This window comes from Monodelphis domestica, chromosome X, assembly GCF_027887165.1.
Source record: "Monodelphis domestica isolate mMonDom1 chromosome X, mMonDom1.pri, whole genome shotgun sequence".
NCBI classification, from domain to species: Eukaryota; Metazoa; Chordata; class Mammalia; order Didelphimorphia; family Didelphidae; genus Monodelphis; species Monodelphis domestica.
In genome coordinates this window covers 28,094,135-28,382,492 of record NC_077235.1, presented here as the reverse complement: position 1 = coordinate 28,382,492, position 288,358 = coordinate 28,094,135, and the positions used below count along the sequence as shown (strand labels likewise).

Genomic DNA, 288,358 nt, shown 5'->3' with positions numbered 1-288,358 from the left:
ACCCATTTCACCTAGAGTGTCATATTTAGTGACATAAAATTGGGCAAAATAACTCTTAATAACATCCTTAATTTCCTTTTCATTAGAGGTGAGATAGCCCTTTTCATTTTTAATACTTTTAATTTGATTCTCTTCTTTCTTTTTTTATTAGATTAACTAGTACTTTATCTATTTTATTTGTTTTTTAAAGCACCAGTTCCTAGTCTTATTTATGAGTTCAATAGTTCTTTTACTTTCAATTTTATTAATTTCTCCTTTACTTTTCATGTTTTCCAGTTTAGTTTTTATCTGGGGATTTTCAATTTGTTCCCTTTCTAGCTTTCTAAAAGCTGAAAAGCCCAGTTCACTGATGTCTCCCTCTCTATTTTGCAGATATGGGCACTTAGGAATATAAATATTCCCTGAGTACTGCTTTGGCTGTATCCCATAAGTTTTTATGTTTTTTCCTCATTGTCATTCGCTTTAATGAAATCACTAATTGTTTCTATAAGTTTTCCTTTGACCCACCAGTTCTGAAGTATTAAAATATTTGGTTTCCAATTAATTTTAAATTTGCCTTTCCATGAACCCTTGTTAATTCTTATTTATATCACATTATGATCTGAAATGGTTGCAATTATTATTTCTGCTTTTTTGCATTTGTTTGCCATGTTTTTATGCCCTAGTACATGGTCTATCTTTGTATATGTACCATGTGCTACTAAAAAGAAGGCATATTTCTTTTTTATCCCTATTCAGTTTTTTCAGATGTCTATTAAATCTAATTTTTCTAACATTTTATTTACTTCCCTGCTTTCTTATTTATTTTTTGGTTTGATTTATCTAGTCCTGATAGGGGAAGGTTGAGATCCTTCACTAGTATTGTTTAACTATCTATTTCCTCCTTAAGTTCCTTTAGTTTCTCCTTTAAAAATCTGGATGCCATACCATTTGGTGAAAAATGTTTAGTATTTATATCACTTCATTATTTATAGTACCTTTTTTAGCTTTGTCTGATGTCATTATTGCTACTCTTGCTTTTTTTAGATGATTCATAATAAATTCTGTTCTAGCCTTTTACCTTTAATCTGTGTGTGTCACCCTGACTCAAATGTATTTCTTGTAAACAACATATAGTAGGATTCTGGTTTTTAATCCACTTTGCCATCCACTTCTGTTTTATGGGTGGGTTCATCCCATTCACTTTCAACATTATGATTACTGTGTTTTTCCCTCCATTATATTATCCCCTTTAGATCCTGCTCTATTCCCTTTCATTCTGTTCCTCCTGACCAGTATTTTGCTTTTTGTTACCCCCCCCTCCCATCGCAAACTCTTCTTCCCCTTCTACTTCTCTGTAGGGTAAGATAGATTTCTATACTCCAATGAGTATATTTGTTATTCCCTCTCTGAACCAGTTACAATGAGAGTAAAGTTAAAGCATTGCCTGTCACTACCCTCATCTTCCCATCCCCGTAATAATTTTTAACACCTCTTTATGTTATAAAATTTACCCAATTCTATCTCTCCCTTCCCTTTTCTCTCAGTGCAGTCCACTTTTTCACCCCTTGACTTTTTTACATATCATATCATCATAATCAGCTTACTTCCCCATCTTTCTAAGTATATTCCCTCTATCAGATGTACTACTAAGAATAATATTTAAGAATTACAGATATCCTCTTCCCATGTAGAAATACAAACATTTTGACCTTAATGGGTCATTTAAGATTGGTTGGAGAGGATTCTCATGTGGTTTTGAGTTTCTCTGCTTCTACTCCACCATCTTGGCTCCCCATTGCTTTGTTTTTAACTAAAATGCTATTTCAGTTTTTGAAGTGAAAAACATTCAGACATTCTTTCCACAAGAAGAGTCTGTCATCTTCTAGAATCTTAGCTATTAGAGCTAGATTCTTTTAGAGTATAAATCAGGCAGCCAGCTAACTACAAACTATAGGCATGTAGTCTGTCTTGTGACAGACAAAAATATTATGCTAGTTTTATTATGCTAGGTGGATAGTCCTATTGCCATTTTGATTATTAGGCCATTTTGTTAAATGTCTTTGAACAAATTACACCCTCTGATGTGTAATTAGAATCTGTTACCCTAAAAACTACGATCCCCAGGAAAACTACAATCCCCAGCAAAATTATAATTCCTAGCACCTTTACTCACTTCCTGTCATTACATGCTGTCATAGGCAGGATATAAATTGGGTATAGCTCTGCCTCTTGTGCTCTTTCCTTCTTGTTGTGGCTTTGGTGGAGTGGGGATATTTGAGCATGTAGAAAAACTTAACACATGGTTCTATTTTGTCAGATAATAAACTTTAAAATAATAAAACTTTAATTATTGCACATTAATTTAAATCTTACACTAACTAATAAAAAAATATCAATAGGATCTTGTGGTTACAGCTGTATAGTGTACACACATACTTCCTTTTTCTAGTCTTAATCCTTTTTCTGTCCTAATCCTTTTATTTAACTTAAAGTTAGAACGTCCCATTTGGCCCTTATTGGTTCCTGATTCCAAACTTGCATTCACATTTATATAATTTTGGGAAATGCCTTTCAACAAACTGAAGTGGGTTATGTGATTCCAAGGAACTGCAGTTTCCCTCAGGCCTCCAAGATCTTCAGTGTTTCAAATGCATATAAATAGGCAAGTACAAACACAAAGACAAAAAGAACTAGGTGGGGGCACCTCTGACACTGTTTCCTTGTAGGTCACCTTTACCTTTCACATGCAAGGATAGCCAATGATAAATCTCTCAACTCTGAACTATCTTAATATGTTGGAACCCCACTCCTTAAAGAGATCTTGCTTGGAAAGAACCCCAAAGACCTACAATAAATGGCACTGGCTCAGAACATCAGTTTTGACTTTTATATATTTATTTATCAGTAGTTGAAAACTAATTCCATTAGTCTTTCTGTTCCATTTAACAAATATTTATTAAGTGTGTACTATGTACTAAACACTGAGGGATACAGGAAATAGGGACATAACAGTGGCTCTGGATTCAGAGTTCAAATCCCTCTTTTGATTCTAACTCCCTTTATGACCTTAGACAAGTTACTTCACCTCCTTAGGCCTCAGTTTCCTCATGTGTAAACTAAATGCATTGGATTAGATGGTCCCGAAGGTCTCATCAAACTCTACATCTCTAAGTATGATCCAATGAACTTACATTCTTTTTTAAATTTTATTTGGTCAATTTCAAACATTATTCCTTGGTTACAAAAATCACATTCTATTCCTCCCTCCTATAGCCAACACGCAATTCCACTGGGTATTACATGTGTCCTTGATCAGAATGCATTTCCATGTTGTTGGTGTTTGCATTAGGATGCCAATAAATTTATATTCTGCTGAATAAAATGTAACTTCTACACAAGCAAGTAAATAAAGAGGAGTTATAAAATGATATAAAGTAATTTCAAGAAAAAAGTACTGACAACTGAGGGGATCAGGAAAGCTGAAGAAGGTGGTATCTAAGCTATGCTTTGAAGGAAACCAGAGATTCTACAAGGCAGAGGTGAGGCAGGGATGCCTTCCAGATATGAGGAACAGAGGCAGGAGACAATGTCATGTATTGGGAACTGTTAGCAAGCCAATTTGACTACAATCTATTGTGTGTGAAGGGGAATAAAGTAAAATAAGGCAGGAAACATCATTGGGAGGCAGATTGTGATGGGCTTTAAATGCCAGCCTGAGGAGGTCTTGACAAGTCCAAAGAAAATGTACAACCTGAAAGACTAAATTACCTAGGTCCTGGCAAAACACCTCCTTTCCATCTTCTTCTTGTCAGCATGATGCAGCGGGTTGTAATTAGCATGCACTAGGTTTGGGCTCCTTTCATGTGGGGAGCTTTCGGTCCACAATTCACAGTTTATTCACAGCATTGAGCATCCAAAGGTGCTAAAGGTTCCTTTAATCCACAGTTTCCTCAAAGGATAAAAACTTCTTAAAATAATTAAACAGATTCTATGAAAGAAACTGAAAGATGAGGAGCTAGAATAAAATATGAGTCTCTTGCTCAACTTCTTATTCATTTCTGCTGAATGGCAAAGGTCAAGTTTAACCCAGCAACATCTGAATGATCACTAAGTAATTTTTAGAAAGCTAATTAACTCCATAGTTGAAGGAGACCCTTTCTAGTTTAGATTACAAGAGTAAAAGAGAAGGTTTCTTATTTAAGTCAGACTGTTGCAGACTATATATTATAAGGCTGAGTATGTAATAATGGCAAGATTGCTGTAAGCTTCAAAAGATAAATAGGTCCTTGCCTACCTCTCTGTTTGCCTGTACTACAAAGATAGTCAGATAATTATTATTGGGGGAAATCCTCCATTCTTTTAGTCATCTGCCTTTTATATAAAATTCCCTGGTCTACAGAGAGTACAATTTGAGCAGAAGAATAAGAAGCGTCATTACTGGAAAGAAGCCTGGAAATGATCAGAACAGAATGAAAAGCCTGTGTGAATGGGAATTTGATTGGACTTGAACTAATGTCACCCACTACCCGAAAAAGTACAAGAACAAACTGGACTGCATTTTCAGGAGGGAAACAAATGGCATTTCTCCTCACATCAGTAGTAAATTACTCCTCACACTAGCAGTACATTAAACATCTTGATTTGCAGAATGCAGGGTTTCACATCCAGATGGTACACTTGTAGATAACATCCTGAATTTTGTGGAAAAGTATAGGGGAGTGGCATGTCGTGACCATTACTCATTATCGTTTGTTCCCCAACCCATTCCTCCTTTCAAATTCCCCAGTTTCTATTAATGGTGCCACAATTCTCCCAGTCACCCAGGTTTAACCTTAACCTTGAGAAGGCCTCATTGATTCTCCTCCCTGTCTCTTACCACTCACATCCATTCAGTTGTCAAGTCCTGTTGACTCTTCCTTCACAGTCTCTAATATCCGTTCCTACTTCTCCACTCCTAAAACCACCACCTTATTTCAGGTTCTGCATAACTGACAACCTGTCTCCCAAAATCTGGAGTCTCACTTCTTCAATCCATCCTGCCCATCACTACTTGATTTTTCTCAAATTGTATTGCTTTCATCATGCCATTCCAGATCTGGAAAAAAATCTGTGGATCTCTTGGCCTGGAGGATAAATTCAAACTTCCTGGCTGGCATTCAAGTCCCTCCAGTCTAGGCCCAATCTACCATTTTAGTTTTATTTCCAAATCATCTGCAACACGAATTCCATACTCCTGTTAGTCAAGTTGTCCCTTCCCTGTTAAACTCATTACCTCTAATCTTATCACTGCTGCTAACTCAAGCCTTGATTTATACCACCTTCCTCAAATTCCTTTTCCCTCTACCCAATGCCTTTCTTTATAGGGAAGGCAGAAAATGGACTTTTTTTTCACTAACTCTACTCTTTAACTGATGTTCTACCTGATTTCAATTCCAGGGAACAAGATGCCAGCCCCACACAGAGTACCCCCTGGTGTCCTGTCCTAGCCTCCTTCCTTTTCCATTTTCTACCTTCTTTTGTGTATTGTTTTTCTCCATTAGATTATAAGCTCCTTGAGGGTATGGATCATCTTTCTTTTTATTAATTGTATCCTCAGTGCTTAGCACAGTACCTGACTCACAGGAGGCACTTAATAAAAGTTTATTGGATTGAATTGGACTCCACTGCTTCACCAACATGATACACAATTCTAAGTCTCTTAATTTTTGCTTATATCATTATATATATATAATATTTACAAAACATATTATTTTATATATTCTTATATCCCCCATCTTTGTTGATCTTGTGATCTTATAACTTAACAAAACTCAATCCATCCTTCAGAACAACTCAAATATTATCTTCCTTAAAACACTTTCTCTGACCTGTCCAGTCTAAAGTTATTCCTCCTTCTCTGCAATCCTACAATACTTAGGTTTTCTGTTTTTATTGCATATGATACTTATACCACTGTGTCTAATATCAGTAATATTCAGGTATTCTAATGGTTCTGTGGTCTCATAAATCACATACATGATAAACAATAATTGATGAACATGTGGATGTTCCCTCTAACAATACACCATGTACCAGGATTCCACTTAAGAAGTTGGAATTTTTCCTCTTTGTTTTTCTTGATATCACAAGAATGCCACTGGAACAGACTGTCCACCAGTTTATCTCTTATTCTCACTACATGAACACTTCATCTTAGATGCTGCTGCTGGATCATATACCATATAATTCTCTATTGCTTTCTGAGTGATTCACATTTTTCAAAAGTTTGCTGAATGAGACAATTTGGGGCTCTTTAAGTCTCCTTGTTATGCTAGTTTATTTACAAGGGCTAAACTTCTGTATATAGTTATTATAGATTCTGTTGATGTCCATTCTGTTGATGTATCATCAATCTTCACCTATTTCCATATTTCACTGAAGTTATGAAGTATCAAAGTATTTATTGTCCTTATCTCTTCAAGAACCTAGGAAGCATCCTTCCATTTTGTTCTAGTATCTTCTGCTTTCTCTCATCTATTAACATGCCTCCTTGTTGGTCACAGAACAAGTATCTTTCTTTTAAGTTCTCAACAGTTAACAATTTTTCTAGAATTCCAAAAATCCCTAGCACCCTGTCCCTCCTCTTCCACCATTCTGCTGAAAACATTGTAGATGTAGTCATTTATTTTGTTGTTAAACTTTAATGCCAGCCATTTCATTTTTTATGTACAAAAAACATAGGCATGCCACAGGATCTTTAGCTGATTAGATCAAATAGTCTAGTAAAATGATGTCAAAGTAATTATAGAAGGGACATCTAAATAGGGAAGTGAGTCCAGCTTGATAAAATCTGAATGTTTGGCATAATGGCAGCACATATTGAGGGCATCCTTACAGATTGTACTATGTTGGTTGGAACAGATGCAGCATAAGCGAGGTCTCTGGCTGAATTTGTGTGGGTGGCTCTGGTCAAGTTGCTGGTGACTAATGCTCTCTGTAGCAATCAGAAGAGGCTACTCTAAACTAAGAGCCATAAATGTAGATTTGTTTGATTCACAGGCTGTCATGGTCAAAGATGCAGGACCAAGTTTGGCTAGCCTCCTGTTGATGAGCTGCTCCAGAATTGAGTAAACTGGGCCTTAGAAAGCAGTATCATCATGTTGCTGGAACAAAATCTGAATCTTTTCCAGAGGGAAAACCTACACAGAGCTTATAATCTGCACAGCCTTCAAAGAATGAATGAATGTTGTTGTTTTCCACAATAATAGATAGTCTTTCCATCCCTAGACAGGATAAAAATAGAAAGACAAGATAGTTCCAACTCCCAAGGAGCTCACATTTTAAGAACTAAAAATGTTTACAGAATTCTAAAACCTTTTTAATTCCTAGTACCCTTGACCCCTTTTCCCACCAATTTGCTAACATCACTCCCTGTGTGGAAGCTCTAATGGAGAAGAAAACATATACAGGATGTTTCAGCTAAAAAACAGATGGAGAAACCCCATAGTCTTTGGGGTGCAATGGAAAAGCAAAAGGCAATGCTGCTTCTTTAACATTATTTCCACTTATAAAACCACATCTATTTCTGATGCTTAAGTACTTGACAATGCCACAGAATCCAGGGTCACTTCCAAGCCATGACAAGACACTAGAGTAGGTTTTGAAGAGGGTGATAAATAAATAACTTTGAACATAATAAGTCCATAATATCATTTTATCTTTACAGAATTTTAATTATATAATTGAATAATAATGATGAATGTAGAAAATTTAAGAATATTCGCAATTTACCTTATACAAAATACTCATATTCTCCAAGCTAAGTTGAACATAATAAAACTTTCAAAAAATCAGAAGAAATCAAAATTATGTGGAGACAAAAAGAGATACAATATCATTTCTGCCATCCTGTCTGTTACTAAAATTTTCCCAAAGATGCTTTCAGTGAGCCTTCAAAAACTGAGTTTATATCCCAGTATTTGAATTTTAAAAAGCAACTATTTTATGATATGCAAAAGCCCACAGAATAGTCAATATAAAAGAATAACACTAAGACAATGACTTGTCCTAAGACTATATGAACTCCACTAAAAAAAGATGAGTAGAATGAAATGAATAATAATAACAATACTTCAGTTTTTCAAGGACTTGTAATTTTGTTAATATAAAGCAGCATTGTGATGCAAATCACAACCTTTTTATGCTTTAATAAATGGTCTTTATAAGTTGCTGTGGATAATAACACCTATACATGGCCCTAAAGTTTACAAAGTACTTTATCTACTTATTTCATTGGATCTTTGCAGCAACCCCAGGAGGAAAGTGCTACCTATATTATCTTTCCCATTTTATGAATGAGGAAACTGAGGCTTAAGAGAATGAAGTGATCACCCTCTGATCACACGCCTATTGGGTTTCCTCAGATTCCACTGTTCTTTGTAGCAGAAATATTTGTGTAAATGCTTTATTCCTTTCCCCTATTAGATTAGAAGCTTCTATATGACAATGACTCTTGACAATGATTCAGTTATACAGAATGTTTCAACAGGCTTTGGTGGGCTCTCTTCAAAACTTAGCATAGTACTTTGTACACAAGAGGTGCTTACTGAGTGTTTAATGAATGCTGAATTAATGAGTGAATGAAAGAACAATGTTACCATGTTAAAACAATGCTCTCCAAGGCACATTTACCTATACCAAAAGACAGTGACCAGGGCCCAGAGAATTTATTCAGTGAGCCTGGATGCTTGTTTGACCATGGAGCTCTGATTAATTGATAATTCAGCCAGGTTAGGAGAATTATGTTTCTTCATTTCCAATATGAGGTTCTTTCTGACTGATCCTGATGAGACCAGGGTAAATATTTAAACTAAATCAAGTTTGTTCCAACACTAAGAAGTCCTGATAGTTCCCACAAGTTCCAGGTTTACTCCTCACCCTGAAGCTAATGGAAGAACTAGAATGAAACCTTATGAAGTTTATGAGGACTTAAATTACCTGATGTGATGGTAGAGAAAATGAAGATTTCCTAAGTGAACTGGGACCCCAAAAAACTATCTGAATACTACCATTAGAATAGAAGAAAGAAAAATGGCTCAGTCACTTTCATTCCTCAGGATCACAGATTTTGCAGAGATGTTTCCTTTCCAGGGCCACTGGTGAAAGGGGCAGGCCAACCATCACCTGCTCCTTTCTTGAGAATTTTCTGCTTGACCTGAATCCAAAGTCTCAGTGCAATGAGCTCATTGGGATTTCTTCAAGGTCTCTGTGTTGATTAGCTAGCTATAGACTCTCAGAGGAAAAGATGAGAGATATCCTGAAGTTAACTATCAGATTGACCCCTTAGAGCAATCTGTTCATAATTACTCCAAAAAAAGTAATAGTCATCAAGAGAAAAACTCTGGACAGATTGAAATTAACAGAGAAAAATGTTGTTCTCTCTAAAGTCAATAGGAAAAAAAGAGCCAAACTAGGGAGGAGTGTAATGGAAAGAAGATTTGGAGTTCAATGACTTTGTTTTGCACTCTAACTCGTTAGTTTATAATGTATCTGACATTGGGCAAGTCATATCACCTATCTATTTGGGCCTCAGTTTCCTCATCTATAAAATGAAGAGATTAGACCAGATGACTCCTGAGATCACTTCCAATTCTAAATTTATGATCTTTTATTAACTGGTGATGTCTGCAGACACAGATTGAAATTGAAGACACCATCTTAGGTCATGTAATCTAAAAAGTGTCCATTAGGAATTTATGCAACAGATGGGCAACTATATTCAGCACTATCAAGGCTACAAGTCATCTTACCATGGTACCATTTCCAATATGAAACTTTCATGGAGCTGAGATTTAACAAATAAGAGAAGGGCAAAATGCAGCCAGGAAGGCTAAACTTTAAATAACCTGTGTTAAAATTAAATTGTAGTTGGACTAAAATATATTATTAATTAGCTGGTCACCAGGGATTTAATTTCTAAAATCCCAAAATGGATTACTAAAGTAAATGGAATTTATGGTAGTTTATTTACATTATTTACAACAGAAGGAAGATATTAAGGAGTGAGAGAGAGAAAAAACTCTGGCTTCTTCTTATACCAGTTAGAATTTCTAAGTCCCAGCCAGGGGAAGAGAGTCTTAAGAAGTTGGGCCTTTCCTAGAGGCTTCATGACTCCAGAAGGGTGGGGTCACTAAGTCAGCTTTTCACTCACCAACAGTAACAGTCTAAAAGAAGTCTGGGTGTCTGTACTCCAGTCTCTTCTCCAAGTCAGTGCCCAAATGTCCGAACAAATCTCTGAATCGCCGAATGTCAGTCTTCCCTTCAGCTTCAAGTGACTGATCCTTCACTCCAAGCCCAGGTGACTGCCTGTCTTCGGTCTTTTTTTCCTCTGTTTAAAGATCTTTTTCTCTTGGGTCACCTCCTCAAAATTTTCAAGTCTACCAATCACAGAAAACGCTTTTCTCCAGGGCTGCCCATTCTTTAGTTCTCACATTCTTTGGTTAGATTTTATCTTTTTGGCTTACTTAACACCTCTTTTGTTAAGTTCACCTTTTGTAGTTACTTAACACTTTTTTGTCATTAATTCACCTTTTGTAGTTACTTAACACCTTTTTGTTGTTAAAAATCTAAAAATAGATTTTAGTTTACAATCCTAGCTTCGCTATAAAGTAAGAGCTAAGTACCTTCATTGTACAATCAGGAGATAGCTAAATCCAATCTTCACACCTGCTAATTGCTTGTGCCTTTCTCCATTTAACAATATGGATTTATCTATGCCAGAAATTGCATTTGCCTAATAAGCAAATAGTCCATTCTCCCAAAAGAGGATCCAAGAACCAGATTTAGTGTTGGTAAATTACTTGAGCGCAAACCATTCATTTTACTGATGAGAAAACTAAAGCCCAAGTAGGTGAAATGTCCTACTCAAGACTCCTCCAGTGTTTTCCTCTGCTGATTCCCAATGGACTACTTTCGTGGCTCATATACGTTTAATATGCAACTCAGCACCATGAGGGAGCCCTCCTCAACATGCAGAATGAATGACCAATTCAAACAGGAGTGGTAGAACCACTGACTGCCCTCAATATTCCTTTAGCAAAAGAAAACTTGGCAGCTTTGCTGATGAGGATGTCATTCAAGACAGTGTGAAAAGGTTAACATGGACAAAGTTATTATAGGATCCTTCTCCCCTCAGTTAGATGCCCAGTGCTTTAGCCCCAAAAGTCCAGACACACACTTTCTAATCATTTGACTGTGGGCAAATCATTTAAATTTTGTCTACCTTAGTTTCCTCCATTGAAAAATAAGGACAAAAAGAGTTCCTACCTCCTGAAGGTTATAGTGAGGATAAAATCAGATATCTCCAAAGTGCTTATTATTATAGTGCTTAATGAATGCTTATTTCTTTCATATGACATTCTATCTCCTGCTCCCCAGGCCTTTGCACAAATAGTTTCCCAGATCCAAAGAGTACTCCCTATTTCCCTCTGCCTTAAAGAAGCCAAATCTCCTTTAAAACAGTTCAAGTGCCACTTACTACTTGAGGTCTTTCCTGATCTCCACTTATTAAGCACTCTGTCTTTTGAAATTGTTTTCAATTCTTTTATGCTTGGTTTATATTTACATACTTATGTACATGTTGCATCGCCTCAGTAGAATTTAAGGGACCATTTCATCATTAGCACTTAGGACAATGCCCTGTAGCTGGTAATTAAGTCCCTGCTATGTACTAGACTGTGCCTAAGCACTTCAAAATATTACCTGATTAGCACATAGTGGTACTTGATAAATTTTTGTTGCACTGAATTAAAATATAACAGAGAAAAAGATGCTCAGTAAATCACAGAGCAAAGTAAGTAGAAAGAGGATAGAGATGATTTATAGTCTGAGCTATCTATACACAGAGTATGAGTAATAACAAGGTGAGGTAGACATTTTAACACAATAAAGCCAATATGTCCTCATAACTATCACTAAGACTTTCTTCAAGACTTAGAGGAAAGGGACTCTAAAGTAGAATATAGCAAAAAAGGAACTTTTTGGTCAAAAGAAACATATCTAATTGTCATGAAAGGATCCCTAACTAGGAATCAGGCAATATTGTCTTTGACAAGAACTAGCTATGTAACCTTGAACAAGTCCCTGCCCTATTCTGGACCTCAGTCTCCTCTGCAAAATGAGAGTATTGAACATTAAGATGATCTCAAAAGCCCCTTTTAGCGCTGATAGTCTGTGATTCCAGGCTTCTTAACAACCGTATCAGTGACTCACAACATCATCAAAAGTGTTTGTCCAATTTTATCATCAAAATGATGACTCTCCCCACAACTAATATCTCTAATACACAGCTGAAGAGAACAATTCTTCTTGCCCCCCCTAACTCCTCCCAACCAATTCCTTTCTTTTAAATATGAAAGGCTGTAGAACAAACCTTTACTTAATAAAAAAAAAAAGAAGAAATGTAATAACATTCAGAATTCATTTATGATCACCGATAAAAAGAGGTAATAGAAATTCTAATGAAAAAATCACTTTAACAAGCTGTAGGCTCCCTCCCTTTGCAATAGAAAACTGCTTTCATACTCCAAAGAAGCAGCCTTATTAGTATTCATGAAAACTTTGCAGGGAGTGCTATCTCCAGGAAAGCTCCTGTACTGATCTTGAATCCTGCAGGAATGTGCTAAAATTTCCCAAATTCTATTGTCAGGCTCTGAGTGTGTTTGTGTCTCAGTATCCCTGTAATGTCAATCTCAGGATATCCGAGTACCCTGATGTGGCAACTAAAGTAACACCTTAATAAACAGTTCAATGAGAGAAATTCTATCTCTTGCTGAAATTTCAAGGCAGTCTGGGACCAAACTCAAAATTGAGAGAAAAATAAATTACAAACTTGATATGAACTGTAGTAACCCAATGCTGATTATGCAGGGTTATAGACATGCAAAAATGTCACTCAAATAAGATCAGATTCACTGTATAATTTTGAAATGACACAACAAGATGAGTAAGAAGAAGAAACATTTGCATTAATTTTAGCCGCCATTCTGGGGGAACTTATTTCAATTCTACCTCACTGGAGTAGTTAGAGTAAATAAGTCCAGAGAGGGGCCTTTAGAGAAGTTGCTTGACAAAACAGAAGGTGGGTTCTTGGCCATCACACCTTGCCCCTGACCTTCACTTGCTGGCTCTGAGGCCCAAAGCAAGGCATTTCACCTATCAGCCTGTCTTTTCCACCTGAAAAACAGGAAGGATACCAGCACCCACTCCTCAGGATTCTTATATTGATCAGATGAGATCATGCACAGAAAGACTTTGCAAACCATAAAGTGCTATGTAAATGCTAGCCATTACTATCCAACAGGTTTTTTCTTTTCTTTTCCCAAATTCCTCCTGAAACTAATCATACACTCTGAAGGTTCACCAATATAATAAGGTACTATGCCATTTCACTAGATGACATTTCTAAAGTATGACCTTTTGGCTCAAACACAACCTTATTCTCATCCATGAGCTCTTTCTCACAGTCTTAAAGGCAGTAAAGAAAGATTATTTTTTGGCACAGTTGCCACTGCTTTTGGATGTGCAAATCAGTTTCACTGATGAGATAGTATCCCTCTAAAAGTGAGTAAAAGAAGAAGCCTATATGATTGCCTCACTAGATACTTGTGTTTCCAACTCAAACTCCCTTGGACAGGCAGGTGAATGAATGGTCAAATTATGGAATGGTTGACCATATCAACAAGCAAACCTACAAAAATCACACGATTATCTCAATAGATGCAGAAAAAGCCTTTGATAAAATACAACACTCATTCCTATTGAAAACACTAGAAAGTATAGTTATAGAAGGGCCTTTCCTAAAAATAGTAAACAGCATATATCTAAAACCATCAGCAAACAGCATCTGCAATGGGGATAAACTAGAAGCCTTCCCAATAAGATCAGGAGTGAAACAAGGATGCCCATTATCATCTCTATTATTTAACATTGTACTAGAAACACTAGCAGTAGCAATTAGCGAAGACAAATAAATTGAAGGTATTAAAATAGGCAAAGTGGAGACCAAGCTACTACTCTTTGCAGATGATATGACAGTCTACTTAAAGAATCCTAGAGAATCAACTAAAAAGCTAGTAGAAATAATTAACAACTTCAGCAAAGTTGCAGGACACAAAATAAACCCACATAAGTCAATAGCATTTCTATATATTTCCAATATATCTCAGCAGCAAGAATTAGAAAGAAAATTTACATTTAAAATCACCCTAGACAATATAAAATACTTAGGAATCTATCTGCCAAGACAAACACAGAAACTATATGAACACAACTACAAGACATTCTCCACACACAATTAAAACTAGATCTATATAATTGAAAAAAGCATTAATTGCTCATGGGTAGGACAAGCTAATATAATAAAAATGACAATCCTACCCAAACTAATTTACTTATTTAGTGCCATACCCATTGAACTACCAAAAAACTTTTTTACTGAATTAGAAAAAACCAAAGATCCCAGTTTTGGGGACAAAAATCCACTATTTGATTTAAAAAAAAAACAGCTTGGAAAACTGGAAGACAATATGGGAGAGATTGGGTTTGGATCAACATCTCACACCCTACACCAAATAAACTCAGAATGGGTGAATGATTTGAATATAAAGAAGGAAACTATAAGGAAATTAGGTGAACACAAAAAAAGTATGCATGTCAGATATTTGGAAAAGGAAAGATTTTAATATGGAGCAAGAGTTAGAAAAAATTACAAAATGCAAAATAAATAATTTTTATTGCATTAAATTAAAAAGGTTTTATACAAACAAAACCAATGAAACCAAAATTAGAAAGGAAGCAACAAATTGGGAAAAAATCTTCATAACAAAAACTTTGACAAAGGCCTAATTACTCAAATCTATAAAGAGCTAAATCAAATGTACAAAAAAAATCAAGCCATTCCCCAATTGATAAATGGACAAGGGACATGAATAGGCAATTTTCAGATAAAGAAATCAAAACTATTAATAAGCACATGAAAAGGTGTTCTAAATCTCTTATAATCAGAGAGATGCAAATCAAAACAATTCTGAGGTATCACCTCGCACCTATCAGATTGGCTAACATGACAGCAAAGGAAAGTAATGAATGCTGGAGGAGATATGGCAAAGTTGGTACATTAAAGCATTGCTTTAATGGAGTTGTGAATTGATCCAACCATTCTGGAGGGCAATTTGGAACTATGCCCAAAGGGCGATAAAAGACTCTCTGCCCTTTGATCCAGCCATAGCACTGCTGGGTTTGTACCCCCAAAGAGATAATAAGGAAAAAGACTTGTACAAGAATATTCATAGCTGTGCTCTTTGTGGTGGCAAAAAAAATGGAAAATGAGGGGATGCCCTTCAATTGGGGAATGGCTGAACAAATTGTGGTATATGTTGGTGATGGAATACAATTGTGCTCAAAGGAATAATAAAGTGGAGGAATTCCATGTAAGCTGAAATGACCTCCAGGAATGGATGCAGAGTGAGAGGAGCAGAACCAGGAGAACATTATATACAGAGACTGATACACTGTGGTACAATCAAATAAAATTGACTTCTCCATTAGTGGCAATGCAGTGATCCTGAACAACTCAAAGGAATCTACAAGAAAAAAACATTATTCACATTTAGAGGAAAAACTGTGGGAGTAGAAACACAGAAGAAAAACAACCAGAATTACAAGTCAGCTACAGGAGGGGGTGGAGGGAGAGGAGGGAAAAGAACATGACTCTTGTAACCAAGGAAAAATATTCTAAATTGACTAATTAAATTAAAAAATTATGGAATGGGATGGGCTCGTCAGGTCACAAAAGGCTGAATTTCAGGTCATGGAGGATTTAGGCTGATATTTGTTTGCCTTTAAAAAATAAAGATAAGGCTATCCATGAGTTCCTTTAATGGCAGGGATGGTGTCTGGCATATAGTAAAGGCATAATAAAATTAGGTTAATTTAATTGAATTGTCTACTTGATCTTCACCAATTCAACAAGCATCCAGTCTTCATAAATGTAAGTTAAGGGAGGATGAGAGCAATGGAAAAACATTAGATTTTGAACCCAGAAATTCTAGATTCAAATACTAGTTTGGCCATTCACCTGATCTTGTATAAATTACTTTACCTCTAAAATGAAATTGTTGGATCTTTAAGAACCCTTCCAGCTCTAGATCCATAATCCTCTGGTCCAATGGGTAGATATTTTAAGGAGACAGATATGGGTTAAATATAAAGGAAAAATTCCTCACAATTAAGGCTGTACCAAAATAGAATGGATTACTGTGTAGAATGTCAGCTCTTTCTCATTAGAACTATTTTAGAAGAAACGTGATATCCATATTGGCAGATGAAACTAAATGATTTCTAAGATCCTTTCCAACTATGTACTAATATCATTAAATACCAATTTAGGATTTTGCATTGCCATTAAGAACATAACATCTAGCTATAAGACTTCTGTTTTTATCTCAAAATGAAAAAATGAGTTAAAACATTTTACAACTTTAGGTATCATGAAAGCAAGAACACAGACAACATTTGAATTCAGTCTGGCTGGTGAATATTCTGTATATATATATATTTGGTAAAAGGGCAAGGAAGTATAGTTAGTGTAAAGATATTACTCCAGGATAAAATGTGGAGAATATTTCTGTTAAACGCAATATCTTATTTTATCAAATTGATCCTAATAAACCGAATGCTATCATCATTCAAAAGTCAGTAATATTCCCTACTACTTTTCTACAAGGTGACTTGTACAAGATGTCTTTTCTTTCCACCTCATCTCCTTAATTTTATACCTTCCATTTCACAGAAGCATCTCCTAGTGGCAGGATTGAGTCAGTTTCTATAAATTTGTCCTGAAAGTGATACCCAGCAAGCCACATGGAATTAAAAGGCCAGATGGAAATTAAAAAAAAAAACTCTTGAGTTTTGCCTCACATACAGAAAGTTAGCAAACATAACAAAGATGGGAATGGTTAGTTAGATGGGTTATGTTGGAAGGGCTTATGGGAAAAATAGACACAATAAAAAATGGAAATTATTCTAAGTATTCTAGAAAACAATTTGTAATTATACAAGAAAAATGACTAAGATGTCCATATCCTTTGACCTAGAGATCCCATTGCTAGGTATCTACCCCTACAAGGTCAGTGACAACAAGAAAGTCCCATATGCACCAAAACATTTACAACAGTGCCTTTGTGGTAGCAAAGAATAAAAAAGTAAATGTCCTCTCTTTGGGGAATGGCTGAACAAATTGTGGCATGTAAATATAACCAGATACTGTCATATGATTGCATTATAGGAAACAATTAATATAGATAAATCAGAGAAATGTGGAGAGTCTTGTACAAATTCATTCAGAGCAGAACCATAATAACATCCACAATGACCACAATAGAGTGAATGGAAAAAAATAAAGCAAAGCCAAATGATATACAATTATAATAACCAGTCTTTTTCCAAGAGATGAGGAAATTTACCTCCCTTCTTTTTCATTAAATAAGTAGGATACCATGAATGTGAGATATTCTAAATACTGGCTCCCTGAGAGTAAGGGTAGAGGGAGGAGGAGCATATCAGCAAATCACTGTAGTATTAAAGAAATACATAAGTAAAACTTTAAAAAGTAAGTAAAGTGGGATCAGAACTTGGAAAAGTTCCAATCATACCACAACCTATCAAACATTGCTACAATGTAAGGTATTGTCTTGATGAAGGACAGATTTGTCTGTGACATCCTCCCAGCTAAGTTAGGCTTGGGGGCGTATGAGGTTCATTGGGATTTTCAGATCTAAGAAATGGACTTTTTTTTACTTCCCTTCCTTTTCCATCCATAGATAATCATTCATCATGTCATGTTGATTCTACCTTTATTTCACTGTACCTGAATGAATAGATTTAGAGACTCTAAAGGTTGGAGAAGATCTTAAAGAATATGTTGTATAAAGCCACCCAATGCAAGAATCAGCCCTCTAGTATATGGGCAGATAATCATCCAGCCTTTTGCTTGAACACTTCCAGTTATAGGGAGCTCTCTAATTTATTAGGCAGTTTATTCCACTGCTGGACAGCTCTAATTGTTTAAAAGGTCATTTTGATGTTAGGTCTAAAATGTGTAATAACTTCCTAACTAACCTACCTAGCACTGGCTTCTCTGCTTTGTGGATGAGATAAGACTTCAGCTGAGCCTTCAGTAAAGAGTAAGCCTAAATTAAGTAGAGAAATGCAGCAGAAGAAATCTAGGCTTGGAGAATGTTGAGCAAGGCCTGGGGCAAGTCTCCATAAAGTATCAGTCAACCGTTGTGAGTAAAATTCTCTGGAGATTATCTTAATTAAAATAATCTAGAAAATAATAAAAAGCGAGCCAGAGGAAGAAAAGGCACAAGCTACATGTGACCAGCCATTCCCTTAGCAGCCTACTTCTGGATCTGGCAGTGCTAGCTCCATAGCCAGATCCTGGGCACATCAGCACTAAGTCTGACTGTGTGTGCATGCTGGCACTCTCCTAGCCAACCCTGAGCCAGACCACCCATGCTTGCACTCTCCTAGCTGCCTCCCCTGAGCCAGCTGCACAGCTTCCCTCTCTTAGCCACTTCCTCTCAACACAATTCTGAGACAAAAAAAAATTCCTTCTTTCCCCTACTTCAATTTATGCTTCTCATGACATCTTTTCTCAAAGCCCTCTGCTTTTGAAGACTTTGACCTTAACCCAGATAACAAGCAGGTCTTTTGGAAGCCAGGAGTCATCATATCATCCTTAGATTGGCCATACAATACTGGTACAGTCCCTCCGAGCATGATAGAGAGGACTCCACTCATCACCTCAAAAAGATCTGGTTCAGAAGTTTAGAAGATCCATCTTCCACTTTAAAATCCAAAGGTTTTCTTGGGGTGGAAAAAGGGGGTATAGGCTAATGTTAAATTTCCACATAACCAATCAATCAAAAAGCATTTTTAAGTGACTGCTAAGTTCCAAGCATTATGCTAGGCTTTTGGTACATTCAGGAAACATACCAATTGGGCTAGTAGTGGGGGAAGGGGTAGGAATGGGAGAAGTTAGAAGGATTATGTAGAATAGAAGTACAAAAAAGAGTAGCTATGTGGTACAGGAGATAGAGCATTAGGCCTGTAATGAGAAAGACTCATCTGTCCGAGTTCAAATCTGGCCTAAGGTACTCACTAGCTGTGTGACTCAGGGTGAGTCACTTAACCATCTTTCCCTAGATTTCCTCATCTATAAAATGATCTAAAGAAGGAAATGGCAAACCTCTCCAGTATCTTTGCCAAGAAAACCCCAAATGGAGTAATGATGAATGGGACCCCCTGAAACAACTTAATAAGAGAAAAGACTGGAGAGGTGTAAAAGGGAAAAGAAGGCTTTGAATGATAAGCCTTATGGAAGATATCATTAGGAAATTCAGCCAAGCCTGCAGCCAACCTAAATCATTTCTTTCCTAAGAAGGAAAAATCATCATTTCCTGTTCAGTTTACATGAAGTAACATGGAACAGCCACTCAATCAAAAAACATTTAGAGTCACTATGTACCCAGCCATCTGAAGGAAGGCTCTCTGAAGTATTCAAAAATGAATTAGGAATAGTCCCTACCTTCAAGAAGCTTATAGTCTAGCTATAGAGAGAAGAGGAATGATCAAGAAACACTAAAAGTACAATTAAATGTTCATCTGCACAACATGATGAGATCTGCACAAAGTATTCAGAAAATGGAATAATCCCATTGCACTACAACAACTGGAGAAGGCTTCATGGAGAAACTTGGACTTGAATTTGGTCTTGAGGAATGGGCAGGGTTAATAAATACAAAGGAGATCAGGTGGCAGAAGGGAGGTAGCTATTTCACGACCCAGGCATGGAAAATGGAATGATAATGTTAGGCCACAGGAAACAGTGAGAATACCAGCCTAGCTGGACCAACGGGTGTATTATGGGGAGAAGTAAGAGAAAAGATTGTCTAGGAAGGGTAGGGCCGGATTATGAAGGTCCCTCAAAAATAGGCAGAAGAGATCATATTGGTTTCAATAGGGAATAAAATATAGGCAATAGGCATCCATTGTACATTACTGAATAGGGAAGACACATGATAAAAATACTGGTTTAAAATAATTATCACTTAAGAATTCTGTTCAGCATGATAACCACACATAATTCTAGAAGCCCAATGATAAAGCATGTTCTGACAGAGAAATGATAGGTTCAGAGTGCAGAATGAGATGCACTTTTAAACATAGTCAATGAGGGAACTTATTTTGCCTTACTGTACATTTTTTACAAACTTTCTGTTTTTCTTTTTTTACTGTGGTTGGGGGCAGAAGGGGAAAAATAAATTGGAAAACTGCAATATTAAAAAAAAAAGATCAACATCAGTAGTATCATTTATACCGAAAAAATCTCCCCAATGCCCCTCTATTCTGGCAGTGCATGTAAGATAGATTGGGAATGGGAGAGCCTAGAGCAGTGACAGCAAACCTTTTAGATATGGAGTGCTGTACCCCACCCCTGGACTGAGTGCTGTGCCTACATCCCCCAGAGACCACATGCTAATGCCTCCCCTTACCCCACACAGGAGAAGGAGGAAGCACTCCCATTGGGCTGCTGGGCAGAGTAGTGGATGGTGTGAAAAAATGGAGTCAGGTAGGGTGGAAAGGAGGAAGGGAACAGCTCCACCCAAGTCCCTCTGCCTTTCTAGTAACAAACTGTGGGGTAGGGATGGAAACTGCATGCCCACAGAGAGCTCTCTTGTATGCCATCTCTGGCACCCATGCTATAGGTTCACCATTACTGATCTAAAGGCAGGGAAGTCAGTATGGTGATGGATATCAAGATTCAGGAATAAGGTGACAAGGGACTTTCCTGAGTTGGTAGCAATGCAAATGCAGAGGAAGAGATATCAAAAAGACTTCGTAACAACTTTGAACAAACAGGTATTTTCACTTTTGTCACTGTATTCGCCATACTTAACATAGCGCCTGACACACAGAAAGCACTTAAAAAACACTTGTTGATTGATTGCTTATCTCATTTAAATCTCATAATGGGGTTTAAGAGACTTGCTCTGGGTCCCAAAGCTAGAAAGCATGTGGTCAAGGTAAGAACTGAATCCACATCTTTCTGGCTCCAAGTCCAGCACTATGGCTACTATATTACAACACCTTTCTGACACAGGAATAGAGAAAATGTAGGAAGAGGAAGAGACCAAGCTAATACAAAGTAATTCTTACCAGAGACACTTAATGAGTAGTGCCATCATCAATAGAAATGGACCAGTTGGGAAGAGGAATTAATTGGGATACTAGGATGGGATATTTGGATATGAAAATAAATGGATTTTTTTGACAAATTGAATTTGAGGTAAAACAGGACACTCAAATAGAGATATCATGAAAACAACTGGAGTTGTTAGCACTAAGAGAAATGACACTATATCTGGACTCAGCTTTGTTTCTGACTACTTATAAGACCTTGGGCAAGCCCATTTGCCTCTCAGAGTCTCAGCTCTTATTTCTAAAAAGAAAAAAGTTTACTCCAAAATTTTAAGGTCCCTTCCAGTTCTCAATCAAAGAATCCCTTGAATATAGGGTCAGGACTAAGGATCCAGATTTGGGAATCATCTCCAAAAAAGAAAGAAGTAAAATCATGAAAATACAAGAACTGTTGACAGAGAAGAATCTAGAGAGTGAAGGACAGAAACACAGACTTGAGAAGCTGAGAACTAATAAGAAAATAACATTGGATGTCAAGTTGTGAACTGTATCAGGGGAAGAACAGAGTGGGTATGCAAATACCTGTGTATGCATGTGTACATGCAGCCCTATTCTGGCTTCATCTAATTTCCAAAGATATATGTATTTCACGAATTGTAGTAAATTCTAAACATGAGACCAATTTATCTAAGACCTGGCAAACAAACAAATAAAACAGATGAATCAACAAAAAGAACTCATTTCTATGTGGGATACTGTACCTGACATGTTATATTAACCTTTGTAGGCATCATCCTCTGCTGCTTCCTGGAAAACCAAGAAGGAAAAGAACATCCTGGCAGGGACTTGGAGTTCTAGGTCGAGAAGGGCACCCATCAAAGCCCCCAAATAAATACTCAATTTCCCTGTGGACTGGTGTGTATTTGAAAAAGTAATGAGAGGTATTTTGAATGAAAAGAAATAATAAGGACATTATATTGTGATGGTCATATGAAATTATGTCTATAACATATCTTGGAAATCTTGAAACATATCTTGGAAATCTTGAAATATCATATAAAGTCAGCTACTGTGATTATTATTGTTCTCCATTCAAATTCTCCAATATCACATTAGAGCATGGACATAGTCCTGGCTTCTTCAAGGCACTATCAGATCCCACTAAAATGGAAAGGTTTAGAGTCCAAGATCAACCATAATATACCTATGGTTGTATACCATACAACCATAGTATACATAGTATACTATACCTAGTATACAAGAACCAGCTTAGTTAAATTCAGAGAAGTGCATCATGAGGATGGTCACAGGGTGATGATCTTTAAGCTCCAGTAATTTTTAAAAAACTGTCTAGTTGGCTATAGAGGGATTGTGATCTGTACCAGTAGAAGTACTTTGCTGGACTCTGCTTCTATAAGCCAACTGGAAAGCTCTATTGGCTCAGCAAAGTAGAATTGTGGGCTCCTCTTTGGTCTGGAATTCCCACCCTGGTTATTCCTTTGCAGGCTGGGCTGGATGCTGTAAGCAAAACCCTGTTGTGTGCCTTAGATCTTAGCCACACCACTACTGCTGGCTGGCTTTTGAACATCCTCTTTTCTCCATACACCATTCAGGACTTTCCTACCTGGGAACAACACTCCCCTCTGGATCTATGACCCAAGATGTGGAAATGGGCAACAAAGTTGCCAGTTGGCACTTGTCTCCAATTCATTGTCCTGGTGGAGTTCTGGGGTTTCCCTTATATAGGTCTGAGATTTCCTCTAGCCCTAGAACCAGCCTCTCTCTGGGTGAAATGTTCTTTGAGCAGGAGGGCACTCACCAGACACCATCCCCAGGTCACAGAACCCCTTGTCTGCCTGCCTGTGCTTCCATGAGTTAGACAAGGACTCCAAGTGATTTTTTGGAGGGGTTTCCTCATCAGGATTCAATCTAGTGCATTTTCTAGATCTATTAGGAGTCTGTGTAGAGGAGCTCACTACATTGCTTTCTATCACTCTACCATCTTTGCAATACCTTCCTAAATGTGCTTTTTAAAAATTCTGATAAAGGCTGTCCTGTACCCAATATATATTTATTACCTTACACTCCTATGTCTTTCAGGTAATATTTCTTAAATGCCTACTATGTGCCATAGACTGTACTAAGCACTAGAGCTATAAAGAAAGTCAAAAGACAGTCAGTCTCTGCTCTTGAGAACCCAGTGTCTAATGAGGCAGGAAATATGCAAACAACCATGTACAAACAAGTTATAGACAAGATAAATTGGAGATAATCAACAGAGGAAAGGCACTAGAATTAAGGGGAATCAGGAATGCCTTATTGTTTAAGGCAGTATTTTAGCTGGAACTTAAAAGAAACCAGAGAAGATGAGAGAAAAAGATGAGAAGGAGAGCACTGGAGGCATGGGGGACAACCAGATAAAATGTCAAGAGTGGAGAGATGGATTTCTTGTGGGAAAAAAAAAACACTAAAAGGCCAATGTCATTGGATCACAGAGTATAGAGGGGTGGGCGGTTTTTAGAAGAATGAAAAAGTAGAAAGGCAGGGAGCCAGGACATGAAGGACTTTGAATATGAAATAGTGAATTTCATATTTGATCCTGGAGGTGATAGACACTGGTATCTACTGAATAGGGAAAATAATATAATCATATTCCCAGTATAGAAAGATCACTGTGACAACTGGACTGGGACTAGACTTTTGGCAGGGAGACCAACTAGCAGGCTTTTTGCTGTAGTCTAGTTATGAGATGAGAAGGGACTGCATCAAGATGGTAGCAGTGTCAAAAGAGAAAAGGGGTTTTATACAAGAGATGTTACAACAGTAAAATTCATAGGCCATGGCAAGAGATTGGCTATGACGGAGTGAGAGAACATGAGAAATCAAAGATGACATCTAGCTTGTGAGACTGTATGACTAGGAAGATGGTGGTATGCTTAACAATAATAGGGAAATTAGTAAGAAAGGGGAGTTTAAGTGGGGGAAGAATGATGACAGTTTTTGACATACTTTTCTCTAAATATAGGGAGGCCTAAACACAGGTAATATTCCTAAAATTCTCAGTGTAAACTTTCAAAGCCAGACAAAAAGAGATATAAGTTTTAGAAGTGGATGCTGTACCTAAAACTGAAATTCATCCAAGCACCTATGGTCCCATGTGTTCTGGTCCCAATGTGTGGGTGTGCTGGGCCATAGGTTAGAAAATATTATTTTCACTTTGCTGTATAACACCATTATAAGTTAGGTAGTATATTTATTATTATTTCCATTTTACAGGTAAGGACATTGAGGCTCAAAGAGTTTCTGTGACTTCCCTATGGTCACAAAGCTAAAGTGGCAGAGCCCAAACTCAAATATAAATTTTTTTCTGATTCCAAGTTCAGGACTTTTTTGTTTGCTTGCTTTATCTTTATTTTATTTTAATAACAAATTTATACATTTTCAAAAGTTATATGATTCATGCTGTCTCCTCTTTTTCCCTCTCCTCTCCCAAAGTTGACTAGCAATTCAATCTGGATTACACATGTATTATCACTCCAAACATATTTCCATGTTATTCATTTTTGTAACTGAATAATCTTATAAAACCCAGACTCCAAAGCATATATCCAAATAAACAATGAAAAATCATATGTTTCATCTGAATTTATATTCCAAAAGTTCTTTCTCCAGAGGTGGATAACATTCTTTGTCATAAGTCTCTCAGAATGCAAAGTCTATCACATTTGATCATCCTACAATATTTCAGTTACTGTGTAAAATGTTTTTCTGGTTCTGCTTATTTCACTCCACATCAGTTCACATAGGTCTTTCCAACTCTTTCTGAAATCATCCTGGTTCATCGTTCTTTATAGCACAATAATATTCTATCACCATTATATACCACAATTTGTTCAGCCATTCCCTAGTTGAGGGACAGCCCTTTAGTTTCCAATTCTTTGCCATCACAAAAAGCCAAGCTATAAATATTTTTATACAAACAGATCCTTTCCCATTTTTTAAATCTCTTTGGGATATAGACCTAATAATCGTATTGCTGAATCAAAAGGTGTGCCTTCTTTTATAGACCTTTGGGCATAATTCCAAATTGCCCTCCAAAATGGTTGAATCAATTAACAACTCCACCAGCAGCCAAGTTCAGCACTTTCTTAAGATTTATCAGAATCTGATTTTGTAAGATAGGAAGGATATGACCTATTACCAGGTCACTGCTAAAGTCAAACTGGGCTTTCCAGAGAATCCCATTGGATTACTAGCCATGCTGAGGATCTAGATACTGAAAAGCATCAACTTTTCAACTCAGTATCAATGAAGTCCTCAATCCTGGCCTCTTTCAGTCCCATTTTTATAATTATATAGCCAAAGATGCTAATTTTTGTTGTTCTCCCCTGCAATGACCACTGGCCAACTAACCAAAGTTAGAAGGTCATAGGTGTTTTGGTCTTTGGCATTTGAGTCAGATTGCTCAGAAAGAACTGTCTCTTTGTGGGAAGCCCCAATGAGAGGGCGAGAGAAGTATCCTTTTTCAGCTACAAAATCACATCAGAACACTTCATCATGGAGACAGACAATCAAAGCAGGTGTTTGCTCCTCCTTTGAGGTTTGGCTTCTTTTTTGGACAGGTGTCCCTAAATGAAACTCATACTATTTGGGTAAATCTCATAAAAAGTTAATATCTGAAACCAAATCATTTCCTCAGCAATGAGCAACCGTGAGAAGTATTGATTAGTCACTCTAGCATGACTGCTGGTCCCTTCAGAGATGAATAACAAAGTGTGTGTTATTTATTCCCCTACGCCCCTGTCCTCTTCCATTCTCCCTAAAAACAGCAAATTGTTTGGCATTGTAATCTGTGTTTTTTTTCTTCCCTATGAGAAAGAAAGCAAATATCACCATTTTTCAAATTAGCAACATACCCCTCATGTTTAGAGGCAAATTGTCAACCCGTGTCAGGCAATTTCTCAGCATCAATTCCAGTCCAAGCAGCAATCTAAGCTAGTCCTTTTTTCCTGTCCAAATAGTCTACCCTATGTTTTCAAAGCCTCTCATTAGCCCTAGGGAACTACATAATTTACCTAAAAGAGGATAATGCAGAGTGCCAAGAATTCCTCCTGAGCCTAATGCCAGCACACCCAGAAGGTTAGGGAACTTCATATGTAAGCCTGGCAGAGTAGAGCTCTCTTCATTGTATGGTGAAGTATTTGTTTTTAGGATTGATATATATTTTATTATATATGTTATATATTATATTATATAAATAGTCTATATTATATATAAACATAAATGTATAATAGAAGTGTATTTTAAATATAGACAACCCCAAAGAGTTTAAAGCTCATACTGTCACCAAGTGCTTCAGCTTAGCACTGGAAAAAGACCTGAGTTGACTATGGGGTCCTGTGCTCAAGACCATGAAATGTTCTGCTCAAAAAGAAAATTTTAGAGGACCTTTAGCAACCTTACAATCTCCAAATCCTCAAGAAGCTCTGGATTATGAATAAGTAGTCCCAAGTTCAAAATGTGGATTCTGTCACATCCCTGTGTGGCCTTACATCATCCACTTTTCCTCTCTATGAAAGGACAAGTGGACCTGGCTCAGAGGCAGGCTGGATATCCTTGCAATGGGGCCCTAGTTAGCCAGACTTCTACTAGAGTGTTGTCTGCCAAAAGCAGAGAAGCGACCATTTTTTAGCCTCTCCTTAAAGATCACTTCAAACTTCAAAAAGATGTCAGGACCAACAAGGAGATATTATTTTCTAAATCTGGTTCCCATTAGTAGGGAAAGCTAGTTCCTGGAGTGGAAAGAACAAGAACATGGGGGGGGGGGGAATATGCCCTTTCTTTCCTAGAGTTAGTGATAGAGCAGGAAAAAAAACAAGTCTAGTTGGACATGGGTCCCAACTTGGAGGGGAGGGGAAGGGAATAAAAATTTAGTAAGGACATACTATGTACCAGATACAATGTTAAATGCTTTATAAATTTGATCTTATTTGGTCCTCAGAAAAACCCTGGGAGACAGATGCGGCTATTATCCCGATTTTATATGTAAGAAAAACTGAATCAGACAAAAGTTAAGTGATAGGCCCAGGGCCACAAAGGTAGATCTGAGGTTGGATTTGAACTCAGATATTCCTGACCCTAGGCCCAGAGCTCTATCCACTGTGTCATACCAACTAACTGCCCTTAAGTGGGAGATCAATTTCAGAAGTTCAAAGAAGGATAGGTAGAATTGCATTAATAAAAATTCTATAAGAGATGTCAGCTCAAGAAAGGCAAAAATCTCAAAAATGAAATTATGAAGACATAATTATAATGAAGAAAAACGGGAATTATCTGAAGAGACAGATATGGATATAAAAAGAATGCACAAATCAATTTAGATGTTTTTAAAGATATATACAAAATATAGGAGCAAGGGCAGCTAATAGAAAATTAATACAAAGGCATGGCATAGTCCTATAAGAATTCGAATAGTGGAGAAGGTACAAAGACCCACCTAATCTCTACCAAATTACCCTCCAAACAACTATGACATAATGCCTCAAAATGAATTCTAGAGCAGCATAATTCACAAAAAAGATGGGATAAAATAAATTTTCAGCCCAGAGGTTTTGCCTTGGGGGAGGCTAAACCAGTAGCAAAGGCTTTCAGAGCTCTCAGCCACAGATGGTAAGTGGGGAAGGAGAATTGGGGGGGGGGGTAGAAAACTTATGAGAAGGAGATTACAGGAGTACCTTTGCTGGCTCTGGGTGCAAGATCCTTGTGACATTGCCCATATACAGATCCAGGTCTCATCTTTTAAGAAATTGTCAAGGAAAACTGCCCTAAAAGTCTAGAACCAAAGGGTAAAGAAATGGAAAGAATTTTCTACCTCCTGAAAGAGATTCACAAAAGATAACTTCGACTAATGGTATAGCCAAATTCCTGAGCTCCAGGTCAAGGAAAAAATGTTGCAAGCTTCCAAAAAGAAACAATTCAAATATCATGGAGATATAGTCAATGTAACACAATATTTAATATCTTCTATAATTGGAGATCCTGGAATAGGATAGTTGGGTGAGTAAAGGAGCTAGGACTTCAACCAATTATCACTTTGCCAAGCAAAACAGCATAATCCTTCAAGGCAAAAAAAAAATTGTGTGTCCAGTGAAATAGAGGACTTTCATGGAGGCAGCTGGGTAGCTCAGTGGATTGAGATCCAAGCCTGGAGACGGGAGGTCCTAGGTTCAAATCTGGCCTCAGACACATCCCAGCTATGTAACCCTGGGCAAGTCACTTGACCCCCATTGCCTAGCCCTTACCACTCTTCTGCCTTGGAGCCAACACACAGTAAGGGTTTTTATTAAAAAAAAAAAGAAAAGAAATAGAGGACTTTCAAGCATTCCTAATGAAAAGACCAGAGCTGAATGGAAAATGTGATTCTCAGATGCAAGACTCAGGAGAAGCATAAAAAAGTAAATAGCAGAGAAATCGAAAACATTCAATCAGGTTAAACTATATACATATCTACTTTTAACTCCTAAGATAAGATCTTTATCATTATTAGGACAGTTAGAAAGAGTATACCTTGATATAGGGGAAGGGTATGAGTTGAATATGATGGGATGATATCTAAAAAATAATAAATTAAGGAATGCATTGGGAGAAGGGGAAGGGAAAATAGAATGGGGTAAATATTGCACTTGAAAGAGCTTTGATGGGAAGAGGTGAGAGGTAAGGAGGGAAGCTTATGAACCTTACTCTCATTGGAATTGGCTCAATGAGGGAAGAACATACACAATCAATTGGATATAGAAATCTATCTTACCCTACAGGAAAGTAGGAAGTGAAGGAGATAAGAGAAGGGGGAGGGGCTAATAGAAAAAGGAATGTGTGGGCAATGTGTTGGTCAGAAACTAAACAGAGGGAAATAGGATAGAGAGTAAATCACAGTAATCATAATGGTGCAAAAAATTTTTACAAGGCTCTCTAGTAAAGGCCTCATTTCTCAAATACATAGATAAATGAGTTGGGTGTATAATAATACAAGTCTTTCCCCAATTGATAAATGGTCAAATGATATAAAAAGACATTTCTTAGAAAAAAGTAATTAAAAGCTCTCTACAGTCATGCAGAAAAATGCTCAGAATCACTATTATTTAGATAAATGCAAATTAGAACAACTGAAGTGCCACCCCATACCTTTCACATTAGCAATCATGACAGAAAAGGAAAATGGCAAAACTTGGAGGGGAAGTAGGAAAACTGAGATGTTAGTGAACTGTTGAGAGAGTTGTGAACTGATTCAGCCATTCCAGAGAGCAATTTGGACCTACACCCAAAGGGCTATAAAACAGTACAATACCCTTTGACTCAGCAATAATATTACTAGATTTGTATCCCAAAGACATAAAAAAGGAGGAAGAACTTATATGTACAAAAATATGTAAAGCAGCTTTTTGTGTGGAAGAAAAGAATTGGAATGAAGAAGGTTGAGTAAGTTATAGTATAGAATTATAATAGAATGCTATTGTGCTATAAGAAATAAAAAGCAAGAGAAGCTCAGAAAAATATGGAAAGACTTAAAAGAACAGAGTGAAGCAGAGCGAAAAAAGCAAAACCAGTAGAACATTGCACATAGTAACAAGAATGCTGTACAATGAACAACTGTGAATAACTTAGCGATTCTTAGCAATACAATGATCCAAAACAATCCCAAAATATTCATGATAAAAAATGCCGTCTGTTGAGGGGATATGATTGAGGAGATACTCTAAATGAACACCCTAATGCAAATACCAACAACATTGAAATGGGTTCAAATCAAGGACACATGTGATACCCAATGCAATTGCACGTCAGCTATGGAAGGGATGGTGGGAGGGGGGGAGGAAAAGAAAATGACCTTTTTTCCCAATGAATAATGTTTGAAAATGACCAAATAAAATAATGTTTAAAAGGATAAAAAAAAATGCCATCTGCTTCCAGAGAGAAAGAACTGATGAAGTCTGAATTCAGACCAAAGAACACTTTTTTCACTTTCATTCTTAAATTTTTTTTAGATTCAAATTTCCTTTTACAAAAGGATTACTACGGAAAAATGTGCTTCATACATGATTGTACATGTATATTGTATATGAGACTGCAAACCATCTGGGGAAGAAAGGAGGAAGAGAATTGGAGACTTAAAATTCTTTTTTAAATGTTGGAAACTTTACTTGCAACTGGAGAAAAATAAAATTAAAAGAAAAAATGCACATATGCATATATATGTATACAAACACAGATAGGTTTGAAAATATAGTAGAATGAAGATTGTGCAAGGGTGTGCAGACAAATGCTTAACAACTAGTTGTCCAGAAAAAAATAATGTAAGGAATGCTAACAGTTGGGATAAACTGGGGTTGGCAAAGGGAATTTGTTGTGGCTATTAGTCCTTCATTTTCTAAGAGGACCAGAGTCATCACAGGGTGATGTCTTGACTTGAGTGTGAGTTGGATTTAAGGGAGGCAGAGTTGTACAAAGACTTACTCTTTCTTCCAGAGTCATCAAAGTCCAATAGTACGAAAAAAGTCAGGACTACTGCCAATTGCCCAGGATGCAGTGGATGATCTTGGTGTCTTTGATGAATGACCAAGCTCAAAGTGTTCCACAGTGCCTGATTTAGCTATCTTTATGGACTATAGAACAAATTGTTCTCATCTGCCTGTTATAACCAGGAAAGTCTTTGCATGCTTGAGGTAGACACCCCCTAACTCACTAACAGGTTATCTTTAACCTGGTTTAGCCTAGAGAGGAGGTTTTAGCAGAGTGTGGTCAATGCACATGTGACAGCTTCTTAGGGATATAGGTGAGAGCTGGGGGAAAGAGAGATACCAAAGGTGGATGAGAAGCCCTGAAAAGGGCTCAATAAGATTTCACACCAGAGGTGGAAGTTAAGGACCACATAAAAGAGGGGTTTTAAGCCAATATTGGGAAAAGAAGAAGATCAAAGAAGGGAAAAGTCTGTGCTTAGGGCACAGAAAAGTAATATAGAAAAGGAGACACATTCAATGCTCACTTTGCTTCTGTTTTCTCAGCGTAGGTGAATGCCCTTGGGCTAGAAAGGAAAGAACAATATATGGATAGCAGGAGAGACTACTTACTAGACCTCAATAAATTCAAGTCATCAAGCCCAGAAGACTTGGAGGCCAAGGATACTGAAAAGAAATGTTAAGTATAACTTCTGAGTCATTGTAAGATTCAGCTGAAAGATTATAAAGAATGAGAGGCATGACAAGGATGAAGAAAAGCAAATGTCCCAATTTCAGAAAAAGAAAGTAAAGTGCATTTGTGAATTATAGGCTAGAGACTTTGACTTCAATTCCTAAGAACATACTAAAATTGATAAAGAAATGGCCAGGTAACATCTGGAAGAGGAAGAAATGATCACAAAGAGCTTGTATGGCTTCCTTTTGAAATAGAATTGCTAAAGTTTAACAGAGAGATGCTGCAGATATAGTGACTCAGATTTTAACGAAAGGCAAAGTATATCATGACATTTATGTGGAAAAGCTGGAAAGAGGTATGCTAAATAACTGTACATTTTAGACTTCAAGGTAAACATGGTGGCAGTTGTTATAATTAAAATGTTTTGGGAGCAAGGGAAATATATAACAATTATGACCGCTGAAATATGTTTTCTACTGTGTCTTGGGTTTATATAAATATAAGATGGTCGCCAGGGAATATATTCCCAATTTATGAATATGTCCAAGCCAACTGGGTTTTATAGAGAAATTTAATTTATAATACACCGATTAATCAATAGAAAAAGAGAGAAAGTAAGAAAGGAATAAGAATGAACAAATCAGTCAGTTGGTTTTATCAGTCAGTTGGTTTTATCACTCACCCAAGATCTCTCTAGGTAAGGCTTCTCATGCCAACCTCAGGCTCCACCTTCAAGAGAGCCTCCTTTCAAGAAATGTTTCCAGAGAATTCTCCTCCTTCAGAGCCAGCCTTCTCTCCTCATCCTCCCACAGAGCAACCTCCTCAGTCCTCCTTCAGAGCCACCTCGCTCAGAGCAAAACCTACTCCTGTCCTCAGACCCCCGCTATCTTTAAGGAAACCATCTAAGTTCTCTCCCCTCAGTTCTCACATCTACCAATCACTGTCGATGTCTCCCCTGTGCCAATGGTGGCTCTAGTTTAACCTAGGACCGCCCAGAGCTCTGTGGCTTTGCACATGTCTGTTGAAGGTCATATTCTCAAATAATTAAATCTTGATCTATGCTGCAGCCCTTCCTAAATCCTGTTACTCTAAGTAGGGTGGAGATTGTATTTTCCAAGACCTGGTTCTGTCATTCCAAGTATCTCTATTGTATCAATTCTAAAATCAATCATGACTCAAAGAACTTCCTGTTCTATGCTTAAGCATAGGTCAAAGCCCTTTCCATTGTTTAGCAAAAGGTTTCTGTCCTAAAGTAGTCTTAAGTAGGGAGGAGAAGGATCCTCCCATGCCAAGGGGTTTCACATTCCAATAGAGTTCTTACTATCAGTAGGAAATTTTTTCCAGTATGAGATTTCCCAATGGGGAAATTTCCAACATTCATAAGTCTAAGAAATTTTAAAGTTTACACAGTGTAGATCTAGGACTCTTCCTCTCCCCACCAACTACTGATATAGATTACATCAAAAGGCCAAAAAAACAAATTCCTATGAACGAAGGAACTCTACAGTAGGGCACAGCATTGAAGATACATAGGATTTTGGCATTTCCACACTATAAGGGGGTGAAATAACTTCCATCAAAACCCTAGTTAATCAACCCTCCCCCACCCCAACTATGGAGCCAGAGTCAGAGCCAGTGAGATAGAATTAGTGAGTGAGTGAGGGGAAACTCTAGAGTGAGCGCGAGGGCCACCTCTTGGTTCTTAGCAGCTGAGTAAGACCACCAGAGAAAATTTCCAAAAAGAAGAGAACTAATTGGAAAGTTTGATATTTAAACACAAAAAATCAAGAGAAACATGAAAAAGTAAATAAGAAAGAGAGGGGAAAGGAGAAAAGTGTTTTTATTTAAATTTTCTTCTTTAAGGGCCTCAATAAGTTCAAATTGTTTATATTAATATATGGAAAAATATTATTTGTAACTCTCAAAAATTATATTCACTATTATAATAATTAAAAGAATCATTCACAGATAGAGATTGAGGCAATAAGTGGTATCAGATGATATAAAAAAATGGAGGGAGGAATAGATAGCACCAAGAGAAACTTGAAGGAATAAGATAATCTATATCACACAAAGAGGCACATGGGATGAGGTGGAGAAGAATAGTATTATAAGGAGGAGAGGAAGAGAGCTATTGGCAAATAGGTAATACATAAACCTTAATCTTGGTGAAATCAGTTCTCAGACAGAAGAGCATCTAGATCCACTGGGGTATCAAATTCTATCTTACCCTATAGGGAAAGTGAGAAGGGAAAACCAAAGGGGCAGTGGGTTAGGGAGTACAAAAAGGGAGGAAAAGAGAGGGGAGAGGGAAAAAAATAAGAAGGAAACAAAAAGGGAGGAGCAGAAAGGGAAGCATAATAAGGATGGGGATTAGAGGGACTGATTAAAAGCAAACCCCTGGTTTGAAAGGATATAGTGAAAGAAGAAAGGGCAGAACTAGGAGAGGATATCAAAATTTTGGGAAATACACAAGTGATAATCGTAACTTTGAGCATGAATGGGATGAACTCACCCATAAAATACAAACAAATAACAGAGCAGATTAGAAACCAAAATCCTACCAGATACGGTCTAAAATAAGCACACATGATTATCTCAATAGATGCAGAAAAAGCCTTTGACAAAATACAACACTCATTCTTATTAAAAACACTAGAAAGCATAGGAATAGAAGGGTCGTTCCTAAAAATAATAAACAGTATATATCTAAAACCATCAGCTAATATAATCTGCAATGGGGATAAACTAGACGCATTCCCAATAAGATCAGGAGTGAAACAAGGATGCCCATTATCACCTTTATTATTTAACACTGTACTAGAAACACTAGCAGTAGCAATCAGAGAAATAAAAGAAATTGAAGGTATTAAAATAGGCAATAAGGAGATCAAGCTATCACTCTTTGTGGATAATATAATGGTATATTTAAAAAATCCTAGAGAATCAACTAAAAAGCTAGTGGAAATAATCAACAACTTTAGCAAAGTTACAGGATACAAAATAAACCCACAGAAGACATCAGCATTTCTATATATTTCCAACACCACTCAGCAGCAAGAATGAGAAAGAGAAATTCCATTTAAAATCATCCTAGACAATATAAAATACTTAGGAATCTATCTTCTGAGACAAACACAGGAAATATATGAACACAATTACAAAACACTTTCCACACAATTAAAATTAGATCTAAATGACTAGAAAACCATTAATTGCGTATGAGTAGGACATGCTAACATCATAAAAATGACAATCTTATCTGAACTTATTTACTTATTCAGTGACATACCCATAGATCTACCAAGAAACATTTTTGCTAAATTAGGGGAAAAAAACATAAAGTTCATTTAGAAGAACAAAAGATCAAGGATATCCAGGGGAATAATGAAAAAAGGTCTCAGTTACCTTCCACATTCCAAGACTAGGGGAGAGTCCATGGGAAATGGGAAATCCTAAAGATAGCAGAAGTAATTAGAGAAGAAAAAGAAATTGAAGGGATTAAAGTATAAAATGAGGAAACTAAACTATCACTCTTTGGGGATGACATGATTGTATACCTAGAGAATCTGAGAAAATCAGCTCAAAAACGAGTTAAAATAATTAATAACTTTATTTTTCCCGTTTGTATTAGTTTATTTAGTCAATTTAGAACATTATTCCTTGGTTACAATAATCCCATTATTTCCCCACCACCACCACCACTCACACTTCCCACAGCCAACGTGCAATTTCACTAGTGTCCTTAAACAGAACCTATTTCCATGTTGTTGATGTTTGCACTAGGATGTTCATTTAGTCTACATCCCCAACCATGTCCCTTCCATCCACGTATTCAAGCAGTTGTTTTTCTTCGGTGTTTATACTCCCACAGTGTTTCCTCTGCATGTGGACAGTGGTTTTTCTCATAGATTCCTCCAAGTTGTTCAGGATCATTGCATTGCCACTAATGGAAACGTTCATTACATTCAATTGTACCACAGTGTATCAGTCTCTGTGTACAATGTTTTCCTGGTTCTGTTCCTCTCACTCTGCATCAATTCCTGGAGGTCTTTTTAGTCCCAATGGAATTCTTCCACTTTATTATTCCTTTGAGCACAATAGTATTCCATCACCAACATATACCACAATTAATTCAGCCATTCCCCAATTGAAGGGCATTCCCTCATTTTCCAATTTTTTGCCACCACAAAGAGCGCAGCTATGAATATTCTTGTACATGTCTACTCCTGTTCCTGCCTTTTCTTCTCTCACTATTTCCTTCTACACCAATGTTTGTTTTTAGTCAATTCCCCTACTTCCCACCCTTATTTTACTTCCCTTTCTATTCCCCTCCCTTCTAAATTCCCCCCTTATTTTCCCTGTAGTCTTTCTAAAACTACCCCCACCCTCTCCCTCCCTGGTACTGCTTCCCTCCCAACCAGTCCATTTGTTACCCTTCTACACCCCCTATAGGGCGCAAATCTATTATCTTCCCCAATGGATTGGATTGTTCTTCCCTCTTTGGGTCAATTTCAATGCACATAAGAGTTGAGTATTTCCTATCTCCAACCTCTTTACCCTTCCAGTGTATTGATGTTCTCCCCCCTCCCACCATGAGCTCCTTTGTGACATATAAATTTACTGCCATTTATTTCTTTTCCCATTTCTTTTAGTATTAGCCTCTTTTTTAACTCTAGTTGTATATATATATACATGTATATGTATTTATGCATGCATATATCTATATACCTATTTATGTCTTGTCCTTTCATCCTATACAGTTTGTCACTGCTCCTTCTAAGTGTAATTCTTCTAGCTGCCCAGGTGGTAACAACAGTTTTTAAGAGTTACCAATCACCTCTTTTCTTATAGGGATACATAACATTTTAAGTTATTGAGTCTCTTAAAAAAGGTGGGGGGGGGGGTTCTTGGTTTGTTTGTTTTGTTTTGTTTTTCTTTTTTTAATTACCTTTTAATGATTCTCTTGAGTTCTGTGCTTGGGCATCAAATTTTCTGTTCAGATCTGGTCTTTTCTTTACAAATTCTTGGAATTCTTCTATTTTGTTGAATGACCATACTTTCCCTTGTAAGAATATAGTCAGTTTTGCTGGGTAGTTGATTCTTCGTTGTAGACCTACTTCCCTTGCTTTCCAGAATATCATATTCCATGCCTTTCGGTCCTTCAGTGTGGATGCAGCCAGATCCTGCATTATCCTCACTGTGGTTCCATGGTATCTGAATGACTTATTGGCAGCTTGTAATGTCTTTTCTTTGGTCTGATAGTTCTTGAATTTAGCTATAACATTCCTGCATGTTGTCTGTTGGGGATTAAGTACAGGAGGTGATCTGTGGATTCTTTCAATCTCCACTTTTCCCTCTTGTTCTAGAATATTGGGGCAGTTTTCTTGAATGATATCCTGTAGAATTGTGTCCAGGCTTTTTCTTTTGTCATGGTCTTCTTTCTGGTAGAACAATGATTCTTAAATTGTCTCTCCTTGAACGATTTTCTAAGTCCTCTGTTTTGTGAATGAGATGCTTCATATTTTCCTCAAATTTTTCATTCTTTTGGTTTTGTTTCATAGTGTCCTGCTGCCTTGTGAGGTCACTCGATTCTAGTTGTTGTATTCTGGTTCTAAAAGCCTGGATTTCATCCCTGGCTTTTTGGTGATCCTTCTCCTTCTGGCCTGATTTATTTGGAGGTCATCTTTCATCCTCTTTACCTCCTCTTTCATCTCCTTTGCCTCATCTTTCATCTTCTTTGCCTCATCTTTCATCTCCTTTGCCTCATTTTCCAGCTGGTTGATTTTGGCTTTTATGACACTATTTTCTCATTTTAGTTGAAGTGCCTCTGTTTCCAGATGACTTATCTTATCTTTTAAGTTCTTTTCCCAGTTGTCTTCAGCCTCTTTTAATTGTGTTTTGAATTGCATTTTGAGTTCTTCCAAAGCCTGTATACAATTCGCTGGGATTTCTAGTTTAACGTTTGGGGATCTCTCCCCCTCTTTTCCGTTTGCTGAATAGAAGCTGTCTATTGTAATTTCCTTCTTTTTCTGTTGTTTGCTCATATTTACCCCTTCTTGTTTCCCGTATTTGTCTGTACTCTTGCTCCTCTCATTTTTTTGGTTTTGGGGGGCTTCTGTCAGTTTCCCCTCTTGTAGCTTTGACAGAGGCTCTCTCGGTGCAGTCTGTGGGGGAATGTTTTTGGAGTTTGAGTTTCCCTGTCCTCTGGAGGCTTTTGATTGGATTAAAGTCCAGCAGTCAATGAGGGAGGAGTGTTAGATCCTGGGCTTACCTGAGTTCTGAAGACTTTTGATGGGATTAAGTTCAGCTGGGTTGGGCTAAGTGTGCTCTGAGTCCAAAACCTCTTGGAAGGCTTGGAGCAATATGGAGGATGTCGACAGCTCTGACGAGGCTGCCAGCTCTATGCTCCCTCTCCAGTCCCTTCCCTGCCTTCTGTGTTCAACACTCTGAGCTTGGCACAGCCCTGCCTGCAAATTACACCCTCCAGAGCAGTACCTTTGCCCACCCCGAGGTTCCTGCTGCTGCTGGGGGCTTAGCACTCTAGGTGGGGGGAGGAGTCCTGGGGCCTTCCTTTTGCCTTCCCCTTAAACCTTGTTCTCGGATTCTGGCTTTTGGGGGAATACCTTTTGAATTGAGTCCAGAAGGAGGTTTCCTTGGCTCTGTGTTGTTATTAGTTTTTATTTTAAGTCCCTTAGGAGCATTCAGTTTTTGATCAGTAAGGAAGGGTATTCAAAGGTCTGAACTTCTGCTCCTTCTAGGCCACCATCTTGACTCCCTAAATAATTAATAACTCTAGCAAAGTCACAGGGTACAAAATAAAGCCATATTAGTCATCAGCATTTCTATATATTTCCAAAGCATCTCAGTAGCAAGAGATGGAAAGAGAAATTACATTTAAAATCACTCTAGACAATAACAATTATTTGAGAATCTATCTGCCAAGAAAAACTCAGGAATTATATGAACACAACTACAAAACACTTTTCACACAAATAAAACTAGATCTAAACAATTGGAAAAACATTAATTGTTCATGAGAAGGACAGGCTAATACAATAAAATGACAGTTCTGCCTAACTTAATATATTTATTCAGTGCCATATCTATCAAACTACCAAAAATTTTATTTATAGAACTAGAAAAAATAATAACAAAATTCATCTGGAAGAAAAAAAGATCAATAATATCAAGGGAACTAATGAAAAAATGTGAAGGAAAGTGGCCTAGCAGTACCAGATCTTAAACTGTCCTATAAAGCAGTGGACATCAAAACAATATGGTACTGGATAAAAGACAGAAGGGATAATCAGTGGAACAGGCTTGAGGTAAGTGACCTCAGCAAGACAGTCTATGATAAACCCAAAGAGTCCAGCTTTTGAGACAAAAATCCACTATTTGACAAAAACTGCTGGGAAAATTAGAAGACAATATAGGAGAGATTAAGTTTGGATCAACACCTCACACCCTACACCAAGATAAATTCAGAATGGGTGAATGATTTGAATATAAAGAAGGAAATTAGGTGAACACAGAATAGTATACTTGTCTGATCTTTGGGAAAGGAAAGATTTTAAGATGGAGCAAGAGTTAGAAAAAATTACAAAATGTAAAATAAATAATTTTGATTACATTAAATTAAAAAGATTTTGTACAAACAAAACCAATGCAACCAAAATAGGAAAGGAAGCAACAAACTGGGAGGGGGGGGGGAATCTTCACAATACATCCAAAGGAATAACTGTGGGAGCAGAAACACAGAAGAAAAACAACTGCTTGATCACTTGGGTTGATGGGGATATGACAGGGGTTATAGACTCTAAATGATCACCCTAATGCAAACATCAGCAATATGGAAATAGCTTTTGATCAAAGCCACGTGTAAAACCCAGTGGAATTGCATGGTGGCTATAGAAGGGGGTGGAGGGAGATGAGCAAAAGAACATGACTCTTATAAGAAAGGAAAAATATCCTAAATTGGCTAATTAAATACAATTTTCTAAGATAAATAAAATAATGTACATTTAAATGGCTTCCAATTTCGTTGAATTACTGGGCTTAGGGAGCAGTCATTCAATGATTTGATATCCCCTTGGAAGAAGTCTCCAATGGAGTGCCCTTGAGATTTGTGTACTTAGCCCTGCACCACTTAATATTATTATCAGTCACATACATAAATACATAGATGATATACTCATCAAATTTGCAGATAACACAAGGCTTAGGAGGCAGGGAAATGACAGAATTAAGACTCAAAAAGATAGCTAGAACATCATGCCACACTGAACAAGTCTAAATTTAATAAAGGAAAAATTTTAAAGTCTTACACTTGGGTTCAAAAAACTGACTTCAGAGGTATAAGACATGAAAAACATAGAGAGTAGTTTATCTAAAAAAAGATATGGAAGTTTTATCAAACTGAAAGCTCAATATGAGGCAACAGCATGATACTGGCAGCCAAGAACACTAATGCAATCTTGGGCAGCATTCAAAGGTTCCAGGAATAAGGAGGTTCACTGCCCTCTGCTCTGGTCAGATCATATTGACTATATTTTATTTAGTTCTAGATTAGTCTTGAAAGTACTGTAAGGGTATCTAGCTGGAAAACATTCAGTGAAAGGCTATCAGAATGGGCATGAATCTTGACTCCAAGCCATATCAGCTAAAGAAAATGAGGGATATTGGGTTTGGAGAAGATGCAGATAGGATATGAAAGCTGTCTTCAAGGGCCATTCTGTGGATGAGGAATTAGACCTGCTTGACCCCACAGAATATAACTAGGACCAATAAGTGGAAGCCATAGAATTAGTTCATGGCTTCATATAAAGGAAAATTTACCCATTAATTGTGCCAAAGTGGGATGGACTGATCCTGGAGAAAGTAATCATCTGATAATACTGTAGCAAGGAATTCATTTTAGTTATGGGTTTGATTCTTAAAGTGCTTATAAATTTCTTAGGGATTTACCACTTTTGACTGTGGTTCAGTTGATGAACACATATCATGAGAGTACTCAAGAAAACACTGGCAGATACATGCACTTGGGTATTTGGGGGTTATTTTGGTGAAGGGTCATTTATGATACAAATTACATTTATTTGGAAAGAGAGAGCCCTCCATCCTCAGAAATGCTAGGCTTCTGGGATGGGTAGACCAAGCACCCAATGTACAATCTCCACTTAGGTCTTCTGTGACAGGCAGTCACTGCAGAGCTCATCCATGGGCCTTGGGCAAAGTTCTTTAGCCCCTGCATTTTCCTCACAGCTTCACAAGAAAAAGGCTCAAGTCCTGGGGACAGAAGAAGGGAAGGCCTGACAATGGACTCAGGGGATTGGGTCCAGACAGAAGGAGCCCAGTAGTTTTCCCTCTAGAATCCTCCTCTCTTCATGGGGTCACCCTCCTTGGAGCATTAAGATCATGGAAGGGTCTCCTGCTCCCCATTGTCCATATTCCAGAGAGGGTAAAACTTAACAAAGTCTATAAAGGGCTCTACCAAGAACTGTCCTCATTAAGCCAGAGGGAGTGAGAGGGCAGAGAGAGGAAGAGTCCCCCATCAGAGCTGGAGCTACTCCTCTGCACATGTGTATGAGTGAACTGCAAGATCATAATGGGGCTCAAGTTACTTAGAATGGATGTCATATTATCCAGGACAAAAGTATTATGGGTACCATTGATGAACCATTTGTCCCTGGGAAGGCATGATGAGGGGCAGCATCAAATTGGTCTTGCTGGTGTTCTGGGCACTAGAGTAAGACACTGAGATAGGAAACACATGTCCTCCTTGGGCTGGATTTCAACTCTGAAAAACTGTAATTCTATGAACTCTATTGGACTCTAAATTTCCTTCCAGTTTGAAATTTATGATCCTGTGAGTTATCACACAGTATATATAATATATATATATATACATATATAGAGGTCCTATATGTATTATAATACATATAGGTCCCTTTGCCAGTTTCCACATTACTTTTTCTTAGACTCAAGACCTTGGGGTAAGCTATTCTTCCCTCTTTTTTTGCCCATTTCCAATCAGTCATCAAATCCAGGCATTTCCTCCTTCACAATGTCTCCTTCACCCACACCATCCTTTGTATTCCCACTGATACCACCCTCAAGGAGACCCTCCCCACCTCCCACCTAGACTACTTTAATACTCAGGGTCAGTCAGAAGAACCATATATAAAAGTCTCAAATTGAATATGGAAATATGTTTTTCATGATTTCACATGCATAACGGATACCACAATTCTTGCCTTCTCAATGCATAAAAGGAGGGTGGAAGGGAGAGAATTCAGAACTCAAAAAAAATTTTTAAATAAATGTTAAACATCAATTATTTTATTTTAAAATGAAATAAAAATTTTTTTAAATTAATCAAGAAGTTGACAAAGCTTATCCTTGGTGCTCCTCCATCACCCTTTGTGTCTCCATCCTCCACAAAGATTCAGTGTTCTGATGCTTGTCTCCTAACAGTCCATTCAGCCCACTAAGGTTGGATAATCACTTAGGCTCTGGACCTTTTCCTTCTATTTCCCCGTATATATGACAAGAATGTAATCATTACTTACTGAATGGATGAATGAAAAGGCATTTATTAAGCACTTGTAATATAGAAAGCACTATGCAAAATTCTGGAGATACAAATTTTAAAAAGCAAATACAATCCCTGCTTGCAGAGTTCATATTCTAATAGGAAGGAACCAATCATGTGAAAGGTCTGAGCTTCTAGCTAGAGAGGAAGGCAGAAGAGTAGATGGCATTTAGCTTCTTTAATGTCATTTCCATTGGTGAAAGTTTCTGTTTCTGATGTGGAACCATTTACCAGTGCCCAGGACTTTGATGGTGAGAACCTTCCTTTTCTGGTCTTCAATAGCTGAGGCAACTGGGAAAGCAGGGGCTATGGCACTATTAGAGGACATTGTTAATGGCATCTTCACAAGGATTGTTTCCCTAAAGAATAGCAATTGGGACTGAGTGAGAAGGAAGGATGGTAGTTTGGAGTCACTGCTATTTCTAGGACTCTTGGGATTATCTGTCCATTGGTGATAGTTGTCTGACAGTTGGTGTTGGTGGTGGCAGGAATGGTAGGCCCTTTTTCACAGTGTTTGATTCCTTGGATGATGGTTGTGAAGACCCAGGCTAGAAGTAGGGGTGAGTCTATTCTTAGGGCTATTCATTTTACCTTTCTGTCAGGAACAGTTGGTCAGCAGTTGGTATTAGTGATAACAGATAACAGGCCCATACTGTACAGAGTTTGTTCTTGATGATAGATTTGGTGGGGGGGGGGGCTGACTGGAAACAGGAATAGTAGTTTAGAAAAACTGATATACTCAGGACTCTTAAGCTGTGGACCTAGGCTATCTCCAGCAGAAAAAAACAGAAGAAACACATTGTAAATATAGCTTAAAGTTAAGGCAAAGATTCCTGATGGACCTCCACTATTTCCCAAAGTCAGCTCAAGCTCATGTTCATTGATTCCATGACATTATTAACCCATCTTATCCTCTACTGTCTCCTCCTTTTGCCTTCAATCTTTCCCAGCATCAGAGTCTTTTCCAATGAGTCCTGTATTCTCATTAGGTGGCCAAAGTATTTAAGCTTCAGTTTCAATATTTGTTCTTCCAATGAACAGTCAGAGTTAATTTCTTCAAGTATTCACTGACTTAATCTTTTTGTTGTCCAAGTTTCCTTACACTCCAACTTTCACAGCCATAAGTTACCACTAGAAAAACCATAACCTTGACTATATAGATCTTTGTTGGCAAGGTGATCATTTTTAGTATGCCATCTGGATTTGCCATGGGCTTTCCTTCCAAAGAGCAAATATCTTTTTAATTTCATGGCTGCAGTCACCATCTGCAGTGATCTTTAAGTCCAATAGCATAAAATCTGGCATGGCTTCCATTTCATATCCCTCTATTTGTCAGGAAGTGATGGGATCAGTTGCTATGATCTTAGCTTTTTAATGTTATGCCTCAAACCAACTTCTACACTCTTCTCTTTCATTCTTATCAAGAGATTTCTTATTCTTCTTCACTTTCTGACACCAGAGTGGTATAATCTGCAAATGTGAGATCATTGCTATTTCTCCCAGCAACTTTAATTCTGGCTTTTATTTCATCCAGACTGGCATTTTGCATGCGGTACTCTGCATATAAGTTAAGTAAATAAAGTGACAATATACATCCTTGTCATAACCAATTCCCAATCTCAAACCAATAAGTTGTTCCTTATCTGGTTCTATTGCTTCTTTACACACCTACAGGTTCTTCAAGAGACATGCAAGATGACCTAGTACTTACATCACTTTGAGGACTTGCCATATTTTGTTGTGTTCCACATAGTCAAAGGCTTTAATGTGGTGAATGGAGCAGAAATAGATGGGTTTTTTCCTGGAACTCCCTTGATTTTTACATAGTTTAGTGAATATTGGCAATTTGTTCTCTAGATAGTCAATCTCTGAAAACCAGCCTACACTTCTGAAAATTCTTGGTTCACTCATATATTGCTAAAGGAAGCTGAGCTCCCAGAATTATTTTTTAAATTAAACTTTTTCCCCAATTACATGTAAAAATGGTTTCCAACATTTTTCAAAGAATATTGAATCTCAAATTCTTACCCTCTCTCTCATTCTCTACCCTCCCAACCCTAATCCCTTTGAGGTGGTAAGCAATCTCATATAGATTTTCCATGTATAAACATGTAAGATATTTTTCCATATTAATCCTTTTGTGGAAGGAAATTTGAACAAAGAAATTAAGAAAGTTAGTAAAAAACATCTGCTTTAATCTGGATTCAGACTCTATCAATTCTTTTTCTCTAGAAGCAACTGGAATTTTTTTATCATGAATCCTTTGGCATAGTTTTAGATCATTGTATTGCTGAGAATAGCTAAGTTATTCACAGTTGTTCATTGTACAGTATTCCTGTCACTGTATACAGTGTTCTCCTGGTTCTACTTACTTCTCTCTGCTTCAGTTCATGTAAGTCTTTCCATGTTTTTCTGAATTCTTCCTGCTCATCATTTCTTACAGTGTAATAACATTCTTTTATAATCCTATATTATAATTTACTTAGCCATTCCCCAACTGATGGGTACCACCTCATTTCCAATTCTTTGCTCCCACAAAAAGAGCTGTTTTAAATATTTAAACTGGCCTATCCCAATCTAGTGGACACACTGTTGAGTTTTCCAAGTTTGCTGGCATATTGAGTGAAATACTTTAAAAGCATCATCTTTTAGAATTTTAAATAGTTCAGCTGGAATTCTGTCATCTCCACTAGCCTTACTGTTAGCAATGTTTCCTAAGGCCTATTTGATGTCATTCTCCAGGATGCCTGGCACTAGGTCAGTAGCCACACCATCATGATCATCGGTGATGTAAAAAGATCTCTATTGTATAGTTCTTCTGAGCATTATTGTCACCTTCTCTTAATCTCTTCTACTTCTTTTAAGTGCCTACCATTTTTGTCTTTTATCATGCCCATTTCTGCATGTAACTATTATCATCCACTACCCAGTTCCAAGTCAGAGATTCAACATAGACTAAGAAGGGAACTTGTGTCCAGTGTTCTTAGAGAAGAGAAAATTTAGAAGGAAACAGTATCTGTGTGGTTTGTGGAGCTGAGCAGGGTTTCAGTTCCATCTTCTAGCCTAGAGAAGAATAACCATGACAGAAATTTCAAATCAAAGAAGAGCCTATAGTTCTACTACTCCAAACAAGTGGAGCTCTCCAGCTAACCAACGAGTCTAGCAGCAGTCTACTGTTCTTCAGACCCAAACACAGATCAGGAATTTATAAAACTCATATGGGGGGGGGGCAAAAATAGACTTTAACCTTGAGCAGACCACTTTACTGGCATTGAAATATTGCAAATTCTCAGGCTGAGCTGTCCTTGATATCCTGGAATAATATACTATTCAATACTCTAAGAAAGCAGTAACAGAACTAGCCCAGAATTTTTCTTCATAATTGGGGCAGAGTCCAGCCCTAATATCAAGTTTGAAGTCAAAAAGTAGATTGGAAGATTGGAAATTCATAATTCTTGACCTGGGATCAGTAGTAAAGAGTCATACATTCACAGTATGCATGATAATGTTTGATGGAGAGAAAGAAAAAAGGCTGTGAAAAAGCAACAGCATGCCAAATATGTAGGTGAGTCAAGACTACCCCTGTACTTGTCCTTCTAACCATGCTAGGAATTTAGGCAAGCAAACTGCTTGGAAGTACCCCAACATATCTCTGCTGATGGGTTTATTCTGCATAATGAGTACTATTAGAAACAACTTAAAATTGCCATTTTTATCAGGTTGTCTCAAATGGTTATTCCATTAAAGGTTCCTATTTGGGATTATCAGAAATGCTACTTTTCCTGGGTTTCCTACTGGTAAAGTGCCAGATAACACAGCTTTCATGGCAATTGGTTTAGTTTAATCAATAACTATTTTGATTCATTTAAATAAACCAAGAGGCCTGTGGTTTTATTCAATTTATATAAAGGCCAGGAATAAATCAGAACATGTGAATATGGGAGGGGGTGTTTTGTCACCCTAATTGGCCCAACACCAAGTTCATTTTTGTTTCCATTTTCATTTGCTTCTGCCTCTGAGAAATTTTATCCCCAGGCTAAAAGCTACTCAACTACTTTTTCCTATTCTGTCTTTTTTTAAGTGACTTGACCTTTTAATTAAAAAAAAACAACAGGCATTTCTTTTCTTTCTCTCCTACCTCCTATCCTCTACCACTGAAAAAAAAGAAAGAATAAGAAAATACATAATATATATGTATAGTTGAGCAAAACAAATTCCCACACTGATCTTGTCCAGCAAGTAGTAAGTGGAATAATTATTTCCTTATAGGTTTGTGTCCTGGGCATCCTTGGTTCCAAAACAGCTTTTTATCATGGGTTCCTTTTTGTATGCTAATTCTTCCAATATTACTTCTTAAATTAGAATTTTATGTTAAGGCGAGGCTCTGCATACTTCTGGAGAGTATATCAGGGTCTTATTTATCCTGAACCTATATTTTCTGGGATCTTATTTTTGCTTTCTCTAGTAATGAATGCTCTTTTCTTCAAGGATATCAGAAATAAACTTGGGCCATGGATTTGTAAACTTTTAGCATGCCCTAAGTCAGTGATGGTGAACCTTTTAGAGACCAAGTGTCCAAACTGCAACCCTCATGCCACATATGAGCCCCTTGCCTTACCTCAGACAGGGGAGGGAGGAAGTACTCCCACTGGGTTGCTGGGCAGAGGGAAGGGCCATGTGAGAAATGTCCTCAGGCACACATGGAAAGGGAGAAGGGAGTAGCCCCCTCCAGTACACATGCCATAGGTTCACCAACACAGCCCTAAGTGGTCTGATCTATAACAAAGTCTGACTGCTTCCCTTCTTGTCTAAATTTAATAAGCTCTCAATCTAGATTTGGGTCTGGACAAAACAACTCTAGGCTTGCCTCTGTTTGTATCTGTAGCAGAATGCTACTAGTCCCCGCCCATTAACTAACTAGAAGTCTCTGCAGGTTCAGAGCAATAGAACTGCAGGCTTACCCTTGGTCTGAGATTTTTTTCTTGGTTTTTCAGCTATTGGATCCAGCCCCATTTTTGAGATGAATCAATGACACAGCTTAGGAGTCAGAATAACACAGTTGCTAGGTGACAACTGTCCTAGCTCCCTATATATTAGACAGCCTCAGGTCCTGTTTGAAATGGATTCCCACCTCTCTTCTTTGACCTGGTACATAGGCCCAAAAGTTCCAGCCCAGTTCTCATGCCAAAGGAATATTATGGACTTTCCTGGCTAGACTCTACCTTCTCACTGCAAATTTCTGGCTATCTCCCTATGCTTATCTGGGTAAGAAAAATGGTTCGCTGTGGTTTCTTCTTCAATTTTCTATTCACTACTTGGTATGATACTCTTTTCCATCTCTACTGAAGTAGGTATGAAAGAGAATTTGGCTGTAATGCTTCTCCCAAGTTTGCCATATTTTTAGCCAATGTTTTTAAACTGATTTTCAAACAGCAGAGATGACTGCTTTAAGAATAAATAGTAAAGAGGGGGAAGCAAAGCAACAGAAAACTCTAACCTCCCTGAGAATCCTCTCCAACCAACCTTTAATTAATACTTCAAAACATACTGGAGTGACAAAACCAACAAACAGAGTGAAGCAATTTTCTAGCAGAAAACAATTTGAAAGGTAGGCAAAGAGGGTCTGGTTCACTGGGGAAAGGAGCACAGACAGTAGTAAGGCCACACCAAAGAGTACTGGTACAAGCCAATAGAGAGTTCCACCACCCCCCTCCCCACCCCAATTCCACACTTACTACTCCAGGTTCTGAACCTGGACCCAGTCCAACCTTAAGACCTGGAGATCCTGCCTAATGCAATAGCAGTGCACTCCCAAGTCCAAGCTTTGAAGTTACAAGACTTAGAGCAAGCCTGCAGTGAGGCCTCAAGTTCTAAAACAAGTTAGTCTGTGGTACACCTAGCTGGTATAGGCCCAGAGTGATGATTGAAGACCCTGCCCAACTACAAAGTGAAGTCCAATCCTCAGAGCAAGGTAGCTCACAATGTTCTGAGCCCTGCAAGCCATAGGCAGTCCTTGGCGGAGACTGAATCAGCAGTGGGAGGTAGCTTTCAGAGCTCCTAGCCCACAGATCATCATACCATCTTGGAAGAACTGAAACTTGAAGAAACTCAGAATTAGGGCTGAGGGTAATAGCAAGGAAAAATTGAAGTTTAAAAGAGTGCGCCCTCTATCCTGAGAATAGTCTGCCTTTAAGATAAAAAACAATAGATGAGAAAAAGGCAGGCAAAATAAGCAAATAGTTTTTAAAAAACACCTAGCCATAGAAAATAATTAAGCAACAAAGAAGAGCAAGGCACAGACTCAGAAGGGAATAGTGATATCAAAGCAGGTACACACAAAACTTCAAAGAAAAGTCTAAATTGGTCTCAGGAAGAGCTCAAAAAGGATTTCAAAAATCAAATGAGAAGCAGAAGGAAAATATGGAAGAGAAATGAAAGAAATGCACATCAGAATTGGCCAAATGGAAAATGAGATACAAAAATCCAATGAAGAGAAGAGTTCTTTAAAAAAAATAGAATTAACCAAATGGAAAACGTTTAAATGCTCACAGAAGAAATAATTTCTTAAAAATTAGAATTGGGCAAGTAAAAGCTAATGACTTCATGAGACATCAAGAAACAATGAAACAAAATCAAACGAGTGAAAAAAAAATAGAAGAAAACTGGAACTATCTCATTTTAAAATGACCTGGAAAATAGATCCAGGAAAAACAATTTCAGAATCAATAGAATACCTGAAATTCATGATAAAAAAAAGTCTAGACATCATGTGATAAGAAATTATCCAAGAAAACTACCCATATGTTCTTGAACAAGAGAGTAAAACAGAAATGGAAATAATCCACCAATTATCTCCTGATATAAATCCCCAAATAACAACTCCAAGGAATATTATAGCCAAATTCCAAAGCTCCCCAGACAAGGAGAAAATACTGCAAACAACCAGAGAGAAATGATTCTAATGTCCTGGAGCCACAGTCAGGATTACACAGGATCTGGCAGCTTCTACAATGAAGAATCAGAATGTAAAATTCCAGAAGGAAAATGAATTAAGTTTACAACCCAGAATCACTTACTGAGCACAAACAAGAATATTCTTTCAGGGGGTGAAATGGTCATTTAATAAGATAGAAGATTTCCAAGCATTTCTGATGAAAAGACCAGACTTAAATTGAAAATGTGATGTTCAAATATAAGACTCAAAAGAAGCATAAAAAGTTAAACAAGAAAGAGAAAATTTAAGGGATTCGATAAAGTCAAACTGTTTATATTCCTCCATTGAAAGATGATATTTGTAAATCTTAAAATTTGTATGAGGAGTATACATAAATAGAGGGTATGGTAGTAATTTGATTAGGATGATAAGATATGCAAGCAATAAATTGGAATAAAATAAGATTGAAGTGAGAAGAAAGGGAAGGGAGAGGTAGAAAGGTAAATTATGTGACCAAAATGCCGTGAATAAACTATTACAGTGGACGAGAGGATGAGGGTGGTGATGGGCAAGGCTTCAATCTTACTCTCATCAGAATTGGTTCAGAGAGGTAATAATAACCACATTCATTTGCATACAGAATCCTATCTTACCCAATAGAGAAGTAGGAGGAGAATGAGATAAGGGAGTTAATAGAAGCAGGGAGTGGTGGTCATGGTGGGGGGGGTGTGATTAAAAAGCAAAATACTTATAAAAAGGACAGAGTGAAAGGAGAGAAAAAGATCAAAAGGGGAAAATGAGGTGAAGAGGAATATACAGTTAATAATCATAAAAGTGAATGTGAATGGGATAAAATCACCTATAAAATGGAAATGTATAGCAGCATGGAATAAAAAAGGAGAATCCTACTATATGTTGCTTATAAGAAACGCATTTGAGGCAGAGAGACTCACAGAGTAAACATAAGGAACTGGAGCAGAATTTATTATGCTTCAACTGAAGTAAAACAAAAAAATCAGGGATATCAATCATAATCTCAGATAAAGCTAAAGCAAAAATAGATCTAATTAAAAGAGATAAGGAAGGAAATTACATCGTACTAAGAAGTACCATAGACAATGAAGTAATATCAATACTATTGCAGCAAATGGTATAATTTCTAAATTTTTAAAGGAGAAATTAAATGAGATTCAGGAGGAAATAAACACTAAAACTATACTAGTGGTTGGCCTCAGCTTTCCTCTTTCAAATCTAGACAAATCAAAACAAAAGAATAAAAAAGAAGTGAAGGAAGTAAATGAAATTTCAGAAAAGTTAGATCTAATAAATTTCTGGAAAAAAACTGAATGGGAATTGTGAAGATTGGATTTAGCTATCTCCTGATTATAACAATGAAGATACTTAGCTCTTTCTTTATTGTGAAGATAAAATTGTAATCTCCTGATTGTAACAATGAAGGTACTTAGCTCTTCCTTTATAGTGAAGCTAGAATTGTAAGCTACAATCTATTTTTAGATTTCAACAACAAAAAGGTGTTAAGTAACTACAAAAGGTGAACTTGGCAAATGAGGAATTAGGTAACCCCAAAAGATAAAATATAACCAAAGAAGGTGAGAACTAAAGAATGGACAGTCATGGAGAAAATCTAACCAAAGAAGGTGAGATCTCAAGAATGGAAAGTCCTGGAGAAAAGTGTCTGCTGTGATTGGTAGATGTGAAAATTTAGGGGAGGTGACACAAGAGAAAAAGATTTTTAAAAAGAGGACCAAAAGGCAGAATCATTCATTCAGATTCAGACAGTCAGTCACCCCGGGCTTGGAGCGAAGGATCAGTCACTTGGAGCTGAAGGGAAGACTGACATTCAGAGAGTCAGTCACTGGGGCTTGGAGTGACTTGGAGAAGTGACTAGAAGACCGACACCCAGACTTCTTAAAGACTGTCACTGTTGGTGAGTGAAAAGCTGACTTAGTGACTCCATCTTTCTGGAGACATGAAACCTCCAGGAAAGGCCCAACTTCTCGAGACTCTCTTCCCCTGGCTGGGGCTTAGAAATTCTAACTGGTATCAGAAGAAGCTACAGTTTTCTCTTTCCCTCTCTCTCTCTCACACACACATTCCTTAATATCTTCCTTATATTGTAAATATTGTAAATAAACTACCATAAATTCCATTTACTTTATTAATTCATTTTGGGATTTAGAAATCAAATCCCTGGTGACCACATAATTAATGATATATTATCAGAGTCCAAACACAAATTAATTTTAACAGAATAGAAAGGAATATACCTTCTTTTCAGCAGTACATATCATCCACACAAAAACTGACCATGTATTAGAGCATAAAAACTTCACAACCAAATGTATAAAAATGGAAATAATAAATGCATTTTTCAGATCACAATGTAATAAAAATTATGAACAATAAAGGTCTGTAGAAAGACAAATCAAAAATTAATTGGAAACTAAATAATCTAATTCTTAAAAAGAGGTAGGTCAAAGGACAAATTATAAAAATAATCAATAATTTCATTAAAGAAAATGATACTGAGGAGACAATATATCAAAATTTGTAAAATACAGTCAAAGAAGTACTTCGAAGGAAAATTACATCTCTTAAAGTTTATATCAATAAAATAGAGAAAAAAGTTGATCTGTGAACTAGGCATGCAACTGTGCAGGTGGGAAATTTGCCACACCTGAGCTATATTCCTAGCATCCTTTACATTATGTCCTCATTTTACATAAGGATACTTGGGAGATAAATTTGGCTGAGACCTACACTGAAGGGGCACATTTTTTGGAGCTTGTGCTTTTGGTAAAGTGCTGCAGGTGTGAGTCTCTGGGTCTCTTTGCTCTGCTCACTTTACTGAAAGAACCCATTTTCTTTTTCTTCTCTTTTGATTATTATTAAAATCCTACACAACTAACAAAACTAGAAAAAGAACAAATTTAAAATCCCCAATTAAAACCTAAATTGGAAATCCTAAAGATCAAAGAAGAAATAATAAAATTAAAAGAGAAGCATTGGACTAATAAATAAGACTAGGAATTGGTTCTATAAAAAAGGATAAAGCATTGGTTAATTTTATTTTAAAAAGGAAAAAAGAAAATCAAATCCCCAGTATCAAAACTGAAAAGGGTAAATTTACTATCAATGAAGAGGAAATTAAAGCAATCATTAGGACCTATTTTGCCGAATTATACGACAAAAAGTCTGACAATCCAGGTGAAACAGATGAATATTTTCAAAAAAATATAAATTGCTCAGATTAAAAAAAGGAAATAGAATATTTAAATAATTCCATATCAGAAAAAGCAATTGGGCAACCCATTAATGAACTCCCTAAAAAAATCCCCAGGGCCAGATGGATTCACAAGTTAATTATTTCAAATATAAAAAAACAATTAATCCCAATACTCTATAAAATATTTGGGGAAATAGGCAAAAGAGTCCTACCAAATCCTTTTATGAACTACATATGCTGCTGATAACTATGCCAGGATGAGCATTTTTAACCACAGAGAAGGAAAATATAGACCAATTTCATTAATAAATATAGATGCAAAATTTTTAAATAAAATACTAGTGAGGAAACTACAACAATATATCACAAGGATCGTTAACTATAACCAGGTGGGATTTTTACGAGGAATGTAGGGTTGGTTTAATATTAGGAAAACTATCAATATAATTGACCATATTAATAACAAAACTAACAGAAATCACACAATTATATCAATAGGTGCATAAAAAACCTTTGACACAATATAAAACCTGTTCCTATTAAAAACATTAGAATGCATAGAAATAAATGGGCCATTCTTTAAAATGATGTATAGCATTTTTCTAAAACCATCAGCAAGTATCACATGCAATGGAGAAAAGTTAGAAGCCTTCCCAACAATATCAGGAGTGAAACAAGCATGCCCATTGTCACCACTATGATTTAATATTGTACTAGAAATGTTAGCCTTAGTAATAAGAAATTGAAAGAATTAAAAGAAGAGGAGGAAACTAAACTCTTTGCAGATGATATGATGGTGTACTAGAGAATCAACTAAAAATCTAATTGAAATAATGATTTGCAAAGTTGCAAGATACAAAACAAACCCACATACATCATCAGAATTTCTATATGTTACCAACTAAATCCAGCAGCAAGAGATAGAAAGATAAATTCCGTTTAAAATAACTCTAGAAAATATTAAATACCTGGGAATATACTTGCTAAGACAAACACAGGAATTTGTGAACACTATTACAAAACACTTTTCACACAGTCAGATCTAAACAATTAGAAAAATATTAATTGCTCATGGGTAGACTAAGTTAATATAATGACAACTCTATCTAAATTAATTTGCCTATTCAACACCACACCAATCAAACTACCCAAAAATATTTTATAGATAGAAAAAATATTAACAAAATTCATTTAGAAGAACAAAAAGTCACATATTAAGAGAATTAATGGGGAAAATGTGAAGGAAGGAGGCAGTAATCATCAAAAGAGTCTGATACTGGCTAAGAAATAGAATGATGAACCAATGGAATACATTAGATACATCATATACAGGGTTAAGTAACCTTAGCAATCTAGTGTTTGATAAAACCCAAAGTTCCCAGCTTTAGGGATAAAAACTCACTATTTGATAAAAAATTCTAGAAAAACTTGAAAACAATATGGCATAAATTAATTATAGATGAATATTATCAAGACAAGGTCAAAATGTGTATATGTTTTAGACCTAAATGGTGATATCATAAGTAAATTAGAGGAACATAGAATAGATGACCTGGCAGATCTATGTAGAAAGGAAGAATTTATGACCAAAGAAGGGATAGAAAACATTACAAGATATAAAATAAATAATTTTGACTGTATTAAACTGAAAAGGTTTTGTACAAAAAAAATCAACGTAACCAAGATTAGAATGTTAACAAGCTGGGAAAATATTTTTATAGCAAATTTCTCTGATAAAGATCTAATTTCTCAACTAGATAGGGAACTAGGTCAAATTTATATGAATACAAGTCATTCCCCAATTGACTAATGGTCAAATGATATGAACAAACAGTTTTCAGATGAAGAAAACAACTATCAATAATCATATGAAAAAATGTTATAAATCTCTCTTTACAAGAGAAATACAAATTAAAAAAACTCTGAGGTACTACCTCACACCTATCAGATTGGCCAATATGACAGTAAATGAAAGTAGTAAAGACTGGAGGGGATGTGGCAAAATTGGGACACTAATGCATTGTTGGTGGAGTTGTGAACAAATATAACCATTCTGGAAGGCAATTTGGAACTATGACCAAACAGCAATAAAACTGTGCATATCCTTGGTTCTGTAATACCACTACTAGGTCTGTATCCCAAAGAGATCATAAAAACGAGAAAGTATATGACTATACAAAAATATTTACAGCAGCTCTTTTTGTGGTGGCAAAGAATTGGAAATTGAAGGGACTTACATCAATTGGGGAGTGACTAAACAAATTGTGATTTATGGTGGTGATAGACTACTATTGTACTATAAGAAATGATGGGCAGGATGATTTCAGAAAAAAACTAAAAAGACCTACATACATGCAGTGACACAGAGTGAAGTAAGCAGGACCAGGAGAACACCACATACAGTAGCAGCAATATTGTGAGACGATCAACAGCGAAAGACTTAGCTACTTTCAGTAATAAAATGATCCAGGACAATTCTGAAAGACTGTGGATAAAGACTTTGGAGTTTTGGTTTTATATGAGTATTCTCTTAACAACAATGACCAATATGGAAGTATGTTTTGCATAATAATACATGTATAACACAGATTAAATTGCTTACCATTTCAGGAAGAATGAGGGAAGGTAAGGAGGGAATAATTTTGATCTTATAATTGCCAAAAACATATGCTGGAAATAGTTATTCCGTGTAATTTGGAAAATAAAATTGCTTCAAAAATAAAATAATAAAAGAAATAAAAGAACCATGCCTAGAAGATGACAACATTTAAAAGCAAAAAAAAAAAAGGAAAAGCAAAAGATGAAGTCTCTTTGTAGCAGAAGAGTATTACTCAGGAGAATCTGTTTACCTGGGTAACTCAAACCTTATACAAATGATGCACGGCCACAAATGATGCACGGCCACTCATGTTTCCAATATTGCTAATAAGCTCCTTTCCTCCCCTTTCTAGATACAGGTTGTTATCAAAAGAAGAGCATTATGGATTCACTGAGCTTTGATGCCAATGAAAAGTGTCTGTCCATATATTTATTTCCTTCCTCAGAGCTCTAGTCTAAGCTCATACAAATGATGTCTGCTTGTACCAAAAAGCCTTAAATCTCTAGACACCTGGCCCCCTCTTTAATGGTTAACTCTGACACTGACGATGGGAGAACTCAAAAAAAGTGTGACACTGCCTTACTTTGCCCAGCAAATCCAAGAAGCTCAGCTACACCTGTATAATACAGCCTTAATCCCATTTTATCCCATATTGATTGAACAGAGGCTTGAAGGACATAGGATGCATAATAATAGAGGAGAAAGAATTGTACATTTGGATCCCAAGGCTCTACCTGGTTTTGGTTCTGGTAACTGTGACTTCTCAGCATGATATCAGGATTTTTTTTCTTCTAAGTCCAGAAAATAGGGTCTGGGCCTAGCAGTACCAGATCTTAAACTGTACTACAATGCAATGATCACCAAAACAATACGGTACTGGCTAAGAGATAGAAGGATCAATGGAATAGACTAGGGGATTTACTTAGAAGTACACAGTGGAATAGGGAAGGAGGGAAAGAGGTAGAGAATTACTGAAGCACAAATGGGATTTCCACACTTCTGTGGCTCCCAGGAACTCATTGATAAGATTTGATTCAATTAGCATTTATTTATACTCTGCTATGTGCCTGATACTATCCTAGGTTCTGAGGCAACAAAATAGAAGGGCAGAGTTCCTGCCCTTCTATTCCAATGGGAGGGAGGATAAGATACACTGAGGTAACAATTCTCAAGCATTAATGAACCCATCACAGCTGAGGTAACATTGGACAAAAGACTCCAACCCCTTCAACCTCAGATGTGCAATATTTGCTCCCTATTTTCATACCTAGTGTTTTTGACCTAAGGTATATGAAACTATTTTGAGCAGGGTATAGTGGTACACACCTATAGTCCTTGATGCTAGGGGAGCTTAAGGCTGATGAATTGATTAAACTTAGGAGTTCTGAGCTGCATAGGACTAAAGTCAATGAGGTTACCACAATATATCCTGTACCAATGTGCCTTTCCCCATTCCATCCTCCTTTCAGCTACCAAAGTGATTTTCCTAAAGTACAAGTCTGACCATGTCACCTACCCACCCACACTCAATAAACTCTAGTGGCTCCCTATTGCCTCCAAGGATAAATATAAAATCCTCTGTTTGGTATTCATAAACTTCATAATCACATCCTTCATAACCTATTCCCCCTTTCCAGTCTTCTTAAAATGTATTCCATCCCCCTTCCCCACCACACACACCATATACTATGTGATCCAGTGACAGTGAACTCCTAAGTGTTCCCAGAACAAGACATTCCATCTCTCATGCCTGGAACACTATCTCTCCTTATCTGTATGCAATGCCTTCTGTGGTTTCCTTTAAGGCCTAACTAAAATCTATCTTCTAGAGCATGATGGTGACCAAAATGTAACCCTCATGCTGCATGTGAACCATCTCCCCCTTGCCCCAGACAGGGGAAGGAGAAAGCATTTCCATTGGGCTGCTGGGCAGAGTGACAGATAATGACCTCAGGTGTGGTGGAGAGGGGGAGGGAGCAGCCCCAACCAGCATGCATGCCATAGGTTCACCAACATGGCTCTAAAACAATGATGGTGAACCTATGGCAGAGGTGCCAGAGATGGCACATATATTGCTCTCTATGGGCACATGGCCACCCCACCCAATTTGTTACTAGAAGACAGAGAGACTCAGGTGGAGCTGTTCCCCTCCCCCTCTCCACTGTGGCTGAGAATATTTTTTCACATCCCTGCCCCACTGCCCAGCAGCCCAATGGGAGTGCACATGGGGTAAGGTGGGCGGCTCATGGGCAGCAGAGCTGGAGGGACACAGAGTGCTTGGTCCACTCCCCATCCTTTCTCTATACTCCCTGACACATTCCTCACTTCATTCACACCTCCACCCAGCAGCCCAATGAGAGTGCTTTCTCCCTCCCCTGTGTAAGGAATGGGGCATAACCAGAATGTGGCGGGGAGGGGCACAGAATGCTGTCTTGGGGCAGGGAAGTTGGGGGGGTTGGCATGGCACTCAGCCTGATGGAGGTGAGATAGAGGTGGGACTCAGCACTCATCTCTAAAAGGTTTGCCATCAGGGCTCTAGAGGAAGCCTTTCTTAATATCTTAAAGTCAGTGCTTTCCCTGTTGACTCTTTCCTATTTATCCTCTATTCAGCTTGTTTATATATGTTGCCTCCCCAATTAAACTGAGTTCCCTGAGGGCAGTAACTCTTTTGCTTTTATTTGTAACCCTAGTCCTTAGCATGGTGCCTGACACAAAGCAGGCATTGTTAAAAAGTCTATTGACTGACCAAACAATATAGTGAGCTTCAAGGAGCAAAGCCCCCCCCCCCCCCCACACTCTACTGGATATTTCCTTCCAAGTTGTCATATTACATCAAGCATCTATGATCTCATTAGTCTAGTAATTCCCATGTGGTAACTATGTCCATTGATAGAGATAAAAATTCATCTATTAGTTATAGCCTTAAGAAACTCCTTAAGATCCTAAATTGCTCCCTAGCCCAAAATCCTATCTTATTAACATAAGTATTCTCCCAGTGATACTCTACAGTTGTAAATCTTGGACCACTACAATGTTCAAAGACTTGAAGGAGCAATGAAGAGCACAATGAGTATAAATAGGTCACTACAGTGTTTCTAATGATGATCTCCATGGAAGAAGTAATATAAGGGGGGGCAGCTGGGTGGCTCGGTGGATTGAGAGTGAAGCCTAGAGACAGGAGGTCCTAGGTTCAAATCTAGCCTCAGCCACTTCCTAGCTGTGTGACCCTGGGCAAGTCACTTGACTCCCTTTGCCTAGCCCTTACCACTCTTCTGCCTTGGATCCAATACACAGTAAGACAGAAGGTGAGGGTTTTAAAAAAAAAAAGAAGTAATATAAGGAATATCATCAGATGGACAACTCATCAGATCCACCAGTACCCCTAAAATATAAAAAAGACCCAAAGAAAGCCATTCACAAAATTGGGCTGAAATTGGGGGTCCTATTAGGGAACACAGATTAGTATCACAGGATAAAAAGGCATGTATAAGTTGCAATAAACTCCAAATGAAAAAATAGTCACATCATCAAAGTCACAGATCAAGTGGAATATATCATTATCATCATTAGTATTATTGTTGTTGTTATTACTCTGACAGCCAACCCAGGCTGAGAGAATAACATGAAATAGTTCTGGAAAGAAATAGCTTACTGAGCTGGTATCCTGTGGCTCTCTTAGATGCTGATTGAAGGGGAAAAAAACCTCAGCAAGATGTTAGCTTTGAAAAGCTCCCTGGGTAATTTTCATAAGGATAATATTGACTGTATTAAAGAGACATGATGGCTTCATATTTTACCACTAAGTCAATCCCATTGTCATTGCTCAGATATTGCTACACAAAACTGCCTAGCAAAATCATAGCTATGCTTCATTTATCTTGATTTTCCTATAATGCATTTGCTAAGAGATTGATATTGTTATATTGCCTTATTTAATATTGATTTTATTTATGGAGCAATTCTTTAACAAAGACATTGGCACTTACTCTTATCTTGAATGCAGAAATGAGATTTTTTTCAATGGGGCTTCATACGTATGGCTTGAATGAACTGCTTGGACCTGAAAAGAATCACAATAACAGATTGAAGGCTCTCTCTATGAGTTGAAGTAAAGCAGCCAAGAGACTGAGAGATGTGGCAGGTACTTGATCATCTGGAAAACGTGAGTAGGAATGAACATTGTACATGACACGGGGCCTGGCCAAAAGACTGTTTTTGCAAATGCCGAGTGGATGTTTTGTAAAATGGAAACATTGACAAACAAGAAAGCTTTTGGCATCAACCCTTTAAGGAAAGAGATAAGTGCATAGGTACTGTAGGACTCACATCCCAGATGATCATATTTCAGAAAGTTTCCCACCGAGTCATAAATTCAAGTGCTCATGATATGCGAAGAAGAGAGGAACAACTCACTAGGTTTACATTCTTCAGGTTTTTTCCTTCAAATCCTGTGTATCCTTCATATTGGAGCCTTTACTAGGCTGCTGAACACAATCATGGAATCTTTACATGGAAGAAAACATCATAATTAGTCTGATGTCACAGTGAGAAGGGGTACTACCTTCTGACTTGTGACCATCTGGCATGTCAGAAAAAGACAGGAACAAGAAATATAAGCAATCTCTTTAGAAGCTCAAAGCTTTGGGAATAGATTGAGTCAGATAATTCAATCCAAAAACATTTATGAAGTGATTTCTATGTGCAAGTGGACAATACTGTGTATCTTAAGAAGATAAAAACATAATAAACACTCCCTGCTCTCAAAAAGCTTAAATTTGGACAATCAGAGTGGCAATATACCCTGGACCACTTTACCACCCCACTTGACAATCTGGCTTTCCATTCATCTTAGTCCCCTTGGATTTTGACTCCCCAGAGAAAACTAGGTTCCTGGTCTAGCCTAGGCTTTGGTTTATACTCACTTGGATCCCAATTTCAACCACACCCTTTTTTCCCAGGAGGAAATTTCTATCTTCACTCCTTGCCCTTCACCTTCAGTAACAGCCAGAATCACTAATATCTGTCCCCTCCCTCCACCTTTTCAGAGCGTAAAACACCGTCCTCTTTCTCCAAATGGGCTATGCTAAATTGTCTATTTGTAAGAGATTTCACTAGGCCAGAAATTCCATGAGAATAATTTCTTGTTTTGACAGATCCATGCTCCACACTGAAAAATCTGAATTTGTCTCATCATTGAGGTTACAATTAACAATATCAATTTTAGAAACAGAAAAAGGGGCAGGATTGCAAGGTTATAGAAGTACTATAGTATAAAAGGAAATCTTGCTACTCTTCCTTGAATTTTTAAGGGATATGTCATTAGATGAAGGGAATCAATTCATTTGAGACTACTACACATATCTTTGCCTTGAGTAGTAGTAGCTATTCCATAGAAGTTACTGTCCTAGCTCTTGCTGAGTGAGCTTGGACTTGAACCAGAAGGTGATCCAGTCACAGTAAATTCTGTAATAAGGAAATGATATGACAAAGGTGGTGTTTGAGGAAGCAAAAGTAGTCAGCATGGGCAAGGTGCCTTATAAAGGGCAGACTAAAGGCTGATTGGAATAATGCAGAAAAAAGATAACAAGGGCTTGAGCTAGGGAGGTTGCCATGGGAGTGGAGGGGAGGTAATGAATACAAGATGTAATACAATAAAATAATTATTTTGTAGGACTGAAGTGACTAGTTTCCTAATATCCCCCCAAAAACTCATCTCCTTGTGCCTGAAAAATAGGGCTTCTTTCTTCCTTTCTCAAAGCTTCCCATGGAGAATACTTACTGAGTTATTTATTAGTGTCATGAGACCCACAGAAGGGGTTCTCAATGAGCCCTAGAAGGGACTGTACTGACTATCTGCATTGACCTACAGCAAAACTGAAGCCAACCACTCTCTTTTCAATTTCCCATCCACATGCCTAGGACTTCCCACAACTGTACCACTCCCAGGCTTGTGGCCCAAAGTAACACCTCATATTGGGGATTTGCTCTGCTTCACCAATTTTACCTGCCCCATTTCCCCAAAGACTTGCTTCCTGTTAGTAAGCAACTAATGCACATGGTTAACCTAAGAGGTTAATATGTTCATTTTCCTATTTAAAAGTGCATGCCTGAGCCCATTTGGGCTATCAGAGTATACAGGGAAGATAAATATTTTAGAGTAGATGGTCTTTTTAGTACTTCTCATTCTGACTATACAGTTAGTCTTCCTGTACATAGGGTTAACCCTACCAATCATAGCATCTCTACTGCATGGAGAAGCCCTGGTCTAGTACCTGAGACGAAGGAAGGAAGGAAGGAAGGAAGGAAGGAAGGAAGGAAGGAAGGAAGGAAGGAAGGAAGGAAGGAAGGAAGGAAGGAAGGAAGGAAGGAAGGAAGGAAGGAAGGAAGGAAGGAAGGAAGGAAGGAAGGAAGGAAGGAAGGAAGGAAGGAAGGAAGGAAGGAAGGAAGGAAGGAAGGAAGGAAGGAAGGAAAAGATGGCTGGCTGGATGGATGGATGGATGGATTTATTAAATAACTGCAGGCACTATGCTAAGCATTTTATAAATATTATTTCATTTGATCCTCATAATAATCCTGGGACATAGACAGTATTATTATTCCCATTTTGTAGATGTGAAAATGGAGGCAAACAGAGGTTAAATGACTTGTCCAGGGTCACACAGCCAGTAAGTGCTTGAGGCCAGACTGGAATTGAGGTATTCCTGACTCCACTTTGTCATCTGGCTGCCTTGGGCTGGTAACAGAGAGAGAGAGAAAAGACAGACAGGAATGAGGGGGGCAGGAGAAGAGCAGAGACCCTGTGGATTTGTGCCTAGTCCAAAGCTGCCCCAAGGGGAAATGCAAAGCACTGGACCTTGGTAATTCAAGAAGATAGAAGATCTCTACATTTCTCTGCTTCCTTTGAAGTAAACTGCTGAGCTAGAGAATGATTCATCTCCTTCATAAATTCCAAAGCTTTCCAAGGACTTTGGAACATCTAGCTTGCCATCAGTGTGCCTATCTTGTACCCTAAGAGCTCAGTGGGAAGTTTGATCTTTCACTGGCCTCAAAGAACATGTGATCTGGGAACCCTGTGCAAACATGCTGTGAGCCAACACCCTCAACCTGCCCTATTGCCCCATTTAACACATTTCTAAGATTCTTTTCCTCCTAACTATGGTCTCGGGTTGGCAGTGCTCTGGAAACTTATGATCTTCTCTAATGGATGTTTCTATATCTTGTGGTAGGGGTCCTCTTCAAGGGGAGGAACAAGGGAAAAGGCTGATCTAGTCTGATCTCTTCTTTCTCTTCCCTATGAAACAGAACTGAAATCCTCTAGCTTCGCTAAAAAATCCACTCAATGGTTCCTCTTTTCAAATAAAAAAATCTGAGACGAAAATTAACCCAAGAGAAAAGTAACATGGACTAGACATTTTTCATGTTCAAAATCTAACCAAGAATATAATTATAGATGATATTTCTATAGTACTTAAAAAAATTTTTTAACTCAGAGAGTCTTATAAGGAAATTGGTCCAAAAGCTGACAGTGAAAGCAAGGGGAAGAGGGAGTTGTGCCATCTTTGCCTAAAGGAACCACAGTTGAAAGACTGAAGTCTTTTGGAACACACACACACACAAAATCCCTGTTTTAATGGATTCTATCTCCCTCAGGACATACTCCTTCCTCTGCTCACTGGGGACTTAAACCACTGTACCACTTTTTTTTTCCATTTTCATGCAAAAGAAAACCTAAACATTAATTTGGCTTTTACTACACATAGTTTTAAGTAGTTTTTAAAATATTTACCCAAAGGGGCAGCTAGGCAGCTCAGTGAATTGAGAACTAGACCTAGAGACAGGAGCTCCTAGGTTCAAATCTGACCTCAGACATTTCCTAGTTGCATGAGCCTGGATAAATCACTTAACCCCAGTTTCCCAGGCCTTACCATTCTTCTACCTTGGAACCAATGCTTAGACAGAAGACAATGGTTTAAGAAACCATTTACTCAGTCAAGACAAAGATCATCACTGTGTACTCTGTTGGTAATGTGGAGACTAGATAAGAGGAAGGAAGGAAGGAAGGAAGGAAGGAAGGAAGGAAGGAAGGAAGGAAGGAAGGAAGGAAGGAAGGAAGGAAGGAAGGAAGGAAGGACGGACAAAATTTGTGTCTTTAAGGCATTTATAGTCTAGCTAAGTAATGAAGAACGATACAACAGAAACAAACCAGAAACAAGAGTCATACCTAGAGAGAGTAAAACAATGGAATCTATTTGGATGAAGATAGCTGGTGACCTCAGGGGAATGTTGAAGAATGATGGTCTTGATAGAGCTTGCTTGTCCTTTCCTACTTGGCTCTTCATGAAGTCACTAAGCATTTCTTAAGTACTTACTTTGTGTCAGGCACTGTGCTAAGTCAAAAGATAGTCCTTACCCTCAAGAAGCTTACATTCTAATGAGAGGAATGACACATAAAAGGAAATTGTAAAGAGGGAGGAAGAGAGGAGAAGGTATCCATGGTGGAGACTAGGGGGAAAAGCATAGAGGCAAGAGTAAGCCTAGAAAGAAATGAAGCCATGCCTGGACTGAGCACTAAAATGGAGGTTCTGGGAGGAACTGACCAGTGGAAAGATATGCAGAAGCAAAGCATACTTCCAGTTTGAGAAAGCCAGGGCTCAGTGTGTATTGATGGGCAGGGGAATCTGCTCAATAGGACACTGTAATTTTGGAATGCTCACAAATCACCTGCCCACTTCAGTTTCCTCATAAGCATGCACAGCTCTAAGTACCATGAATAAAATCATGTAAACTGTTCATTGGCCCAAGGCACTAAAAAGCATTAGGGATACAAGATGGAAATATAAAATAATTGAAAAGTGGGAAGAGGAATTTAAAAGTTGAATGAATCCCAAATGAAATGGATTTTTAGAGTGTTAGAAGTAAAGAGAAAAAGCAATTGAGAAAAATTAGTATAATGGAAAAAAGCACAAGACCAAGAACCAGGGAATTTGAACTGTGGTCCTGGATCTTCATCTTGGGACCTGTGGGACCTGGGCAAAGTCATTTCAACTCTTTGGATTTTATTTTCCTCGTTTGTCCAATGAGGAAATTGGAGTAAAATCACAGACCATTAGCGTCAGATGGGACTTCAGTTCTGAAAAAGACTCTCCTCTACAACACACCAAACATATGTTCATCAAGCCTTTGCTTGAAGACCCACAATGAATGGGAACTCATTATATGCCAAGGCAGCCTTTCCATTTATAGATAGCTTCAATCAGTGGAAGTTTTTCCTCATGTAAGAAATGTATAGGAATCTGGCTCACAGGTAGCATGGAGAGATATAATCTGAAGTCCAGCCAGTTTTTGCAAAAAGCTAGAGTAGGGCCATCATGCCAGAACCACCATCATGCTAGCTATGGGGAAGAGCAAGCAGGTTCTAGAGCTGAGAGTAGGCTATCTTTCCTATCTCCAAAAACGATATCATGATAGAATTACCTCTATCACCTTTCAAATATCTCTAGTCTAGGTATACAAAAAGTTCATAATAAAAGTTGCTTCCTTGTTCATTCTTAAGAGGAGGAAGGTAACCCTTTAACTTACACTTACCAAAGTCCCTTCTCATCAAACATCAGTTGATTATAAAAAGCCCTTAATAAATAATAACTAAACCCATTATCCAAAAAAATAGAAAACAGAAATTTGAGAAGTACAATTGATTAGACTGTTAAACTACCAAAGAATACACAAGAGTAAATGAGCTATTCAACCAAAATATAAAATCAGAACAAAAATCAGAAGAGAAAAAGAACCACAATGCAGAGAGGTCCATTCTCCTTCATCTCTAGAATTTCAAGATCTGGAGATCAAAGAATATGATGGGATCTGAAACCATATATGTCCAAGGTGTCTCTGCCACCACCAAAAGTTTTTCTCTTATCCACTTCCTTGGTGTTTCCTTCTCTACATGTGTCTCTGAAGTCTCTTTAATGAACTGAAGTCCCTGTATAGGTACAGAGTAACATCACACTCAATATTCTCTCAACCCTCATGTGTCATATCTACCTCCAAATATTCCATACCAAGCACAAAAGGTGATATCCTTCTGCAAAAACTCAGGGCTACACATTCCTCAAGTCCAACTTACCCTTCTGGCAATTTCTATCCTTGCTCCTGGTGCTACCTTCTGTAATCGCTCTTCTACTTGGTGACAGTTATCCTATCCTCTATAAGCCTCCTTTCTGGGCTAACAGGCCCCACTTCCATAACTGATCCTCATCTGGCATGATCTTAAAGCCTTGGACCATCTTGATTGCACTCCTCTGCACACTTGCCAGCTTACTAACATTCCTAAAATGAAGTACTCGGGACTGAATGCCATACTCAAAATGTAATCTAACCAGGACAGGATACATGAGACTTGCCATTCCAGTTCTCTGAATGTAGACCAAGACTGCATTAGGGGATTTGGGGTGCCTCATCAGGCTACTGACTCTCATTGAGCTTTCAATTCACTATAGCCCCTGGATCTTTTTCAAAGAAATTGCTATGTGACTTCTACATCTCTACTTATAAAGCTGATTTTGTTAAACCACATGTAAACTATCACTATCACTAACTGTGAACTATTAGTGAACTATCACTAATAAATTTCCCCTTACTAAAGTTGTCCTAATGTTCACATCTAAGATGTATTTTGTTTCCTGATTTTGTCAACTAACTTGGGTACCCTACAAATTCAATAGCCAATGTCTTTATCTGGGTGAATCGAAAAACTGTTTAAAAGGACGAGTACAATCACTGAGTACTCATTGTCTCTAGTGTTTTGCTACCCCAAAGTGTTGCTAGCATTATTTTAGTATATATTGAACTTTTTGTCTTGTGTTTTTTTCAGTCTTTGTTATGAACTATGGTGGGGAACAGATTTGACACATATATTGGCATTTGAAGAACCTAATACAAAGTAAAAGAAAAATCATCCTTAGTCTTTGGTTGTAGGCTTCAAAACAGCAGCAGTTTTCCCAACCACAAAATCTCATGGTTCCAAGATACTTTGAACTTGTAGAGAGCCAGGCCCAATAGTCTTGCAGATTCACTCTGCCAAGTCAGAGACAGTAATTCTTTCAGTGGTGTTTGATTCTGCCAAGTTTAGAGCAATCCACTGTGGGTAGAGAATGGCCCTAAGCCCTGTCATCTTCTAGAGTCTACAATATCAGCTCATATTTCAGTAGCAATTTCTAAGCTCTTCTTCCTGGAGCAATCATTTTTGAATCACTCCCAATATTTAAAGAGTTTTTGGCTGGCCATTGCTGCTGGAGGAAATCTTTCCATTTTATTGGTTTTCTCCTATAATTTAAACCTTACATACACGGCTGGGAGATAGCATAGATGACCCATGCGAAGTCTCCTGAAATATAAGTGCAGCTTCAATGACTGGTTCAAGTGCCGTGTACTGCAAAAAAAAATGCAGTCACATTTGTTTTATTTGAAGGAAGATATAAAACCTTCCTGAGCTGAAACCTGGAAGATGAAACATCCACCCCAGAAAAATGTCTACTATCAAATTATTTTTTTTTTAAACCATGGCACTTGAAAACCATGGAAGTCACTTCTTAAATGTTTATAAGAAAAGCAGCATTTGCGCTGACAAAAAAAGAGAATAGCCAAATTGGCTAAAGCTATAGCAGTACATACACTGCTGTTATAAAAGAGAATGGCAATGAATGACCTTCACTGATAAAAAGATGGTGAGAAGGATAGAATGTCAGAGCCAGAAGTCTTCAACAGCAGCTACTCATATCTCTCTCATTTCACCAATGAATAAAATGAGGCTTATAAAAGAGACAAGATTTGACTACAGTCATAACAACAAGTAGCCAAGCTGATGTTGGACCCCAGACCAACTGATTGCCAGTATGAAACTCTGTCAAATATACCACAGTACACCCAAGTAAACTCAGAAAAAATGTTGCACAGATGACTCACCATTACTTTACCTAAAAGTTGTTTTACAGAAAAGGAAAATGAGAAAATACTAAAATTCAGTTTTGATTCTCCCAACAAGATTCAACCTGAGCAAGTCACTTAAATTCCCTGTCCCAGTTTTCTCAAATGAGGTAATAATAATAATAATAATAATAATGTGTGTGAAAAGGTTTGCAAACCCTAAAAGTCTATGGAAATGTGAGCTACTCTTACTATTTTACAGAGGAGAAAACAAAGTTCCATTGAGGTTCATTGACTCACCCTAAATCATATAGATAATAAGGAGAGCTGGAACTGAAGCCCATGCTATTAGTCCATTACCTAGTACTCTGCCCTCTACTCGTTTATTTTAAAATAATATTTTATTTTCCCGTTACATGAGAAAACAATTTTTTCACATTCACTTTTGAAGTTTTGAGTTCCAAATTCTCTCCCTTGTTCTGACCCTCCCTCCCTGCCTTCCTGACTCTCTAAGATGATTTTACATGTCACTACTCACTTTTGATCTCCACTAATAAAGCTTACATTGTTCTAGAAAGAAGCTTGGGCCAAATATGTGGAAATCACAGGGAGACAGACTGTGCTTTACAATCAAAAATAACAATTCAGATATCATTGTTTGACAACTACCTAATTATAAATATCTAGCAAGGCATAGGCCAGGGAGGACATATGCTCACCAGAGGAGTTCACCACTGCCATGGAGGATGTCCAATACAAAGTCAAAAAGGAACTATCAATGTTGATGTCCTTTAGACACTCTCGTTTCTTAATGACATTGTAGTGAATGCATCAATCCTTGGAACAGTGCTGAGAATCCTAAATGAGATAAAGCATTTTACAAAAGAGTCAACTGAACTATCCACAAAGGAAAATCAAGTGGATGAAGAATGCCTTTTGCCCTGACTATGCTTTGCAGCTGGAATAACAACTGAGAGAATTGGCCTAACAGTATATATATATATATATATATATATATATATATATATATGTGTGTGTGTGTGTGTGTGTGTGTGTGTGTGTGTGTGTGTGTGTATGTATATATGTATGTGTATATATATATACATATATATATATATATATAACACTTTAGAAGAACAATGAGCTTGATCCAAAATTTTAAAGGAGGGCAGTAGGATGAATTATTGCAGGAAACTGCTTCTATTAATTCTAAATTTTGTCTTAAAGGCTCATCTTTATGAAAAAGCACATTATCTAAAGAATCAAATTGTAGATTACCCAAAGAGCTGTAAAATAGGTGTGAGTGGGCAGCAACCTGCCACCACTGAAGAACTGTGGAAGTGAAGAAATGTAAAAGAAGTCAGAAAGATTTGACTGAAAAAGGAGATGGGCTATTCATACAACTAAAGCAAGGAATAATCCAAAACACTGGGTGAACCACATAGGGAGGATTAAGAAGAGGACAGGAAAAAGAATTAAGAAGGAAAAGAAGGTGTGGATATCTTGTAATCTGAATCAACAAAGTATCTATATTGATGAAACCACAAATCCATGGATTTGTATAAGGAAAAACTTGTTCAACAGTGGCAAGGGTTGTCTCATAAAGTAATAAACTTCTTGTGAGTGGCAGTGTCCCAACAAAGGCTGGCTCATTCAGTAAGGGGCAGAGGAAGAAAAGAAAAGTGGTGGCTGGTAACTGCTCACTCAGGAAAACTGAGGCATTATTATCTAATAGCAATAATAGCAAGGTCTATCGTCTTCCCAAGGCATGTAGCCAATATGTAACAGAAAATTTCACAAGACTTGTGAAACTATATGATGATTACATACTTCCAGTAATTCGCAAGAAGAAACCTAGAAAGCACTACTAAAGATTAGAAAATATGGAGCAAAAACAGAAGACTATAGGGGCATAAGTAATATTTTCTTGGCAATCTTTGCAATCTCACTGCATACAAAGGATGGAGAAGAGAAAATCTGATTTGGGAAGTAAAGCTAAGGATGGAGTAAACCCAATACATGTGGCTAGTGTCTTAAAAATCTAATCAAAAGAGCCTTAAAATAAAAAAGAATGGAAAAGGGAAAATTGCCTGTTTATTTTTACCAGATTAAAATGTAATTGGGAAATATTTTTTTTTACTTTTTGATTTTTTTAATTTAAGTTAATTTATTTAGTTAATTTAGAACATTATTCCTTGGTTACAAGAATTATATTATTTCCTTCCCTCTCCTCACCCCACCCTTCCCACAGCTCATGCTCAATTCTACTGGGTAGTACATGTGTCCTTGATCAGAACCTATTTCCATGTTGTTTGTGTTTGCATTTGGATGTTCATTTAGAGTCTACATCCCCAACCATATCCCTTCGACCCATGTAATCAAGCAGTTGTTTTCTTCTGTGTTTCTACTCCCACAGTGTTTCCTCTGAAGGTGGATAGTGTTCTTTCTCGTAGATCCCTCCAAGTTGTTCAGGATCACTGCATTGCCACTAATGGAGAAGTCCATTACGTTCAGTTGTACCACAGTGTATCAGTCTCTGTGTACAATGTTCTCCTGGCTCTGCTTCTCTCGCTCTGCATCACTTCCTGGAGGTTGTTCCAGTCTCCATGGAATTCCTCCAGTTTATTATTGCTTTGAGCACAATAGTATTCCATCACCAACATATACCACAATTTGTTCAGCCATTCCCCAATTGAAGGGCATCCCCTCATTTTCCAGTTTTTGGCCACCACAAAGAGCGCAGCTATGAATATTCTTGTACAAGTCTTTTTCTCCATTATCTCTTTGGGGTACAAACCCAGCAGTGCTATGGCTGGATCAAAGGGTAGACATTCTTTTATCTCCCTTTGGGCATAGTTCCAAATTGCCCTCTAGAATGGTTGGATCAATTCACAACTCCACCAGCAATGCATTAATGTCAATTGGGAAATATTTAACATAACATTATTGCCTAAACTTTATGCATTTAGAGAAGCTACAATTTAGGAAGGAGAAATGCAATTAATATAACCAAAAATTTGCAAGATATAAAATCCAAGAAAAGAGCCAGTAATAAAAAGGCGGGGGCCTTGGCTCTCCATCCACTGAGCCACCTAGCTTTCTCCAAAAAAGGGGGACTTGGTGTCAGATGTCATTTCCTTCTCCAGCTCATTTTATAGGAGGAAAAATAAGGCAAATAGGGTTAAGTGACTTGTTCAAGTTTACACAGTTAGTAAATGTCTGAGGCCAGATTTGAATTCAGGAAAATAAATCTACCTGACTTCAAACCCAGAACTTTATCCACTATGTCACCTAGTTGCCCTGACTTCAACTGTCTATCTACAAATACATAAAGTTTAGGCAACTCAAATAGAAACAGAGGCCACTTAACTATACAGAAGGATCCCTGCAAGCTACATATTTACTTAGTTTTATTATTTCTGTTTTATTATTTCTGTATTTTTATTTAGTTTGTTAATTATTTCCCAATTACATTTTAATCTGATTCAGGCTGCACTCAGAGTAGTGTAGGCTGCGTGCAGTCCATGGATCACATGTTTTATACCTCTGAAGTAGAAGACTAATGCAAAGGAAAATTTGACCTGATTGTTATCACTGAGGATTTTTGGGATGAGACCTGTCAGTGGAAAATGGCTCTGAATTAGTAGACTTTATTCAAGATAAAACAGATGAAATGAGAAGGGAGGTGAAGTATATTATGTATTTTAAAATAATTTCCTCATATAAGGAAATTCAAGAACCAAATAAAGTAAATATGATAGAGAGGGAGAAAAATAAGCAACTTTTTCATCAGAGTATTCTACAGGACCACCTACCCCTAAATGGAAAGAAGTAATAAACAAGGAGTTAAAAAACAGACCACAAGCCTGGCACAAAAGTATTATTTTTTTTAAACTCTTGCTTTCTATATCAGTTCCAAGTAAGAAAGTGGTACGGGTTAGGCAAATGGAGTTAAGTGACCTGCCCACGGTCACACAGCTAGAATATATCTGAGGCCAGATTTGAACCCAGGACTTCTCATCTCTGGACTTGGATCTCTATCCACTGAGCCACCTAGCTGCCCCAAAAGCATGCTTTATTAATTATGAGAAATTCTAAATTTCTAGACATTTCCTGGAATTCTCTCTATGTAAAAAGTAGAACAGTTGCCTTAATGATAATATCATCCTTTAAAAGGTACTGGAATGAACAAGGGGAAATTCTATTCTGAATCTAATTCTCACTATGAGGAAGGAACTGATCACTGGGGTAGAAATGTTAGAAAACCTAGGAAAATACTCCATCCTAAAATTTCTGATTGAGAAGAGGAAAACTAGGCATAATTCGACATGCATACTAGATTTTAGGCAAGATTTAAGAACAGTTCAAAAGAAAGGTAGGCAGAATCTCATGAACTAAAATTCTACCAAGAAAGTCAGCCCAGGAGAAATCTTGAAAACACAAAGAGAAATCATTCTGATGAGAACAAAAAATAGAAGTAATCTGAAGAAATCAATGAATATAGACAGAGAACTCATCAGTCATCTTAGATTTAAAAGATATATGCCAAAAATAGAAGCAAGGACAAACAACAGAGGATGAATCCAAGAGTGTGGTATGGGGGTATTATAGTATACATAGTATATACATATATATATAAATATAGTATATATATTATAGGATGGCAAATTCAGGATTTATTTTGCTTGTCTATACATATTTGTTATAAGGGTTTTGTTTTTCTTTTTTTCTTTTTCAATAGGGGGAAGGCTGAAGGGGAAAAATTGATTTTTGTTCATTGAAAAAACTTTAATTGAATGAAAAAAAGAAAGTGTCAATACAGCAGTCTACCTATAACTGATGCATGAAAAGGAATAAATAAAAGGATTATGATTTTGAGGAGAGAGAGAAGTTAAGGGGAGAGGTTAATGAATAGAGATAGACACCAGATCATATCTTGTTGTGGAAGGACGCGGCTTCCCTTCTATCTTCCTTTGCTGGGCACACAATGCAGGAAGATAGAAATTAACCAGAATGCATGAATAAGGAATCAGGAGTGAGTTGAGAAGGAAGAAGGACAATAAAAGGAGAAAATATTTAGAGGCACACTGGCTCTCCATCACAGGAGAGATCCATGTGGCCAGCAGGCAGATAGGAGTGAGAGACAGAAAGAGGAAGAGAGGAAGAGAGGGAGGGTCGTGTCCTTCCTGACTCTTTATTGAGGTAATGATGTCAGAGGTAGGTAATGCATATAGTGGATTTACATTGGCTTGACAAATCCATGACGTACAAGCTAGAGGCATGGTAAGTTCAACCCACTCTTTTCAAACTCCCAGAACAAAGACCACATGGCCTGCTCATAAATTATACATTGGAATGCTGTCAGACCAGTCCAAGGCTAAGCCTTTTGTGACTCAGGCCCAGAGATTCTTCCTGGAATCCTACAGTCAATAATGCAAAAGCTCAAGTTAGTTTCCTAAAAGGTAATAACTAGAGCTCTCCTCAGGTTTCTAGGAATAATGCTAAGGGGTTGGGTTCCTAATAACCCCTTCAGTATGGTCAGTCAACAAGTAGAATTCTATTAGCTTTTATGAAGGGGCACGAAAGGGCACTTAATGAGAAACTATAACAAAAATAGAAATTATGAACCAATGTAATACACAAAACTGGAAGCACACTCTTCCTTGCACACATAAGGTCCCTGAGGAGATTGAAATCAAACTTAATGTCCATTTAGAATATGGTACATGTGTAGTCAAGAGGTACCTTGGTATATTTGGTACTAGAAGTCTTTTTATCCCTATAAGTTCTCCTTAGATGTAATTTTCTGCTAGGTTCAGTGAATCAGTACTTTTTAATATTCCAAAACCAACAGTTCACTCTATCATGAATAGTCAGGATGATTTTTCCATTTTCATCTGCAAGTGCTTCTTGTTAGCCACCACTGATCTGTCAAACTCTTCTGTTAACTTGTACGTCATCAGCTTTTCTGGCTCTACAGCTAACTAGAAGACCCCTCATGACCACACAGCAGCCTCCTAGTCACTCACATCCAGAAGCAGGTTCACCAAAACTCCATAAATGATTGAACTGAACCAGGCTAGGAGGTATCTGCTAATGCCCTGTATGACACACCAGGAAGGAGAAATGTACTACCAACTGGGCCTCTATTACCCAGCCCATGTACAAAAAAGTTGGTTTGTTTTAAGCTATACTGCGGAAAAGAAAAGGATCAAAGAAATTGCTCTGGACTGATGGAATAATGATAGCTGACAATAGAAAAGGAAGAATTACTCCATTTTAATTTTCTTTATATTCTCTGCAGGATGAATGACCCTTGGCCTAAAAGGAGAAAATGAAAATGTTTAATAGGGGCCTAATATTTCAAATAAATAGATAGTAAGAGAGTATATATTTATCATTGATTCATTCAAGTTACCAGTCCCAGATGAAATATTATTTTATGAACTGAAAGAACAATCAGATCTTACTACGGAGAACAGAAAAGGTCACATGGGATTGGAGAAGAACAAACCTCATGGGTTTCCAAAAACGGGAAAGAAAGGAGTTTATAAGCTAAAAGTAATGGAGCTTGGAGCAGCTAGATAACACAGTGGATAGAGCTCCAGAACTGGAGTCAAGACACCTGGTTTCAAATCTGGCCTCAGATATTTCTTAGCTGTGTGATAATGGGCAAGTCACTTAACCCCAATTACCTAGCCCTTGCTGGTCTTCTATCTTAGAATTGATTCTAAGACAGAAAGTAAGAATTAAAAAAATAAAATTTAAAAATAGAACTTGAATTAGATTGCTTATGAAATTATAAGCATTAAAGAAATGATTAGAAAAGCAAGTGATCTGAATGCTAGGGGCTAAGATGGTAGAGTAAAGGACACTCCAACTACCTAAACCTTCCACATACACACAAAAAAGAAAATAAATCACCTCAAAGCAGGAAAATAGGAGGAACACATCTCATAGGGTTAAAAAGAGAAAGAAGACGACGAAATTAAAGAGATTACTAGAAGTTATTTTGTCCAGTTATATGCCAGTAAATCTGATAATATAAGTGAAATAGAAGTATATTTACAACAATATAAACTATTCAGATTTGAACAAAACTTAACACTCATTCCTTATTTAAAAAACCACTGGAATAAATGGAACTTTTCTTAAAGTGATAAATGGCATCTATCTAAAACCATCAGCAAGCATGATCTGTGATGGGAATAAACTAATACCATTCCCAATAAGATCAGAGGTAAAGCAAAGATGCCCATTATCACTACTATTTAATATTGACTTAGAATGCTAGCTATAGCAATAAGAACAGAAAAAGAAATTAAAGGAATTAGAATAGGCAATGAGGAAACAAAGTTACCTCTCTTTGCAGATGATATGATGGTATACATAAAGAACCCCAAAGCATCAACCAAAAAACTAATAAAAACAATTTACAACTTTAGCAAAGTTGCAGCATAAAAAACAAACCCATGTAAATCATCAGCATTCTTATAATATCACCAACAAAGTCCAACAGCAAATGACAGAAAAGGAAATTCCATTCAAAATAACTGTAGTCAATATAAAATGCCTGGGGGTATTCCTACAAAAAATAAACCCAGAAACTATATGAACATAATTACAAAACACTTCACACAAATTAAAACAGACTTAAACAACTGGAAAACATTAATTATTCATAGATAGGCTAAGCCAATATAATAAAAATGGCAATCCTACCTTACTTAATTTACCTATTCAGTACCATTCCAATCAAAACTACCCAAAAATTATTTCATAGAGGTAGAAGAAGAAGAATAAAATTCACTTGAAAGAACAAAAGGTCAAGAATATAAAAGGATTTAATAGGGAAAAGTGAAGGAGGCCCAGTCAAAGCAGATCTCAAACTATACTATAAAATAATAATCATCAAAACAATATGCTATTGGCTAAGAAATAGAGTAGTGAATCAATGGAATAGATTATGTAATCAATACACAGCAGTTGATGATCATAGTAATCTAATGTTTGATAAACCCAAAGATCCAAGCTTCAGAGGGAAGAATTCACAATTTGACAAAAACTGCTGGGGAAACAGGGAGACAGTATGGTAGAAACTAGGCATAGTCCAACATCTCACACCATATACCAAGAAAAAATCAAAATGGATACTTGACCTCAAAAAAGAGGGGAACGCCATAAACAAATTAGGGAAACATGGAAAGTTCACCTGTCAGACTTATAAATAAGAGAAGAATTTATGCCCAAACAAGGCACAGATAATATTGCAAAAACTGTAATGGATGACTTTGAATATATTAAATTCAAAAGTGTTTGTGCAAACAAAACCAATGCAACCAAGATTAGAAAGGAAGCAACAAATGGGGGTGGGTGAAATTTTTTAGCAAGTATCTCTGACAAAGGCCCCATTTCTCAAACATATAGAGAATGAAATCAAATTTATAAAAAATATTCAGCATTACCTAATTGATAAATGGTCGAAGGATATGAGAACAGGCAGTTCTCAGAGGAAGAAAATTAAATTAAATTAAAACTAAGTATAGTAATATGAAAAAAAAATAGTCCAAATCACTAATGACTAGAAAAAAGCAAATTAAAAGAACTCTGAGGTACACCTATCAGACTGATTAATATGACCAAAAAGGAAAATGATAAATGTTGGGGGGGGGGGTGGAGAAATTGGGACACTAATACACTGCTGGTAGAACTGTGAACTACATTCTGGAAAGCAATATGGAACCACGTCCCAAGGGTCATAAAACTAGGAATACCCTTTGACCCAGCAATACAATTACTGGGTCTGTATCTCAAAGAGGTAAGAGATAAGAAAAAAAGAACCTACTAGAATAAAAAAATTAGCAGCTATTTTTGTAGTGACAAAGAGTTGGCAACTGAAGTGTTGTTCAACACTTGGGGAATGGAAGTAGTATATGGTTGTAACAGACCTCTATTGCACCATAAGGAACTATGAACTGGATGAGTTAAAAAAAACCTAGAAAGACTTATATGAACAGATACAAAGTGAAATGAGCAGAACCAAGAAAACGCTGTACATGGTAGCAGAAATACCGAACAATGATCAATTGTGAAGGACTAAACTATTACTCAGCAAAGCAAGTTTCCAAGATATCCACAAGAAACTCATGATGAAAAATGCTATCCACAACCAAAGAAGGAACTAATAGAGTCTGATTGCAGATCAAAGCATGGAAACTCCAATTTATTTCCTTCATGAGTTTTTTATTATATGTGTAATGTGTGTCTTATGCCACAGTATGAGCAATATGAAAACATGGATTACATGAAAACATTGGTGTAAGCTATATGAGGCTTTACCACCTTGGGGAGGTAGAGAAGAGGGAGGGAAAGAATTTGAATCATAGAATGTCAAAAAAGAATTGTTAAAAATTACTTCTACAGGAGGCAGAGTCAAGATGGCTGCTTACCAAGCTGCAAAAGTTCAGACCTCTTGGAAGACCCTTCCTAACCGATTACAGACTGAATGCTCCTAGGGCACCGAAATTCAAGCTGAGCAACAGGACAGAGGTGGGGAACCCTCCTTCTGGACTCAAATAAAAAGGTACACCCCCAAAAGCTGGAACCCGAGAATACTTGGATCTAAGGGGAAGGCAGAGGGAAGATCCCAGGACCCTTCCCCCCCAACCCAGAGAGCTGAGCCCCCAGCAGCAGCGGGAACCTCTGAGCGGGCAAAGGTGATAGTTTGGAGGGTCTACCTTGTGAGCAGCGGGGCAACTGGCACCGAACGTCCACCGTGGACAGCGGGGAGGAAGCCAGGGAGAGACCGGGGCCATGGCTGGGTCCCTCCATCAGGCTCCAGTCTCACCATTGCCTCGGGGCACATCCAGACCAATTCAGTTGAACCTCACCCCATCAGGACTCCTCAGAGCTCAGGGAGGCAGGCAAAGGCACTGGGGAACCTTGCAGACAGCAGAGAAGCAGCTGGAGAGAACTAGAGAGAGCCTGGGCAGCCCAGCCTTCCAGGAGTATTCGGCCTCAGAGCACATACAGCCCAACCCAGCTGAACTTAATCCGATCAAAAGCCTTCAGGGGACAGGGAAGCTAACTTCCCCTAGAGACTGTACCAAGAGATCTGACAAAGCTCCAAGAGGGGAGACTGACAGCCCCAAAACCAAAACCAAACAAAAAAAAAAACGAGAGGAGCAAGAGCACAGACAAATACGAGGAGCAAAAAAGGGGTAAACCCGAGCAAACAACAGAAAAAGAAGAAAGAAATTACAATAGACAGCTTTTGCACAGGTAACCAGCAAAGAGCCAATGAAACAGAGGGGGAGGGATCAGCAAAGGAAAAATCAGAAATCCAAGTGAATTGGATACAAGCTTTGGAAGAACTCAAAATGCAATTCAAAACACAATTAAGAGAGGCTGAAGACGATTGGGAAAAGAACTTAAAAACTAAGATAAGTCATCTGGAAACAGAGGCACTTGAACTAAAACGAGAAAATGGTGTCTTGAAAGCCAAAACCAACCAGCTGGAAAATGAGGCAAAGGAGATGAAAGATGAGGTGAAGAAGATGAAAGATGAGAAAAAGGAGATGAAAGACTAGGTAAAGAGGATGAAAGATGACCTCCAAAGAAAATCAGACCAAAAGGAAAAGGACAACCAAAAAATTAAGGATGAAATCCAGTCTTTAAGAACCAGAATACAACAACTAGAATCGAGTAACCTCACAAGGCAGCAGGGCACTATAAAACAAAACCAAAAGAATGAAAAAATTGAAGAAAATATGAAGCATCTCATTCACAAAACAGAGGACTTAGAAAATCATTCAAGGAGAGACAATTTAAGAATCATTGGCCTACCAGAAGACCATGACAAAAGAAAAAGCCTGGACACAATTCTACAGGATATCATTCAAGAAAACTGCCCCAATATTCTAGAACAAGAGGGAAAAGTGGAGATTGAAAGAATCCACAGATCACCTCCTGTACTTAATCCCCAACAGACAACATGCAGGAATGTTATAGCTAAATTCAAGAACTATCAGACCAAAGAAAAGACATTACAAGCTGCCAAGAAGAAGTCATTCAGATACCAAGGAACCACAGTGAGAATAACTCAGGATCTGGCTGCACCCAGAGTGAAAAAAAGAAAGGCATGGAATATGATATTCCGGAAAGCAAGGGAACTAGGTCTACAACGAAGAATCAACTACCCAGCAAAACTGACTATATTCTTACAGGGGGAAATATGATCATTCAACAAAATAGAAAAATTTCAAGAATTCGTAAAGAAAAGACCAGACCTGAACAGAAAATTTGATGTACAAGAACAGAACTCAAGAGAATCATCAAAAGGTAATTAAAAAGAGGGGAAAAAAGAAAAACAAAACAAAAAAAATTTTTAAGAGACTCAATAAGTTAAAATGATATGTATCCCTATAAGAAAAGAGGTCATTGGTAACTCTTAAAAACTGTTGTTATTAACTGGGCAGCAAAAAGAAGTACACTTAGAGGGAACATAAATAGGTATATAGATATATGCATGCAAAAATATATACACATGAGTATGCATATATATATAACTAGAGCTTAAAAAAGGTTAATATTAAAAGAAATGGGAAAAGAAACAAATGGGGGTAAATTTATACGACATAAAGAAGCTCATGGTGGGAGGGGGGAGAACATCAATATACTGGAAGGGTAAAGAGGTCGGAGACAGGAAATACTCAACTTTTACATGCTTTGAAATTGACTCAAAGAGGGAAAAACAATCCAATCCATTGGGGGCAGAGAATAGATTTGTGCCCAATAGAGGAGTAGAAGGGTAACAAAGGGTCTGGTGGGGAGGGAAGCAGTACAAGAGAGGGAAGGGGCGGGGGGTTAATTTTAGAAAGACTACAGGGAAAATAACGGGGGGGATAAGAAGGGAGGGGAGTAGAAAGGGAAGTAAAAAAATTGCTTCTACATGTAATTAGAACAAAATTAAAAAGTAAACCCCCTAAAAGAAAAGCAAGTGATTCTTCAACTAACCAAGACATATTTCAAGTCAGTAGCTTTAGAGCCCCATTCCTTGCTGTAGAGGAAAAAGTCAGAATTCTGTTCTTAACAATCAGTTTCTAAGATATATTTTACATCCACACTATACCAATATAGGAACATTCTTCACGACCTGCTCATTGAGAGAGATAACTAAGAAAAGCAATCTGAATGAATGAATGAATGAGATTTTATTAAAGTATTTACAATATACCAAGCACTATGCTAATTGCTGAGGACACAAATATAAAGTGAAATATCATCCCTGCCCACAAGGAGTTTACATTTTAACAAGGGATAGGAACACATATAAGGGAGTGGAAATAAGGGGAGATATGGGATGTTTGAACTGGGAAGTCACAGGGATAGTCTATTTTATTTCTAATGAGCAAGGCATAACCATCATTTAGAATTCCAAAAGGTTTTAAATGAAAAGTACAAAGCCAACCCACAAATTTTTGTTGTTTTTATGAACAATAATAATGTCTACCATTTACGTAGCTCTTTAAAGTTTGCAAAAAATTAGGACACTAATGCATTGCTAGTTAAGTTGTGAACTGATCCAACCATTCTGGAGGACAATTTGGAATTATACCCAAAGGGTTATAAAACAATACATACCCTTTGGCCCAGTAATACCACTACTTAGTCTGTATATCAAAGAGGTTTTTAAAAATGGGAAAGGACCTACTTGTACCAAAAACATTTATAGTTTCTCTTTTGGTGGTGGTAAAGAATTAGAAATTAAAGGGATGTCTATCATTTGGAGAATGGCTGAACAAATTGTGGTGTATGTTGGTGATGGAATACTATTGTGCTGTAAGGAATGATAAACAGGATGATTTCAGAAAGAGCTGGAAAGACCTCCATGAACTGATGCAGAGTGAAATAAGCAGAACCAAGAAAACAGTGTACATAGTAACAGCAATATTGTGGAATGATCAACTGTGATAGACTTTGCTACTATCAGCAATACAATGATCCAAAACAATTCAGAGGGACTTATAACAATGAATACTGTCCACCTCCAAAGAAAGAACTGTTGAGATTTGGAATGCAGATGAAAGCAGATGATTTTTCACTTATTTATTTGGGTTTATCTTTGGGGGTTTTGGTTTTATAAGATTATTCACTTACAAAAATGAACAATATGGAAATGTTTTGCATGATAATACATGTATAACCCAAATTGAATCACTGCCAACACCAAGAGGGGAGAAAGGAAGGGAAGAAGGGAGATAAGTTTAGTCATATAACTTAGGAAAACTTATATGGAAATTTATCACACATAATTGGCAAAAAATAACAAAAAAAATTTGGAAGGCATTTTACATGTTACTGCATTTTATCTACGTCCAGTACAAAAATGGGAAATATTTCTATTTTCATAATATTTATTGCTTGTGATCAAGTCTTAGTTCCTCCAGTAAATTGATGTGTGACCTTGGATGAATCACTTAACATCTCTGAGCCTCAGCCTCTTCATTTTTTAGGATAGCATTAGTAATACCTGCCCAATCTCCCTAAGAATGCTTTTGGGGGAAAAATAAGGGGAAGGAAGCTAGGTGGTACAGTGGATGGGAACAGGCTTGGAGTCAAGAGGTCCTAGGTTCAAATTCGGCCTCAGACACTTCTTAGGGGCAAGTCACTTAATCCCCATTGCCTAGCCCTTATTGCTCTTCTGTCTTAGAACCAATACACAGTATTAATTGTTAGACTGAAAAGTAAGAGCTAAAAAAACCAGGGTTCTCTCCACTACACCCTACCCTTCCTCTTTTAATATGTGTTTAGGCCCATGAACCAAGAATTCTCATCCATGTTCTTTATTTTCCAGAGGAAAAACAAGTAATGAAGGCAAATTCATGTCATGTGTTAATTGGGGGGAGGTTGCATTTTAAAAGAGGGTTTCAGGAATAGTGAAATCTTTAACTCAATGCAACAAATAAGCTAATAGGCTATCTCAGGTCCTGTGGCAGGCTAATGAGGGTAACTTTTTTGTAGGAATAATTTTTCTGATGCCCCTAAAATGACACCATAAAGGCAACCTCCTGCTCTGCCTACACAGAGAGACAACATTGACACTAGAAAAGTGTTTCAGTTGATAAATTTTAAAGAAAACAAAACCACAACAAATGCCCCCAGCCAAATGGTCCAGAATGTAATTGCCACACAAAGGAAAGCAATTAAAAAGGAAACTTCCCAGTGTCGCTTTTTTTCTCTCTCTAGACAGAGGCTGGTACTTGACATAATGGTATTCCAGAATCCATCTGTGGCAAAAGAGATTATGCAGCATTCATCAAAGAAACCACAAATAGTGGATATGCTTTGCAAACAGCCCAGCATTGTTAACTTCTCATTTGGTCTCTAAGTTCTCAAATTCCAATTTTCTCTACTTGAAGACTCAGTACTTTTTCTGCCCTTGTTAACTTTAACAAGTAGCTGGCAGTAATAACATGGAGGAAAATATGAATGTAAGGGAAGCATCCAGATATTCGGGGCAACTACGCAGTCCAAGGAGTGTCTTTTCAAAAATGGCCCAACACTAGGATAGGATGGAGTGACAAGGTCAGTCATGAGTAAACCAGCATTTAGTAAGCCCTTCCCATATGCCAGTCACTGTGCTAAGTAATCAAGTATACAAAAAGGGCAAAAACAGTCTCTTCCTGCAGAGCTTACATTAGAATGAGTCTGTGATTCCATTAAATAAATATTTAGTAACCCTTTACTATGCACAAATCACTCCCCAGCAATAAACCACTACTAGTAAGAGGTTCTGCTGCTCCCGTGTGATGGAAAAGCCAAAAAAAAGGTCTGATCCAAATGGTAAAATGTGTCACTTCTAGTGACAGCACCGGAAGCACCAAGTCAATTTGTCACATTTAAAGCCAGAGTATATGCAGTTCTGGTCAAAAAGGAAACAGAGTTGCTCCAAAGAGAGCCAACCAAAATGACATGAGCCTTCGAAATATACTATCTAATTGGACAGGTACAGACATGACCTTAAAGAATATAGAATCCAGACATGGAAGAAACCCGAGGCATCATACGGTCCAATCCCCAACATTTACACATCATTAAATCTGAAAGTTGAAAGCACAAGCTCTCCTGGAAGAATCCACTCTACAGCGTACCTGACAAGTTGTCGTGCAGCTTTTGCTTGCAGATTCACAGTGAGAAGGAATTCATTGCCTCATGAGGAAACCCACTCCAACTTAGACAACTTAAAACATTATTAAGTTTTTCCTGACATCAAGCTTAAATGTCCATCTTTACAACTTCTACCCATTGCTCCCAGTTCTGCCCCCTGGAACCAAATGGAACAAGTCTAACCCTTCTATTCCATAACAGCCTTTTTTACTTGATACTTGAAAATAACTGTATGTTCCTCCTTGAAGTCCCTCAAAGTGTTACAAAGCCCTCCACCTTCTGACTGCCTCCCTCTGGTTGCCTTCCAGCTTAGCAATGCCCTTCCTAAAAGTGGTGTCTGAACTGAACACAAAGCTCCAGGTGTGATTGCATAGGAACAGAGGCCAGTATGGCTACTGACCTCCTTAGTCTTAGGTAACAGACCCCTCAATGAAGCTTTGTTGGCTGTCATTTCATGCTGTTGATTAATAACTGAGCTGCTAAAGCATCCGAGGAAACTGAAGCCCAACGTCACCCAAGCGGTAGGTAACAACATCCGAATTCAAACCCAGGATTCCTTGGTTGTAAAGCCAATGCAAGGATAATCCTGAAGTACCAGGAAAAGCATCATGCTGAAGGGCTTCAGTTTCCCCAAGAAACCCAGTATCTGGATGTAATGGAATATTATTGGGCTGGGAGAAATGGCAAATAAAATGAATTTGGAAAAACATAAGAAGACTTGTAGGAAGTGACACAAAGTGAAGTAAGCAGAACCTGGAAAACAATATACACAGTGATTCCAATGATGGAAATGAAAAAAACACAAAAATTAAGCTTAATTCTCTGCAATTCTCTGTGATGCCCAATCTTGGCCAAAGAATAGAAAGTAGAAGAGGCAACTGACTCCTTTCCTCATAGGGACTATAGGTACAGATTGCTGCATACACTGGTACATGTAGTCACTGTCAGGTGGTTTTGCTTAACCGTTTTTCTTTGTTACAAGAGAATACTCACTGTGGAAGAGGGGAGGCATATAGGGAAACTATTGGGATTTGAAAACTGAACCTTGGAGCATCCCAGGTATATTTTCATGTTGAAAGTATTATTGATGTATTGATATTGTAACCTAAGTACTCATATACTCATATACCAGACACATGGTCATTGTATTTCCAAATCTTCAATCCAAAGGTCAAAAGAATTCCTGGGCAGGGCATTAGCTGTCACAGGGTACTAGCTACCTCCTTGTTAGACCACACTCATTATCAAGTCACATGTTTGATTAACCTCCTCCTCTAGGATTACATGATTGTCAATTGAGCCAATGTTAAATCCTATGCCATCTCACATGTTCATTAGCTACCTCCCACAAGTCTCCAATAAAAGTTTGGGGACACATACAGATCTCCCTCTCTTTCTCTCTCTCTCTCAATACCATCAGAGGAGCACGCATGATGGAGCCCATGGTTTTTAACTCCTTGTCACTGAGTCTTTATTCTTCTCTCTCTCTCTCTCTCTCTCTCTCTCTCTCTCTCTCTCTCTCTCTCTCTCTCTCTCTCTCTCTCTCTCTCTCTCTCTCTCTCTCTCTCTCTCTCTCTCTTCTTTATCCATTTTCCCTCAGTTTCCAATCTTCTCAGGTGTCCAGCCATGAAAATATTGTGTAACCACAGGTGGTTACAAACTTCTATTTTAAAAATCTAAACTTCAGTATGATGCTGTGGAAGGAGCAATGATTGAGAAATTGAGAGTCCTAGGTCCTAGTCCAGGTTCTTCCACTAACTCACTTTGTGATCTTGAGCAAGTCACTTAACCATCTGTGGCCTCATTTTCTGGGAAATAATAGGGCAAAGAAAAAGCAGCTGTTCTACATTAAAGTCTGTTACAATCAACAGTTACAATACAACAACAATACAATACAATACAAAACAACAGTTACAATACAATATGTTACAATACAATAAACAATCAGGTGGTAGGGTTACTATTTTTAAAAATTGTCCACTCAACACTCCACTTCTATTCAATTGCTTCAAATGTCATAAAAGCTTCCAGTTGCAAAGGACCAGATCTGTGGGTGTCTCTGCCAAAGGATTTTCATTTCGTGACAATACTGTAATTGACATGAATTTCTCAGATGTCCATACAGTTTGAAATGAAAGTTTCTCTTCAGAGGAGACCAAATAGATTGCATTTGTTTTGCAAGCTCCTGCCTGCTTCCTTTTAGGCACTGGGCATCTGGAAATGTATGGACACTAAATTACAGCATATGACTGACTGGGTATGAAAACAAATAAGAAAAACAACAGAGACTTCTTAGTTCTGTTACTACTTAGTTAGTGTTCCACAACAGAGTCACAACCAAGAAAGTTGGCAACTGGGATAAGAGGCAAAGAAAACTGTGTTCCCTTCAAATGGGGCAGGGAGTTAAATACAGAAACAAAATTATCTGTAAGGGAAGAAGAGATGCCAGGCTCTGACTTGGGGGGGGTGAGGTGAGGTGTGATCCTGAAGTCTGTGATCCTATCTTCTCATATTACTATTCCAATTTAGGTCCATGGGAGCATTATCCATTGCCCCAGGGGTGTTAACCCCAGAGTGGAGCTGAGAGTCTTCTCCTGTCCTTACTCTCGTCATCTTGTCATTTCTGTCTCCTGGTCATAGCTCTGTCCAAGTCCCAACCTTGGGCTCTATTTCTACCTTCTTTCCTAGATTAAAATAAAAAAGCACTATCAGCAGGCCCTTCAAATTTCCTACACTGGGGCGAATTTCTCCAGAAAACAGCCTATACTTAGATCCACAAGCTGGATTCCCTTTGAAAATGCTACTATCTTATATCAGGGGCTAACTTGAAGTCAAAGTTTGTGGATATATTTCAGGACTGTGAATTTGGATAGGAAGAAATTTACATCTTAATTTTAGTAATCTCTAATTTAGTGTTTCCTTCAATTATTTAAAAACAAAATTCTAGATAAAGCCACGTAAATAATCGGCATTTCTATACATTTCCAATGAAATTCAGCAGCAGGAATTAGAAAGACAAACTCCACTTCAAATCACTCTAGACAATATAGAATATTTAGGAATCTATTTGCAAAGACAAACACAGGAATTATATGAACACAACTACGAAACGCTTGCCACACAATTAAAACTAGATCTAAATAATTGAAAAAACATTAATTGCTCATGGATAGGATGAGCTAACATAATAAAAAATGACAATCTTACTCAAATTCATTTACTTATTCAGTGCCATACCTATCAAACTACCAAAAAACTTTTTTATAGAATTAGAAAAAAAATTATAACAGTTCATCTGGAATAACAAGAGATCAAGAATATCAAGGTAAATAATGAAAAAAATATGAAGGATTGGGGCCTAGCAGTACCATATCTTAAACAGTACTATAAAGCAATGGTCATCAAAACAATATGGTAATGGCTAAGAGACAGAAGGGTGCATCAATGGAAGAGACTTGGGGTAAAAAAAAAAGCTAATATTCAATAAACTCAAAGATCCTAGCTTTTGGGACAAGAACTTACTAATTGACAAAAACTGCTGGGAAAATTGGAAAACAGTATGGGAGAGATTAGGCTTAGATCAACATGTTATATCCTATACCAAAACAAAGTCAAAATGGGTATATAACTTAAATATAAAAAGTGAAATCATAAATAAATGAGGTTAACATAGAATAGTATACCTGTCAGATCTGTGGGAAAGGAAAGAATTTAAGACCAAGCAAGAGATAGAGAACATTGCAAAATGTAAAACGAATGACTTTGATTATATAAAATTGAAAAGTCTTTGTATAAACAAAATCAATGCAACCAACATTTAAAGGAATGCAACAAACTGGGAGAATATTTTTATAACAAAACTCTCTGATAAAGATTTAATTTCCCAAATATAAAAGGAACTAAGTCAAACTTACAAAAAATCAAGCCATTCCCCAGTCAACAAATGGGCAAAGGACATGAATAGGCAGTTTTCACATAATGAAATCAAAATTATCAATAAGCACATGAAAAATTGTTCTAAATCCATCCTGATTAGAGAAATGCAAATCAAAAAAAGTCTGAGGTACCACCTTACACCTAGAAGACTAGGCAATATGGCAGCAAAGGAAAGTGATAAATGTTGGAGGGGATATGGCAAAATTGAGACACTAATACACTGCTGGTGGAGTTGTGAATTGGTCCAACCATTCTGGAGGGCAATTTGGAACTATGTGCAAAGGATCTTAAAAGAATATCTGCCCTTTGATCCAGCCATACTACTGCTGGGTTTGTACCCCAAAGAGATAAGAAGGAAAAGACTTGTACAAAAATATTCATAGCTGCGTTCTTTGTGGTAGCAAAAAAACTGGAAAATGAGGAGCTGACCATTGATTGGAGAATGGCTGCATAAATTGTGGTATCTGTTGGTGATGGAATACTATTGTGCACAAAGGAATGATGAACTGGAGGAATTCCATGTGAACTGGAATGACTTCCAGGAATGGATGCAGAGTGAAAGGAGCAGAACCAAGAGAACATTGTACACAGAGACTAATATACTGTGGCACGATTGAATGTAATGGACTTTTATACTAGCATCAAAGCAATTATTCAGGACAATTCTGAGGGACTTGGGAAAAAATGCTATTCACATCCAGAGAAAGAATTGTGGAAGCAGAAATGCAAAAGAAAAACATATGATCAATCATGTGGTTTGATGGGGATATGGTTGGGATTTGGGTGTTAAAAGATCACTCTACTACAAATATGAATACCATGGAAATAAGTTTTGGACAATGATACATGTATAACCTAGTAGAACTACTTGTCAGTTCTGGGAGGAGGGAGGGAAAGGGGGAAGATCACGAAACATGTAACCATGGAAAAATATTCTAAATTTTAAAAAGAAGAAACAAAATAAAATATTCTAAATTTAAAAATATTTTTAAAACTTGTTAAAAAAATTAAAACAAGATTCTAAAAATGGGTCCAAAGACTTCACTAGACTCCAAAAAGGAGTCCATGACACAAAAAAGCTGAAGAACTCCAGCTCTAAACCCATACCATAGGCTCCAATATGCAAATATGCAAAAGACTCAGAGACACTGATCTCCTCTGGTTCATTAAGATGGTTCCTGATTGGAACAGCTGATCTAGGGTTTCTGGATCTGCCACAGGTATGGACTCAGCCAACAACTTAATTCCATTCCATCTTGGCATTAAAAAAAAACCAGATTAGATAAATGTAGTATGATTAACTACTGGTTAGTTATTTAGTTGATTCTGGTTAATAGTTTCTTCTCTCTTACAGCAAGAGAAAAACAAAGATATACCTGTAGGATACTACTGTTGCAGCCAGACTGGCCTACCACCAAGGGCCAAGAACAAAACTGATCTTTAAAGTCCCATCTTGGGTCCCACCCCCATGCCAGGCACTCTGTGGTCCTATGATCATTGCTCCCTAGTGGCTCATCCAGGCTTTCTCTCTTCTTGCAATTATGCCCCATTCTATGTGGGCCTTGCCAATAAGATAAATTAACTTTTGCTAAGGCATTAGAGAATGATAATTGCTCAATATGTCTCCCCCCCCCACCCTGAGGTCCCCTATGGTACTTGTATTTTAACAAAAGATCTTCTGAACATACAGTGTTTTAACCCAAAGGAGTAGCTCTAATAATGGGAGTTTCAGACACCTTAACAAGCCAATAAGGGAGATTTGGGAGCCAGGGGCCATCAGTACTCTTCAGATCACAGCTTGTGTACAGCTAACCTTACAATAGAGAAGAAAACTAACAGCTGTTTTATATGGCAATGTTGTTGCTATGCTTCAGCAGACATGTTTTGACCTGTAGCATATACAAGGCTACATACAGGAATTGTGGACTAATGGAGGCCTCAAAAATAGTTATGAGTCATATAAAAATGTAGAGAGAGGAGGCCATGCCCTTCTTCCTCTTTCCACCAATATCCCTGGCTGCCTGGGTGGTCAACCAATATCAGGTTAGGGAATGATGATATGCACTGGTCATTTTATTGTACCTGGCTCGTCTGGTGTCAATGAACAGCCAGTCAATTATGGGGAACTGAAGAACACTGCCCTCTCCCTTCTTTCAGTTACTTCAACATAAGGACGTGGTCTAGGCAACAATGTGATTAGCCGGAAACACTGGGCAACAACAGGCATTATAAAAAAACTCAGCAGCTTAGGGGTTCCCACCATGGTAAGTAACTCAGATGAGAAGATAGGGGACTTCTGGGAGGGCCAGGCACCCTCAAATTTAGCACGTTTTTAGTATAGGGTATCCAAACTGTTCTACATCCTATAGCTTCATCCTTTTTTGTGGACAAAGAAATAGATGAACCCCATCATCCCAAGGCTAAGAGGCTGTTGATAACAAATACTAATTAAAGCCTCTGGTACTACGCGCTGAGGAAACTTTCCAATATCTGACTTATTATATTTGTCCGTACTTGAAGCCATCAACTGATTTCACAGCCTGGGAAAGAAGTCAAATAGCCACCTTCAGCTAGAGATTCATTGGGGAAAATAAAGAAAAAGAAAAAGGGTCCACATCCCTCCGGGACACAGAATGCAATCAGTCTCAAACCCAGTTTTCTCTCAGGTACACTCACTTATCTTCAAGAAATGAAAACATGAATGCTTAGTCAAGAGCTTACTTCATCTGAAAAATAAGACACAACAGATATCAAAGCAAATAGTAGGAAATAAGCTGGCCCACATGAAAGAGGCCATTATTATTTATCAAGTACTGTTCATGACATTCAGAAAACACAGAAAAGGTCCTTTGCTGATGGCTGCCTCTGAGGGTCTCTATTTCCCAGTGTTCAGCACATATAATAACATATTAGTCTGCCCTGTCCAAAGAAATACTAATGTAATAATGAGAAAACCATTGAACACCAGCATCAGAAAGGTTTCGATTTGAATCTTGATACCGATACTTAGTAGCTATGTGATCCTAGACAAGTCATTTCTAAGTCTCAGCTGCCCCATCTGCAAAATGGCTTTTGTGAGGAAATGGTTCTACAGATTTCAAAGCACCATAAACATGTGAGTTGTTCACTGTTGTTGTTGTTATAGGCATATTTCTCTAAGCGGTGCCAGGCTCCTGACTCTTATATGGCATTGACTCAAGAGGATTCTGGGAATAGCTAGGTTCTCAATAAAGCATTATTTGAATTATTCAGCAAAAAAGTTCAGTATTGGATGCTTTGAATGAGCAGAGAAAGTTACCCCATTTCACATTAGCAAAGCAGAATTACAGAGAAGTGGGGACAGGGTGCAAAGAGCAATTAGTGGTTTCAATCTTCTATAGTGAGGTAACCAAGTCCAAATGCCTCAGGAAGAGAATGGTAAATGGAATTTCCTTCTCTGTCTCCTTGACAAGATAGGCATTATTTCCTTTGTCCGAAGACCTTATGACTCCTTGTTGGATTAATCAATGGACATTTATAAGGAGTCTGCTATGTGCCAGGAATTATATTTAGGCTAGAGATATGAAAACCAAACTGAAAGTCCCTTCATTGATGCATGTACCCTATTTCAGGAGGTTCAGCAGCAATAATGACACGATATTGCAGATAAGGTTCATACATAAGCTATGTTCTTAGGCTCAGCCTTTAAAGGACAAAGAGAAGAGAATTATACTGAAGCTTGGTTCCCTGGCAAAAGGCCTGTGCAACCACTCAGCCCTGCAGGAAACCAGATGGAAAAACAGGTCAGCAGGGAATTGGAGATGTGGAAAGAGGAAAAAGTATTATCATAATGGGGAGATGTAAAGAGAAGGAAAGACTGATAGGGCAAGGAGTCATGCTGTGGAGGAACAACCTGGCCCTAACCCTTTTCCTGGTGCTGAGTCATGTGGACAGTGAAGGTCCCAAAGGAAGGTAGGACCTACCAGAAGGAAGGGTTGCTGGGCTCATAACAACCTTGAATTCTTTTTCCTTGCAGAGTGGCCCTATGCAGGCTAGGATTATAAATTTGAAGGACTATGTATGTATCCCTGGGAAAGGTGGCAGTCCTCTAGAATGAAGAGGAGAATTATCTTGATTATTTCTGGACTTGGGTATGAGTCCTTTTCATTTTCTGTTGGGGGTAAATAAAACGTCCTATATTGGACAGACAAGACAACTGGGTGCTTTGAGGTCTAAAGTCAGGAAAAACTAAGTTCAAATCTGTTTTCAGATGAGCAGTGTGAACTTAAGGCAGTCATTTAACCTTTTGCCTCAGTTTCCTTAACTGTAAAATAAGGCTAAGAGCATCATCTAACTTGTAGAGTCATTGTGAGGATCAAGTGAGATAAAATGTGCAAAGCACTTAACAGTGCCTAGCATCTAGCAAGTGCTCTAGAAATGCTTCTTCCCTTCTCTTTATGAGAATATTAGATTTTGAAACTGCAATGGAAGAAAATGCTAAATTTCAGTTCAGGGTTAGGGAAAATAAAAAAATGCAAATGTATTTTTTCCCCTATCAAAGTTCACAGGTCCTAAGAAAGGTATCCATAGGTCCCTTTGAGGTCCACGGATCCCAGGACCTCAGGAATTCTCCAGAATGACTAAGATGGTGTGAGAGCAAGTCAGTATCAGTCTGTCAAGGTTTTTGTTTCATTGCCCTGGCCTCCTTGCAGTTCCAGAAGCAAGACACTCCAATCTCTTGGCTCCTTACATTTTCTCTGTCTCCTCCCCACCCAATATTCTCCCTCCTGTACTCTGCCTCCTAGCTCCTCTAACTTCTTTCAGGTTTTAATTAAATTCTTCTTAATTCTAAGGCCTTTCCTCTCTTAATCATTTCCAATTTATCCTGTATAAAATGTGTCTACATATTTTTCCTTGTTATCTCTCCCATTAGACTGTGAGCTCCATTTGGGCAAGAACTCTTTGGCTTCTTTTTAGATCCCCAGCATTTAGGGGATTCAAATACAGTTGGTATTTAATAAATGCTTAACGCCTGATTGAACTACTGGAGAGAACTCTTTTAAAGAAGCAGCAGGATCCTCTGATGGTCACTCACTTGTCTGTAAAGGCCCTCACCTTCAAGCCTATCTACAGATGCAGAGTTTCAGGGCTTTCTCCCTGGTACCATGTTCCCTCTTCACTGTCCTCTGCCTCTGCCTTGTAATTTTACCACTGGAGAGTATCTCAGAATTCACCTAGTCCCACCCCCTTTACTCTGCCAATTAGGAAACCAAGGCCCAGGAAAAAAATCAAGTGACTTGCCCAGTGTCACAGTAAGTGCCAGAAACAGAGCAAGAAATTTAACCCAGGTTCTCTGACTCTAAATTCATTCATTCAACAAGGATTTGTTAAGGCCTGACTACTACTACTACAACAAATGATGAAAATGGTGGTGATTATGATAGCTAACAATATGGCACTTTAAAGTTTGGAGAGAGCTTTCCTGGAAGCCAAATTTAACAATGGTCTAAAGCAATGGTCTCCAAACACGCTTGATCCTGCACCCTGTCAGTAAAATAAATGTTGACGATGTACTTCTATATTTACTTCTTCATAAATGTATGAGTTATGTATATGCCATTATACACATGGGTATATATGTTATAAAACACACTAAATATAAATTAAAAGAAGAGCTGATCTAATTCAAATTATCGGCCAAGACTCAGAATTCAAAAGAAATATATTATCTACAGAAATATAAAATATGCAAATTAATAGGCCACCAAGTGGGAAAAATGAATATAAGTTCAACAAATCCTGTTGATTTTACAAATGAGGAAAATGACTCCCAGTCAGGTTAGGTGACTTGTCCTAAACATCCAGTGTCACTATCAGGACTTGAATTCAGGTCTTTTGATTCCAGAATCCACCCTATTTCCCCCAAATTATCACTGCTTCCTCGTCTGACACTTCAGGGAGGAGATTCTGGATTCTTGGGTGCTGAACTGCCAAGATATCAGTCCTGCTGGGTTGGATAGGCTTCCAGTACAGTCCTGGAAGCTTCCTAGGTCTGCTACCTGAGGACAGAGCTGACCAATGTGACCCCTCACCACAGTAACAGGGGCTTTCATTAGTGTCTGCCATCACCATCCATTTGGCCTCGAGATAGTGGGACTCATCTATTTCTGTGGCCATTAAAAAAGAAAAAAAGGATGAAGTGGCCGGAAACAGTCGAGTTTATTATTAGGCTCCAGTAGGTTGGTTACTCAGTGATGACTCACGCTAAGGGCATAACCCCCACCCCCACTGCGGGACGGACATCACTAGCATTCTCAAGGCACTAATTGCCTTCCGCGGAGGGTTCTTTACCCTTTTTGTGTCCCGCACACCTGCGACCATCTAATAAAAAGGTCTGGGGACCCTATCTGAATAATTGAGGGAAATTGCTAAACTTCACGTAGGGTGAGCGCAAGCAGAAATGTAATTGTTTCCCCGTCCAAGTTCGCGATGGAACGGATTCCAAACCCGGAAGCCCGGCTCTAGGCTTTCAACACTGGAAACAAGTGGATTTCAAGGGTCTCTCTAGTTCTGGGGGCCCTGGAAAGGGGTGGGATAAAGCGGAGAGCGAGCCGCTGGAGCTTATTGAGTATTGGGGTGACAGGTCAGAAGTGAGTTTGCCGAAGATGACTGGCGCTGAGTGCTTGATGGCTCAGAGTGGGGAGGCTTCGGGCAGGCAATTATGGCCTGCAGTGTGGTGATGGAGGCCTGGCCCAGAGTCCTGGCAATATCTGCGAGAAGGGGGTCTCGAAGAGAGCCGTTACTAAGGTTAAAGCAGCAGGCCTTAGCAACAGCTTGGAAATGGGGGCTGGGGAGAGGGAGAGAGGAGGAAGGAGGGGAGGAAGGGGTCCAGGCCGGCAATGGGGGCTGGGTGGATAGGGGAGGACCTAGACCATCTCAGGGATGGAGACAAAGGGTGGGGGAGGAGGGAGATAATGAGACCCCCACCCTCACCCCGCCTGCTAATCTGGATCTGCTCAGGCTTTCTCAGGGATTCAATAAAAGGGAGTGAGGTGGCCAGAAGGACTATTTTACTCACCAACTTGGTAGGGAGAGGGCAGAAAAGGAGGCTTCCACAAAAGCCCCACGTGCAGGGGAGGGTCGGGCGCGAGAGACCACAGGAGGAGGGGGCGGAGGGTGGGAGTGCCGTGGGGGAGGGGAAGGAGAGGGGAGCTGGGGAGAACACTACTCCGTTTGCTGTCTTCTTATTGGCTGATCCCACACGGCCAAGTCACTGTTCGCCCTTGGCTCGTGGGGAGTGTTTGCACCTGTTGGGCTGTGGGTAAAGGAGAGCCCCAGCGGTTCTTAGCTGTGTGGACCTGCTCAAGTCACCCCCTTGCTCTCTTGGAACCTGGTTCCTCTGTCAAACGTGGCTATGAGCAGTGCGGCCACAGAGCATGTTAGAGGGCTCAGGAAGACTATGAATCGTGTAACTTTGGGAAAATAGTCTAAATTAATTTAATTAATTAATTAATTTTTTTGAAAAAGAAGGCTCAGGGGAGAAGATGGAACTTTAGGGTGTTTGTTAGACAAACAAAGGATCCGAGAAGGATTCACCAACCCCCTGTGAGCTCTTAGTCCCTCTCAGGTGCCCTGTCTTGTGCTAAGGGCTGGGGATACCAATAGTAACAATGAAACGTCCACTGGGAAAGCCTGCTTCCTAACAGAGAAAAGGAGACATTGTTTATCTAAATATATACAGAATCAACATAAGAAAAGAAATACAAAGGGGTCAGGGAGGAAGAACAGTAGCTGTTAGCAGTTGAGGGGTGGAGGAGAAATCAGGCAGAGAGGGGTTCTCTGAGTCTCAATCCAGGCAAAGGGAGATTGTCAGTGGAGAGAGTCAGGCAGTGCCCTGAGTGACAAACTGAGCAGCCTGGGTGGCTGGAGTCAGAGCAGTGTGGAAGGGGCAGCAATGGGCAAGGAAACTTCCAAACTAGGATGAGGCCAAACTGTCTCAAACAGATATTGCTTCCAGGCAAGGGCCAGAGTACATGTAGGGCTTTAGTAAGTCCTATCTGGTCCTTAGTGACAGCTAGGTGATACAGTGGACAGAACGCTGAGCCTGGAGTCAGGAAGCCCTGAGTTCAAATTTAGCCTCAGACATTTACTAGCTCTGTCACTTAACCCTGTTTGCCTCACCTTTCTTTATCTGTGGTGAAATGAGCTGAAGAAAGAAATGGCAAACCACTCCAATATCTTTTTTTAATTTCCATATTGTTCATTTTTGCAGGCAAGTAATCTTACAAAACCAAACCCCAAAACATAAACCCAAATAAACAAGAGAAAAATCATCTGCATCCAATCCAACAGTTCTCTGAAGGTGGACAGCATTCTTTGTCTTAAGTCCCGCAGAATTGTCCTGGATCATTGTGTTACTGATAATAGCAAAGTCTATCACAGTTGATCATTCCACAATATTGCAGTTACTGTGTATAATGGTCTCCTGGTTCTGCTTATTTCATTCTGCATCCCTTCATGGAGGTCTCTCCAGCTCTTCCTGAAATCCTCCTGTTCATCATTCCTTATAGTATTCCATCACCACGCCACAGTTTGTTCAGTCAGTCCCCAATTGGTGGGCATCCCTTTAATTTCCAATTCTTTGCTACCACAGAAAGAGCAGCTATAAACATTTTTGTACAAGCATATCCTTTCCCATTTTTTTTGTCTCTTTGGGATACAGATCTAGTCCACTCTATTATCTTTGCCATGGAAACTCCAAATGGGGTGCAAAGAGTCAGACACAATGGAAAAGCTACTGAAGAACAACAACCTGTTCCTCTGGTATGTATGTGAGGGGCGTGGGCGTGGGTAGGGAGGACACTGTTACAACCAGGTCCGTCTTGATAGCAAAAGGGAAATCTTCCTGAAGATAAAACTGCCTATAGTTTAGAAGCTGCCTGATGCCTAGGAGTACATAACTAGTAAATCAGAAGTGAGGTTTGAACTTGGGGCTCTCTTGATTAACTACCCCCCCAGCCCTGCCCACTATCTCAGGCTATCTCTTTAGTATTGTTCTAAAATAAGAAAATAGTTGGGGGTATACTGCAGTCTCAGCATCACCCAATTGGTTTCAAGGCTTCTGTCAAGGCCCTCAGAAATGATACTTCACAGTGAAAAGAGCCCTACACTTGGAGTCAGAGGAATTTAGGTTCAAATCCAACCTCTGACATTTCCTACCTGTATGACCTGGGGTACATCATTTCCTGCCTTAGTTTCCTGCCCTGGAACATAAGTAGGTTGGACTAGATCACCTCTGAGGTGCCTTCCAGACTGATATGACTGCTATGATAGTAGCAGCTGACATTCCTATGGTGCTGTACACATCTCTTTTCTTTAAAGCTTCACAGCAGTCCTCTGCCATAGATAGTGCAGGGATAATTTGCCCCGTCTTACAGATGAGGAAACCAGGGCTGAACAAAGTCTTGCCCATGGGGCACATAACTAGCAAATGTGAGAGGCTTTTGGGATTCCCAAGCCAGGCAGTGTATTTTTCCACTCTAGGCCACCCTGCCTCATTCTCTTAAGTCTTTGCTCCATTGTAAAAGTGACCCTAAACAGCCAAACAGTCCCTCAGGATAAGGAGGGATGTCCTGGTCAAGAAACCACCATCTCCTGAGATTAAGCTGGACTCCCAGAGATGAGTAGAGCTACGAGGAGGCAAGGATGACCGGTGGGATGAAGGCTGCCTACTTGTTGCCTGGCTTTGCCCCAGTGAAGCCCAGCCAGGTGCTGGAGCAGTGACAGCCCAGCTCAGCAGTCTCAAACTATTCCTTCTGTCCCACATATCTGTGTGCAGGGCCAAGACTGAGCAAGCACTCACTTGGCTTTTGGCCAGGCACAACCCCTGAGGCATCTGCTGACAAAGCCTTCTTCTGCCTGGGTATGCCTTGGCGCCTTGCCAACCCCTGCTGGAGCTTGGTCCCCCCCTCCAGTTCTGCAACTCGCCTTTCATATGGAGCACATGGATCAGCCCAGGAGCAGGTGATTGGGCCTCATCCTGGGCCCTAGTGAGAAGCATATGGCATTCTCCTGAGGAAGCCTGCAATCCTTTTTCCTGTACAGAACCAGCTCCAGATCAAATGGACAGCAGGAGAGGTGGCACCAGCTCTGAACAGGCAGATATTTCTACCCAGCCCTGCTGGGAACCCCTGCCAGGCGAACCCTGTTCTCATTCCAAAGAGGCATTCCCAGCTAACTGTAGTCTAGGGTTCCAGTCCCTCCATTAGCTATATTAACTAACAGATAGATGTCTGTAAAAACTGAATGCTGAAGTGTTTCTTCATCCCCTGACGGTAAAGTTGTCGCAGGGAGATCATAGCTCAAAGGCTGGAAGGGCCTCGAAGGTCTACTAGTCCAATCCCCTCATTTTACAGATAAGAATCCCGAGTTTCAGAAAGATTAAGGGCCTTGGCCAGAGGCACACAGCTAGCAAAGCATTAAGGTCAGGATTTGAATTCAGGTTCAGTGCTCTTCCAACTGTACGACTACCCTCTGCCAAGGCATTGCCTTCAAATAATTGCAGCTGCTGAAGACTTTGAGAACTCCGAAATCTGGAAAGCAGAGCGCTTGGGCAAGATGACCCTGAGAAGCAAACAGAATCAAGTTTTCCTGAATGAACGCAAGTACAATTATGAGCAAACTGCCAAACTTCAACATTTCTCCCCAAACTTAAAGTCATCCTATGAAGAGGTGAGATCCGGAATTGTGAGAGACATCAGAGGCCACCTCACCTGATCTCATTCATAGATTTCAGACTGGAAAAGAGCACAGAGGGCCAGTCCAGCCCTCTCATTTTACTGATGTGAAATTGAGCTCTTAAGTGGAAAAATGATTTTCTCAAGATCACCCAGGGAGCAAGTAGCAAAAGTAGGATTTGAATCCAGGTCATCTGCCTCCAAAACCAATTCTTTCAACTGTACCACACTGCTCCCCCAGATTCCACTCTTCCCTCCACACACAATTATATCTGGGCCCTCTAGGAAAGACATTTTTCATCTCAGATGTCCTCCATGAAAGAACTCTTGTTTCTTCCAGATACATAAATATGTTGGCTCACCAGTTTTGAAATCTATATGCAGAGTAGCAAGGTGGCTCAGTGGATTGAGAGTCAGGCCTAGAGACAGGAAGTCCTGGGTTTAAATGTGGCCTCAGACACTTCCTAGCTGGGTGACTCTGGGCAAGTCACTTCACCCCCATTGCCAAGACCTTACCACTCTTCTGCCTTCAATATACAGTATTGATTCTAAGACAGAATAACTATATGCATGTCATTGTCTCCTCTGGCCATTTCCTTCCTCCCACCATCCCCAACCGGTCCATAGGATGGCATTTTACCACTCAAAACACCAGAAATCAGCCCTAACCAAACCAACCTTCTTTGTCCCAAGTTGACAACTGTTCCCCTTGTGGCTGGGATGGGTCCTAGCACCCACCCCATCAACTTATGAGGCGACCAAGAGAATTCTCTTCCCTAGGCCGCTAGTATTTCTCCCAATCAGATTGCCTGGCAGCATTGCCCCACCACAGTGCACAGGGCTCCATCCCTGGGCAAGTGCATCTGGATTGAACCAGCTTTGAGAAATATGAAAACTGCCACACTGAGGGGAAAAGAATGAAAACTCCAGAGATAACACCAATGGTTTTAATTCTGGGTTGTGGTCCAGGGCACAACTACAGCATCCAAGAGCAAAGGACCCATCTATAATGACCAGACTAGGTGTCCGGGTCCATGTACACATTCTATTTACCCATCTTATTTTAAATAGATGTAAACATCCACCTCTGTCCAGTTCTGCTTGGTTTCAAGGAACCTTAAATCAGTGATGACACGCTGCAAAAAGAGCCTAATGCTCCTTGTAAGCCAGACTGAGAGAGAAGCACTAATGAGGCAGGGTACTGTGGTGTCAGAGCTGGCGTGTGGGCTTGCATACCTTTCAGATTGTATTTCTATGCTCTTTAAAGTGACAGTGCACAAGCAGTCCATTCCTGCAGCGTTTGAGCAAGAGGGGAATTAAGTAATGAATCTCAAAATAGTCCACTTTCATGAGAAACCTTTGGGGTCAGATTCCTTGAGGGCAGCCAGTCGCAGGAACCCAGACTAACAATGTTCTGATAGTAATTTTAAAAAATTCTTAAGAGACAGTTTGGGGGAGATGATGTAGGGGGATGCTTCAGAGGCATGGTGACCTCTGACCCAAGCTAGCCATGTGACCCTGAGCTAATCACTTCAACTCTCAAGACCAGAGGTACCCCTCGGAGACCACAAGCTACAGGGGAGTCACTGATCTGTATCAGTGAAGGGAGTTCCCAGTCCTGGGAGTTCCTGAAATTGATGAAATCCCGTACTTGAACCAAAATGAAAATCTTACTTGGTCCTATAAAAAGCAGCTGCCATTGAGGCACCAAAAAGAGCAAGCAGAACTTAGAGTGGTGCTTTTTTAAAAAGATAGACCCAAACCCCAGACAAAAAAACTGGTGCACAAATAGCTGCAAAAATCCTGCCTTGACCAAGGGAAAGAGCATGGGTCCAAGCCAAAGAAGCCCTGCTCCATCTAAGTGAGATGGGAAAGGAATTGGGGGCCTATCCACCCCACTCCACCCCAGCATTGCTGCAAACCTCCAATAAGCCCCTTAAATGGCATCTAGTCCAACATGCATTTCCTAGAGGAGAAACTGCGGCCCAAAAGCATGAAATGACTTGCCCTCATTCACGCAGGTGGGATTTGAACTCATACACTCATCCTGACTCCAGTCCCACTCTATACTTTATCCTTCCACAGTCCTCCCGGGCCAACTCACTTCAGATTGTCCTTGAGTCTCCCTCTCTCCTGTTCATATTTCATATCTATCGCTTCAAACCTGAGCGCTAGCTGTGTGACTCCTGATTAGCCCAGGCTTTTTTCGGCATCCTCCCAATAGTCTGTGTTCCTATTACGGGGCTTAACTGATCTTCTTAGACTTGACCTTGGGACTTCCTAATGTGGTACCTGGCAGCCCCCATTATCTCTGTACACACACACACACACACCAGCCAAGTCTCAGCATGACAAGCCCCCTCACCATCCCACTGTTTGTCAGTGGCTGCTTCCTTCAGGAGGGAAACAGGAAAAAGGAAACAGCATACACTGTCCACTGATTGATAAAGAGACTCAGAGAAGGCTAGAGCTAGAATTCAAAGGGTCTTCCAAGCCACTTAGCCCAACTCCCTCATTTTACAGATAAGGAAACTGAGGCCTAGGGAGCTGGTGTGATTTATCCAAGGTCACATGCAAAATCCCACAGTTACAGGTAGAAAGGACCTTTCAGTCCATTTAGTCCAACTGAGGCTCTGGGAAGTTCAGTGACTTGCCTGAAGTCACTTGGGCAGTAAAGTGGGATTGGACACAAGCCTCTCATACCTATAGAAAGAAGCCACAGAACCCATTTATTCTTGTCTCTCGAATCTCTCACTATCCTTATTCTTGGTCTCTTTCCCAGTACCCAAGAGCTTCTCAGCAGCTTCCTAATGCCTTACAAATAGCCTCTTGGCAACCGTCAGCAACAGCATGTAACAGACCAGGAAAGAAAGAAAGCTGTTACTGCCAGGGAAGTTCTTGAGGGCCTGGGCTCACTAGCCTACAGCCGGCTGACAGGTCCACCTAAGGGTCCCATGGCTGCGCAGGCAGGCCAGCCCAGAAGGCTCTCCTGCTTGGACCCTGGGCCCCTTCCCTATTCAGCACCACCCTTGGGTCACACAAGCCCAGCATGTACAGCAAGTGCAGAGGCCCACCACAGCAGATAGCGTGGCTGATAACCTCGACTGGCACTTGTACTTGACAGCCCTCTTAATGATATTATCGGATTGGGCCATAGAGTCCTGGGTACGTAAGATGTTGTACTCTATGCTGTCCAGCAGCTCCTGCTGCTCAGAGGTGAATATCTCCAGCTGGAGGAAAAGGGCGTGCAGCTCCCCCAGTTGGCCCTCTAGGTCCAATGGCTGTTGGTGGCACACGTGGGCCATGGCCATATCCAAGTCCCAGCCCACGATCCAGGGTAATGATCATCTAGTCATCAGCTGCTCAATGTCTTCCTCACACAGCCTCCAAGCCCACCAGCTCAGTCTGTCTCCGCATCTTCTCCTTCAGCATCCTGACATACTGAGTCTCCTTGGCATAGTGACGGCCAATGGTGCCTTGGTACTGGCCAACAAGCATGGCAAGCTGGCTCTGACGGATGCAGCACTCTACCCTCCAGTCCTCATGCTCAGAGGCCAGTTCTCAATGGATTGTGGTAAGCTGGGGCTGGCCCCACCAGGCCAAACTGGCAAAGGAGTCCTTCAGCACGCCTAGCTCATGTTTGGCCCCCAACATGCTCTCCTCTGTTGTACAGCACAGGACACCCTGCTGCTTCCTGTCTATCAACTCCGCCAGTCCTTCTAGTTCATTCAGTGCCAAGGAAAGCCTGGCCACTTCCTGGAAAAACTTCTCCATGGGATTGGCCTCATGATCCTTGAAAGCAGGGTTGTCAAAGATCTGAGTATCATCCAGCTCAGAGGGGTCCCCTCCTTGGCTAACTTGGCTCTGTAGCTCCTCCAGTCTGTCCTTCATCTTGGCCTCCAGCTGCTGGCCACATCTGGGGCAGCAGGCAACAAGAGACACACATCAGCTTTGTTCAGCAGTGTGGTGGGGAGGCAGGGACAGCAAGGAGTTGTGCGTCAGGGGAAGCTATTAAAAAGTCTTTCCTCCCTGGGCAGGCAAATATTGACAAAGCCAACAGGCCCCACAATGTTGATTTAGGGTCATGTGGCTAAGAAAGACAGGCTGGGCCAGATTGTCTATCAGAAACAGGCACACAGGCCCGGCTTGTCAAGGACAGTTAGGACATCCACACAGGCTCTAGAATGCAAGAGAGAGAGGGGATAAAGCATAGGGTTTGGGGTCCTCCTCAGAACCACCTTCTTTCCCATAGCATCCTGCCCAAGATTCAAGGGGAACCAATGTGCAGGCAATGGAGGAAAGACCACAGCTTTGAGAGCTGGGGCATGGGAAATGAGCTTTCCCATGGTCTCTTTGTCACTGCCTCAGCTCCAGGAATCAAGGGAGTCCTGTGGTTTGGCCAGCATGGGGTGTCAGTCCAAAACACTGTTCAAAAGGAATGTTCTTTCCCAACATCGCAGAGCCCAGCAAGGCCAACATAGGCAGATCTATGTACTGATCTATACATGCCTGGGCCTCCATCTATACATCTATAAAGCAAGGATAACTTATAATGCCTGAAGGAGGAGCTACTTTACGGGGTTCCTGGGAGAGGCCAATGCAATAGGGACTCTTTGCAAATCTTAAAACCCTCTAGAAATGCCAGCTACTGTTACTCTGTTAGCTCTGGGCTTTCTAACAAGCCACAGAAACCAGTCCAAACAGATCATTTGTTCATGGGATGAGATATTCCTCTGAACCAAAGGGCATAGATCGTTAACAATAGAAGAGGCCTAGGAACCCAAACTTTTCATTTACAGATGAAGAAACTGAGGACAAGAGAAAGGAAGTAAACACATTTGCCTTTTTAAATCAGGGGTCTACTAAAGACACAATGATGACTCAGAAGACTTATGAGAAGTATGGGCAATTCAGGTGCCATGTCCAAGGCAATAGGAGAGAATGAGTCCTTGGTTAGAAGGGTAGAGCCAAGACCTAAGGAATAAAAATTCATGCAACTGATTGATTGGATTTTTTTTTTAAAAAGCATTATAAGTGCATAGAACTAGAAATAATGAATCTTTGTTAGCTTCCTGGCCTCCCCAATCATCATCTCCTGTGACTCAACTCCCCTCTATTCCCCACTCTAGCCCATCCAATTGTATCTTCCCTGGAGCTTATTGGCCCCCTCTGACAATGACACTTATGAACGAAGTGCACTTAACCATCTCAGCGCTGGCATTTTCTCTGCTCGGCATCAAGAAAGCCAATACTTGATGGCACGGCATCACCGAAAGCCAAGCATGGGTAAAACCTTAGAGATCATCATTTTACAGTTAAGGACACTGAAGTTCAGAGAGACAGCAAGCTAGTGAGCAAGTTGAGTTCAAGCTAAAAGCAGACTTTCTGACTTCCAGGCCCTGCCTTCAACATTATATCACAATGCGGATGAGGAAAGTTTAATGGCCCCATTGGAGTGGACTAAGGCGAGAGGCTTTGGTTCCTTTTCTTTCCTTGGAGCTTCCGGGTTGAGACCCACCACTGTGAGATTGGCTGGGTGAAAGCATACCCAAAAGGAGCAAAAGTGGGCACCTATTGATGGGAGATGAGATTGGAAAGCATCTTCTACCACTGGAGGCCCATGGGGGTCTCTGTTAGAAAGTGCATACAGTCTTCTCTAGCCTCGACTCTAGCAACACCATTTGGTGTTATTCGATTCAATACAATAAACACATATTAAGTGCCTACTGTGTACAAGGTCACATGCTAGAAGCTTTAAGGAGGTAAAAAACCTAAGGAGCTTCCAATCTACCTACAGATACAATATTCAGAGAGATAAGAAAAATGCAATGTTAAGAGGTAGGGAGAAAGGCCCTGAAGGGAAAAGCCCACCAAAGAAGCTGCCAATGGACAAGTCTATACCCTCCAAAATCCTAAACATCACCCTGTATTTCTTCAAGTTGATAGACCCCATGCACAAGTCCCTATTACCTCTGGGACTAAAATGGTACCTCTCTTGATCGCAGAGGTAATCCTCTTGTTTTACACTTGAGGAAACTGAGGACCAAAGAGCTTAAGTGACTTAACCAAGTTCACAAAGGTACTAAGTATCATAGCAAGGATTTGAATACAGATCTAATACCAAAACCCAGGCTCCTGCAACTGTGTCATGCTGCCTATAAAAAATGACTATGAAATTCATATTAGAGATGATCGTTGCTTTGGTTATTTTCAGTTGTCAGCCCCTTCCCACTGAAAGAATTCTTCTGTTCAATTTTTGGGCTGGGGAATTCCTACAAACACCCATGACTGGTGGAGTATGGGGGTGAGTGGGGTGGGGAAGGAAGTTAGATTTGGATAGCGTTTTGTCGACTAAGATGGAGAAGCAAAACCACTGTGGCTCAACCAGTTCAATGGCTAAGCCAAGATTCATTGTAATTGTTTTCAGTTTCCAGTAAGCTCTGGGCATCAGCTGATTGGGGCCACTTTGCATCAAAGCTTGGACCTATGTAGTACTGCCAGGCCCATTGGAGCCTCCTCCTGCCATGCTGACTAGGTGTTCACTTTGCCCAAAGGCCATAAAAGACATCCAACCTCCATTTATATTTTCCTCAGCTGAGATGAAGCCAAGCATGTTGCCCCTCTTCCCAGTGACCACACACACACACACACACACACACACACACACACACACACACACACACACACGTGCATGCGCACAGGGCAATCATTTATGATAGAAATACTCTAGAATCAACCTCCCAATGTTCCTCCCTCAATCATTCAAGCCCTTGGGAGATTGCAACAGCAAAGGCAATGAATCAAAAGCCACCCTCCCCATAACTTAGGCAGGCATGGGGGACAGCTTATGCAAAGGCTCAGAGATGGAATATAAAAAGAAACCTCAGCTTCCTCACATGTAAAATGGGGGCACTAATCACCTGTCCTGTGCTGAGAGGATCTAATGAGATAATGGGTGGAAAAGAGTGCTGTCAGTCTTGGGAATGGCACTGGTGATACAAAAGGGCAAACTTCTTAGGAGTTTGAAAGACATTTTAATGGGTTTTTTTCCTGCTTGACAAACACAACACTAGATCCCAGGTAAAGGTTAACTGAAATTCTTGACTCGCATCATGTTATGTGAAAATAAATGAAGCGGGATTGGGATAAAAATGTGGGCTGGAGAATGCCACACTTTAGTATGTGTTTGATAATGAAAATATGGATCAGGAAAAACATATTTGGCTCAGAGAGAGAGAGAGAGAGAGAGAGGAGAAAAAGGAGAGAGAGATAAGAGAAAAATAAAGGAGAGAGAGTTAGGAGAGAGACAGAAGAGAGGAGAGAGATAGGAGAGAGAGATAAGAGAGAGATAGGAGAGAGGAAGAGATAGGAGAGAGAGAGGAGAGAGAGGAAAGAGAGATAGGAGAGAGACAGGAGAGGAGAGACATGAGAGAGAGAGAGAGAGAGAGAGAGAGAGAGAGAGAGAGAGAGAGAGAGAGAGGAGAAAAAGGAGAGAGAGATAAGAGAAAGATAAAGGAGAGAGTTAGGAGAGAGACAGAAGAGAGGAGAGAGAGATAGGAGAGAGAGATAAGAGAGAGATAGGAGAGAGAGGAGAGAGAGGAAAGAGAGATAGGAGAGAGAGAGACATGAGAGGAGAGACATGAGAGAGAGAGAGGAAAGAGAAGAGAAGGAGAGAGAGAGAGAAGAAAAGGAGAGAGAGAGAGAGAGAGAGAGAGAGAGAGAGAGAGAGAGAGAGAGAGAGAGAGAGAGAGAGAGAGAGAGAAGGACAGGAGAGAAAGAGAGATTTCTGTCCCAGACAGACTTCCCTTCTCACAGCTCCAGGCCAAGATTCCAGGAACATGTCCAGTCCTTCCAGTAAAAGCTGACTGGGAGGACCTAGAGGTCACACCTGTCCTGGCTCTGGTGGAGTTCCCTATCTACCCTAAAAACATAGCCCTGACTAGGAGGTATCAGGGACTCATGGAAAGAGCACTAAATTGGGAATCAGAGGGTTAGGGTTTACATGTTGCCTCTGCCACTTATTTCCTGTTGGGTTACATTGGGAAATTCCTTCCCTAGCAACCCTAAAAGAGAGGGATGGATTAGATGACCTTTAAGGTCCCTTTCAACTCTAATGACCTTGTCTTGTAAGGTTTCTTTGGCTTTAATATTCTGGGTTCTGAAGTCCCTAATATTTTTTATTTTATGAGTTTACGAATCATTGGTGATTAGAAATTTTAATGGGGTCTGGATAGAAAATTACAAATGCTCTTCTAAGGAAAAAAAAACACAAACTGTCATTGCTTATTACCAGCTAAGTGTTCTCCAGGCTCAACTATCTATCCATAAAATGTCCACATCACTAACAAAAATGCTCAACATTATCTAGCTAGAAAGTTAAAGCCGAGTCTATTGGTCAAAATTTAAGGGGAGAAAATACATTTGTCCAGGGGATTGAAAAGTTGACTGTTGTGAAATAAGTCCTTAAGTACTTGGTACATTATAAGCAGTCTTTGCTTGTTAAAATGCTCCAGAAGAAATATTTTACAATGAAGGTTAGGGAAAGAACTCTTGACCAAATAAGCAAGAGAAAAGATTTGGGTAAAAGAACCAAAAGAATAATTTCTACAACATAAACTTTTAAAAGTTTTTACACAAACAAAATCAATGCAGCTTAGATACAAAAGCAAACTGACTCTGAAGGTGGTGGGAAATGTTAGCATCTAGTCTATGCATCAGGACAGACTTGCTTTTTAGCAACTTGCTGAAAGTATAGTGATTTGACTCTTTCCTGTCCTCTCCCACAAATTTCTCAATCTCTTTTCCCCCAACTGAAGAGGGCTTCACTAATCATATCCATGCTTTGTTTCATTTCACGGCTTCTCCCACTCCCTTTTTCTCCTTATCTACTTTTTCAAGCTAAATGCGGAGCTCCTTCTCCTTCAGTAGCCATTTGTGTGCAGGAGATGGAGCCTACCTCCACATTTTTCTGTGGTTCCATGTAAAGACAGCAGGAACATTGCTCAATAAAGGTGTTCTATCAGAGAAACCAGGGGAATGAAATGGGGTGTGAGGGCAGGGATAGGGAGATGTGTGTGTGTGTGTGTGTGTGTGTGTGTGTCTTCTGGACTGTTAGGTGAACAGGAAGCACAGGAGTTAGCTTCCCCCAAATAAATCATCAGAGAAAACTCATCTCTCCCTCTATGGAGGAGTGGGGTTATCTCTGGCCTTGAAAATACTTGTATCTGCCACTTGGGCCCTCACAGCTGGGTAGTGTCAGGCTGGCAGAAAACGCAGGCAGGGGATGATAAGTGCTACCAAGCCCTAAGTGGTTGGCCCCCAAATGGCTGCCTAGCCTTCCCCCCTCCCTCTCTCCCTCAAAGTCATTACACCAGTGATTGGGGAAATGGCCCACTTAGAAAGCCCACTTCTCTAGGCGGCTGGGTCTTTGGGTTTTTATTCTTCACATATGGAATCATCGATTCTCTCTGCCCAGAGGCAAATCCTGAACGTTTTTGCCAAATGATTTCATTTGCTACTCAGTAACAACCTCTGTGTGCCAGAACAGCCTGGTTCTCATATGGCAGGTGGGTGCAAACACCATAATACAGTCAAGCATCTTATTTATGCTTTAGAGGCCGGCATGGGGGTGGGTGGGAATTGGGTGTGGATGGGGTTGGGGGAAGACATTGCAAACTGAAGAATCTTCTTTCATAAGTGAGAGGCTCCGTGTGTGTGTGTGTGTGTGTGTGTGTGTGTGTGTGTGTGTGTGTGCTAGAAAGAGCAGGTAAGATGTGAGTCTGATCCCCAAATGCTGAGTAACTGTATGACCAAGGGTAGCTCATTTAACCTCTCTGACTTAGTTTCCTCATCTGTAAAATGGGAGACAGACTCACCTAGGGTACCTCCCTCCTGGGGCTTGTTATGAGGCTCCAATGACCTGTGAAGCACTATGTAAATGTCAGCTACTGTTAAAATGAAGTCATTTGCTGATTGTACCTAAAAGACACTAACAGGAAAAGCTGCTGCCCTCACTGAGGAATGGCATTAGGGACTCTCTAATCCCAGACCATCAACACAGCCACAGCCTTCTTCCCGACAGATCATTAATCCTGGTTAGCTTGGGCCTCTCAGCACAGGAGGCCTTTCTAAATGGGTTAAGCATTTATCTGAACCGTAAATATGTAACCCACTGCCTGGAGCCAGAGCCCTTTTCTGCCATGAACCAAGATACAATCTTGCAGGCTTAAAAAATAACTAATGCCATCTTGGCCCAGCCCCCTCCCTCTCTCTCAGAATATCAGGCTTATTTCTAGCTCTCCTCTCTCTCCTGCAAGCAAGGCAAAGCTTCCAGTCAGCATTTAAGCATGGGATCTTGTTCCAGGCTGAAATAAAATGAGAAGGGGCTAGTATCTCAGCTGCTCTGCCAAACCAATAATCAAGAGATTTCCATCCCAAGGCAAATGCCCACCCTGCATCTGGAGCAGTTCGGTCTTAGTTCGCCCTGACTCAAAACTCCAATAAAGTCTAGAACAAGGGGTTTCCACCTTTTTTGTATCACAGACCCCTTTGGCAGTCTTCTGGTGAAATCTATGAACCCCTGCTCAGAGCAATGTTTTTAAATACCTAAAATAAAATACAAAGAAAACCAATTGTATCAAAATATAGTCATCAAAATATTCAAACAATGCAAAACAAGGTCATGGACTATACAGTATAAAGTGTCCCCACACACACAGAGGAAGTTCTAGCGCCTGAAGGTGCTGTGATTGCTAGTCTCGGACATCCCCAGCACTCTGTTCTGACATGCAGAGAAGGTCTTGAAGATCTATTGCTCTGAATTTCAAAGATGGGAGAAAGAGTTAATAATGCCAGGAGGTAGAGGTAAATGTAGGAACTCAAGACCCAGGGGAGACCAAGTATGGCCAACCACCCCAGCTCAAAGCAAAGATACTGCAAGAAGAGAAAGAAGTTCAAGTACTAAGGAAGGAGCCAGTCAGTACCACACAAAGCCTGGTGACTTCTACTAAAAACTAGAGATCTTGGAACATAATATTCCAAAAAGCAAAAGATATGGGCTTACAATCAAGAACGGGTTGTCATTCAGTTTTTTTCAGTTGTCTGACTCTTCCTGATCCCTTTTGGGGGTTTCTTGGCAAAGATACTAGAGTAATTTGCCATTTCCTTCTCCAGCTCATTTTGCAGATGAGGAAAGTGAGGCAAACAGGGTTAAGTGACTCACCCAGGGTCCCATAGCTAGGACCAGATTTCAAATCAGAGGTCAAATTTGAACTGAGGAAGATGAGTCTTCCTGACTCCAGGCCCAGAACTCTATCTACTGCAGTGCCACCAAGATGTTCCTAGAATAATCGATCAAGAATAATAGCCTGCAGGGGGCAGCTGGGTGGTTCAGTGGATTGAGAGCCAGGCCTAGAGATGGGAGGTCCTAGGTTCAAATCTGGCCTCAGACACTTCCCAGCTGTGTGACCCTGGGCAAGTCACTTGATCCCCATTGCCTAGACCTTACCACTCTTCTGCCTTGGAGCCAATAGTCAGTATTGACTGCAAGACGGAAGGTAAGGGTTTAAAAAAAAAAAAGAATACCTGCAAAGTGAAGTGTAAAAAAAGCAAATCTTTAATAGAATAGAATACTTTCATACAAAAAGGGACCAGAGACAAGTAGAAACTTTGAAATACAAACTTAAGAAACCTAAAAAAGGTCAACTTTTTGGAGCAATCAGAAGCTAGTACATAGGTGTAGTGCTAACATTCTAATAGGAGGAGAAGAAACAAATGTCTCTTCAGAATCTTAATGTCTTCAAAACAGAAAGGCTATTTATTATGAAGCAGCTAGATGGTACAATGGAGAGTGCCATGTTTTGAGTCAAGAAGATCTGAGTTCATATAGGGCCACAGACACTTATCAGCTATATGACCAGGAGTGTGCCACTTAACCTGTGTTTCCCTATTTGTAATATGGAGACCACAATAGCATCTACCTCCTAAGGCTGTTGTAAGAACCACATAAGATAATAACTGTCAAGTTCTTTGCACAGTGCCTGGCACATAGAAAATGCTATATAAATATTAACCATTATAAATAAGGGAGTTAAATGAGGAAACAAAGGATTTGAGTGTAAATTAGTTCTGTTCCAAAGGTTTTAAGAGGAAAAAGAGAAAAAGAGAGGAAAAGAAAATAAGATTATAAGTAAAAAAGGATTATATTTTTTAAAGCCACAAAATCAAGAGAAAAAAGTATTCAAGTAAAAAACAAATTCAAAGGGAACTCAAAAGCAGGGCATGTTTATATCAGCATGGAGATATAAGTTACATATCTTTAAACAAATTGTAAACTGAAGTTTATGGTTTTGTACATAATCTTTCTTATACAAAAAAGGGGAAAGAAATGACAGTAATAGGTTGTATTAATGCAAAAAGGAGGGAAAAAAGAAGGTAGAACTTGCTTGAGAGCAGTGAAGGTGAACCTTTTAGATACCATGTGCCATGCCCCCACCTCCCCCAGACCAAGTCCTGTCCACTCCCACCACCACTCCAAATCCAAGGTTCTTCCTGGTGTGTCATGGGTTCTTTTATGCTGCTTGTGTGACCTTAGGCAAATTGCTTAATTGCTCTTTACCTCAGTTTATATCTATATCTATATAGCTGCACAGATATATACTATGTATCCTAATATACAGAGAAGAGTTCAGTTTGGGTTGGATTATATTCTTAGAGCTGCAAGGGACCTTCAAGGCCATCTAATTAAACCCTCTTCTTTTGTAAATGAGAAAAAATGGTAGAACAGTAGTTCACACCTACATTCCCTGAGCCCAAATCCAAAGTTCTTCCTGGTTTACCATGGGTTTTATCTTATGCTATTTGTCTTGACTTGACTGCTTTTTGACTCAGTTTCCTCATCTTTAAAATTAAGATAACAATAGCACCTATTCCCCAGGGCTGTTGTGAAGACAAAATGAAATAAGATTTGTAAAGAACTTAGCACACTGCCTGGCATATAGTAGGCACTCTAAAAATGTTAGTTATTATTATTATCGTTAACATTGCTGCAGGCAATGCAAGGCTTAGGGAAGGAGCCTTGAGTCTGGAGTGGGAGTATCTGTTCTTTAATATTGGTCCTATTACCAGGGTAACCTCGGGACTCAGCTTCTTGGCACTCAGACCTTAGACAGACGTTGTGGCTGGATAATGAGCTGAACCCAGAATTGAATGGGAGAAGAGTAGATTGGCTGGCATTTGGGAAATGTGCAGCCCTTTCTTTCAGTGACCTGAAACTACTCCTTGCTCTTCATTCTTCCTCCCCCTTTTTCTGCATTTCCTTTTTTTAAAAGTTTTATTGATATATATTTTCTTATGACAGCAGACCTTTCCCAAAGAACACCCACATAAAGCAGCTCCTACTAAGTACCTCACCTAGAAAAGTTCTTTTCTGATTATTACCAGAAAGGAGAGATGTGTTTTTCAGCTTGGAGAATTTGACACCTTTGTCCCTTCCCAGAGTGGTGTTCCCTCTCCTTACCGACTTTGCAAAGTCATATGTATATTATCCTTGAATCAATCAAAGAGCATTTATTAAGCACCAACTGTGTGCCAGTCATTTTATATCCCAGCCTGGATACAATGACAAAGAATAAAATAATCCCCACTTGCCAGGCACTTGCACAGTAATATGACATCACGGTCACAGTGGTAATTTATTTATTTTAAATTCATTTCCTTTATTTTGAACTTAAACATCAAAGAAAATACACATTTCCATACATACATACATACATACATATATATATACATATATATGTATATATATGGAGAGAGACACCAGAAAAGAAAAACAATTTTCCATCCAACTATAGATCTCTCTTAGATGTAGTTCAATTTTCTTTTAGAATATATAATACATTTAACATGTAACTTTCAAAGTTGTCATGCTTGTGGCTTCAGCTCTTCTATACTTTTCTGTGTGTATTTTGTAGAAATGTTTCAATGACTGTTTCTTTTTTATCTTTTTTTGGTTGTCCAATATAGCCCCTATCTCCATCCCATGAACCTCCCCACTATGGGGGGGGGGGGCGGTAACTCCAAACCCTTGTACCAAATATACATGTTTAAGAAAAAAACAAATTTCCACATTGACCACATTTGATAGTGTATGCTTTCTGCTTTACTTATTTTTTCCTAATTTTTCTTCAACCTCTCTGATTTGAATTTTTAAGACCTTTTTAAGCACTTCCAAGAAATCTTTTGGGGCTTGTGACCATTGTATATTTTTCTTTGACGTTCTAGTAGTGTGTGTTTTAATTGCACTCTCTTACGAGTTTGAACCCTGATCTTTGCTGTCCCCATAGTAGCTATCTGTAGCTTTTGCTTACTCTTTTTTAATGGCCTATTTCTTAACTACTAACTTTATGTCAGGGTTGGGCTCTGCTCCTGGGTCTGGAGAATAATGTCTCATGCTTTTTCTGTTATTGTTCTTTGAGCTCTATTTAGGGGTCTTTGCCTTTTTGGTTCTTCCAGCATACTATGATCCAAGACCAGAGTGTTGTCTCTGCTTCTCTCCCTCATACCTTGGTCGGTGAGTGCCCCTCAGGGGCTCCTTTCTGTCCCTGAGCCTTGACCAGGGTCCTCAGTCCTGTAGCCACCTCAAACCCTCCCACTTCCTGAATCCCTCAGGCAGCTATAAGTATCAGCTCATCCCTCTGCCTTGGAACCAAAACCAGGGCAGTGGCCCTCCTGGGAGTGGCCAGGCAGCAGGGCCCTCAACCCACTTCACCCACTTCACCTGGGTGTGCTCACACCTCTGGGCCACAGCCATAGTCACGGATGTCCTCTGGTTGTCTGGTCTGCTCAGCACATCTGCCCCTGTGTCAATGGGTGAGTTGAAAGCTCTCTAAATTGAGGATGCCCCTACACCACTGCCCCCAGAGCTTGTTGTTGGTTGATTCGGGGATGAGTACTTTAATCAGACCATCACTTCCTGGGGCCTTACAGCCTTCCCAATCCCCCGAGTTAGCCTAGGCAGGATGACTATTTCACTTAGACTAAACTATTTTTTGCTACTTCAGAATTCACTCTGAGACATTATTTTAAATTTTTTTTTGGGGGGGGGATTTGGAGAACCAGGTAATCTTTTGCTCTATCTTGCCATCTTCCCACTATCCTCTTCTATGTGTCTCATCCTGTATCATGAGCCCAGCGCTTCTCTATCAGAAGAGGGACTGATTCTAACTTCTTCAGCCATCTCCTACTTGTTGCCATCAATCTTTTTTCTTAATATAGTTTTTTATTTTATTTTTAAAAATATTTTTCCATAGTTACATCATTCTTGTTCTCTTCCTCCCTTTTTCTGTCCCCCCTCCAGGAACTGACAAGCAATTCCACTGGGTTATACACTCATTATCACTCATTATCTATTTCCATATTATTCATTTTTGTAATAGAGAAATCTTTTAAAACCAAAACCCCACATCCTATATCCATATAAACAAGTAATAAATCACATGTTTTTCTTACGTGTTTCTACTCCCACGCTCTTTCTTTAGATGTGAATAGCATTCTTTCTCATTAGTCCCTTGGAACTGTCCTGGATTGTTGCATTGCTTTTAGTAGCAAGGTCAATTAAATTGATCATCCAACAACATTTCAGTCTCTGTACACAATGTTCTCCTGGTTCTGCTCCTCTCACTCTGCATCACTTCCTGGAGGGTGTTCCAGTCTCCATGGAACTCCTCCACTTTATTATTCCTTTTAGCACAATAGTATTCCATCACCAACATATACCACAATGTGTTCAGCCATTCCCCAATGGAAGGGCATCCCCTCATTTTCCAATTTTTTGCCACCCCAAAGAGCGCAGCTGTGAATATTCTTGTACAAACAGATCTATCCCCATTTCATCAATCTTTTAAACACCAGTACTCTCCTGCAATGGTGCATGCCTACATAGCAGAAAAGACTTTGATCCTCAAGTGGTCAGTTTGGTCATGGAAAAATGCACCATGGCCACAGAAGCATGTCGCCGCATGGAGCCAATGAGGACTTACACATAAAGTTGGGATATCTGGACCCCATCAAAGGAAGGAGATAGGTAATTTAGTGAGAGGAAGGGCTGATGGGTGGTCAGCCAGCATGTTGGACTGCTGGTATTCAAGGCACCAGAGAAAGGCCTCCAGGGTGGTGGGCAGATTCTCTACAAAGGCCTGACAGACATGGATGAGAGAACTGGCGCAGGATAAGAAAGTGTGCTTGACGATAACACTCTAATCTATACTAGTTGCTCCCTGCCTCAATGGTGGGATGGAGAATGGGTCCAAGAAAGGGGACCTGGGTTAGTTCCAGGTTCATCCACTGCCCACAGCTCAATGGGGATGTACTCATTGCACGGATATGTTCATAAGGGACAAGTTGGGCCCCAAAGAGGAACAAAGAGAAGAAATTCATGGTCACTTAGAATGAATGCCTCCCTTGGCAAGTCTTGTATTCATGGGGAACTTTAAGGTTTACAAAGTGCTTTCTTCACAACAACCCTGAGAGAGAAGGAGAGAAGATATTATTATGTTTTGGGTTTGTTCTTAAAATCAAAGCATCCTTGAGAGATACTAGGAAAATAGTTCCAAATGAAAGGTAAGTAAATGGCTTTTTTTCCTTTTGGGCTGACGCAGGCCTCATAGATTTGGTTGCTGAATTGTTGTTCCACAGGAAATTGGACATCAGCCTCCCACCCCACTCTTCTCCCTCTTCAAACCTGTAACCATGGTGATATGTCCCTGGAAAGACCACGCATTGAGGTGCATTAGCAGAGCCAATTACTGTTTTCCTTCAAATTTTTTTCCTATTAACCTAGAAGTAACCTAAAAGCGAAAAGCCTTCTTCCTCCTCCTGCTTTATTTTCATCTGGTTCTCTAAGATGTGACAAGGATGCATCTCATACATCTATTGAAATGACTTTAGCAGGTGAATGTAGAGAAAGGGCTACAACTGGGCTAGCCCCTTCCATCTGCTGAAAGTACCAGGTGTTCAGAAACGTCTGTAAATACATTCTTGGGCTTCGTGCATATTTATTTCCATTGCCTGGCTTTTCACCATAAAATAGAGGTGGGTAGAATGTTTTCGAGATGTAGTAAAAAAATCTTATTGATGTTAAAGGAGTTTAATTTTTTCCACAATTCCTTCCACGGGCCCCATTCATTTTCTCAGATGTCAAAGAACTGGGTGTCCTTTCTTTGCCACAATTTGCAGACATTTCTTAGATATATTTAGTAAATATCTACATTATTTTGCAACAAAAGTTGCCTTCAAGAGCAGAAGATTTTTTCTCTGGAATTTAGCACTGTCTTCGGAAATGCATGATGTCACCTCACTCAGAAAGGGCCTCACATGGAAACCACCATTCCACACCAGAGCTCGGAGTAGACACAATCCTGGTTCAGGCTTGGGATTTCTCAATATTTAGTCCTTCCAGTGGCTAGAGCTCCCAACTGAGAGTCTCTGAAAATCAAAATGGGGTTGAATTTTGGTACTTCCTAAAAGTAAGGTCAGTTTTCCTCATGTTGGCAAACCCAAGCTTATAACTGGTATTTGGATACAGAATATTATTGCAGACTATAGACTACTATTCCAGACTACAGTGAAAAGAGGAAGGAAGGAAGGAAGGAAGGAAGGAAGGAAGGAAGGAAGGAAGGAAGGAAGGAAGGAAGGAAGGAAGGAAGGAAGGAAGGAAGGAAGGAAGGAAGGAAGGAAGGAAGGAAGGAAGGAAGGAAACAAGGAAGGAAGGAAGGAAGGAAGGAAGGAAGGAAGGAAGGAAGGAAGGAAGGAAGGAAGGAAGGAAGGAAGGAAGGAAACAAGCAAGGAAGGAAGGAAGGAAGGAAGGAAGGAAGGAAGGAAGGAAGGAAGGAAGGAAGGAAGGAAGGAAGGAAGGAAGGAAGGAGGAAGGATTTATTAACTACTACGTACCAGGAACCATGACATATGCTTTATGAAAATCATCTCGTTTGCATTATAACAACCCTGGGACTTAGGAGCTATTATATCCTCATTTCACAGTTGAGGGAACTGAGGCAAAAAGAAGTTTAAGTAGATAGATATACATAAATACAAATATGTGTGTGTGTGTGTGTGTGTGTACATGTATAGGTCACTAAAACATTCCGGGCCTCAATTTTCTCATTTATAAAATATGAATAGCAAACTTCAGAGGATTGCTGAGATAGCTAGAAGGCACAGTGGATAGAGCAGAGGGCCTCAAATCAGGAAATTCCCATTTGAAACACTTCCTAGATGTGTAACCTTGGACAAATCACTTAACTATTCTTTGCCTCAACTATAACTTGAGAATCATCATAGAACCTTTCCTCCAAAGTTATGATAAGAATCAAATGAGCCAATGTAGAGAGAATATTTTTCAAACTTTAAAGGACTATATACATGTGAATTATTATTTTAGACTTAAATATTATATAATTATCATTATATTATAATATTTATATAGGATGATTATTTTATAATCCCAGCCTTATTGGTGAGAATCAGATGCAGAAAAGAAGTCTCCTCCATTGGTTCATTCTTTTGAAGGATGAAATTATCATTAAGCCAAGTCTAAAAATGATTAGCTGCCAGCTTTGGGTATGGAGAGAACTGCTATACGTAAAATATTAAAGATAATTTAAGTTTGCCATCACTACAAAAAGGAGCTCTTTAGCTCATTTTCCTCATCTTTTTGGCTAGTGTTCAAATACAAACAGTCCTAGACAAGGTTCTCTCTTGCTATGATCCTTCTTTATGTCATGTATGATGAACAACTGAATAGGCGGATAAAATAACTGCTATTTGTAGCTGAATAATAGGATTAGAATTATCCCTGGGAGATTCATTGAGAGCATCCTGGGTACAATTATTGTCAATATTATCATTTCGTTCTCATTTTTCAATGGGGTTCAAAGAGGGATAAAAGTTATTATCTGACAAATATCTCATCATTTCTCCTCTTGTTAATAATTATTATTCTTAATTTCTTAACAAGTAGAGCCCTGTATTTGGTAGAGGGGAAGGTACTACCTATCAATCAGTCTAATAAATACTTATTAAGTATTCATGATGTACCAGGCACTGTGCTAAGCTCTGGGATACTAAAGGAGACAAAAGGTAATCCCTGCCCTCAAGAAGCTTACAATCGAATATTAAGATACTAGGAAGCAAAGGTTAAGCTGTATAGAGTTCTTTGCCCTGAGAGAGTTTGAGTTCTACTAGGCAAATGAGACAGAGAGATAGGCAGATAGTATAGAAGAGCCTGAAATAACCATAGTCAGGGATACTAAGCATATAAGTAGAGCAAGTGGCACATCCATCCCAAGGCAAAAAGATGTAAGATTTGGGGTGAAATTGGGAATAATAGGGGGCAGCTGGGTGGCTCAGTGGATTGAGAGCCAGGCCTAGAGATGGGAGGTCCTGGGTTCAAATGTGGCCTCAGACACTCCCCAGCTGTGTGACCCTGGGCAAGTCACTTCACCCCCATTGCCTAGCCCTTACTGCTCTTCTGCCTTGGAACCAATACATAGTATTGACCCCAAGGTGGAAGGTAAAAGGGTTTAAAATTTTTTAAAGAAATTTGAAATAATACAAAATCCAGACGGTCACTTAAGAAACTTCCAAGTACTCATAAGTCGAATGGGAAGCTCCAAAGCCTCTGATTATGAAGCAGGGATGAAGGTGCCAAATTTGAAGCCAGAGCACCTAGTTTGAAGCCCTTCTCTGCTATTAGCAAGATGAGTAACTTTGAACTAATCATTCCCATACAATAAGGGTTGAATAAATGCTTGCTAACTAATACAGTAGATAGAGCAGTTGGCCTCTGCTCGAGAAGACCTGAGTCCAAATCTGGCTTCTGGCACCCTGGGCGTGTCACTTGATCTCTATGTCATCATCTATAATATGGGGGTGATGATAGCACCAACCCCTCAGGATTGTTACAAAAGTATTTATAGCAGCACTTTTTCTGGTGGCAAAGAACTGGAAGTTAATGGGGAAGTCTCTCAATTGGGGAATAACTGAATGAATTGTGGTATATGATTGTGCTATAGAAAATGATAAATGATAAAGGGGATTGTTCCAGAGAATCCTCAGAAGACTTATATGAGCAGAACCAGGGGATTAGTCTATGCAATAATGGCTCTATAAATAAAAACAATTTGTAAATACCTGAAATGTCTGATCAGTGCAGTGATGGACCACAATTTGAGAGGACCAATGGCATGTCACCAACTTCCTGACAGGGGCTGAATAAAATATACATTTTGGGACATGACCAATAAGAGAATTTGTTTTACTTTCCCACATTTACTTGTTGCAAGATTTCTTTTTCTTTTCTTTTTTCTGATTTGGAGAAAGAAAAAGAGGGTCATTGAAACACTTTTTTAAAAATAGAAGAAAACAGAAAAAAGTCAGAAGAAAAAACAAACAGGATATCTTTGAAGGTTAGATGCTAAACTGATTATATACTTTAAAGGGTGAGCAAAAAATACATAATAGAAATTCACAGCTTCATATATTCATATAAGGATATATAATAAGGATATTCATATATCCTTTTTCTATTTCTTCTACTTGGCATTTGGAAATGTTCATTTTCTTTGATACTTTTTAAGTTCAGGATTTTAAAAAAACTCTCCTCAAAAGTTACCTCTTCCAGAAAGCCTTCTTTGATTTACCTCCTGTCTTTACCTTGCATGCTCTCTGCTGAAAGGAAAATGATGATCACTCAGAGGGCAATGGGTCAGAAAAGTAGATTAAGTCATAAGGTATCACTAATGGAAAAAACTCTTGGCTTCTTTGGTTTCCTTCAAGTCCCAACTGAAGTCTCACCTTCTACAGGAAGCCTCTTAATTCTAGGGCCTTCCCTCTATTGATTATTTCCAATTTGACCTGACTAGAGCTTGTCCGTGCATGGTTGGTTGTCTAAATGTTGATTTCCCTGCCCTCCCCATTAGACTATGAGCTCTTTGAGAACAGGCACTTTTGCCTTCCTTTTCATCCCCATTATTTAGTGCAGTGCCTGGCATAGAGTGGGCACTTAAGAAATGGTTTGTTAACTGATTGACTATTCTCTGCTAGGGGTGGGGGAATGGGAAAGGGAAGATAGGGGAAGAGTATTGAAGTGTCTAATGATTTCCAGCAACCCACATCCGGCGAGCATTGAGCAAACAGCGACAAAACTGTGAATATCTCTGTAAATTGTGCTATGAGTCATTCAAAATCTCTCTGACATTTAAATCCCAATAATGGTACTTTGTTCTGTGTCTTTTTATAAAACATCCTCTCCTTAAACCATCTTATCACTGCTGACAGTTCAATAAAGTTGAGGCTCATACAATGGGTTTTATACACAGCAGGTGCTCAATAATGATTTGTCAAATGGAACTGAGTGAGCGGGGCAATGGAGGAAAAGAAAGGGTCAGAGAAATAGTCTAAATTGCCCAGTATTTGATAATCCCAAGGATTCACTTTTCCTCACCATAATATGGGTGGGGTCATCATGAATTCGATCCGAGTCACTTAAGTCCTGTTGCCTAGCTCTCTTCTGTCTTGGAACCAAATACACGGTATAGACTCTAAGATCAAAGGTATGGATTTATATATATCTATATCTATATTTATATTTAAAAATAAAAAAGGAGGATACAAATGACAATCATACTACTACTCTTGCTAAATTCAATAAGTGCCATTAAAAAAAACAACAAGGCAAACTGTATGGAGCTTACAGGTTAGAATACCTTCTGCCTTCTGAGTTCTTGGCGTGCTGATATGTTCATGTTTACAGGTGACTTAGGATTATAATAAAAAAGAAAATTGAAATAAAAAAGCAGCAAACATACACACACACAATTCCATGGTGCATCAATTAGTAGAAGCAAAAAATGCTGAAGTCGGGCTGTCAGGATGACCAGCAGAAGAGATGGGATAACAATAGGTGGAGTCCCTGGCAATTGAGAGTGGCCCAACAGTCCCATCATCTGACCCTCTTCCCCACATAACCCAAATACTTGGAAAGCCTCACTGCTATTAAAGCCCATCACGTATAATGAGCATGATCCCAATTGGAACATCCCAGGATGTAACATGATCCCCATCTTGGCACCTCTCAATCAATGCCCCATGCAGCTGCGACTCTGAGTAACAGACCTCTCCCGCTAGGCCGATGAATGGTAAAGAGAATAGAGGACCGGGCCTGTAGTCACGGAGAGCCAAGTTCCAGGTTAGTTCCAGACACTTCCTAGCTGGGTAATTTTGGAGGTCAGTCACTTAACCTCTATTTGCCCCATTTGGGGATTTAAAATCAAGTCCTCTGACTCTAAATTCAGTCATAAGGAACACGCAGTGAAAGGGAAGACAGATGGTCAAAAGTTCAAGAGCTCTCCCTACTTGGTGCTTCCTTTGGGAATTAATTAACACCTCTGTCCCATAAAAGAGGACAATCTGGTACCCAAGACCCAGAGAGTGTCAACTGCACAAGTCGTGACTGAATTGCTTTTTTTTTTAACAGCTATTCAGAGGTCATCGATGGAGACATCCTCATTTTATAAAAGAGAAAACTGAGGCTTAGAAAAGAGACACGACTTGGCACGAGGTCACACAAATGAGTGGCAGAGCCAGGACTTCTACCCAAGCCCACACGCCATATGTAGCGTCAGTGTTCCCTACCACACTATATTAAGCAATTAGTATGTTATAGGTCTACATCCAAGTGCCATCTTCTGAAACTAAGTGCTGCCTGGAATACAATGGCAGCTAAAACATGGTCCCTCTGCCCCGGAAACTTAAAGTCCAGTTGGAAAGTTCAGAAGTAGGCATCGAAAGTAATTAATAAGTGAAAGGAAATTATATATAATTAACTGCAAAGGCATATGCGTTTAATAAACCTGAAGGCAGAGCATCTCAGGCTCAAATCAAAAATATCCTCTCTGTGTAATTAGAGGCAAGTCATTTTCTCTCTGGATGTCTGTTTTCTCGACTGCAAAATGAAAAATTATAGGGTCCTGCGATTATATATTGATGGCTGGATGGGACCTTAGGAGTCATGTGTGCTAACCCCTTCATTTTACATGAAGTGCCTTCTTTGGGGTCACCGGAAAGGCGAGTGCTACCTTAGGTATGAGGGACATACATCCCTGCGAGTTTTTATGCCTAATATCTAACTCACAAGCCCCTATTAGTTGACTTGAAGACCTCTTCTTCTAAATTCAGTTTTACTTTCCTTTCAGATCCCTATTCTCTTCCTTCCAGCTCTTCTCCCTACTCCACAAGAAAGCAAGAAAAACAAACCCCGTTACAAACATGTATTGCTTGACTGGCAAAACAAATTCCCACATTGGTCATACTCAATTACCTCTCAGAAAAGGCATTTACCCAAATAGCATAGCAAGAAGAGTAGTTAATAATCATTCCAAACATGATCTCATTTGATATTCACAACAATCCTGTGAGGTAGGTGCTGCTATTATCCTCATTTTACAGTTAAAGAAACTGAGGCAAACAGAGTAAGTCACTTTCCCAAGCTCACAGGACTACTAACTATCTGAAGCCACATTTGAACTCAGGTCTACCTAACTCAGGGCTGAGCACACCAGGCTCTGAGCCACCTAGTTGCTTTGTGCATCCACTATAAGAATAGCCTGTCTGGCAAAAATGACTATCATCCTTCAAGGGAAAATGGATATTTAATGAAATTGAAGACTTTTAAGCATTTCTGATGAAAAGACACGAGCTGAATAGAAAATATAACTTGCAAATATAAAACTCGAGAGAAGCATAAAAAAGTTAACATGAAAGAGAAATCGTAAGGGACGTCATATGATATTTAAACTGTTTACATTTCTGTATAGGAAGACAATACTCGTAATTCCTAAGAACTTGGCCATTAGTCGGGAATCTATATAGACAGGACATGAGTGTAAGTTAATCATGTTGGGATGATCTCTGGGGAAAAAAATCCCAAAGGATGAGAAAGAAGGATGCACTGGGAGAAGGGGGAAGAGAGAGGAAGAATGGAGAAATATTTCTCCTCTAAAAGAGGCTTTGCCAGGGGAGGGGAAAATGAGGGGTGCAGTGTAGATAGTGCTTGACCCTCATATTGGAATCGGTTCATGGAGTGAAAAAAATGCAATCAATTGGATATAGAAATCTGACTAAATAGGAAAATAGGAGGGGAAGGGGATAAGAGATATGGGGCAATCATGTAAGCGAGGGAAGATTAAGGGAAGTGATGCTCAAGAGCAAAACAGACTATTGAGGAGAGACAATAAAAAGTGAAAGAGAAAATAGTATAGAGAAGATACACACTTAGTAATCATGATCATGAATGTGAATGGGATGAGCTCACCCAAAACCAGAAGCAGAGAGCAGAATGGATTAGAAACCAGAATCCAACAATATGTCGTTTACAAGAGATACACTTAAAACCGAAAGATGTACACAGACTTCAAATAAAGGACTGACGCAGAATCTTTTATATTTCAGTTGAAGTAAAAAAAAAAGCAGCAGGTAGTGATCATGCGTGATCTCAGAAAAGCTAAAGCAAAAAGAGATCTAATTAAAAGGGATAATCAGGGAAACTACATTTCACCAAAAGGCAGGTACCATAGACAATGAAGTAATATCAAAAATCTTTACAGCCCATCTCTCTAATAAAGGCCTTATTTCTCAACTATATAGGGAACTGAGTCCAATTTATAAAATAAGAGCCATTCCCCACTTGAAAAAATGGCCAAAGGATATGAACAGACAGCTTTCTTTCAGAAGAAGAAATCAAAGCTGTTTATAGTAATAGGAAAAATGCTCTAAATCCCTATTGAATTAGGGAAATGCAAATTAAAACAGTTCTTAGATACCACCTCTCTTCTATCAGAAACGACAAATGCTAGAGGGGTTAAGAGAAAATACAGGTACTAATAAACTGTTGGTGGAGTGATGCACTAGTTCAATCATTCTGGAGACCAATTTGAAGCTATGACCAAAGAACTATAAAACTGTGTTCCCTTTGTTTGACCCAGCGTTATCTCTACTAGGTCTGAATCCCAGAGATTTTTTTTTAAAGTAAAGGACCTATATGTATAAAAATGTTTCTAGCAGCTCTTTTTGTGGTGGTAAAGAATTGGAAATTGAGGGGATGATAATCCATTGGGGCATGTCTAAATAAGTTGTGAAATGTGACTGCGCTGGAGTGTTACAGTGGTATTAGCTGTGACGAGGTGGAGTGGTTTCAGAAACATATGACAAGGCCTATATGAACGGATGCAAAGCAAAGTGAGAAGAACCCAGAGATCATTGTGTATAGTAACAGCCATGTTGGAATATGATCAACTGGGAAAGACTTAGCCACTCTGGTCAATACAATGATCCAAGACAAAAGGACCTATGATGAAAAACTGCCATCCACCTCCAGAACTGAACTCGAGTCAAAATTCAAATATAACTTTCTGAAATTGTTTTTTATTGCTTTTTGTGATATGGCTATTATGGAAATGCTTTGCATGCTTTTACATGGACAATTGAAAGCATTTTGTTTGTCTTCTCATTGAGTGGGAGAGAGATGAGAGGGAGGGAGAGAATTGGGAACTCAAAACAGTAAAAGAAAAGAATGCTAAAATAAATAATGATTTCTTTTTTTTAGAAAAGAAAAACTAAGGCCAATTTCCTGTTATCTCTGAAAATAAAATAAACAAGACTAAATAAATCAGGACTCTTGCTGAGAGGATAACTGAGAAGCTGAGTCTGTGTGGGGATCCCCATGAGCTAGTCAGAGGTGGAGAATCTAGGTTAAATGATCGTTCCTTCAGAAACTCAAGTTATTATTAAACTTTACAAATTGACCATTTCCATAGACCGTGAAGATGTCACCATTACCCTTCAGTCAGTGCTTTCGGTTGCTCCAACCCTTACACCAGAGCTTGGGAGATCTGGGAGCTCATGATTTTCCTGCCATATTTTCAGAGCCCTGCAGATGTTTCTGGTCCCATCTGAATCCGCTGCCAAATTGATTTTCTCCAATTCACAATGTATTTATATGCACTGAATCCAAATGTAACTTCTGCCTACGAAATTCATTGAGGAATACGGTGTCCCAACATTTTAGTGACACGCAGACAGAGCAGCAGAAGGAAGTACCAAAGGTAACTCCCATAGTAGGCTAGAATGTGGCCTAAGCATACAGCCAGACATGGACAGGGGCTCACTGGCTCCTGAAATCCCAGAAAGTCAGAGCTGGAACACCAAAGCAGGTCCTCAGATGGCCAGGTTCCACCATTTGCCTCTCGAGTTCATTCATTTTTAATTCCTCAGCTCATCTTTCTCTCTTCTTTTTCCATGTATTCCTGTGCTTCTCGCCTTCTTTTACTCGAATACAATTTGCACCACCCCCATACCGCAAACTATTTTGGCAATTTCCTTTTTTTAATATTCTTTTGCCATCACAAGCACAGATGTTGTTCAGGCTGTGACTAATTTGTGTTCACAGGCCCTGCACCAAATAAACAAACAAAAACACTTTCTGTTGAGATACCTCAGCCACCAAAAAGTCCCAGACATTTATGCTGTAAAAATTTCCCCCAAATGTTGGCTGGCAAGTCTGTTTGACCCAAACCTTCCCACTTCAACTATTCTTAAAAAGGGGAAAGGCAGTGCGGTACACTGGAAAGAGTCCTGAAGTCAGAAAATATCCCAGCCTCCCTGGGGGGGGGGGTCCTCTCCAGTAGTCCCTCCTCCCATGTCTATTTCTCTCCCCTCCCTCTCATCTCCTGTGATTCCTTCTCCCTTTCCATCCTCCATCAATTGTCCCTTCCTCTGTCACCCCCCCAACCCCAATGGTCTTTTCTTCTCTCTCCCTCCACATTCCCAATGATATTTCCCCCTACCTATGCCAGTGATTCCTTCCCTCTTTCTCTCCCCTCTAAATGCCCCCTACAAACACTACAGAGCAATCCTTTCCCTTTGTCTCCCGTCACTCCCCAATGGTTTGTTCTCTTTCCCTGTCTCTTCCTCCCTGTTCCCAACTGTTCATTTTGTGTGTGTCTACATTCCCCATATATTTCCCTTTGTCTTTCCTCCCCTCCATTACCACTGATGTCTTCCTTCTCTGTCCCTTCTCCATTCCCAAGAGTTTCTTCCTTCAGTCTTTCTTCCCCTTAACTCCAGCCAAAGTGTTTTCCCCTTTGATTCTCCAATGGTTCATTTCCCTTTCTCTTTTACTCTTCCAACTTTCCTAACTGTCCTTTCCCTTTGTCTCTCTCCACTTCCACCACAGTCTGGAGTGGTCCTTTCTCTGAACTCTCTCTCTCTCTCTCTCTCTCTCTCTCTCTCTCTCTCTCTCTCTCTCTCTCTCTCTCTCTCTCTCTCTCTCTCTCTCTCTCTCCCCCAAGGGTTCATTCCCCCACTCTCTTTCCCCTCCCAAAGGTCTTTTCCCTCAGTCTCCCTGCCCCACACAACCAGTGATTTCTTCCCTCTCTCTTCCCCAATTTTCCAATGGTACTTCCCCTCTGTCTCCCCTCCACCCCCAAGCTACCTCAGTCTCACCATCACCACCATAACCAATGTTGTCTTCCCCCTCTCCTCTTCCTCTCCCAACATTCCCAGTGGTCTTTTCCCTTTCACTCTTCCCCACCCCATCCTAAGTGGTCTTTTCCCTCAGTGACCTCCCCCCATAATCAGTTATGTCTTCCTTCTCTCTCCCCTCCCTGTTCCCAGTTGTTCCCTCCCTTTGACTCTCCCCACCCCATTTGGAGTAGTCCTTTCTGTTTCTTCCCACCTCCAACATAGAGTAGTCCTTTGTCTTTGTCTCCCATCATCATCCCCAATGGTACATTACCTTTATGTGTGTGGCTTTCCCCTTATATTCCCAATAGTCCTTTCCCTCTATTCTCCCCCTTAACCAATGATGTCTTCCCTTTCCCTCCTCTATCCACAATGGTTCCTTCCCTTTTCCTCTTCCCTTTACCCGTGTAGAATGGTCCTTTCCTTTTGTCTCAACCCCATCTATAATGGTTCATTTCCTCCATTATGTGTCTCTTTCCCCCCATATTCTCTATGGTTTATCCCCGTAATCTCCCCCCCCCCATCAACAGCAGTTTCTTCCTCTTTTTCTTTTAAAAGGAGTGTTCCTTTTGTTTGTACTCCCATCTCCAAGGGTTCACCCCCACCCCATGTTTCTTTTCCTCTCTCTTCCCCCTCCCTATGACCAGTAGTGCTTTTCCCATTTCCACCCCATCCCCTCTCCCAATATCAGGAATGATCCTTTCTCTTATTTTCCCCAGACAATGGTTATTTTCCATCCACAAGAGTTCATTCCTTCTCTGTTTTTGTCTTCCATATTCCCCATGGTCCTCCTTCATGGTCCTCCTCTGTCACCCCATCACCAACCTTACTCTCTCCCCATCACTCCCAAATACCTTCCCTATGCCTCTCTTCCCACCCCTCCCCCAGCTGGAGCAGTTCTTAGCCTTCATCCCCCCTCCCCATCTCTAATAGCTCATTTCTCCTTCACAATTGCAAATATCTCCCACTCACTTGCCCATTTCCAGGGTGCCTTTCCTGTCTCTATCTTCCTCATTTCCAGTCATCTTATCTCTCTATCTCCCCCAGCATCCAGAGTATTCTTTTCTGCTTGTCTCTATCTCATCTTTCCCATCTCCAGTGTTTTCTTCCCTCCTCTTCTCTCCCCCTCCAATTTGGAATTTTCCTTTCTTCTTGTCTCACCTCATCCCTTATGGTTCATTCCCTCCGCTCTCTGCCTCTTCCTACCCTACCTCAGATTTGGAGCGATCCTTTTCCTTTGTCTCTCCCCTCATTTCCCAGTGTTTTACTCCCTGCGTCTCCCTCTCCCCCCACATTCCCAATGTTCTTTTCTCTTTCTCCCCCCCCTCTTGTCACCATTCCCAGTGGTGCATTCCCTCTGTCTATTCTCCACAGTGCCAGTGGTGTTCTCTCTTCCTTCTCCTTCTTCCTCCTCCATTTTTCTCATACCACTAGCCCGGGGATGACAATGGATGGAACAAAATCCTCTAAAGCAGAAACTATAACCCTCATCCCCAATGTATAAACTAAGATAAAATTAAAAGTAAAATAAATTGCCAGCCCTAGCCTTAGCCGCCCAATAGACCTATTGCTCTCATTTCACCCACGCTAAGCCATTAGTCTTTCATTGCCTGGGGGAATAAGTGGCCAGTGATCTGTTGAATGGAGAACTAGACAATTGAAGCTTCTTTGTAAAGGTTCCAGGGCCAGTTTTTAACCCAATTTTACACCCACTCATGAATATGTGCACACCGGAGAGTGAGTGCCCCTAGGCTGCACTCTAGGACCACTTCATAAGGACCCCTAATAATAAGGACTTCATCAAGATACAGGGATGCTCAATGGTAGTGGCTGCAGCTGGAGAAGGCAGAGGGTTCCCATTCAGCCTCAGTCATTGTCCTAATGCTGGTGAATCTGGCTCCCCGCAGCTACCTAAGACCACTCCAGCCATTGCCCTCGCCCAGTTTATTGTCTCTGGACAATGGCCCATCATCCAGCCCTTCTCTGGTCCTTTGCTCCCCACTCCCCATTCCATCTCGAAAATTGTCCTAATTTCACCTGCTGACCCCATTAGATGTCAATTCTAATAATGCCATAATTCACTTATCATGCTGAGGTTGATCCCGAGTTTCTTTTTACCCCTGCTCAAGGGTATTTGAATTTGAAGAGAGAATACCTATCTACCTGGCTGTGCTTTAACCCATCTGCTCATGGTGGATCCTAGTATCTGGAACCCGGATTTGGAGGCAGGGATGTTTTCCTAACACTCTTAAGAGGGCAACACATAGACAGATCATCAAAAGGCCTTGGGAGAAATCCTCACTCATCCCTTACTAGGGATTTGACTGGGGGGAAATCACGTGACTTTTCTGTGCCTCGGTTTCCTCATCTGTAAAATGAGGAAAACCAAGTCTACACAGTCTGACTTCAGTCCATAGAAGCTGGCAGGGATTTTAGAGAGCTTATAATTATTTGAAATAATTGATATCATATGTCATTGTGCTATGAATGTCACCTGTTGTTGCCGTTATTCTGGTTAGTGGCACAGCCAACCCTACCCAGATTAATAGGAAAGCTCACTGGTCCAATCTTCATTTCCCATGGTGTAGCTGATGGATGGTGAATAGGGTCACATTCCTGAGGTAACTCATGTCTGCGGAGCCCTGGAAGCTGGATAGAGCCCAGAACCTAGTCTTAAAGTCCAACCCATGTGGTGAGGTCCCACTGGGATGGAGACCTCTGCTCTGTAACTTGATGAGGAGTCAAGAAACAGCTGCATCAAACAGTAAGAAACAGTGAAAAAGAGGAATTCAGAGAAGTGGGGCAATATTTGTATGAGCTGATTGAATAATATAGCCAGAGATTATTACAGTAGTGCAAATGCAAAGAATGCTAGAAAGGAAGGAAGGAAGGAAGGAAGGAAGGAAGGAAGGAAGGAAGGAAGGAAGGAAGGAAGGAAGGAAGGAAGGAAGGAAGGAAGGAAGGAAGGAAGGAAGGAAGGAAGGAAGGAAGGAAGGAAGGAAGGAAGGAAGGAAGGAAGGAAGAAAAGAAAAGAGAAAGAAAGAAAGAAGAAAAGAAAAGAAAGAAAGAAAAAGAAAGAGAGAGGGGGAGGAAGGAAGGGAGGGAGGAAGGGAGGAGAAAGAAAGAAAAAAGAAAAAAGGAAGAAAGGAAGAAAGAGGAAGAGGAAGTGAGAAACTTAAAATAATGAGAGGGACCCCCAAGACAAATAATGTCATTCATTTACTTCCTGCTCCTGGGAGGAGGGGGCTACTCTAGCAGAGCACTGCATACATTGCCACTGATATAGTGTGTATTTTGCTTCATCATTTTTCTTTGTTCACTGGCTTGGGGGGGAGCAGGGATTTGTGGTGGTTTTGATTTTTTAAAACCCCTACTTTCTGCCTTAGTAATAACTCTCAAGGGCTAGACTAACAGGGTTAAGTGACTTTCCCAGAGTCACACAGCTAGGAAGTGGAGATGGTATATATTCAGAAATGGCAAATGACAAAAAGAAAAGCAAAAGAAAGCTTCTAGGGAAGAATCCTTGTGGGTGTCAGGTCATAGCTCACCCAAATTCTTTCAGTAAACATTTCCCAAATACCTGTTACAAATGAAAATGGATGAATAAGAAGATAAATCAGGCGCCATTCCTGTCCTTGGGGAGTTTACTGACTAATAGAGAAGAGAAGCTAGGGACCACTAATGAATTAGATACAAATTAAAATTAATATGGTAAGCAGAGGATTTGGGGAGGATGTGACATAGCAGGGGAGGGAGAGAGATCAGTTAATTCAAAATGAATTCAAGAAACATTTACTGAAACCTGTTGTGTCTGGGGCCCCCAGGGAGAAGTTTAAGGAAATGGGGTCCCTTCCTATAAGGATCTTGCTATCTATCTATTGCAGAGGCAGAATACATCACACAAAACCAAATACACACGTTGGGTGTCCTGGGTGTTCACGTGAAGAAGAGACCCTTCTGCTCTCAGCTGGGGGTGGAGGAAGGGGAAAGTAGCGGAAGAGTAGTGAGCTGTCCAATGATTTCAGCAACCCACGTCAGAAGAGCTTTGAGCAAACAGCTAGAAAGCTGTGAATATCTCTGTAAATTGTGCTATGAGTCACTCAAAATCTCTCTGACATTTAAGTCCCAATAACTCAGTACTTTGTTCTGTGTCTTTTTATAAAACATCCTCTCCTTAAACTATCTTATTACTACTGACAGTTCAATAAAGTTGAGGCTTGTACACTGGGAGAGCTTTGTACACAGCAGGTGCTCAATAATGATTCATTGAATGGAACTGAATAAGTAGGGAAAGAGAGGTTTAGAGAATTATCCCAAGGAACCCAATACTTAATAATGTAGATGTGCTTTTCCTCATTATAACTAGGTTGGGCATCATCATGAATTTGACCCAAGGCAAGTAAAATATGAAGGGCATGGACAAGCGCTTCTGCACTGTAGAAACAATTGAGCTCAGAGGCAGCTGGGTGGTTCAGTGGATAGAGTGCCAGGCCTGGAGATGGGCGGTCCTGGGTACAAATTTGTCCTCAAACACATCCCATCTGTGTGACCCTGGCCAAGGCATTTAACCCCAATTGCCTACCCCTTACCACTGAAGGAAATAGCAAACTACTCTACTCTCCATAGGAGGAGAGGAGAGCTTAACATATCAAAGTGCCAGACATTTATTGCCAGTCTTTTTTTTAAAGTTAATTAGCATTTATTTTTTCAGCCCCTCCCTCCCATCCTCATATCATGGAAGACATCATCTGGCAAACAGCTTTGTATATGTAGCTATTGTCTTTCATGTTTCCACTTCTCAGTTCATTCTCTGGAGGTGAAGGTTCAAATATTGGTTTTGCCCTTCATTATCTCATGTACTTCTGTCCAAGTTTTAAAAAATTAATCTGTTCATTCTTTCTTACAGTACAGTAGCATTCCATCACAATTGTATACCACAATTTATTTAGCCATTCCCTAGCTGATGAGCAGCATCCCCTCAATTTCCAGTTCTTTGCCACCAAAAAGAGAGCTGCTAAAAATATTTTAGGACTCATAGGTTCTTGTCCTTTTTCTCTGGTCTCCTTGGGAAATAGAGTCAGCAGCTGGGTCTAAGAGTATACACAGTTTTATAACTATCTGGCCATAATTCCAATTTGCTCTCCAAAGTGGTTGGATTAGTTCATAGTTCCACCAACAATGTATTAGTGTCTCCACTTTTTCACATCCCCTCCAACATTTGCCATGTCACGCTTTTATTGTTTTAGCCAATCTTCTGGCTGTAAGGTGATACTTCAGAATTGTTTTGTTTTGCAATTCCCCAATCGGTGAGGATTCATTTTTTCATATACCTATATATGACTCTGATTTCTCCATCCAAAAACTGTTCACATCTTTTGCCCATTTGTCAATTGGGGGATGGCTCTTATTCCCATAAATCTGACAAAGTTCTCTATCTGAGAGAATATATGAAAATTTCCCCCCAATTTTCCGATTTCCTTCTAATCTTGGCAACATTTGTTTTATTTGTACAAAACCTATTCAATTTAATGTACTCAAAATTATCCATTTTCCACCTGACAATGCTCTCCATCTCTTATTTACTCATAAATTCCTCTCCTATCCATAAATATGATAGATAGGATGCTCCTTGTTCTTCTAATTCACTTATATTCCCTTTTTTGTCTAGATCCTGTATCCATTTGGATTTTCTTTTAATGAATGGAGAAAGATATTGGTTTATATCTAGTTTTTGCCAAACTACTTTGCAGTTGTCCCAGCAATGTTTACCAAATAGTGATTTCTTATTCCCCAAAGCCCAAATCTAAACATTCGTCAAATACAAGGATACTATAATCTTTTACTGCTCTTGGTCGTATGTTTGTTCGGCTCCATTGGTCTACCTTCCTATTTCTTAGACAGTTTTGATCATTACTGCTTTATAATAATACAGTTTAAGATCAGGTACTGCTAGACCTCCTTGCATTTTTTTCATTAATTCTCTTGATAGTCTTGATTTTTGTTCTTCCCAGTGAATTTTGTTATTATTATTTCTAGCTCAATGAGATAATTTTTGTGGTCATTTGATTGGGATGGCTTGATTAGTGGATTAGGTCAGTGCTTGTGTTTCCTTCATCTACCCAGGAGAATGGAAGCTCACAGAAGGCAGGGACAGTTTCATTTTGTTTTTGGTGTCTCTCTTCCTAGCACAGAGGTTGACACATGGAAGGAGGTCAGTGTCTGTTCAATTCAATCTCATAAACATTTATTAAGCACCTACTGTGTGCCAGCCACTAGGGTTGCACAAATGAAACAATCCCTGCCTTCAAGGAGCTTACTTTCTACTGGGAAAATAGGAAAGGTAAAAAAATAAGTTTGTCCAAAGTAATTTCAGGGCACAAGGAAAACAGTAAACAAAAAGGGGGGATTGGGGGTTCAGGAAAAGCATCTTAAAAGAAACAGCACTTGAGGGGAGCCTTGTTTAGCTGACCTGGATATTCCAAGGGGCAGAGATGAGGAGAGAGCATACTTGGGGTAGAAGACTTGGCCCATGCAAAGGCACATAGGAGAGGGATGTCACAGACAGGGAAGAGCAAGGAGATCAGGAACAGTGGAAGAGGGCAAGGACTATGAAATCACTGAGGAAAGACAGACGGGGCTAGATCGTGGAGGACTTTCAATGCCAAGCTGCTGAACTGAATAGACTAGATCAAAATGAGGGGGTTGGATTGTCTGTGATTTAAGCTATTTGGACTCTCTTTTCCCTATGGCCATGGATAAATTCAAAGCTGGCTGCAGTTTGCAAATCCCCTTTATTTCAATTCAAGGGAAAATAAACCATGGAAACAAGGTAAAATATAATTAGAAAAAGAATCAAGGAGATGAGTGTGAAAGCTAGAGCTTCATGAATCATTGAGTTTGGTCTCAGGCAAACCATGCAAAATAATCGATATCACAGTGAGATTAAGGGATGATAAGAAAGATGACCCTGGACCATTACTGCCATCACTGAAGCCATCAGGAGACATGCAGCTTCGACACAAAACACATCTCGGTTTTTTCCATCCTGTTCCGACTTTGTCTAATTCAAAGTCTGATATTTACCGTACCAATGTGTGCTGCTAACGCTGATAAATTCATTTTAATTATGGGAAGGTGCTTACTTGGAAACTTTGTTCACTGTTTAGCAGAATTACTGAAGGTCAGAGCTACAAGGCACTTGGATGTTTAATGAATCCAAATCTCTTCTTTTTACAAAGGAAGAAACTGAGGCCCAGAGAGGGCAGATGGCCTACCCAGCATCACATGACAAGTTAGGGGCAGAGCAGGGCAGGTCTTTCCACTCTGGGTCTGGTGTTTTTCCAAAATGAGCCTCTAATGAAGTAAATGTTTAAAGGTGAATCATCACCAGCATTGCTTTTTATTAGTAAAGGCCTAGAGTCAGACGAGATTAAAAGATCATCTCTCCACTCCCACAGTGGTGTGTCACCTTAGTGCTGGCCTCCCATCACTTCTCACTTGAAGTACTGCAATGACCTTCTTTCTAGCTGGTCTCTCCCCACTTCTATTCATCCTCTACCTGGTGGCCAAAGTGATCTTTCCAAACCAGAGGGCCTAATCACTTTTGTGCATCATGGACCCTCGTGGAAGTCTGGTGAAGATTATGGACCCCTTCTCTCACAACAATGCTTTTAACAGCAGCATATAATAAAATGCACAACATTGGAAAGGAAACCAATTTGATTTTTTTAAAAATCAAGTTCATAGACCAGCATAAAACCTCTGTTGACCATGTCACATCCCTACTGAGGAAGATTCTGTGGCCCTAGTGCCCCTAGGGCATTAAAAGTCATTTAAAATCTAGCCAGAATGATTTCATATCAATACTTTCAAGCACTATTCCAGCCAACACAACATTCATTATGTGTCTTTTGCTCTCCTAGCTCCCTTCAAGGCTCAAGGGTCACCTCCTACTCAAGACCTTTCTTAACCTTTTACGGAATCCTCTTTACCTCTAAAAACTTTGGGATTAATTTGCATCCAGAATTTTGTACTTATTTGGATCCAGGCTTTATCCTTCAAGTATAGATCTTATTTGTATGCTTTTGGCACATGTTCTCCTTCATTAGAATGTAAGCTACTTGAGGACAGGGACTATTTTTGCCTCTCTTGGTATATCCAGCCTTAGCACTGTGTCTAGTACACAGTAAGTACATAATAAATGCTTACTGACAATTCTAGGGGGAAGTGTTTTATTTCGTCCTTCTACCCCATTTCCAGCATAGAAACCACCACAAAGTAGACATTTAGTAAAAGCTTATGGAATGAATAAGTATCCCTATAATACACATGACCCCCAAATATGAGTCCAATAGCAGTGGGCAAGGTCAATGTTGAAATGAGTTAGCTGTTGTTGGAACTACTCGATTTCTTATTTCCTTTCCCTCAATATCAGTAACAGCTAACATTTATGTAGCACTTGGGCAGCAAAGTGGTGCAGTAGATAGAGCACCAGGCCAGAATGCAGGAAGACTTGAGTTCAAATCTGCCCTCAGACACCTGGCCAAATTGCTGAACTCTGTTTGCCTCAGTTTCCTCATCTATAAAATGAGTTGGAGTAATAAATGGCAAACTACTCCAGTATCTTTGCCAAGGAAACTCCAAATGGGGTGACAAAGAGTCAGACATGGCTGAACTACTGAATAGCAACAAATATGGCACTTTGTGCCAGGCACTGTGCTAAGTATCTTACAATTACTATCTCTTTTCGTTGTTTTGATCCTTACAACGATCCTGGGAAGCAGATGCTATTATTATTATTATTGTTATTATTGTTCCCATTTTCTAGAAGAAGGAAACTAAGGCAAGCAAAGGTTAAGAAATTTGCTCAGGATCACAGAGCTAGTGTCTGAGGCCACATTTGGACTTAGAAAGATGAGTCCTCTTCACTCTAGGTTTGGCAATCTCCATCATGCCATCTCACTGCTCTACACCCTCCTCCCCCCCCCCCCCCCACCCCAGCAGTGGAAAAAATATTAAGCTTGGAGACACAACTTGAATTCGAATCCTGGTTCTGCTCCTTTACTAATTCAGTGCCCTTGGGCAAGTCATTGTACTCTTGTAGGTTTTAGTGCCTTTTTCTGTAAAATCAGGGCTTTTGGACTAGAGGGTGAAGATCCCTTCCAGCTCTAAAGCTTGTGGTAAGTGTATGAAAGTCGCTGCTTTTCTTTGGGTCTCAGTTTCCTCATGTGTGAAATGAGAAGGTTGGACTAGATCATCAAGGTCCCATTCAGTTTGGGATCCTTGGAGAAGCGTCCCGTCAAGGGCAGGGGGGAGGTCGTCAAGCTTTCTTCCAAGATCTCATTATTTGGGTTAGATCCCGTCTTTTCCACTTTATGAGAAACAATTTGCAGAGGATGAAGATGAAATGAAACTCTTCTCCTAACTGTTGTGGGTTTTGGAGGATCTGGGAACAGTGGGGGCAATGACGCAGGAGATGTCCATCTTCAGTCTCAGAGGCTCATGGGAGCCTGAATCAGCTAAGCCAAGGAGATAAGGAGAGGACACAGGCCTTGGCAAGAAATTGGGATGAAAACCCATTCTTTGAAGTTTATACTTCTAGATGATTGTGTCTCAAGCTTGTATGGGGACATCAAGCCAGATCACAGTTCCTTTAGAAGTCTAAGCTGTCCCTCAAATTCATCACCTGCTTTTGGCGCATGGGCCTCTCACCCTACCCCACTAGGACATGTGGACACATGGTACAGCTCCGGGCTTGTAGTCAAAGGCTGCGTAATTAGCATGAGCTACCTACCACAGCTTTCCTGGGGTTAAGGTCACTCCCCTGCCAGTAATGGAAACAACCTGCTCCAAATAATGAGCACCTAAAAACACGGCGCGCTTTGTTAATGTATATAAGAAAGGCTCGTGAAATGGACAATTATTTTCTGGGCAAGATACATTAACAGAGGAGAATGGTGACACAGAACAGAAATGTCAAACAGCAACGGGCAGAATGACCTAGTGCCTAGCATAGCTTGAATTGGATAAAAATCTAATTGGGGAATATTTACCAAAATAAACAAAAATGCAGTAAAATACAGATAACCTCATGCTTGAAAATTAAGTGGTTATGTGGCCCACAAGGATCCCTGTATATGGCTTTGGGGCCCCTTTTCAATCTGGTATAGAGAACACAAAAAACTAATAAGCACTAGGATTTGGAGGCAAAAGGGATTTTAGAAAACTGTCTGCCAGGGGATTCTTAACCTGGGGTCTGTGAATTTGTTTTTTAATATTTTGATAACTGTCTTTTAATTTAACTGGTTTCTTTATAATCCTATATGTTTTATTTTATGCATTTAAGAACATGATTTTTTACCTGTCAGCCCTGTGGCCATCATGTGGGCTGAAACTCCCATGATAATCAGTTTGGCAGATGTTGAAAATGCTGTGAGAAATCAGTACAGATGGTTACCTGGCAACCCCTGGCTGCCAGGCAATTGCTAGCAGTCCCTAGCTTTTCTCTTGATGATCTCACCAGCTCCCAAGGGTTCAATTTTCCTCTCTTTAAGGATGATTCCCAAATCTACATACCCAGGCCTAATCTCTCTCCTGAGTTCTAGTCCTGTAGCACTAATTACCTCTTCGTTATCTCACACTAGATGTCCTATTGGATTCTCAAATTCGTCATGGCCATTCTCTTTTCCCTAAAACCTTCCATCCCACTCCAAACCTCCCTAATGCTGCCAAGGTCACTTCCCAGTCACTCAGGCTCCCAACCTTGGTGTCATCCTTGACACTTCCCGATTACCCTGCCTACATTTTCCAGTCTTGTGCCTTATACCTTTCCACCATCCTTTGTCTAGGTCCCCTTCTCTTCACTCACACAGCTGCCACCCCAGTTCAGACCCTTATCATCTCTTGCCTGGACTATTACAAAAGCCTCTTAAGTGGTCTCTCTGTCCCAAACCCCTCCCACTCCTATCCATCCTCCATTCAGCTGCCATAGTGATTCTTCTAAGACTCAGGTCTGACCATTTTATCCCCTTTTCAATAAACTCCAGTGGCTCTTTCTGACCTCCACGAGCAAAAAGAAAATCCTGTTTGGCTTTTAAAGCCCTTCAAAACCTTCATTCTTCTTTCCCCTGACTCTCCTCCAAACACTCTGTGATCCTCCTTCACGAGCCTGCCTCCTTGAAGTTCCCTGAATAAGCTGCTCCAAGTCCCCTTCCCAATCTCTTAGTACTAATTGTCCTCTATGTCAGAAAGCTCTCCTTCCCAGGCTTTTGGGCTTTCCTGGAGATTCAGCTCCAGTCCTTCTTTCCTACTTCCCTTCTTGAATTACTTTTCATCTAGGAGGTGACTCGATATCTGGGATATATCTAATCATTTACGTGTAGTCTCTCCAATTACGATTTCAGATCCTTGAGAGAAGGAAGGTTCTGCTGGTGTTTTGGGACTGGGAGGGGGGGTATTGTTTGCTTTGGTTTTGCTTTTCTTTGAATTCTCAGCTTTTAGAGTAGTGCCTGCCTCAAGCTTATTAACCATTTGCTGATTGAAAGTGGGAAGATAGAGGGAAGTACCAGTCAGAGATATGGAAGATATTTTAGAAATCTTAGTCCAATCCTTTTTACAAAGGAGTAGACTGAGGCAGTGACAGTTTTTTTTATTATTATTAAATGCCTACATCCTCAAAATAATACTTAATGACCCTGGACAGTGTGTGAGAGGGCCAAAAACCACAGGTTGCCTGGAGAGGGGAAAGGGTGGGGGGGGAGGGAGAGAGAGAGAGAGAGAGAGAGAGAGAGAGAGAGAGAGAGAGAGAGAGAGAGAGAGAGAGAGAGAGAGAGCCCACACGCATGCACACATAGGTGGAGTGGCACTTTTTAATATGACCACATGAACTGCACAAATTTTTGTGACAAAAATGTACCTTTTTACAATTCAGGGAGATGTATTCTATGATATGTCAAGTCACTGAAGGAATCAAAATAACAGATGCTTTAAAGAACAATGAACTGATGTATGATGCCAAGGGGGCTGCATGTAGCTTGTGACTCAAATATGGAGCCTGGGATAAAAGGTAGCAACTAGGGTAGGTATGATTTCACTACATGATATGCCCTCAGGAAGCAAAGGCAAAAAAGCAAAGACCCAAGAGGTATAAAAAACCTTTGCAGTGGCCAAAATCTAGACACTAAAGGGGTGCCCGTAAGCTGGAAAAGGTCTAAACAAATTGCTATATTAAATGTAATAGTATACTTTTACACCCTAACAAAGACAGAAAGGAAGAATCCAGAGAAGGATGGAAAGATTCATATAAATTGATGCAGAGTGAAGAACGCAGAACCAGGGGAACAATCTATACAAGGAAAACACCCACACAATAAGCAGCTGAACTCAGATGAATTGAGATGAAGGCTTTTGTTTACCTGTTTGCTGTCTCTCCTGTACAACTGCCTCACTTTTTACTCCCTATTCTCTGGTCATTGTCTCCCTGGCTTTGCCAAACACACTGCCACCCACAGCAGAGACTTTGCTCTTTCACCTTTGAAATGTAAAAATGGAGATTTGAACCCCAGACTTCAATCCCCAGAAGTCTTCAATATTTCCCAGAATTCCCTATAATCTCACCTGAGTCTCCACCTGGACGAGATCACAATTTATTATTTAAAGGGTTCTCTGCCTCTCAAGAGCTCTCTTCCTCTACTCAGAGATTGCAACATGTTATAAGTAGGCTGTGAATGGGCTAATTGTGCCCTAGGTACGTGGCTTATTATTTTGTATCCTTGATTTCTAATAATTGTAATAAATCTCATGAAATATAATACTTTTATTACTAGAGACCAAAATTAATTTTTACAGAAACGGGCTATCCTGCTTGTTGAATTTTCTTAGACCATTACTCAGGAAAGCACCAGTCAGGTTTCATTTAACTTCTCTTCTGCAGCTATCTCTTCCAAGCCTCACCCAACTGCTTTGTCAAGGTGACAGTACTCTTTCCTCACCAACCTACCCTTTTTAGTTCTGGAACCACCAGTCACACTGAAATCAACTGTGGCATTGTTCCTGGACAGGATGTGTCCCCTATGATCCTATTCACCAAATGATGATTCATACCCTCCCCTAACAAATTAATGAACATTTAATTAATTAAAATAAAAAAGGATAGCCTAAGCTCTGATACCTTTATAAACAGGAAAGATTTTTTGATTGAATTATCAATTGTATAACTTGATTAAGTCCTAAACATCTCTACTCAGTCATGCCTGTATAAGACAGGGGTGAGGAGTGAAGTACTTCTAGAGATCAGATGATGAAATTTATTGCGTTTGATTGAAAGAATGAGACATACCTATGGGTCTATGTCTATCACAGCATGTATGTATGTATGTATGTATATTGCAGCAATTGCTTTGGGAATCAAGCGTTAGGAGTACTTGGAGTCCTTGGGAAGGCAGATTTCTGTGCCTGTACCAGAGGGAAGCAAGGTGAAGCAGGAGGAGTGAGATTGAGGAAGTAGCTCATGTCCTCCTACTCTACTTACCATGTAATTTGAGACAGCGAGCCAGGAACAAGAGCCGAGATGTTAAGTTAGCTAGACATGCTGAAGGAAAACATCTTTGGGGAGCCTGACTTCTCTGAAGTAAAGAAAGGCAGCCTCAGAAATTGAAAAGGGCCCCAACGCTCAGAGCTCAGCAAAGAGCTGTATATCAAAGGGGACCTTCCTGAGGGCTGCACAAAGGGAGAAAAGGACTTCCACTGAACCAGAAGATGTGAGTTACACCTTTGCCAAACGTGCTCCCTAAACTTGAACCCCCTTTCCTTGGACTCTATATACTTGGGGGAGAGGGCAGCCTCAGATTGGAAGACTACTGGATCTAACAAGTCTTCTTACTCTACCAGATGAGTAAATAGCCATTTCAGCTTTCCTTGGAGTTTCTAACCATATCCCCCATTTGAACATAGATTTGTAGCATTTGGAGAACAGCAAAGGGGCTCACGCTGGAGCCCAGTTTTGAGGGATCTGTTTCCCTCTTCCCTCCTCAGAGGGTCAGTTTGTGGTTTGGAAAAAACAAACAGGCTCAGGCACACATGTTCCCCTGGTTTGAGCTCACCTTTGTCATGACTGCCACGCAGGCAACCTCAGCCTTCTCCTTCATGCATATGCTGAAGACTCACAGAATCCGAGGAGAGGCCTTCTTGACTCCTTTTGCAGAAGATGCAGCTTTCTCTGAAGTTTCTGAAGTCCTTTCCTATCACCACACATCTGCTACAGGGGCATTAAGCTGTGTATTCCTCAAAGCGTTACAGCAAAAGTAGGATTTAACAGTCCTCGTCTTTTCCATTCATCCATCCATCCATCCATCCACTCATCCAAGTGCTCTTTGACAAAACTACCATCTCTTAAGAATGTGGCTCTTTGGGATTGAACTGTTTCGCCTTCCTATGTATCTCCAGAGCATACATAGGTGCTTAATACATATTTATTGACTGACTGATGAGTTTTATTTCTTATCTGATGAATATTTTGATCTAATTCCATTCTCCACCAGCTCCTTTGCTACTCGCTGCTCACACACCTCACTTCTGGCTCAGACTAATCCTTCTGCCAATCAAGGTATCCGTGGCAAAGGTCTATGACTATGGATCTATTTATCTCTATTTAAACCTGGGTTTAATTCCAGTTTAGCCACTAACTGGTTGTCCTGGGCAAATAACTTCTCCTTTGTGAGATTCCAATTTCTCCTGTCAAATGAGAGCTTTGGACTAGATCAGGGGTTCCTCCTCTGGGGTCTATGGTTTGTTTGAAAAAATATTTCCCAAACTGTATTTTAATAGAATCAGATTTCTTTGTAAAGCTACGTGTTCTCTTTTCTGCCTTTCCAACCCGATTCTAAGAGGGTCACACTGCCACCAGGCTGTCCAAGGGCTCCATGACATCAAAACGATTACGAATCCCTGGACGAGATGATCTGCAATGAACCTTCAAATTCAATAATCTACAAATCTAGCTTGAAGCGTTGCCTGACTTTTGCTGCAGTTCTAGAAGAAATAAACTCAGTGCTCTCAGAGGGTGCAGAAACATCAGGGGTTCATTTAGCCCAACGCCTGCCGAGATGAATAGGAGTCGCCTCTTTTAAGGGGGGATAAAAGGTAAATTCAAATGAGTTGTTCAGCCTCCTTGGCATAAGAAATATCTCCTGCATCTCAAATCCAAATCAGTGCCCAACGATCCCGGCTGCCTCAAGGGGCAAAATACCTGGAGGATTTCTGCTAAAAAAGCTCTTTAGCCTCTCTGTTTACCTAGAGTTTTCTTCTTGCTTCTTTCTAGCTCCCAGGCCTTGGCTGTGGCCACTCCCTCCATCTCAAGCCTGGCTGGCCTGGCACGATTGTTGATAAATCCCCCTGCAAGTCAGCTGCCTGGTGGAGGGCAAATTTGTAAATTCTGAAGGGTCCGAGTACATTTTGGAGCAAGAGATGGCACCCAGGGCAAGGAGGGGAACCACAGTGTCTGCAAAACCAACAAGATTTAGGGCAAGTGGCTGGCCAGACTCACAAGCATTAGCAATACTAAAAACACCGAAAGGCTGTAAATGGTATATGAACCAAGGGGCACATTTCGGATATTTTAACTAATGGCGCATCTTTAGGAGCCAAGAAGCAACATGGTGACTGGGACTGGGAGCCAAGACCAGGCCTCTCAGTTCTTGCTCTGCCCCAAAGCAGCTCTATCACCATCAGCAAGTCATTTCCCTGTGCCTCAATATGCCTTTTTGTAAAGAGAGCTTAGACTACGTGAAATCCAAAATCTTTGCCAGTTTATTTGCTAGCTGGATGACTTAAGGGCACAAGCCACTGGGGCTCTCTGAGACTGTTTCCTTGTTGCCAAAATGGCGATAGTTGCACCACTGAGCTCGCAAGGTTGTGGAAAGTCTCTGAGAACATGTAAGCACCCTAGAAATGGGATTTATCATCCACAGCTTGTTTACCTTTGAATCAAAAGCTTACTGCTTGTTTGAAATTTGTTTCTGTTGCTGCCATCTAGTGTTTAACCTACAGTACATTGAATCCATCTGAATTTTCAATAAAATCCACATTGCAGAGCCTATCACTAAAGGATCAGAAGATCACAGATTTTGAGCTGGAAAAGACATCATTTAGTATAGAGCTCTAATTTTACAGATGAGGCAACTGAGGCCCAAAGAGGGGAAATTATTTGCTGGGCTTCAGATTCAGAACAGGATTAGAATTGAGGTATTCCAACTCCAAACTCAGTACTCCTTAGAGGGTCGATATTGGGGTCACCTAGGTGGCTCAGTGGATAGAGAGCCAGGTCTGGAGATGGAAGGTCTTGGGTTCAAATCTGAACTCAAGACACTTCCTAGCTGCGTGGCCCTGGGCAAGTCACTTCACCCCCATGGCCTACCCCTTACCACTCTTCTGCCTTGGACGCAATACCTGGTGTCAATCCTAAGATGGAAGGTGAGGGTTTAAAAAAAGAAAAGAAAAACCTAGTCAAAGTATTTATTTTTAAAGCTAGAGCTAGAAGGATCACGTGATATAGAACTAGGAAAGACTCATGATCATTTTGTCAGATTCCTTCCTTTAGGAGGAATAAACTGAAACTCTCAAGTGACTGATTCCTAGGCCTCTACCAACTCTCTTTACCACCCATCCAAATTCAGGGACATGGAAAAAAAACTGATTCTCAAGTCTCCCTTTTCCTGCCCTAACCTCTTTAATGACTTCCAACCTTGCGTCTCCAGCTGCCTTTCAGACACCTTGAACTTAATGTCCAAAACAGAATTCATCCCCCCCCCCCAAATCATGCCCCTGCCTGAGTGCTCCATATTTCCTGTTACTATAAAGAGCAACATCATTCTTCCAGTCCCTCAAGTTCACAACCTCGGTGTCATCTTGGATTCCTCACTATCTCTTGGCCACTCCTCTCCCCTCTCTGCCAACTTCCATATCCAACCTGTTGCTAAGGGCTGCCTATTTTCAATTTTGTCACATCTCTGGAATATGTCCCTTTCTCTTGGGCACAGGCCCTCATCACCTCAGGCCTGGACTACTGTAGTAGCTTGCTGGTGGGTCTACTTGCCTCTCCCTACTCCATTCCATCCACCAAAGTAATTTCTTGACCATGTCACCCCGGTACTTCTCTACTCATTAAACACCAGTGGCTTCCTATCATCTCCAAGATTAAATACAAAATTCTGTTTGGCACTCAAAATCCTTCCTAACCTAGTTCCCTTCTAGCTTTCAAGTCTTAAGTCTTCCTACATCTTACTTCCCCCGTGTACTCTGATCCAGTGACACTGGCCTCAAAGTTATTTCATGAACAAGCATCTTTCAGCTCTGGCTCTCACATGCCTAGAATGTTCTCCCTCATCTCCACCTCTTAGCTTCCTTCAAATCCCAAGTAGTGTCCTCTCTCCTGTAATTATTTCTTGTATGTCCTACATATAGTTTGCTTTGTATTTATTTGTCAGTTGTCTTTCCCATTACAGTGTAACCTCCTTGAGTTCAAGGATTGATTTTTGCCTCTTTGTATCCCTGGCAATTGGCACAGTGCCAGACACATGGTAATTGCTCAATAAATGTTTGATTGATTGAAATGCAGAGGACTAAAGCCTCAAAATGGAGGAGTAAAGCACCTAGACCAGTGATGGCAAACTTTTTAAAGACCCCCTGCTGTGCCCTGCTCTGCCCCACTGTGTTGGAGGGGGTGGGGCCAGGCTCCCAGCCTGCTTGAGACTGGAGAAGCTACCTCCTGTAGTCATGGGGAATCACCTCTGCACCCAGCAGTCCCAGGGGCTGACCAAGTGAAGGGGCTGTTATAGGCTTCCATGGCCAAGAAAGTGGGGCAAGGCTAGAAGGTGTGCAGCTCAGACTCAGAGCCCCCCACTCTGCATTTGGGGGCAGGACAAGCTCCCAGTCAGCTAGAACTAGGGGAAGCAGTCTCCTGCAGCCACAGAACCTGCCCCTGCATCCAGCCCCACCTGCCTATTGGGCTGTGATCCACACTGGGTTGGGAGGAGGAGGCAGAGGGAATGCAATTAGTCTTTTTGAGGTGGGGTCACTCCCTAGACTTGCAACTGCCAGGGAGGCATTGGGCTAAATGAACCCCTGATGTTTCTGCACCCTCTGAGAGCACTGACTTTATTTCTTAGGGAGGTAGAGCCAGCCCCAGTGTTGGGAAAAGAGATTTCCCCCTTCTCCCTGCAACTCCTAGTCCTAGACAGGGATGGGAGAAAGGGAGGGGTTTGGTCTGAGCACTCTGCTCAGGGGAAGGAGTAAGCACAGAGCGATGGAGAAGCATGGAGAGGGGGAAGGGAGCTATTCTGCAGGGGGAGGGGTTCCCAGAGAGGTCTCTACGTGCCATTTTTGGCATGCATGCCATAGGTTCATCACCATGGACCTAGGCTTTGTCCTCTGATATTTACAGGTCCTGCCTAGTAGCTCCAACACAAACCACAAGATGGCACCATAAGCCTGGAGGCAAAGAATGGAGGGCTACCATGGAGGATTCTGTGGGAAAGGAGATCCAGCCAGAGTTCAAGACCCTCAAAGTATTTTCTGAATTGATTTGTAAGGTCTGATGGTTTATTACATGGTGTTTGTTCAGGAGTTGGGGACCCTTTTGCCCACATCTGTGGCCATCCAAAGGGACATGGGATCTTTTTGGTGTCTCCTCTTGGACTATAATAATCCCCATAGGGAAGGAAGTTTAACCTTGCAAGGTCCAACTCACATCCAAACTGAATGCAAATAATTTGAGGGCAACGTTTTGTATCTCCAGTGCTTAGCACATAGAAGAAATACAACAGTCAGATGCTACAATAGGTAATAGCTGGGCTTGGGAGTCAGGAAGACTCAAACTTGAATTTTACTTCAGACACTAACTGGCTGTATGACTCTGGGCAAGTCACAATTCTTGGCTTCATGTGGCATCAACCTTACACGGTTGAAGCAAGGATATAATTAATCAATATTGTGTATGTACAGCATTTTTTAAGTTCAAAGCACTCCAAAGTGCAAATAAGGAGGTTCTCTGGTCCAGAGTTACCAGATACAAGGGAAATAGATTTGACAGAATCCAGCATAAACACCAGCATTGATTTGATCACAATGGTGTTTCCCAAATAAGAGGATGAAGTGCTACTTAAAGTGCTTTAACAGCTAAATAAAAATGAATTTTAGCAATATGTTGATTAAAATAATTCCTTTACAAGAAAACAGGCTGAATATCCAGTGGATTTTATTAAATTACTTACTATTAATGAATATCTTGGATAACTCAACATGAAATCCAGAGAATCATAACTATTTTCAGCTGTAGTTCAAGCTCACGTGAAGATAGAAGATATTTCTTTATAGAAGCAGGGAAGTTATATCATGTCTGGCCTCTGAGAAAGAAGAGTTATCTTACAGTATGATCTTTGAAGGGAATACAATTCCTTGCTACTGATTACCTCAATTTCCTCAACTGTAAAATGGGCATCCATAATCACTACTCTTTTTGGAAGGATTTTTTTGGGGGAAGGATTAAATGAGCTATTTGCAAAAAAGCACCACTTAGTATGCTGTCTGACTCATCATGGGTGCCATATAAATGCCTATTTCCTTCCCAGCATCCTCTTCTTTCTATCAGAATTCAACCCATTTGACTTAACAGAAACATAACGTATTCCACAAAGACTTCACACCTATCACTTTCTTTGGCCATAATACTGTATCTTGAACTTCTTCCATATTGATCATACTCGTATTGTGTATATTTCCACCCAGACTATCAAACCTGGAGCTTCACGGGAGTAGGGCCCATGTCTTAAATCTTGATTCAGCCCATTTTTGTCATAAAGCATTTGGTCCTCCTCTGCCTTTACTTGGGAAAATCTGATCTAACTCAGGTGCCCTAGTGTAGCCTTCTGAGCAGTCTTGTCCCAACCTGTGCTAACACACATGCCAGTAACCTTCTAGGAAGGAGACCATTGGTGAACCCTGCCTTCTGGGGAGCTTCAGCTGTCAGTCAACACAGGCATGCAAAATCACTGTATTTTCCAGATGGCAGGGAATTTACTGGTTATCTGCCCATGTACCAACCCAATAATGTGGACCATAATTCCTCTGCAACCTATTGGATGATTTTCCTGAGTGTCTGGGGTTCAAGCCCTTCTACTGATGAGCCTCTCCAAGCAGGTATAACGGTGTTCAGAAGACACAACCTGGCACCAGGCTTATTATAAGAAACAGTTTTTCCACGTGGGGAAGGACCTGTCAGAGCTGGTACATCACTGGCACAGCACTCAAAAGTTACTTCTATCTCCTCCAAATGAAGTATTCTAACTTATTAACACCCTAGTTCCTGAACACATTTGCCCCACAAAGATGGGAGAAAAAGGGCCCTTTCTTCCCGCTTTGATCGCTGATCACTTTCGTATTGCTGATTAAGTCATTTTGTTGGTTGCCATAATTGAAGTGAATGAGCGGAAGTGGATAGACTGATATATGACTAAGCAGTAATACCCAGTTTTGTTTTCACTTCCCAGGACAAATCATGAAAATAATGATGCAGTAGTTGGCATAAAGCCAGGAAATAGCCCAGAAACACAACATCGAGGGTCTAGTCCAAGCCATAACTAATCAAGAATCCCCTCTACTACACAGCAAACGAATGACCATTGAATCCAGCTTTCTTTCTCAAGATCTCCAGGAAGGGAGGCTCTTGTTGCCTCCTCAACTGGACCGATTTTTCGTTCTTTTGCCACCCCCCCCTTTTTTGCAGACAGCTCTTTTACCAAGTTTTTCCTTCTATCTGTCAAACCTCAGTCTGCCTTTTCTGACTTCTACCCATTATTCCCAGCTCAGTCCCCTTTTTTTCACTTTAAACTTCAGCGCCAAACTTTTTTAAAAATTAACTTTACCTATGAGTGTAAGAGTGCCATTTACTGAGCACAAATGCCATAATTTCACAGGCTAGAACAGCTTTCTAAAAACTTGAAGACCTTGAAGATGATAAGTTGACAACACAGCATTTAGAATTCAGTATATATCCTGAAAATGAGAAGACAAAAGATTCAGAAATTTCTGGAAGTAAATTCAACTTAGCATTCAATTAAATGGGGAACTACCGTTCAAAGATTTCACTTGATCATTTTGGATGTTTATCTTTCCCATTTAAGAGACAATACAAAAATTGAATCCAATGCAAGAGTTTATCTTTTTTTATTAAGACACAGCTGGAAAACGATAACATCTCAAATTACATAAGTGAACTCCCCCCCAGCAAATTTACAGATTTACATGTTTATAATACAAACACTAACAGCTCATTGCATATAAATATTACATTTGGTCTGCCATCATTGGGTGGCATTAAAAATCCCTGAAGTATATTTATTTAAAGGGACCTGAGATTGAGGCTGTAAATATATGGGCATAAAAATCCCTTGAAAATCAACACCCAAACTAAATGTCTTAGTTCAATCTGTTTTTGTGCATTTTTGGTGGCCTGCTTTTAAACTGTCAGAAACACATAAAATTGTAAGAGGTTAGACAGCACTTAACTTTGTTCTGAGCTCAACTGGAAAAACAAAACAACAAAAACAAAAACAAACAAACAACCCCAAACTGATCTTCTCCAATCAATACTGCTGCAAAGAATATATTACTTTTTCTAATGAAAACAATACTTAATACATGAAAATGTTTAAGACTTAGGGAAGAAGTTTGAAAAATGCTTCTTTAATGTTTCAGAGGGAATTTTTCAACCTAACAAAAGCAAACTTTTTTTTTCCACCCTCCCGATCGTATCAGCCAAAGATCATTGTCACGGCCACTGGGGGTGCCAGAAAGAGATGGGTGATGCCAACATTTCTTAAAGAATTTATTTCTTGAATTTTGTACAACAGATAGCAAAATGCATAAACATGCAGTCCAATCCTTGGCCTGCCAAATAATCTTGAAGCCAGTGACGTTCTGAGCACTGGGAGGGAAGGACATGGCTAAAACACAGAAGGTAAGGAAGGAACTAGCCTGAAAAGTCCCTATTAGCTGACAGAGTGTTAGCTCCTTCAGCTTCTGGCTCATGGTCACCCCCACCCCCCCTCTATCCCTCCCAATCCCGCCCAACATCACAAACTTCCCACCCTTTGCCCTCCCCACACATTTTAGTAAAGCACCACTTAAAATGTTACAGTTTGAGACTGCAGGCAATTCTGCCATAAATCAAAAATTTCAGGGCTTTGTGGCTCAGCTATAAAATCTTGTTGTGAGCCACAGGAGGGTCTCAGACACATCTCAGTTTCTGAGGTCTAAAACACTTAGAAAGTTTTTAAGACCAAAGTTTTGCAGGCTGACATTTAACACACTGAGCCGCCCAGATTTCAAGTGTAAACATCAGATTTCCCACCACTAAAAGTGACCCAATGCACATGAGCAGTTAACTGTTTCCCAGATGAAGAAAACCCAGAATTCTCTTAGATAGCAGGAGGCTTCTTAAGTCTCTCAGGTAAACAACATTTTAAAAACATTCCGTGGCAGAGAAAAGAATTTAAAAAATGTAAACTCCAAGAAATTACATTTTTCTACTCTATCTGATGTGGACCTACACAAAAAAATTGCCAATGTTACCTGCCATCTTCTCATGCTTTGCTACCCACTCTCCTCATAACCGTGAGTTAAGGCATAAAGTAGCAAGAGTGCACTTTGGCAGTGAAACTAGTCCAGTATTTTCCCCCTCCAAGAAGATCACTGGTGGCGACTCTATACTTTCCCAAGTGTTCCTTTACCCATTGTTTTTTAAAGAGAAGTCCTGTTAGCTTGGCCTTCTTGACTGAGTTTTGAGTTTTCTAGACCCTTATCGACAAACAATATCATGATCAATTACTTCAGGTTAATCATTTCCCTTCTCAAAACATGGAGCCTAAAGAAGAAGATCACTGCTGTTAACACTATGTAGGGGCTTAAAAAGGAATAGAATGACAAAATATAGGATAAAAGTCATTTGCTGATTGCCATCACCACACACTATTGGTTAAGAATTAGAATTTTTAGTACCTCTTTATGCCTAATGTCTGTTTATAGACAATTGTAAAAATATTTCCCAATCTAGATTTTCTAAAGATTCTGGTAGCAACCAATTTTGCTTTCTAGAAAGTACGAATCATCCTCTTCTTAATCAATAAAGGTCTCCTTTCGTAGGTTTAAGATAAGTGTTAAAATAACAAGTGAGTATATAGTTAGGCAAACAAACACACTTTATTTAACTCTTAAGCTGTAGAGCATTTCTATTTACACAATTGCCAGTCCCGCTGACTTGTGCTAATGTAGGTAGCAGTTTTATAGCATAGAAAGGGAAATAAATATGAAACTGGGCAGGAGAGTTCCAAGATAATTAAAAAAAAAAGATTGATTAAAAAACATGACTAATTAAAAGTAGAAATATCACCGAGATCTGAGTGCCACTTGCATGGCATAAACGTAGCACCTGGAAAAATGTTTTCTTGGCGTCAAATAAAATCACTTTCATGTCAAATAAAAAGTGAAAGGCCGTGGAAAACCTCCAAGATTATTTTCAAAGCAAAAATAGGGATGAAATCTCTTCATGATACACAAATCCCTCTTTGAAGAGATGTTGCAAGATTCTATTTCCCATACAGTTTTAACAGTGTGCTGAGTATCAAAGAACATCATTGGATTAACATTCAAAAAGTGATGTTAAATATAAAAAATGTAACCTTTTCTAAAATTAGAGTATGCATCAGAAAACTATAAGGTAGTGACCACTTAATATCCCAATACAAAGGACCGATGTAATTCTATTTCATTTGAGATGTTTTACAAATTGTGCAAAAAGTCTGAAATAAGCACCTGTTGATATAATTGCATTAAATCATGCTCAGGGAGGATATACAAAACTAGCAACTGGGTACAGTCTGTTTATCATTTAAGCCATAATAATGCACTTCTAAGTGCTTGAATTTAAGATGTCAGGAATAGTCACATTATCTATTTTCAATACAGTTACCAAAGATGCCTAAATGGTAAATGAGCCCTAGAGAGAAAATGTTTTAAAAAGAATAAGGACAAAGGAAGAAGCAGGATAAGGTTTAAGAAAAACAACCACATCCAGTAATTGGAAAAGCAAGTTTGGATTTTTGAATACTTTGCTTGAGACCTCACAGTTGTGCATGAATCATATTCAGTTAGCCTAGAATTCTGGAAGGGTCAGGAGCAGTGACATAAAACTGAATGATCTTCAGAGAAGGAAAAAAGGAGGAGAAAGAAAGAGGGAAATAAAAAAGGCAGTAAATTAAGACTCCAGAGAGGCAGATGGATACATATGTAAACTGGACTGACTGGGGGTCAATCAGGAGCATTATAGAAGCAAGAATTGGATAATTGGGGAATAAAGAAAAAATTTTTTCAATCTAAAATAAGTTGTGAAGATGCGGGCAAAGTGCAAATATGCACAAAAATGGGGAAGCTAACCACCAGGCAGGCTAGTGGGGTTTGGGGGGAAGTTCTTATTGCTGAAAAAGTTAAACCCCCCAACACACATCACAGTCCCAAAGAGGCAAACCAATTTGTTATAAATATACACAGTATACCCATTGCCAGGCTCTTAAAGCATTAATATGATGAAACACGGTAGGCTTGCTAACAGCTTCACTAAGCATTAAAAATCAGCCTATCATATGATGTCCAAGTTCATGATATGTGTACAGAAATACTTTTATAGACCTAAAAATCAGTGGTCTTTCCTAGCAATGAAAAATATGATGTTCTTCCCTCACCAGGCTCTCCCAATTAACCTCCTGCTCTACTTTTCCTAGGCCTCAGCCAAGGTCTTGCTTAAACAAATGACCTCTGAGGAAATGGGAACAAGAAAATATCTAATGAAAGTTTTTAAATCTACATGGCATCAAAAGGAAGAGGCTTTCAAAAACACGATGCCTAAAATGGAAAGTGACAGTTCAGATGGCAAAAAAAAATAAAAAGACTCATACAAACTTAGGCTATTTTCATGCATATAAAAAATCTGCATGCAAATGGATGTTTTGCAATCAATGAGGACTGCACTGCTCCAGTACAACCTGTGGTCATGTTCTTAAAATGCTAACCCAGAAGATTAAGACTCACACTAGAGCCAAATGCTGCTTCACTATTAGCTTCACAGTATTTCAAGAGACATAAAATAAACTCTTCAAAGAAATACACAGTTAACCTTACTCAAATGATCTTACACCTAGAAGAATGACTTGGGGAATAAATGTGATTTCTCTTTTTCATATAAATAAATAATGCTTAAGCTAGTTAAGATTACATAAATGGCAGTTCTTTTACTATTATTTTAATAGAGGAATGTCAAAAAGGAATTTATGCTAAGTATCTATGATGGTACATATTGGAGTGTGCATGCTAACTGAAGTATCCATGTTGCACTGCTCAGTGTAGGGTCCAAGAAAATACAAACAGAAGCACTTCTAAGTACACAAAAGAGGAGTGAATGAAATGATGCACATAGGCAAAAATCAACGTGGAGACTCAACAGAGCAAACTGATGCTTGAATTTATACCATGATTAAAATGTGGCAGTGAAATTGTACCTAGAATGGAGTTTGGGTTTAGTGAGGAAAAAGACTACAACAAAAAGTTATCAGTGATATTTACTGTACCAAGAAGCTAAGTCAGTGCCATTAACATCTCACAATAACACTTTTGTTAAGCCCATCCATCATTTGTATAATGAAATGAAAATGGCTCAATGATGTCAGTCCAAGATACCCTCCTCCACATCATTTGCCTCAAGTGTGTGTGTGTGTGTGTGTGTGTGTGTGTGTGTGTGTGTGTGTGTGTGTGTAAGTAAAATCCTTCCTTTGCTCTTGATGGAATTACCAAAAAATATATCATCCGAAAGCATGGAGTTGTATTTAGCTTAAGCAGTAATTTAGGATGGTTGAGTGTGAATTAGGAATCAGCTCTTCCAAGGCTGATCCTATAATTAGTGGAAAGGTCCAACAAATATGGGACTGTTGAGTGAGAAATGATCTTCTTCACTCCATCACAAGAGCTAAACACCTGCTATTCAATGAATATGTAATGTCTCAAATTCAAGAAATAAAACAAAGTCTTCTAACCCAAACTTTCTTATGGCACCATATATATTCTACTGCTGTAATCATGAGAGTCTTTCCCCTGGTCCCAGAAAGTCATCATCCAAAACATCAGCATACAGTGCAACAAGGTTCTTTTCCAAAAGACTGTAACAGAAGAGCCCTTTTTTAATAGTATGAACAGAACCTACAAAAGTTGACCGCAAATATTAGCCAGCTAGGACATCACAGCGCAAACTAGATGTTAAGTTTCAAGATTCAAATAAAAACCAAACAACCCACATCTGTTAAAAAGTAAGTAGTAGCAGAGACATAGAAACAACAGCCCAATATACTACTTACACAAACATGTTCTAATACAAGCTAAGGTAGCGTACACAAGGCTTGCGGAACTTTGACAATTACTGCTATTAAAATCAGAGCCAATAAGATTATAAACAACCATTTGGCTTCTCATTTGTGAGCGAAGCGTTTCTAATGATTAGCTAATTCTATTCTTCTTAGTAATGCAGAATTGCATCTATTTCCTTTAGGTTTCCAGTAGTTGTAGATTGTGAGAGGTAGCTGAGCTACTGTATTCAGAGAACTCACTCTGTGCGGATGAGGAATTTTTCAGACATTAACCTTTAGCTGCGCAATGTCTAATAATGCAGTAAAATATAAGAAAAAGAAAATAGATGCAAGTAACTTTTGCATTTGGCACCTTTTGTCTAGATTTTGATTCTTCTCAAGTATTGTTTTTTTTTTTAATAAAGTTAATGCACACATCAGGACACACCACAGCAAAGGTTTGCTACATATTTACAAGGCACCAACCCTTTTCTCACCTTTTAACATGAAGAACCAATGAAAAGCATATCAAGAGACCCCCCCAGCTCCCCACTTTCTTGCTCAGGTCCCCTCCCCCCACCCCCCAAAAACCTGTTGTATAAATATACTTCAGCTCAGTACAATTTGTGAAAGTTTGGCCTGGGATGATTAAAATAATCCAGATCCTTCTTACAATATAGAAACTGTAAACATTTTATAGCTGCCTTTAGGATTGGTGTATTGTGCAAAAGTTATCATTATTACTGTGTATAGGAATCAAAATGGCAAAAAAAACTATATAAAAACTCTGTAAGAAGGTGCTGTAATTTCTATAATACAAAACCAAAAAAAGGGCGATTTCCTTTTTGTGATAAAAATGTCATGCTACTGTCAAGAAGCTGGAAGCTCCTTTAACATAGTAAATATGTAGTGTGTGGGGGGAGCAGAATTTATTTAATTTAAGGCCTAATGAGTAAGGCTTGCAGGGAAAATTGAAGTGTGGAGAGCTCGAGTCTCGAAACAAACATATACTGGCATAATGAAAAAGCACCACTGGAAAGAAGCAGAAAGTCCCCACACAATTTGCTCGGTAGTTTGCCTGGTAAGTTCCCTGTAATAGAAGGCCATTGGGATCTGATTTTTAAAAATTCTTTTTAAAATGTCCAGGCGTTAATAATTCCATCCCATGAGATGACTAACCCGGGCCTTCTCGGTCATCTTACGTACTCTGCCTGATCTGGATGTACCAAGATTCAATGGATCTTCAGTGGGAACAAAGCTGTCATTGTCAGAATCATCATTATACAAAACTGTTCTCCTGCCTTGGTTTCTTGTCTTAATTCGGGGCAGTCTACTGAAGCGACCTGCAAACATGTTGTCAAATTCTTCATCTGCAAGGCGGGCACGTTTGGCTCGAGAGCTTCCTCTAGATGTTCCTCGTCCTCCTCTCCCTCTCCCTCTTCCTCTCGTTCCATTTCCTCTTCCCCTACTCCCACGACCTCTGCTTCCTCTCCCTCTTCCTCCTCGGCTCCATCTGCCCCATCTGCCCCATCTGCCTCTTCCGCCAGCTCCTCTGGTCTTCCAAGGTCTTTTTCCACCAGCAAGGTCCTTCCTGATCTTCCTTTTAGGTCTAGTGTGAATGACTTTGCTGTAGTCATGGTCTCCCTCTACATAATCCCGGTCTGTTCTGGAACTTGAATCAGAGTCTGAATCAGAGCAACATGAACTTTCGGAACTTGAACTAGACTCCCCACTCTCTGATGACGACAAACAGGTTTTTTCTTTTGTACCTTTTCTCTCTCTCTCTCCTTCATCCAAGCTTTCATCATCTGATATAGTAAGTAATTTTCTCTTCACTCCTTTCCGGTGCTCTTTTCCGTTTCCATTCCCATTTGTAAGAGGCTCATTGAGGAACTGATCTAAAATAAAAAGGATGACTTTTAAAAGTTAAGACTGAATTTGTTAAGACTAAAATTAATTAAGGTTTAAAACTGACCTAAACAGAGATGGCATATACAAAGAAGCTCATTCATATATCTTAAAGTGATTAGGTCTATTTGATTCATGTCTTATTTTTATAACCAAGAGAAAATATATGGTCTTTGAACAGTTCTTTTACAAAAGTTCTCTAAAGACTATCTCATCTCTTAATTTAAAGTCTGTGCAAGAAACAAAACTACTCTTTCCTGAAAGGTTAATATACAAATGCATACCACCAAAGTCTTTGCTAACACCAAAAGGGAGGGAAGGTTCTACTGACCTTTGGGTTGTGCAAGGTGATCTGAGTGCGCGTGAGCTTGTGGGTGCACTTTGTAAGAGGTTTTCTGTGATATTCTTGCTCAGGACTCATGCCACAGTATTTCTGATCCCAGCCAGAAATCTTGCTTTTTACCAGTCCCACAAGGTAGCATCCTAACATCACGCTTCTCTTTCTACTAATCAACTCTAAACTACACCAAGCTAGGGACACCATACTAATTATCTCCCTGTAGAATGTACCAGACTGCTTTCTATTGAATGAAGGAAGTCTGAATGAAAGAGGCAAAATCAAAGACTATATCATAAATCAGTCTATCAATAAGCACTTATCGAGTGCTTACACTATGTGATAGATACTGTGCCAAATTCTGGGGCTACAAATGAGGAGGAAAGCAAAGTCACTGGCCTCCAGGGACTTGCATTTTAATTGGAAATAAATATGGAAAAAACTAAGTACATACAAGATACAGAGAAGGTAAATTGGAGAGAATGGGAAAAGGCCTCTTGAAGAAGGGAGGATTTGAGTAGAGTCATAAAAATAGTCACTGAAACTTGGAAACAAAGGTAAAAAAGAAGTTTACAGGACAGTCATTGAAATGGTGCAGAATCAAGATATGGAGTATTAGGGGCAGCTAGGTGGCCCAGTGGATAGAGAGCCAGGCCTAGAGAGAAGAGGTCCTGAGTTTAAATCGGGCCCCAGACAATTTCTAGTTGTGTCACCCTGGGTAAGTCACTTAACCCCAGCTGCTTCACCATTACTGCTCTTCCTTTCATGGAACCAATTATTAGTAGCAAATCTAAGACAAAAGGTAAGGGTATAAAATTTAAAAACAAAAACAAAGGAGAGCCGGTATTATGTGGGAACAAAAAGATCAGTCCTACGAAATCAAAGAGTACATATAGCAAAACTAGAAAAGTAGGAAGGAGGTAGCTGGTGAGGGTCTTTAATAGACAAACAAAATTTTAAATCTGATCCTAGAGGTAATGGGGAGCCACAGGAGTTTACCGAATACAGGAGCTGAGGTGGTCAGATTTGTACTTCAGGAAGAACATTTGGGCATCTGAGCAAAGGATAGACTGGAGTGGAGAGAGACTTGTAGCAGGCTGCTCCACAAGTAGGCAACTATAATAGCCCAGGCATGAGGTGATAGGAAAATATGAATACATTGGGATGTGAATATGTGAGGTGAATGTAAGTCAGGAAAAAGTGAGGTTGAGAGTTTGGGTGACTAGGAGAATGGTGGTGTGTTCTTGAAGATAACAGCATTGTTTGGAGATGAAGAAAGTTAGTTCAATTTTGTACATGCTGAGTTAAGGATGCCAATGGGATATTCAGTCAGAGACATCCAAAAGACAACTGGAAATGGTAGACTGTAAATAAGGAGAGATATAATAAGCTGGAGATGTAGACTGGAGAACCATCAGCAAAGAAATCATGAGAACTGAAGAGATCACCAAGTGAGAAAGAGGAGGAAGAGAAAAAAGCCCAGGATAGGGGACATTCAGGGACAACAGATATGACATGGATGAGAATCAAGCAATGGAGACTGAGAAGGAGCTGTCAGAGAGGTAGAAGAACCAGCATAGACTAACTCAACATCATGAAAACATACTGGAAAGACTATATAGGAGAAGGGAATGACCAACAGTTTCAAAGGCTACAGAGAGATCAAGACAGATGAGGATGGAGAAAAGGCCATTATAGAGATCCTCAGCATAACTATGGATGAATGATGAAGTTGGAAGCCAGACCGGAGAGTTCAGAAGAGAGTGAGAGGAGAGAAAGTGAAGGCACCAATTTTAGATGGCTTTTTACTAAGTTTAGCTATGAATGGGAGGAGAAAATAGGATGAAAGCTAGGGGGGGGGGGGAGAGAAGGTTGGAGAAAGAGATGAAGTGAGGATATTTAAGGATGAGGGAGACATGAGCATGTTTGTAGGCAGCAGTGAAGCAGCCAGTATCCAGAGATTAACAACTTATGAGAGAGTGGTAACAAGAGGGTGCAACATGTTTGAAGAAGACTAGGTGAAATGGGATTGAGGGTGCCTTTGGAGGACTTTGCCTTTGCAAAGGGAAAGGCCACCTCTTCATATGAGATGGGGTGAAGGAAGAGAGTGGAGAGAGACATCTGAGGGAGCTGAGATAAAAGAGATGGGGCAAAGAACTGGTAAATGGCCTCTTTTTTCCCCCAGAAAAGTATGAGACTAGGTTCTCATGAGAATGAATATCATGAATGGCTACAGAAGGGGTAAAGATTTTTGGAGAAGTTGCAGTGTGAGTAGGATAGTGAGTCAGTAAGAGAGATTTAAAAAGGATTGCCTTGCTGCAGTGAGGACTCAGCCAAGATTCATTAGGCAACCTAAACTTGCAGTGGACCCATTCAGCAGTTTTATGATATTTTCCATCTCTAATCACTAGCATATCAACAGAAAGAGACTTTCAGGGAATTAACTTAGGGGTGGGAATACAAGCCATATTCAATGACTTCAAATAAAAAGAAAAGTAGTAGTGGTAATAGGTTCTAAATTGAAAATCTGTGAATCTCCCCTCTTTTAACCTTAGACCATTTAATTTATGTAAAATTTATTCATTTAAACATCACAATAATTTTTTCCTCCATGAAGTTTCTTGACATATTGAATAAATGGAGATTTTGAACCTTTGACTTCATTCCCCAGAAGTCCTTAGTATTTCCCAAAATTCCCTGTAATCTCTCCTGTGTCTCCACATTGGTGAGATCACATTATTGGTATTTAAGTTCTCTTGTTCTCTTTTTGACATGCGACCGGGCAGAATTCAGGCAGTTCTTTTGCTGTAGTTATTATTACTAAAACTTTATAAAATATAATATTTAGTTATTGTATATTAATTTTAATCTTTACAATATTATTTCCCAACAATTCTAATCTTATAGGTCTCAGTGATGGACCTCCTCATTTGATAATTTTTTTTACTTATCTGGAATAATTAATTCCTCTTAAGTTCTCCTTTCAAATCATAATTTGTTAGAAAACAATCCCTGGCCATTTGCTCCCAGTCAAGTCACTCAAACAAAATTTATAAAGCACTTGCTGTATGGAGAACACCATGCAAGGTGCTGGGAAGTTTAGGTGAAACACAGTCTTTGCCCTCTTGGATCTTAGACTTTAGTAGGGGGATGAAACACAGATAATGACAACCATAGTATATAAAACCAAATGAATTCTGATGAGCAGTCTAGTGAAGACAGGTATTAGTTACTGAAGGTCGGTGAAGCCCTTGGGTAAAATATAGTGTTTCAGTTGGCTTTTGAAGAATGTATAAGAATTTTAAAAGAGGAAGATGAGTGTGAGCAAAGGATGGAAGGGAGATGATACAGTGTATGTATAGAGGGTGAAGAGAACTCTGGTGTGGCTAGAATACATACGAAAGAAAAACCTAATCATGTAAGCCTTGAAAATGAATGACACTGGGGCTTTAAATGCTAAGGAAAGGCATTGATTTTTATACTCAGTAGGCAATAGGGAGCCACATGAGGTTTTTTAGCAGAACAATATAATCAGTTTTATCTAAGAAAGATTATTGTGTCATCCATAGGAAGAAAAGAAGAAAGGAAGCAAAGATAAAGAACTCCTATTAGAAGGCTATTACAGTTGTAAAGAAGAGCGTAATGAGTGGTTTTGATCTCCCCCCACTTCCTTGTTTTCTTAATTTCCTTTAAAAACAATTCATTGTTACATAGCATGGCTATCTGGGATAGGGAAGAGAAATACTAGGGGAGATTTAGGCAACGGAAAAATAAAAGTTATCAGTAAAAATTTATTAAAAACAAAAACAAACACCCCCCCCCGCCCAAACCAAACAAATATATGGATATGAATGATGGAGGAATAGCCAAAGAAATCCCTAAGGATATAGATATGGGAGATGGTTTTGTTTGATATTTTAAATTTAGATGCTAGTACAAAAGCAAATTCTTGTCGATATCTAGAGATGGAAAAGATAAAACTATATACTTTAGCCAAATTAGGTACTATTAAATTATTTAGGCTAGCAATTATAGGGAACACTATAAATTTAGGTTCTCTATTACATATTAGAGGAAATCTTGTTTTTATACTTTAAATACATTAATTTTTAAATGAAATGTCATTGAAACAGAAATATTGCATTAAATTAATCCAAATTAAACAATCAACAAGTATTGACTAAGCAACTACTATTATGTACCAGGAACTGTCAAAAAATAGTCCCTGACCTTCAAAAGCTACTGAAAGGCACCAATTTACTCATTAATTTGTTTTGTTTTATTTTTTATAACCCTTAGTTTGTCTTAGAATCGATACCAAATACTAGTTCCAAGACAGAAGAGCAGTAAGGCAATGGGGGCCAAGTGATTGGCACAGGGTCACACAGCTAGGCAGTGTCTGAGGCCAGTTTTGAACCCAGGACTTCCTGACTCTGGGACTGGTGCACTATCCTTAGCTGCTCTGAAAGACGCCAATTTAAAGAAGAAATGCTGTGATTATTTATATCCTACCTTTTTGAGCTGATATAACTTTACCCCGGGACGATGTACTTCTCCTTGAATCACTACTATTTCCATTTTGGTTTTGGATGTTTGAACTCGCAGATGAACTTTGTCCTTCAATGGCTTCATTAACTGTATATTTAACAGGATCGTCACCAGGTTCTGAAACTTCAATTTCAAGAGAATGCACTGTTAAGGAGAGAGCAGCAATAAATTATCAGATCTCTACAACTATTTAGGACCTGAACAAATGACTCACATCTAGCCTTTGACACTTTCTAGCTGTGTGACCCTGGACAAGTCACTTAACCTCTCCTGCCTAGCCCATACAGCTCTTTCTGCCTTGGAACACAGGATTGATCCTAAGATGGAAAGTAAGGGTTTAAAAAAAAAGATGACTCAGTGGGTCCTGCTAGTTTTGTATTTAAAATGGCAGTTCCAAATTTGATTACAATTCTATTCAACATCAAAGTACTCAGAAAGCTCTTGGTCAACGGTGTTTATGCAAATAAATTGCACTCATTCCCCCACAATAAACCCCTAATTTCTCCTGTTTCAAAATTAGTCCAAACTCTATGTGATAACACTAACAAATTATCTAGTGGGAGAGTCTAAATAATTAAGTCTGTAAGCTTCTCAGATGGCGATCGGATCTAGTCAAAACTCTTCATTTCTCGAGGTAAATGGGACTGAGCAGTTAAATACCTAGCTAACAGAAGCACAAGATTTAAGGTGTTTGGGGCTGCAGAGGCCAACCTCATTTTACAGCAGAGGAAGCTAATTCACCTAGTCAGATGGTAAGTAATAGGCAGCTCTTCAAAGGATAGGAGCACACTGTAGTCAGGGCTAGAACCTCTTAGGTCATACTTTTTCAAGCCAGTACTTGATGGAATTGGAAAACAAATGAGCATTTTTACCATGAGATGAGACAGAAGAGCTAGTCCAGGTCAAAGGCAGTGAGGTATTTTGGTCAGTTGGAGAATTGGTCTTCAGTTGTTTCCGTTTTCCTTTTGGACTAAAACCAAGAATATTCAATCATAAGTAGATGCTCTGGGTTTGAAATGTACAACAAAAATATTTTTAGCATGAGAACATTTAGGAAATGCCCCCCAAATACCTATTTTGGTAAAGTTAAATGATATATTTCCAAATAGTATTAAATTTGACAGATTCTAGTAATAAATGAAATAATAATAACTAGCATTTATATGGCACTTTAAAATGTATCGAGTACTTGCACACACACACACACACACACACACACACACACACACACACACACACACAATTATCACAATAATCCTGCGAGGTAGGGTTCATTTTATTAACTATTTTGACAGATGAGGAAACTGAGGCTGAGAGCTTAAGTGAGTGACTTGTCTAGAGGCACACATTAAGTGCCTAAGGCAGGATTTGAGTTTTGATCATCTTGACTCTTAAATGCAAAGATACCTATTGTGTCACCTCGCGGAATTATCAGTGGATTGATTCATTTTCAATCACCCCATTTGGGGTCTAGAAGTATAAAGGGACCCATGCCTGAGAACTCTAGTCTATCCTTTACTTGGGCACAAAGAATTACAAAAATCTGACAATCTGTCAATATCGTCATGAATTGGAATAAAAATCTATAGGGGAGTACTTTTTAAAAGTATAAAGCATAAGGAAGGATGAACTGGCCAAGAAGGCAGAGTAGGAGGAAGCAATTTTGCCCAAATCTCTCACAACTCTTCTACAAAGATCTAGAAAATGTACCACACGGAAGGAGTCCTGACTAGGAAATTCAAAGAAAAAAATCTCCAAGTAAATCCTTTTCCCAGCTTAGATTGGCAGAGGAATACAGAGAGGTCCATGCACAGGCTTTAGCCAGGAGTATTCAGTGGGACCTTCCAGTATGGGACATGAACAAGGGTTTACAGTTGTGTATTAGGAAGAAAAGAGGTCGCAGATCCTGCATAGATGAGACAGTCTTTGTGTGGGTAATAAGATCCGATACTATCTGGTAACTCTGTCACTCAAACCCTAAAGATCTAGTTCCGTATGAGAAGAGGAACTGCACCTAGAGGTGGTAGTCCAGGGAGGGAAGCAATGACATTGCTGAGTCTGAATCTTGAACACTGGCAGTCAGTACATTCTGAAGTCTATGGTGAAATGACCAGAGCAGGGAGACCAGAACAAAAAAAGAGTCCATAGTTCTGTCACTCTGAACCTGCAGGACCATCTAGTTGGCTGATGATGGCTGAATCCTGAAACAGTCTATCTATCCAAGCTTACCTAGCTGCTTTAAACCAGGAGCAAGCTCATAGTTATATTGCTGAGATCAAAACTTTTAGGTTGGCAAGTTATAGAAATTAGAACAGGAAGACAACATTCAGGATTTCGCCTATATTATATCACTTGGGCAGCATCAGGGGACAGCTGGGTGGCTCGGGATGGAGAGCCAGGAGGGAGAACACAGGAAGTCCTAGGTTCAAATCTGACCTCAGACACTTCCTAGCTGTGCGATCCTGGGCAAGTCACTGAACCCCCATTAGCTAACCCTTACTACTCTTCTGCCTTGGAACCAATCCACAGTATTGATTCCAAGATGGAAGGTAAGGGTTTTAAAAAAAGAAGGAAAAGAAAGCAGCATCAAAGTTAGACCAGCCTTGCCCTTCAGAAGTGCTCAGAGACCAGCCCTAACATAAAACAGAAAGTCAGGAAGTAGGCAGGAAGAATAAGCAAACAAAAAAAGAATGTCACTATAAAAATGTATTATGGTGAGAGGGATGCTCAAGACATAAACTCAGAAGAGAATGGCTTCAAAATAACTACAAACAAAACCTAGAAGAAAACAGACCCTGGACACATCAGAATTGTTGGAAGACATGAAGCAAGAGTTGACTAATAATAATAATAATAATAATAATAATAATAATAATAATAATAATAATAATAGCAGTACTTACATAGCACCTATATACCAGGTACTATGCTAAGTGCTCTACAATTATTATCTTATTTGGTCTTCACAATAAACCTAAGAAGTAGGTGCTATTACTATTCACCATGTAAGTAAACAGAGGCAAAGAGTGGCTTGTCCAGGGTCACAGGCCAAATATGAACTGAAATCTTCCTGATCCCAGGCTTAGTACTCTCTATACCACACCATCTAGCAGCCCAAAGAAATCATTTAAAAAGAGCTTACATTTGTTTAAAAACAATTAAATAGTAACAGTTAAATGCAAATGAAATAAGACTATTAAGAGGAAAAAGTAGGGAAATCTATAGACGAAAGCATTGAAAAAGGAACTAGAAGAGACCAAAAGAAGCCAATGATTTACATGAGATAAGAAATATCAAAACAAAGTCTGAAAAATAGATGACAACATAAGATATCTCTCGGTAAAGACAACTGGCCTGGAAAACACCAAGGAGAAAAAATATAAGAATCACCGTATACCTGGAAGCCACGATCAAAAAGAGCTTAGACATTGTATTTCAAAGAAATCATAGAACTGTCCAGAGCTCACAGAACCAGAGAGCAAATGAAAAAAAGGATGCATCTGTTATCTACTGTGAGAAACTCTAAAATGAAAACTCCCAAGAACATTTCCAAGGAACCATTAGAGCTCAAATCCAGAGCTTTGAGATCAGAGAAACGATACTGCAAGCAGACAGAAAGATCATTCAAGTACTGAAGAGCCACAGAGAGGACCACACATCATTGAACAGCCACCACTGTGAAGTAGGGGAGAATTTGGAATACAAATATTCTAGAGGTAAAAGATAGAGGGCTGTAGTCAAGAATAATTTACCTAACAAAATAGCAAAATTATATGGGGAAAAAACAGACTTTTAATGAAACAGAAAACTTCCAAGCATTCTTGATGAAAAGACCAAAACAGTGTAGAAATTGTGAGGATCAAGTTCAGGAGTAGAGAAAAAAAGGTAAATATGAATGAAGAATCATAAGGGACTAAACAAGAATAAACTATCTGCATTCAAATATGAGGAGATGATACATGTGTCCCCTCTAAACCCTACCATTATCAGTAGTCACAGAGAGAGTTTAATTAGACAAGCGGCTCTGTTGTCTTGAAGAGACAGTCTTCCAGAGAAGACTGGAAATAAAGAGAAAGAGGAATATGCTTGGGGAGTATGAGGAGGGGTTTCACGAAAATGAACTCATAAGCAAAATGTGTAAGTATCTATAAGGATAAAGAGGAGGTGGGGGGAACTGCTTGTATAGTTGGAAATGCATGAACCCCTAAAAACTACATTACCTACAATTCCTTTCTGTATTACCCGATCATATTTAAATTTGCTAGGACTCCTCCCTCTCTCTCTTCTTCCTCTTCCACACTGTCGAGTTAGGCAGGTTTTACTCTAGCTTTTTATTTCAAGTTATTATTAACTTTTAAAATGCAATAATTATTGTATATTAATTTAAAAACCCACATGCTGATATCTTCAACATCACTCATTTGAACTAGCCTGTTGGTTGTCTCTCGAACCGAGGATGACGATTGTCTTTGTGTGTTTTTGTGCACAAAGACACTTGTGCATGAAGATTTAAGTGGAAAAGTCGATGCACAGAGACAGTCCCACTCTCTCGGCGTTGGAAGCCTGGGTCCAGTGGCACGAAAAGTCGTTACACCTGGAGACTTCACCCACGACCCTGAGATTAAGAGTCTCATGCTCTACCGACTTTGAACTAGCCAAAGGACAGTAAAATACATATGTATACACAAAGGCATAGAAAGAAAGATAGACAGACACACAGACAGAAAGGGGAAATGGGGAAAGGAGGATAAGGATTAGTACTAGACAAGACAAAATCTAAAGAAGGCACAAAAATATTTCAAGCTCTTGTTGAAAAGCCAAAGAAGGAAGAATTTGAGGAGCTATGCACAAATTGGGGAAGAGTTGAGCAAGCTATGGTATATAAATGTAATGTAATGTTATTGAGCTCTAAGAAATCATGAGGAGATGGCTTCAGAAAGACCTGGGAAGAGTTTTATGAACTGATATTGAGTGACAGGAACAATTTATACAAAGTCAACAATAAGGTAAAGATGAAGAACTTGGAAAGACTTGGCAACTCTGAACAACCATGATTCCACAGGGCTAATGATCAGACATGCTCTCTACCCTTCTGACAGAAAGATGAAGTACTCAGAAAGGAGAATGAAATAGATATAGATATAGATATATAGGACGTGGCCAATGTAGAATTTCTTTTTTTCTTAACGTGTTTTTAAGATTTCATTTTTCTTTTGTTCTCAACTAGAGGAGGGAGAGGGAGGGAAGGAAGATATTTGCTCCTTGAAAATAAAATCCAAAAAAAAATTTTAAAAGAAAATTGCCCATCTAAAAGCTTTTTTATGATACCATATGTAAATAATGGTGAGATAAATTTTGATATTGTGTACTGAGGTGAATTTGGAGCTAGACTAGATCCAATAAATAAGGATTTTTTTGCTTTCATTGCTTTCAACTAGGAGAAATGCCTATAATAAGGCACCATAGGTCTCAATTGGTAGGACTATTTTGCTGAATAAATTTTATCAATATCTGTGATGAAAAATATAGTATTATCATGGGGATAATTAATTATTTTAGATTTTTTGATCAATATTCAAAGAGGTGATTATGGACTGAAACTTTGTGTCAAATCTAATAATATGAAATTTAAATGACAGAACAGTTCCTATTTTTGTATTTATAACACTTTAAGGTTTGCAATGGACTTTACACATCTCATTCTATCTTTACAATGATCTATATTTATCCTAATATTATAAATGGGAAAATTGAGGCTTAGAGAATTTAAATAACTTATTCAATGTCACACAGCTAATGCAAAATTTGAACTGAAGTCCAAGTGTATCTATTAGGCCACATGATCCTCTATTTATGTTTGTATTCCACTGCCTACTCAGGAAGAAATCAATGTATGCAAGAAGTAACTTATATAAAAATAAACAAACAAAACAAACAAATGACAGACAGACAGACAGACAGACAAAAAAAGAAAGTTGCCCAGATTTCTTTGAACCAGAAGGCAAAGTGGAAACTGAAAGAATTCATCAATAAATTCATCCTAAAACAAACCTTAAAATGAGTATTTCTAGGAAAATCACAATAAAAACTCAGAGATTCCAGGACAAGAAAAAATTATTGTAAGCATCCAGAACAATGCAAGTATCAATGAACCATGGTCAGGATCACATGATTTAGTAACAACCTTTATAAAAGAGAAGAAAGCTTGGCAAAGGATAGCAATGTGTGACTTACTTAAGAATTACTTACCTGGAAAGCATAAATCTAAACCATGGGGGAAAAACGAATCTTTAATAAAATAGAGGGCTTTCTAAACATTGCTGGTTAAACAACAACAACAACTTGAGCTGAATAGGAACTCTGAAATATGAACAAACAATTATAAGAGTCTAAGCAATGATTAATGAGTGATATTCTAATATGGGGCGATTATACACGTGATCACTCAGAACCCCATCAAGGGTCATAGAGGGAAGTCTAATAAGATGCAGAGACTACTTTTTTATGTTTTGATAATCTTAAAAGGAAGGAAAAGGAGGAGAAAAAAATACATGGGAGAAGGAAAAACAAGAATGGGCAAATTATCTCAAATATGAAGAATATGCAAGTGTAAGAGTACAATCCATAAGGGATAAGGGAATAAGCTGACACTACATGATACATGGATGCAGAAATTCAATTAATTCAACAGGAAAGAGGAGGAACTGGAAGAAGTAAGAAAACTGAGTTAGTTCTAAGCAAAAGAAACTATGAAATATGGATCACATAGTGGATTTAAAAGGAAATTAAAAATAAGAACATGTAAGTAGGCTCATGATGAAGTAAAGTGAAAAGGGGCGGGGAAGGAGAACAGAAGCAGGCTAAAGAAAAGTTACTTCTTTATAAAGAGGTGATACAAAACAAAGTAGAAAAAAGATAAAAAGAATATACTTCATAATCCTAATGATCTCATTCTTCAGAAAGCAGAATCCAACAATATGTTCTTTATAGGAAACAATTTGAAACAAACATGCACAAAGAGTTAAAATAAGAGGCTGGGGAAAAATTCTCTTATGTTTCAGCTAACATTTTTAAAAAGGCAAAGGTACAATCATGCTCTCTGACAAGGCAATAGCGAAAACAGACTTTAATGTATGCTTTTCAAATTTAGACAAATTTGCTACTCCTCTCCCTCCCAAAGTGTTATACAAATTTATACAAATTAGAGGAGAAAGTGCTACGGTCATTATTACCTTAGAATAAAAAGTACACGTGATCTTGGCTATGCACAAAATAAAAAGTACACGTGATCTTGGCTATGCACGACACCTTTATAAAAAGTGATCGTGTGTTAGGGCATGATAACCTCACAAAAGCATAAAAGTAGAAATGTTAAAGATAATGACATGATAACAAAATTGTTGAGATGCAGTCAAAATGGTCCTTAAGGGACATTTTAATCTTTAATGCAAAAATGTTATCAGTAGAAAAGAGAAAGAACAGAGCAACAAAATGGTCAGGCAACTACAAAAAAAAAAACCCCACCCAAAAATGAAACCCTCAAAAAGCAACAAATGACAAAAACTAATTAAGTAGCAAAACAGTGATCTTCAAAATCAAAGAAGAGATTCGCAAAACATAATTGATTAATGAATGAAAATAAGAGCTGGTGTTCTGGTGAAAAAAAAAAGATAAACACAAATTTTAAAAAGATTTAAAACGTGTTTTTTGAAGGGGATTTGGTTTCTAAACCAAGGAGAGACAAACAGGGGTGGGGTGGGGAGTCACAGTGGGGAACTCTATACAAATATCCATAATGAATATTGATGCAAAAATTCTAAATAAGATAGCATGGAGGTTGCCATAGCAACACATTGCAAGCTATCCATAATGACCAGATTGAATTTATACCAAGAATGCAGTGTTGGTCTAATATTGAGAAAAGGAAAAAATGGAATTAAGTAAAGGAAACAAGCATTTACTAAATGTTTACTATGTGCAGGGTACTGTGAAGGCTCTGAACACAATAAATCAGATTACTAACAAGAACAAAAATCCTATTATTAATATAGAAAAAAAAAAGAAAGCTTTTAACAGACGACAATACATATTCCTGGGAAAAATAATAGATGGCCTTGTGACAAATGGATCATTCCTTAATCTATGTATTATCTGTTTTAAAATAAAAAGTCGGAATTATGTATCATGGGAATAAAGTTCATGGCTTTACCACCATCGATATTTAATACAAGGCTTGAAATGCTATGGCTTTGAGAGAGAAATAAACCTAGGCAAATGGGACATAAAATGACATTGCTAACTAACAATTAAATGAAACAATAACTTTATCTTATTTGCAGGATGCAAAATAAATCTATATCATTAGCATTTCTACATATTACCAAAAAATTATAGGAAGAAGCAAAAGAAAAATTCCATTTAAAATAACTATAGAATGCATAAAACATTTGGGACTCTATTTACAAAGGCATACATAAAAACTACATGAATGTAATAGAAGCAACAAGGTGGCACTGTGGCTAGAGAACTGGACCTGGGTTCAGGAAGACCGGAATTCAGATCTGCCCTAAAAAGAGACTTCCAAGCTGTGTAACCTTGGGTTAGGGTTAGGCTTAACCTGTCTGCTTCAGTTTCCTGATATGTAAGATGAAGACAATAATTGTACCAACCTCCTAAGGCTGTTGAAAGGATAAAATTTGTAACAGATTGGAAGAGAGACCTAAATAATTGGAGACCTTAATTGCTCAGGGAAAGACCAAGTCAATATAATGCCTAGATAGCATAAACTATTTTATTTATTCAGGACCACACTAATCACACAAAAGGGTCACTGAGAGCTAGGAAAAAAAACCCAAGGAAATACATTTGGAAGAATAAAAATTCTAGAATGGACATAATGAAGAATAAAAAACAGCAAAGGTGGTCTATCTTCCAGAACCAGATCTCAAATCATACTACAAAGTAGTAAAGTAGTGGATACAAAGTAGTGGATAAGAAAGAAGGAGAGAAGAAGTCCAGTGGTTGATAAACTTATAAATCCAGATATTGGGGTAAGAACTCACCAAATGATGAAACTAGAAAACGTTCGGGCAGAAAATAAGAATATCCCAATATCTACATGACTAAGACATAAACAGGGTGACATGAGAAAAGGGGGTTCAAGAAAGAAGCAACTCTTCAGATCTATGGATACAGCAAAGTGTTCCTGACCAAACAAAAGGAGAGAGGATTACAAAGGATAAAAGGACAATTTTGATTACAAAACTGGGTTTCAGGGTGAAGTAGATTTTTTTCCACTAAAAATAATAAATTACAAAGCATGTCATCTTCAGCCCCAAACCCTGTCCCATGACAAAGGCACAACATGTATTTTTATAGGATGGGAAAATGGCATGGCTCCTAAGTAATACTTCTCAAGAATAAAATGAAACAACCTACCTACTTAAAAAGACATGATTATATCACAAATGCAAACCAATTTGTAGCATTAAATGATTGAGTAAAGCTTCTTAATTAATTGATTGCTTATTTTCAGATGAGTAACTCTTTACACTTGCTATGAAAGTTGGGGATAGGGAAAGGAACCAGACGTGTGATTTAAATGGTTTAAAGAACAGCCAGGTAAGGAAATTCCCCCTATCAATTCAGGTAGGCACCTTCTCTGGAATTAGTCTTAGAAAGTTGTTTAGAGTGCTGGTGTCAAATGCAAATAAAAAAAGATTCCTACAGTTGCATATTGAAATTTTGAAAACGACAAATCAGCATTATTTATGTAGTATTATTCTAATTTTGTCAAACATTTCTCAATTATGCTTTAACACCTCTTGCTAAGACACGTCCCACTGCCAGAACGGGGCCAAAATGAATTCTTAGCTTCAAAGATAGTTAGGAGCTGAAGCTCTTGTGATTCTTTTCTTTAAGTTGGATCTTTTTCATCAAGTTTTCCTTACACATGACCAATGATCAAAGGAGTAATTACCATTTCAGGTTAAGTTGTTACTGAATGTTATAGTCCAAACAAATACAGCCCAGCCCACATCTGTACAGTAGTGTAAGTATTTATAATGGGTAATACTTGTAGTATTTTATAATCTATTTATAATGTATAATGACACCTATTATGCAAAGTATGATAATATTTTGGGCTTATTTTCTCCTTTAAACTCAGTCTTTCATAGCCTCTCTCTTTCATTATCACAATAACTATCAGAGATAGAATGGGAAATGCATGGCAATTTCTTTGCTCATTGGTCACACACTGGTAAGACTATCAAGACTCCAGGTCTCCTAATTCCCAGGTCAGTGGTCTACCAATTGAACACCACAGGAAGAAAGCACTAGTGAAAGAAGTAAGGGTCACAAAAAAGGAACCCCAGAATCATTAACAATGTTCCTTTTGGGGCATGAATAGGCAATTTTAAGATAAAGAAATCAAAACTATCAATAAGCACATGAAAAAGTGTTCTAAATCTTTTTATAATAAGAGAGATGCAAATCAAAACAACTCTGAGGTACCACCTCACACCTAGCAGATTGGCTAACATGACAGCAAAGGAAAATAATGAATGCTAGAGGGGCTGTGGCAAAATTGGGACATTAATGCATTGTTGGTGGAGTTGTGAATTGATCCAATCACTCTGGAAGGCAATTTGGAACTATGCTCTAAGATTGCTTGCCCTTTGATCCAGCCATACCACTGCTGAGTTTATATCCCAAAGAGATCATAAGGAAAAAGACCTATACAAGAATATTCATAGCTGCGCTCTTTGTGGTGGCAAAAAAAATTAGAAAATGAGGGGATGCCCTTCAATTGGGAAATGGATGAACAAATTGTGGTATCTGTTGGTGATGGAATACTATTGTGCTCAAAGGAATAATAAACTGGAGGAATTCCATGGAGACTGGAAAGACTTCAGTGAACTGATGTAGAGTGAAATGAACAGAACCAGGAGAACATTGTACACAGAGACGGATATACTGTGGCACAATTGAATGTAATGGACTTCCCTACTAGTAGCAATACAATGATCCAAGACATTTGAGGGACTTATGAGAAAGAACACTATCCACATCCAGATAAAGAAGTGTGGTAGTAGAAACAGAGAAGAAAAACAACTGCTTGATCACATGGTTCGAAGGGGATGTAGACTAAACCATTACCCCAGTGCAAATATCAATAATATGGAAATAGGTCTTGATTAATGGCACATGCAATTGCACATTGGCTGTGGGAGGGGGGTGGGGGGAGAGGGAAAGAACATGATTCATGTAACCATGGAAAAATTGTCTTAATCAATAAAATTAAATTAAAAAAAGAAAAAAAACCACAATACTCCTTTTAGCTCTTAAATAAACTATTCCACATTAGACATGTCCTAAACAATGATGATGATGAATGAGTAGTAAAATGATTACCTATTATATACATAGTAAGCACTTGAGGGAAGAAAATGAAAAAAAACAGCAAAAGGAAAAGGACAGCAAAATTATTGGAGAGTTTGGTCAAATTATAACATGGTTCATTTATAATACGGAAAACAATGGTGTACAATTACCTTGATGCTCTGCTACTAGTTGGTGAACTACTGCTGCTCTGGAGGCGTTTTCTGTATGGGGGCTGTTTCCTCTTCTGACACTGGATGGTAGATTTATAATCAGAGATTATATTTTTAATATGATTTTCAAATAAGGCAGATAAGCGAAGAGTCATGCTGTAGATCTGAAACCAGGAAACAGAACTTAGTTCTATTAAAACAAAGACTATGAGTCAGCATCATCATTTCAGACAAAACTGATATTCAACACATGAAATTTCACTCACCAAAATGATAAATGAACTACAATCGAACCTATTTACATAGGACTATTTGGTGAGAAAAAGCATCATTGAAAATTGACTCCAGGTAAATATGATACCAGTGGAGAATATATTAAAAACTGCCTGTTTTGCTCCCTCTAATATATAATTTATATTATATGTATAGACATAAAGAGGGTATTGGGGAAATATTTAATGAAGTTAAAGTGCTAAAGGCTTAGAAGAGTGATCATACCCAACTATGGAAATGAGGGTAACAAAAAGAAGCCTACAGATTGTTCCAGTACTTCATTTTTGCTACATCACAATACCAACCACTTTTCTCCCAAATGATTTTTTTAAACCAAAACGTTAACACTTGCCTAATTTTCCTCTTACTACTTACTATTTATTGTCTTGATCTTTCTCTGACAGACTGAAGTACAATGTACAAACATGAATAGAAGGCAAGTGAAAGGAATACAAGTTAATTTAATATCACTGATATGCAAAAATACCTTAATATGCAACATGCATGCTCAATAATTCATGTTTTAGCAAAGATATTTCAAGTGACTAAGTTATTATCTTCATACAGCACCTTACTTAACTGTTTAAAAAGTGACAAGTTGCCTAGATGAGGTTCAAGGAATTTGGGGGGGGGGGAGGTGTTTTTGTTTTTTACAAAATGGTTAAAATAATTATTCCATGAAGAATACTCATACCCTTGACTTTTTATTAGGAGTATAAGCTTTTGAGTTGGTGAATATTAGGCGAACATCCTTATAAAATTCCAAAGGACTGGCATAGTTTCCTGCTTCCAAAGTTTCTTTCACAGTGCTGAAGTCCATAGGAGTGTCTATAATATCTTGATAATCCTAAAAGTATTAATGTATGTTATCATATCTAAATCTTGGCAACAGTGTTCAATAATACACATGAAGAGAGAGGTTTGCTTAGCATAACCATATACTTTATGACTTCCATTTTGTTTTAAACAGTACCACCCAAACCACCCTAAACATCCCAGTGTTTCCAAACCAAAACAACTATCAGATTTAGAGATCTCTGGAGCTCTTCCTAGAAGTACAAGACCAGGAAGGCCCTTAGCTCCTACTCCCATTGTCTGAAGATGAAAATGGCCGTGCAAGGATAAAATAGAGAATACCAATCATTAAGGAGGTTGGATTCCTTGACTCCATCTCTGTAGAGTTTCCAATGTGTAAAAAGATAGTAAAGTTTTCTAATAATCATATATTGCCAACCAATCCACTGCCCTCCCTGCTTCTAAAAGGCTTGCTCTATGGCATGGGACAATAGAAATAAACATTTTCAGGATTCAACTCACTACTACAAAGACTTACTGAGTAGGTTCAAGACTTCAACTTGAATGTTTTCAAGAAAACATTCCCTTACTGTTTCAGGTAGGGGAGGGGGGAATCAAAATCTTTAGCATAAAAGGCTCAAAATTAATTTCTCCCAGTCTATCTAGAATTTTGAAACAATAAAAACATTACATTCTCTGCAAAGAAGAAATCAGAAAGCAGTAAGAAAAAAAAATCCTCTTTAAAAAAAAGTTCCTCAACTTGGCCCTTCTTACCTTTAAGCGAGGGACTCAAAGGGCTCCAGATGAATCTTTTTGTTGTTAAAAAAAAAAAGTTAATTTCTATTCAAAATGGCTTTTAGGCAATCAATTCAGAATCTAAAAACCATAGAGAAAAAGAATTTTATAATTGTCAAAACCTGATGATTGAAAATCACAATCCAGGGCTTATCTAGGAATTCATAGGGAGGCAAATGCTGTTATCAGTACAACCTTAGCTCTTCTAAATAAACTTATGCTTCTCGGGAAATGGCCAAGAGAAATCTTCAAGTAGAATTCCAATAAACAGTAGATTGTAACCTTTTTCAGGGTTATGTTGTTTTTGTTTTTGTTTTGTTTTTTTTAAGAAGCAAAGAGAAAAAAATCAGAAAAGTGGGGAGAGTTTTGAAAAAATTATGAAAAGGTTCATTTTAATAAGGAAAAATCAGTTTTTAAAAAAGTTTGTTTTCCAAGAGGCTTTTTGATGCAAATGCTAAGAATAATGGGTTGTGGCAATCCTTTTCCTTGCTGCTGCTTACCCAAGCAGAACAGAGAGCACATACTATGTATTCAGATTGCCATTAAGAAAATATTAATGTTGACAATGCAACAGTTCCCAAATAAGAATGCTATACAGTAGCTACAAATGATCTTGAACCTTTCTTTCCTAGTTATTATGATATTATCCCAGAAGATAAAATGGATCTGTCCATCCAAAAAAAAAAAAAGGTCAAAGATTTGGAAGATTTAACAATTTTTGTTTTGAAAACGCCTTCCCTGAGCTAAAATGACATTTCTAAGAAAGAACTTGTGGATAGATGAAGATATCTTAGGAGTGATGAGTTGGGGGGAGAGGGTGTAATGAAGACCTTCTCAACCAAGAGGTCCATGAATTTACTCTTTTAAAATATTTTAATAAAGATTTGAAAATAATTGGTTTCCTTTGCTATTTTACATATAATTTTATGCATTTAGAAACATTATTCTGAGAGAGGAAGTCCACAGACTTCACACCAGACTGCTTTTTAAAAAACCCAATATAAATAACATCAGAAATAATTTCTAAGGTGACCTTTTTCCAATTTGCTTCTCTCGGCTAAAATGAAACGTGGTCATTATTGTATTGAAAATGTGTTTGGGATTGTACTAGGTAAAAAAGATCCATTAAGACTAAGCAGAACTGGAATAGTTTGTCATTTATTCACTCACTGTCTATAATGTGATAAAATCTACTGTACTGAAGTATAGAAAGAGTCTCAGGGTACAGAGTGTGATTTTCAGACTAGGCATACACAGGAATTCCACAAGTCAGTGACATTAGGAATTACATATGGAAAGTTCCTGTATATAGAGTGAGACAGCGCTGGTTCTCACTGAAGGAAGGACACACTTACCGGATAAGACAAATGATCAACTGGTTGTCGAAAGGGCTCAGAGTCTTCACGTTCATAAATGAGGCTCAAAAGTTCTTTACACTGTTTTACCCATTCAACAGGAGTTGCTTGGATGGAAGTTTTGGATGGGCATCTTACCTAGAAGTTTTATGGGAAACTACATTTAAAAGCTAAGATTATAGTGTATAACAGGGATTTGTACATATTAGGTCTGTGTTGGCGAACCTATGACATGCGTGCCAGAGGGGGCTGCTTTCCTCCCCCTCTCCATGCATGCCTGAAGACATTTCTCACAACAAATGACCCGCCCCTCTGCCCAGCAGCCCAATGGGAGCCCTTCATCCCTCCCTTGTTGGTGGTAAGGCAGGGGGCTCACATGTGGCTTGAGGGTTGTTGTTTGGGCACTCAGTCTCTAAAAGGTTTGCCACCATCACTGTACTAGATACTCAAAAACTTTTAGTGAAATGACCTTCATTAAAAAATTATTTTCCTAGTTTCTTAATTAACAATCAAAATAAGAGCAAGTAATTAAGGAAACATAATGCAATTTGTTGTTACATCATTTTTTGACACCTTTTCAGTCGTGTCCAACTCTTCATTGGGGTTTTTGTGGCAAAGGTACTAGAGTAGTTTACCATTTCCTTCTCCAACTCATTTTACAGTTGAGGAAACTGAGGCAAGCAAGGTTATGTGGTTTGCTCAGGATCACACAGCTAGGAAGTATCTAGACTATGTTTGCTCAGGATCACAGAGCTAGGAAGTATCTAAGACTAGATATGAACTTGCAAAGCTGAGTCTTCCTGCCTCCAGATGCAGCACTCTATCCACTGTGCCACCTAAATACCCAGGATAATAAAATGTTCTCCTCTTAAAATGGAGAAAAAAATAAGTGGGTTTACTGTTTTAAGAGTATACTTCATGGAATCTCCAAAAGGTAAAGAAGCACACTTGCAAGCCCCACATAAATCCCAGCAACTCAAGTTTTCCATTCTAACACTTAAAACAACATTTACTCTTTTTACTGAATCAACCCATTGTAGGTACATATGAATTTCACTTTATAATAAATATCCTTTTCATGAAGTCCCTTAGCTTTACAAGGAAAAATGCAACTTAAAGAAAGTTATATGTTTATTAGTGTGGAAAATTTTGAATAAAGTACTTCCTTCTCAGCAGTTAGCTCCTTTACTTACTGTTATTCCAGAGGATGTTCCAGGCCCATCAGAATCTAAATCTGGTGTTTCTACCACCTAGAAATTAAGAAAAGAAAATTATAATGAAAGTTTTCTAAACTACCTGAATAATTAATAATCTAAAGTAGCCAAAACAGTACTCAGAGTTTCCTTTCTTGGTGACAGTAAGAAAACAAAACAAAAAAAGGCTGCAGGGGGATAGTTTGAAAAAAATGCCTTTCTTCCTCTTCCCAACCTCCCTCTTTTTCCTCCTCCTCCTCCTCCTCCTCCTCCTCCTCCTCCTCCTCCTCCTCCTCCTCCTCCTCCTCCTCCAATATGAGTGGAAACAAGAAAAATCATTAGCACCAATCTCTTGATAGTTGGTTAAAAAGAGAAAGAAAGCTAAATATTCACATTATTCTGCCTATGTGCATGCAGAAATACATACACATAATTAGTGACTGGTTGATCTCAGTGCTTTAAGAAGTCAATTTTACTTAAGAAGAAAAAAAGAAACCCAATTCTAAAATGTGAATGTGTAGAAGTGTGGGCTACGATTTGAGGTTATACTACAGGAAACGGCTATTTTAACAAGAAAGAGGCCGAACTTATTAGAGCCATATGTATACATTTGGGCAGCTTCTAAAAATATAGGCCACGTGCCCCAGGAGGGATAAATAAAAAAGCCTCTCAAAACCAAGCCATAAATGAACTGAAACCAGAATAAATCCCTTATTATAAGATGGGGCCAATGAATAGCATTTATCCTCATTAATTTGGCAGTTAAATTCTGTGCCATTTTGCTGGAAGAAAACTTATTGTGATAGCCTAACCTGAAGCCATGTGCTAGGTGAAAAATAAAACACAAAATTATGTAGGATAATTATTTGTGCTTTGTGGTAATAAAAAAAAAATCAAATGGGATTTCCTATGATTTCCTAATTTTATGAACAACAGTATCTAAATCACTCAAGTAATACATAATTACATTTATCAGCTTCATCTATTTTCTAAGAATAGTGTAAGCTGTATACATTTGGGCAAATGAAGACATCTTATGAGGCCAATCAAAAGTCTGAAAACTAAGGTTAATATATGTTAAGCTTACACATACTATCCAACAAATAAGAAAATTCATACAAATTCGAAGTTAGTCCATGACCTACCAAATAAACACTAAGAATGTTAAATGCATTCATTTCAAAACTGTAAAAACTGAAACTTGATTCACTACAAGCTTTTAAGTCATAACACGTTAATAGCTCACCTGTCTCTGAACACTAGCAACTTTGAAATGTTCCTTCAAAATATGGGTGGGAGTTTGAATGTTAAAAAGATTCAGATGTTGATCAGAAAAGTTGATAATAGCCAACTAAACATATGTTTCATCTTTTTTTGTTTCAAGCAACATTCCAGATTATTCACTTTTTCTGACATTCTTACCTCATTGCTAACATCCTGGTCCCCATCTTCCTCAGTACTTATCAAATCTTCTGCCTTAACTTTATTATATGTAGACAGAATATCGGTACAGCTCTGATCACTGCAAAACAAAAGGGCAAACCAAAATGTGTTTCATGACAATTTAAAATCAAAAAAAGCTGTCCTTATGAGAAATCCAATTATTCTCTTACCCGATAAAGCGAAGCAAAACATCAGTTACAACTTTGGCTGCTTTAACTATAGGGCTGTTGGGCTCATTGAAAGTTCTAGCATTGTGCTCAATATATCGTACCTCCCACATCAATGCTGATATTCTCCTGATAAAAGGGAAAATGACCTGTTAGTTGCCAATAGTAAGTAGGCTTATGCCAGTATTTTAGAGATAAAAACCATGTGAAACAACACTCTGTATAATATACCAAGTGATCAAATTAATGTACATGACATATTCAAACAAAAGAAATTTGTGTGACCATGTAACCCAAGGTATGTGGCTATGGTACCAGAATCTTAGACTAAATGCCAAATAAGAATGAACACAGTATGTTCAGGGTAAGAAGTGATTTGGAGGTAGGGCGGAATGGAGGGAGAGAGGGAAGGAGAGAGACACAGAGAGAGAGAGAGAGTGGGGAGGGAAAGGGAAGAAGATTGAGGAGTAGGGAAAGAAGGGAAGAAAAGAATGCCAAGAAACATGATTTTAGAAGCAACAGTTCTACTGGTTATTTTGAAAACATTTATCCATGTAGAATAACATACCATTTTAAAAAATTATGCAAATTGGGTCCACATTAATTGGATACAATTGTGATGGGTCATTTTAAATGATTTCTTATTTTGTACTACAACACAAACAATGCTATATCAAACTAGCTCAAAAGAAAAAAATGACCAACGTTTTGTATTTTCTACAAAAATTATAAGGACTCAACTGACCTATAAAACCGGTTTTCAAGTCTCCGTCTAATTGTGTTGAGGTCAGTTGGATAAGCAACTACAGTGCAATACAAGGGGTAGGCACTAAGGTCCACTGGAACTGCAAAAGGGCTAGCGAAATCTGCAAAGGACAAGATCAAACAAGATAATATAAAAAACAAAAGAACATTTCTTATTAACAAATGAGATCCATTCCTCATGAATACTTGTAATACATGGCTCAAAATGATGGTGACTATATCAGAGAATTAGTTGATATTGTTTTCAATTTTTAAGAGTTTACACTTAGAAGAAGAAGCACAATCTACCCATCCTGATATCCTGGCTCCACTGATGTAAATTTGAATACAACTTGGTGAAGCGACACATTTTGAATAAAAAAAGATCTAAAAAGAAACTATAACATTTGGTTTCAAAGTCATATTTCAAATAACCTAGTAGATGTTTGGTGGGCAAACTCCATGTTTCATTAATCATATACGTTGTGACGTTTAGCAAAGCACGCAAATAAAGAAATGACTTACCTAAAGTCTCTCCCAAAGAACCCACCTGAATCAGATGTAAAGTGTCAGGGGGCAGAGATCTGGAGAGGGTTATCTCTTTACTGCCAGCCACAATGACGTGGGGAGGACAAAGATACCCATGTACTTTTAGGTCTACCTTTACCATTGGTTCCCAAAGAACATCAGAGAAAGCACAGTACTTTTTACTTTGGCCAGCCATTTAAAAGCACTACTATGAAAACAAAAATCAGTTTCTTCCCTTATTAAGAGAATTATATAACTGACTATGGCACACTATGAAATTAGATTCTGTTCTAGAGGGTAGAAATAAGTTCCCACATCCCACATTTTTATGTTCATCATACCCAGGGTAAGAAGATGATCGATGCCTTGAATAATCCTTTCACACTCCTCATCCCTAGAATGAGCCCCCCATTCTCCTTCTTGGGGCCTGTAGAGCAGAGAAGTCAGTTCTTCCTGAGATACAGGGACACCAGCACCAACTTCATCTGGCAAGGCAGCTAGTAGAAAGAAGAATAAATCAGAAACAATTGATTTTTAATCCCTGAGGACTGTCATGTTACTTTCTGGAAAAGAATGAATTTTCGAAAGGATATTTACTTCCTTCTGGAATTGGTTCCATGTCCCAAGGGCTCATCTTTTCTCTCTCGTTATTGTCCCAACTATTAAAAAGTAATGAGACAGAAATCAGATTCAAATATTTTTAGAGACACAAGATACAAATATTTATATTATCTGAAAATTTAATATTTTCTAAGAGATCATTTTTAACTAGATAAAAGTAAATCCTTAAGAAAGAAATGTGGGCTACTAACAATGACTTTCAACTATGAAGTTCAGTCTATTGAACTTATAGCTTTGGTTCTTTCACTCCCCAATTTATATCTAATTCTGAGTCAAGAACTGGAAGAAATGACCACTTTGGGAAATATGTTTTTATCCTATTTAAATTTATTAAATTTATCTATTTAAAATGCTTTTCATTCGATGAATTAACAATTACCCTACTATCTTTAGTATGAACCCCAAAGTTAGGAATATCTTCTTTTCCAATCTATAAGTGTGAACTCCCAAAACAAACTTTGTAGGATCTCCTAAAAAGAAAACTATTAGAAAAACTAAGACTGGAACAAGTATAGTGTATTCATCAGAACTCCTCAAATAAAATGTTAGCTATAATATTCCTAGAGACACAGAGGGAGGGTGCAAGAAAAGGAGAGAAGGGGAGAGGGAGAGGGAGGGAGGAAGGAAGGAAAGAAAGAAAGAAGCCTTATTTAATACAGATAAAAAAAAGTTAAAGAAAAATAAAACAAATGGAGTCCAATTAATATTCCCTTGCTTCTCTCAATGGACCAATAGTGAAAAGATAGTTTTCTACATCTCAACTGATAGATGGATAAGTAATAATTTAAGAGTCTCCGATTAAAAACATGTTCAAAGAGGTTTATAAAGCTCATGTAGTATTGTGGCATTAAATTTGGATAAATTACCAGTGTAATCACTATACTTACTGAACACTATAACACTGGAAAGAACTATCAGGATACTCTGGCTGGAAAGGTTGTTGACTCTCCACAGTTCCGAACCACCAGGCATCATCTATTATACTGCGAAATCTGTCACCTAAAATTTTTGTTAAAGAGAATCTTTAAAAGGCACTCAAAACATATTACTAATATTACTTCTTGTTGAAACAACTAAAATCGATTTATGTAGAACTATAAGGATTCTGGTCAAAGACATTTTTGAGGTGACTGGATGATACCCCTTCCAATACTATAACATAAAAATAGCTACTTGTAATTTCTTTTTATGAAAGTATTTTTCCCAATTCTAAAATTTTTTAACATTCATTTAAAAAAAATTTGAGTTCCAAATTCTCTCCTTCCCTGCCTTCCCTCCCCCCTTTGCTAGGACTGGGAAAGCAAGCAGTTTGATATAGGTTATACATGAGCTATCATGAAAAACATATTTCCATATTGGTCATGTTCTAAAAGAAAACACAGATAAAAAAAACAAGAAAAATACCGTTAAAAAAAGTATGCTTTGATTTGCATTCAGATTCCATCAATTTTCTCTCTGGAGGCTGATAGCATTTTTCAGCATAACTTCTTTGGAATTGTCTTATTATCATTGTACTGCCGAGAGCAGCTAATCATTTGTAATATTGCTATTACTATGTAGACTGTTGGCCTGGTTCTACTCTCCCCTTTCCAAGAATTCACATAACTCTTTCCAGGTTTTTCCAACATTTCCTGCTCGTCATTTCTTAATGCACAATAGTATTCCATCACAAACATATACTACAATTTCATTCTCACACTGTCCAATGTCACTTCTGTTTTCATTGTGCCAACATCTAACAAATTGAACACCACCATTATTCTAGTTTTCTACTTTTAATGTGTTATGGGTCAGAAATTCAAGAAACTAAGCTGAATTAAGAATTATAAGTTAGATAAAAATTAATGACACTTTAGGTAAGCTGATTAGGAGAGCATGGTTTCTATACAGGTAGCAGTTTCTTCAAGGAAGCAAGTTTTAGAAGTTGAGGGCTCACTTCTAAAACTTGCTTCTTTGAAGAAATCCAAACAAGAACTTGAATATGACTGTTATTAGGATGGATGGCATTCCAGAAGAATTTACAAGAGGCTATGTATAAGAATCTCACTGGTAGGATAAGGTGGAATGTGCACCACCCGAGGAAATAAATGCCCATATGGATCAGATCAAGGACTCAAAGTATTCAAGTATAATCACTTAATATACCTAAGAAAAGTAAAACTTACTTTTCCCATTTTACTTGTTTTCCAAAAGCTCTTGTGCAAGCTAAAATAGTTACTTTCTGTTACTTTATTGGAGAATAAAGTTCTTTGCTTATTATGTTATTCAAACTTCAAATTGAGAAGACCAAAAATCTTCAAAAATCTTACATCTCCCAATGTAGTACCTTCCCACACGACAGAGATAAAATCTTCCCTCCCCTCTTAAAAAAATCATTGTTATCTAGTTTCAGGTTTGCATTCTCTCTGTCCTGCATCCCCAATGAGGAAAAACCCCAAACCTATCACAAAACTAGCATGTACAGTCAAGCAAAACAAAATCTCCCACTGGTCATGTACCAAAAGAAAAAATGACTCAATCTGAGTCTCTTTCTCTGGAGGTGGGTAACAAATTTTATCACAAGTCCTCTGGAATTATAGTTGATCACTATGTTAATACAAGTTCCTAAGTTTATGATACAAGTATTCAGATTTCTCTGAAACCAACCCCATCATCTTTTCTTACAGGAGCAAAAGTGAATCCATTACATTCCTATGCCATAACTTATTCAGCTCTTCTCCGAAATTGATGGGTACCCCCCGCCAGATACCAATTCTTTATCACCACAAAAGGAACTGCAATAAATGCTTTTTACTTACTGGTCTTTTCCCCCTGGCTTAAATTAGGGAAGTGGACCTAGTCCTGGAATCGTAGGATCAAAGCTCAAAGATTATTGGAGAGCTTTATGCAAAAAGAATGAAACTGCATTCCAGAAGGGTTGAACCCATACATACAATCTTCTCCATGCTATATAGGATCACACAATCCTAGAATTTGGATGGAACCTTAGAAGTTGAACTGATTGAACACTCTCATTGAAAACGTGAAGCAACTGAAACCTAGATAAGTCAAGTGACTTATGTAAGGTTACAAAGTAAGTTAGTAGTGGAGCTAGAATATGAACTCAACTCTAAATTCAAAATTAGTGCTCTTGAAAGTATACTACAGATACCTCCCTAATATCAAAACTGCTTTTTATTTCTGCTGGAGGACGGGGGAGTGGTGGGTGGGTTTGAGAGAAAGGGGTCTGGATTTGTACGGTCATCAGTATAAAAAGCTAACAGTAAAGAAATTCCTTCTACCAACTGCAGACCACAACCAATTTACAACTTTTATAGGATTAGAAGAGTTGACTAGGTAAATGACTGAAGGATTAATTGGTTTGACATGGTCATACAGCTAGTACATTAAATGGAAGAAGACCCAAATCCAAGTTGTACTGATTCTGTGACTGACTCTCCATCCACAGGAGAATAGTTTTCTTTGGTTTCCATTAAACTAAAGGACTCAGTTAATCTAAGACCAAGGTGATTCTTTGGTGGCATACATAACTCACTTAACCCTTAAGGTTAAAAGTAGTTTGGGAATTTAAATTAATTGCAATGAACAATCTTGGGCTTGGGGAAAAAGCAGAAAAAATACATTCCTTCTATGTTGGGGCAGGACGGGATAAGTATGGAATGCTCCTCATGTTGTCAAGATATGGTTTCTTTCTTGGTTGTTTCCACTTGATTTTACTTTACTAGAAAAAAGGCATCTTTCAAAAGATGGGGGAAAATATGTCCATGAAACACATCTAGTCTTGTTCAATCACTAAGAGTGGCATAGGTAAAAATTGCCATGTGACTGATTATACACAAATTATCACATACTTGGTGAAAATTATCTATCAGTCATTCTGTAGAATATTATTGTAAAGCTTTCCAGCTGAATGGAATTGGCACGTATTAAGAAATCACTGACAGCTTCAGGTATAAAATATTTGTCATTGAAATGGACATTAACACATGGAATTAACACATGCTTGTATGATATTTGTTAACAATAGTCTGTTGGTCATTATATATAAACCAGGATTCATGTGTATTTTTATATATATGAATGGATAGATATCCATTAAAAAGAATTATTTTAAGAAAAAACACAAAATGTTTGAGCTCAGGGGCATCAAGTGAGCATAAATTAGATAAGATTTTTTAAAAACCTCTGATTTGGTTTTATGCCAATTGTTCATGGAAAGGAAAGTGGTTCATGAGTCAGAATGATGAATAGGATAGCTCTCTGAATGGAAACGTATTCACAGTAAGTAGGTGGCCCTTTCTGTAAAGAATAAGAGCCCTAGATAGGGAGAGCCTGATTTAAGAATTGTATAAATGATCATGTAGGACAAAAAAGGGAAATATACTGAGTATATTTATCTCCCAGAGAGTGGAATTTCAAGTAAAAAAAAAGAGAAACTACAAGAAAAGAGCATGAAGTTGTGTGGGGAAGTATCCATCACTGTGGTAAAGTGCATCTGGTTTTGCATCATTGGCTCTGATTTGACCCAAGCCAAAAATTTTGCAGTAAGCAGATAGAACAGTTAGAAAACAAAAGTTCAAAATTCTTCTATGACCGACAAAATGCCAGGCATGGCAAGAATGGATTTAAAGACATAAATATGATTGATCAACTCTGATTATACAAAGACAAAGGTGCATCTATACCTGGAATAAACAGAGCAACTTTGGTTAAACCAAATCGAAAAAGGTACAAGAGAACTAGAAAAGAGCCAGAGAAATGTGACAGTGCCTGGCACATAGCAGGTGCTTAATAAATGTTTGTTGAGTGATTAGTTAATAAGATGATCTCAAGGACAGTAGAACCATTGTATAGTCTAAATTGATGCACCCTTTTGACAAAAGAAGGGGTTGGGTAAGATCAGGAGTTCTTAAGCTGGCATCAATGGGCCGTGTTCCATTAAACATTTTTCCAAGGGGCTATAAACTTGGATGGGAAAATTATTAAATCTTCTTATTTTCACTAATACCTAACTGAAATTCAGGATTTCCTTCAACCTTAGAAGGAATCAATAGGCTTCATAAGGCTTGCCAAAAGGGGTCCATGATACAAAAAAAAAGTTAAGGGAATCTTTGAATTAGATGAATTAGGAACCTGTTATTTAGGTTTTATAAATCACTAAATTTTAAGATTATTCATCCAGAAAATATTGGGATACATCAAATTCAAGATGATTAAAATACAGAGAATGTATACCATTTAATTCCCAGATGAAGGGCAATATTTTCAGATGTGAAAAAACCCCCAGGACCAAAAAAAGTCATCCTTTATACAATAGGTGGCATACCTAGGGGTTCTTGTTAATAAGTTGCAGAGGATAAAGATGAAGAGATCTAAAAAAGATTTATAGAAATTCAGGAATTCAGATCCATGGAAAATAGGGGAACCATCCTTAAGTTTTTGAAATTATGTCAGAGGAAAACCTATGAATTCATTCAACATTCCTTTGTTGCAACTGTCAGAATGAAAATACTGTGTTGGACGAATCTCACGTCAATTCTTCCATCTTCACGTGTACTAGTAATTTTATTGAACTACTCATTAACAAACTTAAAAAGCAATGGAGATAAGCTGCTGCAATTTTTTAGTTAATTAGCTTTTTGATCTCAGCATCATACCACACCTTTTCCCTACAATACAAATGTATTTCGATGATTTGTTAATCAATGACCATAACCCCCCAAATCATCCCATACCTAAAGTTTTCTACCCCTAAAAGGTGACAAAAATCTACTTACCAGTCTGCCAGTTCCTTTCTTTGGCTTCATTATAAAACTGATGGAGAACAAGGAAGTCAATGACATCTGGCATATCATGGTACCTTTGTGAGGGGAAAAAATGATATATTTCCAAAATACATACATGCTGGCTCCACTACCTCTGGCAACTCTACTGCAGAGAGATGGCAAAGGATTCACTATGACAACTTCAATCCCTATAAAATGCATATGTAATACTAACAAACTACAATTTTTCTAGTGCCTTAAAAGCTTCAAAGAAATCTTTCCCTGACAATCTTACAAAGTAGGCAGTGGCAGAATTACATCTCCCCACAGTGCAAAAAAAGGGCAGAGAGGCCAGGGAAGATGAACCATGTGGCTGCTCCCAGGCAGAGATGCAAGCAAAGGTATTTTGCCTCCAAGGCCAGCGTTCTTCTGCCATAACTAATATGCTCCCACTCATTCAAGGTTTCTACATAAGGTTATTAGTATTAAGAAACAAAGGGGGCAGCTGGGTAGCTAATTGCATTGAGAGCCAGGCCTACAGAAGGGAGGTCCTAGGTTCAAATCTGACCTCAGACACTTTCCAGCTGTGTGACCCTGGGCAAGTCACTTGACCCCCATTGCCTAACCCTTACCACTCTTCTGCCTTGGAGCCAATACACAGTATTGACTCCAAGACAGAAGGTGAGGGTTTTTAATTAAAAAAAAAAAAGAAAGAAAGAAACAAAGATAGGGGGCAGCTGGGTAGTTCAGTGGATAAAGAGCCAGGCTTAGAGATGGGAGGTCCTAGGTTCAAATCTGGTCTCCAGCTGTGTGACCTTGGGCAAGTCACTTCACCCCCATTGCCTAGCCCTTACCACTCTTCTACCTTGGAACCAATACACGGTATTGACTCCAAGATGGAAGATAAGGGTTTAAAAAAAAAAGAAACAAAGATATAAAAGCAGAAAATAAATTTTTTTTCTTGTGAGTGAAGTCATGACGTATCACCCAGTACATATATGCAAAATCATTTATCGCAGGAACCCCTGAAATGATTTCACTTTGCACTCCAAGTACAGAAAGGGCTGTTTAATGGAAATTATGCCTAACCCATTAAACTTATGCAAAAGTTAAAAAACTTTCTGTCAGTGTGCTTGACAAGATTGCCTCTAAAACTAAATTCATGGTGCCAGATAAAAGTTTAGCAAAAGAAAAAAACATAATTTAAGGTTCTAATTAATCTGCCAAAAACTTAAATATGGCCATCAAAATAAAAGCCACTAATATTCACATCATGATTGAGGATAGGAACCACTATATGCTGTACAATAGAAAATAATTAATAAAAACATGTTGGTGAATTAAAAGAAGATTCGGTGACCAGAAGGTGCTACTTACTTAATGGAAAAAGACTCTCCAGTCATTTTGCCTGATATGGGATCCAGAAATGCGAGCTTCAAGCAGCAAAGCGTAGGTGGTCCAATTTCATACTTGATTCCCACAGTCTTCACAAATTCTTGTTCCTATTCAGAAGATATCAAAGAACATTATTTTTGACATAATTGTTTAACAGATATATCTTAAAAGAGAGCCTGTAAATTGTCCATTTTCTAGCATTATAGGGCTAGAAGGAAACTTGAGGGAGTGTCACATCCATGTGACTTTTCCAAAGGACTCAACATAGTTTTTGTCCTATTTGGAAATTTGCAGAAGAAAGATCAAATCCGCAGCCTACTATACTACCCCATGTGTCCTTTAACTTTAACTCACCTTCCAAATTCCTACTACTAAAATGAAATACATTTTCTTTTATCTAGTTTTCATGCGAAAAGTTAGTTAATTTCAATTTGCCCTTCATTACTAATATATCAGTGATAAACAAAACGCCTTCTCAGTCTCTCTTGCTGGATCTTTTATATCATACCTGCTAATCATGAGTGTCTCTCCAGACTTTCTTCTCCCTTCATGCTATCTTACTTAATGGCGTCATGGACTCAATGACCGTCTCTACATAGAAGATTCTCAAATCTATTTACCACTCCGGACCTGCAGCCTCACGTCTCCCCACTACCTATCAGCAGCTGCAATTGGATATCATGTCCCATATACACCACCTTCAACTCATCACATTGAAAACTGGATTCATTATTTCCCCCCAAACCCTTCCCACCCCTTCCTTACTTCCCTATTACTGCAGAGGGCACATCTTCTGAACCCAGCCCTGGCTCCCAACTTAGGTGTTGGCCTTGACTCCTCATTGGCTCTCACTTTCCACATCTAATCTGTCAAATACTTCAGATACTGTGAATGCTTGGGAAAATACACAATACCACACAAACATCATGGATTGTTACTGTAAAGGACCACAAGGTTTCTTCAAGTGATATGAGCTCAAACTTCTCTCAGTCTATTTTCCTCAACTGTAAGACAATAATAATAATACTACCAACGTCAGAGCTGTGGTGAGCATCAAAAGAGCTCATTTTGGAAAAGCACAAGGTAAACCTTCATGCTCTATAAAGGCGAGTTTCCATCATCATCAACACCACCACCATTGTCATCTTTCCCTAAAACTATCTTCTCACTTTTGAACTTCCTTTTTAGAATTGAGGCCACCACTAAGCCAGGCAGCTGCTCCTCAATTATGATAAAAGAAAAAAAAGACAGGAAAAAAAGGGAAAAACTAAATTAAAAAATGGAAATATGATACACTACTTGCAATTAAGCTCTAAGTGCCATATGTCACTCTCCAGACCACTCCACAGCATGTTTGTATTTTTTAAGCCTTTACCTTCTGCCTTAAAATCAATATAAAGTATGGGTTCCAAAGTAAAAAAGCAGTAAAGGCGAGGCAATTGGGGTTGTGACTTGGCCTGGTTTACCCAACTAAGAGGCACGAGTCATACTGACTCTACTATCAGACCATTCCTCCACCTCCTCTCTACCATTATCATGGACTTTGAACCCATTCCCTTGGTTCTAATAAGGCTGGCAGGACTCAGCTGTCCCAGATCTTTGAAGACAGGAATTATTCTTGCCTGCTTTACATATGTAGCCTGACACATAGCAAAATAAGCTCTATAAATGTGAGCACTAGTCAGGAAATTCAATGACTATTGATTAAGTACCACTAGAGAGCTTCTAATCTTTGGAGGGGCTAGAACATGTACACAGAGTGAGGAAACGCCTGGCACTCTAGCCATTTACATAGTGTTAATTAATATGATTGTAACAACCTTGTGAGAAAGGTGCCATTATTTTTCTCCATTTTATAGCGGAGGAAATTGAGGATGAGAAAGAGTGGCTTGCTTAGGGTCAGAGACAGGATTTAATCTCAGGCCTTCCTGACTCCACTCTATCCACTATGTTTTGAACCTGAACTATACTAGGACTTCCTAGGGGTGGAAGTGCATAGGAAAAGTATTTTAGGGATGGTCCAAATGTATGGAAGGAGATAGAATGTTATGACCAAATAGTTTACCAGCTTCCTGGAAATACTGAGTACATGAACTCGAGGAATACAGACTTCAGCAGCCAAAAGTAGGGTAGAGTCTAATTGCTAAAGGGTTCGGATTCCTGAGCACAAGTCGTAGAATGAGTCCTGTGTTTTGTAATTATACTTAAGCTTGCTGGGTGAGACAAGTTTGAAATAGGGAGACCATTGCAACATTCCAAGTACGGGTTAAGAACAACAAAAACCAGCCCCACCAAACTGCCTTTCAAGGCAATAAATTGTTTAATTCATTTGCAAGGGTACTTTGAAGTTGGAGGTTCATGAACTTGGCAAGCTTACCCTGAGGTCCATTTTGTTCCATGGTTGTTTCTGTAAATTAATACTGTATATTTTTGCTTTTCTTACAGCCCGTACATAAGCTTCATGGCCTTGCCTAAAATATATAAGCTAAGGGAGAAAAGAGAGGTAATTAAATTAAATGTCACGTTGAAACTCTATATACCCAAACCCCCTTACAAATATCATCCTGTTTTTGTCTCCGACAAAAAAAAAATGCATCAGCACTGATCCATGGGAGGAAAATGAAAGCGAATGACTTCAAGGGTTTAATGCCTATGTAATAGCAATCATTCATACACATAAAGAGAGAGACCACATAGTGACAGGCCAATGCTTTCACAACCCTTTTAGAATTGAATTTTCATTAAAAGAGATCTTCCCATACAACTCTCTGCAACACGATCTGCAATGGGTAATATAAGCTTTGCTCCAAACACACAATCAGCAAAAAACGATGAATATTTACTACATTCCTAATAAAAAAGGTAATGAGTTTTTACTCACATATAGGACAACTAGAGAGAGTTCAGTGAAGGATATCAATTGCCCAGTATGGAAAATCAGTATACTATAGAACTACAAGAGTTGTGTAGAGAATATGGATTTTTAAGGACAATTTAGGTGTTGCTTTTATTTTTGAATGTGAGGACCAATACAGTTTGGAACTACATTACGGTCAAAATTAAAAATAAACTAGAAGAACGGAATTTAAAGGAAGTAGGCGTATGGGTCAGCAGTTACCCAATTTTGAGGGTATTACTACCATGATCATACAAGTTCTTATGGAATTTACTCCCCTTTGAAATATCTTTAAAATCAATCCCTAAGAGACTGGAAAAGATGTTCTCTCTAGGTGGGATATATTCTGTGCATTTTGGGTCAGGTCCAGCTTCTTTTCCAAAGCTGACTTTCTTGAATGTGATTTCCACTCGAATCTAGCAAAATGGCATAGGCCCAAAATTTCTATTGGTGATGTGACCAACTCCTCTAGATATGTTTGGGACATCCATTTGTTGTTCCCTTATAATTGCTCTTAGGGTACAATGGCTTAGCTGAGGTTAACATTAAAGCTTCTTTGCCCAATTGTTGAGTTTGTACCTGCAACTGATATATCTTTAGCTGCCATTCTTATTTTCAGGGAACCATGTTTTCTGGTTAAAGTGGTTTCTCAGGTTTCTTTTGGTTTCTTTGGGAATATTAATCAGTGAAATTTGTCAAAGAAATGGTGATGAAGCTAGTCTTGATCGTTATCTCTCATTTTTCAGAATCATTCAATAATAATTAAACACTTAGAAGATAATAGGTATAGCATTGATAAAGCAGCTTGTTCAAATGAAATGGTGAGCAGTGCTTTTTTTAATCTTTAGTCTTTCATTCAATTTGGTTTTGAATTTGACCTTTGCACTGATCAGTTGATCTAACCACATAATGAAATGAATCCAGAAATAACAAGCACATCAGTAGTCAATTATTCGTCTGACCTAAGTTAAGAGTTGATTTCTTTTTTTTTTTAAGTTACTTGAACTTGACTACACCCAGGGCTTTGGACAATCTTCCTAAAGAAGATGAGAATGCTGAATAACCTTTAATCACTTACCCTCTACATTATTTATTACCAAACCACATATTTCAGTGTGGCTTTCACCATAGTCCCTATTGTCAACCTTTTTCTTGATGTAACCAAACAGCAAACCGTGTGGAATTGGTTGGGAGGACAGAGTCAGTGTCTGAATTTGTTTGACTACTCATTTGGAGATGAGGATGGGAGTAGAGAGTGTTAAATTTAAATTAATACCCAGTATAACTCCAAGTATTATATTTTATAAGATTTATTAATAATCACTTGAAGTAGAAGAAATGAAAGAACAAAGTACAAAACTTAAGTAAAACCATGTGAGTAAAATTCTCCTGCCTGGCTTTCCTCCAACCTACACCAATCACGATCCTGGGAAAAGAAAGACGGAGGAGCTACACAAAACTTCTATCTTTCCTATGTTAGTACGTAACGTAGATATATAAATGGGATGCTGGGAAATAGAGTCCTGGGGAGCAAATTCTAATTACACAAGAGGAGAATTGAGATAGTGATCCCAAAAACAAAAAAATATTCATAGAGGCAGCATGGTGTGGCTCAATGGGTTAAGAGTGAGGCCTAGAGACAGGAGGTCTCAGACACTTCCTACCTGTGTGACCCTGGGCAAGTCACTTAAGTCCCATTGCCTAGCCCTTATCACTCTTCTACAGTGGAACCAATACAGTTTTAATTCTAAAATGAAAGATAAGGGTTTAAAAAAAGAAAGACAACCAATAATCATGTTAGTACTTGTAAAATGACCAAAAAAGCATATAGGACTCTTTGCACAGAACAAATTAATGTTTAGGAAAGATGTAATACTTGTTTAGGTACTTTGATGCCCGAGATTTTCTTAAGGCAATCTTGCAAACAGCTAACATTGCAAAAGTACCAATACTTTCCACATGTCTTTGCTCAACAAAAGTTGTCCTTGGGTGACTTCTAACATTGTGCTAATAACCCCAAATTTTCCAAGGCAACAAAATACAAGCTCTCCCAAGGTTCACTGGGTGGAAAGGCTTTCAGACCACTACATGAAGAAGTTTTGCTAACATGATGGAGAAACTTCTTAGCAAAGCCTTCTGGTGCTTGAGTACTAACATGACAATTTTCATAAAGAACTTAAGAGTTATGATTTCTTATTTAGAGAGATTTCATTAAATTCTGTCCTAGTCAATTATGAATATGGTTAATTTTCTTCATTAAGTTATTAAATAAAATTCCCAACAGGAAGGAGGGATTTTTGTTTTTAGTTTTTAAGTACTTTTCTAATTAAGTTGATGATGTTTTATAAAATTCTAGTCTTATAGACTTAAGACCTATATTCAGGTCAGATTGCAATAGCTTCTTTTTATAATTAAAAACTATTTTAAACTAATACCAAATGGGAATTTTCAGACAAAGAAAAAAGGACTGTACACAAATCTGTCATATCTTGTTTTTCTCTAGAAATTCACCATGTAACTTCCAAAGATTTCTTCTATAAGTCTTTCTGCCTCTTCCATTGTTCTCTTGTGTGTTCTTACAAATACTTTCTTAATTCAACCATTGGAAGTTAAGTAGCTAGAGAAAATAATGACTAGTTTTCATGACCATGCAAGCAAATCATGACTTACCTCATCTCCCATTTGTGGAACTAATGGGGAACGGCGCGGGATGGTGTCTAAAATCCATTGGGGTGCAAGCCACTCTTCACTGGGTTCACCTGTTACGGCAGGCAGTGCACTAGGTTTCTTAAATATAAAATTGAGACATCTATGGTCATAAATACAAAGACAATAATGGATATTGAATGTTAAACATTATCAGGTCTACAATGAAGCCCAACACATTTATTCTACTTTTTAATATTTTCCTTCTGGAACTTTAAATTAAAGCTTTGCTGACAATACTAAGCTTTCAGGTGCTACTCAAAATGAATCAAGAAGTATTAATTATTTTAAAATATATGCTGTATCTTTAATATAAATATCACTGTTCTATAACAATGCATGAAATCAAAGTCAATCCACAATATTTTAGATCATGTTAGATCTCAATCTATCTACTAGGCAATAAAATACTTAACTACAGTCTTTTAGATTCAAAGAAATAGAGAGATCACACCTTCTCACCAGGGAGAACTAAAAATAAGTAAAATTGTCACTGAAGAATACAAAAATCATTAAGAAATCTAAACATTAAAAGGAAAAGAATCATGTACCAAACATACCATTTACTTTTTCCTACCTTTCCACATAGAGGATAAAACTCTCTCTCTCAAGAGTACTAGAAAAAGGATTTGGTCTACTAAATATTTTATAATTCTTCATGACAATTGAAGACAACACTAAGAATAATAACTGCATTTTGAGATAGGAAGAAAACACTGTCTAAAACTAGTGATGTTATCACAAATTGAATTTTAAATATTTAGTCTTTCAGTATGAAAAACATATGAAAGACCAAATACTTAGGAATCTCTCTGCTGAGACAAACACAGGAACTATTTGAACACAACTACAAAACACTCTCCACACAACTAAAACTAAACTTGAACAATTGGAAAAACATTGATTGCTCCTGGGTAGGATGAGCTAACATAATAAAAATGATTATCCTACCCAAACTAATTTACTTATTTAGTGCCATACCCATTAAACTACCAAGAAAATTGTTTTTACTGAATTAGAAAAAACTATAAGAAAGTTCATTTGGAAGAATAAAAAATCAAGAATATCAAGGGAAATACTGAAAAAAAATGTGAAGGAAGTGGCCTTGCAGAACTAGATCTTAAACTATACTATAAAGCAGTGGTCATCAAAACAATATGGTACTGGCTAAGAGACAGAAAGGAGGATCAGTGGAATAGCCTTGGGGTAAATGACCTCAGCAAGACCAGTCTACAATAAACCCAAAGACCCCAGCTTTTGGGACAAAAATCCACTATTTGACAAAATTTGCTGGGAAAATTGGAAGACAGCGTGGGAGAGATCAGGCTTGGATCAATACCTCACATCCTACACCAAGATCAACTCAGAATGGGTGAATGACTTGAATATAAAAAAGGAAACTATAAGTAAATTAGGTGAACACAGAATAGTATACTTGTCAGATATTTGGGAAAGGAAAAATTTTAAGATGGAGCAAGAGTTAGAAAAAATTACAAAATATGTTGGAGGCGATGTGGCAAAATTAGGACATTAACGCATGGCTGGTGGACTTGTGAATTTATCCAGCCATTCTAGAGGGCAATTTGGAACTATACCCAAAGGGTGCTAAAAGACTATCTGCCCTTTGACCCAGCAATAGCACTGCTGGGTTTCTATCCAATAAAGATAATAAGGAAAAAGACTTGTACAAGAATATTCATAGCTGCTCTCTTTGTGGTGGCCAAAAATTGGAAAATGAGGGGATGCCCTTCAATTGGGGACCGGCTAAACAAATTGTGGTATATGTTGGTGATGGAATACTATTGTGCTCAAAGGAATAATGAACTGGAGGGACTCCATTTGATATATAATGAGCTCCAGGAATGGATGCAGAGTGAGAGGAGCAGAACCAGGAGAACATTATACACAGAGACTGATACACTGTGGTATAATCGAACATAATGGACTTCTCTACGAGTAGCAATGCAATGATACAGGACAGTTCTTAAGGATTTATGAGAAAGATGCTATTCACATTCAGAGGAAGATCTGTGGGAGTAGAAACACAAAAGAAAAACAATTGTTTGATCACATTGGTCAATGGGGATATGATTGGGGTTATAAACCCTAATTGATCACCCTAGTGCAAATATCAATAATATGGAAATAGGTTTTGACCAATGACACATGTAAAACCCAGTGGAACTGCACTTTGGCTATGGGAGAGGGTTGGGAGGAGGGGAGGAAAAGAACATGATTTTTGTAATCCTGGAAAAATACTCTTAAATTAATCAATTAAATAAAAAAAAAATTTTAAAGCTAAAAAAATATGAAAGTCCAAAACAAATTCAGTCCTCAAATTACAGACCTTTTTTCTTGTCTGTTTTGGTTTATTTTTCTTTTCTTCCAGTGATTTAGTATCCTTCAAATTCTCTTCCTCAGAGCTGATACATATTTTCCGTGTTGTCTGTCTGGTTTGTCTTTTTGGAGGCTGTAGATTAATTCCGGCATCTGCTGTCCAATCGGAATAATCACTGGATGAATCACTAAATAAAGCAAACATACAAAAATTTTAGTAATGAAAAGCAACTGTCTGCTTCACATTTAAATGTGATATGTTCATTTAAAAAATGTCTACACAATAGGCATTTGTGTCAGCATAAAGAGAAAAATTATTATTGAATTACTGAATTTAAGGTGAGATGCTTTTCTGATTAAAAAGAAAAGATGACAACTAAGAGGATCCACATAGCAGTGTGATCAGTCGCTGAAATCAATTCAGATCAGACTTTCTAAATAAATAGATTCTTATTATTACCAAGGTGTCTGTTGAGACTGAATTAATTCATGTAATTCTGTGCAATGGTGAGCCACAGGCTATTTTAATTTGTATTTTAGCAGATTCATGAAACTTTCAGGACTTTATCCGCAACAAAATTTAATAAGAATTTGGATAAACATAGTACCTGGAAGAGCTTTCCATTTGCCACTCAGCTACAACATCATCTCCAGATGCTTCACTAGTGCCTCCAGTTTCCTCCTCCTGCAACCAAAAAGAAATCAAGCCTTCAGTGTCTCTCCAAGGGTAGCATGGTCAGTTCTGCTGTAATCCGTGTTTTGAAAACTCCAATTTGTTCCAATGTGACTGATATATTAGGGAACATTTGGAGTGTAATGCAGTTTCATTTGCTTATGTGGGATTTTGTTCATGAGAAACACTGAGAACATAGAAAACTTCACCACTTCACAATCATTCCCAAGCTGCAACCCTAAAGATGCCCAGTCATAAGTTAAGTGTCTTTTTCAATGTTAAGTACCACATTTACTGGGTTACTTGATTGATCCAATGATTGGAGATTCTTCAACTGGTGTCTAATATTTTATATAATATTTTAATAAATTACTAGGCTTTGTTGGACTCTGAGAACACATTCTTAGAGCAGTTTTTCAAAAGTCAAGTTTGCATATGCTGAGATATGCTCTTATAACTTCTCACATTAGAACTGAAAAGTCATTTCTACCAGGGTGGAATACTGCTTAGTTCACCTCAAAGTCTGGAAAAAATTGATTAAGTGTCCCATTAATTAGGTTGTTCTTATAGTATTGGAATAGTTACTTGATCAATTCTTATAGTGCAATGTTATCTTTAAACTCTTTGTTCGTACTTCCACTGAAAAGTCTAATGGGATAGGAAGTCGTCTCTGTATTATTTAGATAATATTTGGAGGTGATTACAGAATGTGGTCTCAGGACATCATCTTAATATCTTTTTAGAGGGAGACAAATGACCAAGATTTGGAGATAATCATGATCACAGGAAGCTCTGTCTATTTGATATTTCTCTAAAGATTTTAAATCTGGCATTCCCAAGTTGGTCACTTTCGCATTTGCAATAAGGGCAATCTGGTCATGGTAGGAAAGTCTGGAGTGCAGCTTGGGAGAATGAAACAGCGGAATGGAAGGTTGGTTCACACTCCTCCCCCGTCAGTCAAGGCCTCCTGAAACCCCCAGAAGCTGTAGATTTTGCCAGCTAGGGCTCTGTGGGAATCATAGAGGGCAGGCTGAGTATTTCTTAACTATTTTTATTAGATTTCTATCCTTTTTTAATGCTACTGACCAAATTTCTGAGTGTTGTTCCTCCACCCCCTATTTCCCTGTTTTTTATTTCTTAATTTTGCATAGCTTGGTAATTTAGGTGAACACACATTGGGTGACAGCAGAAATGACTGGTACAACACAACACTAAACAAATTGTGTTCAAGGAAAATCACATGACATTCTAATGAAATACTTGTAGGATTTCTTCTATGCATCTTTGTGACTGGATTTAGTATATGCCTACAATTAAGCACAAGTTATAATTTCAAAACCAATAGGCAAATGATGCCATTTTCAACCCCAAGTATAACTCAAGCCCAAGCCCACATATACCACTTCCTAAATTCAAACTTCATTATTTTCACAATATTTGTGTCGATCATACTAAATGAAACACGTTAAATGTCAAGACTTCCCAAGCCAGGGGAGGAAAATCTTGTAAACTGAGGGAATCACAGAATATAAAGTAGAGAATATAGCATTTTAAAACAGCAATTCAAAATAAGGTGAACTCTATTAGAACTTCAGAAGCCTGAGAAATCTTATAGTGGAATGGTAGGTAGACTATAGGTGTAGCATGAAATGCTGTCAGACATGGCTGGCATTATGGTTGACTTTGCAAGGTTGTCTTTTGTTACGAAGTAATGTCTGGGGAAGAGAGAGGAAGTGAGGCTTGGGGAAGTGACCATGAAAAGAGAAAAAGCATCAACAAAACATTAAAAAAGAATTAAGTATCACTGTGATTAAAAAAAACCCCAAAGTTAAAGCATAGGAGAAAAGAAATGGGAAAAATCAGGCAAAGGAGGAAGAGAAGAAAACTGTCAAGGTGTTTTGCTATTCCCATATATTTTCCAATGGTGTTGATAACTTGCTTTTTGAAAGAACTAGCCATTCACATCCTTTGACTGTTCAGGATCTTCTACTACCATATTTGTACCTAAGCATCCTGGGTATCAGACCTTCATTGGAAACATTTTCTGCAAAGATTATATTTCCCAGCTCCCCGTAACCCTTCTAATTGCATGAATGCTATATGTAAAAAACTTTAGCATTTTATGAAACAAACTGTACATTTCCTCTTTTGTGAACCTCACTATCCTTTGCCTGGTCAGGAACTCTTCTTCTATCCATAGTTGTTAAGGTATCGCCTTCGCTCCTCCTCTAACATGCTTATGATAAGGCTCTGGTCCTATTACAAAAAACTGTTTGGGTAGTTAAGGATCTACCAGACAAACAAAAATGCAAAGAAGAGAAAACATGCATACTGTATAGATTTTACATGTCATAAATTATTAACACCATATGCATTTCAGTTCCTTCCTCTAATCAAATAAGAATATCGTCATAAATGACACAAATAAATAATCAACTACATAACAGTCTGATAATAAAACAATGTGATGGAATAGCATTAACGTGAAAGCTCTATTCTATAACTCGGCCTCTCCAGAAACTTAAAAGGCACAACATCATAGAATCAGTCATGGAAAGAACCCCCAAAAGGCCACAATGTCCAAAAAATATTTGTACCACAGCCAAAAGGTGGGTTTTACTTTGGTATACATATAGTTCTAATTATCAGGCAGTTCTCCCTTACATTGAGCTCCAATCTGCCTCCTACCCACTGCTCTTCAATGATCAAGTTGAATCAGTTTAAGCCCTCTTTTAATCTCCTCAAATATTTAACTATGTCTATTAGAATATTCTATCATCCAAATTCTCTTCCCAGGTTAACCATCTCCAGTTTCCTCAGCGTGTCCTCCTATTCATGGTTTCTCATCATCTAGGTAGCAGCCCTCCTTTTAATGATCTCTATCTTAAGGTCCTTCTTACCAAAGCTGTAACCAAGAATTCTTAGACTTGAGGTATCACAAACCACACTAACAGCCAGAGGTAAGAAGAGGCTTCTGGGGTGACCTTTATCTGACAGGCCCTCAAAAGCAAAGTGGCTTATCCACTTATCCACTAAGACTTAGTAGGCAGCAGAACCAAAATTATTGGATTCAATGGTTTTTATACTGCTATCTCATTGAAGTCCAACTTCTTTCACAAGTAGCAGTCATATACTGTGTGCTTAAGAGCCTTTTGTCCCATCTGCATTTACAGAGTAGTTATCTTCAGGTGAATATCCTTTCTCTGACTAAAGAGATTCCATTCCCCACTTAAATTTTCCCATTTTCAATCTTGTCCTTCTGCCAATCACCCTGGGCTCTAAGTCACAGAAAAATTTAGAGAAGCTGGAGTGGGGCAACAAAGGAGGGAGGAAAAGTCACCGGAATAAGGAGGCATAAAACCCAGGAAAGGCAATGCCTCTTTTATCACCTTTGCCTTGTCCCCACAAAGGGACCCTCTCCTCTCCACTTGGACTTATCGTGGTTAGAGAACAGGGGTCACTTTTAAGAATACTTCATGTCCCCCAGATGTCACACTTCCTCGATTGTTTCAAGGTATGTGCTTCATCAATACTCTCTTGTGTTTAGCTGTAAGCCAGGCCAGAACTTGAATCCCATCAAACTTGAAGAACCAAAAAAGAAAAATCCAAGTTCATTATTTAGGGATTCTCTAGTTCTACCTAACCATGGTTCTACTACCAGGCCCTACAACCTCTTGTTTCCTTACAGCAATAATAAAAGCTTTTCAAGATCCTTACTCTGGAGCTTTATTATCAGAGCTTTCTTTTCTAAGTGGCTATTGACCATCCTTTTCCCTTATGGGAGTTGTTAAGAAATGACCAGTAATTCCATTAATACAGGGAATTCACTTAAATTAGTAGTGTTATTGAGGACAGAGAAATCACTCTTGCCCAGAATCACAAAGGTAACACTTAACATCTTACTAATAGTAGAGTCTAGGATCTTACCAGTAACTAAAAGTCAATCTATTAGTTCTATAATTTGAAAACTTTACAATCTTACCTGTTTGGAAAATCAGCCCTTCGATACCTCTCAACTTCTCCATGATCATAGCTGTGCTGCTCAGTAATGGTATCCCCCAGTTCTTTCAGTATGTTGGGAGGTACTTTGTACGGTGTCTGGTGGCTTAGTCATAGTCCAACTGAACTCATCAGGTACTTCTGTCATTTTCTTATATAATCTTTGGTTTCAACTCCCTATTAATCATTTTGGTTCTGTTTTCTCCATTCTAGACTTTGAGAATCATTTGATCGAATACCTCATATGAAGTGATTTGGCCTAAGGCCAAAAAGTTCTTAGATGGAGGTGAAACAAGAACCCAGGCCTCAAAATCTTTCTCTCTCTCTCTCTCAATCTCTCTCTCTCTCTCAATCTCTCTCTCTCTCTCAGTCTCTCTCTCTCTCTCTCTTTCTCTCTCTCTCTCTCTCTCTCTCTCTCTCTCCCATTCTCCCTCCCTTCCCGCACCCTCACCCCTGTGGTGGTATGACTGCTTTCTCTTTTTATTTCAAACAATCGAGAAATATTTATTAAACTTCTAATGTGTTGGCCGTTGTTTTAGACCCTCCCTGGGGACATAAAGACAAAAAAAGAAATAGTGCCAGTCCTCAAAGAAATACAATAAAAGGGAATTTGGGAGTGAAGGTGATAGCAAGATTGGGAGGGTAGGAAGTGGTGGACCAATCAGGTCAGGTAACAGGTAGCATAGCATCTGAGCGGAGTTCTGAAGGAAATCATGGATCCCAAGCAGCAGAGGCAAGAAGGAAGTACATTCTGGGAATGGGGATAATTAGCACAATTGTAAGGAGGCATGAGATGGCGCATGCATGGATTTGCAGTCAGGCGGCCAGCATGGGAAGACTGCAAAGAACGCAAAAGGGAGAGTAATATAAAAATAAGGCCAGAAAGGGAGGTTGAGGTCAGCCTAGGGTGGACTTTGAATACCAAACAAAGGAATTTATTTTTGGATCCTCTGGAATTTCCTGAGTAAGTAAATGACATGATCAAACTTGATCATTTCAGCAATTGTGTAGAGAATGGTGTGGAGAAGGGGAGAGACATGAATCAGGGAGAACGATTAGGTTAACAATACACCAAGGTCTCAGCCAAAGCTGTAACCTATCAAATGTCACAGTGTAGAAAAAATTGCTTTGGGTGGGGGGGGTGAGGCAGAAAATGACAAAGAAATAGGAAATAAATGGCTCTCAAGATGTAAACAGTTTGAAAACATGTAAATTTAATAAACATATCAATTAGAATAAGAACCGTGGATGTCTAACCTCTGAGGAGCTTTCAGATTCTTCCTGGGCAACTGCATTATGAGTTGGTACTTGTGGATTATGCTCTATTGTGGAGCGAGTTTGGTAAGCATGTTGGCGCTTCCTCTGTGTTCTTCGTAAAGAACGTCCACTACCAGGTTGAAAATCACTCTTTAGATTAAAGTAGAGAGAGGATGAGAAGATGTACATTTCATCAGTTATTTCAAGGGTATATCCACAAACCCAAACAACTAGAGAATGAAAACAAATTCTATATGAACATACAAAACAAAGGAGAATGCTTTAGATGAATTTAGGAAGCTGGAGCATAATTGGTAATTTTAATCTAGAAGCTTTCTTCTGTGTAGAGTCTCATGATCAAATTAAAGGGAGACCAGAAGATATGATTATAAGCATTTATTTTGCTGACTAAGCATGAGAAATGACTAAACCAAGACTGGAGACTTCAACATTTTCAAAGAAAAGTAACTTTTAAAGGAAAGCAGGCGTTTTTAGTTATCCAAAAAATTTCAGTGGTTCCAATTAAAAAGCAGTAGATATATATATATATGCGCACCAAATAAACCTAAAATGATCTTTCATGTAAAATACCATTCTGTAATTTTCATAATCAACAAAGGAATAATAAAGACTACATTACAGTTAATTCTAAATTACATATGCAAATGGAGGGAAGATGGTTTGAAATTATGGACAATCAGAAACCATTCGTCATCATTCAGCTTTGGGTTGTGGCCTAAGCTATACATTAAGATGCCAATTTACTGGGGGTCCATTGCTGAACACCAACAAGGTTGGACTAATACTGACCATTCTATTCCCAAAGGAAGTATGCAAGAGACACATATCTATGGGTGATCAAGAATAAAGAATGAAAGGTTGAACATATATACATTTATAGGATCATATATCAAAAATCCAGGGCTAAAAGAGATCTCAAAAGCCATCAATAAGCCATCTCAGTCCAAAATATTCATTTTACACTGGACAAAGCTGGGGTCCCGGGGACATTTAGGCAACATGTCCACTGTTGAATAGTGATTGAATATAAAACTGGGATCTTTTTAATCCAAAGACAATACTTTTTAATACTCAGTCATGGAAGTACTATGAAAATTTATGCTACTTTCAACTCTAAATGACCATTTTTCAAAAATAAGTTTAAAAGACTTGTAAATTGGTAACAAGGGAAAATTTGAAGTGCATTTGTTGTTAAGGAAATAGTTGACATTATTCCTATATTCAAAAATAATTTCCCATTTCCAAAGTGAACCAAAAAAAATATTTCTAGAATGTATCTCTCTTTTTTAGGTCATTCTTTCCTTTAACAATCTGGATTAGATAAGCAAAAGAGATGAACTGAGAGCAGCACATAAATTTGCCATAAAATAATTCAACAACACATAATTCTATCTCAATAAAAATTCAGTACCAAATGAAGGCTTTAAAATAATAACCTAAACAAACAAAAATAATGAATATTCAAGCATTAAAATGATCTAGGGATATGTGGGAGTAGAATGATTTTTTTGGAAAGTTACCTAAAATGGTTTTAATTGATTCGCCAAAAGACCTCCTAGCAATTATAAGTCCATTATGGACTCAATATGTCTACTTCTTTTTCCACTCTAGTTATTCTAAGGTCTTCCTTCAGGCTAGCCAACTTTCAAAAGCTTCTGGCTCTTTGTCAGCTGCCCATTCATACAAGTACAGCTTATTAGTTCCCAATAATACTACAAAAGGGCTTGTATGTACTGAGGAAGGACTCACAATTTAAGGATTACCAATGACTACAACAATCACTGCTTAAAAAAAAACAAAACCTTACCTTCTTTCTTAGTATCAAGTCTAAGACAGAAGGGCAAGAGCTAGTCAAAGAAGGTTAAGTGACTTGCCTGGGTTCATATAGCTAGTGTCTGAGGTCAAATTTGAACCGAGGTCCTCCTGATTCCAAGCCTGGTCCTCTTTCTACTATGCTACTTATCTTCTCCTACACTCACCTTTGAATAAAATAGCCTTTACCACTCTTCTGCCTTGGAACCAATGATTCTAAGATGGAAGGTAAGGATTAAAAAAATGTAAACAAGATCACTGGGCTTGATGCTGGTAAGATATGGCAAACTGGTAGGAATGAATAATTTGAGGAATATGATCAAAAAATGAGAGCATGACTATACACTGAAACTGGATAACCGGGGCCAAGTAAAAAGAATTGTGAACACTGTCTTCTAACTAGAAGAGAACTATTATGGTACAAATAACCCTATGCCTCACATCTCTTAGGCGTTTGCACCTCCAAAAGCCCAATGTACAAATAGCTTGTCTCAAGCAATGATTATTTGCAAATAAAATTAATACTACAACCATTATCCCACAAATACTTACCCTTTGGATGGCATGAGATGGCTTCCTTTTCTTCTCAAAACTATAAAGATTAATTTCTATGTCACCTTTTGCAGTCCGCAACTCTTCTTGTACCCTAATGAAAACAAGGCAAAAGTCAAAATGAACTCACAAAAATGCATGTTCATAAGGCAGAAGGGTTAAAAGATAGAAGCAATCATTGAATGGCTCTGGGAAGAGACACACTATTAAGTGGTAAGCATAGCTGTAACCAAAGGCAGCTGTTGCTTAGTGATTAGAACAATGGACCTGGAGTCAAGAAGGGTGAGTTCACAACCAGCCTCAGACACTTCCTCGCTGTATAAGCTTGGACAAGTCACTTAACCTCTATATGCCTAGGAGGCAGCTAAGTGGATCGGTGGATAGAAGAGGATAGAGGAGAGATGATGAAACGCATTCTCTCTCATCTTAGTAGAGAAGAATTGAGTTATGAATGCAGAATGTTACATATGGCTTTAGGAAATCATATCAGGACGTGGTTGTGGTATATAAGCCTGATCCACAGGAAGGACTAAGGGACTGAGAAAGGGAATAAGATAAAGGTGAAATCAGTGCTCTATTCACATGGTCAAAGATTCAAATGATTAATCACTCATTCCCCAAGTCCTCATCTCTCCATTTTACCAGTTCCACATATACATATACTATTGCTTGTGTCCAATTTACTTGCAATTAATACCTCTATGAAAGAAATATTAAGAGGCGTGGTAAATAATTGGTCATAATGGCATTTGGGGATTATCTGTATACTGTTTCTTGGGCTAGACTTGTCATATACCTAGGCTTCACTTTCTAGCAAAGTATTCGATCAAAGAATAATTAAGTGGAATGGTATATATAAAGACTTATGATTAATGAAATGTTAATAGATTCTTCATGTGACAGTGTAATTTGGGATTGATAGCTAACTAAAAAAAGTGAACTCAGAGCAAAGTATGAGATGATCCCAACTGCTAACTTACCGACTAATACCGGGATTTAGTTCATTGACCACCACTCTTCGGCTCCACATGAAATCTCTCTGGATGGCCATTTGACTTCGAGAGGAACTATGAGCCTGGCTACTGGGTCGGAATCCACTAGCTGAAGGAGCCAGATCCATATTTGGACTTCGCAGAACTGGAAAACAAGCAAATATAACATTTTCCCTAAAAAGTTCCCAACACATTTTCAAAGAGAACTGAAAATGAAATGCAGAGTCCTAAAATGGTTTTGATGATGACACTGATATCTATCTATAATGCGATATCTAAGAATATGGGGGGAAAGGGCAATGCATAACCAGTAGCATAAAGATGAATAACAAAGTAATGAAGAGGAATTCAATTTTCTCCATGTTTTAAAATTGAATAGGTATACAGCCGTACTAGCCAAGTGAAAATCTCTACTCCATATAAATTATGATTGATTGAAATTAGATATTATTTAGAGCAATGATCCTTGTCACTCTTCAGTGACTTTTTTCAGCAGTGAATTTTTTCATTAGATAAATAACTCTCTGAAACTCTAACCAATAAAAGGGAGGCATAGTAAGTTGGATTTTGAATCAAAGGAGCTAGATGCAAATGCCAGCTCTGCCACTTACTACTATGTGACTTCAGGCAAAACATTTGTTAGTGATCCCCACTGTAGGTTTCAGTTTCTTTCCCTGTAAAATGGGGGGATCAGACTAAATGACTTTAAAGGTTTTTAACACCTCTCTAAATCTATGATTCTAAGTTTCAGAGAGTCATCAGGCATTCCTCCATGGCGTCTAGTTAGAAAATAAGAAAGAAGAACTAACTGTGGACAAAGATGATGGCCCTTTGAGATCTTCTACTACCATTTAACAATATAATCAAGAACATGTTTCAAAGGTAAGAACTAGAATATTAATGGGGTACTAAATCAAGGGTCTGATTGAAATTTTATAAAAAGAATCACACATTACTAATCTTGATCTAGATTTAGGAAATATACCTGGGTTTATATGGCTCCAAATGATCTAAAATAATGACTCATTTCTATGTCATTTGTAAGAGATGCATGTACACTTAATTCAAATCAAGACATGGGCCTAATACAATATGACTTGCTTCAATCTAAATTATATTCATTTGTTTTCTGGCCACAAGAGACCAGATTACCTAAAAGATGCATCCTCATTAAGTCAGCACAGCAAAAAATTAACCCTTCAAAAATTGCCAGACAAGAAGTACAACTTCAAAAAACAGATTTTTTTGCTACTTATTTCACACATCAGATATATGGAAGTACTAATATGAATATAATACTCATACCTTAAATTCATGTCACATATTTTAGGGAAAAGACATAACACATAACATCTACAGAAGAGCTATTATGCTACTTTCAACCATTATAAAGGAGTGAATTTTCATTCAAAGGAGTGAATTTGGTCCAAAGACAGAAGAGAAGTAAGGGCTAGGCAATGGGGGTCAAGTGACTTGCCCAGGGTCACACAGCTGGGAAGTGTCTGAGGCCACATTTGAACCCAGGACCTCCCATCTCTAGGCCTGGCTCTCAATCCACTGAACTACCCAGCTGCCCCCGTTTTTTTTTTGTTTTTTTTTTAGACCCTTACAGTCAACTGAGCAGTGGACTGTACATTTCGCCAAAAGCATGTTATATGTTCTTTAATATTCGACTTTTGTAAATGTGGCTCGAAATACAAAAGTTGAAAAAAAAATGTACCTTAAAACACGGGAAAGAGAATGAAGAATCCACTACAGTGTAATCTGTTGACGTGAGACAAACACGGAATGGAAATTTTTAAAGCCCTGGAAATTAAGGTTGAGGGGCATCTGGGTGGTTCAGTAGATAAGAGAGCAAGGCCTGGAGTCAGAAGAACCTGGGTTCAAATATTCCTCAGACACTTACTAGCTGTGTGACCCTGGGGAAAGTCACTTAACACTGTTTGCCTAGCCCTTATCCTTCTGTCTTAAAAATTGTTAACAAGCTAGAAAGTATTTTAGAAAATAAATGCTGTAAAAAAATTCTTCTGAAGCCACTTTAAATATTTTATGCCCCCCTTTTAGTTAGTAAACATTTATTAAATGTGGCAAGCAGTCTAAGTGCTGGGGATACAAATAAGATACAAATGCTCAAGGAGTTTACAATCTAATAAGAAATTTAAGTTTTCTTGTGCATGTTAAAAAAGGTCAAACTACTGTGCTACTACATACATTATAAAACCAATACATACAACATACTATATACATTACAAAAGTAGTAAGAATTTAGAAATATTTAGAATTTACAAATGTCCTCCATCACAATTGGTCCCATGCAAATTAAATGGCTAAAAGTATAAAAATTCAACATTAAAACTATAAATACATACCTCCATTAAGAGAATATGGTCTATGAATAAATGAATTTCCTTCTTCATTAAACAGTCTTAAGTCCTGCTCTCTCTGCAGTTCCCTGATCATTCCATCAAGAACATGTCCATCTTGATCTATGGTTTGTTGACCAATCACTTGTTCTATCACTTCACCATCACCTTAATTAGACCCCCCCCCAAAAACCCCCACAAAACACCATCAAAATAAGCATTCAACGAAATCATTTATTAAGCCACTAAAAAGATGTAGGCAATATGTTATGTGTTAAAGACACAAATACCAAAAAAAGGGAAACAGTTTCTATACCCAAGAAGCTACATTCTAGCCATTATCGTAAATAAAATAAAACACTTTAAAAACCCAGATTAGTTCAAGATGCCATATGTGAATTCCTGTTTGGGTGACTTATCAAAAACCATGAAGTACTTAGCAAGAACTCAATAAATAGTTTACCCAAAATGTAATAAATCAAACCCATATTTGCGAAATTTTAAAAAATACAGTTGAAAAGATGCAACCGATTAGAAAAGATCTCAAATAAGCAAATGTGATATATTATCTTCATTCTCTTATCCTATAGAATATTCCACTGATTGAGTAGTGAGGAACATATTTTCAAAATTGCCTCTGAGCAAATGACAGAGTAAATAAAGGGAAAATGAAGCCTCTTCTTAAAGAAACTCTGATCATTTGAAATTTAGATTATTTTGTACCTTAGTTTATGACTGTCTTTGAAAGACATGATTAAGTTCATTTGAATATTTCCTTTTCATACAGTAGTCTATAACAACCAGCAGAAAGAAATTCTGTTTTTAGGAATGAACAGAGACAAGGATATGGGGATAGTAAACGGTGTGGACTTCTTTTCTCTCCCAAATTACATGGCTGTCTCTCACCTTAAAAAACTAGAAAAATCCTTCAACACCAGTCTCAGTTTCAAGCTTCAAAGGACAGACAAATAGCCATTTCTGGACTGAGGACTAGGAATTCCTTTTCTCCACTTAAAACTTACAGACCAATTTCCAATCAGGTGGTAGACAGGATAGAGTGCGGAACCAAGATGTCTTAGGTTCAAGTGGGGCCTCAGAAGCTCACTAGTGGTCTGACTCTGGGAAAGTTATTAAAGCCCTGTCTATCTTGGTTGCCGCACCTGGAATATGGAGATAATGGCACCTACCTCCCAGAGTTGTTGTGAGGATCAAATGAGATAGTATCTGTAAAACACTTCTTGCAAACTTTAGAGTGCTATGTGAATGCTACCTTTTTCATATTGGTAATAAGAGTTTGGTTAAAGGAAAGTTTAAAAACCACAAAATACTACAAGAGCTTTGCTAGAGACGGTATTTTGAACATTTGGAAGTGAATGCTGCAGAGAACAGCCCTAGTCTATGGTCAATGTTCTTAGATAAGAAAGTCATTATATTTGCTATACTTTTGGGAAAGGATGTTTGTGTTGTTGCTTCCACTCCCATGCCCCAGGTTCCACTGCCAAGGTAAAGCACAGCACTAATGTAGCACAGGAAGATCAGTAACAAATGATCACTGGCAGGGAATCATGAGTTTTGAACAGGTTATAAAGATAATAATTTCTAATACAAATTTTGGTGTTACCATACCGTTCGCAACATATCCCAGTTGTGGTATGAGTTGCTGATCCTTACAATGTTCCCGTCCTGGTACCAGCCTTTGGAAGTGTGTAGGATGAGGATTGCCATCCACATCCACCAAGAATGGGGGAGGCATCAAATGAGGGGCTTGTTGAGTCTGTTCATCTAGTACATAGTTGTTAGCATCCCGAATAAGGGGTCGATAATCAGTATGGAAAAACATCTGATCTGGAATCTTGATAAGAGATAACAAAACAATTAACATAGAACTATATTATAAAGAAGCATTTTAGTTCACTCCAAACTATTTTCCATTTTCAGCCCCTGAAAACCCCAGGCCAATCAATCAAGTATTTCTTAAGTGTCTAACATACATAATAAGGGGCTGTCCTAAGCACCAAGGACACAAAGGCCAAAATATAACAATCCTTTCTTTCAAGGATGAGGCAGGAGGCAAACAAACAAAGGAAATGGGGAAGGAGGAGAGGGGAGCAAGTATTAGGAGAGACTTCATGGGAAATATGCCACATAAACAGGGTTTTCAAGGAAACTAAGATTTTAAGAGACAGAGGCCTATAAGGTATCAAGTGCAAGGCCATTTTGGCTACCCTGGAAAGTACAGGAAAGAGAGCAATGTATACAATATGGTTAGAAAGGGAGTTTGTTGAGACCATGGTGAAGAGTTTTAAGGAAAACAAAGAAGCTCATATTTGATTCTAGAAGAAGCATTTTAGGAAAATAACTTCAACACATGTATGGAAGAAGATGGATTGGAGTGAAATATATGAGGCCAGGAAACCAATGAGAAGGTTGTTATAATGATAGGCAAGATGATCACCTGAACTAAGGTGGTAGCTATGCAAGTTGATGTAAGGGCTTGTATAGCGATGAGAAATATCGAGAAGGGAGAAATGAAAAGATTTGTTAAGTGCTGATTATGCAGGACAAGGGAGAGAGAGGAATCAAAGGTAACAACAATATTGGGCAACTGAGTTAATAGAAAGGCTAGGCAGTACCACTGATGGAATGAGGATGAGATTAAAAAAAAAAAAAGGCCATCATATTTGAATATTTCCCATAGACTTTGGGATCATGCCTAAGACCCTACTTCCATCACCTGTTTCCCAAATCCTTATGAGTGATAAAATAAAACTATATTAAGTAATAAATTATTTAATGATTTTCCAGTTTTGCCTTTTTTCTATATTAAAATACTGAATAAGAGTAAATAAACTCCATCAATGATTCTATTCTAAACTGGTCTCATTAAAATAATTACATTAACATTCATTTTTTAAAATGCATACCTTCTTAGAACCAATATTGTTTATTCTTTCCAAAGCAGAAAAGCACTATGGGCTAGGCAATTGGGGTTAAGTGACTTGACAGGGTCACCCAGCTAAGAAGATTCTAAGGCCAGATTTAAACGCAGGATCTTTCATCTCCAGGTCTGGCTCTCAAACTACTGAGCAACCTAGCTGCTCCAATTAATATTAACATTTAAAAATAAAACATTTCATCTCTCAGCATACTTCTCTGGTTTGGTGTGAAACTGTCTCCAAGCATTTCTTTTCCAAAAACCTAGGGCATAGCTTTATCTAAAACTCTTTACATGTTACAAAGAAGCACATAGAATAAACTCATTCATTAGGTGACATTTGTAGTACAATATCCAATTTCTGGAGCCATTCTTTAAAAAGGGGGACACAAATCACAAAGCAAGCCATAAGACAATGACTTTTTATAAGTCAAGAAGTGCAGGAGGTAGTAGAAATACTTAGCAAAAGAAGAAAAGAGCCAAGGCTGGGGGGAGATGCTAAAACAGTAGGATTATAACATCCAGGGAAATAATGGTTCTGCACTCCAAGATCCCAAGATCTAGAGCTGGAAGGGATTGTCAAAATTATCAAGTACAACCTTGTAATATTATAGATGAAGAAAGGGAGATGAGGTTGTGACCTGCCTTCCTCAAAAGACCACAGGCAAATTTCTCTTAAATGTGGTCATCTCATCCCTTTAATGCTGTGCAATCTTGGTTCAGATCTATAAGTGAGACCCCTGTGTCCAACAATTTCTTAATCCCTAAATTCATGGCTTTTCCTCTGACCTCTTGTTAACCTTTTAACAAAATCTGAAACTATCATCCATCACATATTCTCTCCTCCTTCCTGATTCTTTTATTTGCCTTGTCTCCTTCTAGGCCTTCTTTCTGGATTATCATTTGTGTCCTAACCCCTGGATACTGCCCCAGCCTCCTCCTTTCCTCCTTTCTTTGGGTCAATTAATCAGTTCCCACAGGTTAAATTATCATCTCATTGCAGATGACCACCTCCAAATCCCACAGATATTTCACACTATTATTTACGATAAATCATAATTCTCTTTCTACCAAGGGTATCACTATGTTTCTAATTCCTTGCTATTATCTAATCATCTCAGAATTATGTCAGCTCTGCCCTTCGTCACACTCTTCATATCCAAAGAGTTGTCAAATCTTGACACAATCTCTTGCACAGGCTTGATCAAGTCACTTTCCTGCTTAAGCTTCAGTGGCTCCCTAGCACCAGAGGAGTAAGATATAAACTAACTCCCTTGTCATTTAAAGCATTTCAAAAGCATGCCCCCCCAATCTTTTATTTCTAGGCCAATTTCATGTACCCAACCTTCCACTGACTACCTTCCACCTTTTTGCACATGCACAAGTCTAAAATGTCTCTCTCCTCCCTTCCCCACATTAGAATCACCAGTTCAACTTACAGTTCAAATCCCCTGACACTCCTACACAAAGCATAGGGTAGGGGGCAAAACTATATAACTTCGGAAGTTTCCTGCTATAAGTGAAATACACAGATTATAAAGAATTAAGTCAAAAGAATTACTTTCAAAGGTCAGCAGGATCACAGCTATCACACTGGAAAGAATCTCAGAGACTCTCTAACCCGGTGTTGCGGGGACCTATATGCCAGAGGGGGCTGCTCCCCTCCCCTTCTCCACACACACCTGAGGACATTTTTCACATGACCCTCCCCTCTACCCAGCAGCAGTCCTATGGGAGCTCTTCCTCGCTCCTCTGTCTGGGGTAAAGCAGGGGGAGGGGGAGGGTGCCTCACATGGAGCATGAGGGTTGCAGTTTGGGCACTCAGTCTCTAAAAGGTTTGCTATCACTGTTCTAACCCAACTATCACATCTTATAGATGGGGAAATTGGGTCACTCAAGAGTTTAAGTGCTTGCTGAAGTCATAGGGTAAAATTCAAATTCGGGTTCACTAACAGGCAAAGGAAATAATAATGAAGATCCCAAAATCATCAGGTGATTTTCTCCAAAGAGAAAATTCAATCTAAAGAGCACTTTTTTGTGTGCTAAGGAGAGGGGGCAGATTCTTGTTCTTATACAAGAGAATTCTTATACATCCTATTATTACGAATTACAGTTTAATATTAATTTTCATGGTGCAATTTCTTTATTCTATATATTAAAAGCAACTCACAATCTTCATATAGAATTCAAAAAGGTTCACCTAGAAAAAAACCCTCAAAAATATTTCCAAGAGAATGATCAAATAAAATACTATAAAATTTAAAAAAAAAAATATTTCCAAGACAAAAATAGGAAGAAAAAAACTCAAACCTTCTCATAGTCTTTATTGCATCCAAAACCAAACAGTAGCAAATGTCCATGAGAATCTGTACAGGCAAAATGTTGCCCATCTGGTGAGAACTTGCAATCAAACACAGCACCATGGCCTTGGCCCTCAATCTGAAACACAAAAAAGCAATCAAAAAGGAATTTTAAAATGCTAACTACAATAATGACAACAGCTAACATTTATATGGCACTTACTATGTGCCAGGTAGTTGTGCTAACTGTATTACAACTTACAGATGAAGAAAATGAGGCAAACAGAGATGAAGTCACTTACAAAGGGTCACAAAGCTAGTAGCTACCTGTATTAGACCTCAGGCCCAAAACTCTATGCAGTACGCTGTGAGGAGGTTTTTGTTAATATGGTTTTTAATTCAGCACCAATCCAATATGGTCTATGGCTATCAATCTGGGTATAATTCTAGATCAAGTAAGCAGCAAATCAGAGACCCGTGCAATTTTAGAGTTGGAAAGAACCTTGCACATTATTAAGTAGAACAACTTCATTTTAATGATGAGGAGGCTGAAGTTGAGGAAAGGTAACTCATCTGGCCCAGAATTGAGATAGGTAATAAATGAGAGCCCAGATGTAAAGCCAGGTGATTTCTAATTCCAAATTTAGTGCCTTTCTCTATAAAATCCCTGAGACTCAGGGTTGTTACTTGCCTGTGGTCACACAAAGTTAGCAAGTGTCAAGAGCTAGACTTCAAACCCAGGATTCTTGACTCCAGATCCAGCTGACAATATTTCAAGTCATCAAGTATTTTAATAAATAGAAATGTTTAAAAGTTTTCCACATTTTATTCAAAATAAAATCCATGTCATGTGAATTGGTTATTATCAATAGACCACTGCTATTTATTCACAAGCAAGCTTGGCTCGTGTCAGAAGAGGAATTCCATTTGGGATCTCTAAGATCCACTTTAGACACAAATGAATTGGTTACTAATAAGAGAAGCTCCAAAAATTCTACTGATGTCATTTAGCTCACAGACATGACAACTGAACAAGGAATGATCTTATGATTGCTTTGAAACTGGTTTACAGAGTGATGTCCAAAGTTTTTTCCACCTGTGACTGAACAGCACAAAGAGAAAATAATCATTCTTAATTTCCGCTCAGATTTGGTCCAAGTCTCCCTTGGAGATGTATTACATGTATTACAATGTTTGCTAATAACATCTTGACTTAACTTGAGGGAAAAGGTTTTTTAAGTAAATCACAAAATACCAAACCAAGTCTCTCAATCAACATTTATTCATTATTGACTGTCATATATTTTATTTATAAAACCAATGAATCTCAATTGAAAAGTCCCTCCAAGTACAAAGATCAAAACCCATCCCTTAGTGATCCCTTCCAATGCAATTCTTATTCACAGCCTCTTATAAATTCACCACAGGAACATAGGAATGTTTCCTCTTCTTCTCACAAAGGTGCTTAGATCCCAAATGATATATGGGCTCTCAGATGGCTATTACTTTCATCATTTCCCCATTTTTTTTCTGGTCAAACATTCATACATTTTTAGTAAAACACACTATTTGATTTGGTACTTAAAAAATTTTTTTTGCAGTAGAAATTGAATGATTCTAAGATGACTATATCTAAGAAAGATAGTTACACATGTGCACAATGAATAAAATGCTTATTTACCTAGAGGTAGTATAAAAATGTTCTATCTTCATGATCATATAAAAAAGCAACTAATGCTTTTATATTTTTTTAACTTACTTGGAAAATGCCTATAGTTCATCTGGAAATGAGTACACCTTAAGTAGTACCAAGGCCTCTTCTCTAACCCTTTTATTATAGACGTTGTAATAGAAATCAGTAAGTAAGTTATTTAAAACCCAGATTTTAAGCAACCCCGGTTTCTCTCACCATGTTAAAGTAATTTCGAATTTTGGTTCCTCGTTCAAGGTCCCAAATAAAAATGTTCCCATCATGTCCTGCAGAAAGCATGATCCTTTGGTCAAATGGATGTGCTTCCAAAACGAACACTTCATCATCATGTCCCTAGGGTACAAACAGAGTTTAAGGAGTAACATTACCATCTGCCTTTTGTCCTCCAAAAAAGGCCCAAGAAGTGCTTCATGTATATTATGCACAGTGAAACTTTTGGCAATCACAAGTGAGCAATGCACACAAACTCATTTTAAATTTATACACGCACAAAAGACACAGGGGGCCCTTTTACATGCCAGCAATTTCTGAGGAGTCCTTACAGAACCAAGAATGTCAAATGGAAGTCTAGAAATCAGACAATTTAGCTCTTGAACAGTGGAGCTGATATTTTCGAGGCTTGCTAGTTACAGGACTAGACAACAAAGGTCTTTTAGTGACCGTGGACACAAAGTCAAAACCTCATTTTCATAAAGCAGCTGCCTATTTTCTCCTCTAAGTCAAAAAACCGGATCCATTAGAAAATATTATTCATATCACTTTCTGACCCAAAAGAACACTGTGTCAGTGGCAGCCACAAAGGAAAAGGCCAGAATGCCCCAAGGGCCACAGTGCCCTCTTTAGGGAAGAGGGTTACATAAGTTTTCACTATAACCATGAGCTGGTGGATCTGAAGCAGCACAAAACTCTCTTTTAACTAAATAGGTACTTCAAGAATAGTAATGGAGCACTTTTACAGACTACTTTCAACTTTACATAGTATTTCCTAACGATAACTCGGGGGTGCAGTTATTCTGTGTATGTGTAGCATGTCAGTCCTATTTTACAAAAAAGGGTAACTCAAGTGTACATGGAGAGAGCTGGTGCCTGGATCACAGGCACTCTTTCTCTGAAAGAGAAGCGATTCACTTAGGTCTCTGATGCGAAGTACAAAGTCCTTCCACTAAACCCTATTAATGACTGAATACCAGGATTGCTGTCACTACTGAAAGAATAGTCCATTATCTAAGAAAGCTGTGTGGACAGGTCTGGAAATTCTGAATGTAAACATGGCAGTAAAAATCTCTTTTAATGAGCATCACAACAATGGATTCCAAATAAAAATACTGTGCTTCAGTCCCCACAGGTGTCACTTAGTAAAAAATTCTTTGTTGTTTTAGTTAAAACAAAGGCTGTTTCAACAATGAGAAATAACAGAACAATTGGCTTTTCTAGAATTTGATCAAATCAGGGCAATTACCTGCATGTGACAATATGCTGCTTCACACATATCCTATCCAATTGGAAGAGAATGGGGGGGGGGGGGGGGGGGAGGGGAGAGAGTCGATTTTGTTCTCCCATAAATGCATTTACCTTTCACCTCTACCTGCTTCAAACAGTTCCTCCAAATCTAAGTCAGAAACCTTCCTGAAGTTTCAAAACCACCTTTACAACTCATATACTAAACAGATGGAAGGACATGGGAATAGGTAGACATGTACCCTTGCCATCTCATCCTCTTTGGCTTAAGCTGATACAAAAAAATGTTTCCTGGCTTTATCATATCGAGTTATTCAAATAAGCAATTACTAGAAATGCATCACTGTAACAACATAACAAACAATGGATGTGTCATTGAGTATATTTTTGGTATAATTCTGCCTGTCATTACACACTGTAGATAGTGTAAACACCTATAAAAATAGGTATCAATCTGAAGTAGTCAAAAGACACGAACAGGCAGTTTTCAAGGGAAGAAATCAAAGCTATTAACAACCAAATGAAAAAAAGGATGAAGGCAGGTAGCTAGCTGAGTGGATTGAGAGAAGGGAGGTCCTAGGTTCAAATTTGGCCACAGATACTTCCTAGTTATATAATTCTGGGCAAATCACTTAACCTCCATTGCCTAGCCCTTACCACTCTTCTGATCTAGAACAATACACAATATCGATTCTTAGATGGAAGGGAAGGGTTTTTAAAAATGCAAGAGAATAGCTAGGAAAAAAATGCATCTAAAAGCAACTCTTTGGTTCTACCTGACGCTCATCATAGACTGGCAAAGATGACAAGAGGAAAATGGCAAATGCCGGAGGAGCTGTGTGCAAACAGGCACACCAATGCACCATTGGAAGAACTACAATAGTCCAGCCACTATGGAAAGCAATTTGGAATTTGGAATGCCTTCAAAATTATGCTCTTTTTTAAAAAATTAAAATAAAATTTTTATCTCTATTTTAAAAATATTTTCCAATGTTTACATGATTTATTTTCTTTCCCTCTCCTCATCTCTCCCTGCTTCTGGAGCTGACAAGCAATTACACTGGGTTATAAACAAGTATTATCACTTGTTACCTATTTCCATATCATTCATTTTTGTAATAAGAATAATCTTTTAAAAACCAAAACCCCAAATCATATACCCATATAAATAAGCAATATGTTATGTTTTTCTTCTGTGTTTCTACTCCCATGGTTCTTTCTCTGGATGTGGATAGCATTCTTTCCCATAAGTCCCTCAGAACTATCCTGGATCACTGCATTGCTTTTAGTAGCAAAGTTGACTACATTTGATCATCCCACAATATTTTGGTTTCTGTGTATAATCTTCTGCTTCTGCTCATTTCACTACATATCAGTTCATGGAGGTCTTTCCAGTTCATATAGGAATCATCCTGTTCATCATTCTTTACAGCACAATAGTATTCCATGACCATCATTTACCACAATTTGTTTGGTCATTCCTTAATTGAGGGACACCTCCTCATTTTCCAATTTTTTTTGCCACCACAAAGAGTACAAAGGCCCTCTTTTGTTAACCATCAAAAGCTGAAAACTTAGGTGTTCCCAACTATTGGGGATGGCTAAATAGAGTCCATAAAAATATAAACTTTAAGAAATCATGAAACTGGGGGGCAGCTAGGTGGCTCAGTGGATCAAGAGCCAGACCTAGAGACAGGAGGTCTTAGGTTCAAATCTGGCCTCAGACAATTCCTAGCTGTGTGACCCTGAGGCAAGTCACTTAACCCCCATTGCCTGGCCCTTACCACTCTTCTGCCTTAGAACAAATATATAGAATTGATTCTAAGATGAAAGGTAAGAGTTTAAAAAAAGAAAAGAAATTATGAAACTGACAGTTTCAGAGGAAACTGGGAAGATCTTTATAAAATGACATCGAACAAAGTGAGCAAAACTAGTACAATTGTAAAATACTACTTTTAAAGATTTAAGAACTCTGACGAATAGTCAAAAACAATGGGGCCAGAGGACTAAAACCCAAAGAACTTAAGTATACCACACACCATCTCCCAGAAAGGTGATGAACTTAAAATGTAGAATGAGACATTCAGTTTTAGGAAATTGTTTTGCAGATCCATGCATATGTTGGGAGGGATTTTTTTAAATTATTCAAATAAGGAAGAGGAAGCAGAAGGGACAGATAATATATGTGTAAAGAATAAATAAAATGTAGCACATTGAGGAAAAAAAGAAACTTTTTCTTTGAAGGTAAAAAATTGGAAAGAGCAATCTTTTTATAGTAGGCAGAAGCCTGGGGTTTGATGAAAAAGGGACTTCAAAATAGTATAAGTTACAATATCAAATTGTAAATGAATGAAAACTTATTGTTACAGTTTAAGTTTGAGAACACCCCCAAAAAGCTATGGTCACTTAATGCAGGAACCAAATGAGGGAAGACTTGAGCAGGAGCCTGGAGGCTCAGGTTCTATTCTGGACTTGGCCACAGACTAGGCTTTAGCTCTCCGAACCTTAGTTGCCCAGTCTGTAAAGGGAGAGTTGAGATGAGATATCTCAAAGACACTTGAAAGCTCTTTGATTCGGACTGGAAATTATTGGAAATAAGCAGTTAAGAAGCAAAGCTCAAAATCTCACCACTCACTCTAGAGCATATAATGTGCAGCAATCTCACCCAAATTTGATGGTCACCAAATCTGTCCAACAGTTCTGCTGTGGACCCTATTCTCAATGATGTGGAATATCTTGGGTAGTTTAAAGCATTTTAAAGATTCTGATATAGCATTAATAACAATATCCCAGTCCACATACCAAACCAGGGACTAATTTATGTCTTAAATTAGAACAAAAGAAGAAAAGAGCTCCCTTAATTCTAGATACCAAAGCATTACATGCAAGCATTACTTACTGAAGGCAGAAAACAGGTGAATGTAGGGTACCATAGCCAAAATGTGATACACACAAAAATCTTATATCCTTTATGGGGCTCTTTCAAAGAAAAGAGAAGGAAACCAGAGAGACTATAGGGCCCACATTCAATTTGTAGGCATTATCTCCCTGTGGATGGATCAGAGAGGCAAAGCAATTTGCTTAAGCCATTGAAAACTATCAATAAAAATAGTTTTGAGACTCAGAAAGAACATAAGGCCATTTGAAAAGCCCTATTTTGTTCCCACTCATGACAATGCTCTTCCAATACATGCAAAAATAATGGAATCTTGTGAATAATGAACTACTCCAAAAGTAAAATACTCACAGTTAGATTATGAAGAAGCTGCCCTGTGCTGGAATTCCAGACTTTCAAAAGGAAATTGTTCACTGCCGTAATAACGGTGGTATCATAACGGTCCCAAGCCACCATGGTTACCTTCAGTTTCATTACTTTGTCTTCACCTGTTAAGTTGTGCCTGAACAAAATTATCAGAAAGTCAGCAAAGATGGGAAAAAATGAGAATCCCCATGATAGAAGAGTTATGGGGAAGATATGCACAATAAGCTCTTGCTAGAGGAGTTACGAATTTGTTTGGCTGTTTTAGAAAACCATTTGGAATTATATAACTTAATATCCTTTTCAAATTCGGTAACAAGATAACAAATTCGATAACAAGAACTATAAAAAAAGTTCACAGCAGGAACATCTGTGATAAAACTATGTACATAAGAATGAATAAGTGGCAGGCCAAATTATTAGGAATAACAAATATAAAGAATTCAGAATAAGACAGGATGATTAGAGTGAAAAAAAAAACAATATAAAAAGGACACTATACACAATTAAGACAACAATGTAAATAAAGTCAGCTCTAAGAATAAACAAAACACTAATCTCATACAAAGGTCAATGTTAATACTATACTATCAAAGTTAAAGAAAACTCAGTTAAGCTTAACTTTTAGAGGAATATATTTTGTGTGTGTGTGTGTGTGTGTATGGATGTGTGTGGTGAAGGGTATTGTATGTCTTTCTTGGGAAATGTCTGGTTAAGTCAAAATCTAATATTATCAAGAAATCTGAAAGCAAAATAATAAAATATTCATCACCCTGCAAACTTAAAAAAGAAAATCTAAAATCACAAAATCATGACAAAATTTAGGAAGCTTTTATTTTTGAAAACCCATGATTAGTTAGAGATTGCCTCAATACAAAGAGTGAGAAAATATATGTCCTTACTTAAAAAGCTATAATCTAATGACCATAGTTATTTTCTTTATCAAAAGCCTCCAAAAGCACAGAACAAAGTTTTACCGGCTAATAGCAAAAATTAATAAGAAAATTTGTCTCATCCCATTTCACTTCCAAAAAACGTGAGACATTCAAATTAGAGGGGGGGAGGGAGCAACTGGAACAGTATATTTCAAATTCAGTAAGGTTTCTGACTTTATCAAATACATAACAGTGTTGTGATTTGAGCACAATTTGATTAATGGGTATAGAATTGGCTTTGGGGTTACATCCAAAATGCCAATCAAGGCGGAATTATAGTCCCAAAGAGGTAATTATTAAATATTACTACCAGTGACTCAGGTGATTAAATAGAGAGCATACTTATTAAATGACAAGATGGTAAGTCAAGGGAGTTTACTGACAAGCTGAAATAGATGAATAATAACCTCTCCAATGTTAAATGTACAGTGACAGCCAATAGTGACAACTACAAGGTATCTAGAAACCAAAAATAAGTCACAGAAACAAGGTGGAAAATAGGACCCAGTAAAGCAAGGAAAATTCTTCAGAAGAAAGTAGTTCATGGGGTCATAATGGAAAACAACTTGAATGTAAATAGCTATGGTCCATTGTTTGAGTATGTCTGATGGACAAGAACAAAACAGGAATTACTTGATGATATTGAATGATGACTCAACCAAAAAAGGTTGTACCACCTGCAATAAATTTAAACGATTTCCAACCTCATTCCAACTTAATTTGAACAAAAGTGAAAATAGGGCAAAGTATGTCTTGATAATACTTATTCTCGAAGTCCTTTTCCTAATCACTCCCATGACAGTCTACCATATCAGTAAAACCAAAATACGCTCTTACCCTGTTGCTTTTGTGGTCATGTCAAGCACTATATTCTTCCATTCTTGTTGCTGATACTGCCAAATTTTTGCAGTTCCATCTCGACTTCCACTGACAAATCTCAAGCTTTGAACAAGATTAAAAATAAACATCTCTTGTTATTCTCAAAGTATCATCGTGCTTTGCAGTTGCATGCTCTGTCTAGACTTGAAAGACTTTTCCAAATGCCTCTCAGCTTCCTAATAAGGTTTTGTATGGTCATGAAGTCCAAAAGTGAGTCTTGGCTCAATTTCGAGTGGAATCAATGCCCTTCAAACCTCAGGGAGTCTTCCTCACAGTTTCAGTGTCTTTACAAAATGGGGATAACACATATCCTCATTATCATATAAGGAGAACATGTGAATTTTTTTAGTAATTGGAAGAGAATAAAGTGCTATAAAAGTAAGTACTTCATCTTCACAAAGCCTTGTCAATTTTAGGCATAAAGTACAACAGATTACATGAGTACTTTATGGAGAACCCAAACTTGAAAGAAAAGCCATCAGTGGGGTAAAATGTGCCAGGAAAATGTAGTGTTTCTAGCCTTAGAAAACCACTCAGGGAATGAAATACACATGCTAGAGCCCACTGAAACAGCAAATGTTTTAAAACTGACTGAGTGTGACAGTGATTTGGTAACTTCACATGACATGTTTTTTTTTTTTAAACTGGATTTCTCTCTTGAACATACCAGCATCAAATAAACATAGTACAAGATGTTGTTCTACCTGAAGGCAAAGCAACATTTTCAGAGACTCACAGTGCTGCTTTGGAATATAAATGTCCGGGTCTTTTTGTTCTTGAAAATGTAAACGAGTATAAAATACTATACAGGCCTTAAAAATACTAACTTTAAGAGTACAGGTCTCATCCCTCATCAAGATACATTTTACTGTATGTCAAAGAGTATGAATTGACTTCTGATGTAACTAAATTCATTAATTAACAAAGTGATTTATATATGTATACTATTTTTCATAGTATTAAAATAAATGATCAAAATGTAGTTATCAAACAATGAGAATGCAGTGTTGTCATCCTTTCCTTTAAGAAAGAAGCCAGGGCTAAAGGTTAGAAATTATAATGGCCAGGCAGGGTCCCCAAAATGAGCTTCGTCCATTCCTCAACAAAGATGGGAGCGTATGAGTGTAGAACGTTGCACAATATGTCAAACTTGTTCAATATGTTGGGTAGTTTTGCTACATTTTTCTTCTTCCTTATTTTTATTTTTTTATTATTAGGAAGATATGAATGGGAGAAAAATGTTTTTCCAAGAAGGAAGGGATGTCCGGCATACAGATTCAAATGGCTTGGCTCAGTAAGACCCAATCAGCCCCGAGTATTAGTTTTGGGTTTTGGCAAGATTAGAACAAAGAATATTTACTGTGAAGCCAGCCTTACTCAATATTACAGGAGATAAACAAATGAGTCGTTGCAATATCCCCTTTTGAACATAAGACATTATCGAATAATATGAGGAATGCATGTCCACAACAAAGGACCCAAAGAATCACATCAAAGTCAGCAAAAGAATTTTTTTTCCTTAACCAGCTAACAGTCTCAAAATTTTGCCTAGGACAAGGGATATATGTGCAAGGATGCACTGAATCCATCATACCATACTCTAGTGAGGACACCAAAGAGACACATGCCCCAATCAGTATCTTCATTGAGTTGATAAGATGGAGACATTGAAAGAGTTAAACAAGAACACAAGGAGGGATCAAATGGTAGAAACGTCAAATGGGTAGAAAAGACAATAGGGGCAACAGACAGGTGTCAAACTCCCTGCCCAGGGAGGCCAGCAAAACTTATAGGTTGGGCTGGAACTAGATTCAAATGAATACGAACATAAGATAATTTGTGGTTTTCTAAGTTTCTATGTGGAAGAACAGTTGGGAAAAATGTAAAGGAAGACAAAGAACAAAAGTCAGGAAGGCTCTACAAAGTAGATGGCCTTCTGAAAAAGAATAAGGAGGCCAGCTTCACCCAATGAGAGAGTGCAGCGACAACAGATTAAGCAACACTATGTAAGGACCGACAGAGGAGTGAGAAATGCTTTCCAGATTTCAACCCTCAGAGCTTGAAAGAATGGAGTGGTAGCTATACAAATAAAGTCTGGCAAGGAGCTGGATGGGTATTTGGTTTGTTTGTATTTTGGAGAAAAAGGCAAGGCAGGAAGAGATTTTAAAATAATAGAAAAGACTTCTCTGCACTAAAAAGATATATGATAGATGCCCAACATCCACAAAATTACACCCAAATCTTACCTGTCTCCATTGTTACAAAACTGAACTGCGACAACTTTGTCCTAAGATATGAAACAAAATATTTTTGATTAGAAAGAACTGAATTTTCAGGCAATAAATACAAGGTGTGGTCTTTCTCCTTTCATAGTCATAAGGAAAACGGAGAAGGAAATTTTGATAAATGGAATCTTCAATCATTCTGGGTTCCTAAAATTAAAAGTGGAATATTTCATTTCCTTAAATCAGCAACTAAATAATTGAAATAAGTGATTATCGGCATCAACCTAAGACAGCTCAAATAAAATAAGATATTTTTTTTTTCTGTTTAGCAGTAACTAGAATCCAGGCAAACTGGGCAGTTCAGGGTGACAGCTTAATACACATCACCTTTCTTCTTACAGAATTCTAAGCTCAGATGCCACCACAAAATAACTGTATTCTTAAATGTAACTGAATGAAAGTCTATAAATTTTTGTTCTATTTTAGTAGGCAAATGAGTCACACCCTCCAGTTTGCTTCATTATACTGCAACAGAATTGTTTGACATTTAGTGTGCATTACAGTTCAGATGCTATTTGAATGTCCTTGAAAAAAATAATCAAAAATTAATAAAGCAAAATTTCCCCTTGTTTTTCTTTGTCATAAGGGATTGCTCTCTGGGAAGTAGGAAGAAAATGGAGGTCATGTAAAAACAAAGGACAGCAATAAAAAAATTTTTTTAAAATGTAGGGGCAGCTGGGTGGTTCAGTGGATTGAGATCCAGACCTAGAGACGGGAGGTCCTGGGTTCAAATATGGCCTGAGACACTTCCTAGCTGTGTGACCCTGGGCAAGTCACTTAACTCCCATTTCCTAGTCCTTGCCACTCTTCTGCCTTGGAACCAATACACAGTATTGATTTTAAGACAGAAGGCGAGGGTTTAAAAAAATAACAACAATAATAATTTTTTAAAATGATTAACCAGAATATTTTTGAAGATATGTGTTCAGAATTAAACTGAGGTATAAATAAAAAATTTACTTTTTTCCTGTTTACTCCAGTCACTCATAAAAAATTGAACTAAAAGGCACCTTCAAAACTATGAGTCTTTTCACAACTAGTAAATTTTCCCAGCTGTGATTATGTTTAACTTTTAATAAAAATGTTCCACTATTAAATTCTTTTTTTCCCCAGCTTAAAAAAAAAAAAGGTTAACACAACTTGTGTGATGTTCAGAAACATCCCTGACTCATCCTGCTCCATATTTCCTTGCGGTATGTTTTAGCAGAGGATTTGGCCTTCTACTGCCAAATTCATTGATTGGTTTCAGATGTTCTGAAGGCAAGCCATCTTTTCAAGGTCTAACAACAGCCCCTGATTTTATCAGGGACAGAGGATGTTTGTTTTTTTCTGCCTTCCCTTCATTATTTCATGTTTCTCCACAGATAAAAATATACTCATCTATACTGGCCTTCTAGATCCTTCCCAGCATCCATCTTTTTTGTCCCAAGTCTTTTTCCATATCACTCACCTTCATTCTTTCAGTTTCAACCCTTGGTGAAATTGTACACAATCCCAGCATGGGTAGTAGTTTAAAAATGGATCTTTTGCTTTGTCCAGCACAAATATGAGTAACTAAGCCCTCCCCATTCAGCTTAGTAGAAGCATCTGCTCAACAGACACACAACCCAGATGCCAAGTTTTTGCTGCTACAGTTAGTGGCTAGTCTATGATTAGGTTATCAATGAATAGTTAATAGAAAGTAGAAGGCACAATTGTGGTTCAGAAAGAACCATCGCATGAGGAGAAGTCTAAATATAGGTTCTTAAGCTAAGAAAAGCAGCAAGTGTAAATATTCCCAAAGGCATAGGGCTGAGGTTATAGATGTCGATATTACAGCTAATTTCTGAAACATGAATCGTTCTGTGCCTGAATGTATATCTTTTTAAAGGCATTTTTTACCGAATTTTTAAAAATTTTTAAATTTTAAATTTCAATTTACCAATTACCGATTGGAAATGAAAACATACAGAAATATAAAGCTGAGTACTTTCAATTTCGGCCTTTACGATTTTGGCAAGAGAGCTTGCTAGGCGTACAGTTACAGAGGGCTTCTTAATCAGCAGCATTCCCTCCCACCAGGTTCCAGAGCCAGTAAGCATCTAGACTGTGGGAAGGGGATGTGTGGAAAGTGAACAGGGGTAGAACTGTGCTATCATGGCTCCACATTTCCTGAAAAAGCCACAGGGGAGTGAAGATAGCCAGAGAGAGAAAGGTGCCAGTCACTAGTGGCTTTCACTCCAAGCAAGCAGCTGTTCCCTATATGAAAGGCTGTTATTGATAACTAAGTGCGATTACTTTCCATAAATCTTTGATGAACTTCTGAAAACAATCAGACTAAGATCAACAACTCAGTTCCATCAAAGAAACTTTTCTAAGACATACTTAATATTAGTATGTCTTCTATTAGCATATAGATTTTTAGAGCAACTAGTAAGCATAACTAATGAAGCATAGCAATCTAAAAAATTCTTTTTCTTTAAGAGGATTTTCAAAAACTTTCAATGTGGTTTTTCAAAGAAAAAGCCACGTATGTTTTCATTTCTTCCAATGTAGCTTGAAGGAGAACTTCTCCTTAACATTTGCAGACATACTAAAACCTAAATGTTATACTGATCTATCTTCATTACTACAGACACCTTGTTGTGAAGGTACAAAATCTCTGTAAGTTATAGAACACAGACATATATTAAACAGGATACAGGCATAAAAAGAAATGAAACTAACTGCATGGAGGAAAACTGAAATTTCTCATTTCACTCTTACCGTATGTGACTCTAACTCAGCAATTTTTTCAGGGGACTCTGATCCCAAGTAATATATTCTAATCACATGGTCAGTGCTACCTGTAACAATGAACATGCCACCTAGAGGGGGGGAAAAATGAAAGGTGACCAAAAGAACTTAAATCTTTGAGATTAACTTTCAGGATAGTATGCTATATACTAATTTGAGTAAAATGCTAGCAAGGTATATTAAGATTCTCCCCTTACCACCAATGAAAAATTATATCTTTTAATGAAATAAAACCAAACAAAATAAAAACCCCAAACAATACTAAAAACCCAAGAGCAGTATAAAAAGCTAAATAGATCATTCAACAAAATACACAAAAAGCACAGTGAAAACAGACAGGAACTTTAAAAAGCAGCCACAACCAAAAGAAAGTCATTTCTTTAGAATTTATGTAAAAGCAACATATGAAATCTACTGTATAACTTTCCAGTGCATGGAAAACTCCAAAATGGTATTAGGCTTATAAGACTAACATTACTTTAAAGCTTACTGAAAAGCCATGCAATATTTAAAATCATAAGTGAATAAGGCCCACCACCCAAGTAAACAAATTTCCCTGAGATTAAATTCGGCTTGGATTGTAATGTCTCCATAATGTCATCATTATCATTTAGCAGCACAGTTCTGGTTCTCATGGGGCACTAGGCTGCATGTTGTGCAGAAAGCCATTGATGTAGATTGTCCCCAGCTCTCTTGGGGCTTATGGCCAATTTAAATGCTTCGCTCTTCTTCTTCCAAATAAACCACATGCCATTCAAAATTATAATATGCAGAAAAAAATCAGGACTAGAAGAATAACTTATACATGTAGACATTCACGATTCCCAAAAGAAACATACCCGAGAGGATAATTTTAAAAGGAAAAAACAAAAAAAAAAAAACAAAATAGCTTATACACAAGTTTTGTATGTATAAAAATATCATTAAAAAATATCAAGAACTGCTTAGCAGCTACTTTGTAGCCAAAAAATAAATGGAATCAGTTGAAGTGGTATCTTTGTGCTGCTATACATCCTATCTAACGTCCACCTACATCTCAACAGGGGAGCTTGTCCTCCACAAGTACAGCTGGAAAGAAAGGGCAGACTCTGAGCACTTTGACAAATGACTCTGATGACATCAGACTTTTATGTGTCCAGGACATGGCCCACTTATGAGACTGCACTGAAAACTCCTTGAGGACAGGGGCTACATATCTTTTCATCTAGCTCAGCACGTCAATGGAATAACTATCGAATGGAAATAACCAAGGATGTGAAGGTTTAGAAAAGCCTGGTACCTTTCATTGCAACAATCAGGGGGTCTTGAGTCAAATGTACTGGGAATTAAAGTATGTGTGTGAAGAACCTCATAGCTGGGGGTACTGGCCAGGGGTGGGGGGGGAAGATAATAAAAAATGTGAACAGCAACAAGGATTAACTTTAAATAGCCCTTAAAGGTTTGGAAAATCCTCAAAATAAATTATCTCACTGGACCTTCACAATCCTATGAGACAGGTGTTATTTTTATCTTCAACTTACGGATAAGGAAACTAAGACTGAAAAGGGTTAAGTGACATGCCCATATTAATAAATCCATCAATCTAATGTCTGAGGAGGAATTGGAACTCAGGCCTTCTTGACGCCACTTAGAGCAGCACTGCCTCCAACATCACGATGTACCAGCAGACCAAGGGCCATTTTCCCATCATTGTCAGTCAGCTCTCAGTATCAGATGATCATTATCCAAATCAGTAGATTACAAAGAGGGTTGGTAACTTCTCACTCATCCAAGAATTGAATCAAATTAAACATTAAATACCTATGCCTACTATGTACAGAGAATGTGATAACAAAGACATAAGAACTTGTGCTGCCTTCTAGGAATTTACCTTCTAATAGGTATGTGAGGAGACTTGGGAAGGGGTGAGAACAATTCCTCACCAAAGGTGGCATCTGATAAAGGACCCGGGGGGTGGGGGTAGGGGGGTGGGGGGGTGGGGGATATATGGGAAAGCACAGCTAGGAGAGGGAATGCTTCAGTTGGTCAGCTAAGACCAGCTCCCTGCCCTTGTGGGGCTTACAGTCTAATAAGGGGATAAATAGAACCCAGTAAATGTATCAGACAAGGGTAGACCAAATGCTATATTCACCAATCTATATTTAACAGCATCTCCACTGGAAATTAGGGCAGGGTGGGGAGGGAGTGCCAGAAGAAGAGGTCAAACAGAAATGAAATTACACTTACATTTACTGTTTCTTGGCTGATAAAGTTTGGTAAGAAACAATGGGACTGAAAGTCATAAGAAATTGAGCTTGGGGATTATCTTTAGGTTACTTCTTCGTATCCTTTTCCCTGATTCCATAGCAAGTGTGCGTAAGCCTTAAAAAAACTACTCTGGATTACATTTTACTTAAAAGAGTTCCAAAAGGTCTGTCACACCCTACTTTAGGTAAGACATCCATTCATTCATCCTCAAAAGGCATCAAAACAGGATTTTGCAATCACATCATGAAAGGGAAAAATAAAATTTATATCTGCAAGAATTTCCATAATATTTTAACTGTCTGGTGAAATAAGGTCAAATATTTTTTAATATACATACCAGAACTAAAAGATGAGCAAGAAATCTGAACTCCAGGTCTAGATCTCTCAGTAAATTTCAGTGGGCGATCCCTAAAAACACAAGTATATTTTTGTCATTATCCTTAACAAATTTTAACCCTAATCACCAGATGGGGATGCCTAAGTTAAATGGGAACTGATACTAGATAATACATCAGTGAAATGGCAGCTGGGATTCCCCCTAAAACTCAGAAATATGCTTGCCAAGGCTTATTATAATCTATCATGATTACCTATAACTTTAATAATCATAATACAAATACCTTGGATTTATATTTATCTCATTTAATTCTCAACAAAACCTTGTAAGGTAAGTGCTATTATTATCCCCATCTTAGAAATCAAGAAAACAGGGGGAAGCTGGGAGGCTCAGTGGATTGAGAGCCAGGCCTGGAGATGGGAGGTCCTGGGTTCACATTTGACCTTAGACACTTCCCAGCTGTGTGACCCTGGGCAAGTCACTTAACCCCCATTACCTAGCCCTGACCACTCTTCTGCCTTGGAACCAATACACAGTATTGATTCTAAGATGGAAGGTAAGGGTATTAAAAAAAAAAAAGTCAGGAAAATGAAGCAGACAAGAGATCAAGTGACTTGCCCAGGGCCACAAAGCTATTGAGTATCTGAGGATGGATGAAAACTCGGGTCCAGTGCACTATCCACTGTGCCATCTAACTAAATTACATTCAATTGACCATGTTACTTAATAATGATTATAGTGAGACTATAACTCTAAAGAGGCAAATTCTGTGCAATACAGGAAATTTTAACAAATAGTCTCCCCTAGCATTTACTGGGACAAGGACTCTTATTCTAAAACTTCCCCCGAATCTACTGAATGAATTTCCCCCATATGGCAACAAATGAAGAATTTCTTGGCCTAGAGGCCTAGGATTTGCTTGCTCCCACCCTCACTTACTTGAATTTCAGTGTGTTCACATGCCACTGCCAGAAGCAAATCGTTCCATCAGCACCAGTTGAAGTGAGGTAACGAGTTGTTCCTTTCCTTGCTGGGCAAAACTAGGGAGAAAAGCCAAGAAGAATAATTATTCTCAAGCCTACATTATTTCAAACTTTTAAATAACAAATCATTTCAATAAATATACTTTAAAAGCTTACCTAATCTACTAATCTGAGCTTTCATCCACTGAACAATAAGTAGCTTGTTTTATAAAAAATTGCTAAGAAATTTAACAAGAAGGTATATTTTAAACAAAATATTTTGTTCCACAAAAGATTTGAAGACCATTCTATCATTTTATTATCTAAGCATCAATTTACTCATCCGTAAAATGAATAAGATATTGGCCCTTTCTTTAGAGGATCATAGCATGCCTTGATTTAAATTACCTATTTTTGTATTTACAACAAAATAAATCAAAAAGAATTCAGCATCATTGTATTAAATTATATAGATAAAACCCCACGTAAAATCTAAAAATTTTAAAATTCAGTAGACTTTCATCCATGTTCAACATACCTAGTTCAGAAAAAAAAACCCACAAAATTGTAACTAATTTTTTTTTTAAAAAACCCTTACCTTCCATCTTGGAGTCAATACTATGTATTGGCTCCAATGCAGAAGAGTGGTAAGGGCCAGGCAATGGGGGTTAAGTGACTTGCCCAGGGTCACACAGCTGGGAAGTGGCTGAGGCCAGATTTGAACCTAGGACCTCCCGTCTCTAGGCCTGACTCTCAATCCACTGAGCCACCCAGCTGCCCCCAAATTGTAACTAATTTAATAATGATCAAGAAATCCAATGACAAATTATAACTGACTTAGGTGACCCTATAATTGTAGGAAAAGTCAGTCAGAAGTCCATGAGCTAGCAGAAAAGAGGGTATTACCAGAAAAGTTGGTACCAGTACAAACAAATCCATATAACCACTTGATAGGAGCAGAGATACTTATACTTTTCCAGACTACAATAAATCAAAGGACAAAATATATAAACTTACAACCAAGAATAAGGTACCCTGTCCTACATAGTCCTACTGAGGTGGAGGCAAGGGGGTGGAATGACTCTATAATTTATCATGAGAAGACCAAAAATGAGTAGGAATTTTGAAATTCAAACATAAGTCAAAAGAAAATTCATTTCAGTAACTGGAAGGAGCTTTAGACGGCTAATGGAAATAGAAGAAACATGTGTCCCTTCAGAACCTTAATGATTTCAAAGAGTACTGAAAAAGTTAGGAGAAACAGAGGGAGAAGGATTCTGTTCTGTTCTTACAGTTTTAGGGGAGAAAAGAAAAAGGAATTTGCCAGGAATATTGGTGTAGAAAGGAGGGAGAAGAGACTAGACCTTACTAATTCTCCTAATTGGGGAGTGTGAGAAGAATATATTAAGATGGAGGGGAGGGGGGAGAAATGGACGTAAGATAAACCTGACTCTTATTTATGTGAAAGAGATAAAGGAGGATTAAATATACATATACCCTCCCTACTCCCCAACCGCACACACTCACAGAGTTTGATGTAGAAATAAATCAGACTCAACAGTGAAATAAGCAGGGATAGAGTGGGGAGGTTAAGAGGGAGTTTAATACTAAAGAATGAATAGCACATGTAAAACAACTTTCTTGATCCTGAAAGAGGGGATTAAAAGGGAAAGAGAAAAGAAAAGAAGGTGCCCATCAACTGGGAAATGAAAAGGAAAGCAACTATTCATCTTCCAAATTAAAAATGCACATTCTTTTTATTTCAGTACAAAAACCTTTCAACTCCCAAGAAGCCAATAAAACCCAGTATGTGCCCAATTCCTCATGAATGGGTGGGATGTCCCACAAATAACTAGTTGAGCTCAAATTAACAGCAAAGGAAGAATGAAAAGATGTACATAGTCGTCCTCCAAAGCTCAGCATAAGGGATCATTTTGGAAGGCTGCTGTTCTGCTCACAGCACAAAGGGAATAAAAATAAAAAAGTACGACTTGAATCAGTGGTTTGGCCAAAAAGCTGATTTGGGAGTCACCTGGAAGAAGCACACTATCCTGGAGAGAGATGAACTTCTATTAGGATCTAAAAAATTAAAATCCAACAAGCTGGTGTAAAAGGACAAATTAATGGTCAAATATGTACGTCATGCAAGTGACAAATCTCACTCACCAAATATGAACACATACTACACAAATAAACAAATCAAAAACCTGTTTCTCTCCCTAAAGAGTTTTTCACGACCCCCTAAGGCTCTAAGTCCTCTGGCCCTCCCTAATGGGTGATTAACACACAGAAAACAGATCTAGGTGAGCCTTTTCAAAGTACTAACATAGCATTTTTTTCTTCATTTAACTTTTCTTCTCTTAAACAAGCAGTAGCTGGGCAGCACTGTCCTCGTGTGGTTGACCATCTAACATCTTCCTCCCCCCCCCCCCGCCCCCACAAGCAAGAGTGGAGATGGATATTTCTGCTTTTTCTCTCACCTGTATAGAAGTAATAGAAGCTGAATGCCCCTGAAGGACAGCAACTGGTGCACAGGTACGGAGACACCAAACTCTGACAACTTTATCACAGCTGCCAGCAGCAAGAAGTGTGTTTTCATAGTTCACAGCCATGTCAGAAATTTCGGCAGAATGTCCTCGTAGTGTAGAAAGGAGGCGCCCATCATCAGTAGCCCAGATTTTTACCAAACAATCATCTGAGCCCTGTAATGACAAAGACATAAAAGTAATGTAGTATAGGTACAAAGAAATAGTTAATATACAAAAAAACAATGGTAGTGGTGGTGATGGTGGTAGTGGTAGTGGTAGTGGTAGTAGTAGTAGTGGTAGTAGTAGTAGTAGTAGTAGTAGTAGTAGTAGTAGTAGTAGTAGTAGTAGTAGTAGCAGTAGCAGTAGCAGTAGTAGCAGTAGTAGTAGTTGTGGTAGAAGAGAATGAGTAGTAGTAGTAGTGTTTCTCATTTGATCCTTTCATGAGTTAAGTACTATAGGATTATTCTCATTTTAAAGAAGAAGAAAGTGAGAGTCAGCATGCCTATCATCTACACAGCTAGTAAAAATCCTTGCAAGGGGGATGCTAAAACAGCTTGAGACTGCCAATTCCAAGGCCGGTGCTCTAGTTACTGTACTCTGTTGGAATCCTCAACTATTTCTCCCCTAAAATATTTATGGTAGTATTCTATTGTTGGGGAAGGAGGAGGGTAGCCAAGAACTGGAAACCAAGTGGGCTCCCATCCACTGGGGAGTAGTCAAATCAATTATGGAAGCATATGAATATAACAGAATATTACTGTGATATAAGAAGTAGTGAAAGCAAAGAAAGCTGGGAAAAGTTTAACAAATGATGGCTAGTGAAGGGAGCAGACTCAGAATGGAAAGATGCCTGGGTTTGGTGTACAACAGTAGTATGTCAAAATTAGGGCTACATGCAGACTCAGAAAATCACAAATTAAACACTAGCTCCTATGTTTTACTGTCTTTTTGTTTATTTTGTTTCTCAGGGCAGCTTAGTGCCACTGCGGATAGTGCGCCAGGCCTGGAGTTGGGAGGACCTGGTCTCAGTTACTTCCTCGCTGTGTGACTCTTGGCAAGTCACTTAACCCCGTTTTGCCTAGCCCCTGCCCTTCTGTCTTAAGAGGTGTTACTAAAACAGAAAGGGTTTAAAACACACACACACACACACACACACACACACACACACACACACAAAAACCCTTTTGTGTCAAGACTCCAAGAAGGATACCTCGTCACCTGAGACAGCCTATTCTCTGTTGGAACAGATCAAAAAGCCAACATTTCATTCTGCTTGGCCTAAACTAACCTCTCTCGGATTGTGAACCATGGCTCTCTAAGGATCAAAGAAGCAGTTCTAATCCGTTCTTCCCTGTGGCAGTTTTTCAAAACCTTTAAGAGAAAGCTATTAGGTCCCTTGCAAATTCTCTCTACTAACTTAAGATCACCTGAAAGCCCTCCAGAGCTATGTTCTTTATTACTAACTTCAAGCTGGAATAGAGCTGTGGATTGGTTAAGAAAAACTAATAATCAGCATGTCATGTGAAAAAAAAAACACAAAAATACAACCAATTTATACAAAGGAAGAAAATCCTGATTGAGAATATAGCCTAACTGATATGAAGAATGAGGGGAAAATCAAAATGAGTTTCTATTAATCTTTACTTACTGAAGGAATGATACTTATGAAAATCCACTGGCATGAAATCTACCTTCATGATAAATTGTGAATAGTACGTTATCATAAACTTTAAACTCACTGTGAAAATTCTTCTCCCACTTCGATCAAATGCTACACAGTAGACAGATGATAAGTGACCCAGAATTCTCTTGTGCATCTTCATTTGTTGATAAGAAGATGAAGGGAATATATGGCTGAAGCGACCACATCCAGTTAACTGTCTGGCAGAAGTGATCATTACTGGAAAAAAAAATAGGAAATTGATTTAAAATCTATCCCATGACTTAAATTATGAAAAACAAAGTTTCTATGATGCTCTATGAGGTGCCTGACACCCTATTTCATCCACTGGTAGGTCCAAAGTGCTTTTCAAAAGTCAAGTTTTTGTTCCCACTCAAATATCAAATTCTTACGTCTCCACGATTGTTTTCTTCTTGGGTTTTCTCCTATGCAGTTCAGCATACGGTCAGGTCAAGTGTACAAGTACCCAATATGTGGAACTTATAAAATAGTAGTTTCATGCTATTCAGCTATGTTGGCGCAGACTTGAGTTAGGAAATAGTCTCTTCTATGCCGTCCTGTAGTCACTATTCATTGATATGGGTCCTTAATCATCCATCGGTTAGTGTCCTCTTACTTTGACAAGAGTGAGTCTGTCTATTATCATCTTTAGTGACACTGGCAAAATCTTTCCCTTGTCTGGGTTTGACTCTCCATTTATAAAAATGAGACGGTGCATTTTCCTAATTGGGCAAACTGCAGTATACAACAACAGTAAAATATTAAGCCAGAAGAAGTGATAAAAAGTTAAGTATAAATAAAGAGGAAACATTGCAGAGTAGGTAAAAAAATTATCATCAAATCCTAATGTATAGACAGCATACAAAAACACAATAGTGGCAGCTACAGAAAAACTTGGAAAGAGTTCAAAAGGAGATGCAAATAACTGTTACTATCTTGTTAAAGCAAAATTGCTAATTTTTTATTTTAAGCAAAGTATAAGTAGTGCCATATAGAACTTCTTGACTGCCTATGTGACTGGTTACTTTTGTGAATAGAGAATTGATTACAAATGAAGACATTGGCCTATATGACATACAAGGCCCCTTCTAAAGCTCCACTTCCACACTTGTGGGTTGGCCCCTAGAGCGCGACGGATCCTTCCTATTCTGGCACCCTTGGGGCTTCTCACCAAATGCCTGGCTGGCCATGCAGTCACACAGTTCAGTGACTGGACAGATTCCTTTCTGGCTCTGGCCTGTGACTCCTTTTTTATTCTCTATCCCTATTTCCCAGGCTTTCATATGTGATCTTCTATGACTGCATCAAGAAAAGGACAGTAAGTAGCCAAAGCACAGGAAGAAAGAGGTGAGCACTGTGCCCACGCTCGGCCCTGATCAGACCATACAGAAGCATGGTGTTCAGTTCTACATGACACATTTTAGGACGGTCACTGGTGACCCAGAGGACAACATCCAGTGAAGAGACTAGGATATGATACCCTAGGAGCAAGAGCTGCAGGAAGAGAGGAAGACTTTACAGCAAACCTAATTCCTATCTTCAATTTTCAGAGGGTAATCATCTGGAAGAGGGATTAGACTTGTTCTATTTAGCCTCTGAGGTCAGAAATAATAGCATTAGAAGAAATATCAATGAGGCAGATTTAGGGAGCAAGAAAAAACTTTTCCTAACAAAGAGTGATTCAAAATTGGAATAGACTGAGCTGGCTTTGAATGGAGATCATAGAGAGAAATCGATACAGATTCATGTTGGATTAAATGATCTCTAAATTCCCTTAGAACTCCTAAATCCTATGACAGATAGTGATTCTATTTTAAAACAAAATTTCCTGAATTATCTAGCTCTTATTTGTACTGTTTCTGGTTTGCCTTTCATCATTTTTAAAATAATCATCTCCTGGCTCTCTATAACTCAGTATTCACCAGCCTCAGACTGACAAACTGGGCTTTGGAAAGGGACGGTCTTTTGCCTCTTTTTGTATCTATAAGCACTTAGCATGGTGCCTGGTACATAGTATGTGCCTAATAAAGTGTTTACTCATTGACTGATCAGAACTGACACTGTGGTCTCCTACATGCAGGTTGTAGTTCCACATAACCATGTTCCTAACTCTGGAGTACATAAATGATCACAAATTAAAAACAAGTACTCCCTGGCACAGGGAAATTCCCCTAGTCTTCCCTTATAGCATTTTAAATAATGAAGAGGGGGCAGCTGGGTGGTTCAGTGGACTGAGAGCCAGGCCCAGAGATGGGAAGTCCTAGGTTCAAATCTGGCCTCAGACACTTCCTAGCCATGTGACCCTGGGCAAGTCACTTGTACCCCTAGTGCTTAGCCCATACCACTCTTCTGCCTTAGAAACAATATATAGTATTGATTCTAAGATGGAAGGTCAGGGTTTCAAAAATAATAAATAAAATAAAATGATTAATATCCTATCTTTACATTTCAAACTAAATTCCCCCAATTCACAATCATCTCAAGTTGAAAATACACTGCCACAGTGTGAAAAAATAAAGTATAAATAATTATCACAACTAATATTTATATAGTATTTACAATGTACAGAAGAGAGGACTTCACAATTATTCTCATTTGATCCTCACAATATCCCTGGGAGGTAGGTGCTATTATTATCACCATTTTACAGAAGAGGAAACTGAAGCAAACCAGGGTTTGAGTGACTTGCCCAGGCTCACACAGTTAGTAAGTGTCTGGGGCTGAATTTGAACCCTTGTTTTTCTGACTCCAGCTCCATGTAAGGATATAAGGGGGGAAAAAAGGTATAGGCTAGGGAGCCTAATTTGCACACTGATTATTACTATTACACTGTAGCACTAAAGCATGGTTATTAAACAGCTAAATAGAAAGGAAAGAAGGAATGCAAAGATGGCTTCCATTACCAGACTAACATCATTTACTCTTTTAACAATTCTGAGGCTGAGAACCTTTCTGGCCAAGGGGCTACTGCACTGGCCACAGGGCCTGGAAGAGATGGGTTCAAAGCCTCACACACAATTAAGTTGTGGGACTCTGGGAGTCACTGGACTGGCCTGGGCCTAAATCTCCTTTGCTCTAAAAATAAGGATAATAATTGCACTTAACTCACAAGAATGTTGTGAGGATCAAATGAATTAATATGTAAAATGCTTTGACAATTCTCTATGTCAGCTGTCACTAGTATTATGATCCTGATGCCTTAGCTTGGCAAGGAGGTTTCTAGAACTAAGCCCAGGCTCTGTGGAGGCCCCTAATACAGTCCCCACAGAAGGCTCTGCTTTCTGAGGCTCATCACCAGTAGTCTGGCCACGTGCGATAAATTTGGCCAGAAAAACCCACCAAAGATAGATAAATATAAAAAGACCCTCAGTCCTGTCTAGTTTGCCACTTCTTCACTACAAGTGGCAGAGTGCCAAAAGGGGGCCAAAGTGTGCCAAGAATGCCAGTTTTAGACTGGCTACTGGCTACTCTAACTAGGCTATCCTTGTCCCAAGACAGATTGGACAGAATGCGGAAGCAAATAAATCCTACCAACTCTGACATCCTACTCTCAATGAAATCCAAAACTAAAAGGAAGCTACGGCAAAATGGAAAGGTTCTTCATAACATCTCTTTCGAGAGGAAAAGAAAGGAGTTGGCTTTATGATGTATCCATTGACAACAAAAGGCATTTCCTATAGCATTTACTAGAAGAGCATTGCAGATCATATACCAACAGGTGTCAAGCTGTATATTAGGAAGGGAAATTCTCTAATTCTCTAAGAATTTGGGAAGGCCCTTCACTGAAGCAAATCAACAAATACTTTAATACCTAGTGACTTCCGGTAAAGGTGGAAACAAAAGGGAGATCAGTGAAAAATATGTTGGAGAGTAAGTGTATGGGGAGGAAAAGGAGAGAGGACCAAAGTTTATTGGGTGTATAGAAGCCCTACACCACCTACAGAACATGGGTAATATATTTTTCCAAGGAAAATCACAGCAGTATTGGGGCAACCAAGTGGCTCAGTAGGTAGAAAAACAAGGCCTAGAAACAGGTGGTCCTGGGTTCAAATTTGACCCAGACACTTCCTAGCTGTGTGACCCTGGGCAAGTCATACAACCCAATACCCGCCCTCCTCCCCAGCCCTTACCACTTTTCTGACTTGGAATTAATATACTGTATTGTCAATTGGGCTTTAAAAGGATTTTTAAAAGTCACAACAGTATTATAAACAAAAGGAAAATCAAAATAAAGTGAAAAGCTGTGAAATATAATGGCTTCTTAACCCAGAAAAGAAATGGCCTTGCTTAATTGTTTCTCTTCAAACAAGTTTTGCTCAGTTTTGTTTTGGGGTGGCGGAGTGGTGAGGGATAGAGTAGGAGAATAACTGGGAATAACTGAGATTAAAAAAGAAACAATACTATTTAAAGGAGAGCCATGAGTTCATGACAAGTATCAAACATCACCAAAATAACCAACAATGAATTATATTTTGTCAGGAAGCAACTGGTTACAATATTAGGAGTGGATTCCAAAGCAGCTGTCTCAGTAGGGTCACTTCGGACAAAAGTGTCTGAGAAAAGATCAACATTGACACCAAAGTATGAGAGTCAAAAGGAGAAAATAATGGCTTGCAATCAATGTTACTCCAAACTGGTTGGTTTTTTAACACTGTTGATGTATAAAACTAGGAAATGGACAAAAGTGACATAGACCCAGATTATAGGCACTTCCTAAGGATATTGGACTGTATACACCAACCATTTATAACCGGGAATCCAGAAAGCATAAGGCCAGCAAATACCTGATCGCCTTGCCTAGTGGAAAGAGAAGTAGCCAAACTCATTTACACAATCTTGCAGGAGATGGTAAAGGGTTATGAACAGTATTATCTCATAAAATAGGAAGAAGCAATCTGGGTTCAAACCAGCTAGGCAAGAAATCCATCTAGCAAAATTATCCTAAGTGTGTTTTAGAATGAAATAAGAGGTATCACAAATAAAAAGGGGAAACAATCTCTAAATGTTATTTATAATGTCTTTCCTCTAACAATGAGGATGGAATCACCACAATTGCACCCCAACATTAAAGTCCCCCAAACTACATGTGGAAGTAAAAAATGCACTTAAAATAATGTAAAGGACACCAAAGTTACTAACAGGATTGTAAGATTAATCAGGTTTGTAAAAAGGAATTAGAAGGGAGGCATGGGGGGGGAAATCTCAGACCTTATTTTTATCAAAAAAAAAAAAAGGTTAAAGAGATAGTGTTTACCAACCCACAGGTCTACTTTCCCATATCTACTCATTTTCAGGAGAACAATACACATACTCATCTGGATCAACTTTGACTAGGTATGACAAAGGAACTGATAGGTTTATGCTAAGAGTATCCTAGAGACAACATCTTTACAGTCACAATAGACTAAAAGATATAAAGAATAAAAGATCTCACTGTTTTTATTGTTAATGACTAGCAGGAAGCATTCCATTCAATAGAACAAAGACTCTTATCAGGTAGATGTCTAACCAGAAAAGGAAGTGGAGACAATTGCATGATAGAAAGCAAGGGAAAGTGGAGAGTATATGTATTTAACCAATATCAACAGTGGCAAAAAAATCTAAATGAAGGAGGCCCCTTAGGACATTGGACAGCGCTCCTATGGTGTATTTTACTAGTAGACATGAAAGGACAGCAATTTACCCTCACTTCAGGGAATATTCACATTGAGGAGATCAAAAAACTATGCCAATGCTACTAGAATGGTAGGTCTAGTTATCCCTGTTATCTAGTTATTGTATCAAAATCCTTTGACAAAGTCTTTGGAATAGCCTAGAGAGAAGTGGGCCATAGTCCCTTCAGAAATGGATGGATTGGACTGGTCATTATTACTATGATAACACAATTCCTTATCTCCAGGTCCCTTCCCCCAACTAAACTTGGCTCCCCTTCAAAAAAAATATCTATTCTTCTAACCACCCAGCTTCAACCTCAGGGACATCCTTGACTCCACATACTCATCTCCTAGGACCTAATTACCAAATCTTGTCGATTCGATTCTATAACTAGCAGGACTAGTATCCAAAGGAATTATTCCACTGAACTGTTCCTTCCCTTATCAGACCTCATCTATTCAGGTCTAGGTGCCATATTTTTAAAAATACATTTGTGTCCATAAAAAAAGTTGGGAAATGGCCTGGACATCATGGCATATGGGGACTGGCTGTGGGAATTGGAGCTGATCTAGAGAAGGCAGATGGGGGAACTGTTAATGTGGAAACCTTGTTTTGCTTGGCCTTAGACGGCATAAATAGGAACAATGGATAGAATCCTCAAAGGGATGAAAGAGGTAAGGAAAAACAGAAATATACCAAAGTAGAATGGGGCTGCCTGAGCAGATAGCTGCAAACAGTGTCTGGAAGAATCGCTAGATATATTGTAGAGGTGATTCAACTCTCCACTGGACTAGGTAGGCCTCCAGCTGGGTGGCAGAGGGGATTACTGGGCCCCGAATCAGAAAAATCAAAGTCCAAATTTAATCTTAACTCTTAAATTAAGTTAACACAACTCTTTTGGCCTCAGTTTTCTCAACTGTAAAATGAACAAGAGAAGGAAATGACAAACCATTCCAGTATCTTTGTAAAGAAAACTCCAAAAGAGTCAGACATGGCTGAACAACAATCACAATCAACTGGAATAGCCTAGGAAATGCTCTAATTCTCAATCCCATAGTCTAGCTTTCAAGCAAAAAGTAAGAGCCACAGGCCAAAAATGAGGGGGAAGACTTAAAAAAAAAGAATAGAAAGTTGTCAAATCTGTGAGGGCAAATAGTAATATAAAAGCTAAGAATTCAGATAAGCCTGAAATTCCTAAATATACATTTTTCCCCCTTTATTGGTATTCCCTTCTCCGACTCGGAGTAACCTGCTTTGGTGATGAGTCCCTTCACATTTAGCTAGGCTAGTTCCTAGATAGCCAAGTCCATTCCAGCTGCTCTGTTAGATTCGTAGGTCCTGCTAGAATAGCCTATAAGAATCCATGACCACAGGAGCAACTAGGATATCTCAGTGGATAGAGAATCAGGCCTGGAGACACTTCCTAGTTGTGTGACCTTAGATAAATCATTTAACTCCAATTGCCTAGCCCTTACTTTAGCCTTGGAACCAAAACTTTATATCAATTCTAAGATGGAAAGTAAGAGTTTAAAAAAAAGAATCTAGGATCATATCCACCACCAAATTAGGCATTATAGAAGGACTTTAGTGACAGCCATCAATAATAGGGAAAAAAAGAAATGAGTAACAGTAGAGTATACTTATTAACATTTCCCCTTATCCCCATATATATTTGAGGACTTTACTCCACCTCCAAAAAAAAACAAAACATGTGAATAGCCTTCTCTTAGTAGCTGTTCCTCATCCTACCACCCTTATAATCCACACCAGTGAATAAAGTAGAGAAAATACTCTCTCAACCCTTGAGGGTTAAGTATTTTCCTACAGATAGACAAACCTTCTTTGATGTTAAGTTCCTACCTTGAAATTAGTTCCTGTGAGCCAGCTCTTAGCTCTAGCCCCCCAGTGGAGCTATATTTACAGAAGGACATTTGGGACCAAGTGGGATTGGTTTCTTTTTAAACCTTTGGAAAGGTTTTGTCCTTTAGGGGCAGGGGAGCATTGATTTTTCACAGCCCAAACAGTGCCTGAAAGGAAGTCAATTACTATAGTTAAAGGCCTTTAAAAAAGCAAATAAGCAAAAGAAAATGTTCTGAACTGAACAGTACTTAAAAGGTGGCATTACCTAAATGGGCAAATCAGTAAGATCTGGAACAAATATCAAGTATCGTTAAACAACAGTTTTAGAATAAGTATCTTTAATATATCCTTTGTCCTCTGCCTAAAGATATGCCAAGGAGAAAATAATCATAAAATATGGAGCCTAGTTTGATCATAAAATAGTTTAGTTTTCGCTAATCTTTCTTGCTAGCCATTCTGGAGAAGACCAGCAGAAGGTGTGCTAACTATGACACCCATTGAAATGGGAAGGGCTGTATTGCCAAAGAGGCCTCAACAGAAGCTATGAATATAACCTCTATAAGTTTTCTTCAGTTCTTTGGTAATATCAACAGTAGGTTGGCTCTCGGCAATAAGACATCCTGTCCACACTTTGCTTTCGATGGAGTTTCCACTGGGCGTGCACCTCACCTCTTCTAGAAGGCTGCTGTTTGCTGCTGGAGCAGAGTTCCATTAGCAGGAACTTTGTCCCCAGCTGCTAAGGCTGATAACTAACTAAAAAGATAAAAACTCAGAGTTTTACTTTGTGATCAACTCCTGACTATACGTGACCTTGCAGTAGAAAGAAATGGTACTTGTTCTTCTGGTGTGGAATTCCAATAATTTTTCTTTAACTGCTAAATACCAGTCTTTTTCCTTCAAAATGTTAATTAAGCAGAAAGAGTGAGTCGGGGGAAGAAATCACTAAGCTGAAACATTTTTTAAATTGTTTCTGCTTACTTTCATATAAATCTTAAGAATGGTTTGCAAATGAGCTATTTAACTTCCACTGTCATACAGCAGAATGGAACATTCCCAAATAATAACTATAAAGATGAAGGCTATACAATAAATGAGAAAAAAAATTCATAAACCTGTGGTCTATAATGTCGTGACTGTATTCATAGTGTTCAATCTTTTAAAATATTTCCTAACTCGTGCCAGGAGCAATTCTTCATAGTAAAATGAAAGGTCCAAGAACGTTATATTTGCAGATGGCTACCCGATATAGCTATTACAAAGGTACCACGGGGGACAAACAGCTTTATTCTGCTCATCATGGTCTAGTAAGGAATTGTACAGTATGGAACGGAAGGGGCCTAAATGATGCAAAACAGATTCATCAGCCACAATTTTTCCTACTTTTCAATATACTGATTCATTTTGGTGATTTAAAAAATCTGCTTCTTTTTTTCTTTTAAAAGTTATTATAAAGGAAGGCTGAGGACCCGGGGAAGAAGATGAGGGGAAATTCAGGCAAGCTAAAAATAAGATATCAGTAAAATATTTTTTAGAACAGTAGTATCCAAATTACCTCTAGTGGATGGACTCCCATGTGTGGATCTGAAACTTCTAATCTTCTACTTACCTTCTTCCCACATCTGAGCACTAATATATGTAATTCTACCCCTCTAAAAATATGTACTGCTAACTTGTATATGAAATGTAATGAAAGACTGTATAATACAGTAGAACATTTACTGGACTGAATCATGAAATTCAGGTTCAATTCCCAGAAATCACTAAAGTTTGGGGGTCAGTTAATTAACTTCTGGGTCTGTTGGCTTGCCTTTAAAAGGACAAGACAAGCCCGGCATGGGGGCCTAAAGTTGTGATCCCTGCTACAAGGAGAGACAGCGATTGGTAGGTCATTTGGGCTCTCATTTTGAGTCACAGTGAGCTTTTTAAATGGATGGGGTGTTCTTACTAAATCTGGTAACAAAATGGTGGACCCTCTCATGAGTGAAGAGAGAGCCACCAGTCTTGACTATGCTTTAACCAGCCTAAGTTGGAAAGTGAGGTTAAGGCCCCTGGGGCCACTTGGTAGTAGAATTGGGCCTAGAAGGGCTACTGCACTTTTCTAGCTGAGGTGAAGAAATATCCAAAGTAAAATAAAATGAAATCAAGTGACAGAGTTAAATCTCTCAGGTTCTATCTAGCTTCAGTGCTTAAAATCCATTCATGCAATGGATCAATGTTTTTATTACATTGCCTATAATTCTTGGAATTTCCATCTGTGTCTTAAATTAGAAGCCACTGGAGGCTAGATAAGCAATTTAAGTCTTACCATGGAGAATTGAGCATCTATCAAACATTTGTCTATGTTTATGGAGGATTTCTTAACTGAGCACAAAAACTATCTTTATCTGACCACAGTCCATTTGTTCCAGTGTTTGTGTGGAGAATTTGTTCTATGACCTGGTTCAGACCAATTCCACCTATTTTTACTTGAAAACTGGAACCATGAACCAGAAGGTTATTTTCCAGAGTGATGATGTCATAGCAATGAGGAGTCACAATGTGAGGATAATTGCAAGCCTCAAGCCTCATTTTAAATATTCACTTCAATCTTCTTCCCCAAAGAGCTTTTATTTAGGCTTGTAAGAAACAGCAAAATTAACCAACTTGAATTTTACTTCCCGCCTTTAGTAGTAGGTGATAATGAAAAATAAAATGGGCAAAAAGAAAACGAAGTGTAAAGGTTATCGATAATCTAATGACAGTATGAACAACATTTTTTCAAAGGAAATGACATCTCAAAACTATGGAATTAGTCAAAGCTGGGACATTTTTATTGAAAAAGCTATTTTTTTTCTCTTGGAGCTTTAAAATTCTATTAAATTATTCTATTAAATTAACTTTAGAGAATTCTCAATATGTCTCTGAAAGAAGCCACTCAGAGAAATATGATATTTTCCAATTGAACAACAGTCTAATACACTATATACTTTAAAAGCATAATAATCTCATAATTTCAAAGTTCTAATCTATTCTATAATCATAATTTATAACATAACCCCTAGATTTGCCAACACAGAACCTCAGTTCAAAGGAATAAAGCCCAAGCCAGACTAAATCCAAGTTCTTCAATCATAGCTCTCTCTTATTTAGCCCCTTCCTATTTTCAAACTTAAGGCAGCTAGGAAGTACAATGGATACAGTATCAGGCTGGAAGACTCATCTTCCTGAGTTCAAATCTCACCTCAGACACTTACTAGCTATGTGATCCTGAGCATGCTGCTTAACTCTGTTGGCCTCAGTTTCCTCATTTGTCAAATGGACTGGAGGAGGAAATGGCAAGCCACTCCAGTACCTCTGTGGAGAAAACCCCAAAAGGAGTCACAAAGAGTCGGATGCGACTGAATGGACAGAACAATGACCACATTTTCAGTCTTTTCTTACTTTACTTCCTCTCCCCTCAACTTGACCGAGTAATTCTACATTAAAGAATCACAAAAAATAAACTTTAAAAAAGTTTTGGCAATGCCGGCCTGCTCCATTGCCAGGAATCTATTGAACTCATGTGTTTCCAAATGGATTTTCAACTATTAGAAAGTCTCCAACAGTTTTCTTACTGTTCAACAAAGGGTATAGATGAACTCTCAGGTCCTTCTCACTCCAGCTCAACATCCACGACCTTCTTATACCTTGCAATAGAAAAATCTATGCTAGGATCTTCTAAAAGAGGGAAAACGAAGAATAACTGATTATTGAGGTGGTCAGGAAGCATTCAAAATATGGAAACGGTGAAAATACTAAGCTAACAAATAACCACTTTGTCCACCACTTTACACTCCATTTGAGGGAGCAGCTAGGCAGCACAGCAGGATTGAGAGCCAGGCCCAAAGATAAGAGGTCTTGGGTTCAAATATGAACCCAGACACTCTGGGCAAGTCACTTAACTCAACTGTCTAGCTCTTACTGCTTCTGCCTTCTAACCATTATACAGTATTGATTCCAGGATAGAAGGTAAGGATTAAAAAAACAGGGACAACAACAACAACATATTCATACATTCCATTGAGGGTTTTGTATTTTAAATAGCCTTTGAGTAAAACAACTGATGAAAATAGTTTTTCACACACATTGTTTCTATCAGGTCATTTGAATATTTGAGTACTGAGCCTCAGATGGACAGATGATGGTCATCTACTGGATTTTCTCCAGAGCAAGATTGCTCTGCAAGTAGTGGAAGCCCAATTCCTTCCTTGGCACGTATCTATATATGATCTTTTGCAATTAAGGCCATCTTGTTTTACTTAGAAATTAGAAGAGCAACAGATGGCTGACATGGACATGGTCAAAAGTAATGACAATTTAAGGGAGACAAGCCACATTTCTGTGGGCCCAAGGACCTCGAAAACAGCTTGGCTTAAAAATAATAAAAGTAGTTTAGAAGTACTTAAATTTTTTTAAAAAGTACTTAAAAGTAATCTAGGAAGTGTTGAGACCATCCATCCATCCATCCCAGATTTTCCAAGAGTCTTGGTTTCAGGAAAACAAAGTTTACTTTTCATCAGGCTTTGCAAAAGATCCTTTGTCAGACCATACATCCAAATTTGTGCTTCTAAAGAAGTGATCATGTCCAGGACAATTCTGAGGGATTTATGGCAAAGAATGCTATCCACCTCCAGAAAAAGAACTGTCGGGGTTGGAATGCAGATGAAAGCATATGATTTTTCACTTGTTTATTTGGATTTTCATTTTGGGGTCTTGGTTTTATATGGCTATTCACTTACAAAAAATGAATAGTATGGAAATGTTTTGTGTGATAACACATGTATGTATAACCCAGATCAAATTGTTTGCCAGCTCAGGGAGGGAGAAGGGGGGAGGGACAAGAGCAAGGGAGACAATTTGGATCATATGACTTTGGAAAATTTATCTGGAAATTTGTTATTACATGTAATTGATAAAAAAAAAGAAAGGAAAATAATAAATTGATCATCATGTCTACCAGCAATTCTGATTTGCATCCATCTGAGCAAATTTCTCTCAGAGAACTCAAGAACACTTGCTAAACTCTCCGCCACAGATATCTTAACTTCCTGAATACTGTGATAGGGCTCGCTTCCAATAGTCTACCAATGAAGTTAACCTCCTTGACTTGGTTTACCAATCATTCTCCACTCTCCCACCTAAACTACATATAACTCACTGAATATGTCCCATTTATGCTTCCTCATCTCCTGTGCCTTTCCTCAACTTTATACCAGGGACGCTTTCTCTAGCATCTGTACTGGCTCAACTATCATTGACCTTCAGGACCAAGCTCAGATATGCTTCCTCTTTGAGGCAATCCCTGATTATTCTGGATTCCTACATTAATGGGAGACACTCCTATACCTTGTTTAACCTGCCTGACCCCCGAAATGGAACTCTCCTTGGGACTTAAAAGTTCCCTCCTCCCCCTGAAATGAGTTCTCTGAACCATGCTGCACACATGTGTGTGTGTATTTACACACATGTGTGACTGACACACACACCCTTACCTTCTGTCTTAAAATCAATACTTTGTATTGGTTTCAAGACAGGCAGAAAGAACAATAAGGGCTAGGCAATTGTGGTTAAGTGATTTGACCAGAGTCACACAGCTAGGAAGTGTCTGAGGCTGGATATGAACCTAGGACCTCCCATCTCCAGGCCTGGTTCTCAATCCACTGAGCCATTTAGCTGCCCTCCATGTTTTATTTATGTTGATTTCCATAGGATGTGCTAATATAGAACCCTGAATATAAATGTTTAATACACGTATGAATGAGGAAAAGGGAAAGTACTTTGAGAAGCATTAAGACTACTAATATTATTAGGTAGTGAAAGAACAGCAATAATTCTTAAAAAGAAAACTGAGCAAAGAAGACTTTTTTAAACCATCAAGTCATTAGCACAGATCCTATATCAAGTTAATGCCTTTTATTTATAGAGCAACTTTCTTTCAAAGCACAATTCACATTATCTCACTTATTGTGAGAACATGCCTGTGAAGTCTGTAGAGGCAGTTAGAGTAATAGGATCCTGATTTTACAGAGAATAAGCTCATGCAAAGTGAGACTAGTTTAAGAGAAGGTAAAAGGAAACTTAAAACCCTCAGCATCTTCACTCCTCCACAGCTGTATTTCGAGAGAAGGCTCTGGCTATGAAAGAATGTTCCCAGTCCTTACTTATGCTGAAGTTAATTAAGAGTGAAGGAATAAGATCTTCGACCTAGAACTAATCCAGTACCCTTTCCACTCAACTTCAGCCATTCTACAGCTACCCTCATGCAATCAGAAAAAAACTGTATCATGGATATGTCTCTCTGTGATTCAGCCCCTGCATCCTAACCTGGGGAGTTTTCTCTAAAATCTTTATCTCCCCCAGCACCCAACAAAGTACAAATTACCTAAGTCAAGAAATCCAAAAAAAACATGTCTTCAGAGGAGAGGTAAAGGAGGCGTCTTCACAATTTTCACCTTCAAATAACTATTTGTGGCTATTCAAAATCCATTTACAATGCTTTTAACATTTGATTGGAATGTGCTTGGAAGCTTGATTTAGGGACTTTCGACTTTATCTCCAGCTCAAGAAAGTCTTTGAGAGAGCAAAATCAATAAGAGCACAGGGAGAACTGAAAAGAGTCCCTTTCAGCAGCACAGATTTCTTTATTGGAAGCCAGTGGCATTTAAATCTCCCTAAAATCTTTCTAAAAGGCTCAGATGGGAACATTTGTGTGTAGTTAAAAGCAAAGTTACTAGTCCAATTAGAAGGTTGCCGTTAATCAGCTTTCTTCCCTCCTCCATAGGGTTCAAAGCTAAAGTGAGAACCATTAGAATTCAGTAAGAACATGGTTAAGGATGGGGCAAGATGGCAAACGGTATGATAGGGAGTCTGATCATCAATTCCACTGATCCATTCATTACCAAGCATTTTGACAGTATTAGTAATCTGCTGTGTTGACCAGTGAGCCCAATGAAAGTAGCCTGGGCCAGAGTTCCACATTCCAAGGGTTTCTAGAAGAGCTCAGGATAACAAAATATGTTAAGCAGTTTAAAGATGATGACAGGGCAACGAGAATGCCACTTCCTATTCATGGTGGGGGTTAGCAAGAGCAGGGTGGCAAGTGACTAGAGCAAGCCTGAAAGGGAGTGAGGGAAGGAGGGGAGGATGGGAAGAGCAGAGAGAGAAGGAAGGAAAGGAAAGCAAGCACCTGTTAGGCAGAGAGGTGGTGGAACAGCTGCAGAATGAGCAATGCATCTCTCTGTAGACAAAGCCTGCGGGTTGCCTTCTTTTGCCTGGCAATTAGGAGGGCTCTAGGGTGGAAAGGGAGGAAGGAGGAAAGGAGTTGCTAAAATGACTGGGATATTTTTAAGCATGAATAAAATATCAAGAAAATGGTTTTGATCCCATTGCGGCTAGTTTCAGGCACTTGTAGCCATCCAGGTAACTGCTTTCAATATTGAATGAAGCAGATGCCACCATGCTGGCACATAAGAAAAACAGCAGAAGCTAACCTAGAGTAAAGTAATCCAGGTTGGTCAAAATACAACCCTCGAGAGCTAGCTAAAATGGAGAAACAAAAGTGCAGAAGGCTGCAGTTCTTAGCAGCTGGGCAGATGGCAGGTTGGGCAGCAGTAGCAGCAATGGTGGTGATGGTAGTGATGGTGTGGTCCCATGAGGTCCTCCAGCTACCCAGCCGACGCACAAGGAGCAGGTATTCCTGCAAGAGTTCTTTTCAATGGAGCTACAAGCAGCTAACAAATCAATGAAAACTGTTCCATTTGTAATTCTGATGCTCTCAGATGATGGCAAAAAGGGAGCATGAATGTAGGAAATGATGTCATGGACCTAAAACCCGATGGTGAGTTGTAATATTGCTATACTCGAAATAATTTCAGTTTGCATTTGCCTTTTTATAGCATTGGTTTTAGCTCCCCTTTCCCCACCAACAAGCAAAGAAAAGCATTTGGGGGCCTAAGAAAATCAGCCGATTTGAAGTGGATGTGATTTTCCAGATGATCTAGCCCAACTCTTATTCTACAGAGGAGGAAACTGATCCTGAGATTGCATGACACAGCCAGTCAAAAGGAGACTGCATAGCAGCCTCAGCACACAATATGTCCAGATTGCTATAATCCAGTTTTCTTTTTCAATCACTACATTACTTCTCCAAATCAAAGCAACAAATCTATGAGAATTTATGAGGTTAACCCTGAGATGGACACAATCCTTACCTAAAAAGGTGAAAGATGACGTGTAAAAGATACATTTAAAACAAATAGTTAAAGCATCTCCCACATTACTATGAGTCAAAAGGCAGGAATTGAACACAGGCCCTCCTGGTTTCCAGGTAGTGAACCATGAAGCCTCCTAACTGGCTAAAAAATCATTTGACTAAGAGAAGGAACATTAAACAGAAAGAAATCACAACTCTGGCTTCCCTCAGATAAAAATACTGTATGTAATGCATGGTTTTACATAAAATATTTATATGAATCTTTGTCAAGTGGTGGTTTTCTCTAGTGCAGGTGGGGAGGGAAAAGTGACAGCTTGGAAACTTAAAATTTAATGAAAAATAATTAAAAAAAAAGAATGTTGGATCCTTTTTGCCAAGCTGGCACGAAAAGTAAAGAAGCTACTGTTTCCAACACAAGAGAGAAACTAAGTCAAAGGGCTTAAAGGGTCAAAAAGGCAATGTTAAAGGAGGTAAATAGCCAACAAAAAGAAAGTTCAAATATTTTCTGAGACAAAGACTCTTCAACTTTGAAAAAAACTGTCTCTCTCTTCCCTTCCCATATAGACTCTCCGAAAAATAGCCCTAGGAGTTTTGTAAAAGCTTGATAACAATGCTGGATGATGCTTTGAACAGTGTCCTGTAAGAATTGAATTAAAATCTCTCTTAACTGTGTGACGCTGGCCATTACCTCAGTTTCTTCATCTGTAAAAACGAAGATAAGGATTTACCTCCAAGAGTTGTTATGACAATAAAATGACAAATACTTATGAAACACTTTGCACACCCCTAAGTGCTATATAAATGTTAGCAGTCATGACTATAATTAAAAATATCATCGACAGCGGCATCATTTCTCTTGACCATTGAGTCAAATATAAAGAAGACTGAGAGAACACTAGTGTCCATCCTCAAAGTCAAGGCTAGGGCTGACTGACAACAGATGAAACAGGCTGTCAGGAAGCTGTGTGATACGACATTGAGGTAGTCAACTGCAACACCCCTGAGCCAGTCTGATGGAGGCTACTGGACCAACTACACCTTGGCATGCATGAGACTATGCCCCACTGGAGGCTGCCAACAAAACTGCAATCATCTAAACCATGTATAAGCAAGTTTGCCAGTAAACGTGTCAAAAAAGAATACTGACAAAAGAAAGTAACTGAACTTGAATCAGAATGATTATGCTTAGTCCTGGAGATGCTAAGGAAATGCAGGGGTGAGACTTGGGATAAGGAATGCTATAGACTGTCTCAGATCCTCCTGTACCAGGTGGCTTTGCTTAAGTGTTTTCCTTGGCTTTAAAGAAGGGTTGGAGGGATAGCGAGATTTCTAGTGAAATTACTCTGGTACAAAAAAAAAGCAACAAACTTTCTGTAAAAGTCCTGTAGAGCGTGTAACCTTAACACCTATACTACCAAAAAAGTTTCCTTTCTTAGTGTCTAATCTAGGTAGAATGTGGAAGGTAACTATCCTGAGGTTGAGAACAATTTTCTTTCGCGTACTAAACAAAATACATACATAGATATTTTTCCCATTGGAACTCTCCAGTTTTATTTCCAAGACCACAAACATACCCCAAATAGAAAAAGGTATCTGATACTAAAAACCAATCAGGAGCTGACGGCATCTTGAGCAACTGTCAATGGATGAGTATGTATGCAAGATACACACTGAAGATATCCATGTACCTAAAGGGACAAACTTGAACATTTGGTTCTAATTCTTAAGTGAACACAAGCTTCTTTTCTTTGGGAATTCTATCAAGAGTTATATAGTAGGGATCTTGGGCACAGGTTTTCAAAGTGTTGCCAGGCCTTTTCCTAGCTTCCTCTGTCCCCACATTATCTGGTTAACATTAAGAAGGAAGAGGAAATATACAGATGAGACTGGTCTTGAGATGCCAGAGGCAGGCTTGGTACAAAAAATGATGCTACTTCATAAATAAAGCCGGTATAAGATCAAATGCTCTTTAGTCTAAGTATGGAGGCAATGGATCAGCTAAGGCAGAACAGTGAAGAGAGCGCCAGGTATGGTATTGGGAAGACCTGGGTTCAAATCTGGCCGAGTACACTTCCTAGCTGTGTAAACCTGGGCAAGGCACTTAACCTCAATAACCTAGCCCTTGCCATTCTTCTCTTTTAGAATTGATACTGACGGCAAGGTTTTTTTGTTTTTAAGTATGTAAGCAAAAAGAAATATTTGGATCTGATTTCTCATCAACCTACCTGAAACCACAGTGGCTCAGTGGACAGGCTGGATTTGGGATCGATACCCCTTGGAAAATGTGACCCTAGACTAGTCACTTAGTTTCCCTATCTGTAATCTGGGGATGGATAACAATAGCCCTTGCCACACAGAATTATTATGACAATTAAATGATAATGTGTGAAAACACTCTGCAAACATGTTGCATAAATGTTAATTATTACCTTAGGGGTAGCTAGGTGGCACAATGAATAAAGGGCAAGGCCCAGAGTTGGGAGGACCTGGGTTCAAATTTGACCTCAGACACTGCCTAGTTGTGGGGCCTTGGGTAAGTCACTTAACCCCATTTACCTAGTCTTTGCCCTTCTGTCTTAAGAGTTGTTACTAAGATAGAAAGGATGTTTAAAACAACAACAAATTGCCTTAATCTTTGAAGAAATAGGTATTAGAACATAATAACAAAGTAGCAATTTGAGATTGGGGAAAGTCTGGGTTAAAATATTAAGGGGAGCATGTAATGTCTATGTTACACTATATCAAGTCCTGACTATCCATCTAGCTATGAACTTCATCATTACTAAAGAAGGGGGTTAGACTTCATGATCTTGAAGGCTCCTTACAGTTCTCTATCTATGATTCAATGATAGAAATGAATTTCCAAAAGGAAAGTAAGCTTTTTATTAATGGGCTAGAAAAGGTAAGAGGGTCATAGATTTATTTTTTTTAAACCCTTACCGTCTGTCTTAGAATCAATGCTGTGTATTGGTTCCAAGGCAGAAGAGTGGTAAGAGCTAGGCAGTGGGAATCAAGTGACTTGCCCAGGGTCACACAGCTGGGAAGTGTCTGAGGCCAGATTTTAACCTGGGACCTCCCATCTCTGGGCCTGGTTCTTAATGCACTGAGACACCCAGCTGCCCCCAGATCATAGATTTAAAGGTAGAAGTTTAGAACCTACCTGGTCCAATCATCTCTTTTTGTATTGAGGAAGCAGATGCTCACATATGACTGAGCCTAGAAGTGGAATCTTCAGAATCTGAATATATGTTGTGGGTCTCTATATCCAAGGGTGCTTTTCTTATGATGCCAAGTTTCATAGGGATTTCTGTTTTGAGTTTTTTATAACACACATTTCCTTTATGTTTTGTCTTCTGCCTCTCTGATTGGAGGACAAGAGCCCCACTGAAGACGGATCACCCAGGTCATGTCTTTATCTTTGACCCACACCCCCTCCACTTCCTTCTGGGTGCAGTCTTCCCCATTAAATAATAAGCTCAATTAAGGCAAGTGCTCTTTCTTCTCATTATTTATAAAACTTCTGAGCTTTCAGCACAGTTCCTGGCACAGAGTAGGCACTTTGTAAAGGTTTACTGACTGACTATGGACCTATGATTGCAGGGGTTTGAAAACATTCTCCACAGGTAAAGAAGAGATGAAGGGGCACAGTGAAAAGTGTTGGGCCTGGAATCAGGAAAAGCTGAATTTGAGATCAACCTCAGACACTTCTCAGCTGCAAGACTGTCGACAAGTCACTTCATTTGTGTGCCTCAGTTTCTTTATCTCTTAAAATGGGGAATAATCATGAACTAGCCCGTATTGCTAGTTTATGACCACAGTAACATTTGAAGTCAGGTCTTCTGACTGAGGCTGGTCTGCTACAGACTATAGCAGGCTGCTTTCTTTCATGTTCATAATAATTCTAATGGTTGGTATATATGGAGGCTTTAAGGCAAAGGATTTTCTATAGGTCATCTCATTTGATCCTCACAACCTGGTACGGTAGACACGTCAGTATCACTACCATTTTACAAATTCAGAAAGTGAGGTTAGAGCAAAGATTTGACTTTAGGCCTTTCTGGCTCCTCTTAGACTGATGATTTCTCCCATATCATGCTCAAGCGAGTCTCAACTAGTTCTACCCCTTCTCTTCCTACTAAGATATAAGGGGCATCTTGTAGTCACACTCACAGTCACTGTGTCTGGAAAGACATGCCTGAGATAAATCATAAGAAACAAAGAAACTGTGGTCACTTGTTACAAGGCCAGGCTAACACTAAGGACAGGGGGAGAAAAGGGGAAGAGTGTCAAAGATCACTAATACATCACTGAAAAATACACAGAAGAGAAAGCAATGATGTCCAGAGGGACACGGACAAGGACGATATTAGTACTATTATGATAAGTTTCAAATACACTTTAAAAAGCAAGTTATGTTAGATAGTTTCAGAGGCAATCTTTTTCCAGTCCTTTGTATATATGGAAATATTAATGTTCACTGATTACTGTCATGTTCACGGCTTTTCAAAAATATTTTCTTTATTTTAACATTCACCATGATGGCCTCCTGACTAATGCTGTTAGCAGTAATATTCGTCACTTGCTTTTTGTGAAGCAAGATTTATATTTGGTATTCCCACCCTAAAATGGCATTTATTTGATAAAAAAATAATCTATAATGTATAATGTAACAAATATATAAAATATTTTAAACTCAAATTAAATTTCAAAGTAACAAAATAGCATATCAAACTAATAGTTTTAGTTGTATATTTTTTTTTACTATTCGGTTTTAAACTGAGGTGAGTTTTTAGGAAAAGTATTCCTTGTGGTTTGAGGGGAAACTTTGGAGGACAAAAGTATACTTGTTTTATTTCTCTGCACAATGCAGACTCATGATCTGTTAACCTGGATGAATGTTTTAGGGGGAAAGGAACAGATTCCATGCTAAAACCAAGTAGAATGGCAACAAACGGGGTGGATGGACACAAGAAACACACTAAGTATTATCAGCATAGTGGTACAACTTTACACAATGTACAAAGCACCATCTGGCCAAGCATTAGAAACTGAGGGCATGTCCATCAATTGGGAAAAGGCTAAATAAGTTGACCGGTGGAATACTACTAGACTATAAGAAATGTAGAAAAAAGCGGAACAAAACTGGTAAGCCTTTTAGCAACTGAGGAAAAGTGAAGAGATTGGAACCAGGGCATTGTACTAAGAAAGGGCAGTACTGAAGCAAGACTTAGCTGCCCTGATTAAGACAAGGATCTCAGACAGATCTAAAGGACTCAGAATGAAAACCACCATTGGCCTCCAGAGGGAGAACTCCTGAACTCCTGAGTATAGACTGAAGCATACGTTTTCACTTTATGCTTCTTGGTTTTTATTTATTCGCTGATTTCTTTGCAACATGGCTGATATGCAAATGTTTTACATGGTTTCTCATGTATAATCAATGAAATAAATTAAAATTAAATAAAATTAAATAAGTTTATAAGTTATACTGATATATTATATAGATATACAAATATTAAAAATAAATTTAATTTAATTTTTAAAAAAGAATTCTTTAATTGCGATAAAATGAAAAAGCACAATAGAACTAAAATAGCATTAGGAATGAGGGAGAAAAACATCAGTGTATCACTGTTTTGTGGACTATATTCTTTTAAAACCTATTCTAATGGCTTTGCCTGGCAAGCTAAAAAAAATTTTTTTAAACTGGAATAGAAGATTCAAATAAAGAAAAGCTCAGGGGGTGGGCAGCTGGGTAGCTCGGTGGATTGCACGCCAAGCCTAGAGATAGGAGGTCCTAGGTTCAAATCTGGCCTCAGCCACTTCTCAGCTGTGTGACCCTGGTAAAGTCCCTTAACCTCCACTGCCTAGCCCTTAGCACTCTTCTGCCTTGGAACCAATACAGAGACGGAAGGTAAGGGTTTAAAAAAAAAAGAAAGAAAGAAAAGCTTAGGACTCTCAGAAACTGTGACCAAATCATTGCAGTGGACCACAGAACAGCAGGCAGATTATGGAGGACATGAAGAAAAGAGACTGTTGGTCACAGGTGAATTTTTCTCTGCTTTTTACCCATTTCTGTAAGTATGCTCATAACTATAGATTTTTTTTTCCCCAAGAAAGCTGCCCATACATGAGTCAAAAAGTAATTTTGAGAGCTAAAAGGGACCTTCGGTCATCTCGTGTGGCCTACCACCTAATAACGTAGCTTTCAAAGAGATATTCTGCCCCCTGTTCAGGTCCTAAAGGTCTCCTCCAGCTTTCAGTCCTACGAGTGTATGAAATGAACCTATTACAGCAGATGAGAAACTCATTTTCTTCAGAAAATTGATCCACAAACCACATTTTCAAAATATAGTTCTTAGGCTTATAGGACTTAGTGCTATAAAGGGTCTTGGAAATCATTTAGTGCAACCCCTTTTTACAGATGACTAATTAAACAGCTTGTCAAAGGTCACACACGTTATAAAAGAACCAGAATCTGAACCAAGATCATCTAACTTAAGAGCCATTCTGGTAGAATGGATAGAGGATCAAACTTGGAATCAGAAGTATCTGGGTGCAAATCTTGCTCTTTACAAGTGACTGAGTTACACAAAATACTCATAGTATGGAGAGATTAAGACTAAATGACGGGCACCCTGCTGAAGACAAGTGAAAGAAGTTTCTATACTCTGAAAGTTTTTTACACTAGCAAAAGCATAGGTCTAGAAAAAAAGTAGAGACAGCTAGGTAGATAGGGAACCAGGACTAGAAACAGGAGGTCTTGGGTTCCAATCTGGTCTCAGACACTTCCTAGTTGGGTGACCCTGGACAAGTCATTTAACCCCAATTGCCTAGCCCTTACCACTCTTCAGCCTTGGAGCTGACACTCAAAATCACAGGTCTGTGCCAAACAAAAAAACATCTGATTCGAAAGCTTACTGTACCACCAATCTCATTTTATCATAAAATAATTCTTAAAAAGTCAAAAAGAATCACCTATGATGTCAGTAATTAAATTGCAGTCATAACTGATTATAAAGTGTGAGATAAGCCTAGATCTTCTATCTGCCCCCCTCCCCAGCTTTTTCCACCCAAATGAATGTTTTGTTTTTTTTTAAAACTTTACTTTGTATCTTAAAGACAAATCTAATACAGATAAAGGCAAAGGCTAGGTAAGTGGGATTGAGTGACTTGTCCAGGGTCACAGTCAGGAGGAGGTGTCCAAGGCCACATTTGAACCCAACTCTCACAACTCCAGGTTGGACCACCTAGCTGCCCATGCAAAGTATCTGAAGTGAACTGTACTGAACTGGGGATGTTCTGAAATTTAATGTTGTATCAAAATGACAATGCTAACACTTAGTAGGGCTTTCTGTATTGAGCTTGATGAAGTGAATCTGAAAAGCCTACAGATGAGGAACAAACAAGTAAATTAGCAGCCTCTGGGCTTTAAAGAAACCAGGACATCCCATAATAAGAACTGTACAACTTATAAATACAGTAGCCTGGTATCTATCACCGGGCCTAGAGATGAATGAATTTGTAATCTATTAGATGTCAAGCATCTATGAAACATGCATGTAGTAAAAAGCCTGTGACGGCAAAGTGTGTAAGGCTTATGTCAGCTCCATCACTCAGCTGCATTTTGTGCATGGTATAACTTCCAGCACTAGTACTGTCCCCCTCAGGCTATTTATATTGGCTGCCATAAGATTTATCATTTCTACGATACAGAAAAGAGCAGACAGGAAAAGGGAAAATTTGGTGACCTGTATGAAAGCTGCCTGTAAAGGCAGCCTGACATTTCTGGTGGCAAAGACACCCAACTTTTTCTTTTCTTTCTTTCCTTCTTTCTGTTTATTTTCCCAAATAGCCCCTTCCTCAGACTGAACACCAAGGTAGAGTGTGTCAACCTGGATTCTAGAAACCCCAAACTTGTAGCCCAGTAAGCTCTGATGAACCCCAAGTTTTAGGACTAGCTTGTAAATTATAGACCCCAAAGCTTGTACTTGTTCCTTGTTCCTGGGAATCTTGGGCTACCAGTTTCAGACTGAATAATGGACCCTAAGGTAAAAAAAAAATCCACTTCAAGTGGGGTCTCCAGAAGTCAAGTGTGATGAAGGCTACATCTGGCAGAAGAGGAGCTTGGGTATATAACGTGGCTCACCCTGGGAAGAACATTTTCCTTCTCTATAAGCCCAGTTCCTCATCTGTAAAATAAGGATGGGCTCAGTAGCCCAGTGGATAGAGCACCAGGTCTGAGTTCAAATCTGGATTCAGACACTGGCTAGCTGTGTGATCTTGGGCAAGTCACTTAACTCCATTTGCCTAGCCTTTGCCCTTCTGTCTTGAAGTTGTTACTAAGACAGAAAGTGAGGGTTTCAAAAGATAAAATAAAATGAACAAGAAGGGCCAGCCAATCTCTAAAGCTGTCTTCTAGCTAAACAAATTGCTGTAAATGAATCTATGGAATATTTGCTGTGCTGTAAGAGATAAACACCATAAAAACAGAAGGGTCTGAAGGCCTCCAGGAACTGAGACAAAGTGAAATGCGGTACAATAAGAAGACACAGTGATGACAGACAAGAACCCAAATGAAAAGGTCAACAAACCAACAGAAACGGAATGTTGCAAGGGAATAACGACAGGTCTGGTTCCAAAGAATTGATCAAGAGATGTAAAAACACTGTTTTCCCCACCTCCTCTGTGTAAGCAAGAGTCACTAGATAAGGTACACTGAGAAAATATTGGACTTAGTTGGGTTGACATTTTTTTCTTCTTCTTTGCAACAGAATGGCCTTCTGAGAGGAAATGGAAGGGGACACACTAAAGCATGTGGGTGACATAAATACCAAAGATAGCAATAAAAACTTATGTGAAAAAAATCTCATGATCCCATGCAAAGGCCATTTCTGTGTCAACAGCAACTAGGACACCTCATCTCTTGAAGATACTCTGGTTCAAAGCAAGCAGTGTGCTGGAAAGAATAATGGCCTTGGTCAAAAGCCTGGCTTTACATCCATCCTACCAGATATGAGATATGGGCCTGCGAGGGTGGAGAAGTCACTTTGGCATCGGTTTCTGGCCTATAAAACCCAACACGTATTATGTGAATATAAGTTACCACCACTCTGTGGGACAAAAAAGCAAAGGGTGGCACAAAGAAATCTTTTTCACTATGTGAAGAAATAAAGTTCAAGCCATAATCAGGAGGGAGCAGCTAGGTGGCATGGTGGATAGACTGCCTGGAGGCCTGGAGTCAGGAAGACTTGGATTCAAATTTTGCCTCAGGTACTTCCTAGGTATGTGAGCCCAGGCAAATCACTTAACCTGAAGGCCTAGCCTTTGTGGTTCTTCTGTTTTAGTATTGATAATAAAACAGAAGACAAGGGTTGAAAAGAAAAGATATAACAATGAACTCCAAATCACCATAGTAAGAGAATGCAAAAGAAACTGATAGGGTTTACTTTACCAGTATTAACCAAAGCAAAGAAGAATAAAGCAGGAAGTTAAATTGGTGGGGGAGGGGGGACTATAACAAGAGGAACAATGACCACCTGCAAACTCAAGGATTCTGCAATTCAATTTTGAATGATAAAATAGTGCCTAGACTGCCCATACACTTTGAATCTTGGATGCAACTACTGAGCATAGATCCTAAGGAAGTCAAAGACAGAAATAAAGGTCCAATAATGAGAATAAAAGTGTGGTGGCCAAGGGATAGACTCAATGTAGGTGCCCACAGATTGAGGAAAGGCCTAAAAAAATCTTAGGCTAGAAAGGCAATAGAATATTATAATGCACTAAAGGTGGTAAATACGAGGAATTCAGAGAAAGGAGAAGATGTACATGAGCCAATACAAAATAAGCAGAACCAAAAGAACAAAACGAATGAACTTAAAAGATGACTAACAAGAAGGTAGGTCATGAGTAACTGGACAAACAGGGAAGGGCCTGGAGATAATGAAAACATACCTCTCCTCCTTCCTCAGAGAGGCTGGGGACTACTAAGAGGGAAATATTATATACAACATATGGACGGGCATTTTTTCAAACGTTGTGTACGATACACTCAATATATGATCTATATATCAGACAGTTATGCTGTATTTCTTTGTCACAAAGTCAAATTCAATCTCAATGTCAATGGGAGGAAAAGTGCCCTTCTATCCCCATCCCCAACAACTGGGACATTTTGACAAAATCACTAATAAAACGTATTCCTAAAATATTTTTTTAAACATAGCCTTAATACTTCAGTGTTTGCGGGGGCAGCTGGGTGGCTCAGTGGATGGAGAGCCAGGCCTAGAGACAGGAAATCCTGGGTTCCAATCTGGCCTCAGACCAGTCCCAGCTGTGTGACCCTGGGCAAGTCACTTGACCCCCATTGCCTAGCCATTACCACTCTTCTGCCTTGGAGCCAATACACAGTATTGACTCCAAGACGGAAGGTAAGGGGTTAAAAAAAAAAACTTCAGTGTTTGCTTTACCCAAATCATTTAGAGCACAAGTCCCAAGTGGGCCCAAACGGGACTAAAATGTAAGGGAAATGTTTAATAAAATAAATACAAAAACAATACGATAAAATGTCAATTTGTGGTTTTCTAAGACATTTGGGCTGCAGGGGTCTATTTCAATTGGCCACCACTGTGCTCCAGCCCTCTCCCTGTACTCCAAGTAACACCAGTTGAATAGCACTTAACAATATCTAAACAAAGCAATCGATATATAATACTACTGATCAGAGACAAGGGAAAAAAAGAAACAAAACTATAGGCAAGTCATAAGGAAGAGGTAGAGCTTTCATTTTGAAACAAATATAATCCAGAGAAGTTGGGGGCTAATGAAACTGTCAATTAAATCTCCATTTTTAGTGCACATGCCCACAAGCCCCCAAAGTTTAACAATGAAGAGACAAAGTATGCAAGAAAAATTATAATAGGGCTCAAAGCACAAATAAGATCCCCTTTCTTTTACATATGGTAATACTTTCTAGAATTGAAATGATTGTTTTTTTTGTTAGGCATTACATCATGCTGGCTTTTGGGGCCAGGTGATCAGTTGTGCTTATTTACATAAATGCAGAAATAGAAAATAATAAGTTGAATTTGTTCTACGCCTGAAGAGAGAAGCAAGGCATCTGAATAAGATACTCGTGGCTACAAGTGCAATCTCTTCTTTTTCTGTTCTGCTTTGTACATGGAAATGCTCGTTTTATTTGATATCTGTTCAGTTCAGAATACTACAAAAAATTCTAAAGAATTTTTCCAGTGGTGAAAGAGGATTCACTTTTTTAAATCACTAATTTATTTTTGTTCAAAATATTACAATTAATATATTGATATAAATAGAAGCTTTAATCCCCCCCCAAAAAAACCTGTCTCATATAAACATTAAGCATAATTAGCAAGCTTTCAGCAGTTTATACCCATATTTTTCCTATCCAAAACTCGTGGTTTAAGAGTGCAGCCTATATTAAGACTAATGTGGTATTTCAGTTTTGCCTCAGGTACACAATCATTTCAGAAATAGACTACAGGGTAGGCTCGTAGAAGGGAGTCGGTTTAACCCTTATAGTTATCTTTTTAAAAGGATGGCTTGGGCTTCCATGTGGGAGCAATTAAAACACCCCCATTCATTTAATATTTACAGTCATAAAGAAAAGCTCCTCTGAATTTATGTTCTAATTACTTGCAGGTGTGGTAGGACAGGCACTCCTTAAACAACAAGCATGAAGGTAATGACTCAAAAAGCAACTTGTTTCATACACTATGATGTGAGGACAAAAATACAGGCAGGCAGGTATTAGCTACCAAGAAAAATCTTTTGCAGAAGACGGACTTGTGGGAAAGACAGCTGAGCCGCACCAAAACTTTAAACAGGCCAAGGCTTAAAGTTTAAATTCCACTTTCCTAGACGAGAAGGTATGAAATTAGATGCCCCCTTTTTTCATTTAGCTTTACCTCTCCACAAGAGACAGTCTACCTTAGAAGCAAGCTCTGGCCTAAGTTTGCCATACTAATAAATAGCCAAACACTGCTCACGGGAAGTTTCTGGCTAGATGTAAATATGAATTTGCTTTCTGGATTAATGCTGGAGTGGCGTACTGTATTACAGGACTATGCAAATGAGAAGACTTCACTGTGTCAGTGGTGTGCAGATAAAAGAAAGTGGGCTTAAAATAAAATGACTTCTGCATTATGCCCATGATTGAGTTCAGAAGAACAACCAAGTCCATCTGCTTGCCTGGGTGTCATTCAAGCTGGCCCCAAAGCAGAAGGGACAGGCTAATGCAGCTGGCTTGTTCAGAGACCGCAGCTAGTGAAACACGACTTCTGTCCATAGAATAAATGTTTCCGTAAAACTTCTCATTGTCTATGTTAACTATTGCGCTGGCTGATCTGCATAAATCATCCAAAAGAAGGACTCAAATTTGTTTTCACTTTGATGACTTCTGAACTGATCACCTGGCCCCAAAAGCCAGCATGATGAGGTAATTCCTAACTAAAATAATCATTTCAATTCTAGAAAGTACCATTTTCAACACAAAGAACAAACCTTGGCAATTGTACTCTTAAGATTGCATTGCATATTACAAATACGAATTACACATGTCCAGAACCTGAGTAGGATGGATTTTTAAACTTGTAAATTTAGTTCAATTTGCTTGCTTTGTTATGGTTTTGCCACAATGCCAAAGACAATGTGACCAGTCAAGAGTACAACCCCGAGCTGACTAAAGGAACTAAGGGAATGGCATTCAAGAGCTTAGCCCTAGAACCATTTTATTTATTTTTTAAACCCTCACCTTCCATCTTGGAATCAATACTGTGTATTGGCTCCAAGGCAGAAGAGTGGTAAGGGCTAGGCAATGGGGGTCAGGTGACTTGCCCAGGGTCACAGACCTAGGAAGTGGCTGAGGCCAAATCTGAACCCAGGACCTCCCATCTCTAGGCCTGGCTCTCAATACTCTGAGCTACCCAGTTGCCCCTCAGAAGCATTTTAAAATGATAAAAATATGCTCTCGAGGTTAGACTGGATACCTTTAAAATGCATCTTTCTGTACATTCCCAACTTCCCTAATCACACCATAGAGACATAAATATGGTTTCTCGAAGACTAAGCCTCCAAATAGGAGCTTTGGCAGGACATATAACAGCTGGCCAGGCTCTGAACATGGGTCAGCAATCAGTGAATGCCCATGCCAGAAGACTAGAGTGCTTAAAATTGACCAAAAGGCTGGTCAAAAAACTAAAGAAATTTGGAAGGTCACAGCAATTCCAATAACGGTCTCCACTTGGGTTTGGGAGGGGCCGTGATACATACCGATATATGAAATTGCCCTTCAAGTATGGAAATTCTACACTAATAAGATTCAGAAAAGAGAAGCTCTAGTATCAGCATTAACAAAACCTAGAAACCAGAGCCAGACATCAGGGATTACTCCCCTATTTAGCAAGTGGGTAATATTCTTCAGAATCTCAACTGGGGAACCAAACTATCACAGTAAAACACACAGAAGATCCCCAGTTAAAACAATTGTTACAAGCTTTATTAAAGAATGAGTACAATGTGATCCTTGGAAAAACACATGAGAATGTTCTCTTTAAAAGATAACATTTCAGGGGGCAGCTGAGTGGCTCAGTGCATTGAGAGCCAGGCCTAGAGATGGGAGGTCCTGGGTTCAAATCTGGCCTCAGACACTTCCCAGCTGTGTGACCCTGGGCAAGTCACTTGACCCCCATTGCCTAGCCCTTACCACTCTTCTGCCTTGGAGCCAATACACAGTATTGACTCCAAGATGGAAGGTAAGGGTTGAAAAAAAAAAAGATAACATTTCAAAAATTAGTTTCCTAAAAAGCAAAGCAGTAATCGTAACAATCGATCAGTCTGACAATTTAGAATGTACTTAGTTCGCAACTTACCTTTTGGAGGATTGTGCTAAAGTAAATAGCCTACATTTATTATTCCAGAAAATGTATCGAAATGGCTCTGAATAAGTACAGCAGAATAAAAGACAATGGAAAAGGGTTTCACCAAATACCATTTTATCAGGTTAGGGGAGTCCAGTAGCGCTTGCCTTGGAACATGGCAGGGGATATGTTTGGGAGGTGAATCACCATCCACATGGATAACCTAAAGAAGCTGCTTCTTTTTAGCTTGGAAATGCATTACGGGGCTTTTCAAAGCAGATTTACCTTCCTAAGAATTATATTCTGCTCACACTAGTGTTAAAATTAGCCACTTTTACTGTGTTCTTTTATGGTAGCTTCGATGAGCTGTGGGCACCAGCGGGAAACCTGCCCAGAATTACACATTTAAAAGGGAGTTTCCTGTTGGTTTTGCTTACTTTTTTAGGTAAATCCTATTTGAGGTTTTATCTGGTACAAAATTATAAAGAAAGTTAACCTTAAGTTAAGTGACTAAATTATGGATTACATTTATGAGCTATTCAGATTACAGATGAACCAGAAGAAATCACATCATGCTTGACTAAATCACACAGCTAACAGCCCCACCCCTCTGCAACCAATAGGGCAGGTTCCTAAAACAATCAGAAGACTAATCAGTGCCAAGGAACAGCACCATGTCAGAAAGACTTCCATGAGACATCCAACCAAATTCTGAGAATTCAGGCAGGAACTTAAGGTTCCTGTGTAAAACCAGGAAGACTTGAGAGAAAAATACAAATGTTTGATTAAGAAAATAGAGACAGAGGATGAAGAGGAAAAGGAGAAGAATATTGAAGAAATAAAGAAAACATTACACGTTCTATTGCTATGCAAATTGACAAATTATCAGCAAGGTGTATGAATATACTTCACATGAAAAACTCTTGAGTTCGAATTCTGGCCTTGCCATTCATTTATTAACTTTGGAACCATGGGCAACTCACTATTATTTCTAAGCCTCAATTTCTTCATCTGTAAAATGGCAATACTACCTAAAAGTCTGTATTAAAGGGTCATTGTGAAAATCAACTGAGTGTATAAAAAGTTAACTCTTGAAGCAATAGAGTAATGTCAGTGATAAATGGATGAAGAATGCATTTGTTAGCTCTGTTCACTTATTAATTACTTATTAAAATTGGTGATCCCCCCCCCCAATCTTTTCAGTGATACTCTGGAATTTCCAGAGTCAGACTGGCTACTTTGCGTGAATAATTTTCATCCCTTGTCCAACTAGATATTCTTTCTCAGTTGGTGGCACCAAGGAGCCCATTATGCAAAGATGTGAATAGAGCTTAGTTCAATCAACCCATTTTCCTGATAAATTTTACCATTTTAGAGATTGTTCTATATTTTCAGCCGATGCTATCTCTTAAGTAGCAAGTTCAATCAACTTATTATAGGTCACATTTAAAGGGAAAGTCTGAGTACACCCAGGATCTGCAAATGCATCCGACTATTGAAAACTAGAGATGCCTGAAAAGACAGTGGGGCTAGGTCCCCCTGAAATTCATACTATGCTAAAGCTGCTTTAATTCCCAGTGGGTGGTTCTCTCAATGGGAAATGTAGATGCCCAGAAAACTAGAAAACTGGTAGGGAGAACCCCAAGATGGGTTCCGAATCAGAATGAGGGTCATCAGTGTTGCTGCCACACTTTTTCAAACTGAAATTTCCTGTAAAATAGAAGCTACATAGTCTCCAATATCCTTTTGAACTTTTGATTCTAAACAAGACCTTCCCTGTCAATATTACCAGGAAAGTTAAAGGAGCAAAGGGTATTACAAAACATATTCAGGAAATATTCCTTTCCCCCTCAAAAACAAACATACTAGCCAGAGTCATGAGATGAAATTTGTGTCCCAAAGGACACAAAATTTTGGGTAGGGGAACCCTTTTATGAAATAAAAAATAAAGGGATCTTTTGGTGACCAGAGCAAGGTAGGGTTCAGCCCTTTTGGAAATTGTGGTTCAGTAGATGGACTATATCAAAACCACTGGGAGGATAACGTATACTTGTGGAGAGAGAGAGAGAGACAGTGTGGGTGGGGGTGTCAAACCTTTCTTCTCGTCACCCAGATTATGGAGAGTATAAAAAACAAATACTTGAAAAATGGGGGGGGGGGGGGGGGGGAGCGAATGTGTGTGTGTGTGTGGGGGGGGTGTCAAAGCCTGCTAGAAAAGAAAATAGGAGATAGGAAAATCAATTATGACAGATTTAAAGAAGTTAATTAACTGTCAGGATTAGGGTCAATGTCACAGGTCAGAGAGAAAAGATAAAGAAATCAGACTGACACCAGCCTGGGAAGGTATCACTAGATCTGGTTATCCAAAAGTCTGGGGAGGGTGGAGTAGGGAGGAGTGCAGCCTGCTGAGAACAGGAAACACCTGTTACTACTCTAACTGATTAGCACTCCAAACTCCTTCAAGTTGACTACAGTTAACCGTATTTGTGATATACTTCAATTAAATACAGCTTTTATGTCCAAGTCTCATCACGCAGAAAAGTTAGTTGTACAACTGAATTAGATGTGATTATGAAATTCTAAAATGGATAGTTGGAAGGATGGTTAGGTAGCACAGTGAGCATAGTGGATAGAGCACCAGGCCTAGAGTCAGGAGGACATGGGTTCAAATATGACCTCAGACACTTCCTAGCTGGGTGACCCTGGGCAAGTCACTTAACTCCAATTGCCTAGCCCCATGCCCTTCTGTCTTAAAGAGTTATTACTAAAACGGGCAGCTAGGTAGCTCAGTGGATTGAGAGCCAGGCCCAGAGATGGGAGCTCCTGGGTTCAAATCTGGCCTCAGACACTTCTCAGCTGTGTGATCCTGGGCAAGTCACTTGACCCCCCATTGCCTAGCCATTACCACTCTTCTGCCTTGGAGCCAATACACAGTATTGATTCCAAGATGGAAGGTGAGGGGTTAAAAAAAGTTATTACTAAGATAAAAAGTAAAAGTTTAAAAATATAATAATAAAATAAAATGGACAGGTACCAGCAGAGAAAACTGAGGGAAAAAAGATCAAGAGCCAATTAGGTAAATTTTTTTCACCCTCAAGTGATAGCAATGAAATAAAAATCCTAGATCAATGAGAGGATGAAGTTGGGTGCCATATATATATAATATATATATATATATATATGTGCACACATCTGTTTACCTATAAATCAAATGTTTATACCATGTTCAAAATTAAACCAACATTTATTATTGAATGAGCCTTATTTATAAACATCTCATTAACCATTCAACAAAGGAGTATTTGAACCTTAAAAAAATGCATTTGGTAAAGAGGGAGAAGAAGCAAATATACTTTCATTTTCATTATTTAAATGACAGTAAGGTCATTTGTAATTTCTATGCCTAAAGAGTAAAACCAACATCCGTGTTTCACATATATCTATTTGAAAAAGAAAGTGCTTCAACTGAGAATGACTCAACTCTCCCAGTAGAACGTGAGCTCTGAGGGTAAGGGAGTTTCACTGTTTGTAGCCCCAGAGCCATACAGGATGCTTTATACATTAGAAGGGGGGGGGGGGGCAGCTGGGTAGCTCAGTGGATTGAGAGTCAGGCCTACAGACGGGAGGTCCTGGGTTCAAATCTGCCCTCAGACACTTCCCAGCTGTGTGACCCTGGGCAAGTCACTCCCCCCCCCCCCAATTGCCTAGCCCTGACCACTCTTCTGCCTTGGAGCCAATACACAGTATTGACTCCAAGATGGAAGGTATGGGTTAAAAAAAAAAAAGGACTGAACCTCAACAGTAAAAGCCTTGAGATTTACAATGAAGACAGGAAATCACCCTGGGATCTACCACTTACCAACATTCGGTGCTCTCAAGTAGTCTGCAGGTAGCTCTGGAGGTCGGCCTCGGTGGAGAGCTGCAAAAGCTGAGCCATTCCATAGTGCACTCCTACAGTCTATATAGAAAGACCGATATTTAGTCTACAGGTTTATCATCTATATTTTGACTAAAAAAAAAAAAAACACTAAGACTGTGATAGTGAAAACTTTGAGCACTTTAAAATGAAACCAGCATTTTGTCTCTTTTTGTACCACCAGTATTTAGCCTAGTGACTGGCGCTTCCTAAATGTTTACTGACCAAAATCTAACATTCTAAGTATATTTGTTTATCTTAAGGAAACTGCTAACCTTATCAAATTGGTATTAGTCCATCCTGGGAATAGTAGAGGCAGAGAGAGCCCTAGTATTAATCATGAAAAATTTGCTGTTTGTCTACAAAGATTCCATGTCCCTTTCTTTCCCATAGTAGATGGTTGTGGGAACTTACACCACACTAACCAAAGCATCTGTCTCCATTATCCAGATATACAAGAATATAAACAATCTCCCAGTTCTTAATTACTTTTCACATTTTCCCCCTCTTACAATTGCCCATCATTCCCCTTGGCTAAGAAAGCCTTACCTTTCGCTGCCCTCAGTAAAGACTGCCGGCCAACACCTAGTAAAGTCTGTACCCCAGGAACACTCTGAGGTATCTCTCTGTCCAAAAGTGGACCAATCCGCTGACAAATTTTAAGGAGGTAGTCTGGAGGAATGTGTGCATTGGCTGATACCTAAAAGAGCAAAGATAAAATATACAAGTGTTTGTAGTTAGCAAAAACTTGACAACATTCTTGTATTTAGAGGAAAATAACTTTAAGGAATTTACAGAAGATGAATAATAAAATGAAAAAATTGGACAGAAGCTAAAAATTTAGGAAGAAATACAATGAATGTATTTAGATATCAACACAGATTCAATTTACTTTTAAATGTCTTTTAAATCATATACCCAACTGTTCATTTTATTCAGGTATATCGGTACATCTCTACCCAAGAAAATCTTTGTAACCCCAAAGCATGGCAGTGTTCAGTCAGTCCTAAGTACTTAACAATTGTTGATTTTGACTGGAACAAGAAATCCGAGTAACACCAAATAGTATGGGGATGGACTTCTGTTTAGTGGGAAAAGCATTCTCCTCTCTAGGAGCTTGATTCAAAATTGTGAGGGCTATGAACCCCACAATTCCTCTGCCCAGGGCAGGGCAGCTAGGTAAAGTATGGCTAGTGACAATATGATCCCTTTTACCTCACTGGGCCTCCCTTTCCTCATCTATAAAAAGAAGGGGTTAGACCGAGTAATATTTAAGTAAGGTTCCCTCCAGCTATAAAATCCCAAGTCCCTCTGAGCTTTATCCTGCTTTAAACTGACATCTGGTTTCCCTAATGAATCCAAATCACAATAGGGGTTGGGACAAAAAGAAAACCTATCTAATACCAGCTAAAGTTATTGACTACATTTGAAAGGATCAAGCATCTAGTCCCGCTCGTTTCCCATTGGAAAACTATACTTTACAGATATTTAAGTGCTTTGAGATCTGCAAAGGAAAAACTGCCTGTAAAACTAGAGTACTATATACTATGCCTACTTAATGAAGTTTCATTTGTGTTCCATAGTATACCTATATAGAACAGCTGACTTGGGAATTTTAGAGGTATAACTAAAGCAGAGGCTCCATCAAGAGATAGATAAGGGTTACTATCTCATTTGAGGCTCATAACTTCACAAATTATCCCCATTTGGGAAAGAAACAGAAATTCTGAGAAGTGATTTGTCAGAGTTAATAAGTGACAGAGACAAGATTTGCAGTTCTAAGGGCTCCCATCTAGCCACTGGATTTAATGCTGGAATGGAACTAATCTACTCTTAACAATGAACAGAAAAACTAGGAGGTTAAATGTCTTCCTCCAAGTCACTCCCCAATCTTGAGTTTCGAGGCAGGGATTTGAACCTAGATCTTTTCTCTTCATATCCATTGCTCTTTCCAAGAAATATTGCTGCCTTTCCAACAATTAAACTAGTCTTTATATCCTTTCAGCTTTCCAATAGAGTGAATCTTTAAGATAATCAGTCATCTCAAAGTCAATCTAGATTTGTTAGGTTCCTTGAAAATTGTTGGCTACCCCAGAGAACAAAAGCAATAAATGGACTTCCTAGATACATAAACTATCAGAATTATGAAGGCACACTGGAAGGCAACCAGCCAGGGGAAGTGAGCAGAGCACTCAGCACGAAAAGTATTTATTTAGGTGTTCCCTGGAGTAGTGCTTCATTTAGAATTGTCAGTCAATTGGGAGCGTGGCCACTCAAGACTCATTTATACCCTGGCCACCAGGCTGAAATTAACAATATGAAATGAAGGATTTCACAAAACAGTATAAGACGGTCCTCAAGAGCCTTCAGGATCATTAATGAGTGAAACCCCTGAATATACCCCATAAAAAAGAGCCCTAGGCAGAAGTTCCTTCAAAGAAAACAGAAAAATCTATCTAACAACAATAACACAAACAGCCAAGCTCCAGTTTAGGGACAGGGCAGAACACATAAAAGGTTAGACCAAACTAATTTTAATTTCTCACAATGATTTAAGACAAAACTTGAGCAATTATTCTACTGAAGAAACAAAAAGCAAAGTTTTTAGTTAATTTACATGAAGAAGGGATGAGGAAAACACAAGCTAAAGCAAAGGTAGACCCAGAGAAATGCCCAGGAAAGAGGGAAAAATCAGTTCAGAAGTGGTGGCCACTACTCCTGTTACTACTTGGAGAAATAATTATTGCTGACCTCTGAAATGCTAAAAATCATCTTCATAGCTTTTCAACTGTTTCTAATAGAAACAATCACTGAAAGAGATCCAGAAACTTGAGCCCCAATCTGAAGGACTTTACAAATGCAGACACATTTATTCCTTAGTCCCTGCATCTGCCAAATAGCCCAGTATTAAACCTTGTTCCTTTTCTGAGACCATCTCGATCAGCGGTTCTCAACCTCTCAATTTGTAGCAATGAGAATACAAAATGCATATCAGGTATTTACATTCCGAATCATAACTGTAGCAAAATTACAGTTTTGAAGTAGCCACCAAAATAAGTTTTTAGTTTGGGGTCACCGCAACATGAGGAACTGTATTGCGGGGTCACAGCATTAGAAAGGTTGAGAACCACTGCTTTAGAGACTCGGAAAGGGCAAAGGACTTACTCAGGGTCAACCAGGTTACCTTGAAAAGGATTCAAAGCCACACTTTGTGTCCCCCCAAAACACACAGGACTCTTTTCACAATGCTATTCTGCACCACCACAAGACAGAGTAGAACATTTGGGGAGGAGTACAATTTGTGAAGGAGACCAGAAATATTAGAAAGTGAGAAATGAGTGGTTAGTAAAGAGGCTCGGCCTCTCGGGAAAGATCAGTATGCATAAAAACTTAATTCTACTTCCTAGACCTAAGACCAAAAAGACAGAAGGTCCATCAAGAAAAGGAGGCCTAAGAGATGAACTTTTTAAAAAGTCTCATAATAGCTCTTAGGAGAGCCACTGTAATAATGGCACTGAATCTCAGAGTCCAGCTTAATCCAAGATTCAAACCCAAGTACCCTGATATTTATTATCTGTGTGACCTTGGGAGTGTCATCTTTTCGAGGCCTCAATAATTATCTGTCCAATGATGAAGTTGGACGAGATGACCTCAGATTCTCCTGCTTCCTGCTGTAACCCTACAACCCTATGATTGATGATTCTATAAGCCTTCAAAAACATGTTAGTCATTGGCCAGAGAAATTATACATACAAGAACAAACCTAACAACTAAAGCACTATAGAAAGCATGTGCCTACATGTGAATGCAGCAAGTCAGTAAGAAGCAATATGAGCCGTCCAGCACTGCACAGCACCGCATGTCACAATGCTTACAGGCCTCAGCCCGGGCCCTACCACTCCACCCAAGGGTTATTGTTCTATGCCACTCATGGCCAAACTGACAGCTCATGCAGGTCTTTTTTGTTCTAGCGTAGTGCAGTCCCCAGAAAAGACACAGTTCCCTCTCACTACAGCTGTGTGGACACATGGTAGTTAAGAAAACACACAGCTTAAAGAGTTTCTACATTTACAGATAAACTGCCCTACTCTTGACTATACCACTCTCGTGTTCTACCAAACAATGTAAGCCAAAGGTAATAATTGAAGCTTGTTTGAGTAAAAAAAAAAAACACGTTTACAAGCACACAGGCTAGAATTCAGATGTGTTAGTAACTACATGGTAGTCTTAGCAAGTTTATTCTAAGACTACAAGAACAAACAGCCTCAGGGCACGGAGGAATAAACCTCTGTAACCCCACAATAGTTCCTAACTGATATAAAATTGGAACCATATATTTACCCCCATCCAAATAATGAAAATAAATTGGACCTGAATAAATGCAAATATGAGAACATACACAATACATCTACTATTTACCCCCAAACCACTCTTTATGTTGTTCCCTTGAAACTGATTTACAATTTTAAATCTCTAAGATTTTTAAAAACTATTTTTAAACAGTGTATTCTCCAATTTTACTTTTTTAAAAGTATTTTTATGTTTATCATTAGTACACAATCATCTTTGTTTTCAGCTTTCCCAAAGAAAATCTACGGCTTTTTGCCTGTAACTATTTGAAATTATCTACCTGAAAATAATCACCATCAAAAACCATTTATTTCCATTTATGTTGTCAACAACAGTAAAGTCTGGCAATAAAAATGCCCGCATCAGATTTGCAAAATAATATTATCAACCTCTTTCAAAGAAAATTGTCAAATGGGGAGAACAGCCCTCCTCAATACCTCTGATTCTGAACATGAAGTACACTTCTTTTGAAAGTCACATTCAAAAATCTCATTACTTGTCTGAGCCCCGATATCTCATGACATAGACATCATTTTTAATAGATGCTTCAGAGCCAGATATGTCTATTCTCACATGATCTTGGCCTTAACAAAAACCATGTTACCTTGGATTGCAAAACGCTACATTGGCCGCCTAGCACAGATCCACAAAAAAAAAAAAAACCTAGAAAGCCAGTATAGATGGAGCAAGGAAAACTAGCAAGAAGTTGAGATATCTAAGTTTGTTTTTAGCAGTCTTGCACAATGGAAAGAAGGCTATATATTCCAGGTCAATTTGAGGTTACTAAGCTGAGTTATGAGTTCTATGAATCCCAGGGTAAGTGTTAAAAGTTCTCTGGACTTTAGCTCTCAAAATGAGAAGGTTGGTAACCTCTTAAGAGTTTCTTTTCCAATCAATCTGTGGTCCTATTATGTTTCTTTTAGTAGCAAATCAACAGTGAACAGTTCAACTAGGAACAATGAAAGTACAGGGTCTGAAATAGGCTTTGTTTCAAATAAAGTGGGTCATGACTGTGACTAAAGAATTTGTGGTTCAAATTCCTTGATCTCTTCATTACACATTTGTATTTTATTACTTTGTTTTTGCTCCCCCCAATAAATCTGTTTGAAAAATGAATGCGAGTTAAATACTCCAGGTGAAATAAAAGTATTCTATTATCTAATGTGTCCTGATACTATGTCACTCAAATCATTGCTCAAATATGAAGTATTAGTCAACAATCTAATTGACTAACACTGCAGGGACTTCTGGGTCAGGGAAGTTTACTCCTGTTTAAATTCTGTCCCAGCCCTGCCCTACCTTATTCCTCTTTGAAGACACAAGCTTCAAAAAAAGGTCATGGTTAGCAAAAAGTGTCCTAAGCTACTAATTCAAAATGAACTATTGAGGACAATCAGAAAAACTTTAAACAAAAAATGTCTTCGATACATCTTGGCATGAAAACTCAAACAACTCCTACAACTAGTCTAAATAATCTAAAAGTAAAGCAGGAAAGTGTAAATGTAAATTTTTAAAAATTAAATTACTTCCTGGCAATTTTTCTTTATTAACTTCTGGCAGAAAACTTCAGTACAATGAAAGGTCAGACCAAAATTTTAGTAACTTTGAGCTACCAATGTACTAATTGTTTCTAATGACTCCATTTGAATAATTTTCACTTCAGAGTTTCAAATTTTGTATTTTAATATGACTTCAAAAGTAGAACTTGCAGATCAAAAGGAATACTGCTCTCTTTTACCTTCAGAGTTAACAAGAAAAAAAATATTTGCCTGCCAAAATATTTGGAAAGGCTTGCTACAGCTTCATCATTATATGTAACTTGATAGAGAATATGCTCACTATCAATTTTTTAGCTAAGGACAATTAATTTTGGCAAACTTATCTTTTTCTTCTTAAGACTCACCTAAGCCTCTCTGGAGTTTTGTTTATGCCCATCTTTTTCTCTTCTAATTCATATCTTATTTGAAGATTATTTTGATTTCTGAAACCTCAGTACACACCACAATCTCACTTGACCTTCCCACATACTACAACAATACTTAAACCAAGAGAAGGAAATTGAATTCTCTTCTTCTGGTCCACTGGGAACAGAAGAAGAAAAAAAAAAGGTACATGTACAGCGGAAAACAGATTGCGAGAAAGAACACGGAGAGTCTAATATATTTGGACCTTTGTCAAAATCTAAATTATATTTACCATATACCATCTCCTTAGGAATCTAAATTCATGTTTTGACAAGTCACAAAAAAGCTAACATACACATTACCATTTTGATGAGAAATATAGTCACGCAAGCATTATTTATAGATGATCTGAGTAGTTCCTTTTTCTAACAGATTTAACACATAGAAAACCGTAGACTGGTCAGTCCCCTCAAAAGCATTATTTCGGTGGGAACTGCTCCTCTGTCCTAGTATTTTTAATTGTGTCGTTGTCGTCCCACCCCCCTCCTCACTGTCCCCCCTTACTCGCCTCAACCGCCCCCCCTCCTTCGTCCAAAGGGACTAAAGGCTGGCCTCAGTTCCCGTATTTCAAGCCAGGGCCAACCAGGAAACAGTTTTCTTCCACTGATCCGAAACTACAGCATGTTAGCAGCGCTGCCATTGGCCAGCGTCAGTCCTTGGTACGTGCCCTGAGATAACCCTCTGGTTTCTCCCCCCCTTAACCCCCCCCCCACAAAGGGCCTTCCCCAATATTGGTAGCATACTCACTACACCCTAGCTGGAGTCCCCTACAACCAGCCAAGCTCTCACACAAAGCATTGGGGGGGGGGGGGGCACCATAAGCTCTTGGCAGGGGGGTGGGGGACAGGAGGGGGGCCCCATAGGCCGGCTCCCTCTCTCAACCTCCGGGGAGGTCGGGGGTTGGGGGTGGGAAGGGGACTGGGCAAGGGGGGAAGGGGCAGCCCTTAGCTCAGGGTAGAGCTGAGGTCAGTCAGGGGCTGGAGCGTGCCGATCAGTGCAGTGCCACCCCTGGGGCAGCTGCAAGGGACCCAGGGGGGCGCCCAGGAGGGCAAGCCGAGAGTTGGGGCAAGTTAGAAGAGCAAACTTTACTTACCAGATCTTCAAAGCTTCTTTGATGCTCTTTCCCCTCCCAATCCAGGCGCCTCGGGATCAGCTACGGGGAGGGAGGGAGAGAAAGGGGGGGTGGGGTGGTGAGACAGGATCGGACGGGACAGATGCTCAGGGGGAGCCTGCAGCTTCGATCCCGTGTCCGTCCCTGTCCCTGTTACCTCCCACCCTTCATTCAGAGACCTGCCGGATCACCACTCAGGCAGTTTTGTCCTCAGCCCGGGCCGGGTCTGGAGTTGCACGGGCTTCACTTTGGTGACAAGGAAGCCAGCGGAAGGGGGGGGGGGGGGCGAGTCCGGCCTCCCCCTCTCAGGTCCAGTCCGGTCCGGGCCCCACCCGGGCCACCCCACCCAGCACAGCCGATCTGGCCCAACCCACTCCTGCCTTCTCCTCCCCCGGCTCCCCGCACCAGCCTCCACTCCCCCAGCTCCCCGCACCCAGGGGTGCCCTGCTCCATGCTGTACCTGGTGCTCCTCCAGCTCCTCCACTAGCACCTGAGGAGAAAAACAGAGAAATGCTGTGCGTGAGGGAGCGAAGAGCGGCGACATCGGTGCAGATACCGCACCACCCCGCACCTTATGCCCGGCACCAACTAGATCCCGAGCCAAGCGCTCCGATCAGATCCCCCAGCCTGGCCAGACCCTTCGAACGTGGGCGGCGGAGCCGACCGTAACGTCTCCTGGGGGTCCAGGCCGACCGACCTTTCAACTGTCGCCCTGCTGCCCCGGCAGCCCGCGCCCCCCAACACCCCGCGTCGATCCTCGACAACCCGTACTCAGTCAACCGATCGGCGACTTCTCACCTGAGCAGATTTATTGCAAGGTCCGGACTGCAGGAACCTGGCGATCAGGTAATACAGTTCTGTCCAGGGGTGCAGGGGGAAAGGAGGAGGCGAGAAGAAGAGAGAAGCGAGTTGAGAGCCGCAGACACCCCTAGCCCTCGCCGCCGCCCCCCGGCCCCAGAGCCCCCTTGCCTGGCATGGCCAGGCTACCTACCGGCTTCGATCTGAGACGGGGCCGCTGCCTCCGCCGCCATCCTGTGACCAGAAAATTTGGGGGACTTCGCTCTGAGGGGGGAGGGGGCGCCTCTATTGTGGTGAAGCCCCCATGACCCGGCCCCGGCGTCTCGCCGCTTCCGCCGCGTTCCGCGTCCCAGTTTCGGTCTCTCTCAGATTCATCGCATCACGTTTCGCCCCATAGATATTCTAGCCCGAGCGCTGAGGAGGCGGAGAAGGAAGGAGAGAGCCGAAGAGGGAGGAGCGGAGCGGTGTGAAGAGGGCGGGGGAGGAGAGGAGAGGGAGGGAGAGAGAGTGGGGAAAGAGGTGGGGGGGAGAGAGAGAGAGGGTAGAGAGAGAGAGAGAGAGAGCGAGAGAGAGAGAGAGGAGAGAGAGAGAAGGAGGCAAGAGAGGGAGGCAGAGAGACTGAGTGAGAGGGAGGGAGGCCGGCCGGCAGGCTACCAGGCTGGCGGGCGGTCGGGCGGGGAGTGGGAGGGAGGAGCAGGAAGGGAGGGGGATAGCTGCGGCGGTGGGAAGGGCGCCGCCGCAACTCCAGAAGTCGACTACAGGGGGCGTCCGAGCCCAGCTACGAGCCGCCTCTTTCCGCCGGACGAAGTGCCTCCGCCACCCTCTGAGAAGGCCGGCGAATAAACAATGTTGATGCCGTCTCTATGGTGTACGACGCTCTGGCAACGGCCTTCAGAACTCTATGGCGTCATTCCGCCTTCTGTTTTCCGGCTTAGTTACCTTCGCCGCGGCGTTGCTAAGTCCTTTCCGGTTATGGGCAATTCCCTCGCGCTAGCTCGATGGGGGGTGGGGATGAAGGGAAGGGGGAGGGTGTCACAGGCCGGCTTTGGCTTTTTCGCCCCCAGCGGGGGAGCCTCTACCCTGGGCTATTCCTGCCCTGGGGGAAAGTAGGCCAGCCGCTACGGGTCTGAGTGTCTGAACTTGACCCTTTCGTGTCTTTCTACTGACCCTCCGCTACTTTTGTTCTTTTCCAAAGTTCCCCCAAACACATTAAGCATTCAGATCTTAGATTCTCAACTCGTTTCCCCCCGCCCCCGTCCCTTCAGCCCCAAAATGTGTGGGAAATTTCCTTTGGCTGGCTAGTCAGAAATTGCCTCCCGGTTCTCCTTCACAAGCCTGTCAGCCACGTATCCTTTGGCTTAGCTAGAATTTCTATGCCCTGATCATTGCCATCCTGTCCCCGAAACCGATTGTCAATATTTTCAGTAGACCCTCCTGCCACCACACTTCGCCTTGACCTGCTTTTGACCTTAATGCAGTTATAGATTTCTTTTGATATTCGGACAGAACACAATGGGGGGGGGGTTACATTTCTTTCTCTTTTTTTCTTTTCTTTTTTAGCCTAAGCAGGCTAGGACTATGCCTGTTAATATTTACCACGTGTTCTTAGTAAGATGCTGGACATCACTGAGTAACTTAGAAAATGTGGTTCCTCAGATGGTGTTTAAAATCATTTTTACAGGTGACCCCTTTTCTTTTCCCTTCCCCCCTCTCCCGATATTCGTGTCTTATGTCATTAACAATAGACTCATGATTACCAGTGTTGTTGTTGTTTTAAAATAACTTATTATTTAGATTTAAATGGTTCGTTGTACTGGCAAAGCTTCTAAGACTGAGGTCCTATCTTCAGCAATTTGGGTTCCTAAGCTCTGCCACTGACAACGTGAACATATATGTGCTCTCTTTGGGGTCATTAACACCAAAACATTTTTCAATAACAACAGTCAAATATTTAATTGGTAACTTTATTTTGGCTGGGGGTGGGAAGTGAGGAACAGGAATAGACTTGCTTAATTATTTGAATGTATTTGATAACAATTATCATATGACAAAAAATACCAATTCTCCACGTTTGACTTCCATGTAGGAAACCACCCTAATTATTCCAAGTAATATTCAATAAAGCAAAATTCCAGATCACTAGAAAAATTGGAATTCCTTGTAATGGGCTGTGCAACTTATCTGAGGTTTTTGTTTGTTGTTTTTTGAGAGGGAGAAATTTGCTTTTCCCCTTCAGGGTGTGGCTCCCCTAGGGAAAAGTCTGTGTTAGAATATATGTGTGCAAATGGATTGTAAATAGCTACCTAAAATTACAGTCTATTTGAGAACGAAAAGGTGATTCTATTTCTCTGACTTAATCTGGTTTGGTTTCAGTTTAAAGTAGCTGGTGAACCATAAGGGAATTCATAACTATTAAATCAAAACATACTATAGAAAATGAAAACTGTGGAAAGGATTCATTATTTAGCAAATGTACTTGGGAAAACCGGTTGGCAGTTTGGAAGGAAAGAAATTTGAGGGTCACACCTTATACCCTAGGTTGCAGAAAATTCCCATTCAAAAATAGATTTAAACGTAAAAAGTGAACTGTAAGGCGGAAGGACATACAAATTTGTTTTTATTTCAAGAGATTACATTTTTTATTCCACAAATAAAAATAATTATTAGGAAAAGGCTAGAAGTGTTTCACTCTATTAAAAAGTCAAAGGGAAAATTACAGATTGGGGAAACCATTTATGGAAACTAGGAAGGATGAAAATTTGGCGTCTAAAATATATGAGGAAAATGGGCACTTGAATATGCTTTTGACCAGGCCCAGCCATTTTGGAAAGCAATTTGGTACTATGCCCAAAAAGTTACTAAACTGTATATATCCTTTGACCCATCATTACTGCTACTAGACCTATATATCTCAGAGAGAACAAAGAAAGAGGAAAGGATCCTACTGATGCAAAGTAAAGTAAATAGAACAAGTACAACAGTTTTTACACAGGAGCAACATTAAAAAGACCAACAATCTTATAAGACTTAAAAAACTCTGAAGAGATATGATTCCACAGGACTTATAATGAAATATGCTACCCATACTCCTGATAGAAATGTGATGACTCAGGATTGAGACCTACTTTTTTTGGACATGGCTAATTTCAGGGAATTAGTTTTGCTGGCCTATGAAAATTTGTTAGGGGTTTTGGTTTTCTTTTTTCCAATGGGAAAGGGGTGGAAAGGAGAGAAAATAGATTTTTGTTCATTAAAAAATAAAAATGTAAATATACATAGACATGTATATGTATATAAGTCTCTCTCTATATATCTATACATAAATGTCAACAATTCACACAGATTATTTGCTACTTAGATTTTCTATGAGTCAGATTTGAGGGGAAAGTGCACCCTGTACTTAGACATGACATGATTTCAATTAAATGATTCCATTAAAGAGAGAGAAGTTAACTTTCAGTTCCTGAACAAATACAACAAAATATGTTTTTTGCACATTCCTAACACTAACACTAAGGGATCCCTCCTAGGGCTTTCTGTGTTCTTCAGCCCTGCAAATTGACATTTCCTTAAAACGAAAAATTATGTCCTTTAGGAATCTGGCATCAAATAGCATCACTTTATAGGCCAAACTGAAGTTCTCCAAATTGAGAGCTGAGCTCGGAGAGTTGGGCTGTTCCCACCACAAATGTGACATGGTGTTTCCAATCTTCTAATATTGAAGCAATGCTTGTCTCTTAGACACTTCAATGGAATGGACCTGTGCAGTTGAATAGATGACAAAAGGAAACCCAAACAGCTTTTGTGTGGTAAGCTGTTGAGGTAAAGTAGGGTAACCACAAGGAAGGAGGGCAGAAGATGCGTTTTAAGGATATATTGCCACATTCAAAATTGTGGCAGGGCTATAGGCTTCTGGGAAGCAATCAGAGCAAACACTACAGTCTGGCATGGAGTAAGTGGGGTTCCTAGAGTCCCAAGCAGTTTAAAAGTGAATCACTCGAAGCACAGTCTGTAAATAGTAGCAGTGACCACAAATCAAAGAACAATCTTTATGTGGGCACAGTTTAGAAAGGACTGTTCGTTTCTTAAGCCCCAAAGATTGTAATCAAGCCATTATTAGTTTCATCTTTGAATTTTAGATTATATAAAGTTTAGGGGTTATCTCTGTTGGCTTCCCTGCTGCTTTTAGTGGGAGATAAATGTTCACATAAAAGTTTTGTTCTTGTTTAGGTTTAATCTAAAGTTCAGGTTGGTTATGTGGGAAGAATGAGTTTTATTACTGTTCTGAATCTTTTATCTTGTTATGACTAAACTTTTAAGAAGCAAATTTCATAAACTAAAGGGAAAAGTGGACTTTGAGAATAATCTAGCCTGTATACCTTTTGGGGAATTGAATCTTTGATGTTATATCTTATAATTCCATAGGAAAGGAAACCAAAATACACAGACTTGTTGACCTGGATTTTTACCCATAGGCAACCAATTTGTGGTATAAAAGTAGTGAGATATTACTGTCCTATAAGAAACAATGAATATGATGAATACATAGAAGCACAGGAGGACTCATATAACACTCATGCAAAGAGAAGTAATCGCAAGCAGAAAAACAATATATACAATGACTAAATGTACTCTGGTGGCAGTCTGATAAAGCCTCTGGACCCTGTCTCAGAATTACTTTTTGAAAGGCACAGGGTTACAAAGGAAACAAAGTATATTGAAATATAGTTTTCAAAATTAAAAAAATAACTTTATGGATCAGAGTTTAAGAGATGGAAATGACAACTACAAAACTATCTCAACTGAATGCTATGAAATTATGACCAATCTTGGGCCCAAAGGAGAGCTGTAAGTGGGTATAACCCCTTTTCTTTGTAAAGGTGTGGGACTCTAGGTGTCAGAACCTGAATATGGCAAGACTTTTATGATGTATTGGTTAGTTTTGCTCAGCCTTTTTCCCCCTCTTTTATTCTTTGCCATAAGGGATATCTTTCTAGGAAGGGAGGGGCATATATTGGGAAATGTGAGTGATATATTGTAAAATTAGATTGATGATTTATGACTGAATATATTAATAAAAGGTCGCCAAGGATTTTACTTATGAAAATCCTAAATGAAACACTCAAGTTACAATGGAGTTTTATGGTAATTTAATTATAATGGGAGTAAGAAAGAAGTAGAGGGAGGGAAGGAAAGAAGGGGAGAAGGAAAGAGGTTAACTCAACCTTATGGCAGAGCCAGAGGGAGTTTTAGGCCTTGGAGGGCCAAGGCAGGGAAGGGAATCAGTCCTCTCACTCACAGATCTAAAGGAAAGCTGCCTGCAGGCCTCCTCCCAGCTCCAGCTCCAGGAACCAACCGCCTCTAGCCCCTAACCACAGGAAGTCCGCGAACTCCAAAGGCTGTTCTCTACCTCACTTCCTGTGCCTCACAAGTGCCAATAGTGGCTCAAGCTTGGCTTAGGACAGCCCAGGGGGCTGTTAGTTATTTCTGATTTGTCATTAATTAGCACATGCCCATGTAGTGTGGGTGTGCACATTCTTGGGTGCTAGACCAAGCAAGATGGAGGAAATTTAAAATTCACAGTATAATAGGTATAGGACAGATAGATTTCTCAGTGGATAGAGAGCCAGGCCTGGAGTTGGGAGGTCCTGGATTCAAATTGGCCTCATTCATTTCCTACCTGTATGACCCTGGGCAAGTCAGATAAATCCATTTGCCTAGCACTTCCACTCTGCTCTTCTGTCTTAGAGTTGTTACTGAGACAGAAAAGTAAGGGCTTAAAAAAAAATATGTATAAATTAATTTTTTTTTCTTTAAAAACAATCTCATAAATTGCTTGTTGGCTGTGGGAGGGAAGAGGGAGGAGGGGAGGGAAAGAACATGAATCACGTAACTATGAAAAAACATTCTTAATTGATTAATTAACTAATTAAAAATAATTCCATATCAAAAATATTTTTCTCACATCACAGGACAATAACTGCAAAAGGGCACTGCCACCTGTCAGTGAAGCCAACCCCAGCAGGAATCCCCAAGGCTAAGTTACTAGTTCCTGGTAGGACTCTTATTACTTCAGAATTCTTGAATATAGCCTTCCTACTTTGTCTTTTAATTGTTTAATATTTATTATTCAAAGTACTTAATTGCAATGTGAGGTGGTGGTACCCCTTCCCTCAGCTCTTGAAATTAAAAGGTAATAGACTTTTCTATGATATTTATCTTTTTTTTTATTTTGGCATGATTCATTTTATATTAGATGATTAAGTATGACTTTTAAAAGAAAAATCAAGGGCAAAAAGATAGCCCCCTTTCCCAGATATCTAGAGAGAGGGGAAGGGAAAAGCTCAGGAAATCCTATGGGGGAAAAAACCTACAAGAGCTTTTACAAATGAATGATTGATCTGCTTTTCCAAAATAAATTATTTATGGAAGCCTTTGCCTATCTCTCAAACTCAACCTTCAGCCCTTATTTATTCAAACGTTAGCGTGAATAAAACTAATTTGCTTGACTCCTGCCCTAGCAGTAACAGCACCTGGCAGAGACAGAGCCTACTACTGAACAGGAGCAGGACTCAATCAAATTTTCCCCACTCCCTTGTGTACAAAAGAAACCACCAAAGTTTCCTGAGGTCTCTTTAGACACTACCTAGCCCAGTGCAGCTCAATACTTTATCTTGTCTAGCCTCAAATAATAGGGTCTTTTTGAGGTTGGAGCTGTACTAAAAGTGAAGCAAATAGAGGTTTTCTAGAGGGAGGCTGGAAGAGTGGCAATCCCAGTGGCCTCTGAGGCAGCAGACTTGGCCTTAAGAATAACTACCTGGGCCTCTGCCTCAGGATTGCAGTGAGGCTCCAGTGTTGGAAGTCAGTTCAGTTCAACAAACATATTAAGTGCCTATTGTGTGCAAGGCACATAAATAATGTATGTGAAAGCTATTCAAATGTAAGCTATTATTATTATTCTCCAAAAGCTGAAATGCAGATGACATTGATGCAAACATAAAAATGAAAAGGTACTGCCGTTAAATATTCACGGTGCCCAAGCAGACAGTAACCAAATATTTACAGCATGTTCATTTTTCTTGCTTTATATGATATATTGGCTTAGAGACCTTATAGAGGGGCTGGGAATAGGGAAGCCTTTGAAGGCGGAAAGAATGGGGTTACTAGATTAACAAATGGCTTTCCTCAGAGAGAAATGGAAACTAGGGGCAAGGGATCCTGGGATTTGTGCTGTCATCATATCCAGTCAACAAGGAGAATGAATGACTGAACCATAATGGCTAACTCAAGAAACCAATGGATTCTCTCTTCAGTAGAGTAGTGTTTGGGGAGAAATATGGAAAGGCTATGGCTTTAGCTTCCACTTATTCCTTATATTCTATAGGTGTTTTTGAAATCTAGGATGGCAGAGCTATGCAGAATTAGGACTCAGGAAGACCTCGGGTCAAATGATTGCCTCTATTACTAACTGTGCGACCATGGTCAAGTTATAGAACCTCTCCAAACCTCAGTCTTCTCATCTGTTAAATAGGGAGAATCAAATCCTTTGCGCTTAACTTACAAAAAGTGCTTGTGAGGTTTGAGGTGCTTGGCTGGATAAATGAGTTGTTACATATGATGATGATGATGATGATGATGATGATGATGATGATGATCTGCCAGTTTTTAACCAGATCAAAAATCTTAACCCTGTAATGAAAAGATTAGCCAAAAAAAATCCTTAGGCTGAAAAGTTTTCTATGTAAGAACTTGGGGAATGAACTGGGCTAATAAAGACTTTGATTTTTTATTTCTCTAACTGTTACAAGGTGATGCTGTGTCAGATTGGAGTGTTTTTTTGAAGGACTGTTTTTACTGCTATCTACATCCCCCCAGTCCTAGTAGACGCCTCTTCCTTCTCCCTCCTCCTGTGCCTTCTACTCACACACCCTAAAGTTCCACTCGACAAAGAGAAAGCACCTTAAAATAGTCTTCCTGACCAGCTGCAGTAGGTACTCACCATCCCAGGCAAACCAGATGCACAGCTTAGGAAGCAGGTTGTTCCCATGGTGTTTGGTTTGTTTTCTAACTAAAGCATATGCAGTACCAGTTCAGAGGTGACATTTGTAATAGAGTCCTGCGGGGGGGGGGGGGGGGGGGGGCTGATCCCTTCTGAGAATCCTGAAGCCCTGAGCCTACCCTTTGGGCACCTTGGGGAGCTTTGGTTCCAGTCACTTTGAGGGATTTAGGGGATTCACCTTGGCCAGCTCCCAGACTTGGAGTCCTTCCCCCTCCCTTCTTGGCATTCCAAACTATGAAACTTCCCCAGGGCAGAGGATTCATCCTCTCTTCATCATTTTATTCCCTCCAGTGCCTACTGCGTATAGGAATCAAATGAATGGGACAAGGTTCAATCCAAATGTCTCATCTTGGGGGCAGGCTTGAATGGGGGAAGGCAATCCGCACTGCTTCCCTTCCCCATCTGTGGCCCCTGTCAAAGCTGGCCAGCCTCTTCAAGCCCATCCCCAGGAGGAATGGACTTTTTCTCATTTCACTCAAATTCAGTTCTCCCTTTATGACTTTTGCCCCATTTCTCTGTTTCTCTTTCCTGTCCCTCCCAGGCTTGGGGCAGGGGGGGGGGGGGACTCCCCGCTGCTTCATTCACTGGCACAGTCAATAGCCAAGGTCGGATGGCTACTCCAGAGACGCAGCAGCAGCAGCGTCTGAAAACTGGCTTCCAGGGGAAAATCCAAGCGTCATAGTAGCATGTTACACCCCCCGGCCAGCAGCGCCGTAAAGTAGGTAGGGAATGTTCCTTTGCCCCATTCCCCATTCTCCCGTCAGCTTCCCACTGCCACATCAAGGGAGAACGCAGTTAGCCAGACTTCTGGAAAAATTGTTCTAACATAACATGTCTGCCTTGATTTGATCAGAATCACGTTCCGTCTGTTTCCAAGTGTCCAGCATTATTCCCCGCCCCCCATCGGAGTTCTCCGGGCACCTCGTGGTCACTTGTCTTAATTGGACAGCCAACGTGCAGCTGGAAACACATGCTAATTACCTGTTGGTGGGGCGGAAGCTTTAGTGGACTAGAGTGGAGCTTCCCAGCGGGAGTAAGAAGCACACAAAGCCCAGCACCTCCACCTTGGTAAGGAGCCCAGAGAAGCAGGCGGGCCTGAATGGGGGAAAGTCTGAAAGCAAAGGCCCAGGACTGGCTGCCCCGCATGGAGAGCCGGCCTTTTCTCGGCGAACTCTGCTCTCTTGCTATTTGAACCTTTCCAGTGGAGCTCATTGTTTAAATCCTATCCATTTAGCGAGGGCAACTGGGTCTGGTGGCCTTTTGTGGCCAGCCTAGTGGCTTCCGCCCTCTTCCGAACTCCCCAGCACCTGGGACAGTACCCAGCCCAAAGGATGCCCTCTATCTCGGTCACTCTCTGTCCCAGCTTTGCAGAGAGGAGTCTGGGGGTGATAAATCAGGAAGACTCGGCGTGCTTTATTTTGATGTCAGCCTTGAAACGTAGTAAAAGCACATTACTGCTTCCTCAATGGGCCCCCTCCCTCCTCCTCCGCCCCGCCCCCAGCCCCCATGGAACAGCTTTTTCAGGGGCTGCATTAGTTCTTCTCTCTTCCTCTGCCTTAGCTTGGGTGTCAACTCCGAGGCTTCTCTAAGGTGTGAAACACTTATTAACACCTTTTATTGAGCCCCCTGTCTGGGATTGCTGTAGGAGGTGGGGGTTTGTAGCAGCAGATCTGGAAGGTGCCAAGATCTCCTCATAGAAACCTCTGTGTGCCTGTCCATTCGAGGTTCTCAATCAACAATGAGGATATTTACCAAGTGTTGCTGGGGGAAAGTTGGGCAAATTTGGGTGGGGAGGGGGATGCTGTACAAATTACAGGAGCCCAGTATGTTAACGACAGGGGAAAAAAATGTAATGGGTCTAGAGGGAGAAGGCAACCATAGAAATAAGGAGGTCTAGTGTATTTCTAAAGTGACTGCCTGACTCAGTAAACAGACTAAAGTTCCCCCAATATGTACTACTGCTTAGTTTATTTGTCTGGTTGCCAGGGAAGCACCTTTATTGATCTTCGGTAATATGTAAACCACCAAACAGAACATAAAGATGAAAGGACTCCCTATTCTGCAGTTACAACTTGAACTTATTTCACACATTTATGAACATAGTAGCTGTATGTTCATTTTACTGGTTGCATTCCAATGTGTATTTTGCCGAAGCATAGTCACAGAGTGTATATGTGACTCGGGATTTTTTTTTGGGGGGGTGAAGGGGCAGGTGGCTTAGGAGATTCCTCCTCCCTCTCCTCTTTGTCACTGTAGAGTTCTACAAGACAACCCTTTTTGAAAATCCAGTAAAGGAGAAGCTAGGTGGCTCAGTGGAATGAGAGCCAGGTCTAGAGACAGGGATCCTGGGTTCAAATGTGACCTCAGATGCTTCCCAGCTGTGTGACCTTGGGCAAGTCACTTGACTCCCATTGCTTAGCCCTTACCACTCTTCTGCTTTAGAACCAATAGATGGAAGGTGAGGTTTTTTAAAAAAATCCAGTAAAAGATTTCATATTAGCTGCAGCTAATTGCTTTGAAACGCCCAAATATTCCAGGAGCAAATTAGGATGAGTTGAGGGACCAGAGAAGGGTGAGTGCAAAGGACCCATTTGCTGTGAGTAGGGAACTGGGAACAGAGAGTTGAAGTTCATAGAAATCTCTGCCGTTTCCAGAGCTCCGGGAGCAGCTTGCAGACTTGGCCTCACTGGATCCTGACGGCAGCCCTGTGGGGTACATGGGACAGGCACCTCTATTTTAGAGGGAGAGAAACCCTGGAGATTGTGGACGTGTCTAAAATCACAGAGCTAGAAGCCAGGAATTCCAGCTCCAGGGCCAGTGCTTTCTGGGATGAGTGGGAGATGAATGTCAGGAGGGCTGAGGCCCTGTGGGGTCAGGGGCTCAGAAGGGTGAGGAATGTGAATATTGAAGCCCGGGAAGATGGGCTTGTGCACGGATTTGAGAGGGAGACTAGGTACCAGGTGTTCACACTTCATAATTACAGCAGCATCAGGAGACAGACCTTCTTCCCAAACAATTCCTACATTTTGTAGTTTAATCTTCAGATCCCTTTGCCATAAGTGCTAGTTAGTCTTCTCTTTTCCTGTCTCTTCTTGCTACCCAAATTAATTGGAGCAAATTGCTTTTTTCAGATGGACGCTTGGCAATTTGCTGGATTCTCTACACATGCCTTTCCAGTTCAACATCTGACCCCAGTGAGTATCTGAACAAGCCTAAGCCTCCATTTCCTTACTTTCTTCTTTAGATTTCTGTCAATAATTCAGTTCAATAGACATTTATGGATCACTTGCTATGTATGAGGCATGAATGATGCTCGGAAGTGGGAATGAATACAAAGACAAAAAGTGAATAGTCCCTGCCCTTGTGGTTTCCTCAGTGAAAAAGCTTTCTCCCTTTGTTTAAGCCCACGGTTTGATTTTTCTGTATGTGTGGGATAGAGAGCTGGTATAAATTAGGCTGTGTGTTTTGATATAACTTTCCATAATTATAATGAGTTCGTTCTAACCAATCTAGTTTGTGTGTAAGGGTGAGGGGAAGCAGGGAGCTTTGACCTGCTCACTGAATAAGTACAATCATTCAAAACATTTGGAAACAATGTGGTGGAGTAGAATGACTACTGGATTTGGAATCAGGAAAGACCTGAGTTTGAATCTCATGATGTATCTACTTCCTAGCTGAGTGACTGTGTTTATATCACTTAACCTCTCTGAAACTCAGTTTCTTGTCACTTGGCCTTTCTGAACCTCAGTTTCTTCATCTGTAAAATGGGGATAATACTTTCAAAACCTACCTCCATCTCTAGACTCGTCCATCACGTCTGGAATGCACTCCCTCTTCTCTTCTGGCTGATTTCAAGACATTTCAGGCTCCACCTTCTACCTGAAGCCGTTCTTGATTCTCCCCAGCTGATAGTGGCCTCCCCCAACCACCTCATTTAGTCTGGACTTTAGAGCATATACAATAGTGTCTCTGTAAATAACACACACATATAGTCACCCCTACTCTGATACAAGCTCCCTGTGGGTAAGGACTGCTTCCTTTTTGTCTTCCTTCCATCTCTGGGCTTGGCACAGTTTCCAGCACAACACCTTGATAAATGCCTGCAAAGTGCTTTGTAAACTAAGTGAACAGGAACTGCTTGCTCTTGTTAGTTATTCCTTTGAAAATGTCCATTCTACTAGCCTCTTGTCCCCAAACCTAGAAGGTAAATGAACTAGAGATAGCCCTTCGGAGTATTCAGCCGGAGTTGGCACAGAGAGATAATACCTATCACATTAAATTTGTATTGTGGCGGAAACATCCAGTTAAATGGCAATTTCTTAATGATTCCAGGCCCAAGAAGGAGCCATCCTGAAAATCCCAGGTAAGTCTAGGGGAGGACTAGTAAATTAAGTGTGAACAATGTGGGATTGGGTCTACCGGGAAGGGCCCCAATTTAGCAGCTAATTGCCCTAGTCTAGTACAGGTTTAGGCTCATTGACTCCTTCTAACTGCTAACATTGCCCTCTGGTGTTCTATTAGAAAAACATTTCTTCATAGTCAACTTGGAAACAGTTAAAAAACATCAAGACACAAATCATTCAAAACGGTGAAACTTTGTAAATAGTAGTCGATTTTGTGATTCAAAGGCTTCCACATACTGTCCAGATCTCACACTCTCCTCCTGTGCATCCTGGGACCTAGCAGAAGCCAAGTGAGAAAGGGGCAGTGACTATCCCACAAGGCATGAGATAATCAAGATAATTACAGATCATCAAGAACTGACTTTAGGGGGAAGCTGGGTGGCTCAGTGGATTGAGAACCAGGTCTAGAGATGGGAGGTTCTAGGTTCAAATCTGGTTTCAGACACTTCCCAGCTGTGTGACCCTGGGCAAGTCACTTAAAACCCATTGCCTAGCCCTTACTGCTCTTCTGCCTTGGAGCCAATTATTGACTCCAAGACAGAAGGTAAGAATTTAAATTAAAAAAAAAAAAAAGAGTTGACTTTAATTGGGATTTGTTTTGGTCACATTTAATTTTATTAATATGAGATGTAGTGTTTCTCCATAGCTACTTGCACATCATAGAAGTGATATTATTGTTTCTGGGTAAGAACTGGTTTTTTTTAAGCTCATAACAATTTTCATGACAATGGAAATATGTGGCTGTCTTTTTCAACTGGCTTCTATTAACTTGAAATAAGAACCAAGTTGTGAAGACCAAGACAAGCTTTGTAAATTATGTTTATAATCCCCCTAGAGCCTAGAAGATTGCCAAAGGGTGTCAGATTCAGTGATATGAGGCAGCTGATTATGTAGAAATAGCTCTAAGATTAGAACCAGAAGAAACCTGGGTTTGGATTTCTGCTTAGGATATTCGATAGCACCTAATTTCAAATTAATTGATTTCATTTTTTTTTCATTTATCTCATGAGTAAACTGGGAATGATAATATCAGTAGCACCCTCCTCCCAGAATTGTTGCTAAGATCCAATGGCAATGGATATAAGGTGACAAATAGGTATATAAAGGTCAACTAGTCTTTTTGTCGTACAGAGACTTGGGAATGAATAGACAGCCCAAGATTTTTGGTGTGTGAGTATAATGCAATATTTCTCATGAAACAATGAATATGAAGAATTCAGAAAAGCATAAGAAGATATATGAACTGATGCAGAACTGGGAAAAGAGTTCTGCAATGACTATAACCATATAAATGAAGAACAACAACAACAACAAAAAGAAACTGAGCTCTGTGTGACTCTAATGACCAAGCATCGCCTTGGAGAAGAATGGAGAAAAGGTCCTTCCTTGATTTTCTGGAAGAGGTGGGAGACTATGGATGTCGAGCATGGTGTCTGCCATGACTTTCAAACACTGCCAGCAGCAACATTCCTTAATTTTTAGCCAAACCAGATCAAAATGTAATTGAGAAATATTTAACACAATAAGTAAAAATACAAGAAAACCTAGGTAATGTTAATATTTGGTTTTCCAAGTAACTATGTGACCCACAGAGAACTTTATGTATAGCTGAGTGGCCGGCCCTATTTCTAGTGGAGTTTGACACCATTGCTGTGTGCTGTCACACTCAGTTGATAGGCAGATTGTTTTTGCTGAACTGTCTCTTTTCCACCTCTCCTTTATTCTTTGTTCCAAGGTGTATGGTTCTCTGGAGAGGGGAGGGGAGGAGAAACATTTGGGAACGAAGGCGATATAAAAACAAGACATCAATAAAAATTAAATCAAGTATGCTGATAAAATTTTTAAAAAGTAAATGTACAATTGTCAACTGTTTTTTATTATTATGATAAGAGAGGTTTGTAGGCTATTTCCTCATAGCTTTTCAAAGACTATGCCAGTAATGTTTTCAATACAGGCAGATCCAACAGTGTTAGGTGAAGCATTAGGCAGTAAATTAGCTGTTTTTTCTTGTTGTTCAGTCATTTTTCAGGAGTGTCCAATTCCTCATGACGTCATTTGAAGTTTTCTTGGCAAAGATACTGGAGTGGTTTGCCAATTCCTTCTCCACCTCATTTTACAGTTGAGGAAACTGGGGCAAAGAGGGTGAAGTGACTTGCCCAGGGTCACACAGATATTAAGTGTCCGAGGTCACATTTGAACTCAGGTCTTTCCGGCTCCAAGCCTAACCCTGCCATCTAGTTGCCCCCAAATAGATTAGCTGCTGGATTGAGGGGTGGTGTGGATTTTTAGCCTTAGAGATCTCTGAAACCGAAAACAATTTAAAAGGCTTTCAAAATGACAATGATGATAGGACTGTTGGGAAAGAGGGAAGCCAGTGCTAAGAATCATAGTTCTGCTAACATTCATCATTGGTTAAATTAATTATAAAGAGCACATCACATTCAGTGTGTGATCTTTGTCTTAACAACCTAGTGGTTCAGTCAGAAGAAACTAGTAGAGAAACTGAACCATGGAGATAATCCTCCAGCAAGTTGAAGAATTGTGTGGAGGATTTCTGAAAAGAAAAGGATAGAAAAGAATTGGACAAACTAAGAAGACCACTTGGATTAGGGCAGCTAAGTGGCTCTGAGAGCCAGACCCGGAGATGGGAGTCCTGGTTTCAAATCTGGCTTCAGAGATTTCCTAGCTGTATGATCCTGGGCAAGTCACTTAACCCCAATTGACCCACCCTTATGGTTCTTCTGCCTTGGAAATGATACTTAATATTGATTCTAAGATAGAAGGAAAGGGTTTTTAAAAGGAAAAAGAAAAAAGAAATTGGTCTGGTCACATAGTAAGAGTAAGGGAGAACTGATGAATACTGCATGTGTTCTCACAACATCAAAAGAAAGAGAGGGAAGGCAGCTAAGTGGCACAGCTAGGTGGCTCAGTGGATTGATAGCCAAGCCCAACCAGAGATGGAAGGTCCTGGGTTCAAATCTAGTACCAGATACTTCCTAGCTGTATGGCTAGTTACTCTGAGCAAGTCACTTAACTCCCATTGCCTAGCCCTTAGCACTCTTATGCCTTGGAAGCAATACATAGTATTGATTCTAAGGCGGAAAGAAAGGGTTTAAAAAAAAGAAAATCAGAAACTGTAGAAAAGGTAAGGGTTTAAAATAAAAAAGGCCTAGATAGAATTCGATCATGCTTAGATAGCGTTTGAACTAAAGACTCTCATGATTTGTGTGTCATCTTATTAACCTATTAGATTTTGGACTCCAGGGAAGCAGAAGGTACCAAATCAGGTTACAGGAGAAGCGATCTATACATTGAAATATTACAGGAATGAGACAGTATACAAAATGAATATCAGTGAAGAATAATGAATTTAGTTTTTACTAATTTTAGCAGGTTGTAATTATTTCAATGTCCTCTTTTCACTGAGAATCAACTGTTTTCTTTTTATGGGGATACAGTAAATATTGTTCTTATTTTTACGTGATAAACCGATATTGACTTTATAAGTGTATATAGACTCTAGATTTATGCTATTTTGTGTATATCATTATTATTTATTTATTCAGGAGGAATTTCTTGATTGGAATTATTGTAATATGGTGATGGGTTGGGTATTTGCTTTTTAAATTATTAATTGAATAAATGCAAAATATCTCCTGCAGGCCTAGCACAGAGCCCTGCATATAGAAGATTAATCAATGTTTATTGTATTCGCTTATCTGCATATATTTTGATTCTCCTTCCTCTCAAAGGAATATAAGCTCCTTAAGGGGAGAAACTGTTCATTTTGGTCTTTGCTGCCAAAATCATTTTCCCTGAGCTCAGAGCTGACCACGTGGCTCTCCTCCTCATTGCCTCTAGGATAAAATATGAACTCCTCTGTTTAAAGCTGTTAAAGGCCTTCCCTAACTCAAGCTGTCCTGTCTTTCCGGCCTCAGTGGTTCTTACTATGTCATCCTCCTGAACGGGACTTCTTTCTTTTTGTTCCTCAAACACTTCCCTCCACCTCCTTTCTCTGGGCCTTTTCATGGCTCTCCCCTAAGCCAAGGCTTCTTTCTAAGCTCTCTGCCTTCCTTTAAGATACAATACAAACACTATCTGCTTCTTGAAGCTTGTTCTGATCCTCCTAATGTTAATGAGCTCCCTCCCTCCCAAATTACCTTTTATTTAACTCCTATATATACACGTGTGTCTATGTTTATATATACCCACATATGTGTACATGTGTATTCACTGTACATGTATCTGTATGCTATATA

At 38.9% G+C, this 288,358-nt stretch overlaps 1 protein-coding gene across 6 annotated transcripts; it reads right to left on the bottom strand.

Moving 5' to 3' along the window:
* Nucleotides 1-143,319: 143,319 nt before the first annotated feature.
* On the bottom strand, nt 143,320-272,508 carry BRWD3 (bromodomain and WD repeat domain containing 3). 6 transcript variants are annotated; one of them, XR_008914623.1, is made up of 42 exons: nt 271,831-272,508; nt 271,638-271,696; nt 271,300-271,329; nt 270,822-270,881; nt 263,964-264,114; nt 263,358-263,456; nt 229,917-230,077; nt 228,130-228,351; nt 225,627-225,727; nt 224,688-224,758; nt 222,074-222,174; nt 219,290-219,330; nt 217,002-217,106; nt 215,218-215,368; nt 210,711-210,845; nt 208,812-208,940; nt 205,193-205,418; nt 203,573-203,734; nt 201,192-201,348; nt 200,212-200,305; nt 197,827-197,976; nt 192,506-192,582; nt 191,908-192,085; nt 189,525-189,641; nt 186,336-186,443; nt 183,941-184,065; nt 182,576-182,658; nt 177,686-177,797; nt 176,775-176,836; nt 176,519-176,674; nt 175,651-175,771; nt 174,909-175,034; nt 174,718-174,817; nt 173,296-173,352; nt 172,103-172,240; nt 169,852-170,004; nt 168,885-169,048; nt 158,202-158,299; nt 157,294-157,473; nt 152,306-152,434; nt 145,014-145,143; nt 143,320-143,495 (listed from the first exon to the last, which is right to left on the bottom strand). XR_008914623.1 is itself a non-coding variant. In XM_056809203.1 (40 exons), exons 1-40 carry the CDS (start codon nt 271,868-271,870, stop codon nt 151,686-151,688), a joined length of 5,349 nt encoding a protein of 1,782 aa, XP_056665181.1. In that variant the 5' UTR covers nt 271,871-272,508; the 3' UTR covers nt 145,299-151,685. The 6 variants fall into 6 exon arrangements, 5 of the variants coding, with proteins under 5 accessions (XP_056665181.1, XP_056665182.1, XP_056665183.1 ...); XM_056809203.1 differs by lacking the exons at nt 143,320-143,495; nt 145,014-145,143 and having other exon boundaries at nt 145,299-152,434; XM_056809204.1 differs by lacking the exons at nt 143,320-143,495; nt 145,014-145,143 and having other exon boundaries at nt 145,299-152,434; nt 157,294-157,452.
* Between the last annotated feature and the right edge of the window lie 15,850 nt (nt 272,509-288,358).

Excerpts from the sequence above, each read along its gene's own strand:
- BRWD3 (XM_056809203.1), bottom strand. The coding sequence starts at position 271,870 with ATGGCGGCGGAGGCAGCGGCCCCGTCTCAGATCGAAGCCG. Across the intron at positions 182,659-183,940 it reads GGAGAGTCTTTTTCCATTAA|GTACCATGATATGCCAGATG; the intron begins GTAAGTAGCACC and ends CCCCTCACAAAG. Across the intron at positions 158,300-168,884 it reads ACTAGTAGCAGAGCATCAAG|TCCAAAAGGAAAACGGAAAC; the intron begins GTAATTGTACAC and ends TCTTGGTTTTAG.